Source organism: Molothrus ater, chromosome 3, assembly GCF_012460135.2.
Source record: "Molothrus ater isolate BHLD 08-10-18 breed brown headed cowbird chromosome 3, BPBGC_Mater_1.1, whole genome shotgun sequence".
NCBI lineage: Eukaryota > Metazoa > Chordata > Aves > Passeriformes > Icteridae > Molothrus > Molothrus ater.
Genome location: NC_050480.2, coordinates 25600687 through 25889044, shown reverse-complemented (window position 1 = coordinate 25889044; position 288358 = coordinate 25600687). Strand labels below are relative to the sequence as shown.

Here is a 288358-nt window from a genome sequence, read left to right as displayed (position 1 = left end):
ATACAAAGTCAAAAAGCAAAGTTTTTCCAGGCTGCTGAAATCTACACAGTATTTAGATTAAACTAAAAATACGACTAGAATTCATAACCAAGTGGATGCATGAATGGCAAGTAGTGATAATTTAGGGGGGAAAAAGCTGTCTTGATTTACATTTTGTTGTAGCTGTGCAAGCCATTATCCTTCTCTTTGAAAAACCTGTGTGTATGCTGCACTTCAATACAAGGAAGCATCAACCCTTGTACTTGAGGGAGATTATCCCCTTAATGTAAAAAATCTACACAAAGTAGTGTTCATGGGACTGGAGCCCATGGAATACCACAAGTCTCACCAGTGGAACAAGGCATTAAAATTGTAGCTCATGAAGAAAGCATGCAAGAGTTATGCTGTACAAGCAAATCCAACAAGAAAGTTTAAAGTTACAGATGTGTAGACTCAAAAATCTTCAGGTTGTTTGTAGAGATGTCCATTCTACAGTAACACTAGCTATTCAGGCAGGTTTTTACCCTGCAGTATCAATACCATGGAGGATTCCATTCGCCTTTTCAGCTGAAAAACTATATTAGTAAGTTGGAAAAAAAAAATCTGTAAAAGTTCTAACATGAAAGCATTAACATCAGAGAAATTTCCATTCAAAACTGTGCAACAGTGAAATGTTGTAGGTGTAAGCTCAGATCTTTAAGAAACTTCAAGAAATGAGTTGACCAAAAAGTCTAGCTGAATCTGAATTTTTAGTCTTTAAATGAATACTCTCCCATAGCTGGACTAAGACTCCAGCTAAACTTGGGATGGGGACTTGCCCTAGGAGCACTAAATGTTGTTTGCCCTTTCCTTAATCCCACAGAGAAGCCCACTTTGAGACTTGTGCTCTTCTGGGATGAAGGGGCACATCTGCTACAGAATAACCAGAAATCCATCAACCAAGAGACCTCATAAATCTTACTGGGTTATCTTTTCATATGGAACACTTGCATCCTCTTAGTAAGTCCTTCCCAAGAAAATAGAAAGCATGTCACACTGTTTTAGCAATCCTTTATTGAAGATAACAAGTTGGTTATGTTCACTGTATTGTATGAAACATCACAATATCATACTGGGAAGGTACTATCAGTACAGGGTTGGACCAGAGCGGACAGTCTGAACAATAAACCATTTTGCATTCTTCATTCCCTACCTTGTAACAACCCCAAAAAAACCAGTAAAGGGACAAATACCTGTTAACATCATCATTTAAAACACTTTAACTTACAAGGCTAAAATCTAATGAATAAATAAAATATACTGTGGCAATAATCCTCTCTAGACAAAAAAAAAAAATAATAAATCAGATACACAGTGAATCAAAATGACTGGAAAAGCTGGCCTTCGGCATCAGTATGAAAGAGCATGTGGTTTTTACAGACTCACCATGGGGATAAAGTTACAGAAAAATACCATGAATTTAATTTCACACAAAACCAGTTGATGACTGTCATTAGCTTAAAACTACACACAAGGGCAATTACATCCTCGCTGAAACACAGTTTAAACAAATAGGAAAATGTTTACAAGGCATCCACAGCATGTAAATCATGTACAGATGGATACATTCATTGTTTCCCCTCCCCAATAGCTTTTATTTTAGATAAATACTTTACTCTTCCCCATTTTCAGCATTTACTGGACTCATTACATGCACAACTCAAAGAAGTCAGAAAAAAAGTCAAGGTTATTGCAAAAATAGAATTAAACTAAGAATCTTCAAGTACCTTACATGACAGCCACTCTGTACCATGCCCATTGCTTATAAAATGAAAGGTCATTGAACCCATGAAAATATCTCTAATATTTTCTTAATTTAAAATAGATAATTTTAAGTGTATTTATAGTAATCTCAAAGTGATAATTTGAACTTCGAAAATAATGCAAACAATTAAAAATTATACTCATATTACACAAGACTTCTGTCTGTATCTTAAGCTGAAAAAAAATCAAAAAACTATAGAAAACCACATATAGAACAAAAAAAAAAATCACAATTTACATTATAATAAAGGCAAATTTTCAGCATTTTTAAAAAAACCTGCAGCTGTGAAAGATGTCAAAGCAAGTCACTACTAACTATAAATTCACCAGTTTGTTTTTTTTCAAAAAGATTTTCTCTAGCAAGAGTTGAAGGGTGTGTTGTACACATGCGTAAAATTCTTACTGGTTTTAGATGCCTAGAATCTTCATATATTATTGCCAAATAATACACTTATCTTCAAGCAAGCAGTAGGCAATGTATCACAATTTGGACACCGCAGGGAAACCTAACGGTCTGGTAATACAGGTAAAACTGGAAAATTAAAAAAAAAAACCAAAAAACCAAAAAATACACATCTGATAGCGTATTGCCCAATCGAAATTACTTCCAAGCCACAGAGCTGCAAAGCCTTCCAACTTGGTAAAGTGAAATAAGAAACGTCTCAAACAATTACTTGTACTGTCTCTCAAGCTTGTGTGTTGCATGTTTCATTTAGCCACAGTGTATCTTCAGAGTAGGCCTACAATCCCGTGCACCTCAGGTACACACACCGATCTGCTGAGAGAATATTCCTTCCTTCCTTCTTTATTAGGGCCAAGTTCATTACAGATGTAATCAGTATGCCTGAGGCTGGTAAAAATACTGTAGTACAGGCAATGCTAAGAGTGGCAATATCAGAGAACACAAAAATGAACAAATGATGGAAAATTCTATTATCTTTCTGCCCATTTCACAAAATGTTGGAAATCCACCAGAAATTTTCCCTTGTATTGAAGAGATCAGATTTAAAAGTTTTTTTCCCCCTTTCAGAATCAAAAGCATTTTAGCAGATTTGTAAGGCTACCACGGATCTTCTAGATCTCCAGAACCCTACAGGAAAAGAAGAGGAGAAACATTACTACTCACCAATACAAATGAAAACATTTTGTTGCACTTTGGATTTCAGTGGCACAATTAAGAAGAACACTAGCGTTAAGACAGAAAACATTTTCCTTGTTTTCCATACACAAATATTTCCTGTTTGTCAACATCATGATGGAATTTACTTTTATAAAACATGAATCCAGTAAAGCTCTTATAGCAGAATGACTCAAAACCAAGATTTACCTTACTAAATCACTACTATCAATACATACTATATCTGTGGACTACAAACCCAAAAAAAAGCTCTACAAAATACTATGGAACTCAGCTTCTCAGGTATTCCTGGTCCAAAAGAAATTCCCGCAGGGTCATTTTTGTTAAGGCAGTGAAATTTGTACCTGTTTTGAACAATTATATTTTTGTGCACGTGTTATGTTATGAACTGACAAATAACACAAGCTTAGAGATTTCACTTATTAGCAGATGAGCTACCACTACTGCACAGTCCCAGTATTACCATCGACCTACCCAAATGGACATATGTGTATGTGCTGTACCCCAGGAGACAAGAAAAGATGTGGCAGAAGGCAAGCTTTAGAAGAACAGTTTATTCATTTATATGGCTGATGTTTAGCTTGAACCTGAGAAATGTTGCTCAATACAGTGGGCAATACAAATGCTCCAAACCCAAAATCACTCAAAGCTTTGTAGAAACTAATGAACACCATGAGTTCACATCAGAAGCTATGAAAAGTTTCAAGTCATGTCAGAGTGATAACACTTCAAAGAAAGTTTATTACTCACTTAAAAGAGTCAATATGCATACAGATATTATTCCACAGCATATTCTTTATTTTCACTTATTCACAAATTATTGTAACTTGACACTATGCACTAAATTTAAGTACATTTTCATTTCTGGATATATGCTATGCTACAACCTGAGAAATAATAATACCGTTGTCTAGAAAATCAGTATATATGATGAACACTGGATACAATCTGAACTAAAAAGAAAAAAAAAATCAAACATTTCATAAGTGACAACCTAAAATAAAACAGCTTTTGTAATTTAGCTGTAATAGAAACTATATACAAACCAAACACAAACATGCAGTACATAATGCTGGGGGAAAAAAAAACCTGAATAATTTGTATAATTCAATTAAATTGCACAAAAGATACAACTAAGATGTAAATTACTTTACAATGAACAAACATATACCATCAAAACTATTATTTAATAATGTTCTCAAAAGAAAAAGTTCTAAAACGCCTTTTTTGCGTATCATGTTAGACTCCTGTTGTTGGTGACACAGGATTTGAAAAAAGAAGATCAAAATCTCAAACGGGAAGTTAAATCTCGCTACACAACTTAGGATGCGATAACTGTAACATCCCCCAGTAGCTGAACTCGTAAGAAGTACGAGCTCTGTATGAACAACCTGTCCACGTAACTACAGTAAAGCCAACCAGTCTTCCAGGCTAGCAGCGCGGCGGTGCGACGTGAGCAGGGAAGCCGCGGCGGTGAAGCGCAGCGCTAGCTGGCCGCGGGTGTCACGAGTGCTGCTGCCCGCTGCGGTCGCTGCCCGGGGCCGGGGCCGGGCCGGGGCCGGGGCCGGGCGGGGCCGGTACCTGGCCAGCATCCGGTACCTGCAGCTGCGCCAGGCGGTACCCGGCCAGCATCTCCTCCAGCAGGTGGCGGTAGTTGCCCCTATGATTAATCCGCATCTGCCTCAGCGCCTCCACCAACCTCCCCTGCGTTCCGCCTTCCTCGGCCGCGCCGGGCTCCTTCGGTTGAGATTCAACACCCCAAAAAGATCAGTAGTTAAACTAAAAGTTTTTCTAACCACATTAAAAAAAAAAAAAAAAGCAAACCGAAAAACCAATCTTTTTTTCAAACTGAGAAAGCAACTCTCTATTTGAATGTAAAACACCTCATTAGCAATATCCAACTTAGAACTATGCATTTCATGTTCATCCTTTTAAACAACATAACTTAAGAAATGATAACTATTAAACCAGCATTTTTAATAATTTCAATTCATTTTGAGCCAGTCAAAGTACCCCTCCCAGTTAACTCCATCTTTATTTCAAATGTCTTAGATAAATACAGATGATACACCCCCACAACTTTGGACACTTATCAGTGGAAAATTTTGAAAATTTAAGCTTCTTTAGCCACCAGGTCAATATATTTAATTGTGAATTTCTGCACAGCCAGTAGCAGCACAGTTCTGTGGAAAACTCAGAATAGCTAACTCCACTGATAGATAGTAGGTTAGTTGAAGCATCACATCAAAATAAAGGCTCAGTGTTTTAGTGAACACTCTCTGATTTTTGCATGCATGATGCCGCCAGAAAAAGCAAGCAGCTACCCATGAGCGTGGGGAATGCTGGTATTTGAACAACATAAGACACACCTTTGGGCAGATTGTGTATTGCCTGGAAAAACTAGCAGGTAGAACAGTTGTTTAATGTCAAACCTAAGAACCTTCAGTACAAAATCTGATCGTTGAGTGCTGATTAAGGAATGGAAGTCTCCTCAGCAAATGACCTGCTTGGTTACAAGCCTTCAGTTGAAAAAATATTGTGCTTTTTGGTGATAGACTTACAGTGCTTTGACACTGATACTAGGTATTTTCACTTTCAAGTGCTAAAGCAGTACTGTTGCTTTAAGGGAACAGTACATTTTAAATCATTAATATCTAGCAACTTATCAATCTAGACAAATGAAACTATCTCTGGAAGCTGGCAGATTTTCAAGACATTAGAAGCACAATCCAGACTGCCTTGTTTTCATGCTGACCTCATTTTATTGTCATGTAATCCAAAAGCTTCCTAAGCACAAGTACTGCTGTCATTCATTTACAAGCTTAATAGCAGTATTGAGAAAATACCTTGGGATCAGTAAGATTCTGCATGCTCTATGTAATGTTGCTGGAATAAAGGCCCCAAGACTGATTAGCACAGCCCAAGTCAAAATGGGGACAATTTTACCACAAAAAGGAGTATTACTGCATATAATGGCATCCCTCTAAGTTTAATATGTTCAGGAAATACAAGACAGACTTTCACAGTGGTTTGCTGGTCTTAGTTTGAGATGTTTTGGCTCCCATGTACTAGAATTTTCACATTCAAATATGAAAATATTTAAGAGAATATTCAAGAATTCAGTACTCTCTTGTCTTCAAGAGCACAGAGAGAAGAAGCAAGACAAAGGAGATAGTTTTAGTGCATGAAATGGGACTGCTTTAATACCTTACAAACACAATGTCAGCAAAAACCCGGAGCACCAAGAAGAGGCTACAGATGTATCCTGTTTCTTGGTTTGACAAAAAAAACCCTGAGTTATGTATATACCTAGCTAATACTAAACAGGGCAACATAGCTGAAAGACTTCCAGTTTTTTAAAATTCAGGGAACATTTAAATTCCATATTTCATCTACTCCATCAGTTTTGCTCTGAGGTTGACATTAGCACACGTACACCCTGAAATTTCCACATTTCACAATACCAAGATCTTTAAAAATTCCTTTGGCAGACTGAAGTGAATAATTTTGCTCCATGCAACACTGAAGAGTAAAAGCAATAAGCAATATAATAGCAGCCCTGAGGCTCCTAAGCAATTCAAATGCTGGTAGGAGTTGAATTAGCAATGCTGTTAGCGTTTGATATTCAAACTCACATCCTGCATGGCATTGCACCCTATTTTACAGCAGGCTATTTCGTGCTTCCCTTGTGTCCCTCAGTGCTAACAGACAAGAAACCCCACAGACAGTAGGACAGAAATTGCCTCTTTTATATATTATACGCTATATAGACAGAGATTTCTCTCTAATGATGTGTGGCTGGAACAGGTCCCTGAAAACTATGGTTATTGTGCAAGGTAGCATTTGCCCTCCTTCACATTTCAATTCAACTGAAGCGCTACTGACCATAAAATCAGGAATAAATTTGTGCTAGCTATATTCAACATGAACATTGACAATTTTTACACAAGTTTTGTGCTATTAAATTATGTGTATGAAAAGGGCTGCTATGAAGACTGGATTTATAATGTTGTGAGAATGATGTAAGAGTTGTGTCCATCTACATTTTTTTATGTGTAGCAGCCCTTAATGGCATATGATTTGGTTCAGCCAACTGCCAGAGTGTATTATTAGTAAAAACAAGAGAGAAATATGATTGATTTCAACTAAGACGCTCAAAGGCAGCTTTAAGCAAATGCCACTGAAACTATTAACACTCACTGCAATTTTAACATTCTTTCTTGTGTTTAGTGAAGTAGCCTAATCAGATAGTTGTCTCCTAGTCTCACAAACACATCAAAAAGTAAAATGGTCAGAGTAGAGTCACAGAGAAAGAGTAGTACTTTAGCACAGGAAGTAAGAACAACTCTTCAGTGGTATTGTAACATCACAGCGCTAACAATTATTTAGCTATGAAAACATTCTTTTGAATCCCCTTTAAAGATCTGAAAACATCAGGCCCCAATACATAATAGATTTCTGTGCTTTCACTCATATTTGTAAAGGCACAAGATACCTCATTTGTAGCAGAAGTCTCTGCTCAAACAATGATAAAGTTGCTCATTGTGACCACAGTGCAGGGCTCTCTCCAGCCCTGGATTTATAAAATACTTGTAATCTGCTGAGATTCCTAGCAGAAACAACTTAGGACTGCTATACCCTCAAGCCAGACTAGTGATCTCTGGATACTGCTGTAAGTAAGGATTCTTTTATTTCTCAGACTCTTGTTCTGCATGGCATCTCCTTACTTAGGCTCTATGTTAAGGTTTCTCAGGAAACAAGTGTGAAGAATAAAAATCTACTATCACTAGTTGGGATAACCAAAAAACAAAACCCAAGTGCAACACTACCTGAAATGTTTACGGTGCTGAGTAAAACAAAGCTAACCTAGAAACAGATAAAACCAAGGTTTTCATTTATATACTAAGAACTAACTTGGAAAGCTATTATGATCCAGTTCACAGAAACTCATGGTAACTATTTTAAAATTGTTAGACACTAAAATGCATAGTCTTTAGAAGGAAACCATATTCTCAATTGTAAAAGTGAATCTGACTGTTTGTGTTGTTGTTTGTGTGGTTTGGAGAGGTTTTTTCAGTAATTTGCATTAATATTTTAGCAACTAACAACATTACTATTTTGCCATGACAAAAATTGCTTTAGAGTTACATACAACCATAAGATGGAAGAGTACTGCCACAGGCAGAGTTTCCAGTCAGTAAGAGAAGTGTTCTCCACAACACCCACTCTCAGCAGACACGGGTGCACTGCTAACCACACTCAGGGAAGGATGCTCAAGTGCTAGGGTGCCTTTGTGCTCTGCAGACTCAGCATCCATGTCTCTAGCACCTCACTTTTCATATGAACATCTGCTCTAGCCTCATACTAGTTTAAACAGGAGCATCTTGGCCAGATTTCAATCTCACTTGGCAATGTCATCATTGGGATATAGTGTATGTTTCCTTCCTGCCTTTGCTTCCTGCTTAAATGTGAGATGTGTAGCAACATTATCACTGTGTGTAGACATTCTGAAGAGTCTGATGTTGAATAACTGAACAGCTTCCTTCCCTTTACATCTCTGACACTACAATATCCAGTTCAGAAGGCTACAGAGATCACCACACATACACCTGAAACTGAGTAAGACCAGCAAGAAGGTCATGTTTTCATTGTGTCAGATGAGGCACAGCAGATTCATCCACTTCAAGGACATTAAGATAACTTGCTGGGAAAATGCAACCAGGAATTGCATCCTTCAGCAAAGGGGAGTTTATCCTCTCAAATTGCTCTGGGCTAGTACCACTTGGGGGGAAAAGAACAAAGGTGCTGACTGGCAAATGACATGCTATCACAAGCTCAAACTAGAATTTAAACCACTCTATTTAAAACACATATCTGAGATTTGCACGTCTATATCAACATAAGAAAAATTTAGGAAGCAGACTGCAGTCTACTGTTCAAATCTCTTTTTAAAGAAACCAAATTAAAAGTAAACCAGCTACTCAGGGATTTTAATGGCAACAAAGGTCAAAGCTGTTAATGGTATATTCTCTTATGAGCAAAATGCATATTTAAGTTAGCTAACTCATTTTATTAAATTAAAATGGATGATGCACAAACATTTCCTGAAAGGAGCCAATAGACAAACAGATGCTGTACTACATATTAGAACTTTCAGCAAACTTGCACAGCTATTGAGAAGTAAATCTATACTTAGAACAGGTGCATCATAAATACAACTATGGCATATAACACTTCTAAAATGTAACCATTAGACAAACATTCAGGGTTTTTTCTCAAAATACCAATTAATTTGAAAAACCTATGCTGGTTTTTTTTTTTTTTTTAATTTTTAAAGAAGCCAAATATACCAGAAACTTTTCCCCAAAAAGCAGGGGAAGTTCTGACTAAACACAAAAAGTAGTAGCAGGCTGATAGAAGTGCAGAGTTTCCTGAAGGACTAAAGAAGCTGAAAAGAGGAAAATTTTGTGTATCTTGGTTTGGGGTACTGTTGCACAATTTCTTGAAAGTGAAATGAAAAAAGCATATCCTATGACTTTCAAACTAGACAAAGGAACAAATCCTAAAAAATTAACAAGCTGAAAGATTTCCTCTCCATTTGTACACTAACAGAAAAATGGCCCCTTCCACCCACACAAGCTTTCTGACTGAAGATAATAAATCAAATCTAGGCAGATAAGAAAAGAGGACAATGGAAAAGACACAGTAACAATTGTGGTGAGACTGTGTATTTACTATCTCAAGGTGTGCAATTGATAATTTCAAGGTATTTCAAGTGCAACACCATTCACTGTAATAACTACCCGACGGAGGGCCTTGTAGCCATCTCAGAAGAAAAAAACATTACAAAGGATTGACTAGAATAGGAACGGTATTTCCACAAAACAGTTCACATTAACTGCACAGGAAATGACAATATGTACAAGCACTGATGTTTTTTATCAGTTCTTCAGTTTTCCAGTTTTTAAACAAATTTAACCACAATTGATAGAAACACCAGTTATTGCTTACACTAATATTAAGAGCTACCTAATAATCAGGTTTAGAGGTACAATAAACCAGATTTCAACGTACAATTCAAAATTCAGCTTCGTAGGAAATGGGAAGAAGGATGTAAGCCATTTTAGAAATCATAACTGAAGTAATCTAAAATTACTTTTCCTTAGACCAGTAGAGATGGGACACGAAAAGATAGTGTAAATGCTATGAAAATAGTCAATATTAGTTTTGTAGTCTTTTATAATATTCAGTGTACCAAGGCCTTCTTATAGGCCTTGGAAGACAACAGGAAGTGTGTTTGCCCCTCTTGTACTACATTTCTGGACAGTAGATTTAACAGCCAGTTGGGTAATGGATTTGCTGACTACTAATTTTTTACAATTATAAACCATAGTTTAGAAAAACCCTGCACTGTTACCTCACAGGTTTGACTGAGAAAGTGGTAGTCATTTAGATGTTTAAAAAGTCTTTCAGAATTAGGTGTCAGTTTTCTGTCTTTTAAAGGAAGAACTTCTATATCAAATCCATCCAAAGCAAGGTAAAAATCAGAGGTCTGTTACAATATGTATCTTGTATTTCTAATATTTTATTCCCAGTGACAAACACTTTTGCTAATGTATGACAACTTTCATGCTCACATTAATAAAGAGCAAAATGGGAACTTACCCCCTCATTGTCTCTGTGTGGATTCAGCCTAGTATACACACTTTCAATAATATTACGCCTAAAAAGAGAAATTTTTAAAAAAATTAAGCAAAACAAAGGATTTCAAAACATTGAGAAAAGTTTGATCAGAGTAGGCATTTTGAAGTGTTTAAGGTATTTTTCTTTTAATCTGCCTTTTAAAAAGATGAAACCCACTCTGTGTCTTTACTCACTTTCAATAAAAATTTGGGGATCTAGCAACAGGTTAAGATTTGTAAAGACTCAGCAGAGTAAAACCATTTTCTTACCTTACCCTCTCCATGATCCACCTCTTTTTAGAGCTGCACACTCAGATTTTGTCAAGAGTAGCATTTAAATCTCTATTTTGCTTGTTACGAAAAAATTCTTCCAGTTGGCTGGTTTTCTTGCCTTATTTCTGGATGTGGAACTTCAAGACAGTTCAGTTTTCCCCCATCTTTATTACATATATGCAGGTTACAACCCACCTACAAAATGTTGAAGTGTGGTATGCAGAGTATATGACCCCTGAGATGTGCTTTCTATTGTCTAGTCACACTAGAAATTAAAACACAAAAGCCACTAGCTAGAGTTCTTTTGTAGCAGTGCCATTTAAGGCCACACTTTCACAGGCAGTCAAAATAAGCACAAAGAACTTCACAAAAAATAAAACCCATCATATAAACAGACTTCTGATGCAAAAAAGGTTATGTACTCACATTTCAAATCAAAGTTACAACTGGCAAACATTCAGACAGTTATAATAAATATGATCAAAGTTATTGACAGCTTCAACAAAAATGAACTGCTACATGGACTAAGAATTAAGTCTGGAAGTGACCAAGATCTCTAAAAATTTTATCTTACAGAATGAGGGGCACCAACTGTTGACTCCTCTAAAGAGCACAAAGGCATCAGATGCCAAAACAGCAGCAAATGTCTCAAATACACATGGCTCTCAATGCAACAGAATTTTCTGCCCCAGAATACTGAGGATGCTATAAGTTTGATGAGGCTTCTTTTGAACATATTTCAGAAATCTGTAAAGGCTGCATATTTGAGGCAGTATGGGATCCATTGGAATTGATGGAGGGTCTTCCTAAGGAAAAGAAACGGAATCTTTTTGCCAATGCTAGAGGAAAGGGTTTTCTCTATTTAGTTCCAAATTTAGTGAAAGAGGAATGGCACAATTGTGACTAAATGCACTACATAAAGCAAAGGCACTTTCAATGTAACAGAAAACACCTGGACAGTCCAAGCAAGATTGGGACTGGGGTTTAAAAAGACATGAAAACAAGCTACTTGGGAATTCTCCAATCTTTTTAATTCATTTTTCTTTCTTTCACCAATGTATTTCTCTGTGCTTTTCTTTGATGGGAAAACTCAGGGGGAAGATTTTGAGTGGAACTACTAAGGCCCAGGTGCTAGAGTAGCTCAGGGCTTTTGTTTACTTCAGCAACAAACCTCCATTCTTGAGGCAGCATTTGAAATCACAAGGGGATTGGAGTCAAGCCAGAAAACAGTCTTTGGAGAGTAAGATTTTCTAGGATAAAACAGCACCATCAGCTGACCCATACATCTCCTGTCTCAAAGAGTGGGCCAGCAGGGGCTTCTACATAAGTGAGAAGCTTGAAGGAAGCAATTATACAGTGCCAATAGAAATGGAGCTACTTAAGGGGTTCCTAAGGTTTGCAAACACACTCTAGTCATAGTAACACTGAATTGCAATTCTCCAGCTCAGATATGCTAGAATTTGGGAGCAACTTTCACTGGTGCTAAAACTGTGGATTACAGCCACAGAAAAGATCTGGTTGCATTGCAACCTGTTTGAGCAAGGTCTTGGAGTTCAAACACTCGGACAAAGTGTAACCTCTTTGTGATCTGGTAACACCACAGGACAAGGACCTCAAGAAAAAGAATATCCTCTTGTTAGGACAAAAGTTTTAAGTTACACAGTACGTTGATTTGGCTTGTGCAGAAGTATTTTTTTCCAATACTTCCATTAATTTCCTGCAAGTAAAATGAACTTACATATTGTCTTTGTCCCAAGTTCAGAGGCCAAGAACAAGTTACCTAATACTTAATAACATTAAGTTACTTAACATTTTCTTGAAAGAAACTGCAGGTACACTCCTGAAGTCAGGGGACTTTAAAAGTCAAGATGAAGAGAAAGGCAGCAAAATGCAAATTCTGAACCAAGTATATGAAAAACAAAACCTGGTTCACAACAAATTAAAACAGAATTTATATGTCAGGCGTCCAGAATAGTGCAGCAGTACATGATGTAGTTATTAATGAGCAAAACAACAAAACACAGTAGTTGGGAGGCACCAAGAAGAACAGGCAAACCAAAACTACTCTGAATGCCCGGAATGTACACAAGTGGAGAAAAAGACCCAGAATGATGCTTCCAAGGCCAGAGAGATATAATCATGGCAAACAGTGCTCATTAACAAGTACATGCAATGAAAGTAGATGTACACATACACAAATGCTCAGAGGGCAGGACTTCGTATTTTGTAAAATGCGAATATTCCAGAAACAACATGCTCTATGCCAGGGAACAATGATCAGTCCTACTGTCTGGGGAATTCCAGATTAACCATTGTTTATGCAATCCTGAATTCTTTTCATTAAAATCCTCAAGTTATAGGTTGCCAGAACATCACCACGGGGCTCCCCACAAAGCCAATGTAATTGCTGAAGGTTTATTCCTGTTGAGTTTTAAGATGCATATTCTAGTTCAATATTCTCAGTTACCTACCATTCAGTTTCAGACTAAACAAATAAAAACAATTTTCTCATGAGAATGTTTGCTGAGCAAATAAGTACTGTTCCAAGCTTATAATGGACATTTCCACAACCGTGTGGTTGGGAAAACATGACATCAGGAAAACTTATCTCCTGGCATTTTTGATATTCATTTTGATATGTTTGATAGCTCTTAACAAATGTAGTAAGGCAGTAAAAAGCCAAGAAAATATATATTTTTCTTTTAAATGGCCACATGGAAATAATAAATTGTTAGGTATAAATTAATATGTTGTATATAATATGATTATGTGTTTCCTCTTTACCATTCTGGAATGGGAACAATGACACAAAAGTCTATATACTGCAAAAGGTAAAACTAAGTTCAAACATAAAAATCTTGATTTGAGTATAGCTATTACAATAAGAAAACTTTAAAACATTAAATGAAAGAATGTCAGTAAATTTAACAGTTCAAGAAATTCTAGTTCTGTACTCACTTGCCAGCTAAACCACCTCCTGGTGGTAAATTAGGGATATTCTCTGCAGTTAAAATACGAATAACATGAGCAAGATCAGGCATTCCTTCTTCACCTGCTTTTTCCATAATTTCTAATTTAAAAACACAAGAAATCCTGAATTAATACCACCCATTGGCTAAGACACTGAAATATAAGATATTATCACTTTTTAACAGAGGCATTATGGAAAAAGTTACACGTAAACAGGAAAACATTGTTTGCATTTTAGGTTAACAATCTTTGCATGATAGAACAGAGCTTAAATTCATAGTCTGTCATTCCAGTATGCATCAAGCCTTACTATCTAAGAGAAATTCAGAAGGAGACTGAGAACTGAATGAAATACCCTGGAGATAGCAGCCTGTTCTCTCTGAAAAAGAACAGCAGCTGGGAGTCTGTTCAGTTAGCTTCCCTTTGCAGTGCAACACACTGCATGCCATAAAGCCAGTGCTTCCCACGATTCTGGCACGCTTCCTTGCCAGTAACACCTTGTATCCTCAAAGGCTCAATCTCCCGTGCACAAACACTTGGACCACCAAGCAATCCAGAGGATACATAATGGATAGATAATATTAGCACTCAAGTGGCCCAAACAGAATATGGAACTGATGAGGAATAATTAAAAATACTTATTTTTATTATAATTTTAAATTATAATCCATTTTCAAAGTTGACATACAACTCAAGTCAAGTCCAGTGCTTCTAGCCTCTAAGTTCTCCTAGCTTGGAAAAGAACTACCTGAAGTGAAGTAAATCTTCACATATTGTCTTTCATCAGGGTTGGTATTAGGATGAATGTATAATATCTCTATATACACTCACACAGGTGTAATGCTACCAGCTTCCAGTCATCAGCCTCTACTCATTCAACCATGGCATAAAAAGGTTTGGAGTTGTATGCACAAGTCTTCTATTTTTAAGAGAGAATATTTTTTCTGAAAATCAACTAAATTAAGGAATGGAGTGCTATTTCCTGTAGACATTGTTCTAGATAAAATTCTCTTTAAGAAGAATTAAGAATGAACCCTCTCAAGTATCATCCTAAAAAAACTTCACTCATTCTGTATCTTGGCTCCTATCCAAAGATAAAAAACAAATAATTTCATTTCTTACAATTGACTATATTCTGGATGACTGACATGGAGCTTGCGGTTTATGAGTTTCTTAAGTTAGCAGAAAAGCACACCACCTACCTACCTCAAACCCTTCATCCCGAGTTTCCTTGATTTAAATCTTTATTGATGTCTATCACTTTTTAAAGAAGCAAGTGGCATTCAGGCTTCTCTCAGGACTACCAAGGTGAACCAAGTGCTTGGCAGGTACTCACCCACTTTGTATGGGGCACATCTGTAACCCCTCAAAGCACTTGTAGGATAATTACATTACCTTCTAACAAATAAGGCACTATTAAGCTTCTGTGTCCCAATTTTAAGCCAGCCCCATACAATTTGTGCAAAGAATAAGATAACTGCACTACTACTAGAAGTGATTAAAATTAAAGACTGTTCCATGAAACTTGGATGTGTATTATCATCCATCCATTCACTAAGGATAAATCATGGCTAGCAAAGGAAGTGATAGCTGAGTAAGTATGCCAAAATCTTAGGATTTTGATCACTTCTTCCACACATGCTCACACAAATTAGCCACAACTCCTCTTATAAATTGCATCCTTTTGTTCAGTTCTACTTAGTTAGAAGTAATTGTACTGCTATAATATAATTTTGCTGATATACATTTGACAGGAAACATTTCTAATGAAAATATACTTTTTATACCAAGAACAAATCTGGTTCTATACACAGGAAAAGTAGAAAAATAGCAAAAATTAGTAATAAGAAAAACTAAAAATCCAAGAAATTTCTAAATATTTATCGCAAGCATAAGGGTTTTATATCTTCTTAAAAAGGAATGACACAGCTAAAGATTGCTGTATGTTTCTTGGTACTAGAAACATATACATTTATACTGCATAACAACTTCTCAGGGAGCACTGAACTGAACTATAAGCATTTCTCTCCATTTCTACAAGGTGGCAAACCAAGAATTCTGGATGAACTAATCATTATCTTTTTATTTTCCTGGTATTAGAGTGAGTAATTTTATCCAGAACTTGTTTCCTCTCTTAAAAAAAAAAAAGCTTCCTAACAGAAAATTGAGAATAAAGCAAATGAGCATGCATGACCCACTGTCATTACACATCAGTTGGCAGGTACACACTGTGTGTGTGCTTGACAAAGGACACCAGAGAAAGAAACCAAATTTTTTCAGAAACAGATTTATGGGTATTTACAATTTTCAGCTTAACCTCTGTGATGTTAAGAATAACCTTACAGTTAGCCTTGCATTGCTAATATAATTCAGACACTGAAAGAATAATTCCTGATATTATTAAATATGTATATTCATCAAAGTCCACATCAAAGTCTACTACTTGATCTCTGAAACACTTTTCACTAAAAGCCTAACACTTCATTCATAGATAGGCATTTTGAAAATTCAGGTAACATTTAACTTCCATTTTATATAATGCAGGTCCCCAGCCAGACAGCATTACAAATTCTCCATGTAGAAGAACCTCCTTTCATGCCCAGCTATCAGATTATGACAAATGAGTTTTATATACAGTATAATCCACATATGTAAAATGCATCATCCAACTTAGGGGATAAACTGAGTATATTAGTGAGACTGTTTAAGCCTACACAGATCATGTACTCCTACTTATGATTTGTGGGGTTAGTGGTTTCTTGGGTTTCGTGGAGTTCTGTGGTTTGTCTGTTATTAACTGCAATTCTGATACACTCTTTCAAATAAACTGAAACATATCAGAGAACTGAACTGACTTCTGTACCTGGTTTTCACTTTGTGGGACCAAACTTTGGATCTCTTAAAAAGAGAGCAGAAAGTATTTGCAAGGGGCAGTAAGAAAAAAGTGACCTAGCATAACCTCACAACTGCCCCAAACACCTGTGGAAGGTGCCCCATCCAGGGCAGAGCCACTGGAACTAGATGATCTTTAAAGTCCCTTTCAACCCAAACCAGCCTGTATTCTGTGACTGTGCTTTGGAGACGGATCAATTAAATGACTCAAATGAGAAGCAGGGCTGTGCTCAGAGTCATAAATGACTCAGGCACAAGCTTAACCTCATTAAGCATTTCAGTATACCCTACAAGTGGCAGCTTTGGAATGCAGTCATTCACATTCCGTCAACCTCAAAACCCCAACTAGCAACAGAGCACGGGTACATATTTCTTCCACTGGAAATCTCTGTAAACAATGACTTGCTGAGCTTGTTTTTAATCAATCTGTTAAAATAAAAAAGTATCTCGAGGTATTAAGACAATAATTCTCTTTTAAGAACCCTGGAAAGATTTTGGGGAACTACTAACTCAGCTCATTATAAAAATATACAAAATGTCAGCATTCCACTTACAGAATGTACAGAGCACAAATGTTACATGTGCAAGTATTAAACTAATTTTCAACTTTTTTTTTTACTTTTTTAAATCTAACAAAAGCATGCCTTAAACACTGCTATTCTCCTTGAGCCAGAGCTTAAAATGCCCAAGTATAGTAGTGAAAAAACCCTGTTGCCTAAAATGTTTGACGGGTTTGTACAGTCAGGCTGATATTTAAGGCCCACAAGAGAACAGAAACAGAACAGTGTGTATTCATTAAGAACAAACACCAGTGATCAAACTAAAATTACTTCAGGAAGTCCCAGAGGACTCTATACTAAGTTCTAAGGTTGCCCTGATTTGTATTAGTCACTTAGTCAAAGTGGAGGGTATCCAAGAGAACTCATAGTTTACATTTTTGACAACATCTATCTTTGCAGCTTGGTAGTTCCAAGACAAACTTATATTTTTCAGAATGTTTTTACTACAGGTATAAATATAATTGTTACTGGCTATCAGCCAACTGCATATAACTTTTGAGCTGCTAACTCAGTAATAAACTTTTTTAATTTTGTTCTTGTTAATTTGTGTTCAAACACCATTATTTGCTTTTTGAGAGGAATAGTCAGCCTCTAAAAAGACATTTTAAATAAATCCATATTATCAGTGTCACAACATATCTATCAGGCTTTATGTTTTTAGAGTTGCAGACAGTTTAGACCTTTCAGGCACAAATCCTTTATACACTGTTTTCTACACTAAGTTAAAAGATAAAAACAAAACTGATTAAGGCAATTGTCTTAACCAAAAAGAAACTCCACCTTCCAAAATTTTTACCAACTCCAACACTTGAGAGGATACTCTTGTCCTCATGGGGTTTTTTAAAGTCAAAAGTATTCCTGCTCACTACTTAAACCTTTAAATAAGATACTGTTTTTAAAAATTCCAACATATTTCTAAACAATTTTCCTCATGCTGCTTAGTGGTTTGAAACATTTTGCTAAGGCCTTTATTCTTTCTGAACTAATAATATTCAAGGCATGTGTAAGGTAAACTGCAGCCCCACATTTTTTTTTCCTTTATTAAAGAGACTGTATCAAAATTACAATTTCATAGAATGTATGAATGCAAAAACTTGTTAAAAATCAGATAGATATTTCAAGTTCTTCTGAAGTCTGTTACATTTACTTTCTCCACTCCTTGTCAGAATTTCTCAAACATGCTAACTGTCATTTCTTGCTAAATACTTGCCTTTTAAAGGCCTTGAACTCCCTCCAATTAGCAAAACAAAGAATGACACAGGGAACTCAAGCAGGGAAAAAAAATCTAGACCTGAAGCAACAGAAGTTCAAGCTTTGGAGCAATTAATTTCTCTGTAGCACTTAAGCTAAACAATCATTTTGAGTTATATTTGACATGACCCCACATCACTTTGGACTACAAACTCTCAACTCTTTTTTTTTGTATATCTATTATTTAGTTAAATGTGATAACAGAGCTAAAAATAATCAGTTAATGATTAGTTAATCCAGACACTGATCACAAGTTATTTGACAGCTTTTCTATTAATCTTAACATTCACTTATAAAAGCAATAAAATCCACTGCAGTTCCATATATTTTTCACCTTTTTGCTAACAGAGAGCAGCCACCAAGAAGCTGGGAATATTAACCTGTAACCACTGTGCACACCTGACTGCTGCCAGCGAAGGCAACTGCTCCTGGCTCTCTCCCAGAGCCTATTAACAGCTCATGTACTCTACTCTGACACAGAAGATAACAGGTATTTATCTTAACTAGTGTCATCTAGGAAACCTGGGATGTAAGCCAAATTCCAAGAAACAGGCCTAGAGTTAGCATTTGGAGTGACCACTAGGGCTCTCTAATCTCAGGAGAAATTACAAATATACAACCCAGTTCAATTTAGATCCCATTTAAACAAGAGGAAAAGACACCACACACAACAGCTGTGTGCTCAGAGATAACTCATACCTGAAGACCATCATGAATACATATTAAAATTTAGGGTGGCTACACCAAGTATTTGGATTACTGGGACACTGACACAAAAACCAAATACAGCTTTTTCTTTCTGTCAAAAACTTGCACAGAAAAGGGGAAGAAATAGTACAAACAGTACATTCCTTTTAATATTTCATAAGCAGGACAGTAGCAAGATCACAATTTACTGAGCTGATACAACACTCTGCAAGATCAGTAGTTGCATTTTAACTTGCAAAGACAGCACTAAAAACTTAGAGCTCACATTAAGAAAATGTTTGCAGAATACCAGGATAAACTAAGCACATGGTCTAAAACATTCTTCCTGACATACATAAGTTCAAAGTTATAACCAGGTCTGAATTTAACCTAACATAAAAGTGGCATAATGTCTTTCATGGTTTTTGTTTTCATGCTCAAGATAGTTATGACACTGTGCTCACTATCACAATCAAACTGAGATTTGTTCACTATCTAATGAACTAAGCAGATTTCTTACCTTCAACCCGTGATTCCAAGTACTTATCCAACTCAGCATCTTTTTTCACTGCCTCCTCTGAGACCTTAGGAGCATTTGAAAAACAAACTAATACAATACTCATGTTATCACGACTCCCCTATATGACAAAAAAGAAAGAGAAGTTAGTATCTTTAGTCTTATTCTTCATCCTTCTACTCTAATCACATTTGTACTTTTTCCAAATATAGTGCTACAGACAAACCTGGAAAAAACCACCCTGAAAAAATCCTGTATTTTCATCAATAAGAACCTCTCAGTGTTCCAACCACACCTCTCACTAGAATTAATTTGACTGATTTTGACTGTATATTCTTAGTATTCAAATATAAATAGTTAATGGACTTATCTACATGTCAGCCATTTAAAAATAGTATCAATAAAACAGGTCAGAAATTAGATACTTGTATAATGTTACCTTAAGCCAAATTGTAAAACAACTCCTGCTGCAAAATGAAACGCAGAATGCTCCCCTATACTATTAGTATAGCTTAGCTCAAACAACTAATTTTTAGTTGCAGGGTATTCATGTAAGCCATTACATGCATTACAAGTCTGTTTATTAGAATGCACCTGTGTCACACAGCACATTGAAGCAAGGATAAAGCATAATTGTTCTGTATGGCCAAGCTGACCTTACAGATTATCACGTGCTCAGAAATACCACTCAATGGCTTTTTTAGATACTGATTTAATGCCAGTTCTTTACCAGCACACTGATACCATTCTCCTGCACATATTTAATTTTCAAAATTGTAATTCACAGCCAAATTTAAAAACACAATTCTAAGTCTCTTACAAGGGAATCCAGTAGAATCATAATTTAAATTACACTGGTTGGTTTGAAAATGAAATCTCAACTTCACTTTTTTTGTGTAGAATATTAAGTGCCATTAGTCACTGCATACTGCTGCTCTGTCAACCCAAGCTACTGGATAGTTCTAATCATCTATCACAACAAATCCTTCTCCTGAAACAATTAAGAACTTGACATTAGAATGCATTCCTTTAGAAATACTGCTTAGGAGTTAGCCTATATTCCCTTTTGTACCAAGCATACGAGGACACCTATCACTTAGTATTATGTGGTATAATCCACAGCCTGGTTGTTACAGAGATCCAGGATCTGACTTTGGAAAATAAACATGTGGCCAGCACTCAGTTTTACTGAAAGAATCTGAGAGTGACCACCCTTTAACAAGGCTGGTTGAGTTCTTGGTCAGAAAAGCAATTTAAACCAATTTAAACAGCATTTAAACCAATCATACACTGTATGGTATATGCCAGAATACAACCCTATTTCTGGAAAAAACACACAACTTACCCTTCAGAGTTACAGTTGTGAATTTCAGTATATTCCTCAAAGTTGCATGTTTAGTCTGTGGCTTAACAAAGGAACTCTGTTTGTACTAGCAGGAGTTGCACTTTTCACGGAATGTTGGAAATGGAGTACCTATTTAACATATGTTGACCACTAGTACTTGCTCCAAACAAACTAAATTTGAGGAGTGGAAGCAAGCTCAGATGCAAAGGTGGTGTTACTCCATCTAAGCTACAACAAGCTGAGGGCACAGGTGACAGACAAACAACACCTTGAAGAGGAGATGGTGCCAACACTGGTTTTATGCAAAGGATACAAACACTACCCATCTTCAAAGAACAAAAAACCCCACAAAGTATCTTGCTCAGAATAGATTAATTTTACAAATTTTGTATTTAGAATCAATGTTTAGAACTGGAACTATATGCAAGCATTACCTGGGGGAAAAAAACAGCCTTTATTTTTGCAACTGCTATCACCTTTCTAAGCATATACGGTGAGGATGTATATTCTTCTATACAGTCAAATGAGTACAGAACTTTGAGGAAAAAGTTGGAGAAGGGCAACAGTAGGCCAGGAACAGCTGTTAACACTGTACCCATCTAACCAGAAGATGATTTTAGACAGCTGTTTGGAGAAAACACTTACATACCTTATGTAAACAAGTGTCCACTACCCAATTGCACACTGTTTCCAGGTCATCTGATACTTCAAGTCTAGACTTTACATATTCACAGAGCTCTTCATTGCTCATTACATCCCAGATGCCATCACAAGCCAGGATGATAAACTCATCTTCTTCTGCCCTTAAAATTTCACACACCTCAGGCTCTGGAGAAACAAGTTGTTCTGTGGGGCCTTTACCGTCAACACATTTGTAGTCATAGTCCCCCAGTGCTCGAGAAACTGCCAACGAACCATTAACACGCTGAATCATTACACTGCCTCCTGCATTCTGGATTCTCTCTTTCTCCCTTGGGTTGCAAGGTTTGTGATCCTGTGTTGAAAAACAGACTTGTCCATTCCTATAGAGAACAGCACGTGAATCACCACAGTTGATAAAGTATACATGCTCAGGTGAAATCATAACTCCCACTGCTGTTGAGCCACTTCTGTCCATGCCATTTCTGAGGTCTGCGAAATTGCGCATATACTCATCAATTTTCAAAAAGCCAGTTCTGATTCCACTCTTGACATTTTCCACTGAAGGTTCAAGAGCAGATCCAGGTTTTTCTGTTGCCCTAAAGTCTTCATTGTTAGTGATGTGTTCTAATAAGTGTGTGGAGCAGTAATTTGCAACACGAGATCCCGCGTGACCATCATAGACAGCAAAAAAGGACCAGTCCTCTAAGCCATGGGGAATACCCACAACAGCTGTGTGAGCATCTTCCATTTCCACTCTCCATCCCTGCATACTGCTGAGGCCGTAACGCAAGCCATTCCCTGCACCATGAGCATTGTGTTTTTCAGTTTTTGGTTTATCCAAAAATGCACCCATGTTTATGCAATATTGAACCTGGAAAACAGAGAGAAGAAGTCTTATTTATAAAACCACCATTCCATATAAGGTTTGTTGTCCGCTTCCTGTGTTTCTTCTTCATAAAAGAAGTAATAAAGCATGCATGCATGCAAAAGTCAACAACTATATTGGAGGAAAAAAAAATCAATACATGACATGAATGAAGTGTGAATTTACAAACCTCTGTATGCATTTTTAGTATTTTTTGTTGGGGTGCTGTCTTTTTTGAAGAGCTACTTCATAAAAATTAAACAATCCTCATACGGAGGCAGAATAGTTCACATACCTTTGCAGCCCTGCTGATTTTGTCATCCTCTGCAGAGACAAATTTATGATGGAAAAACAACAACTATATCAACTCCTACTTTCTAGTTTTACTGTGGCATGAAGAAAATCAATTCATGTTCATAAATCAGAATGGACTGGTCTTGCTAGCTTTGCATGTGCTATGCTACTTCTGTATTCTTGTAAGGCATGGTAAAAGTGACCATAGGGGAACAAAGACCATCTGCCAAAGGAATCAAGGCAGTAATTCCCACTTAAATACAAGAAAAACTCTCACAGCAATCTTTCAACAAATTAACAACATAAAACAACATTTCAATATTTACTATAGAATCATAGAATGGTTTGAACTGGAAAAAACTTTAAACATCATCTTCTTCAAACCCCTCTCACCATGGGCAAGGACACCTTCCACTAGACCAGACTGCACAAAGCTCCCTCCAACCTGGCCTTGAACACTTCCAGGGATGGGGCATCTACAGCTTCTCTGGGCAACATCTTCCAATGTCTCACACTCACAGTAAAGAATTAATTTATCTCAAATCCAAACCTACCCTCTTACAGTTTGAAGCCATTTCCCTTGTCCTATCACTACACTTGGCCAACAGGCCCTCTGCAGCCTTCTTGTATGCTGTCTTTAGGTACTTAAAGGCCTCTATAAGATCTGCCCAGGCTTCTCCAGGCTGAACAACCTCAACTCTCAGCCATCCCTGAAAGACTTTTATGTGCTTACATGAGATTTTAAGTTCAGAATTTATTCCAATAAACTTAAATTCATAAACTTTATAAATTACAAATTTTACTCAATTACAAGAGATACGAGCTAAGGGAAGTTAACAACCCACAGGAAGTTAGAAGTTCTTCAGTATTTGGAGACTATCTCCTGAACAGAAGCTCACAGGTAAAATGTGAATAATCTACATTGAAGCTTTAGAAGACTTCTGATTCCCTCTCCTGTACTAGACTCAAGTGTCATACACAGGCCTGAAAAATTAACTTGCCCTTTACAAAGTCAGTAGAGAATAGTCTTTAATCTCAGAAACTCACATATCACAACTTCAGACCACGCTAAAGTCATCACCCTACGAAATCCTTAAATTATTAAGGATTTAAATTGTGAAAATTACAGCAAATTTCATCCAAAAAGAATTGGCAAGAATTCTGCCATGACTGATCCTGAACAATCATTCATCTCTGACACAGTAGTACCCACCTACAGAATCTACAGAGTCATGATAAACTTAAACTAACTCTAGTTTAAGAATTTGTTGCCAGCCAGGAAGAGATTAATTAATCCTTACTCCCACCATTCTCCTCACCTAAACAAGTATACAGCGGACCACACACAGATAAACCAAACTTCAGACTACCTCTCTGCTACAATGATCTCCATGCAATGCTGAAGATCCCAACAGTTTGCTCAGCAGTTTTTTGTAACACTGTGAATCAATGGAAAGGACACACCAAGTGTATCCATCACTGCAATACCTACTCAAAACTCTGCACAACCTCTTCTCTCAGAGCATCTGATTTTGCTTTGAAAACAAACAAAATTAATGTGTGTCAGAGGGTAAGCAAGACAGTGCAACACACCACCACAAAACAGAGTTCTCAGCAACCAATATTCTCAGTTAAGAGCTGAACAAGTTCCAGATAGTTTAATAGTGCAAGTAACATCAGTAAAACAGACTTGTGAAAGGATTCTTGTATCTCACAATCACTTATTCACAATTACACACAATATAAAACTATTTTAAAAGCACACAAAACAGTCTTACCAGTAAAACTGTCATACAGGACTGAAATGCTGCCAAAATGCCAGATACTCTCCAATACTTCACACCTTCTATGAAATTCCTTTAATTGTACTAAGTATGTCATTGCATTCTTACAATCAAAAATGTGGAAGACATAATGTGACTGAGAAAAAAGATCAAAACCTATGTACTTGCAAAGGCCTGTGAGCTCAGTATTGTGTTGTGTTTTATAGCTGCAAAACAAAACACAATTAAAAAAAAACAACCACCAAAGGCAAGTGTCACACCTTAGTTTTACTTGCTTCATAAGTAGGTTCACTTTTTTACAACTTATAGCAAACCGGAAAATAAGAAAACCACACTACTCAAGACTATGGTCTTAATATTCTAAATATCCCATTTAATATTGCAAATAAAGGATGCAGAGATTGACTTGCTATCAGTAAGTCTGGGAATCAGCTTGTGTCCTTTGACTCACAGGCTTTCTTCACCACACATCTCCTGGAGGAACACCGCGTTACCTTCTCTATCCCTCCCATGAGGTTGCAACTTCAGAGAAATTGTTGGAAGACAGCTTGGCCTTTCCTCCTCCACACTGAACAAACTCCTATCTCCCCCTTCTCACCCATCATGGGCTCTGGCCCCCCAGTAACAGAGTGCTTCTCCATGTCTGTGCCTTTCTTGTACTGGGAGGTGAGCAGCCCATGCTGCATTCCCAACGCAGCCTCACGAGCTCCTAACAGAGGAGAACCATCACTTCTCCCAGAATGCTGATACACCTTTTCTGACAGGTACCAAACTTTCCCCCCTTCAGACACACTGCTCTCTAATGTTCAACACATTTGTCCTGCTTCAGCATCAGGACCCATCCCTGGGCTCTTTGGCAAAGCTCATTCCTTGAGAGTCATCAGCCTGGCTGTATAGAGGGACAAGGTGACTTTATTCCAGTGTCCTAGGATACAATATAAAGATGTATTCTATTCCCACCCTCAAGAGCTGCTGAAAACCAGGAGGAGCCCATCTTCCTTATCTGCTGTTAATGGGCCCATCAATGGCTTTCCCCATGACTCAGAGATAAATCCCTTCAGGAGCCATTTCCAGTTTAATGGACTCACCACATGACTCGCAGAATGATAACAGCCAATTGTGAGATGCTCCACCCAGGGGGGGGAGCTAAGAATCCCCACCTGGATATAACCTAGGGTTTGGGACAGAACAGTCAGTCTTTCCACTGGATTCCCAGAAGAATGGGTATCTTTTCCACTGGATCTTCAGAGGAAGACTACACCCTTTCTACAGGATCACTGCTCCAACAGAACCACATTTGCCACTCCAGGAGGACTGCAGCCACCAATCCAACTGGACTGCTACCAACACCCTGACCAACGGGGTGTCAGGTTGTATTCTGACTTTGTCAGTGTTTTTTGCTTTTGTATTATTGCATGTATTTTGGTTTTCTTTTCCCTTTTCCTAATAAATTGTATTTGACTTGGAGTCTCTCACTGGTTTTGCTTTCAAACCAGAACACCCAGATACTGGATTATACCTCCTTTGGTTACATCACAACACTGGTCCAGCCTACCAGGATCCATCTACTGCTAAGGCCTGCCCTTGGGCTAACTGACCACTCACTCCTATCACATATTTTAAGCATGTACACCCTTCCACTGCTCAAGTTTTTAAATAAGACTTCGTCGTCCTTCCTCTTAGTCAAACCATCTCAACATTTCTGAGGGAGTTAAGGCATTAAGCCCCAAACATCTTTGTGGAGAAAGATTTAGTCTCAAGATAAAACACAGTCAGCAGAACAGATGAAGAACCCACCTGCAAGACAGTAATTCAGTCATGGCTTTAATCAGCATAAACTCCAAAATTCAGAACCCTTCAGTCTTGAGATTTATTTTCCAAAGATCTCATTTTTGTATGAAATTTAATTGAATAACAGATTAGTTTGAGAAAACATTAATTTCCTTGTGGTGAAAATATTTACCCCACATAAAATTATTAGTTGAAACTTTCAAAATCAGGAAGACCGTGTGTATTTTAATTCCCAAAATTTTCTTGAAACTGGAGAAAGCCTTAGTTCTTGCCCATGCTCCACAGACCATTCTTTAAAACACCATATATTACTCAGACCAAACCCTAGAATTCTCTTCTCCTTGTAGTCTTTCCAACCCTGGAAAAGGCTGGAACAAAAGAAAGCAATAATAATCAATTATTTTTTTTTAAATCTACTGCCTGGCAGGACCAATAATCACCAAGGCTCAAAGGCTTTTGGAATGCCTTTACAGAGGAGAAATTTCTTTATAGGAAGAAATTACTGGCCTTTGCCCCTCTCTGGCAAAGAAGAAGTTGAATCTGAGCAATACACTACCAAAGCAGAGGCTCCAACTATCTCTCCAGTGCACATTGTTCATCTCTAGTCTTAGATCAATAGCTGAGTCATTTTCAAGAGAGTTCACGGAAACAAGTCTCCAACAAAAGCTGACATTCCAGAGCAAAAATCCAGCCCAAAGCTTACTTCTGTGAAGTTACAACCTGTATTTTTCTCTAATGTTTTCTACAAGAGTGAAATCTTACTTGAGGTCCTTATCTCATATACAGGCAACAATTCAGACTCAGGAAACCAAAAACATCTATCCTTTTGAGGTAAAGAGGAATGAAGGCAAAAGTCATGTCCTCTGACGTGCAAGAAAAACTCATGATCAATATCCTTTCTGCCCCAGCTACACAGTGAAGACTCTTCAGTATTAGATAAGCCATATAGGAAAGAGCCTTAAATTTAGCTGTGCACAAGCTTGTGTTTGCATTTAAAAGACAGGCAACTCCAACTGCTGATTTTCTCCAAAGATCTACCTAAAAATTGACAAATAGTTCTTGCTCAGGTATAGATATTCATTGTTTTGTACTGTATCATAAAGGGGAAATAGGCAGCTACTTAAAGTGAAAAGCATGCTCCTCTTAATTTAGATTTACATTTAGCAGGCAGAAATATTTATTTAATGACTGTCATAAAGGTCAGAGCTGTCCTGACTTGAGCTGGGATAGAGTTAATTGTCTTCCTAGTAGCTGGTTCAGAGTTGTGGTTTGGATACAGTATGAGAGTAATGTTGATAACTCACTGAGGTTTTTATCTGTTGCTAAGTACTGTTAGCTATACTAAGTCAAGGATTTGACAGCTCTCATACTCTGCCAGGAGGTGGGAGGGGCACAAGAAGTCGTGAGGGACACAGCCAGGACAGCTGGCCCAAACTAGCCAAAGGGATATTCCATACTATATGACATCATGCTTAATATATAAACTGGGAGGAAAGCTGGCCAGGGCTACCACTTGGGAACTGGCTGGGCATTGGTCAGCGAATCACAAGCAACTGCATTGTGCCTCAGTTCTTTTTAATTCTTTCATTATTATGATTTTCTTCCTTTTCTGTCCCTTTAAACTGTCTTTATCAGAACCCATAAGTGTTCTCACTTTTATTCTTCTGAATTCTCTCCTCCATCAGACTGGGTCAGGGTAGTGAGTGAGCAGCTGTGTGGCACACAGTTGCTGGATGGGGTTAAATCATGACATATTTCTGGTGCCCAACACAGGGCACAATGGGTTGAGATAATGACAAATCTGACTAGAACATATCAGAAGAAATTTCTTGTAAGTACTCATTACATTAATCACGGGTCACAGTGGTGATGTATTTGCTCCCCAAGTTGGTGTGGTGTCTCTGTTTGTAAAGTTGCATTCTAAAATACTTGATTTGTACATATTGCTCCCTTGAGCTATTTGTCACCCATGGGAACAGGGTAAGGTTATGTTGTTGTACTCTGTAACACGGTCTCATAATATGACAGAATTGCCACTCATGAAACTGATCTGGTATTTGTACTCAGCACTGCCCACATCTCCAGACTTTGGGAGCCATCTATAGGAAACTACTAATAATTACAACTTTTAACTCTTCTCAGAGACCCAATCCATGAGGGAGACAGATATTCTCCTCTAGGCCAATTAAAGCAGCACTTGGGAATTTTTAATATCCTTGGGATGTTCAAACCAGCATTCTTATTGCTGTGTCTTCTGAATGTGTTCAAGGTCTTGTTATAGGATCAACAATTCTTTCAGAATGCCACCCACAGGGATCTGCTCTGAGGCTGGATAGTGATAAGTGGCAAGGTGTGGGGGATAGTATGGGCAAGTGCCTAGGACAATGGGTACCTCCAGTGCTTTGGAACTTCAGCCCTGAATGAGTACAAAATCTGGAAAGACTAGTTAAATATTGGGAGAAACTATGCTGCCACCTTGGAAATTCCAGAGATGCAAAACCCATAGCACCGTGCTGCAGCCTGACCCAGGCCTACTGAGCCATGCTCAGGACTGTACAGTACCCCTGAGGGAAAAAAAGGCCTCTGGATGTGATGGGAAAATGATGGGCGCAGGGGCTACTCCAACCCCAGAGACAGGCACCGTGGTTGAACCAAAGCACCAAATTGTGCCTGCATCAGCCCCTGCTATACATAAGGAGAGAGATATGCAAAGGTGAGCTCATTTAGTGAGGGATGAAGCAGCAGGGCTATAATGAGAAGAGGTAGGGGAAGAGGCCACAAACAAATAAAAGATATAGTTAATCATCTGATCCCTATCTTTGAGTAAGCTGTGACATATGCAAAAAGATTCCAACCATCATCCAGGCAAGGGTATCACCTGCTTGCTCCAATGCTGAAATAACAGGCCCAGTAAACTGGAATTAGAGGATAGAGAAGCCAAACAGCTGGCATCCCATTCTACAGAGGTAGGCATTAACCAAGGAACTGGAAAAGGGGCACAAGCCCTCAGCCTCTGGAAGTGACTCCAGGTAAGAAGGAAAGTTATTCCTTTAAGGAACACATTATGCCACCCAGGCAAGTGGACTGTCATGGATAGAGGTCCATGGTCCAGTATCTGAGGCAATTAGCCATGCTGGAGGAGATTTATGATGATATGGATTTATGATGATTTATGGTGATGTGGATGATAACAACAAGCAGTTATCCAAACACCCAGATGAAGACAAGTGTACACAACCCATGTGGTGGAATGGGATGCACCATTGTCATACACCAACTCATTGGCAGTAATGACCTGGAAAGATTGAGAGGGACAAATGGTGGACAAATTGGCCAACTCCCATAATACAAACAAAATGCCTCTTCCTCACTACAGGCCTGTATCTTGGCTGTGGGCAAGGAAGGCTTTATGCATCCTATTCCCCACCTATATGGACCAGTGTTCCACTATTAGAAGTAAGCATAAACAGCACAGGCCACCCTGTGTGACCACACAGAGGACATGAGGAAGTGGGATGGAAAGATCTACCTTGACCCTAGAGGCATGAGTAGGGAAATAGCAAGGAAACTCACAAGAGAGGATTATTGCAGGACATTGCTGCTCCAGTCTCTAGTGGACAGTTCCCCAGAGCAGAGGGGCTACTCTTACTCCTGATCTTCAAGGGACTCTGATTCACATTTACAAGAAGTGAATAAACAGTGAATACACAGAATCACACCAAATCACAAGGTTGGAAGAGACCTTTAAGATCATCAAGTCTACCCCAGACTGTACCACCTCAACTAGACCATGGCACCAAGTGCCACATCCAGTCTTTTTTTAAACCCATCCAGGGATGGACTCTACCACCTTCCCAGGCAGACCATTTCAGTACTTGATCATCCTTTCTGTAAAAAACTTTTTCCTAATATCCAATCTATATTTCCCCCGGCTCAGCTTAAGGCTGCGTCCTTTCATTCTGAGTTGCTGCCCTGTGAAAGAGACCAATGCCCACCTGACTACAGCCACCTTTCAGGAAGTTGTAGAGAGTGCTAAGGTCACCTCTGAGTCTCCTTTTCTCCAGGCTAAACAACCCCAGCTCCCTCAGTTGTTCCTCACAGGGCTTGTGTTCCAAGCCCCTCACCAGCCTTGTTGCCCCCCTCCAGACCCGCTCAAGCGTCTCAACATCCTTCCCAAACTGAGGGGCCTAGAACTGGATACTACAACCAGGACTGGAGGGGCCCTGCCTCCAGCCAGGTGGAGGAAAGAAACAGCTGGGTTTAGTGGACCATGTGGATTGGATGACCTTGCACAGCAGAGCCACAGGAGTCAAAGGCTCCAGCAAACACTGCTGCACAGGGGCAGGCACCATCTCTGTTTCTGGAGTGGCAGGGCAATCCCAACAGCTAACTCTGTTGGAGGTGAAAGTGAGCCCGACAGGGAATGAGTGGCAAAAGCACTCCATTGTGACTGGCCCTGAGGCTCCAGAGCATCCTTTGCCTAGACTGCCTCACAAGGTTGTGCTTCCAAGGACTCAAAAGGTACTGCTGGGCTTTTGCTATAGCTGCCTTGGAAACAGTAGAAATGAAACAGCTATCTACCTCATCCCATCTCCTGAGGACACTTCTGGTGTGATCAAAGAACAACAGGTGCCATCACAATGGTGCACTGGACACGGAATCACACCAACCAAGACACCCTGACACCATCCATAAGTTGATTTGCCATATGGAGAGGCCAAGGAGCAATCAGCAGGAATCACTCACCCTCTAACAGTCCCATATGGCCAGTGTAGACTAATGGTACGCTGTCATGGCCTGGACAAAGCCGTGCCACCTCTGAGTCCAGCTGTGCCAGACCTGCTGGAACTTCAATACAAACTGGAGTCAGAGGCAGCCAAGCACAATTGATACCGCTAGTGCAGTTTTCTCAAGCCACTGGCAATAGAGTGCAGGCCCATCCAGCACACCTGGAATTCCAGGGGTGGAATCACAGACCTACTATTAGCCATGGACTGATCTAAACAGTATTTGAAACAAAGCAAAGCTCTAGAACATTTAATACATTGATGGCAATATTGAGGCAATACAATAATAGAAGTTTTTGAGAGAAGGAAAAGTAGTTCAAATCCTTCTGTAAACTGGTTTTGCCATAGAATTAAAAAGGTAAAGAACCTGAACAGGAGACCCAGCGATCATCCACAGGATTGCATTTGCTCAAGGACTGGGTGCACTTGGTGGGTAACACAGAAGGATAGGGAAGTCTTATGGGTACCTCCAGGGGATTTGATTCTGGGTAAGAACAGTGACTGATTTGAACTGTATTATGTTGTTTGCTATAAAATACTGTAGGTCATCACTTCCACTGTTGTTGAATGCCATATCAAGGGTATTGTAATAGCATTACCCAGCCTAATGAAGAATGGAATTTTGATGATAGAACCAGACATGCATAGCAGTGATGGAACTAGCGTTGGCTTCAGCATAAAACAATCCAACACTACACACATTCTCTCCTGCCCTGAAGGACTACTACAACAGACAAAGCCAAAACTCATGGACTAAAACTCAACACACATTCTGAAGGGATGGCCCATACAGTATGGGAATGGTATCTCTGTGTATATATCAAAATACAGGAAAGGTGATAGCGACTACTTGGGTGTATTGGAAGGTGTGGGACCTGCTAGGATGCAAATGGATATAGCCCTACTTTCAGGTGCCATAGAGTTAATTAACTGTCTTCCTCATAGCTGGTATAGAGTTGTGGTTTGGATACAGTATGAGAATAAAGTTGATAGCAACAACTAAAAATATCAGTATGTTATGTAGTGTTTATATTAGTCAAGGACTTTCTTGCTTCTCATATCCTGCCAAAGGAGAAGGCCAGAGTGGCACAAGTAGTTGGGAGGGGACACAGCCATGACAGCTGGCCCAAAGTGGCCAGAGATACTCCAAAATCTGTGACATCATGCTCAATGTATAAACTGGGGACAAAGCTGGCCAGGGGCTACTGCTCACATTGGTTGGCAAATGGTAAGCAATTGCATTGTGAATCACTTGTTTTGCATATTTTAATTATTTTTCTTCCTTCCCTGTCCTATTAAGAAGCCTGTGTCTCAACCATGAATTTTCTGATTTTTATGATTCTCTTTCCCGTCCCACTGGGAAGAGAGGGGGTGGAGTGAACAAGCAGCTGTGCAGTGCTTAGTTGCTGGCTAGGGTTAAACCATGACAGCAACCAACACATAATTAGATTACAAAGGTCTAAAAGCCATAATCAAAGTTTCTGTAGATACTATAAAATAATTTTGCCATCGCATGTCAGTTTCATAAAAAACATCAGAACTAAACTAATACCACCTTGATGGCTAACAGTCCCAAAGGCAATACTGTATCTTTTCATAAAATGAGAATGGTCCAACATAAATCTTTTCGGCTTAGGTCATAAAAGTATACTGTAAAATGTTTCTTCCTCAGAAGGATTCACTCAACAGGCTAGTCATTTCTAATAAGTCAGTGCTGTGGAAAAGAAACAGTGCCAGAGTTTCCTGTTACAAAGCACATGTGCTCCACTATAAAAAAAGAATGACATTTCAAAAGAAAAAATTATGCACTAGATATTAAAGATGTAAAGGACAAATAAATAATCAAAGTATCCAGGATGAACAATTTCAAAACTTATGGAAAGTGCAGGAAATAACTTCTCTGGTTTAAGTAAAAAAAAATATTTAAAAATCCAAGTTTAGTCCTGGTAGAAAGCTCCTCTGTATCCACCCTGCACTCTCTCTCTAGTGTGTGTTATGTGGACATATAGACTTTACACAGTACATCTGTCTACACACACTGCAGATAGTTTTGATTTTTGATCCCAGAAAACTTAGTCTTGCTTCTAACTTACTGACTTTAAAAATACTGGCACTACATGAATTTACATTAGGCCAATATTATTGGAGATTGGCTATATTGGCTATATTATTGGCTGTAACAGCTACTCTAACTATGTAGCCACAAATACTGCCAAACAAATTATTCCAAGAGTAAGATCTGAATATTTTATTTTCACTTAAAAATGAACTACACAGAAGAGCAGTTTTTACCATTCCTGGGTTTTATCTGGAGGATTTGGGTTTGGTTTTAGGTGATCTGTGGCCATGGGTGCTGGCTTTAGGAAGGATGTCAGGTGACCAGAGATACTGACAGAAAGAAAATAAGTATCAACACAAAATGCCAATACAGAGCTTCCTACAAAAAACTTTTCCTGCCAGGATGTTGAAAAAGAAGCCAAAGAGACTTCTAAACCAAGAATTCAAAAAAATTTTGCAGGCCATCCCTACTACCAGGTAGCATATATGCCTAGGAGCTACAACTGTAATTTTTATATTAAATTCACCACAACATTGTTACAACAGTTGGGGGAAAGAACAAATAACAAAGATAAACAAAATACTACATTCCCCCACCACACTACTTTTAAACCAGCAAGTTACAAAGGAGATGAAGATTTCAGAATGAACTTCAGCTATTTCAAATTGGTCTGGAGGCACAAAACAATCACAGGCATAATTTAATGCTCTATATTCACACCTATTTTCAATGTCAGTAGCAGGATCTGAAAACATGAACGCTTCTGCTCTGCCTCAGCTACTCATCACTACTACATTGTGCCAGCAATTTCTTTTCTTTCAGAACTGCTGGCTGAGGTGGTTTTGCCCTTACTCTTTGAACTGTTTCACTGAAGAAGTGCAAAGTTAGCTTTAGTATTTTGAAACTTTGCGACTTTGACTGCAGTGGGTTTGGAAGCCAGCAGCTTAGACAGCAGATCCAAGGGGGCTGTAACCTTCAACAGAAAAGACAAATAATAGAAAGGAGCACCAGGAGCAAGGTTAAGGGCTATAACCTTTCTAGCTATGTTAACACAAGAAAAACATGCTTGTGGTCCTTTCAGAGGTTAGTTTTATAGTCTGCTTTCTTGCACTTTATTAAAATATGGATGATGCTACTTAACTACAGATTTTTCAGCTCAGCTTATGTGGCAACCATCTGTCTCCCACGGGCAAACTGCATACTTTATGCTGAGGCTTCTTATTTTCCTGGAATGCAGCTCAACAGCTACAAACTTAGAGATCATACCTCAGATATTCAAGATGAACTTCACAGAAACCTTGAAAGTGGACTCTGCATCTAGCTTTCTAATTACCACACTTAATACAAGATCATCAGTGCCCAGGTTGCTGTATTTTTTAGTCACAGACCCTTTATATTGCAACTTCCTTTTTATTTAAGTTGCAGAAGTCAATTTGACACAGTTCTGTGGCCAAATGAGAACTTTAAAAAACATGCAGTGCTTTTCTTAGCTACACAGAATTCCATGTTTGCCAGTGTGACTTCTGATTACCAGCAGCCCTTAGCTCAGATTAGCACCACTGCCAGGCACTTAACTAAAGAAGTATGCAGTGTCATTCTCAGTAAGAAAAGACTACTCTTGTCAATGGCTTAATGTCACTCATCTTAGGTTTTCAGGTTACATATTCAGCTTTTCTTTACCAAGACTTACTCCAAACACTAAGGAGACTGGGAAATTCAATCCCATTCGTTACCTGCAAATGGTTTATCTGAAGTACAGAGTAACTACACAAAAAGTAGCACATAACAATAGGCAAATATCCAGGCTGGTTCAGTAAACACAACAAGGCTGGGCCCAGACAGTGCAAAGCAGACTCCTGCTGCCAGCACCTGCCCAGGAACAGGATGGAAGCTGAAGTCTAGAAGTAAAGACAGCTCAGCCTAAGTCAGCATTCATGCTCTTGTACCATTTTCTTGGAACAGAAATTTGGTGCACTGGCACTGCAATGAAATAGGCCTCCCTGTTTAATTCAGATATTGCCTGTGCAGGCTTATCATCCTTGAAATCACATTTTGTCCTTAACTCAAACCCTGCAACTCAGTGTGCCTTTATTATAGCACGTAGAAGTCTGCTCTGTACTGCTGCCTATCCCTACTGACCACACTATGACAAGACTCATATCCTATGATAATTGGTGAAATTCCTTGTCCATACCTGCTCATATTTCCCGTAACCAATAAGCAGGTTCTCACTTCTTTACTGGGCTGTTCAAAACAGATGCACAGGTGGCACTTGGATACTACAAAGAATTAGCTTAGCATAAAAGTGATCTTTCACAAATAAAGTTTTTAATTATTTCTATGCAGAACTGCTGTTTTAGTTCTCTAAATTCAATAAAGGACCAAGTACTTAGAGTTAAATTTAGTTTGCTCCTTTTCCATCATCAATCTAACAAACAGCAGCCAGGTTTTTACCACAGAAACGGCACCTCACATTTTGAAGAAAAAGAACCAAAATTTACCCACTACACTAATGGTATTAAAACTGAAGAATTTTACATGAGTAAATGTGTCATTAGCATGACACTTTGTCACTGGGAGTGAGTTCTCCCCTGCTCTAAATTTAGGCATTTAAGACAACTTTTCTCACCTTTTTCAAAGTCTGTTTACAAAAAGTTTCAGACACACTTTTGTGAAAATAGGGCAGCAATGAATTACTTCTTCATATCACCTGTGAATTATTCCTAAACAGGTCTGAAACACCAGAATAAGTGTTCTGCAGCAGGTCTGCAAAACCACAGTAAAACAATACACCTTTATTTACAGAATTGAGGGCTGGTTTCTTGATTCACACAAAAATCCGAGGAAGCCAGACACAAGGGTTGGGCTGGATGAGTGCTAAAGGTCCATTCAAATAAAGTGTGACTTGCACAGTCAGTATAAAAGGTTGTGCCTTTTTTCAACATGTTACATCACTGCAAAATAAGTACAAGCATTCAATCAACACAACCCTAACAAAAACCTTCAAAACAAACCACATTGGAACCTCTCTTTCATTTTAGCAGCAGAAAAACTAACACCACTTCCTCGGCACAAACCTGTCACTGATTTACAACCTATCCATTTCTGAACTTCAGAGTAAGACAGACAGGACTGCTTCAGACCAACAGTCCAGACTCCTGCCTGCCACTACTGAAAAGAGAACTTTTCCTGTCAAAGACACTAAAATGTGTAACCAAGACTCAAAAACCTTCATTTGATCATAATCCTGAAGACAGACACATGCAATAAACCCATTTCAAGGATAGTCTTCAAAACAAATAGTTCCAGTTTAAAAACAGATCTAAACCTTTCAGAAACATACAACCCAAAATATGCAATCTCTATCACAGGTATTTGTAGTGATATGGAATTTTTCCCCATTACTATGGTCTTACAGCATTGTATTTATTCTTTTTTAAAAAAGGATTCAAAGAACATTGACTCTTAGTTCCCTCTACATGAGTTCAGAAGAAGGTGACAGTGTGAAAAGAGGTCTCAGTCATCGTCAGATAAAGTTAATGACAGAAAACCAGCAGCCAAAACATTTTCATTGACCTGGAAAAAGCCATCTACCTTTAACCTTGAATAGGTGGTTCAAAAGCTGAAGCTTCAGGGGACCTTGGAAGGGAAATTTAGAGACTTTCTGTAACTGATTAAAACAGGTAATTTAAGTAGCACTGCTGCTGTTAGTGCATTTAAGGAAATACAGCCCTTGTAGGGAAAAAAGCCACATGCAGAGAGTAAACTGATCTCAACACATAGTGGGCAAAACACTTCATGACTTTTACTGACACTATACAGTCTTCAGTGTGAGAACACCATTTCTCCAAAATCTGGTCAGCAGACATTTTAGGTGGTGAAAAATTACAATTCCCTGTCCCCCATTTATTAACACTGTTTTGTATTGTAACAGAAAGAAGCTGTACTTGAAATTGTATTTCCTCCCTATTAAAAAATAACAGTAAGGAAAATTCAAATACATTTAAAGTAGAAAAAACATCATTTTACCCAATCTCAAATTTCCATTAAATCCGTGGTCAATTACAAACTGCAAATTAAAAACACAGTCAAAGGAATAACATATTCCCATAAATATCCAAGTGGCAGAATTCCTTCTTACCTGTAATTTTAACCTTGTCAAGGTTCTAGTTCAGGTGCTGACAGAATTAGTTTACATTCCTGCTGCCAAGAAGCACGTAACAGAATGACTTGCAAAACCTTGAGATAACAGTACAGGACACAACATCTGCTTTATTTTGGTATTTCCTAGAAAGAAACAAAGGAAGTAGTTAGCTACTCCAGATGGCGTACGACAGATTTGTACATTAATTTTTTCATGAATACAACTTTTTCCTAAATAGAAGTGTTTGAACTAAAGCCATGCCTGGATGTGCAAAGACCTTTCAGCAAACTCTCTAAACACCATATTCAAGATTTATGCTAACAAAGAATCAGATTAATATTTTTCTCTATTTCCCTCACCAACACTGACAAGCACTTAAAAAGTCATCAGCCTATTACCTGCCATTCAAGTCCCTAAATTCAGTAACAGAAGGAATAGCTTTTGCATACCTGCTAGCATCACTGTGCTGTCTTAATTTTATTCACCTACTCAGATGACAGAGTACACTCCTTGAGTGTTTGACATGACTTAAACCCACCATGTGCAGCATGTGTAATCTGTGAGCTCTTTATTCTGCTTCCTTAGATGTAAAAATGCACAAGAGTTTAAAACAAAAGCAATAAGCTCCAACTGCAAAAGTATTTCAGATCCTCTGTAATACAAATCATTGCATTTCTTTAAAAATAGTTTCTATAAAATTAACTAGAAATTCACCTTAAAATGTAAAAATAGTGAATAAGCAACAATTCAGATATGTGGATCAACCACAGCATCTACGCATTGTTTTGAACAGGATGCAAACACCCAAAATCCTCCATGGATCAGGGACTACATATTTAAGCTTATAAACCACTGCATCTTACAGAATTGGCTTAAGAATACACTGGTAGAAGGAACTATCATAGGAAAAATTCTGGATAACAGCCAGCTTTCTCTGGGACAGGAGGGAAATAGAAGTTTTATAGTGATAGTGAAGATTTTAAACTGATAACAGCACTCTGGATGAGCTGAGTGATAAAGGAGACTTACTGCTGACCTTGACTTTAAGCCCACTGATGGAGGAATGGAGCTACGACAACATTTCATTATGGCTCGCCTCTTCCAAACACTAAATAGTGCTTTTCAACTACTAACAAGAGTCATAGGCACAAAATTGCTCAAAAGGACTACTTTACCCCTTTTGAAGAATTGCAGGAGTTCAGTAAGTTCCATGCCTGTAGCTCTACACTATTGCAAGCCCCGAGTTTTCCCCAGAATTCTCTCTTCTTACGCACCACAATAGGATGGAATGTTCAAGGAATCAAACTAATCCAGAAAAAGTCAATTATCTTCTGTCACTTGAGGTCTCCAAACCAGCTTAGGAAATGCTTGATCAGACAAGTGCCCGCCAGAAATGCAGAACTGGGACCTGCTGCCAATTCATATTTGTTCCAAGTATTGTGTAACTACACCTTAAGCAGCATCCACTAAACCATTAATGAACTCTGAAAAAGTATCCTAAATCATTGTATTGAACTACAAGGCAAAAGCCCTCCCCAGAAGGTAAAAAAGATTCAGTAAAAAGTTGGTTACACATCAAGGAACTTCAGGGAGTAAAATGAAACACACCTGGTGCAAAATCACAAAGTTGTGTAGAACAGCTCTACTTCAACACACAAGGTTTTAGGGCACAGACACAAAGCAGGTGGCCAGGACACAGCTCCCTCCACGCACTGTCTCCCACTTTCAGCACATGCCCCCAGCTGGGAGCATCACAAGGTGCTTGCACCAAGTGCTCAGCAGCCTCAGTGCTTCTGTGGCCAGTGGCCTTTAAAAGCAGCCAACTCACAAAAGCAGCCCTGGAAGATGAGCATTCTGTTTTTCAGAAACAAGAGCCTTGAGCCCTCCCAGATTCCACTCTACAGAGGATGTGAAAGCATTCCTTAGACCAGGATGACTTTATGCTGAAGGCTGCTTACAATACAGCAGATTCCAAAATAGATATTTTGGGCTAAGAGCATTTTACCTCGGAGTATGATTGCATTTATACAAATTCTAAGAACACTATCTCACTTCTCAGAAGTGAGGAATACAGTATTCAGTGTCCCAAAACACAAAAGCACCTTAAGACATAGCCTCCACCATTGAATATGGCACAACAAAGAAGGGACACTACTTCTATCTCATTTGCACAGTAGTGACTCTTACCTCTCCAAGTAAGCTGCATGGCTTGTTTGCTCTCAGTATGAAAAGACATTTAGATTCATGATACAGCTTTGGGATAACAAACCATTATGTCCAGCTCCTAACAATTTGAATGCCAAAAATGCTCACAACACACAGATGTAAATGTCTTGTACAGATTGCTCATCATAAATTACATCACAAGAATAAAGCTGAATGCTTCCTATTAAAGGCTTAACAAAATTACAAGATGTATTAAACATTTTATTTGAGCTACTTAAGGCTTCATACTATGTAAATGTGTAATATTTTAGTAGGACTAAGTTAGTTCAGTAAACTCTTCTGCTACTATACACCTGCACCCTACAGTAGGATAGTTTTTAATCGAGAAAAACTTAAATTTTCCTGGGCTAATAAAGCATTTCAATTTGACCATGTTTACAGGATTTTCTTCAGAAGGTAAGACTAAACAGACAAAGCCATCATAAGTAATTCACTGCTAAAGAACTAAACTCACTATTCAAAAATAAGATCATTAAGAAAAAAAATTACACAGTCCAGAGAAATTTGAAGAACCCTATCATGTTATTTTACAGAGTGTAGGCACCAAATGCTGGTTTTCCTGATGATTAAATACATACTTAATAATGCTGGTTGCAAAGCACTAATGTTCCTCAAGCTGAATCCAAATGTTTGAAACAAACAAATCCACAACACCCAGTCCTTTGCAAGTTTCCAAACTCTAGCCAGAGAAGTACCAGAAAAAAACTGTGTTTATTCTGCCTCACAACCAGCTAGACCTGGACTCTGACCTTTCATTGATAATCAAATCACAGCTGCTTTAAAATAAGCAAACAAACAAATCAACTCATTGACTGAGCATCAACAGAAAGAGCTATAATCTGGTGTGCCCTGATCCACCCTATGACAGCACAATACCACCACTGCCAATACTGTCCCCCAGAACTGTAAGCTGGGTCCCACACATAGGAAGATTTTGCAAAAGAGACAGAAGGAGGGGGAAAGAAAAGAGCAGCAGTGTATCCACAGGTTAGCTAGTAAACTCAACCTACCAAGGATATGCTTCCAACATACAGTAAACCTAAGGTAACATCCCTTGCTTCAAAGAGGTTTTCACTGGGATACTTGACTTTTTGGGGAAAGTGAGAGCACAGGGGAATGCACAAGTGCTGCAAATTCATGCAGTAACTCTTCCTTATTGTACCTATATGACAAAGTCAAAACTAAACAAGGAATTATTTTCTGCTTGCTTACTTGATACAATGCACAACTTCCATCCTACAGAGAGAGTTCTTCATCCATCTCTACATTTGCTAAGTGGTTCTTCATTCTATACAGAACCAAGACTGAACAAAGTCTTGATTTGTGGATTTGCAGGTGTGGGGGTTTTTGGTGAACTCTTTTCCCCCCTTTTCAAACATGGAAGCTGCACTAAAACATTCATATTAATCAGTTAAAGTAAGGAGAACTAACCGAAGTTCAAAACTAAGAACTCTATGAAGAAATTTAGGTGCCTTATCCTTTTTGAAGCACTTAATACAATATTATGCTTTTGAAAAATCTGCAAAAGTATCCTTCCACTGTGTTTTAGAAGAAAAACCCAGAACTTCCTGAAAAGCTAAATGCCTTGAAATAAATTTGCTTGGGGTTCCAGTCAAAGTTGAGTTAAGCAAGTTGAAGTTTGCAGTTAAAAGTTCTATAGCCAATTAGTAATTTAGACTGTAAAATGATGAATTTCCAACAGGAGTATGCTGTTAGACCAGTATTTCCCACTTACCTAAAAGCTTGAAAATGCCATGAGCTTAGCATTCTAATTAGGCCCATACTTTTAAACACCTCACAAATGATGGACATAAGTTACAGCATCAGAAAGCTGCTTTTTGATACATCTTACAAAAGGGATTCTGAACCTTCATCCCACAGACCTGTCTTTAATACATATTTGCACTTTTGTAATTCCTAAATTGACTGTGACTCACCTTCAGGTGAGCTTTAGATCAGTAAATTCATATTATGGCTGTGTGGGTATCTTGGCAGCAATGGTAGCTTAAGTGATATTTGCTCTCAGCAGCCCTTTCCTGTTCCATGCTCTGTGGCTGAGCAGACACACAGACAGCTACAATGGTACATGTGAATGCCTGAAGCAGAGACTGCTCATCTGGCTGATGAGGAAATCAAACTTTGTTGTATTATACAAGCAGAAGATGAAGGAAGACCACAAAAGCCAGCCTTACTGGAATTCAGAACGTGTGTATTCCATCTGCATTTGCCTACTGGGAGATCCTTGGCAAGCACTTACTTCTCTATTCTGTAACAGATCAGAGTTATACTCAGCACAAGTCAAGCAGAGAAATGTGGAATCATCTCTCCATCTGTTATGCTGGGCAGCTTTGCAAACAGCCAGCTTTAGGAAGAGAGGAGGCTGAAGAGCACAGCCATCTAACATGCTTCAATAAAAACCCCTAAGTACAAAACTCTTTCATTTTCAGTTATTTGATCTTTAGCTGAACTAAGGAGAAGGAAGTACCTTCAACAGTTAAAATATATTCCATGTATATGTTAGTTTTCTTCCAAAAAAACCCCTCAACTGAAGCAACAGAGCATTGTAAACAGAGGACTTTAACTCTGAACAAACACGTTTATTGGGGCTGCTAGGACTTTCTAGAGAAAAGCTTGCAGAAGTGTCTAACTAGCTTTTATCTTACCTTACACAACAGCTGTAGTGGAAGTCAAGTTCTAGATACATATTACACCTTCCACAGTAATCCAGGAGTCACAAGTTGAGAAAGATGTGTTTGTATTCTGTATGGGTTTGTGGTTTTCCTTGATGCAAAGGGCAGAGTCTACAATCATTCATCTCCTTGACAGGAACTCAAAATTCCAGCTCAGACACATTGAAGTGATATGCATGGGCAACCTAAGATCATATGTATTATTACTGCAGTGCCTATCATTTGAGCACATTCTTACACTGCTTCTCCATGAGGCAAATTTAATATCACATAACTAGCTAGTATACCTGGGTAGCAGTACTAGATGTGTCAGTTGGAAAATATCTGTCCTTTGCTGTCTTTGTTAACATCTCGCCTTCAAACTGATGTTTGGATTGCTTAGATTTTTGAAATGTCCACAAAACCAGCCTGAGCACTGGTCAGATGTTCTGAGGAAAAATCCACCACACCTGTCACCTAATAATATTATAATTAATAATAATAATTTTTCTGAAGTCCTCTGGGACAAAACAGCATGTCCCTAAACCACACCTCAGTCTCATCCATTCTATCTACTATAGCACTATTAATGAGCATCCAGAGTCTGTCACTCCTTTGCCTAGAAAAAGTATTAGTAAACTATAATATTATTCAAGCTCAGAAGAAATCTTGAAAATAAAAATCCTCTGTTGATTATGCAATACAAAAAGCTTAGCCCTTTCTAGTTAAGCCATTCAAAGAAGGCATCTTAAGCATAAAACCATAAAAAACTCCTGCAGCAAAACTGTCAGCAAAATCAGAGAAAGCAACAAAGTTCAGATCAGTTAATTCAGTAGCAAGTACATGCTTTTGGATAATAAAGTCCATTGTTACAAACCTCATTGCACTGTAGGATACAGAGTTAAGAAAATTGACAGAATTGTATAATTTCATTACTAAGACAGCAAAGGTGACTGAGCTACAAAGTTTTAAGATGCTTTAGCTGTAGGTTACAGTCCAAGTCTGATAGTTTTCAAAAGATTAATATTCTTCTGAGTGTCTTGTATGAAATGTTTTGAAGAAGAAAGAAAAGATAATCTACAGATGACTACCTTGACGAATTCCTCTGTGACCTGTATTCAATGATTTTTAAGCCAGAGTCCTCAAAAATTAATATTTATCTGGGTAGAGAACTTTATCCTAACTCCTACTGCCTACCAATGCATTTAGAACAGGTCAGTTTTTGAATCAAGTCTTGCTGCTATCACTGAAGCCAATTAGGAATTTTTTTATCCTCAACACCATATCTTAAATTTCTGCTGTTTCTGACACTAAAAAAAAAAAAAAAACCAAAAACCACAAAAAACCCTTAAACCTGGTTTATATATATGTCTTTCTGCACAGATCCTGTATTTAGGACTAATATCCCACAGAAGATTCTCAAAGGCACAACAGCATCACATTTTGTATATTAGGGGAATAAAGCCATTACAATACACGCATGCCAACTGATCACGTTTTTCTGTCTTACAAATATAACACAACCCTAAGTGTGACCACAAGTATATCCAAAATTTAGAAGGAATTTAAACTCCACCAAGTGGGGTGAAAAACAAAAAGTATCAAAGTAACAGTACTTCAGTTAGGACCAGGTACAAAAAATACAACAAGAATTCACTAATGCTGGTATGTTTGACAATAACAGAAATCAAGATGTATCAAATTTAAAAGGGATAATAAGAATAGGGTTTTATTGCTTTATATATGATACCAACGACCAGAGGAAGGACTTCCCCTCTTGAATAAGGCTCCTCTTCAACTTCTAATGTAAGCCTTCAGGTATAAATGCACTAAAACTGAGCCATCACAGCAGATTTAAAAAAAAAACCAAACAACAACTTGGCCACTACTGATGTGCAGACAGTTACAGAAGGCATAAATTCTCTGCCACACTACTTAGACACTCGGATCTATTTGTAGCTTTTTTTAGCCATGTTATCACTTGCTAAATTTATATACCTCAGGAGTTAAATTAAATGCAAAAAAAGGTCATTCAACACCACAATAAAATCACCAGCAAGTTTAAATTGGTAACATAAGAAAACTAGTAGCATGAGCTGCCAAATATTAAGAGTTAGGATGCTATAGGCAGTTTAATGTTTATTGCAAAGCATGCAGCTTGGAAGGAGAGAATTCAGGCATCTGTTATGTCAACTCACAGCCTACACACACAGTCTTTCAAACGAAGTAATTTAAGTAATACAGGAACTGAAGGCTCCAAATAGGAATTGTTAAAACACATAGCTATTATTATATCTCAATTACAGTTTTAGAACATTCTTTCCCTTCGTCTCTTCCAGATTAAGATGTTTCTTCTAATTACTAGCAAAGTTACTTCAGTAACAACACTGTTAACCATTAACAGAATCAGCATGTAGAAATGTAAAGACTATTAAAATTTTTAAGAGGGTCCATTTGTTTAGAAAGTCATTTCCTTATTGCTAACAGAGATTTATCACCTGCCTAAATCAGCCTGATTTGATTCATTTCAGATAAGGCATATCTCAAAGCATTTTTAAGGCAGTTATAATCAATGTGGAAGAGAAGCAGCTGATCCTGATATGTACTCCCATACTGTAACAGAATCAATACATCTGTAGTCAAATTATATTGAATCCATAAAATGGTACAGAAAGTCATGTTTCAGAACACAATGACTTGTCCAGACTATTTCAGAAAACACACTACTCTCCTTTTACAGGATGCTCAACTTCTCCATCAGGCTAGAGAAACTTTTCAAGAAGAAGTCTAATTAAAAGAATTACTATCTCTAGGAACTGCAGAGTGAAGCAAACTTCCATTACCCTTTTTTTCTGGCAGCAGACTCCAGTATCGTTGCCTGGACACACAGAATCTTTTTCAGGTATCTGCATTGAGGCTATCTGAACTGTTTCACTTGTCATCTACACAAGAGTACTTGGCAAGAAGCAGCCACTTGGCAACTTGGAAGCATAAAAACTCAAAGTTTTTATGTCCAATTCATTCTACAACTTCAATTCCACAATAAGTCACTTAGACTCACTTTTAATCAATAGTTTAAATTCTCGATTTGCAATATATTTCAATACTGAAGTTTCAGATATCTCTATCGAGCAAAATCTGTTTTAATTTTGCCACTGCACCAGTATCACAATACAGGTTGAACTATACCTGCAAAAATTAAAAGGGGAATTCTGTTAGTAAGAATGTTAAAACTAACTTACAAGCTGATCATGTCAATTTTCAAGAAATCAATTATTAGAGAAGGTGCTTAAGGGCATGACAGGCAGTCAGTGACATAATGATAGACATGACAGCCAAAATGATTCCAGGAAAGTTAGCATGTTAATAATTCAACATTCACTTTATGCTACTCATCATTTCAGACGTCAGCTGCAGGCAAACTTGGATAACACAGATTAAGACACCATCTATAGCTCCACCAAAGGTTACTACTTCTCCTGTACACTACTGGCTGCAAGATAGGCCCTTGCTGGACTGAATGGTGATGGAAACACCTTAGCACAAAGACACACTTAAAAAACCACATTAATCGTAGCAAGGCGGCAAACACCACATTCTGGCATCCCATTTATATGACACCTTGTCAAGATATTTTAAAATTATTTCTATATTCCAAAGCTCACATATGAGCCTTACCACTTTACTACCGTAAAGTTTAACCTGCATGTATTCTATGCTAGTGTAACAAACTATCTGGATCAAACTAGGAATCCATAAAATAATCATGGCACACAAAGGAATACTCTTAAATATTCTGGCATTTGCAGAATGCCAACTGAAAGAATCAGATGAATTTAGCAGTTTAAAAGAAAAGCAGACAATTAGCTGGGGGATTACACAAATAATTCAGTAAAACCTACTACATAAAAAGCAGACCCCCAGCCACAAAAAATCAGAAATAGGTATGTGAATAGAAGACTGCTGACCTGAGCTTTCAAAGAGATGCTGAATGCAGCACAACAAGTGCCAATTTCAGTAAGTTTCCATGCCTCTGAAACTGAAGAGCTGGCATTAGGCAGCCAGCTGCCTATATAAAGTGCTACTTACACATTAGTCCCCAAAACATCTCCCACTCCTTCTGAGTGCCTCCAACATCACTTCTATGACTTGAGACCATGGCCTTGTACTCTCTCTTCTATGCAAATACCTGCCCTGTAAAGCAATAGCTATGTGCTTCTCAGATCTTCAGAGTGGTTTGGGTTGGAAATGACATTAAAGATCACCGTGTTCCAATCCACCTGCCACAAGCAGGGACACCTCTTACTGCACCAGGTTGCTCAAAGCTCCATCCAGCCTGGCCATGGACACTGCAAGGGACAGAACATGCACAATTTCTCTGGGCAACTGATTCCAGTGCCTCACTACGCTCACAGTAAGAATTTCTTCCTAACATTCAATCTAAACCTACCCTCTTGCAGTTTGAAGCCATTATCCCTTGTCCCATTAAAGCATACCCTTGTCAAAAGTCCCACTCCAGTTTTCTTGTAGGCACCCAGCCTGGAAAACCTCAACTCTATCAGCTTTTCCACACAGGAGAGGTGCTCCAGCCCTCTAATCAGCTTCACAGCCCCATATATATATATATATATGTATGTATGTTTGTTTTTTTGTTTTTTCTTTTTTCCAATATATATACTCCACTTGTGTGGGGTATATATATTGGAGTGATGTGGGAATGAAACAACAAACATGATTAACATTTTGTTAAACTATGCATGTAAGCTGAAGGCAATGGCATCACTGCTGAACAGCGCTAATGGCTCCTACTACTCGATTGTGCTCTAACTCGCAGCAAGGTGACAACGGTGCAGGTACTTGAAGGTATGGCTTGATTAAAAGAAATGCATCTGCCATTTCCTCCAAAATGCAGCAAACCTGCCCTATTTACTGATATTTTGAAAGTGACTGAAATATTACTCAAAAGGGTGTTCACTCTCTGCATTCACAGAGAATTACAATAATAAGCTCATCACGGGACCACAAAGTAAACAAAAGACTTACTAAGACACTACCAATTTAGTACAACATGCCATATCATGGAACTTAGTCTGCCAGTTTTATAATTAGCAACACCTATACTACTCAAAAGACACGGGTGCAATAAGCATTAGCTACAAACACTACTTGACTTTTAGTAAAGGAACACAGACACAACTAGCTCATATACCTCTGATCATTAGTGCATTTCAACAGAAATATGCAGAAGTATTTAATAGTTAGTAAAGAGTGATAACATTCTGCAGGAATAGTATCATATGCAAGCCAAGATCTAAGAAACAGTACCATTTTTCCAAGTCTCAGTATTAATGCTTTGTGTCATCTGATCATGGACAATTTCCAAAGTGTTATCTTCAACTCAGTACAAAAATAAAAGTTTTTCCAGATCTTCGTCTTTCTGATTAAGATTCACTTCAGAGACTCTTCCTTGTATATTGGGGTGAATAAAGCAAAAGAGTCTGAGTCTGAAAGTAGTAATATGGAAGAATTGACCAACTTCTCTCCTAGTTCACCACAACATTCAATAAAATCTCTAACTCAAACACTTAATAGTAACAGCTGAACTGAAACTAATAAACTCCTTGACCACTGGAAGAGGGCAAGCTAGACAAGAAGTTCCTACTTGTCTATGGCAATGCTGCCAAACATCAAGTGACTGCTTTTCACTTGTTAAAGATGAGCATATGAAGTGATCTAAGGTACCAACCATTTGATGGCCATTACTTCCCCAAAAACTCCCACTTTTAGTATGTACCACCTTTACAGATGACAAGTAAGCAAATTGATTTCCAAGGCAGGAATATTCAAACCCTGTGACAGGAGAACCTGCATACAATCACGTGTGTGTATGCACATTTCAGCGTGGACAGGAGAAGTCTGGCATACGAATGCAGTTGTTTACAGTAACACATCCACATCCTGGATGCAAAGCAAAAGACAGACTAAAAGCTGAGATTCTGACTTATCTTCAAGTACAGAAACCATGACAAAGAAGACTGTTACTGGCCAATACAGATCTCTAAAAACACAAGCATCAACACACCTAAGCTCTCTTGGTTACAAGAAAGAAACAAAGTTGCATTTCCCCCAAACCCATGAGAAGGGCTATCACAATTAAACCCCCCACGCCTGGACAGACCAGAATACTGTTTCTGCAGCAAGACTCTGCCTCAAGCATTGCCTGTTCTGGAGATTGGCTGCATCTAGCGTACAAGATGACAGTTCACTTCCCTCTTTATCCAGGCTTGTGAAAAGAAACTAGCTTCACAAAAGCTGAGATTTAGTTTCACTACGCAGCATCCTGCTTACCCCGTCCCTTCCCAGTAACTTCAAATGCTCTACAAATTGCTTTGTTTTTCCTCAGGGTTCAGAATACCAAAGGCAAGCGAGAGACAAGACATATTGATAGCTATAATGTTCTAAAACTTCATTTTTGACACTAAAAAAAAGAGTATTTTTCCTTTCTTAGATTAAATGTTCATTCAATGAACATACCTTGCTTATTCCAAGCCCACTCCATGGGCAGATTCTAACTAACTACTGCTTAATACCAAAAACAGTCAACAAGAATGATTATGTTAAACTATTTTATTTAGTAGCCAGTAGACCCTTGTGGAGCTGTAGTTGTAACTGCTGTTCAGAAAGAGCATGAACCATTGACCAGCCACCCTTTAAAATTACTCCTCAAACAGTTTTCATTTGTCTAGTCATCCTCCCATTGAGACTGTAAATAGGAGTATGCTAAGGGACACCAAAACATCTTGCTAAGGTCAAAATAAAAAAAAAAAATTCTCTAAAGCTCTATCCTCAGCTGAAGACCTAATAATTTGACAGAAGACAGTCAGGTCAGTCAAGCACAACTGACCCCTGGTAAAGTCAGGCAGACTGAAAATAGTCACCTTTTTAAAAAATGTTTTTCTACAGATATATATATATAAACTACTTATTGATAGTGTTATCCAAATAAGCTAGTATTTAACATTTTTATTAAGTGAAATGGAAAGCTTTCTTTATTGTATAACATAGCAGGATGCCTGAAACAGTGAACAGGAACCACCTCTTATGGTTCAACAATTTGCAGAATTCAAATGTTCCAAAGCCTAGATACAAGAACTCTGTGCATTAAAAAAAAAAACCAAAACAAAACAAAACAACCCAGGTCTCAACATGTGAAACACAGACATCAAACAACTCAGTTTCTGGCTGGTTTTCAAGGTATCTGGCTACAAGACAGTAAACAGCAGAGGTTATAAAAGGGAAAATTTGGTCCTTGTAACAGTATGTAAAATTTATTACAGACATGGATGGCTGAGAAAGAGAAGAGAAAGAAGTGGAAAAGAACAGCAAATGACCAAGAAAACTCAAACATGTTTAATTGTAAAGAACTTCCAGAATTCAGATTGCCTCCATCTTTTCAGACAGCTCGAATTTCTTCCAATCTTACTGCAAGAGACCTCCAACACTGAACGAATACAGAAACTCCTGGACACAGAATCAGCAGTGCCTGACAAACAACTGCAAACTCTATTCTTTACTAGTGATGACATTACTCATGTTTCACCCAAAATAGTTCAGTCCCTCTGCAGTTCATCAAAACCTAGGCTTGAAACAGGCAGTGGGTAAGATACTCTAACCACACATTAAGTGATGACAAACACCACAGTGGATGAGCTGAGGCAGTCCTCCTACCCCTAAGGAAATCTGCAAATGTGACAAAAAGCACAGAAAAACAGCCTGACTTGCTCAGAAACTTTCTGACAAACTCCTTACCGTGACCTTTGCTATGCAAAGTTTTGGTTTCTGCTGCTTTCTCATGTACCTACAGATATTCTTGTCAGCAAGTGCTGGTATTTAATTAAACTGGAATGACTACTATGAAGGGAGTCATAAAAACATCTGTTGCAGGCTATGCATTTGGGGAAAATCCAAAAGAGGGGATGGACCTTTCTCATTTAGTTATAATAGATGTTTTAATGTCAACATTTAATTCCATGCTCTTTTACTTTAGGACTGCAACATGACTGGTGACACTGCTAACACTGTCACAGTTATGTGACTTCTCTGTAGTCTTCATCAGCAGTAACATTCCAAGTAAATACAGAACTTCCATTCACAAGATAGGTCATCAGGCATCAAAACCACCATTGTCAAGAACCAATGTTAGTAACTACACAAGAACTTCATTTGAAACACCCCAACATGCAGTCCTACAGTAAGTGAGGCTATGCTGAACTGATAACTGCTGTAACACCACCTCCTGTCATGAGTAGTTTCAAACCCAGCCTTGGCACCAGTAGCTGCTTTCACATCCTCATGCAGCAAGCTGATTCAAGAAGATAAACTAGAAGAAAATTCATCTCAGCAATATGTACCCAACATATGCACATTACCCACCTCTTACCCCAAGATGAGACACAGCCAAGTATCAACACGAGAAGGAAGAGGATCCTGCCCATGGTCAGAAGCAGAAAACTGCAGAAATACAGCAGCACTAACATACTTAGGTAACTATACTATACAAGAACTTCTTCCTTAAAGAAAGTCAGGATTATGAGTGGGTTCCAGAAGCAAATGCCTGAGTGTGTGCAAAGGCCTAGCAAAAACTCTTTTCTGGAATGTATAAACACTGAAAAGTGGTGTAAAAAAACAAAGTATTCTAAGGACTTTTCACCTTTAAAAAGAGGAATACCAGGTACTCACGAACTGGGCAACACGCAGCAAAAATCTGTTTGGGTAGAGGGTACGAACTCCCCATAATGGGAGACAAAACCAAAGCTGCATTATGTACAGGAAGCAACTCAGCTTCCAAGAAGGTGCTATACCCATTGCTTTTCAACAGCTACAAAAACATAACAGCGGTGCCTGGCTGACAAAGAAGTTGATGTATCTAGTGCCCAGCACTCTCACCAAGGTAGCATAAGATTTAATGACTAGAAACCAACTCAGGAGAAGCTAAGCTTCAAGTGAATTACATGCTAGCTACATGAACTCTCTTGTCTATTAGAATTTTGAAGACACTAGCTTTTGGCAGTTGGACCTAACAAGCTCTATTGCTTTTTTCCCCTCTTAATGTAAAAATTAATCTGGGGTCATATCAGCTCACTCTTACTTTCCTTCTCTGAACAAAGCAGTTCAAAATACATCTTCTCAGTCATCCAAAGACCTTAAAAGAATTTTTTGCTTCTTCAGCAACAGTGACGCAAGTCTACCAATTCCATGACACCTTAAATCCCTAAAGCACTAAGTTTTCCACTGACTGAAGAATTTCTTACACAATTCAGGGTGAATAAACCCAATAACTTGCACAGTTCAGGAACAAGCACTATAGACTAAATCTTCTCTCACTACCCCTAGTCCTTCTCAAGAGTGGATTCAACAGGAGAAAATGAGCCCAAAGAAACCAAACACAAACAAAAATAAGGACAGAGAAAGACTAATAGCAAATCCCCATCTCACTCAGCAGTGTCAGTGGTCAATTTTTACTTGTTGGGATTTACTCATGCCAGTATCAAAAAGAGTCAGGACACTGCTGCAAGGCAAGCAGAGGTAGCAGCAGGCAGCAGAACTTGGTAATAAAAGGCAGTGCAGTGTATGTGCTGATAAAAATCTTTAAAATGAGGTACAGGCAAATGAACAAAAAACAGATCCCCATGATGAGAGCAAGAAGGAATACTCCTCGATGAATTCTGTGTTCTGCCTACTCAAGTATTCTCTGGATTAGCTGAAGTTATCAGTGAATTTATGCAGTAAGTTTTTCAGAAAGCACTGCAGTTTTCTTCCATACTAAGAACACTACTTTTCATGTCCTCTCCTCACTTATTTCAGTTTCTCCCTTGCAGTAACAGCATCAGACTTCAACTCAGGGAAAGGAAAGGATCAACACTGACTGGAAAAAAACCAACTTAAACAAATGAACTGTGCAGGAGAAAGGCTGCTCATAGGTAGGCCTGGTTCACTAGTTATTGTACTAATAGTAGCTTAAGATGGCAGCTACTAAAAGAAAATAAATAGCAGAAAAGGATGATGGAGTTTCCAATACAGTGTTCTAGGACCATTAATTGACGTTAGGACAGTGCCACAAGCACCATCTGAAAACTCATGACAGATCTAAGCTCTCACATGTGCTTTGTATGCAAGAGCTTGTTTTAATCAGTGCTTCAATAAGCAAATAAACAAGACCTTTGGAAGAAGGGACAATAGGGAGAGACCTATTAACAAGTTTTCCACATTAGCTTCCTGCTCTTTGTCAAACTCAACAACATAATCAGGTTTCAAGTCTCAACAAACCTTAAGACACAGACCCCTTTCCAAAAAATTTGTTACTTCACTTAATGACATTGCTACCCCAAGTTTTTGTTTATACAAAAGACATCTGAATTTGCTAAGCCTGAACAAAACAGAACAGTGAAAAAAGATGAATTACAGCAGTAACTGAGCCCTACATTCCCTCTCTACATATGCAGAAATACAGAAAACTTCAGACTGAAAATAGTGTGGTTGTTAAATACATTTGTGAATAAATGCTATTTTTTCAAGGAATTGTTTTTTCCAAATATGAATTAATAAAGTACAATTGCAGAGTACCTTCCATAGTGACCTTTTTCTAACCATGCTAAATCCTGTTTCCTGCCATTGGCAACAGCAGCACACAAGCTAATTTCAGGAATGCTGAACTATACTGGAATTGTATTTATTCCCTTCTGACTCCAGAAGTACCGCACTTCACATTTCACTTCAGGTTAAAAATCATGAGAAACTGTTTCAACTGTTTGTAACCTTATCCCCTTCCCTCCACAAGTCAGATATGCTAAGTTGACAGCATTCCTTTTTTCTTTAAATTAAAATAATACTGTAACAATAGTCAAAATCACAAAATAAGCTGTTTTGTTTAACAACAGCTACAATACTTGAGTTCATTAAATATTTTAGAGAAGTTCTCTGGCCTAGAAATCCTTGTGTTTGGTATGTTCTAGTTAAGAAATTGAGATATCATCCAATTTGATTTAATGTTACAAAGTAGCTATTGATCTTCAACAACCCTTAGCCTCCATTATTTTCACACTCAAATACTGTAAGAAGACATAATAGTACAGACATGGCTCAGCATAAGACACACTAAAGGCCAAACAAAAGCAAAATAAATTTATTGTTTACTATGATATAAAAGCAGGATATGAAAGACCGCTGGCACTACAGCAGAGTCCTAACTATCCCTTCCTTCCACATCACAAGCCTAATTAATTTCTCAATTTTAAAACATAGGAAAATGCTAAACTATCACTTGTACCACTTATGGAAAAACAGATGAGCTCTTAAGGCCTGACTGCAGAGGAGGCTATTTAACTCTAGCAAACACTGTGAAACATCTCTTTCCAATGTAATCACCCACAAAAGTAGTATGCTTGTCTTTTCCCTGATCCCACAAATTGCTTGTAAGAGACAGACACACTGAACTGCTTCCAGTTTCTTTACACTGCAAGAAATGCACAGAATCTAAAAGAGGGCTGGCTGGAAAACCTCACACAAAGCAAACAACTCCTATTATGAATGCATTTTTTTAAGCTACTGAATGCTTATGAACTGGAGGTTATCTTTTGAACAGCAGTTTGAATTGCAGTGCACTTACAGAGGATTTACAGAACAGGTTTCACACTCCCCTCTTCCTCCCAGCTCTAGCTATTGTTTTCACAACATTGCTTTCATCTTGTTTATGTATAAAACATCCATTATTTGAAGTCTTGTGCACAACCTGTTACTTGTTTAGATAACTGCTCCTCAGAGTAACATAATCAGACACAACCTAGACTTTGGATGAGTCCAATAAGTTCATCCATCAGGGTAAGCAATCAGCAAAGAAAAGAGCAGAAAAGACATTATCTCAGAGAAAAGGAAAAGTGAAACAAAAAAACTCTTGCTGTAATATGTCTCCTGGAAAAGTGATAAAGGCACAGAAAACACAACAAGCTAACAAATGGATAAACATCCCATCTGAGGAGTCCATTTGATACATGTACAGGCAGCAGTCCCACAATTACTGAATAACACTCATTGAGTGTAAATCCCACCTGTAATTAGACATTGTTAATGACCTCCTTAGAGGCGTCACTTCAGTTCCTGCTGACAACACCCAAAGTGAGGCATTTGTGAGCCTTAACAGCCTGTACTGTGCTCTGGAGCTCTCTTGAGCTACATGGAGCTGCTTTACTTTCCAAGGTGAGGGACTGAACACTACCTGGGGGAGTCAATGGACTACCTCTGCTAGATCTGAATTCAAGTTCTACAACAGCTGAAATAAAAAAAGAACTTAATGTTTCCTTTGAACATGAACACTCAAAAAAAAAAAGTACCCTTTTACTAAAAAGCCAGCTATAAGCAATTTCTATCAAATGTTCCAGAGAACCAAGCTTCATGTCAGACATGAGAAACCAGTGCCTGCAACTACTATCATATCTGAAGAGAGATCTTATGCACAAGCTGGTATGCAGAGTACCTTTTGACCAGGATAAGATTTTCCTGTTGGGAACCAGAACAAGTAGTACAGACACATTTTACTACTACACTAGGTAAAGAGAGCAGGAGAAGAAAGGACACAGAAAAAACCCTGAGTAATATCTGTGCTACATTCCCCTTTCATATCTTTACAGCTCTCTGAAGGCAGTGCTTTGAGTACAGACCCACTTCAACAGAAGCAAAAGGAACAATTTCTTCAGTTTATACACTGAAGAGAGAACTCTCAAAACAGCCCACAGTGTGCCACATGTTTCAGTACAGTACTTCTCATCTGAAAAGTTTCAAAGCACATGACAGTTTCAGCAGTTTTTCAAGGTCACAAGGGCAATCACAAACACAAGTCCCTGCCCCCTCCAACTGCTAATCCACCACCGCCTAAATCCAGTCTAGCTGTACTCCAGAGACTTATGCAATGTGAAAACCCTCATTCACTTCCCTCCTAGAATCATGGTCCAAAACTACTGTATGTGGCACCATATATACAGCTGCAATATACAAAGGCACCTGTACACCTGTTGACATTTATTTGGATGTGGTTTAACAAGCATGTTGAATATGCTGAAAAATTTTATCTAATTTATGAAGATTTTCAGCTTCCCTTAAGAAGCTGACATGAAGAACACAATTTCCTACTTCTAGATATGTTCTCCAAATGTTGAGGGGAATATACTTTTTAACTCTTTTGGAAGAAACTTCAAACAGTGGTAATTATTTTTTCAAAAAACATACAACCAACCACACACACAAACAGTAAAACAAGAAATAACATCAGTGGAAAATAAAATAAAACCCCAAGCCAAGCTACAGTGCGTGTTGTCTGTGTCCCCACAGTTTCACTGAAACACAACTCAAAAGTTCACACAAGGGTAAATATTTCACAAATAATCAGGTCCTATGAATTTTGTGGAATAAACAGTCACATCAAGGAGAAACATCCAAACTAGTGCCCCTTGAGGACAAGTGCAGCAGAAGCTCAGCTGTGTTACCAAAGCCATCATCCCATACAGGATAAACAAATGTGCCCCAAACAAATGAGAATACTTACAGAACTCACAGTACCCTACCTATACCCAACCACAAGACACAAAGCCACAGGAAGTCAGGCTTCAGAACTTGCTGCTCACACAGATAGTTTCATTCTTGATTAACTGAAGAAAAACCATGAAATAACTACTCTCCAGAATTTGTTGTAGTTTTAACACCAGTCTTTTTCACACAAGATTTTAAAATTAGGGACAATAACTTGTGAACAGATATTTAGTTACCAGTCACGACAAACAAGCAATCCTTAGATAGCAGCAGCACAGTTTCTGCAGGCCTGGCAACACTTAGGAAGCAGCAGAGGGGAGAACCCACTCCCCCTGCATAGCTCAGCACCCTCTGCAGTGCTCTAACGTGCTTTTTAGTGGCCACAGCCGTACTGACATGTCAGTTTGAATTAGGAGCATGCTTTTGAAGTAAATCTGTCACCCACTTCCTGTATTTTAGTTCACATCTCATAGAAGTTTCTGAACAAATGATCTGAACATCTCCAAGACTGACCTACATCAAAACTCTGGGAAAGCTTGGAACAGACTCAGTCCATAGAGCCAGACTACAATTAGTCTGAAATAAACCCCACGAAGTGCACACACTGGGGACACTGAGTCTACCTTACAGCTCCACTCCACAACCTTCTCCAGCTGCAGCACTGCTTGCTAATGTAAATATAATCAATGTGACAGGTACTGTCCATTCATGTATGAGAGCCTCAAGCAGCAGGAAGTAAACCCACAGGTTTAAGCTGCCAACATGCACCTTAAAAGCCCTAGAAAGGAGGCCTGTACAGGCTGCTCCTTTTCCTGGAGTAATGATAGCAGCAGTGTACCGCCACTCATCCACTTTTGTTTCCACCCCTTTACAGGTCAGGAGTTTCAAAAGCTAGTGGGATACTCTAGAAAAGTTTTCTGAATAAAGAAAAAAATAGCCCACCAAAGATCGACATACTTCATGCATCACCTACGATTACTGTTTGAAAAGACAACTCAATCAGTGGTTCCATTGGAGGTGGTGATAGCAAAGGAAGAGCAGCATGTACTCAATAATGCTTTTTATGACTTGCATATCAACTGAACCAACAAAGCCACCCAGAACAGAGGGGTTTTTTTTTTAATAAGCTGACCACTATAACATTCATTATTCCACTTGAATCAAAACATCATTTCTTTACAAATAGTTCCATCACTGAGATGTTCTTTCCTGTTACCAATTTTTTTTCTATAAAATTTTAAATAGAAGATCATGAGTTTCAAACATATACCTGCCTTCAGCAGGACCAACAAGCTGGTGAGACCAGACCAAAGCAGTACTGCATGAAAAACTTCCAATAACATGTTACCTCCTCTGCTCAACAAATCCTTACCATCTTTACTTCATTACCTCCTTGATAAAAACAATTCATTCATATGCTAACAATGCAGAGCCATGTTTGCTCTACATTCAGTAAAGGTTAAGTTCCTATACTGGGGTGCAGACACAAAAGTAGGATTATTGAAGATGACATTTTCTGTTAACACATTAATCCCATGAAAACTGAAAGAACTAATGACACTTTCCTTTGTGATTTAACTGGAAGTTTGTGGTTCTTGACATGTCATTACCATACTCACTTAAAAGCCATTTTAAATTCTCCAGCAGCCCAGTTTGAAACATCCTTAAGCTATGTTTTTCTGATCTGTTTCGTGTTAACTCTTGTGAAAACAGACTTAAGCACCTAGTTGCATTATTTGTTTGAAAGAAAACTGAATGAAAACTCAACTCATCCTATCAAAGATGAAGAGAATCTATGCCAGGAGATAGTAATGTAGTGACATCATAAAATGACACATTGAAGTAATGTTAATGAGAAACTAATGGTGCACAGGGAGGAAAAGAATTGTGGGTAGCATTTTCATAGCAGAACAAAAATACCTGGGCCTGAGTAATTTCCTTCAAAATTATAAGAAAGGCTGCTGTCTGCTGAGACACCTAATTTCCCCTTTTGGCATCATTCTCTACATGAAAATATCTCTGTGCTTTCCCTCCCAACACAGGGTTTTCCAAGAGCCAGAAGACTAATTTAACCTACACTCACTGGCAACCCTTATGTCTCAACATGCCAATAGTGTCTCAAGAAACTGAGATGAGTTGAACTGCTCATCTCTAGAAACTAGAGATGAGCTACCCCAGCTCAGTAATTTCTTACCATCTCATGAAGATTTTCAGACCAGTTTTCTTCTGGAGTGACACTCATAAATTCTTCCAAATATTTATCTGACTTTATCATATGATACAAATATAAATTTGTACAACACTTGAGCAAATGATAAGCAGTTTGAACAAAGTTTCCCACACTAGACATCTGTCTAAGGCTGAAAAACATCCAAACAGCTAAGGAGTTTGCAAAGTTGTCTGTTAAGTAAAAGCAGTACTGAATCTTTCTGGAAACTCTGCATCCTTGTTCTTACATCAGGGATCATCTTTCAGTTTCTCCTTTCTCAGCTTCTCTAGTCAGAGGTCATTCTATTTGGGTACTTTGTTTTTTATTAAGAAGCTGCAATTACTGGTCCAGATTTTGACATTAAATTCCCTGAACATTTTATGTATACATGATATGCTGGAGGTTGGGGCTAAACCTGACTCCTGTAAGATGCATAAAACATTTATGCTGCCTTCACACTGCTAACAGACAGTGAGAAAGAAGAAGTTACAATTCACACTCTGTACAGCTATAAGTCAAATCATGAAGACCATCAAGCATAAACTGAAGCACAGAATTTAAAAAGTAATACACAGGGAAGGAACCAAGACAGCAAAGTTTTTATTTCAACTGTTTTCCAAAGAAATTACCACTGCTCTCCTCCAATTTACTGAGAAGAACAATACTCAGATTGAATCACTTCAGTTACTAAAAGGCCCAAGATCTGAAGAAAGCTCCTTTTTTACAGGGCAGGGAAGTGCGGCACTGAATTCAGAGAGATAGTGGACAGGTGACAAGAACTAAAAAAACAAACCCCTAACAAAATAGAGCATATTTGATTAAGGTAGTGGGCAGAAAGAATCAATACTAGGAAGAAAAACAAACATCTACATCTATCTTGGACACAAGATATGCATGGCCTGTCACAGTAAACACTCTCCACAGTTGAAACAGAGTCTGGAGCTTGGATTCTTTCACCAAGGCTTTCCCATTCACTTGGAAGAGACCACACTTGTAAAAACCAATGGTTAGCTAATAATCTTCCAGTGCTGACTGGAAAAGAACAGCCATTTCCCACTTCCTAAGCTACAGCAGTAAACCTATATGGCAGATTTAAGCATTCTTATTGGACTGATGATGCAAGGCACTACCAAATGATCGATTTTCATTTTCAGTGGTTTTTTTTGAAAAGAAACCAAAAAAAAAAAATCAACAACCCAAGACCAAACCAAGCAACAGAAACCACACTGACAAGCCAAGCTCACCCCTGCCCTGCCGAACACTGCAGCAGCACTCAGTAAGATGTGCTGCAGCCTGCTCCATTTAAGGAGGACATTCAATACTCACTGAACACTGTTCTGTGCACATCCCCATCCCTTGCAGTCTAAATAAGCCCTGCTCCAAAGAGTAATACAAATACTTCATAAACACAGATTTTCACATCTACTACTAAGAGCAGATTTTAGTGCCTTTCCCTTTTGTAATACAGAAGCAACACCTTAATGTAAGAAATACTCTCTACTCTCCATTGGACCCCTGAGAGCAGTAGTTTTTGACAGTGAGCACGTGAAACTATTGTTCAACACACACATTTCACAGGCTTGAATTTCAATTGTAATAGGTTTTTATTTCTTGAGACAAGTTTACTAAATCAGAAGCACACCTAAGTGATTATCACTGGAAAAGTTTAAGAGAGCAGTGCACACCAGAGACAAGAAGAGAACTGGATTGTCCAGGATAACTACAAGACTACTCATTTCTTTCTCTTGTTCCTTACATCACTGACTGATCACCTCATGGCTACCACTATAAAAGAAAAATGGGTTCTCTATGCAGCCCTCTCCATACTACATTAATTACATTTCCCTCATCCTGCTGTTGTGTGCCTTAATTAAATCACTGCCCTATGTAAGAGCCTCCTCTAAAGCTCTGCAGAACAAGAGATGAGGGCCTATGCAAATAAATAGAATCTACTATCCCAAACTTCAGAACATAGGATACACACATAATTAGTCCTCATTTCCAACTGATCCAAGCAGCTTTCCATTCTAAATGGATTGTCTCTTAACAAATCTCTGACCCTCAAGTGTTGATGCACTCTATCAAACACAAGTCCAGTACAGAAGATTTCATACACTCTGGATATGCAAACTCATAGTTAAGTGTTAAGGTACAGAAAATGCATGTAATAAACACATATAATGGATGTACTGGAGCCCGAGCCCACACATACACACGGGAGCTTGTCTACACCACATTAAGTGCTTTTAGTTAGCTGCTGACCTGTCAACATCATGATGAGTGCAGTGCTAGTTTCAGCAGAAGTTTACCTTTAAAGTTAATGGTCAATTTATCCAGTGAAACAAACAGAACAAAATAAACAAACAAAAAAAGCACTTTACCAGAAACCCCTTGACTGTACTGTAACCTCCTTTAATCCAGTGATATTAATAACAGTACTAAATTGCCTCATCATCTTTATTCACTTTTTTCATTTTCACTAGGTGTCATAACTATAAAATACTTCTCTCCATATATAAGCAGCACAGAATCTCCACAGCCTCCAACCTGTACAGGACCCTGGAGCCAGTTCACCATCCCTCCCCCACACCATTTCAACTTTTCACAGCCTCAGCCAAAAACGCCTGCCTCCTCTCTCTATGCACAGACTAACTAACTCAGCAATACGAAAACTCCAGTTTCCCTTTTGCACAAATACCATTCCCCTGATACACACATGTATACATATCCTAACATAATCTTCACCCTGTGTGCAAATTTATCCTTCCCCCCATTTTCAACCATACCCAAACATCCACCCAAGCCCCCTCACTTTCCTGGAGTCCACAGTCATCCTCGAAAATTTACCTACAGGAAGACAGCATTGATGATTTAATAGACAGAAATTCAGAGTGCCTGATGCCTGTCAAAAACATATATTACTGTAGTTCTACAGTTCCCTAGCACATGCACAGACTTTACTCCAAAAAGTACTATCATGATCCCAACACTGGGCATTTGCTACACGTTTCCCCATTTGTATTCCATGAGCCAAACAACAAATAACCAGCCTTTCCTTTCATTTAATTACAGGTGAAACATCAACTCACGTTTCCTCTCAAGTTTCCAGGACACAGACCACGTTGCTTTCTGCTCTAGCCCATCTCCACACAACAGACAGAGAACTTTCCCAGCTGGTGACAGCCAGGCATCTCTCTCAGCTCCCAGTGTGAGCAGCAGACAAACTAAAGCACAGCAGTAGGAACACGCATGACTTGCTGTCCACATACCAGCTCATATTACACACGAAGGTCTCGAACATTAAGTCTAACCACAGTGGCCACGAAACAAAACAAGTCCAGAACCTTGTAGCAACCTGTTACCACTGTGTCTGTAACTTGTACACAGGCTTCCCTAACACCCAAAGCCTCCCTCCTCCATAGTCTTTAGACGCCTTTCAACTTACCACCTTACTTCTCGCAACACACAGAAGCCTGTTTACCTATTACTCCTAAATTCACAGGCCTTCCTGTACCACCACTCCCAAACACGTGTGCTTTCACCCACCACCTGCATCCCCACGGTATAAACACATCCCTCAACCTACCGCAGCACACAAAATGAGATAGGTACAGATTTTATTAGCTGCCTCCAACTAAATTCATCAAAATGACGCCCTCCTTCCGAGAGAGATATTATTGGAAATTATGGTAAAAGTATATCCACTGGGTTGGCAGAGCCAGCAAGCTCCAAACTACGAGTAAGAACTGCTTTCAAATCCTTTCGCCTAAAGGCTCCCAGGCACTGCCCATCTGCCCGTGATTCCATCCCCAGCTCGTCACGAGCACCCAGCCCTCACAGCAGCTTATCCCCCGGCACCGGGGCCGTGCCGGCCGCTGCCCCCTGCCCGCCCCGCCCGCCCCGTCGGTATCACGGGCCCGGCCCGGCCCGGCGCTCCCCAGGGCCCGGCCCGTGCACGTGCGCGAGCCCGGCCCGCCGGCCGCCCCCCGCTCGGCTCCGGCCGCAGCCGCCGGCAAACTCCGGACCCCTCCGGCGCCTTCCCCGGTGCCACCCCCGCGAGGCCGGGCCTGCCGGCTCCCCGGCCCCGGGGCCGTGCGGGGCCTGGGCCGTGTCAGCGCGGCCCCGGCCCTCCCTTCTCCCGCGGCGGGAGGAAAAGGCGGCCGGGCCTCGCGGCGCCCGCTCGCTCCCCGGGGGCGCACCCGCCGCACGCCGTGTTCGCTGCCTCCCCCGGCGCCGCGGCCCCAGCCCCGGCCCCGGCCCGGCCGCTCAGCCCCGGCCGCCCTCTCTACCTGTGTGCCCCGCGTTCCCCGGCGCCCGGCGGCGCTGCGGGGCCCGGCGCGGGTGCGGGCGGTGCTGGCTCGGGCTCAGGTGCGCGCCGCCCCGCGCTGGCCGCCGCCGGCCGCCGCCGCCGCCCGGTCGCGCACTCGGAGCGCCGCCAGCAGCGCGGACATGTTGGAGCCGCCGTCCCCCGGCCCGCGTCACCGCGCTCGGGAGAGCTGGGCGGGGCCAGGCTCACCCCGCCCGCCCCATCCCGCCGCCCATTGGCCGCCGACCCCGTCGGCACAGCCCTCCCTCGCTGTCATTGGTAGATGCGGGCGCCGCTCACACCCAGGCCCCGCCCAAAAGCTTTTCTCTGATTGGGTCTTCCTCGCCTGCTTTGGTAACTATTGGCTGCAGCTCTCGTCAGTCAAGACGACAGCGCACGGACTCCGTCTTTCTCCGCACTTTTTTTTTTCCGGCCTCGCAGCCTCGGGCAGGACTGACGGAAGCGGCTGTCAGCGAGCGCCCTCGCCCCTCCCAGCCTCCCTCCCGCCGCCACATCCCCTCCCTCCCGGCGGCGCGGTTTGCCTGCAGGCTATTGGCTCCCAGCGCCGCCACTCCCGCAGCCTCTCTCGCCCTGGCCGCCGCTTCGCCAAGGGGGCGTGAACCGACCCGCGGGGCCCTTTTCCTCATTGGTCGCTGCTCCTGCCAATCAAGCGCGGCCGGCGGGGCAGCGGAGCGCGGTCCGGCCCGCGCGCCGAGCCGCTCCGCACGGCGATTGGTCGCGGGGCGGACGAGGGGCGCGCGACCTCCCCCGTGCCCCACGGGGGGGCAGTGGGAAGTACCCGTATGTGCGCGCGATTACATCACCACCAGCCAATCAGAGCGCGCGGGGGCAGGTGTCCCGCCCGAGGGGGGCGGGGCCTGGCGCCCCAGGCGGGACCCGCTGCACCTCGCACGGCCCGGGGGGGCGGGCGCCGGGATCTCGGGCTGCTGTCGGTGCCGGCCGGGGCTGCTGCTGTTACCGCACCAAAGAGCGAGGCTGGAGGTGTCTCGGTCCTCTGCGTTCCCATCTGCCCGCGGGGCTCGAGTGCCGTGTCCTGGCTCAGGGATACTGGGGCCGCGGCCCCACTCGTGTGCTCGAGTGAGTCGTCTCGGCGTCGCCCCTGGTACCCCACCGAGCCCTGCTGACACCGGGGCCGCCTGAAGAGTAGAATCACTGAATCACAGAATCGATCAGGTTGGAAAAGACTCCTGAGTTCATCGAGTCCAAGCCGTGACCGATCACCTCCATGTAACTAGACCGTGGCGCCGAGTGCCACATCCAGGCTTTCCTTAAACACCTCCAGAGATGGTGACTCCATCATCACCTCCCTGGGCGGCCCATTCCAATGTCTAATCTCCCTTCCTCCGAAGAAACTCTTCCTGATGCTCAGCCTAAACCTCCCCTGGCAAAGCTTGGGGCTGATTCCTCACTCACTACTTGCCTGGGAGAAGAGGCCGACCCCCACCACCTCCTTTCGGTGCTTGTAGAGGGTGATAAGGTGACCCCTAAATCTCCCCCTAGCCCCGAGTCACGGCAGGTGGGAAGCGCAGGAACGGGCAGCCGCTCCCGCCGCCGCCTCTCCGGCCACAGCCACAGCCTCGCCGCGGGAGGCCGGAATGAACACCCGGCGGGGGCTCGCCTGCCCTTCGGCTGCTGTCTTGCCCCAAAGCAAAACTGTTTATTCAGGAAAGAACATGAAAATCTGTCTGATCCCTCGTAATCCCGTGCTATTCCCACCTTTCTCAGTCAATGGCTGGCTGAAGCCAGCTGCCGTTCACCTCGCTGGAGAGGGACCCCACTCGTGCCCCTACAGCTCTGTATGGCTGTTCAGCTGCTGCAGTCATACCCTATAGGCTTTCCTGGAAAGCTGGAAGGGGTATCCTTGCCTTACACTCCCGAGAACCCAAACTTTAATGTGCTGTCTGTAGAAATGGCATAATAATTCCCACACCGTAGTTTGCTGACGCCTCTGTCCCTTTCCTTACTTTGAGGTGTTTCCTCCCCACACACTGAATCCATCAGCGTGAGTGAACGCCGGTCACATGCAGGACTTGACACCACGGCTCAAAACACTGTTTGTAAAGCATTTTTTTTATTCTTCTATTCATTTTCTGGAGTGTTTACAAAAGGAACTGACCCTGAAAAAGATGAGAGCTTTTCTATCTGGAGTTGAAATTCTCTCCCAGTCTTCCACACGATGGGATTATTTTCCCAGGGCCTCCGGAGTTATGTCCACAGTGCAGAAAACACTGTGCAGCTTTTACCTCCAAGGTCATGGGCACCATCACTCACGGTAGAAAATCCTTGCACAGAGCTCTGAGGGTGTGACTGATGGAGCTGCCTCTCTAAGAGCCGATGCTTTGCTCTCTGTGGGTTCAAATGCATCCATTCCACACTGAGAAGTTGGGATAGTCCACCCCTGTGTGCCAGGGCTGCTTCCCAGAGCTCCCTACCAGTTGATAGAGCTGAATGAGAATGAAACTTCGATTGCCTCAGCACAGGCACTCGTGAGCCAGTTCAGAAAGAGCCAGAATGCTGAGACTGCGGTTCCCCTTCTGTCATAGAAAACTTGCTCACAGACAAGCTAATTTGAGTGCCCAGACCCAGCTGCCAATCAACCTAGTTAACTTTGCAGTGTCCACATGATCTGGGACTCAAGATACTTTTATATAGCTAGGGATCTTTTTTCTTTTTTTTTTTTTCCTTTCCTCAGGCTTATATCTCATAGTCATTTAAATATAATTCATGTATTATTAAAGCAATGACAAATCTGCCTAAAAATTGCTATATCTTAGGGTTGATTAATGCAAAATTTATTTAGCCTAGATATTTCTTGGAGTTTTGAAACTGTTTTTTATTTCAAGAGATTCACCAAGAATTTTTTGAGAGCTTGACACTTTTTAAAGTAATGGTATATCCTGCACAGATTTCAGCAGGTATGGAACTGGGCTGTAACTTTATCAGGTCCCTGTTTGCATCCTCTACTTTTCTTCTTGGGTACCTGCCAGAGAGATACCCTCGGTAGCATTAGATAATTTTGCTGAGTATGTACATTGTACACTCAGCTACTACTGACTCTTCCCTCCAATTTACTGTAGCAGCCACTCTTTCTCCAGTGATGACTAAAACAAAAATCTACAGAAATTCTGCAAGAAATCACAAATTAGACTTTGAGTTGTCATTCAAACCTTCTGACCCTGCCTTTCTCCTCACTTCTAGGTTTTACTAGGGTTCTGATCCCCTTCCTTTCACCTACAGCTCTAATTTCATATATGGTTTTATAACAAGTTTGGAAAAAGTAAAATACTCACTTTCCATATCATCTCACTAGGTGTACAACCTTTACAATTCTTTGGGAAGAATGGACTCCCCAAAATAATAAATATTACCCTACATTTTCTCTAAAGTAATAAGTGATATCCCCTACTGCTTTTCAAACATGACCTGCTTAAATGTTAGTGATTAACTGAAAACCTACACTGTGCCCACGAGTCCATAGCCCAGTGTAAACAGCACATTCCTAATCAGTAGAAAATGTGCATATCTGGCTGGTTTCTGTGGGCTAAAACTCAACGCTGGCATTGCTCAAGAGGTGTGTGTGGCAAGAAGCAAGCAGCAGTGACAGGCAGCAGGGGCGGGCAGTGAAGTAATAAGTAGGTGAAATAATGGTTTGTATGTGGCAATGTGGAGTTAATGGCTAATCCAGGGATTTTGTGCCATTTCATGGCTGGCTCCAGTTAAGCTTTGTTTAAGATTACCAAGGCAGGATATTTGTGGGAATACTTGTGTGTTGGATCAACGGTGATGTGTGCATGCCTGAAAGAGTCGGCATTTTTTAATACATGCAATGCCCATTTTATTCTTAGTGGTGGTGAAAATAACTATGCACTACAGAAATGGTGATAAATAGGAAATAGATAGTATGGGACAAAGGTAATTTGCAAACAGCTTTGATACTGCACTAAAGAGGAATGAAGGTGAGTTCTTCTACAGGGTTTTTAAAATTCCCATTTTTGAATTTTCTATTGTTACTGGTGGGGCGATTTGTCCTTTTAGCAGTAGCTGTTGACAAATCTCAATAATTACATTTGTTTAATGTTCAAATTAATGAGCTGTAAATCAGGTCCTGCCAAAAATCAGTACCTTTGGGAAGCTACTTGATCTGACAGTGTTTTCATGCAATTTTCTCAGCTTTTACCTCTGTTTTTTAAACGTTAGCTGGTTGTCTGAAGCATGTCTACATCTAGTGTTTTAGCTGGCCTTCGGACTAGTTTGACAAATGGTGGCTGCTCTGGTTTCACAAGAAGGCATTCTCAGACACTGACAATATTTATGGTACATGGTTACTTTTTTATCTGCAAAGCAGACAAACTCTTTCATTTTCAGCTGAGTAAACTTCCCATGGAAACGAAATCACTTAACAACAGTAGTTAGTTCTTCACCACTTGCCTGGGTACCCCTTCTAGATTACACCATCTGTGAAGAAAGGAAGGAAATCACCACAGATAATAAAGTCATCTTCACATTAAGAAATGAACAGGGAAAATTTTGAAAGTTTCATGTAATATATTGCCTTGGTTTTGCTCAACAAGAGGAAGACTAAATGTTAATACAGCAATGGGGAATAGAAAGAATGTAGGATGGGTAGCAAAGAAAAAAGGACATATACAGACAAAGGCAAAAAAGTAAGTTACTGTGTCAAAATGAAATAATTGAAAAGTGGATATACTATTTCCAGTACTTTGGGGGAAAATAAAAAACATGGAGGAATTTTAGAAAACAGTTCAGGACGCCCTCCTTGTGATAAAAGAACACTCAGTTCCCAGAACATGTGGATTAGAGGGAATTTGTGGTTGAGCAAACACAGAAGTAAAAAGTGTGTAGTAATATTCTATGTCAAAGAAGTGATGTTTTGCAAATAAAAAGTGAATAATAAAGCAACTCAAAATTCAGTTCTGATATATTTTTGGAAAATATGGTTGCAGATTTTACTGTGAGAAGAGGGCCTTAAGATCATTCCAGACTCCAGGTGGAAAGTTTGGAAGTAATTAGAAAACTCCATGTTGCTGAAGAGATGGTACTGCTTGGTTCAAAGAAATAGCCAGTGAGATTTCCAATTCTCATTTAATAATTTGGGGAATACATGCTACTCATAGATGGGGCCAGACATTCTGGACTGTGGTAGTAAATTAAATTTTTCTCCAAACTGTCAATGAGCCTGTAAATAGTATTGCTTTTGGGTGGTTCAGGAATATGCCCTCAAAGGCCTGATGGTAGGTAATAACCCTGGAGTCAGTGATCACAACTTGTGTGATGAAAGGTAGGGGTGAAAGAAAATAGAACATTCTCAACTTCAGAAAGGGAAACTGTGATAAGTGAAGGGACCTGGCAACAAAATCATCTTGTATAATGAAAACTTGAATATGGAAGAAACCTTAGGTACCTTGAAACCAAATGACTGGGATCCTGTATCTCATAGAAGGCAAAATGGCTTTGAGGTAGAAGCCTCAAACGTAAGTAGAAAAGAAGTGGCATCAAGAGAGGGGTAAGAATTACAAGCAGAGAGCATTAAACAGAAAAAAGGTCTGGTTCAGGAAGGATCTCAAACATCAATAAGTGGGAGAATTTATCTGGAAAATCAGGCTGATTTATGAAAAAAACCAGCATCTTAAAAAACAGCAAGATATTATCCAGCTGTGATATAATAGTGTAAGAAGGAAGTGATGTTGCTTTCCGTTGAGGAAGAAGTGGGGTTTAGAAATAGTCTACATCTGATTCTAAAACTAAATGCATATTTTTCCCTCAATTTTCAGTAAATATGGTGATCTTGAACATGGGGTTGGAGGGCAGGATGGCTAATAGCTAGGAGGAAAAGGAAATTGCTGGTATTATATATAAGATCAAAGTAAAACACAGTCTACAGCTTCTGGGCAGAAAGAACAGATAATGCCCATTCCAGAAGTCAGAAAATCGCATCAAATGAAATCACTTGTCTGGTAGTAAGCTTTTTAAAGTAAGTACATCAGGAAATGAGAAAGTGTAATGTTTGTTTACTAAAGGTGGGCCTTACCAGATTAACCTAAGATCTTCCTTTGATAATATCTTTCAACTTCTAGATAAAGGAGGAGATGGCAGGAATTAGCAGAGAAGTACCAGAGACTACTGGAGGTGATGGAGTGTCCATAGAGGATAAAGCAAAATCTAATGATCAGAAATGAAGTGTCTGAGTAAAGGTGGTTCTCTTTTCTTCCTACCACCACAACCCCCCACACTCCCCCAGTGCCCAGGATAAGTTTTGGGCTTAAACCTACTGGATATTTTCTTTAATGATGCTGATGCAAGAAAGTGGTGGGGGATAAATTTGTAAATGACCCAGTGCTTAGGGGTACCAACAGTAAAGAAAACTAGGAAAACACATACATTAAAACTAATGAAGAAATAGAAATGCAGTTAACTTGAAGAGTATAAAAGCAGGACCTTAGTATAAGAAATTTTCACCAGCTGCTGGGAGCTCATCATTTCAAAAAGATGACAAAGAAGGACAGACTGTGGAAGTTTATCACAGCATGATATGAAATGTCATTCAGCTTCAGCATTAGAATGACAAATGCAGTCTTAAGCGTGGCTGGGCAACAGGTTAAGTGCCTTCACACAGGCATTTAATTGGCAGTGTGGAAGTACTTATTCGGAGATGCACACAAGCAGCCATGAGCTGGCTTTGAGATGTAACAAACTGGAGGGGTTGTTGTGCCATGATTATTTCTGTTGCCTTCATTTCAGCTTTGTTCATGTTGTTAAATTGGGTAGGGACAGACAGCCACAAGCTGTCAAGCCAGTTTGTAATTAAGCCATGACTTAGCATGGCTTAATAAGTTACTACACCACAGACAAGCTGTAATAGCTGCCTCTGTGTGTGTGTGCTCCCAGCTCACCCAGCTGCCGAAGGAAAACATGTTCATTTCAGCTATGACAGGCTGCCATAGCATCCTAGCTGATAAGGAATAATTTGCCTGGCTAACTCAGTAACTTGTGTTCACACTTTTCCTCTCTGCCTCTGGGAAGCTCAGAACTCAGTGCAGTATTGTGGTAGCACAGGACACAGATCAGAAGTGTCAGTTTTGTTAATTTCTTGCTGTCTCCTGTTCCAGTCTAAAATATTGCTAAACATTTTGCTTTGGTGTTAGAGTATCACCTTTTGCTTAGACTACTCTCATCCATCATCCCTAATGTGTCTTCATCTTTATTACTGCCCTAGTTTGTTCTTCACTGACTATCTGGACTTTAGAATAATCTTTTCTACCTTTGACTGAAGTATTTTAAGAGAACTTAGTATGTTTTAAGATAGTCTGTCACTGATATATTTTATGAAAAATACTTTAGTTAGGATCTTTTCTCCTGAGAAGCTTCAGCTTCTCCATGTTTTGCTGCTTTGGAATGTGATTTGGAGAATTGTTTACCCAGCATGTGAAATTGTTTCTACTTGATGACCAATGACGGCCACCTGTGTTGAGGCTGTGAGCAGTCACAAGATTTTCTTATCATTCCTTTCTATTCCTTGCTAGCCTTCTGATGAAATCCTTTCTTCTATTCTTTTAGAATAGTTTTAATACATCATTGTCTTTTAATATAATATATATTATAAAATAATAAGTCAGCCTTCTGAAACATGGAGTCAAGATTCTCATCTCTTCCCTTGTTGGGGTAGCCTGCAAATTCCACAATAGTCCAAATTAAGCATGCCAACTGTAAAATATTTATGTTCTTATCGTCTTTTAAGCTCATGTTATTGAAGAAGTCAGTCAAGTTTCCCTAACAAGCTTGCTTTTAAGCTCCATAAAATAGATGAATTCTGGTAACAATATCCTCTCAATTTTCAAACATCTTTCAAATGCTGCATAGACACAAAGTTTTATAGCTGAGACCATTCAAATGAAAATTTAAAAGTAAGCATGAGAGTAAAAATAAAAATAAGCCTGAAGAGTTTATCCTTGAAATATGTAAATATTAAATGAGATCTCTTACTGTCAATGCAATTCCATTGCTACTTTTTGCTGCCCACTTACATTTCTTTCCTAACCATAATCTCCAATAGCAATCTAATGACAAGTTAACAGCTTCTTATTTAATCTTTGCGATATTTCCTAATTCATTTGGAATTATCATTACTGTTAATTCAATTAATTCATTACTGTTAATTATCAATGCTGTTAATATTTTACCTTTCCTTACAGTAACTATGAAAAGTAATTACCTGGGAGAGCGGCAAAGGTTAATTCATAAAATCAGTGGCACTTTAAAAATACCTTCCCACGTTTCCATTCACTGTCATCTCTCTTTATCCCCACTGCTGAGGAAGAATAAGAGCTTGAGGACCCCAGTGAGAGCAGGGGCTTGTAGCACACACTGTTCTCATGGGTAAGTGAAGCTGCCTGGAATGGGGCAACACATCAGGCAGGAGCAATCTGATCTATGTGAGTGGTCTGTATTATTCAAGGATGTTTCTGCTGAGGGCATTCTGTTAAGATCAGAGGAGCTGTTAAACTGGAATAGATGTGACTCACCATCCTTCTGAGGGGAAAAGCACCAGCAACCGAACTGTGCAGTGTGAAGGGCAGCCCTAATACACATTTGAAACATTAACAATGAACAAAGCAGGTCCTGAGGAGGTTTTTTTTTCTTCAAGACAAAGTGGGTAAAAAGGTCTTCTCACAGAAACTTCATGCATGTCCAGTAGAGCACTGAACCTTTTCCTGAAGCTTCTGCTGAACTGCAGCTGGGGCTGCTGAGTAATTTACACATGCATGCAACTGAAGAATACCAGTTTAAGTAGAAAGGAAAAGTGGCCAGAAATCAATCAAACTAAGGAAATTCAGCTTGTGGCAAGGGAAGAGTCCCTTTTTCTTAAATCTCATAACAACTAAGCACTGCTGTTGGTATCCATGCCAGTGGTGCATAACCCCAGAGGAAGTGGCCCAGCAGGCCAGAGCTGCAGATGGGACTGTTGTGAACTTGCTAATGGAAACACTTGGTGATGACCCAGTTAAAGGGGTTGCCAACAGCCAACTCTTCCAGTGAGATCAACAGGCTGCACACCAGCTTGGGAGGTAAAGGTAATGAGTAGGATTGACAAGAAGGGTAACACTGACTCCAAATGGAGCCCCTCATTCAAGGAAAAAAAGAATTAATTATTCCTTTTCTGCATTTTTCTAGGGTAGTTTGATGGGTGCTGTCCCTGACCATCAAAACTGCCCATGTCAGACACTGTCACATTACAGCTATTTCAATTTTAAGCTCTGAACAAAAAGCTTTGCTTTCCACATGCAAAATCCATGTATGTCCCATGTTGTCTTGCACAGTTCATTAGCACTCCTAATTTTAAAACATATTAGCATATAATGAATCTTCACAAAGAAAAACAAAACAATGTAGGCCAGGTTCCATGTTGTTGCTTATTGCCCTTTTTTTTCAATTAATGGTGTTTGGGGGTTTTTTTTCCAACTATACACCAACAAAACAACTGTTTTAAGATTTTAAAATTATCATCAAATCCTTTGTCCAGGTATTAAATCCCTCCTAAAAAAGAAAATGTGTGTATTTCTTGCTAGCATATCTGCATGAATATAATTCATGACAAGGGTAATAATTTATATAAGCTATTCTGGATTCTAGAAATTATATTAGTGTCTGGACAGGGAAAAAAACCCAACACTCACATACATTCTCACCATGGTGACCTACGAGAGAACTGTCACAACAGAAGCTGCTGTTGCCACTACAATTTCCAGAGCTCCTGCTGTTCGTGTTGCTGCCGAAGAGAAAATCCACTGCCCTTCGCTGCACTTAAAGCTCAGTAAGATCAGATTGCAGCTCAAAGATAATGTTCACACTTTACTGTACATCAGTATCAAAGAGAAAATGAGATGATCAAAATATGCCAGCCATAATAACAGTGTCAACATGAAGTGTGCTGTTTATTTCCTTTGAGGTACCGAGCGCTCTGACTCCCTCCTGTTACAGCAAAGACAAACCAGCATCATGATCACAGCCTTTGGGGTCAGCTCTGCTCAGGCCAGAGGACCACCAGTCTTAGCAGGAATACAAGCCAGGTAAAAAGTAGAGGAATGATTCCCCTCAAAGGAAAAAGAAAATCATAATGTTTTTGAAACACAAAAATAAAATAGTAGTTACAGTTGTATGAGAGAAAATATAAAATAAGAACAGTCTTGTTGACTCTCTGCACAATGATGGTTACAAACTCCATTCCCACACTCCACCAAAGGACTGTCAGTTACTATAAGCACGTTGGGAAAGCCCTTTTTGCCAGCTAGAGAACTGCTAAGTCAGAAAAATGTCTAAAGCACACCTTTTTAACAGGCTACTGATCCCCCAACTAAATAAGCATGTTTCAAATTATTGGTCTATTTTCTAATATTTTCTAATTTTGAAGATTATCAAAAGCTAGTAACAAGGGGACATCAGAATTTAAATGTGAATGTTCCACTTTGCAGAAATGAGCAGTTTCATGAATTTTATACTCTGCAGTACAAAAATGAAACAAAACCAACAAAGCCTTGATGATAGGACTTGACATTTTAAAAGCAGTATTTCTGAAAGTGAAAGGGCCCCCAGAAGACCTCTGATTAGCCTGCTCATGATCAAGAAACTCTGGAATAAATAACTCTGCAACTGCCAGGGTATCTATAATTAACTACGGTTAGGGGAATTAGAGTTGGAAGTTACTGTGATAGTTGCAAAGTTTCTGATATAATAAAGTGAAGAAGTAAGAGGAATGAAATTATTTGAGGCTATGCTCCAGACTCTAAACTAATCATCATTATTAGTGGCATCTCATGTCTGAGCCCTATGAATAAAGCAATCCATTATTCACAAGCTGTGAGGTTAGGATGTGATGTACAGTTGATACGTTTATTATATGTAACTTAGGAGATCTTAAAAAGGCATAAAAAAAAGTTCATGAAAGAAGTTGCGCTGCCTGGGAAATGGAGACCCAAGTCAAGTTGTAATTCAACTGACTTTCCAAGCAGGAAGGTAAACCTACATTTGGAAATCACATGTCAAAGGATCACTGTGTCTCAGAGATTATTCCATTTGAGGCAAGAGAAAACAGGTTTCATTTGCATTCACCTAAACAACTCTGGTTGGTCAAAACTGCCATACTTTATATTGGAATCGCCTCTAAATTGAAGGAAGCAAGGGAAAGGCAATGGTCCAAAGAAATGTTCTGAGGTTTAGCCTCTCTTGCAGTTGGGAATTCCCTCATGCTTTGGGCGGAGGCAGGAAAAACCCAGCAGAGAAGCAGATCCTGATCCTGATCCTGATCCTGTACTGGTTCCTTGATTCCCAGAGGCAAGCTGTGAGTGACTGCCAGAACTATGTAGGTATTGAAATTGGATTTTCTTGTTTCTTTGCTTTCTGTTTGTGTGTTTGTTTCCATGTTTTAATCAGAACCTTAACCCTTGCTTTACTAGTATAGCTTTTTCCCCCTTATTGAGCTTTACTTTGTTATAACAGTGATTTCAAAAAAGAGTGGCAAGCACAAGGAATGTTATTTCTAAAGAAGCATCATGTCCAAATAAATGACTTGGCTCACAAACCTTTAGGATACCCATAACCTGGGAGACATTTGAAAAATCAAAGTATTTCTTAAGAAATAGCAAGTCAGTGTTACACTGTGGGAGAAGCCTTTCCAGTGAGGCATTTATTGAACACATGAGATTGCACAATTGCAGGTGCTCAACTGAGATTAAATCTTCTGGAAGTTACACGGTGCTGTAGCTCTGCCATGGATGCAACAAATCACAGGGAAGGAGGGCCAAGGCAGAAGAACAGGTGGAACTCCAAGACAGTCAAATGAGAGTGCCACAGGGAGCCACAGAGTGTGCAGCTGCCAGGAGAAGCCAAGTGAGAATCTTACATGTCTAAAAAGATTCGAGAAATGTAAACATTACAGTCTGTTCCAAAAGGGTCTAATAACAGCAAAATTCTAAAAGCTGGAAAAGAAAGAATAACAACATAATAACCAGAGAGCACTACTTCACAAAGCTCTGACATGTTAATAAGGTCAGCTTTTTCATAAAGTGTTTGAAATAAAAATAATTAAGAGAGGCTCCACAGCTGAAGCATAATAAGCACAGAGGTAAGTACATAGTGGACACTGCCAAACACACTGCTGGCACTTCCATATCACAGTATGGTACTAAGAACTGGATGCTAGCACTGAATAAGCCACAGAGGTACAGAAAATCTCAGTGCTCCTTTATTGGGCTAGAGAGGGACCTCTGGATACAGGCTTTGCAATCATGTATGTTTACCTAAGATAGGCCAGTATTAGCTTAAACACCATAAACTGCTTATTTGCATTTCTAGAGGGGGCTTGGGAATTTTCACTCCTTGAAAAAAAATGTTGTTTTTCAATTACCAGCACATCACTTTCACATTGTCATTATATTTTTTGCAAATCAGGAGTAAAAGAAAGGCAGATACAATATGTGCAGAGACATCAAATAGAGCTGGAGCATCCAGTGGCTATGACCTCTAGGTTTATTTATTCAGTCTGTGGCTCTCTGGAACAGGCTGTAGGCAAGATGACTTGCTCTGGTACTGGCAGTAGCTTATTTCTTACACCATTCTTCCTAGAAGCCCTTTCCCTTCAATAATAAAACACAGGAAGGACCAGAGCCCCTTGAGAAAGAGGGCTTTTAGAAATGAGCTACTGTCAGAACAATTAATCCAGTAATCACTCTTTTCTCCTCACAGGTCTGTGTAGCACTTCTTGGAAAGCAGGAGACCAGCAGTGAGATAGATGTCTGAATTACTTGGAGACACTAATCTACTTTCAGCTGCAATATTTCTTAGGCACTCATCTCTTTAATGTGGAGAAGTTGCTGCAAGCAACCTGTTGGATATATTCAGTAATTATGGCACTTTCAGGAAATTGCTGTGTCCTGCAGCAAAGGATGGAGTGCAGTATATGGGCCTCTCCTTTCTTTTGAGAACATTGTAGCATGTCAAAAATGGGCAGCTCTACTGCAGAGCATCCCTCTCACAGGAGTACAGCAGAACTGAGTCCTTTGTGCTTGTTTGGTAGAAATTGTGGATGGTCTCAGACCAAATGAGACTGTGAGTGGCAGTGCAACAGCAAGAGAAGGAATGTTAGTGACCAGAACACGTGGGGACTCAGGGAGAAGCACATACTTCAACTTCCATTCAAACCTTGTCATACAGCTGTGTGGTTCTTCTTGTATCATGCTCCATTACATACAAAATCTTAATGATCACTGAAGTTTGAAGTAACAAAAAGAAGTTATATTCTATTTTCAAACACATTTATCTCAAAGGGCAAACCCAACAGCTTCTGAATTCTAGTGACAGAATTACAGGAAAGCCCTGTGTGAACAATGATGCAGGCAGGAAGGTATGACTAAAGACAAATTGTGGGGGTTTTGTTCTCCAAAAGCAGAACAAAGGACTGCACACTCAAAGTACAAGGAAGTCAGTGAAGCTGAAACCACTGGGGATGAAGTGTCCACTCATCCAGCATTTTCAGATTTAGAGGACAGGGCAATTTAGTAAACTCCAGAGATGAGAAGACAGACTCATAGATGAATTCTTGCAGATTAGGAATCATGCCTGACTGACTGCAGGAGCAAGAGAAGTAAAACACACAGCCCCAAAACACTGTCAAAGCTGACATACTTTTGAGAAGTGACATAAAATCCCAGAGAAAGAGGGAAGGGTATGTGGCTTGGGGGAATCAACTGTTCTTTCAGAATATTGGAAAGGTGGAGAAAAGTCTTGAGACCTCGATCAACTTACTGAAGCATTTGATAACTTTTAGTTGGGGAGGATACATGCATCTAATTTTCTGTTGCTTGAACATTTGTCATTTGTCAGAAGAGTTTAAAAAGCAAATTATGCAGAAGTAGTCCAAGCAAAATATTTTTTCATCTCCATTAGCTTCTGTGGTGGGTAAAGAATCCTGGAGTAGGAATGAGACTATCATAAATCCTGACTTAACAAAACATAGGAGTCTTCATCAAAGAGTATGAGATTGAAGAGAAGCTTTTATTTGGTTCCAAGAGAGAATCTCACTGGGGTAGTTGTCTCCTCAGTCACTACAGCCTATACTGTAACAGCAGGAAAATTACTTTTAAGGCTGCTACACCATAGCAGATTTTGACCAGAATTTGGAGAGACAAATAATGGGACAGATCACATTCCCATTAAAATCTTCCATATAATTTCTACTATTTCAAAAAAAGTAAAATCACTCTGAAGACATCTGTAGTAGCATTTAAAGGATTGCTTTCACACCCAGTTCTGTATCATTTAATTCTGTTGATTGCAGTGGGGCAATATATGTTTGTCAGTCTTAAAAATAAAACCAGAATCAAGTCAACTTGTCTTTTTTAAATTAATTATTCACTGCCTTTGCCTAGGGACTTACCATAGTTGAGGCCCACAAGCAGTGCTGCTAAAGCCACAGCAGAGAGGCAGTAACTATGTATTAGGCCTTTAGGTCCATGGCATCAGTAGATCATCAATGCTTCTACCTCCAGTGCTTTCAGACAGACCTTCATCTCTGGAAAGCACAGTTGCACTTATCCACATTATTTTCAAAATTGATTTCAAAGGATTCTGCAAAACATAATCTGAACACACATTTAATAAGACATAAAAACAAATTAAGGCAGCTATTGAAGAAGCATATCTGTCTCTGTAGTTAAAGCCTACTAAATTAAATTTTAAAGAATTCACTCAGACTGGAAATCATATCACTGTGTGTGGGCACAGAAGAAGGCTCAGTAAATTCTGGCTCAGTGGGTGAGTCAGCATGAGTCATCAGCAGACATACCATCCTATGGTTATATGAATCCACAAGGTACATTTAGAAACATGTCACAGTAACAAAATAACACCATCCTCCTGCTTTTTGTCTAGATGACAATAATGACAGCCCCAACTTTCCTAAAATATTGTAGGAGTTCTCAGCTCAACATGTGGGGTTAGAAAAAAAAATCCCTCTGTTTTGCTATTTTCATTAAGCAAAGCTAACACAGATATGATAAGCTGGTAGGAAAGCCTCAAGTTGTAAATAAAATCATTTAGGTAGTTGCATTACACTGACAAACAACTGAGCAACATCTGCTTATCAGGTGGATTTCTCATCACTTGATTGAAACATGAGGAGGTTTTTTTGCTCTTCCAACCTTAATTGTTTCCATCACTCAGAATTTCAAGTGGGTAATAAGATGCTATGACAAATGAAGTTATGTAGCTGACATCACCATCTGTGTAATAAGCAAAATCATGTCAATTTTGTTCTGAAAGAGTTTTTAATTGTGGCATTCTCTGAAAGACTCTGAATGCAAACTAGATGAGCATTTATAAGGCTGAAACTATTGCTGTTTTCTTGTCTTCTACTTTTCCTAATTTCCAGGGAAAAGTTAAATAGTATACTCTATATTTCATTTTCCTATGAAACAGATTTCATTTTCTTCTAGCCTGTAATTTCATATAGGATTTATAATTACCCAAAATACCCCAACTTGTACAGCAATTCAGGAAAAGCACATTTAACTCCTTCTCATATGAATTTTTGGAGCTTTAATAGATAGTCTTTAATTTTGCTAAAGATCAGGGAAATCTCACCAGTCCTATGTCTGCACTTAGGATGTAGTGAATGGACTAGAATTGCTCATGGGCATATCTATACACAGCTCTTTGACTGCCTGACCACCTCACAGCCCAGTCTGGAAACCCAATTCCCTGCCACGATTAGTCATCCACTTGGATCCCACTTACTGCAGTGATGCCACCCAGATGCAGCCAGATTCACATCAGCTAATCTAGTTACAAAACAGAGGCCCTGGTTCTATCAGATATGTTAAAATCTGTGTAAATAGAAATGGCCTAACCTTTTAGTTTAGGCTGCAGACCCTTGTTTCTCACTCTCCCAACAGCATGGCAAATGCATTCTGAATTTGTTCATTCATTGTTCTGAAGTGAGGGATGTCTCCTGGATTTATTCCTGTTATGTTTTGGTCTACCAGCTAACTCCTTTCCAGGGTTATAGTTGTCTCTACATTATGTACTTACTATTTCAGGCAATTAGTGCTGCTCTTCTTTTGCTATTGCTATGTTCTAGTAAGCTTAGTTAAAACTTGAGTTTGTTTGGAAGTTTTTTAATTCTGTGAATTACATATTAACTCCATACACTGCATAAAGGAGGGTACCCTTGGCAGTGCTTTTGACTCTGCCTGTTTTTATAAGGCTTCAGCCACAGCTGGAACTTCTCAGCCTGCTGAATGGAGGAGCGAACATCGGTGTCATTAGAACAGGTAACCTTCAGGCACACCTTGCAAAAGAACACAGGCCCCTTGAAGGTTTTGCAAGAAGCTCTGAAGGCAGAGTGGTTTTTGAGTGTCAAAGGCACCATAATGTTGGACTTGGCCTTCCAGGCTGTAAGTGCAACCACAAGGACAAAGTCAGAGTCCCATTTACCAAACATCAGTGCTGTTTACTCACTGGGCAGGCAGGGTTGCCAATCCCCATGCACAGCCCAAAGATTTCAGCACTTAACCCAGGCTGTAAATGAGATCAGTTAGCAACATATCTGTTAATGTCTAGCATGTCTCAAAAAAAGCTCACAAAGGATATCAAAAATACTTTTCTTCAAGCATGGTCAGTCAATAATGCCTATTTAGTAATAGCTTTACCACAAACATTTTACTAAAAATCAAAATTTTCAGGACATTGCTGATTTTTGACTGTAAATAAGGGAGAGTGGAAAACATTTTCTCTCATAAAACTCATTATCATACACTCTCTCTATCTATCTATATATATATATATATATGTAACATGCCTTTATGCACATGCATACATGTATCTTTTTTGGAATATATACGCAGCATGTAGTCTTTCCACAGGGAGTAAATAGTCAATATATTTCAAACTGTATTTTATACAAAAATGTAAAGTAGTGTCTATTTTAGTAAATTCATTATCAAATGTTGCTGGAAGCAACACTCTGTCTTCTGATAGATTGCTCTTTCTTCAGTTTTCCTTACAGTTAAAGTGGGTTGATGAACACTAAATTAAATTATCAAAAACAAGGCAAAATCCTCATTTCCTTATGCTTTCTATCAGCTATTAAAATTAACATATTCTGTAATTTTGGGGGAGTTTATTTCCAAACTTGCTATGAGTAGGAGAAATCCACTTTGGTAACCATACAACAGATTCAGAACAAAGGATTTTTCAAAGATTATTTGATATTTAACTGCAGGAAATGGCATAACAAGCAATAATTCTTGAGTTACCTTTTATAAAGGGTCTCTCTGCCAGCACAGGCCACCAGAACCTAGAGAAGGCACATGGAATTTCCTTGTCTTTCACTACAAGCTATCCAGGAGAAACATCAAAACTGGAGTTCACAGGCTCACACCTAAGATCTTCCAGTCACAGCTCCAGAGATAGAGCCTTTGTGAGTGAGTAATCCAGTGAGTAGGCCTACAAGAGGGAAAACCACAAGTTTATTTATCTCCTTGGTGCATTTAAGAGCAAATGCCTGGGCCACATGGAACAGCCACTGTCCCAGCTCAGCACCTCACTTGCCCAGGCAGTGGAGACCCCCAAGTACTCTGACAATCTCTGCTCACTCCCATTGAGGCAGCCTGGAAGGGTGGGATGGCTTCATGTCCAGGTTTTTGGTATGTCTTGGGGTAAGAGCTGCTCCTCACTTCAGCTCCAGTGCCATGGAATGTATCTGACCTGAAAAAGCATCTCAGTCTCCCCCCTTGAGACCACACACAGGGGTCTGAACAGGGAAACTCCAGCTGCCATGACTGACTAGCAGCATGACAGTGGAAGTGTTCAAGAAGGCCTACTCCAAGGGGTTGGAATGCTTTTTCTTAAAATTCTTTATAGCCTGTGTAGTGTTTTTCTGATTAAGTAACTCCTAAATGCACTACTGATGTCACTCTCTGTCTAAACAGACAGTAGATGAATTCAGCTAAGGAAAGGCGTGCTTGTCCTGTATCCTTGTATTCTGTGTTCTTGCTGGAAAGGGACTAGTAAAGGCTTTTTCTATTCTAGCAACAGGCAGGTTTCCTAAAAGGAAACTGCTGAGTAATCTTGGTAATTTTCCAGTACATGCTGTTTCATTTAATATAGTTTAGGACCTCTTTTTCATGGCTGTAGCATTTAGGTAATCATTAGCTAAGAGTTCCTGATAGCATCAAACACTGTGAGCTGTGCCATGCAAACCTACATTTGATAAATTGGTTGTCAAGATCAGGCACAAATGCTGGTATTTCAAATAAAAAAGAAGGAAAGAAGGAACAAATGGAAGAAGGAAAGAAAGAAGCAAATAAGCACCAGAGGAAATGATTGGACTAAAGTATTTCAATAATCAATTTGTTACATATAATGGCTTTTAACAAACACAGAAATATGTTAAATTATTTTTCAGCATTCTTTAATTTTCCTACTTTGTTGATCAAAAATAAAATAAAATTTCTAAAAATAAAGCCGGAGCATGACAGAATCAAATTATGTTTGTTCATTGACAGCGACCCACATACTCTGGCAATGCTCAATGCTACTTCAAGTTCTTTGCACAAATATATTAAGAATCTATCTTATAGCTCTCTATAATTTGTTGACTATATGTATGTTTATGTAATATTTATTTCTATTCATCTATTACATATTTATGTAATTGTGATGAAAATTTATGCAATTGTGCTAAAAAATTATGTAATTGTGATAAATATCACAGATTTGAATTAAAACCAGTCAATGCTACTTGAGTTCATTTCTATGTATACTTTTTTTGAGTTCATTTCTATGTATACTTTTCCCCCTTAAACCTATGGAAGTAGCCACTGCTTAGCTCAGGCTGCTGCAGCCACAGGCAGAGTGTGGAGGGCTGGAGTTGTCAGGGCACCAGAGATTCGGACGTGAGACAGAAGTGCGTGGGAGATGATGAGTCCCACAGCTCTGCAAGCCAAAAATAGCTAAATAAATGCCAGTTGTTTCATTTTCTCTTTCTGCACACAATACATAGACTGACTGTGGGCAGTGCTACTATCTGAAAAAAAACCTTTGCAAGTGGCTGAGCTAGCTTTTATTGGGTAGGAAAGTGGGAGGCAGTGAGGAGGCAGCAGTAGAAATTGTGGATTTTCCACACTTTGGAAAAAAAACCACATCAAATGTGTGTGTGAAAGCTGTTGGGTGACACAGTGCATAGCGCTGAGGCAACATTGTTCTGCTTTCTGAACTGATTGATGAGCAGATTTGATATCTAGCAGTGCTGGCCATATAACATGGTGAGCAACTTTAGCACAAAAAAAATCCAGTGGGGCAGGGGAAGAGGAAATACTGGCTGCTCAGCATGGTCAAGATAAGGCTCTGGCTCAGTCAAAGACACAACTCTGTTCTTCTCCCATTGAGAGTCGGACAGGGAATTGCTCTGTGGTGTAAGCACCATCCTTCTTTAGATGTTACTAATGGTGCAAGCCAGCTAATGAAAGACCGGTGTGTGCTGCAAATTTTGCTTGGAAAGTGCAAGGGCATGGGAAAGAAGAGGAAGAGGGTACCTGAGGGGCTTGTGACAATGGTCACATTGGGACAATGAGGTGCATGGGGTGGCAAAATTGCTTGCAGGACTGTCCTGCACTGCGCTGCTGGAGTTGAGCAGCCCTGAGACTTCCCCTGAGTGTACCAATGCAAAGGATCTCCCACTGAGGGCTTGGAAGCCAGGAGAGGGTGGGCAGCCATGTAGCAGAGCTGGGGACAAGGACTCTTAGGGAATTGCTGCCAAAAGACAGTGCAGTGGAAACCAATGCATGTAAAACTGCTTAATTATACAGTGCTTAATTATATATATTATACCTAAAAGTAGAGAACAATGAGTAGGAGTAGCCCATATGAGTTGGTTGCCTGCAAAGTAAAAAATTCCCTAGGTACTGTAGTTGGGTAAGAGAATTTCATCTTAGTTGTTTGTTTCTTCTTTTTCTTTTTTTTGGAAACCTGAAAAGCTTCTCTGGTGAATTTGCATAGCCGTCAGCTTGCTGAGGGTAACGCTACTAACTATGCTGCCGAGAGAAGTCCTCCCAAAAGACTAAAACCTGTGGGCTTTCTTTCTTTTCACATTACTGATTCATCGCTTGCTCTCCTCCCTCAAGACTTACCGTACGTCACGACCTGACTGGAGGAGCTGCCTGTCATACTCCAGCTAATCAATGACCTACTTTATCCTTGCATGGGCTCAAAGAGAGACTTTCTGCATCGAGTGGAGACCTGATCAGTGACGGACATGAGGGACACGGCAGGGAACAGGATTGTGGGAGAGTGAATAACTTTTACCAAATGTCATTTCATGGTACCTCCTCTTACTAGTCTTGTCTATTTTAGGTACAACAGGATGTCATCATTCTGGTTATTCTTGCAAATACAGATGTACAGATTGTGGAAATATGCTAAGCACTGAACTAGGAGCCTTTCAAACAAATATTAGCACATCAGAAGGAAACACAACGAATTTTATCTTCATTCCATGACATTTAATTGTGTGTATCTTCTTTTAGATAATGGCAAGGACAATGCAACTCAGCTGGCCTCAGAAACCTAAGAGGAAGAGTGAGTTGAAAAACAACTTTTCAGACTGGACTAATAAAGGGGAATCCTTTTATGAAATTGTTTTGTAAGATTATGATCACTTTTGGAAACAAACCTATTTGTGTGTTCTGTATCACAAATATGTAACTTCATTACAGAAAATACCACTTTTTACTTTTTAAGCCCCTCTGCAAAACTGCCAAGAATAGAAGAAAAATTAATTGGGTTCTGCTTTATCTCATATATCACCAAGGGGATTACTATTATGTATCTATTACTTATATTATGCATAGCATACATATATATATAATAGATAGATGATAGATAGATAGATAGATAGATAGATAGATAGATAGATAGATAGATAGATAGATGGATAGATAGAGTGAGTTATGCTTCTAAAACCTTATTTAGCCAGTAGACTCTGTGGAATATCACCAAGACCATAACCACCCCTGCACAGGCACAGCTGAATAACAATTTGACAGAGTTTCTGTTGTCACTGTCAGGACAAGGGTTGAAAAGATCTTGAGTTTGAAATCTGGACTGAATTTGGATGTTTCATAACTGAGTAATGTCTTAGGTCTCAATTAATCTCACCTGGATGTAGGCAAATGTCTGAAATGATCAGGAAGGTAAGCAGCAACTCTGAATTCTGCATAGGGATAGTCACAAGAGATGGACTGAGTCAGTGCAGCTAAGATCCACTTCCTGAAGTATTCTTCCTAATATCATCCATCTTTCTCCTAATATCCATATTTAGGCAGGGTAACAGCCTGCCACAAGTGACAGAAAAATACAGGTAATGCCTGTAAAACAATGCATCAAAAGTTTTGTATATTAAGACAAGTGCTAATACCTTAGGCTAAGATCCTAAATGAGCATCTCAGTTTCAAGTTCTTGCCAACAATGGGACATTGCAGAGTAATATTTCACAATGAATGTATTGGTATATAAGTAGGGGTTTAAAATGCCACATTTTAAGTGATAAGAGGAAAGCATAAGAGTACAGTAGAGGAGTGGTTAGAAGGGGTTGCTACTATGTTACAAGGATGACTGAGATTGTTCCAAAAGAAGGGCTCCTCTCAAAACTGTAATCATGAAGTTGGGTTGAACAGTTAAAAGCAGATAAATTAGATGTTAGCTACATGGCTCTCTAGTGTGACAGAAGTTGATGTATTTTAACTGTTGTAGCTCAAAGGGCTCCAAAGATCAGACAGGCCAAGGATGCTGATTATAATTCAATTTATAAGATAAGACTATGCTGAAAGAAAGCCTATTTATTTAGTTGCAAACTGAATAATTAGATATGGAAATTAGTAGCCATGGGTCACATAACACCATCATTTTGAGAATAACCTCATTGAAAGAGCTGATCTGAACTAAAAAATGCAAGGAACTGCTGAACAGAACATAACAGATTTAAGAAATAAAATTATATTGAAATGGCCACATTCCAGGGAAATTAAAATCTGCTCCCACACTCTCTTTGTTCAGACTCTCATAAACTAAATCTCCCTGATTTTTCCTGGACCTTTAAGATAGTTGAACTTCCACATTGCTAGCCCTTCTTCTGTCACTGCTGCACAGAGCAGAGCTACTGATGGCCGGCTTCATTCACCCTGAGTGTGGAAATACTTGCAGGAATGGAATACACAGTTCATTCCAAAGAAAGCAAACTTATTAGTTGGTTCCTTAGTTAAGTGCAACCTAGTGGGCCTTTTTGCCCCCCGTTTTTACCCATCTTCAAACAACTGTCCTGTTCTGTGAATGAGGTGTTTTGCACTGAAGTCATGCAACCCCCAAAAAGCAAGGTCTTGTTTCCTGTTCCTATTCCCTGTCTCAGTGACACAGAGACCCTGCAAACCCCAAGCACCTCTGAAGCCTTTCAGTCTGGTGTTCATGTCCCTGAGTCTCAACCTCCTTCCTCTTGCACTTCTTGCTCTTCAAATGATTCTCACCCTTACAAGCAGAAGAAGGACATGTGCCTGAAAAGTCCTGTGTTAGCAACCAGACCTTCAAGTTTCTAACAGCTCCTAAAGTGCTGAATATGCTGAGCACTCACTGGAAATGGAAGCCCCTCTGCATTTCTACAGCCAGCACCCATGACCACCACAGGGAACTGAGATCCATGCCTCAGTGTGCCCATGGGGAAGAGGGAGGAATGGAACTGCCTTCTGCATTGCTGGTGGCTGGAGATGGCATTGCTGAGCTGCATCAGACCCAAGTTGCTCTCCCTCTACCAAAAGCCTCCATGACCAGCTCAGAACAGGGATTGTGCAGCAGTGGGGAAAACATTCAGTCAGTGAGGAGTATGAAGTTCTTCTGGGACTGCAGTTCATATGCTCGGGGTATCTCACAGTACTTGCCAGTGCTTTTCTGGACCACGGCACCCAGAATCCCTCACCAGACATGTGGCCACAACTGACCTAGTTCAAGCTGAAAACCTGTCAAAAATTTAGTAAAGACATCACCTTTTCTTGGTGCTTGTGTCAGATTCTGCATGAGCCAAGGGCTGAATCTCCACTATGAGGATTTGCCTCCATTTTCCATGGCAGTGATGTTAATCCAATACATGGTTACTTGGATTCACACAAAGCTGATAAGTTACTCTGTTGTAATATTAAGCAAAAAGATCCACTGGAAATGCACCAATAAAAATTACAACAAAGGACAATTAGGTTATTTCTTCTCTTATTCACACAAAGAACATCTTAAAAGGCGAATTGCTGACTGAGGTACCACTCCAGCTGGGATGAGGATAATTTGGGGCTGGTAGCTGTAACAGCTTCTAAGAGAAATTAATTTGCTGCCAGTAGTGCAGCTCTAACTGATTTTCATCTGCACTTCTATTAAAGCAATTGCAAACAAGGTAGTCTCTGGTATATGAAAGCATCCAAAGCTGTGACAGGAGCTCAGAACATAACAAGGCAAGGTACCTAGGGCTTGGATAAAATCCAAACATCCTGGGATTAGAAATGTAAAGGGCTTGTCTTACCTATAACTGGCTGGGTATTCCAGTGGGTACAGTGGCCTGCTACAAAGCCCACCCTGCACTTGAGTCACTCCAGAGCCTGGGAGCCAGCTCTAGCTCATGTCCAAGTCTTCCCAGCACTGCCAACACTTTTACAGAAGTGCCAGAAGGAGGACTGTGGCAGCCATTTCCCAGCGATGTAGCTCACCAAAAAGAGTCGGCTTGTGATGAGGGAAATCTTTTGCTGTTGACAGGATTTAGTGATTCAAGACTAGATCTAATATTTGAGCTGAGACTCCCAGTGTTTCAGAAAGGCTGAAAAATCTGATTACAGCTGAGATGGAATGGGAAAAGATTTTGAATCACCTTGCAGATGTCAGGAATGTTTTGTTGATCAGAAAGAGCTACTTCAGCCATCCACAATTCCATAAAGGATAAAAACTTATAAGGAGGAAAAATAGGTTATAAGGAAGGCATAAACAAATTGTCAGTCAGGAAGTTTCTTTTGTCAGTAAACATTTCTGGAGAGGTCTTTGCTTGTAATAAACTGAAGATCTTGGAATACCCTTGCGCTATTTCATAAAATGTGCATTCACTTATTTACAGTGTAAATAAGAAGCACAGAATGGTTTGAATTGGAAGGGACCTTAAAGATCACCTTTTTCCAATCCCTCTGCCATGGGCAGGGACACCTATTACACCAGGCTGCTCACAGTCCACTCCAGCCTTAAACACTTCCAGGGATAGAGCATCCACAGCTTCTCTGTGCAGGGTGTTCCAGCGCCTCGCCATCCTCACAGTAAAGAATTTCTTCCTAAACATAGAATATCTAATCTAAACCTTCCCTCTGTCAGTTTCCAACCATTTCCTCTCGTCCTATCACTACCTGCCCATGTAAAAAGCCCCTCTCCACATCTCTTGTAGCCTCCTTTTGGTACTGGAAGCCCCTATAAGGTCTTCCTGGAGCCATCTCTTCTCCAGACTGAGCAAACCCAGCTCTCTCAGCCTCATAGGAGATGTGCTCCAATATTGAGAAATTTTGCTGTGCTATAGAGTACTTATTTGTACAAGCATCTTACTTGCTTTATGCAAAATTTTTAGCTAAACTCATTGGGTTTTGCAGAGCATTTAAAATACTTGAATGTCAGTGAGTCAGAAGTGAAGACCATTTGATGTTAGTTTTATCCATTGTTCTTTCTCTACATATTTTAGTCATGTAATATACATGTAAAAGAATAAAATTAACTGGCATTGCTTTCCTTAAGACAAGTAAGTCCTCTTTCCAGCAGCTCTCAATGTGGCCCTCCAGCTTTGGCTGTCTGCCAGACAAGTTAGTGCTGGTATCATGTAGGCTAATGTAACTCTTGAATCACTGACTATATTTAGATGCTTGTCTCAGAATTGTCTCCAAACATTTAAATAGACCTCACAAATATGCTTTTCAGGTTTTGTGGGGTTTTGTTTTTTAAGTCAGGCACATGCTTTAATTTGGCTTTTAAAATTTCTTCAGTAAAATTGAATTAATATTCATAGTTACTCATGCAAAAAAATTAATTCTAAATAATGCTTTCCTAGCATGTGTGCATTCAGCAATGTAGATGTTTGAGTGCCTGGGTGCAGGAGCAACATGCAGAGCCACTGTTTCTGGCAGCCCCCAGCAGAAACATGCCCAGCAAAAGCTGTGCAACTCAGCATTACCTGGCCCCAAACACAATGGCTGTGGGGGTATTGTCTCTTCAGGGTACACGTCCAGAGCTGCTCATTAGGAAAGAGACTTCAGACCAGAGGGAAATCAAAGGCACCCATCTGTGTTATCTTCTCTCTATCCTTCCCTCCCTCAAGGTGAAGGATGTGTGGGAAGCAGGAAGAGTCCAGCAAAGCAGGTTTGCAGTCAGGTCTCACCACCCTTTTCAGTGACCCCACACTTGGTGTTTGAGCTGCCTTTCTGAGTAGTTGATGGTATGGTTGTGTTATGGTTGTGTTATGTGTTATGTGATGAGCCATAACTGTGGACAAGTCAGCCCTGAGGAGTGGATCCCTGGCAGAAATGTGCCAATTCCCTTTTAGGTGGCAGTCAGGTCCAGTGACACACCTGACAAGCAGAGATTGAAGCTTGATTGGCACAACCCACTCACTGTTGGGAAACTGTAGGCTCACAGAAAGTCCAAAAGACTCACAAGAAACACCAGGAATATGACTCCAAGGCATTTCTGAGCCTCTAGGTAGGAAATCCCATTTTCTTAGCTGAATCCCACACCAATGATTTTTCTTTAAAGGATATTGAAAGAAAGCTGTCCAACAGAGGGTAAGCTTATGGATGTTTTGGAGTTCATTATACACTGTAAATATTGGTACCTGATTGTCAGTGCATAGAAACTCCCCTGCTGCAGAGCTTCAGAAACTGAAAGCAAAGGCTATAACTGTTGTGTTTGAGAAACACCACAGAGAAGAATTGGGTAAGCAACCAGTCAAACAAGATTTATGAGTATATATATGAACACTTCAGTTGTAAACAGCTGAGACAAACAACCCCACAGTTTAATTAGTGTCAGGGATGTGCAGTCCCTGCTGCCATACTGAAGAAAACTATGTGTTTGTGTGAGAAGCAGAAAGTTTGAAGTGAGCTGGAGACTGTGTTGACCTCCTCACACTCCATACATCACTCGGGGTGGTAACAGCTGACTCCACTCATGTTTTGTCTTCTTACAATGGATGGTTAATATTCACTCAGTAACTGTGGCAGCTAAGTTTGGTTTATTCCATATAATTAACGAGTTTGTTCCAGAAATACATACCGTAGCATCCTTTAAATTTTTCTCTGAAGCATCTGATATTGGCCAGGGTCAGATCCTAGATTATTTTGGACCAGCTTGGAAATTCTTCCTTGTTTTATTAAACAAAGTCATAACATTTTCCTTGCATATGGCATATTTGAAGCTTAGAAAACAGTATGCTAGCAGCATCTACTCCAAAAGAATCTGAACAAGCTGGATCATATAATTCTACATATACATACAGATGTGTATGTATATACATATATAACTATGTATGTAAAGATATACATATCAATATGTACATAAGTATATATCTACAGGCAACACTGTCTGAAATACTGCCTGAGATCCCTAAGGAAAAGCATAGCAGTTGTCTGGTGCTGAACTCACTCCATAGCAGCAGAAGGAAGGGGAATTTTGACAAACTGCTACAAAACCAGGGTTCCCATTGGTAGCTCCCATGCACAGCATCTCCCCTGCATCAGGCCCAGCTGAGGGTGTGCAGCACTCCACAGGGCAGCACTTCTAAGTGAGTGCCTTGGAGTTGAGAAGGACTGAATTTGCACCAGAAGACTGAAGTGTTCATTCAGTGTCAGAAGACACAGAAAGTTTGCAATGAAAGGTGTCCAGTGGAAGATGCAGCTAGAGAAGCAAGAGATTGCTGAGTCCAAAAGGACAAAAATAAGCCCAGAGTTGCCTGTGAAACTGATGTCTCAAATCTGCTGAGTTCATCAGTGCAATGTCTGGGCTTTCTGGGTACTGACAAGGTCTCAGTGACGTAGCATGTTTGAGGAAAGGGAGGTGAAATGGGCTGCTCAGGATAAAGCACTGGGTTTGACAGTGACCAGAGCATTCAGGCACCTTGTGTGAAAACAGCCAGAACTTCAAAGAGAGTTACAGTCAGTGGCTGACTCTGTTTAACTCTATTAATTCTTTAATTACATAATTCACTATCTTCCTCCTTTCAGGAAGGGAGGGCATTTATCTACAGTTGAATGTGAACTTGCACCTAATTTTGAAAATATATTTTACCATAAAGTGTTAATTTCAGTTTGGATCTCAATTTTACTTCTGATCACTTTAGCATTTAAAAATATTTATCTGGAAGAAAGTTCTTCACAACTGAGACTGTTTACCTGTGCATTTGAATTTAAAACCAAAGCTGATGTGACCCCATAGTATGGGGTACACTCCACACGTATACTCCACACAATTACACTTTCAGAGAGATATACACTTTCATTTCCTCATGTGGCCTGTGCCCAAGATTACAGCAAAATATTTTCCACATGCCAGAACTAAATTGTCAGCTTTAATAGTAATTTCACCAGCAAAATCATCACATTGGCCAATGTCATTCATGGTTACTTTTTACCATGACATTCTCTCTCAGATTGAAGTTGATTACATCTAGCTTTGTCGACAAAGGGAAAAAAAAAAACACTCTTAGGAAATACTGCAATCTGAATGCTTGCTGAAACACAGTAATTTTTTGTTCTTCCTGTGAAGTCCACCTCTTTCAGTACCATAAATATCCTTATAGCATGGTTTGAGATTATCTGTATCAGCCAAAGTCACTCTTGAAATTAGCCTTTATTCAGTCAGTGTCAGGGGGCATTCAATTCTAATTTTAATACCCTTCATCTTTATGCCACAGAGACAGCCAAAGGAGTCCAAAGAATGTCCTAAAAATCCTTGTTTCAGAGGTGAGAAGGATTCCTGCTGAGCAGGAACTGGAGGGACTACAGTAGGTGTTTTTTGGTGACCTTTACAAAGCCGGCAGTCGAAGGCATGGAATTGCACTGCTGATGATTGGAGACAGGCTTATTACTCTAATTAAGCTGCTTTGCTGGCAGTAGCCCAAAGTTAAGAGGGCATAAAGTTGGAATTCCGGCAAAGCAAGGTAGAAATGAGACAAAAAATCCTTTATGATACGCTTACCCTTTAAGAACAATTGCAATTAACTAAAGAGGAGAACAAGAGACTAGACACATTCTTTAAATTTGAGTGCATTTCCTCACAATATTTTTTCTATTGAACTTCATTCTCCTCTACTCATAAGCCAGGAAACAGCGTTCTCCTCATAGACCTTTCTTAGTATCAGTTTCCAGGGAGTGGCTCAACCCATGAGCTATTATTCCACTCTGCACTGCCATTTGCTGTCCTTTCCTTGAAGATTAGTCAAAACACCTGCCCTAGCAGTTTGAATTACCTGACTTTAGAAGATACTGCTGTGTACACAGCATCAAGTTCCCCCTCTGGAGAGCACATTGAGAATGAAAAACTCACTATCTCACTTGCAGACTGTGATGCATAGGCCAGTTATTGTTGGTGAAGAGATCTCACAATTTTTCTTTTCAATGGCAGAGTGTTTCAAGGGAAGATTGAAAGAGATGAATGGTCCTTACAATCTGCAAAGTAGCAGCCTGCTCTCAGCAGAAGTGTGATATGAAAAGAAGTGCAAGTCACAAGTGGGAGAAGATGACAAAAGAAGTAGGCAGCAGAAAATGCAGGAAGAGATCAGGACTGACTCACACAGCTTTCAAGTCTGTGTATTTCTTTGGAGGACTACTAGAAATCTACTTGCCTCACAGACAACTGCTCTACACAGCCTTGCTTTCTGGTTTTCTGCCATTCTGTAGGCATAAACCCCCTTCTCCATAGGCAAGCCCTATAGAACAAGCTGAGAATGTGAGGGGAAGGAAAAAGGTATTTTGTTACTTCCCTGACCTGCAGGAAATTGGAATCAACCACTCCACCCTTGTACTTCTCTATCCTTTAACCGTATTGATGTCAGTGTTCTCCTGACCTTTCCAGTATTTCTTTGCTACTGAGAATGAAGTCCCTAGAGCATGCAGAGCTGCCTGGATCCATGTAAAAGAAGCAGGGAAATGACAATCCTCTGCATTTTAGAGCCTTTCAGGGACAACTTCTCATCAAACACATGCTGGAAAAACAGATATCTTAGATGCCTCTAAGATATCACGCCGAGAAAGTGTGGGTAGAGTTCTGGACTTAGGTAGCCAAAAGCAAAAAGAGCTTTCAGGAGAGCACTTAGACTAAACTTTTTACAGCCTGGAAACTTTGACATCTGCAGAATGCAATGCTTAGTTATTCAGCCTCTGTTTACATCTCCTTCAGATCAAGCCATCTGCTACACTTCAGCTGTTGTGTTTTGATGCCAACCTCTCTGTAAGCAGGCTTGCATTGATTGGATTCCATCTAGCAGTGGAGCTGCTTCTCTGAGAAAGCCTAGCTTAGTAGTGCCTTTTTTACTTCAGCTTGGACATGAGAATATTGCTTTCTCCTCAGAATCAAACTGATATATCATACATCTACTATTTGCCCACATCCATTCTTGCAAGTCCACTCATTCACCAGAAATTCCTACAATGTTACTTCACATTGCACTGCTGTAGAGGATGAAAGTAGAGGCATTCCATACATGAATGGATATGACAGATTTAGCAGTTAGATGTTCACTTTCTTGCACCTTTCACTGACAGCAATCACATCCTAAGCAAAAGGAACTGTTCAATATATTAAGAGAAGGTAATTTTTAGAGGCTGAGTTGGCTGAGATGCAAAGATTTACTCACACCTTATTTTTTTCTCTGCTTTTATACTATTTCTTCCTATGCTTTTTTACTTATTCTCCTTAAATCTGGGAATAATTTTAAGTAATATTTACCAAATGCATGGATAGTGGAGGAACCATTCAGTAAGCTACTAAATCATAGCCATGCAATGGAGTCTGAGGAGTGGGAAGAGAAGGGATAGAAAACCCCAAAAAACCTGAGACAAATATAATAGGTATAGATCAGTGGGAGTGAAAATTTTGTCAATTTAAGACAGTAATGACGCCTTCAGAAAGTAATTTTTTAAAGTGAGGTTCTGAGTTTCTTACTGCATACCTAGAAACTGTTATTCTTTCATACAGTCAGAAACATTCTGCAATTGTTTCCCTGTCTGCCAGAGCAAAAGGAAAAGCAGGTATTGGAAAATTAGAAGTGTGTCTAGCTTTATTTTCACATTTTATCTGCCTTCCTCCCTTACCCTTCATCTCCCCTTTCATACTTTTTCCAACCATCACACTTTGTAGAAGGGGCTGTGCCTTCTATGGGCAGCATTTAGGACACTGTGAGCACACAAGAAACATCAGCAATCAATAATAATTCTACCACTGAGCAGTCAATCAGCAAAGTATGTCCTGCAGCTCAGCCACAGTAGACATAGAATCTTAATTCTGAAAATATTTCCACAAAGTTGTTTACATAAATCAGACAGAGAGTCCATGTTGTGAAGTGCAGCACATGAATATGGGCTTTTGGGATTAAGACCCAGGAGGCAACAGAAATTTTTCATAGAAGGAGAAAGACAAAAGGATTTATTCAGGTGATTTCCTTTACAAAAAGTTATAATGTATTTTTTTAACATTGTGATTGGAGTCTGGGCTTTTGTTATAAAGGAAATGTCGTTCAATATGCACTCCTTCCTCCATCTTCCAAAAAAGCTTGTTGGATGAACCAATCAATCAAACTTTCTGTTAAACGTACAGTGGATAATTCCCAAGTAACTTCACTAGATTCTGAAAATACCATTTTATATTATGTGGAGAGTGAAACCCATGGTATTAATTTGGGGATTTGTACTATTGCACAGTGATTCTCAGTGAGTACAGAATTTAACCCTCCAGCATCCTGGGTGGCAATCCCTTCTCATGGATTCTCTCAGGTATCATTGTTCAAGGCAGAGGTCCTACATCCTGTCTTTGTATTACTTCCCTCAACTGTTCTGTCATAGTTCTTGCTAAATTATTATTTTTCAGCATTACACCATTTGTAGAAATATCCAGTGTTGTCTAAGGAACCTTTATTTAAATTGGACTTTTTCAGCTCAGGGTATGCTAGGCAAAATTTTCTCCTGTTTACCTGCAGTGAAGAGTTTTGGCCACCTCTTATTGCAACATCACCTGCAGATAGGAAGCTCCTCTCACTGTAATTTGAGATCTCTGCAATTGCACCTTTGAGAAGGCAACATTTTTGAGGGAGAGGTGATATACCTTATCAAACCAAGCAGACCAGGTTTTGGTTCCACAGGGCCTGATCCCACAAGTCTCATATGGATAGAATAAATTTTGTGCTAAACACAGATTAAGCTATATCAGTGCCATGTAACAGGGAGGGCACACACAAATTTGTACATTTCTTGCAGATTACTACAGCTTAAAAAAAAAAAGAAAAAAACTAATAATTTTTTATGCATAAAACCCCAGATTTCTATGTGGAGGAGAAATTAAAGAGTTACAAAACACAAGATATTTTGAACTGAATATGGGCTTATGATGCTACTCATCTTTCAGTGTGAAACATTTTTCCTAGTTCTGTGTTACTCAGATTGTTTCACATCATTCATAGGTACACAGATGAAGTTCTGCTATGATGAATCAGCTACTCAAGGCAGAGCATAGTTTTGGCATAGCATAGCCAGGTTCTTTGGTCCTGCAATGAGGATAATTTCATTCAATCTCCTACAACACTTGAATGAAGTATAACCAGATTCTTTCCTGTGGTTTATAAAGTGATTGCCAATGCAAATGATATTATCTCAGTTTCTTCCTACAGTTCATTGATATTCTCAATTTCTTTCTATAGTTCATTGATACAGATCAGTGAGGTGTTCCTTGATGTCTTCTCCCAAACTATATAGAAATATTTAGTTGGAGAGACTATATATTTCTATATAGTTTCTCTGGAGAACTCCCTTCAGAAAAATATTTCTTTACAACATTGTCAAGAAAAGCTGACCTCTCAGAGGGAAGGATTTTGAGGACAACCATGGAAAGTCAGAAAAGGAAACACCAAGGAAGGCAACTATTTTCTACACACTGCCTCTGCTGATCATAGTACAGAATTTCTTTGCAATGAAGCTTCCAGTCTGGAAGACTGTGTGGATATGCAAAGGTCAGGACAGCAAGGGGAAGGTTTGAGGTATATTTCTTGCCAAGTTTATGATCAGAGAAGAATAATGACATTGGTCTATGCCTTTCACCTCTAGATGCTGTATGACCTCTGACTTCTTTGATGACACTTTCAAGATACTCTAATAGGGTGATGGAAAGGGAAGTTTTCCTCCTTATGAGTGGTGATAGATAGAAATGTGCAGGGACTTAGGACTCCCTCTATTTGCAACTTCTGGAAAAATAAATCCCTTGCATTCTCACCCTTACTTTGTATTGACCTTCTCAATTCACATGTTAAGGCAAGATCCAAAGCCTCCACCAACAAGAGAATAGGCCTGTAAATCTCATGTACACAAGTCTGTGTAGCAGATTTCAGAGTGATCTATGGTTTCTCAGGCAGACCAAAAAGCATAATTCTGCCTATTTTTTAAAAAGTATTCCCTGACTACAAGTCTATTGAGAGAGCCTTCAAAAAATACTGCCTTTAAATGTCTGTGCTTAGACAAAAAAGAGGCATTTTGCCAAAATGAAAATGAAAATCATTGGCCAAATTAGCATCGTGTGATCTTAGTTTAAAATGACCCTGATGTTGTATAAACAAGATTACATAAGGGTTGAGAGGTATGTGAAGCAGTTCAGTAGTGCCATCTTGAGGGGAGCTCCTTGATGTTATGTATAATTCCAGGTCTCAGATCATCAGCATTTGCCTGTGTTTTATTAGTTGGAAATAAGTTAATGAACTATCTCAGAAGGATGAAGTATAATAGATTCAGAAATGCATTAAAACATGCCCTTATTAGCAAAAGAGAAGTCAAAGCCAGGACTAATGCATTTCTATTGCTGCAGAAAATTATAGTCTGGGAAATAAAATTGTAATGTTTTCCACTTTTAGCTGTTTATTGCAAAGACACTTAGTAATACGAATAAAGCCTGGCAAAACATTAACACTAATTTAGACCATAAATACCTTTGTGTCAGAAGGGAACCAGTGGAAGCAAAGAGTTGATGCCAGAGTCTCACAGAATTCTGTTTATTTTTTTAATCATTATTTTCATCTGGGATGCAGACCAGCATCTGTTTATTCTAGTCTGACTTTATCAGTAGAGTTAGAACCATACATCGGAAATCAGATTGATTAATTTATGAAGTGGCAAATGGTCAGAATTATAAAAGAGGATGCTTACAATTATGATCTGCTTTGTTTTCCATCCATTCCTATCTTCCCCGTCACATTGGTCTGGAAGTGCCATGCACCATCTGGTAGCATAAAATCAGTAAATGTCAAAAGTGGTTTTCATTTTTAGATCTGTCAGCTGGTGACAAGTAGGGCAGTTTAGAGATCATGCAGATTTTTATTTTCCTTTTACTTGTGAGGGATCTGTTCTTATCCATAAACATTTTGCATTTCCTGGCCAAAGTCAGAAATAGCAGCAAATTATGGAATTTCTTCCCTCCCCCATTTCCTTCTTTTAGCAAGAGCAGATTTCCACCACAAAAGCAATGCACCATCTTTAAGAGCTTAGATGCTGATGACTTGTTTGTTACTTGACATGCACAATCACCAGAGCTGACGTATGATTTATTGATTACCTATGAAAGGACAGACAGCTGTGAACTTTGATGCTTCTGTAAATATCACCATCACTCCAGTGTGAATGCATGCAGTGTGTGATCTTACAGCCACACACAATTCCTCTGGGACCTGTGTGTGGAACTAAACACAGAAATTCAAGTCACTTCTTCACAAGACCCAAGCACATTGATTTTTTTGTGAGTTTACCAGGATCAAGGGTATTTAGTGCCTTTAGGAAGCTCTGCCAAGTCCAAGATTGTTGTTGGTAGAAGCAGAAAGGCACAGAGAAAGAAGACAGCTTCCCTTCAAGTTAAAAATTAAAAGGAGAAGTGAACATCCTCTTGAATGAAGAGTAGATGACTTCAGAAAAATCTGACTCCCTGGTACTAGTATGATGCTCATTTCACAAAAGAGGCTCTTTGAATAAAAAATAAAACTTGTAAATGTCATCATATTTTATTGGTAAGACATCATGCCGTGACTTTTTAGTATCTTGTAATTCTTTTAGAGTTGGCAGAGTACTAAGTCCCTGTATGATACCAAATGTTATGCTGTTCCACCCACATTCTGGTGTCAAGTATGTAAAATACTGAATAGTGTGACCAGCAGGACCAGGGCAATGTTGTCCCTCTGTACTCAGCACTGGTGAGGCCACACCTCAAATGCTGTGCTCAGTTTTGGGCTTCCCCACTACAAGAAACATACAGAGGTGATGGAGTGAGACCAGAGAAGGGCAATGGAGCTGCTGAATTGTTTGGAGCACAAGTCCTGTGAGGAGTGGCTGAAGAAGCTGCAGTTGTTTACCCTGGAGAAAAGGAGGCTCAGGGGTGACCTTGTCACTCTCTCCTGAAAGAAGTTTGTGGGAGTCACCCTTTTCTACCAGGCAACCAGACACAGGACAAGAGGACAGCCTTAGGCTGTGCCAGGGGAGATTCAGGTCGGACATCAGGAGGAATTTCTTCACAGAAAGAGTATCAAGCATTGGAATGGACTGCCCAAGGCAGGCAGTGGTGGAATCACCATCCCTGGAGGTGTTCAAGAAATGACAAAACATAAGCAGGTACTCAGACTGCTATGGTCTAGTTGGCATGGTGGTGATAGGTCAAAGGTTGGACTCAATAATCTTAGAGGTCTTTTCCAATTGAAATTATTCTGTGATTCTGCAAGCAAACTGTTAATCAGCTGAAAAATAACAAATACAGAGAAAACAATTGTTCATAAATCTCTTTGAATAAATTCCAAATAAAATGTGCTGAAGAAGAATACTTTTGCATGTATCCTTTTGAAGTGCAATTTTCTTGGAAGATATGCAGAAAATACATATTTTTGCTTAAATGGGAACTATATATTGACTGTGTAGGGCCAGAGTTCATGCCTTCTCTCTTTTTTTTTTTTGTTTCTTTCACATATCTTACATCCTTTTTTGCTCTTCACTCTGTGTCATATTCTTAGGAATAAAATCAAGTTCTACAGCCATTTATGAAGGTGAGGGTCTGTATTCTGGCTTCATTGTGTTTTATGTCTTTTCCATCAATGCAGGATGCAGATAAATAATTACTCAAATTATGATGTAATGTTACTTTTTCACCTGGTCCTCACTATAACTTAAAAACTCTACCCAATTCTGCCCTGGAAAGAAGGTTTAATTTTATACGTACACACATACACATGAAAGAGGGAAACTTAAAGGGAAGGCTGTCTTGAAAATACATGAAGATTTACATTTTTTACTTATCCTTTCCATAGAAATTACCACAAAAAACCAAAGTTTGGACAGTGGAGGATGCACTGAATGCAACAAAAACACTTTTAAGAAAAATGCACTGAAGAAAGAAGGAATTTTTCTTCCCTTAAGTGTTTTCATTGCACTTCCCAGCATATGCTATCCAAACAGGCTGCTACAACATTGATATTGACCAAGTATTTATACTATCTTGGTTTCCTTTAGAATTTTCTTTCTGTTCTGTTTCCAAATAACTGATTTGCAATTTGGCAGTTTCATTTAACTGTATTTCTTAACCTCACCATCCAAGTTAGTAAGTGAAATGATTTTTCTAAATTACAAACCACAAAATCCCAGTTGCAAGGAGTTCCCTTGATGCTTCTCTTGCCATTTATTTTTAATTTTAAATGTCCACCCTCAAAGGAATGGGGTGAAGGATGAACGTGCCAATGTGTCGCCCTGACCTCTAGTCCAACATCAGTGCCTGAAAATTGAGAACCATCTGCTTCATAGTGTTAGCTGCTCCTACCAGAGCACTGTTTCCCAAAAGAAATTCTGTTCACAGGTTTGCTGTTTCAAGCACAGAAGATTTGTTATTGCATCTGTCAAATACAAATCTGAACAAAAATTAGGCTTGCACTGTATTCCTGAGAAAACCATTCTGCAGTAGTTAATAAATGTAGGAAAATCTTTTCTAGATGGATTTGTGCTACTGAATATGAAGGTTTGCACTCTTCTTCTACAGGTTTCCTATAGAACTTGCAGCACAGCCCATGAGAAAAACAAATCCCAGCCTTTTTTCAATTTTTACTTTAACTATCAGGACTTTCAAACCCCCCAAAAACCCAACCCACAGTAGATTGTAATTTCATCTTACTCATATATTTATGCTCCAAACAGAAATTCATGTATATGCTGGTGATAGCTATTTTGTTGGTATTTAAGTATGACTTTCTCTTGCAGTGAAGAAGCTGTCTCCTCTATTCCAGCAAATTTACTGTGCCAGTATGGTGCTTTGCAGCCATCCAGAAAAGTTGCTGAACAATGGGAGAAGGCAGGGAGAAAACTCATGAAAAAGAAAATACTGAGAGCCTATTTTAAAAGTATAGTATGATAAACACTATAGTATGATAAACACAGTTTTTCATGGTGAAATATAAAGATTTTGAATAAATCAGAAAAGTCCCTAGGATTTTATTTATATCTGACTATATCTGCAACACATAAAGTTCAAGATTTCTTTTACCAAATGGCAAGATACAAACAGGCATCGTGGTTCACTGCAGGGAACAGTCTGCAAGGCTGTACATAATTCTGAACAACAAAATGACACACATTTAAATGAAGACTTAATTAGACATAATGTTTTAACTGTCTCCATGAAATACTGTATTTGATTTGAGATTGCATTTTAACATCAGTTATTTCTGACTCTACGTACATTAAAGCCTTATTCATTCATGACTGGTTGCACACAATAATCTGATAAATATCAGCTTTAACCCCTTGCATGACAGCCTAAGAAAATAAGACCCTGATCTTGACTAAGGTCTTAGTAAGCTATAATAAGACAAAATGATACAAGTTTCTCCTATAATTTCTGTCAGAGGTCATCAATCTGTATTCAACAAAACCATTATTGATATTTGATGCCAATGAGTTCCTAGTTCAGTGGCTGAAAAAAACCATATGACACATTAAGCCCATTCTTTTTCTTACGTGAGACCCATAATTAATAGGACCAAATCATTCTCCACAGATAATTAATTCTCATATAATTCCCCAGGGTGACTGACATTTCATGTAAATACTTCTTTGGATAGGAGAATGCAAAGAAAAAGGGTTTAACTGCTGAACACAGAGAGCTGCAACAACACACGTTCCTCTATTGTGTCCTCCCCCAGTGCCTCTGCAAGTGGCTGGAGAAACAGTGTGTAATTTGAAGAGGAAAGGGATTGACAATGCTGAAAGAACTCCAAGGACCAAAAGCCAAGATTATGGCAGTTTTGAAAGCATATCACCAAATGTAATGTCTGTGTAACCCTCCTGTGGTGACAACATCTCAACACAGTCTTCTGGTGTTTTTAAGCAAGATGGCTGAGCCAACCCTATACAGTACAGCAGTGCTATCAAAGTGTTCAATCCTGTTCCTTCTTCCTCATCTTTGGAGGAGGCTCTTTACAGAGCTGATGCGAGACTCTATCCACCAAACCTACAAAAATTTCAAAACCCACCTAAAATCCATATTAATCTGTTAAAAAAGCCCAGTGCAGGAGCAAAGAAGCACCAGAGTTTGCCACAGAAATGATCAGTGTGAAGAGAAGGGGACAAGGGCTTCCCCTGCTGCCAGCCATGACCTCAATGCAGAGCTCACCTCCTGCAGACCTGTCCACCAGAGTCTAACAGCCACAGAATACCCTGACAACCTCATTTCCCAGCTAAAGAGAAAGAAAAGGAGGGCAAGGAGGACAAAAAGCATTCACATGCTTTCTCGTCCCATCTATCTTCAGAAGCAGATGGCAGCACTTTGCACACACTCACACAGCAGGCAGCTGTGCAATTAGGCAGCTGCTTTTTCCACACAACAGCTTGAAACTGGAATCCTAAAAACTTAGGAACATACCCTGTGAGGAAGTTTGTATTGGCTGTTCTTGCAGGGGGAGAGAAAGATACTTCACCTTGTCTCCTAGGGACAGACACCTCACAAATTCAGATTCCTTTAGGACCTGCAGGAAGGACTTTGTGCTGCAACAAGGCCAGCACATAAAAGCTGAGGATCCAAACCCATTTTAGCCTGTTCTGATAGAACAATGCTGACTGTTGACATCACTCATTTTGTGTGCCTGCCTGTCTGTCTCAATTTCTTATTACTATTTTAATCACTTCCAATGACTCTTGGACATGGTACAGAGGTCTCAGGGAGGTCAAATTCCTCTGGCTATCAAGAAGAAACTCTGTGGGTATTGACTAAAGGAAGTGCTGGAGCAAACTGACTGTTTGGGTGAGGCCGTGTGAAAGCTCAACCTCAACATACAAGTGTAAAATCAAGGGTTTGCTGGTTCTACTGACCCCACAGAAACATCATAAGACTTGATAGACGCTGACTATATAAGGCTAACTGCAATGTCAGTCATCTTTTCAGCTCTGGAGATCAAGTAGTTTAGTTCCCTGCTCTTGGGAAAACAGGAAAACAAAGTTATAAATTATGATATTTTGTATCTCTGCAGACATATTCTTTCTTGTCCCATAAGATACATGAAGAAAAGGCCTCACAGATAAAATTCAAAGGCTTGATCACAATTGTATTTTTAGAGACCCCAGGATTAATGCAAAATTATAGCAAAATCCATCTGTAAATTAAATCACAGCTTTTTTGATACTGTTACCTGCTACTTGATGTAAGGATTTTTTGGGAAAAAAAGAATGCTGGATTTAGCACCATGCTACTCAATACAGGGCTTTGCAGTTTTAACAAGTTTTAAAACAGCAAGTGTTACTTTTTGCCTTTTGGAAACTATTTAAAAATTGACGTGAAAGCATGGGAATAAAAATATAAAAATACAAGAGATCTGTTAGGTCACCAAATCCATCTCTGCGCCAGACCAGAACAGTTCTCTGTGACAATTTCACCCAGCTGAGTTTAGTAGTCTTAGGCAATTGGACAACCAGCACTTTCCCTTAGATTATAATTTTTTCAGACCGTATGTTGTGTGCTCCATTTCATTAATTCAACCATATTTTTTCCTCTTCCTTTTAAATAAAGATTGCAGCACTCACATGTCAAGCTGAAGAAGACATTATTCTAACAGTAACATCTAACATCTGTTTTTGGCAGGCACTATGGGCAGTTGGCAGCAGCTCTGCTGGTTCCCTCCTTATGTAAATGATCATGTGCTGGTGGCTGTCTAAGATAACATTGCTGGAAGACAAAGGAAGCAAAAGTCATTTTCCTTTTACTTGATGCTTACTGTTAGCTAGAACATAAGGACTTTTGCATGTTGAGCAGACAGCCTCATTTTCACTGTATGTGGGCCAGATCTGGCTTCAGGGGAACCGAAGAGAGCCCTGTGCAAGCAGGAATATTCACTAAAATATTTATCAAAGGGAAATGATTTTTAGGGTCTTATTTATGCACAGAGCTATTTACTGAAAAAAAAAAGAATGCCAGGGAATGCTGCCTGACACAGAAGCAGCAAAGAAATTAAGATGTGCACCCTCCAGTCCACACAGTAGATGTAAAAATCTTTCCAAGACTGGATTATGTTTGTAAAAGGTAGGTTCATTGGATGCAATTGATTGTTCAGACCTTTTGAATATGCTTGTAAAGGACAGCAAATGCATAGTCCTACTAACTGGGAAAATCTGGCCTTTGCTGGGCATCACATAGGAAGCATATTATGTATGTCTCCCTCTCATTCTATGCACTGACTGATGTATGCAATAAACCCAGGAAAACTGGGGAAATTCTGCTCTGTGTTGTACAAGAACACAGAGCAGAGGGTCCTGTCTCCTTATCTGTATAGAGCACTGACATGCAGCTTGGGAAATCTCAGACTTTTTAGCTCTTGCAGAGATATGGTTTCCAAAGATATCACTTCTCTGAGGTGTTTTGGAGATTCTCAAATTGCCTCTCCTCCCAGACTTTGTGACAATACTGCCCAGCCTTGATTCAACTGGAATACTAATGTTAGATACTGTGAGAACATGAGCAGACCTATGGGACTATCATGCCTGCACAGTGAAGTTGTTGACAAGGCCTTCAGCTCCAAAAAGCAGGTGTTGGCCTGAGACCAGTTCATATTAATTAGCCCAAGGTGTTCTGAGATGATACTTCCATGCTCCTGCCTTGCCCTCTGTCTTGCTGCATCCTACCACCTTGTATTTCTGTACATGTACTGGTGGGTTTTTTTACACTGTGGCAGGTAGCTTACATACTTATTTCTTGATTCTGCAAGAAATGTAGGCTCTTCAGTCTGTGCTAACATACTGCCATTTTAGCAGCTCTCACTTGTCTCAGAGCTGCATTGTGCCATGCTGATGCTGCTCACAAGTACTGAGGAATACACTTTGCAGTTTCAGACTCTAGATAAATACCTCTAATTAGGTCTGCACTGTCAGCTACAGGTGTTTTTCCCCAGCTCTCAGAATACAGTTTTACCATCACAAAAAGACCTCAAAGCTGTTAGAACCATGGCTATGGGTAGCTATGTTTAAGTGCTGTCATGCAGTTCAGCCAATGGTTTCAAACAAAATTAAATAACCTTAGTGTTTGGCATCTGAGTGACATAAACATCAGTATGAGAAGCCAGTTGTGATGCTGTGTGGCAGTAAGAGCCCCAAAAGAAGGAACTAGCCATGGAATTTGAAGTAGTGGATGAAGATCAGTTTAGATTAGATCCTTCCTAGGATCCTGCTCTTAGTAAAAAGCAAATCAAGACATTTCACGATTTGGCAAAGATCATGCTTCACCATGTTCATACACAGAAATTTTTAGAAAGATAAATTTGATGTAGCTGTAGAGTTGAGGTCTGGGTAATGTTTTGGCCCAATTCTAATCTTTAGGTTAATTTTCAACCTCAAGTATTCTACACAGAGGAAACAGAGTTTCTTTGGTTAAGTGGTCAAATTTAAGAGATAGAGCTGCTGAGTATGCGCTGTTCCCTCAACCTGCACTGGTATAATGAGAATGGCCAGTGACTTGCAGCACTGGGCTTCAACCTTCTGCAACAGTTAGTTTGCTGCACAAGTAAAATGCTGTTAATTTCTCCATTTTCTTCAGGGACTTCAGGAAGCTGCTGCTGTGCGTGCATTGGAGAGGCCTAGACATTTCACTGGCAGCTTCTTCTGCATGTTTACACCACTCTTTCTATCTAAATGCCATCCTAAACTATGCAGAACAATGGTGGGGACATGCTGTGCATACTGCTGAGAGAAAAGAATGAGCAGAAGGACAGTCGAAAGCTGAATGGTGTGTGAAAATGAGAATATGACTAAGTGACTTACCATTCCAATTGCCTCTCACCAAATGTGTGTCATCAATTCCAGTGAGGTAGGGATGGTTAACATTACAAAATGTAATGAAAAAAAAAGCTCTAATTGTGGATTTGTCCAATATTGCCTTTCCCAAGAAGTAACCTCAGATGTCTAAAAAGCATATGCATGGCTTTAGTAACAAAAATTTGATGTTGGACTACTTCATCTTTATAAAATTATTTCTATTCCATATTTTAGGTGTCTCTGCCACAGTGATTTTATTCTCAGGGAGCAAGTAATTTCTCAGTACTTGTAAAAGCGTGACTACAAATTTGACTGAAGACTGCACTTTGCAGCAACTGAAATGACAGATTTTTATATCTTTTATTGCATATGAGTTTTATACAGAAGGTAAAACAATAACAATCACAATTATGCCTCCCAGGAAAATAAAACTGTACTTGGAAAAGTCACCATGAAAATGACCTCTTGCTCTCCAAGCTAATTCATGTCCTCTGAAAGGACAATACCCAAAAACTTTAGATTTTTTAGTAAATAGGTAAATTCTATGTTGCACTGGAATGATAACCCAAACAATTGTGGCCTTTACATTTAATTTAACAGGTCTAGAAGATCTATGAGATTGTCACCAGGACTAATCTAAAATCCATTAAATCTGTAACTTTAATTCATTCATAATTTTAAAACTATGAAATCTCCCTTCTGTGTAACTTTGTGCTTCTTCAGAAATACAATTCTCCATTCATTATTTCAGCAGAGAAATTCCCACCAGTCCTAGTTCAGATCCAGAAATCACAAGCCTGTCCTGAGTCTCTAAAATAGGACTCCTTCTGAGTAATTTCTCATGAAATGTATTTGCATTTCTATCTTGAACTGGATTACCAGAGAAAAAAGCCTCAGGGGCATTTGATCAGTCCTGGCTTTTTCCGAGTGAAGAGCTATATGAGCCTTCAGCTTGCATATAAAATAGTCTGTAGAAATTAAAGCTGCTTAGAAAATGTGCTAAATTTCTGAAAAACTGAAATACAGAGGCTCTGAGCATTGACCAGATATTGGTATTTCGTAACAATCTAAAACAATTCCTTTGATATTAATTGAATTTCTATTTATTACGCTACAAGTAACATCAGAACTTGGCCTAATTTCTGAAGTTGCTTGCAGTACTCATTGCAGAGGGAAAAATCTGTCATTAGAGTTCTGTTAAATGAGTTCAATATCATTACATCACAACCTTAATAGCATGTGTCTCAATAATTTTCAAGGTTAGTGAAAAACATGGGAACAAAAAAGAAACCTGAGCTTTCTTATGTAATGCTTCTATTGCCATTTTTTTCTATTGTCATAAGGATCTTCTTTTCCTCAGTGCAGTACAAAAGAAACCTCTTTAGACAGCTTTCTGCTGACTTCTTCTTTTATCTGTAAATGCTTTCAGTGACTAGTTCACATATCTATTTTTTTTTTCTCCAAGCAAAATAGCCTTCTATAGCCTCAATGAACCTGACAGTGAAAAGCACTAAAGTTGGACTACACAGGGTCATATCACAGCTTACAGAGAAACGTGGGGCCACCAAAAGGAGATAACTGTAGACAGCACAGGGGGCCAGGATAGCTCCTGCTTCAGTCCTGCCTCAAGGTAGCACCTCATGAGTACCCACTTTCCATTTCAGTAATCCATCTTTGTATAATATACTCATTGTTCATGGCCATCAAGTAAGGCAGGCAGCCCTCATCCCATTACTATTTTAGCTCCAGGGTGAGGCTTATTTTTCTTATCTACAAAGAGGATATTAAGGAGTGGAATACATACACATAGTTCTCCTTAGGTTTATTGTGTTCAGCCTACTACCCTGCCAATCATGCCATTTTTGTTTTGTTATCACTTTTCTTAGTTTAGTGTCATAACCTCAGGCTCTGATCTCATCAGATCTCACAAACTAAATAGGGTCAGGCCAGGTCAGTACTCAGACAGGAAACTTCCAAGAAAACTCAAACATTTGCAGGAAGGAGTACTTTTCCACCCATGCTGTATTTTTCAGCCTCAGCCAGTACCTGGAATTACTGAACCAACACCAGTGAATGATTTTCAGAGTTGACAGACTTCATGTCTGAAGCGAAACTCATCTTGAACACACTGTAAAACAACAACAACAACATTTATTTCAGTGGGATCTTTCATTTTTCAGCTGTCCTACAAGTCCATGGTTGCCTTCACTGTCTGTCTGCAGATCTTTCTGCCAATACTGTACTTTCCCCTTCATTGATAGTGGTCACTGAGAGCTCCTAGCTCAGAATTCCTTCTTCTCTAGCCCTACCACAGCTCATAATGCCACAGGATCAGGTTCCAATTATCGATGACTGCCTCCCTCACAGGACATTGGCATTTCACTGTATTGAGAAAACTTGTGCAACTCAGTGTGTTCCCCACAAGGTAGTGGACAAGTCAGTTGGTATTTTGGTGATTTATTTGAAACTTAAAGCCATTGTTGATAATTTGGAAAACATATACCAACTTTATTCACTAAAGGTATTACTGTCTTCTACATGGGAATCATGGCAATATTGAGTAAAATATATTTAAATATATTTAAATAAGATCATAGAACCTGTGCTTCTAATAGCATGACCTTGTACTAGTTATAGACATTATTCTCAGCTTGTCTTTTAAGAGGATAAATAGATAGAGGAGAAGTTTATCTTTATTGTTGAAATGCTGTTTTCATTAAAGTTATAGGGCAGGAGGCAACATGATCTCATAACCATGATGGTAAAATGAGAATTGGGATATTTGGGTAATATCATCATGATTTTGCCACAGTCATCACTGCAAATAGATAGTCATAAAGTTGGGGAAAGAAACAGATTCAGGGGCACATGTAGAATGTGTTATGGAGATTGTTTACCAAAGAGTGATTTCTTAATTGGACACTGGTGTTTTGGATTCATTGACCAATTGGATCCACATGTGTCATGACTGCCTGGCAAGGGCGATGGGTTTTTCTTAATAGTAGTAGAGTATAGTGTAGTAACAATAAAGTGATTAATCAGCCTTCTGCAATCAGGGAGTCAATGCTAATTATTCCCTGTTCAGGGGCTTGCTGCTACTATATGGCATCATCTGCCCACAGTTTTTACGTCACCTACTGCCCCATCTATAAAATGAAGCTAATGATACTAGACACATATGCCTTGGAAAATTCTTTGCATACTTTAAATAAATACTTCTGTGCAAAGACATACTACATCCCTCACAGATGAGATGTGTCCTTGTGCTTACTAGCATGATCCTCTTTGGAAAGCAGTACTGACTAAAAGTAAGAGAGTGGGGCCACATACAGAGCAAAATGCTTCTTAAGTAGGTCTGAATTTGGATCTCAGGGGTTAAACAACTTGCCAAGGATTGTAAATAATTTTTGGAAAAGAAGCAGGACTACATTAATTTCTTCTAAAGTTTATTCTTTGTTTGATATAGATTCTTTCTATTGGGTAAACAGTACAACCATGACATTAAAATGTTACATAAATGTAGAAATTTATGGAGTTAAAAACAATGAATTGTGAACCTATTATTTGAAAACAAAGGAGAAAAATGGACAAAGTACAAAAAAAGCTTTTTTGCATTGACACTATGCACCATGTGCCTTAAAGAAGCTGCCTGTGATTTTTTTTCCTATTTCACATTTTCCCAGTGTATAAATCCTGCTAGAGAGCTTATTGCTTGTTTACATCAAACTTTTGACCCGGTAATGAAACTTCACACAATGCCACAAGGAGAAATAATATTGAAAGGCATGAAAAGAACGGATCCATCGGGTTTGCTATTTATTTTAAACAGTTCTCTATGCCAACATCTATCTAAAGTTATCTGTCTTTATCCATTAATAACCACTAACTGTTAAAATGTGTCCCAGATTCTGCTGGCTTCTGCACTACAAACACGCTGCCTTCTTTGTCAAGAACCACTTTCAGATAAGGGCATGTGGCAGATTACTGTTTCTACTGTTCCTTCCTTGCCATTATGAATCTCAGCATGTTGTCCTCATGCTTTACAGAATTTCACAAGATCCTCTATGTGATGCAAAATTTTCACTTTACATGGACTAAAATACCCCACGACAATTCCCAAGGGACAAACCCTCATCAACTGACAACACTTAAATGTGAGATACAGAATGGAGAAAACTAATACAGCTCCCATCTTATTTTCACAGCTGGACTCTTATGAATTTTTGACCCCAGCATGTTAGACATTAACAGGACTGATTTTTGATTCAGCATTTAAGCTTCACTTTGATTTTTTATTCCCACTGCCAGATGATTACTATCTCTGATCCCACTATGAAAGTTTACCAGTCACAAATCCCTATAATGTGTAACCTTTATACTGCCTTGATTTACGTTAATCTGATCTACCAACAAATGGACACATCTGTTTCATTCTGACAAAGTTGATTTATGTTGGCATGTTGACTTTTGTACTTTCCAATGCTGCATTCCCTTTATTAGGTTTCTGGCATTGAATCAGCTAGACAGGGCTGGATTTCCTGCATTTTTTTTAATCCAGCTGGGAGATATTTCAGTGCTTGTAAAAATTAGGATGCTGAACTCTTAAAATCAATGCATTTGTTACTCCTGTGGACAGTTAAATACGGTTCTTTTTCACTTCCTAAGATTTCTATGCTTTGATTTCCTTCCCACTTTGGCTGATGTAAATCATTAACAATGCAGCTAAAATTATGTAAATTACAGTGGTGGAAAGGCAGAAATTTAGATGTAATTGATGCCTAATTATTTTAAAACATTTAGAGCAAATTTTGGTACCAAGAGGTACCAGAGTGCAAAAAATATCTCTGCACTGCATTTGGCAGGTCAGGACTCCCATTTTCTGACAGAAAGCCATGCTTTGTGTCCTGTTTCCAGCACTTCAGCAAAAAGAAACATCTGAACCCAGGCTCTTACTGAGGAGATCATACTCTGATAATAATCCCAGTTGAGAAGAGAAGAACAGAACAGCAGAAGTCTGTACGTGGATATCAGCAATGCAGCATCAGGACTGTGTGTCCAGGTCACCTACAATGGAAAAGGATGGGGTGGAAATATCACAGAGATATATGCATTTTCACATAAAACTGAGGTAAAGAACGGCTAAGAATACTTTAGTGAGACAAGGGCTTTAGGAAAGCTTCTATTCCTAGCAGCTAAGTGAAATGTCTTTTTCCACAGTTCAGTGATAGAGAGAAGTACAGAGAAACTCAGGTGTCTGCACACTGAGCTGATGGCATCAAAAGTATTTTCATTCTTAAGAACTTCTAAGAACTCTATATGAAAATGGCAGTAAATTTTTTTTCAGGTATATCCAAACCAGGTTTTAAAGGAGATTTTGTAATACCACAGAAAGCTCTGTCTCAAGACATCACAGAATTATAGAATAGTTTGGGTTGGAACAGACCTTAAACGTCATTGAGTCCAACCATTAACCCAGCACTGCCCAGCGTCGCTAAACCATATCCCTCACCACTACACATATTTTAAATATGTCTGGGAATGGTGACTCCACTGCTTCCCAGGGCAGTCTGTTCCAGTGCTTGACAACCCTTTCCATGAAGAAATTTTTCCCAATATCCAATCTAAACCTCCCCTGGCACAGCTTGAGACCATTTCCCCTCAGACCCCCACCTGGGTACACCCTCCTTTCAAGTAGTTGAAGAGAGCAATAAGGTCTCCCCTGAGCTTCCTTTTCTCCAGACTAAACATTCCCAGCTCCCTCAGTTGATCCTCATAAGACTTGTGTTCCGGACCCTCCACCCAGCTCTGTTACCCTTTTCTGAAGCCTCTCCACCTCAATGTTTTTCTTGTAATGAGAGGCCCAAAACTGAACACTTGAGGTATGGCCTCACCAATGCTGAGTACAGATGGGTGGTCAAGCTCTTTCCTGGTCCTACTAGATCACATTATTGCTGATCCAAGCCAGGATGCCATTGGCTTCTTGGTCACCTGGACACACTGGCTCATGTTCAGCAGGCTGTGGACCAGCACCCCCAGGTCCTTTTCCATCAGGCAGCTTTCCAAACACTGCCCCCAGCCTGCGGTGTTGCATTGGGTTGTGACACAAGGGCAGGACCCAGCACCGAGCCTTGTTGAACCTCTTTTACCTTTGTCCTCAGCCCATCTATCCAGCCTGTCCAAGGTGCTCCAGATCAACATTCCCACCCGACCTGGTGTTTTCTCCAAGTTGACTGAGGGGGCACTCGATTACCTCACCCAGGTTGTTGATGAAAATATTAAACAGGACCTACCCCTATTCTGAGCCTCGGGGAAAACCCCACTTGTGATCAACTGGATGTAACTCCATTCACCACCCCTCTCTGGGTTTGGCCATCCAGCCAGTTTTTCACCAAGCAAAGAGTGAGCTTGTCCAAGCCATGAGCAGTCAGCTTCTCCAGGAGAATGCTGTGAGGAACGGTGTCCAAGCTGTACTGGTGTCTAGACAGACAACATCTACAGCCTTTTCCTCATCCACTAAGCAGGTTACCTTGCATAGAAGGAGACCAAGTTAGTCAGGCAGGACTTTCCCTTCATAAACCCATTTTGGCTGAGTCTGATCCTCTAGCTGTCCTGCACATGCATGTGATGGCAATCAGGATGATCTGATCCATGCACCTTTTCCAACACTGAGGTCAGACTGATAAACTTGCATTTCCTTGGTTCTTCCTTCTCACCCTTCTTGTAGGTGTCATACTGGCTAATTTCCAGTCAATTGTGATCTCCTTGGTTAGCTGGGACTACTGGGAAATGATGGAGAGTGGCTTGATCAGCACTTCCATCAGCTCCCTCAGTACCCTTGGGTGAATGCTGCCGGGCTGCACAGATTTCTGTGCAGCAGATTTCTAAGAAATCTGGGCTGCACAGATTTCTAAGTGGTGCAGCAGATCCCTGACCATTTTGCCTTGGAATATGGGGGCTTCTTCTTCTCCCACCACTGCTTTCCAGCTCAGGGGGCTGGGTGCATGAAGAACAACTGGCCTTACTATTAAAGACTAAGGAAAAGAAGGCAATAAATACCTCAATCTTTTCCTCATCCTTTGTGGCAATGCTTCACCCCACATCCAATAAAAGATAGAGATTCTCCTTAGTCTTTCTTTTGTAAGAATGTATTTACAGAGATGTTTTTGATTGTCTTTCATAGCAGTAGTCAAATTAAATTCTAGCTGGTCTTTGGCCATCACCAAGGCCAATGCAATTACACCAGAGATTGAGCTCCAAACCTCGCCTGATATATGGGAAACCAGCCCACAAGACCAGATTAGAGCCAGTCAAAGTAACTTCCCCAAATCTCATTTTGTGTGAACATTGAATCCTTAGATCCATCCACTTTGCTCTTTAATCCCAATCCCATTATGTCCCGCTAGTTCCTGACACAGGCAGAGGCAGCTCCTGATACAGGCAGAAGCTAAGTGTATCACTTTGCTTTGGAGGCATTGAAAATGTGGATTTTTGGTTCAGTGATCAAATCAAGAATTGTAAGCAAAATAAATTTTTGGCTTGGATCAAATAGACATGAAGCAATTTATTTTTAGGTTATGCAACCATTTTTGATCTGCCAGCATAAGAATAATAGATGATGGGGATGGAATAGAGGAGGGGGAAAATGGTGAAAATAGTTTTGCATCCCCTTTACTTTTTTTCTTAGGACTTAGTAAAAAACTCTAGTATTTGCACTCCAGTTTCTCCTATTTTCTCTCCATGTTCAGGGATTTTTAAATTTCTCTTTCAAAATCTGGAGAATGAAGCAGCTTGGAGAAGCAGAGGATACATACACAACAGAGGATTCAAAATTCCTCTACTAGAGTTGCCCAGCTGTACCCTGTTTTTTTTTTTTACTAGAAACTGTGGAAAAGAGACCAAAGCGGGAAAGCACTTGGGTGATGCAAGGACAGGCACAAGTGGCTGTGATCTTGAGGCCAAGCGTGCCATCTAGTGTTGGATAGCGCTTGTCAAAGGGAAAGTGTTCATCTCCACAAGGTTCTCAATAGCTGTAACAGATCTCTCATCACTTACTGGACAGGCTACTGCTATTAAATGTAAGGCTCGACAATAATAACTTTTCACCCTCGTGACATTTGGGCAGTACATGTGAATAATTTGTGAACACCTTTTATATGAAAGCTGCTGATCAATATCTGGTGAGCACATCCAAAAAGTAATGAGACTTGTCCTGAAACAGAGGTGCACAACATTACAAAAAAACACTTTGAATATACTGTGGCCTTTTTGATGATCACTTATTTCAGGAAACTGCAGGAACTGATAGTCCAGTGTGATGTAGAACAGATTGTAACAACATTCTCTCCCTGAAACTCCAGTAAGGAGGACAATGACCCAATCACCACCCTCATATGATGGAAAAATGGGTACAGAAGGTTGAAGATATGCAGGCTGTCATTTTTTGTTCTTTTGGCTTTTGTCAGCCACTCCATATTCAGTTATGAGGTATGAGCAGCAAGACAGGTATCAGTAAAATCCACAGCACCACTGTCATTCCAGGAGTTCTCTTAGCACAAATACTCTGCTACCACTGAGGAGCACAGACTTCTAACATATGTTACCATCGAGTTCTCCTAAACAATTGCTAAAATCTCTCATGACACAATAAAGACATGTGTGAACCCCTGAAATCTGGTGCATTCCCATAAATACAAAAGTGTAAATTCTTTGGGATAAGGTGTCTTTGTTTCTTCAGTTATTCCATTTCAGGCCCCCCAAGCAGAAATGCCAGGAAACATTGGGGATGAGCTGGATTGGAGGCAAGAGGTTGTATTTCAGTCATAGAGATGAAGAAAAGACTGTCTGTGAAGGTCTATGGAAACACTCATTTCACACATCTCAAGCATCATCATCTTCTTGATGTACTGCTAGAATTAAGGCTGATGTGAATGCAGGCACTACAGTGATGGGCAGAGTAAAGGGAGAAAAAGGAGGGTAATTCAGAGTTATTGAGTCACATTTCCCCTGTTTGTTAAGCATAATAAAACAGCACCACTATCAACTGCCAAGTGGCTTGATGAAACACCTTATCTTGTGCAAGTTAAACTGATGGCAAAAAAGTGACTCCCTTGCCCTCCTGTGCTGCTATGCTCCCACCACTTTCCTCATGTCGGGTCAAGTGATCCTGTAGCATCAGGTTTTGCCAGGTCAGTGACCTGACCCAATTGAAAACTAACTGGGGGTAGAAAAAGTTTTCCATCAGGTAGCCACCAAGAATTATGTCCTTCAGCAGATGCTGGGGCAGAAAAAGCAGCCTAATCCTTCAAGGAAAATCAGCCCTTTTAGCAGCAGCCCTTTAAGCAGCGACTGGCTTAAGAATAAGTGAAACCATGCTCAAGACAGTAGTACAGACTGAATCAATACTAAAATTAGAATTATTTATATACAGACAGAGTGATATTTTTAAAAGTTTGAACTGTATCCTTTGAAGACAAAAAATTTGCTTCTTTACATTAAGATCACATCAAAATTCAAAATGTTTTCTTCTCAGCAGTTTTTTAATTATGTGTCTAAAGGTTTCCTTGATTGCAAAAATGCATAGAATATTGTGAAGATGAGCAATTAGAAGTTTTCTTCAGTGAAAGCCATTAGATGTTTTCTTCAGTTCAATATTGTTCGTAATCATTCAAGACTCTGAAGCTGAAAGCAAGCAGAAACAGTGGGAGACACCATGTTTGTAGCAATCTACTCGTGTTTTAAAGAAAACATGCCTCTATACAGCTAGGAGAGCACCCACACTAGCAACAGCCCTAATTCTTGTTCAGGAGTTGGCTGGAAGCCCAAACCACTCATTAAATAGACTAGAAGTTCCCATGTGTCCTTTTCCCAGCGGTGATCCAGTTTGGAGTTACTACTTGTGGGGAGTCTGGATGCCAAGGTCAAGTAGGTAATGCACAGCAATTTGCAGTGTTCCTCCCAACAACTATTTTTGAAGCACGTTACAGCAGGACAACTCTTGAGAGCAGCACATCTCCTGTAGGAAGCACTATTTCAGACTTTGATGTGCAGCAAAGATATAGGAGAAATATTATTTCCTTTCTCAATTTCAGTACCAATGATCACAGTAGTAATTCAAAGACCAAACCGAGGACTCATTTGCACTGAATATTAATGCAGGTGTAATACATAAAAAAACTGGCAGGAGTAGTTTTCAGAACAATGCATCTGTCAGCCAAGATCTTTGAAACAAATCCAAGTTTAACAGAGCAGCTTCTTTCCCTTTCTTTAAAAAGGGATTCAATATGATCAGCTACATCTTCTCAAAAGAAAACATTTAGACTCTTTGCTTTTACAGACTTTGATCCAACGTCAGAATGGCACTGATTTCAGTGGAGGCAAGATCTTAAATAAGCTTGGGGCATTTAGCTGTCTTTGAAGCTAGGTGCTCGTTTTTGTCACAGGACTTACTTGACAGCCTAAAGACGAAAGCCTCTTTTCATGCCAAAAATAGAATAAATGCACTATTTCAGAAAACTGCTCACACGGTCCTGCCAGCTTGCCTTGACATTTTGGTGCAGGAATCACCTTGAGCTTCAGAGAGGAGCAATTTCCCAGGTAGTTTGTCTCATCACCTCTGCCAAAAAGTCTACTGCAGGTGCTTAAATTATGGTAGTGGTGGGGTGGTGGGGAGCTGCTTCAGATCCAAGTGTCTGCTGGACGGAAAACAGGCAAGTGAGCCATTTGTTAAATATCACCAGTCACTACTGGTTTATACCCAGATCCTGCACTGGGGAAACTACACTGAAGTAAATGGAGTTCTGCAAGCAGAACACTTGACCGGAAGACTGATTTAATCAGTGAGTATAAAGTAGTCTGGTATTGGTGGTCATTCAATCTACCTGCAAAAAGCAGCTTTTAACCCAAAGAAACTAAAGAACTAAACCTGCTCACAACTTCAATTTTTATGTGAAGGTACATTTCAAATGCTACAATGAAAAAAGGTTCAATTTTCATTATAAAATAGTGAGAATTAAATGGCCATTTTTATGCATGGATCCTTCAAGAGAACGCTTCTGGCAAAACAAGACACCTTTTCCTGTCAATATCCTGAAGTACACTTTCTCCCTCCTGTTATACTTTGATGAAAGAATACTTCATGTCATCTCCATTACTTCCATGCTTAATGGCATTGCAATGAAAGAAATGACACCTTAAAGAATTAGGACCCAGACTAGCATCCCTTGGAGGCTGAGTTTCAGATCATTATTTCTGCTGACACTGTGCAGCTGTTGCAGAGGGTTTTTTTTTTTTCTAGGAGCAACTTCGGGTGTTTTGTTTTGGTTTTTTTTTCTTTTTTTTCTCCACAGAAATCTTTAGCGGGAAGAGGAAGGCACGGCTTGTTGGATCAGTGATGTAACACCAGCTGACAGGTGGGTTTCAGGGAACTCTCTGGGGCCATGGCCTCTTTAGTGGTTTTACCACTCTAAACTCAATTACAGTGGAGTTTCACGCTCCACAGCAAACTCCAGTCCTTTTTTGATAAAAACTCTACAAAGTAAATAAGTCATGATGATGATATGGGTCTGCCATTTAATATTCATTGAAGTACATATGTTTGAAAATTGGAAGCAGAGTTTAATCCATTTTCATATTTATATCAACATGCAGCTTTAAAAAGGATATATTTCCTTTTCTCAGAGAATCTTGACAATTTCTGGTCTGACAAGATAAATAAAGATGTAAAAAACTGACTTTGAATACAAGTAGAAGACGCAAGGAGATTTAAAATGCAAATCTTAAAATACATATCCTAGGTCTACTCACTTTCAAGGGGGAGCACACCTCCCTTCCACATGACTTTTGGTTTGATTGAAATTATATAAAATACTTTCAAGGATCTATAATTCTTGATGATATATGCATAATTTAATCACTATTTACTCCTTATTGTACAGTGCACTGACAGTATAACAGGTAATATATTTTATAAAGGGACTTTTACATTTATGATCAATTTCTTCCCTCATTTAAATATTAGCTTGATGTCACTTTCCCGTCTTTGACATAATTAAGTCACAGTAATATTCAGAATTCCATTGTGCATAGCTATGACAGTTAAATCAAAACACACAAGGAGTAGTCTCTGTGAGAACCACACATAAAACTGGCAAAATAAACAATATATTGCTCTTAAATAACTAAAGAATTCTAATTTGCAAAATCTCACCTCATATAGCACTAAGTTTAATCATTCTTCTGTAACATCAGAGAGCTTTTCCTGCCCACATTTACAAATCTTCAGGAGAAATGAAAACAAAGACATAGTGAATTTTCCTTTGTCTTGGTGTTTTATTTCAGATGACTGAAGGATAAATGAAGCTGGTGAAAAAAGAGTTAACCTAATGATGTCGTCTTTTATTTGAGTGAATGCTTAAGCATGGTGCTACGGCTGATGGCACCTTGTTTAATAATGCAGTACAGAGCTTCCTAAGGGGACAGGGCTTGATCTGAAAACTGAATATGGTGCACTCTAAATTCTCTTCCCTGAGGAAGGCTGACTAACTGATAAGTGCCATGAGCTAGCGCAGGGACTGATTCTGTCAAATCAAGCTCAAATGGAAGGCACAATGTAGACTCTTCTCAAGTCTTAGTGAAGTAATTTGAGCAGACATTTGTGACATTAGACAGTGCATCAACTATGGAATGCTGTAAAAGTTCACTGTCTTGCTACAAGGTGGTCTTTAGATGACAGGATAAAGAAATCAGTGCAAATTTGTTAATGTAACAACTTGGAAAAGCATGCTAAAAATGTCACTCTATTGGGATATGTGATAAAATGTATAGGGAAGTGACTGCCAGTTGGGTTTCCTTGTGAATCCTTTATTAGAACTCATGTAAAAGGCATAAAAATAGGTAAAGGCAGTAAGTACAAAATTTGTATTAGGTCCTATCAGCTAAACTTCCGTTCTTCCTGAGCTAAAAATTCCCAATTGACAACTGAAGCAAAAAAATCCACCGTTCAACTGTTTGTTTCTCACTTTGGGATCATATTGTCATTCAGTTCAAACTTCCCCTATTGAAGTCCTTGAATATCTTTTCTAAATGAGAACTGAAAAATACTGGTCTTTAAAGTCAAGAAGAAAATTGTACAGGTTGAGAAGGAGATAAAACCTGTTAATCAGACATAAATAATAAGCTAGCATACAAGGAATAACTTTGAGCATATCAGCAAGAAAGACTGGAAACTAACGGAAATTCCTCAATAAATAGAATGGAAAATAGTAAGAAAAAAGAAATTTTCACTACTAATTCATATTTGTCTAAGCTTGTTCTTTTCTTCAAGTAAATAATTGTTCCCAGTTATAAGAAATGAGTAAAATGTCTCCCATTTTCCAGTGAAAAATTTGACAAATTGCTACTTGTGAAAAATGAAGATGAAATTAATAAAGGAAAATCTGGTACATATGGAACTGATCTAAGAGGATATAAGAGCAATAAATGTTGAAAATAAGCACTTCAAGTTTGAGAGATTTATTGGTGGGTATATTCCAGGATAATTTAAAAAAAAAATTTTCAAAAGCTCTGTGACCTTTACAGAAAAATGCCAGTGTGCTGATGGGATGAGCTGACACTGCTCAGCTAAGAGGTAGAGCAGTACACACTGAGGCAGCATTTCTCAGAGAAAGATCTGATGGCTGGAATAATAAACCTGTGAAGAAATGGTTTATGATACAACACAAGATGGTGCATTTGGAGACTAATAACAAACTCCATGTTGCAAAGTGGGAATCCATCAGCTGGGTAAGGAGCAAGATTCTAGTGTAATGAGTGATGACAGAAGGAGTTGCAGATGGCAATCTGCTGACAGCATGAGAAAGGCAAATGACACCAAACCAGTACCAGATGAGACTTTTCTGTTGAAGATCTACTAATGTCAATGTACAACACAGCTGGAAAGACCCTTTAGGTGACACATTACTGAGAAGCCTTCACATCACTTAGTTCAGGAAAGAACTCCTCAAACCAGAATGGTTCTGCAAGAAGATGCTCTCTGATGAGATAATATGAGAAGAGAGTGACATGTTGTGGCTGATTACAGATACAATTTTCTTTTATGAAATGTAAGGGATAAGAATTTCTATTTACTCACCATGACTTCCTATCTGTATGGAGGCCAAGGAGCTGCTGCAGGAAGCTCCTGTGGAGCTTCTGGATAGCAGTTTCTCATCTGAACAGTGAAAGCAAAAAGGCTGCTCCTTAGACAATAATTTTTGACAATGTCGGGAAAAAGGTTATCTGATGTAGTATGTGTGGTCATGTTTAGTGTGAAGATCTAGAAGGTCCTCTGCTGATGTTATTGTGGGCTGCATGGAGCTCTCTAACTCCATTTTCATCACTGGTATGCTCAAAGGTACAATTTAGGCCAGTGTATGAGAATTGTCCTCAGCTCAAAGTGCTATACAAGTAAATATATTAATAACCTTGTATTAATGGACCATGGGGAGAATTTTCAAAGGCCTGTAGAACTTTACAACCAGTGATGTTAATGGCATTAAATAAAAAAAAAAAATTGAAAGAGGGATCCTCAGTCACCTTGCTCTTCAGCAATTAAGTAAAGATCTAAGCAGACTCCCAGCGCAGGTAACACTGACAACTATGAGCAACAAACTCATATTCAAGCTATAAATAGTACATCTCTGGTACACAAAAATGTCTGGTTTTCACAGGATCTTAATGATTTGCATAGATCACCAGGTGATTACACCTTACTACAGGGCTCAAACTCTGTTGCTCAGTTTTTACTTTAATGCCTTCCCCTTTTTAGACCAAAAACCCAGTGGAAATGAGTCCTGTCGAGCCAGAATGGAGGATACTCACCAGTAGCTTACTTAGGAAGATAAAGGAAAAAAAAGACATGGAATTTTCTGGTTAAGTAGGAAAAAAAAAAGAAAATTCTTATATTCTCCAATCACAGGAACAAGAGTGAAAAAAGACATTCTGATTTTTTAGAAACTGAGGTGGTCCTTCTATGAAGCAATATGAGTCAGCTGTTATTCCACATCTTGAAGTTCTGAAGCAGGATTCACTAGAACTGATATCATTGCTTCATGGGTAAAACCTGTTCTGCAAGCCCCAATAGCATTACAGCATGCTTCCAATAAGAAAACTATAAAATAGTCCTTAGAGATCTAATGTTTAATCTAGCAAGATTTCCTAGTCCAAAAAGCTGACAGAGCAACTAATTACGTTCACACAGAGCTACATTTAGGAGCACCGATAGAGAAAAGTTTCAAATAAATAAGAATTGTTGTACACAGACTTCTGCTTTATATTTTCTTTAACTCATTCACTTATTTAATTCTGTTAATCCCTTGAGACACAGTATATCAGTGGTAGTGCACAACTCAAAAGTAAATGCTCAGTTTCAAGTCAACCATTCTGACTTACATCTGCAGTAAGTCCTGCAAAATGAACTGTAAGTTGACCCTGTTTCCAGTGTCAGGATTTCCAAGATGGTTATATTTGGAAGTACCTACATGGCATTTGATATTAGCTATGGTCCCATTTTGTAGTTTGATATTATCACTCTACAGCCAAGTAATTTATTTAACTTAGAAAAAAAAAAGTCAAGTATCTGAAATAAGGATTAACCATATAGCAATACTGCAAATTATGAAACAACACTAATTACAAGATGATGAAATAAGCACATTATGAAGAAGAACTATGTATTTGTAAAAAACAGTTTCTCAAGTTTGAAGTAATTAATGAAAAACTTATACATGTAATTTTCCTTTGTAATTTTCTGCAAAGGAGGGTGTCCTATGGAGCACAAGCAGAATTCTAAAGATGTAAGTCTATAAACACTAAGTGATGAAACCTGAATTTTCCTAAAACAAGGACATAAGGCAGGGTTCCTTTTACAAACCAAGTGTAAATTTTCCATTGGTATGTATCTATGCCACTGATACTTTCACTAAGAGTTGCCTTCAGTCCTGACTGGTTTTGATACCCATTCTTACACCTTCATGTCAGATCTTCTGGTACATAGAATTGCAGCAGTTTTGTGCTACTGTCAATAAACTCCATCAAGAATTTCTTCCATAGCTAGTTGAAGTAGAAGCCACAAAAATCAAGACAGTCAGTATCACTAGATAGTATATCATATAGATATACCAATCTTTTTAAAGCCAAAGGAACTTTACATTATTGTAAAGACCCAGCAGTTTTCATTAGCTCATATTTGTGGAGCAGAGTGTAGATCTAATATTGGCTGCACCTATGGGCTACTGTCATAAAGGAGTCCAGTGTGTGGTGCTAATTGCTTATTATTCATCAAGACTGCAAGATCTTTTAACATTTCATGCAATGTCTCTTCCTTGTCTTTTTAAGACTTTTTCCGTTGCACAAGCAAAACTGAATATCTGCAGCAGTGGAGAGAATTCTTCTACACCTTTCTTTTTGTAATACCACATTGGAGGTATAAGGACATTGACATTTTGAAATATTTCTCTGTCCATTTAAGATAAATATTTTTAAATGCATGTCCAGAAAATCTGGAATCGATTTATCATCAAAACATAAAATGTTCATAATATATTTGAGAAAGTCATCTAGAAGTCACGTTCACATACAATTGTACATTATTACAAGTTGTAAGGGTCACAGTATTTAATGCACTACATTATGCAAAAAATCTGGTGATGTTCACAACAGCCCTTTCTTTCCAGATAATCTGCTTTTCTTTACAATCATGAACATTCTTCTAGACTACTGCTCATTCGCCAAGGACAAATAGTGCAGAAGCGATGACAGCACCACAAAACTTTTTCCTCACACTTTCACCAATTTGATAATGTATTGTTTGACAATGTAGTGTCATTTTTTCACTGAGAGAGAATGGAAGCATCTCAAAGTAATGTCAGGGGCTACCCTTGAGACATTTGCTTAAATATCTCTATGCCTCAGTTTTCCTATTTTAAAAAAGGTTCATAATATTCATTCACACCAGCAGGGTGTTGTAAAGCTAAATTTATTATTGTTTGTTAGATGCTTTTAGAGCATCCAACTGGAAGAATGATAGATATGCAAAACAGAACCTGATGTAGCTATTATTCTCAGACAATTTCTGTTGAATTTATATAAAAGGAATACTGATTATTCCCAGACAATTATTCTCAAAAAATATATATTGAATTTGTATAAAATGGAATGCTATTTTTGAACAATATAAATGTACTTGACCATTATTCATAAAATTCCTCTTTTTTTGGCAAATATCCAATAATAAATTACATTGAAAATACATCCAATCACTCAGCTTCTGCTAAGATGCACTGAACATCTATGTCATACAGACATATTATATGAACACAGGCCCCCAGTCATCCTTGCCTCTTCTTGTCAGTAAAACATGCACAAAGCTTCCTAAGTGTGTGTTTGCTTCTGATAGGCAACTTTTAAGTAAGGAGAAACACAAGACACTGCTTACTAGTTTTTAATTCTGGTACTTGTCTGTGAATCCTGTCAAATTCACACTTTTAAAGGAGCGTCTCAACACAGTTTTCAGAGCATGATCATAACTCATTCCTGTCATATCCAAACCAAATGAAAACAGGCAAGTGGTGCTATGATATACAAAAGTAGAAGTCAAACCAGGTCTGTGCTTAGCACTGCAATCCATTAACTTTTCAACTTTGGTCACAAACCTCTGAATTTTCATTCCTGTGACTATAAATTTACTGCTGCAGCTCCCATAAGGCAGCTCAACTTCCTTCCATTCAAAAAAGAGTCCATTCCTCTCCTCAGATTTTGGCGTTGAAATTAGCCAACAGCTAATTGAATTGGCGTCGAATTAGCCAGCAGCTGAGCTCTTCTTTTTAATGCTTTCACCATGCATTCTTACCACTTCCAATTCTTCACAGAATGGCTACAATTTGATCAAAATTGAAATTTAATTTGAAGTTTTTAGTTCCTTGTAGGCCAATGTGTAAGCAGGTCAGACAAATATACGACATAAAATATTACTAACATTCAGAGTAACACATGAGTTTCAGTAAGGTGTTGTCTGGACCAGAGCTACTTGCTACTATAACACAGTAACCCAAGGAAATGGCCAGAATGAATATACACACTCCCAATATTATGAATAAAAGTTATTAATCAAAGGAAAGCATGTTACTCAGGACCAGAATAAGGAGTTGTGACATTATCAAGAAATCTGAGTTTAGAAAAATCTGAATAGCCTTATATTTATCAATAAACATGATCATTCATATAAAAAGAAACTGGTTACCTGAGGATGTATTTATTACTGATACACCACCATCTCACTACCTACATCTTTGAAGACCTGGCTCAGCTTTGTCCAAACCACAACTCTTTTGGGACACTTAATATATTTAATGAGCCAGAAATTGTGTCCTATAAAGCACCAAATCCACTGGGAAGCAGCAATTATAACGTGATCCAGGATAATCCCTCCCATCCAAGCTCTCACACTAAGCTCTCCCCTGGCTGGGTACAAGATGGCAAACACATGTGGGTGGGCATATGTGCACAGATGTCCCTTCCACCCTTTTCTAACAGACCTGTGTTCTGTGCAGGTGGCAGGAATGGGCAGGAGCCTGCCTGTGCCAGAGACACCCTCTCAGTTTACAGATGAGAGACTAATCCCTGGCAGACTTCTTCATTTTAACAAGGGAGGAATGAATAAAGAATCAGGAGAAAGCTAAAAGAGAAACTCTATCTCTTTGTCCTCAGTCCTGTTTTATGTTTACATGGTGGGGACAGGCCATGTGGGCTGAGAAACCTTGAGATCTGACCCCAGGCTGTATTGGCTTGGCAACACACTACCTCATTTTCCCCAAGACCAAATGAAATGCCTAAAAATGTCAAGGCTTGCCAAAACATTTACGCTTTTAGCTTCGCTCGGTTGTCTTCACATTCAGACCACTTTTCTTCTTCTGCCCTACCCCTCTGATTAGATTACATTTCTCTTAGTTGTGGGAGCTGGGATTGAGCCTGAGCTGGGAACTGGAGGGAATACAGTAAAGCAGTCTAACGGGGAAGGGGGAGTATTTCTGACATTGCTCCCAGTGAAAGCGAGCAGCAATTGACCAAACATGCTGTACATCCACACTCGGCACTTACACATTGGGTGAAAGGGTCAGCCCTTGATCTCTGTGTTGCCTTATTGCATTTCCCACAAGGCATTACCTTTGTTGACAGATTCCACCCTTCTCATCCATGAGGACTGTCATCTGGTCCCCCAGGCTATGCTCTTGACTACTTCAATTGATCCTTTAGTTTGCCTTTATTTCTGGATGCCATTGTTTTCTCTCTTGCCGGGATTTTATATGTGCAACTGAGTATTATTGTTATTCTAAATCCTAGCTCCTCAATTTTAAAAGTACAAATAATTTAAAAAAGAGGATGTCCAAATTCCTCTAGCTCTTCTTTCAATTGTGTTTAATGTTTCTAAACATTAACACTCCTCTTTCTCTTCATTCCCCCCAAGTTAAACAGCTCTAAAAGACTTCCAACCTCACTGCCAACTATTGCAAAAAGAATAAATCAAGTAGCAACTGGTTTCAGCCAAAGCCTACAGTGATTCTTACTGGCATTGCAAAGCTTACTTGAATTCACAAGGGGCTTAAAAAGCACTGAGATGGCAGAGATTGTTGTGGCAGAAGCAACTGGAAAATGTCCTGAGATTGAAACGCAGACATATTAACATCACCCTTGTGGACGCTAATGACTTGCACTTTAAAATGCCAGAGGCTCATACTGCCAGCTAAAACAAAGAAAAAACCACATTTTTAGTCTCCAAAGACTTTAGATCTTTCCAAACTCTGAGGGCAAATTCAGCCATAATGTATTTTTGCAGTAGAGCAGGGCAGCTCATGCATGCCACTGGGGGAATCATTGCCTGGAGTCGCTGTAGGCAGTGTAGTCGGTATAGCTAAATAAAACAGCAGCTGAAAACCTCAGAGAGGTTAAACCAGTAATGAAGCATTCTATAATGCAATGCAATCAAACCTAAACAGTCTGAAGGCATTTCTTGCTGACACTCACAGCCCTTGCCTTCCTCACTGGAATGCATTTAAGGAAACAACCACCAAACACAAGGATTTCTACAAGAGCTTTACAATTTAAATTGACACATAATTATGAAAAAAATACTTAAATCTTTTGATGAAATAGCGATGTCCTACTTAGACACTTCTAGATGAGTTCCTTGAAGAGTTTACTAGTAATGGCAGATTGGAAACTTTCTGGAACTGTTAATGTTTAAAGAGCTCTCCTCCAAGAAATTGAAAGGTAACAGGAAAGGAAGAAAGATGCTGACAATAAGGAGAAGGCTGGGAAAAGGCTTACAAGCAAATATTTGGAATAAAAAGTTAAAAACCAAACTGGCTTGGGAAAATATCTGTAGGATAGGAAGAAAACAGAAGACAAAGTCATTTCCAGTAGAAATCTAATGATGATCCAAGCCCAAGAAACTTTAAATGGACTGGGAAAAGGTTTCTTTCATTCTTTTTGATACTCTTTAATATGTAAAAGAAAAAAATTCCAAGTGTTCTTTGCTTACATTAGAAATGTGAGCCACATGCACTTTCTCTTCACAGATTCCATGGATGGCTAAACAAAGAGCAGGGTAAGATTTTTGTGCTATATGGGTTGCATTTAACCTGAATAACTGAGAAAGTAATTTATACCTTGCATAACTGAACATACATGTTCTGCTTAAGGATAAAAAATTCAAAGTAATGTTACATTGCTTTCTTGGTGACCTACTGCTACCTGCAAAAATTAAACAAAACATCTCTTTTTAAATTTTTTATAAAAATCAGAAGAATTAAAGTCATTCTTTAATTTTCAAATTACATTTTAATTTATAAATTACATTTTAAATAATTCTTATAATATAATGAATCTGAAAAGTAAATTCTTTGTTAAAGTTGAGGAAAAAAGAGTTGTAAAAGAGGTGAAAAGTCAAAAATATTTGAAGAAAAACTTTTGCACCCCACAATTGCTTAGGCACATCTCTTTCCTCACATACCCCTCAATAAACATATGCCACAAGCACATTTAGGCCAATGGCTAGCATTGTCAAGTGAGTTGTTAAAAAGATAGAAGTAAATGTGAAATTTTGAAGTTTGCAGGCAGAAATTAAAAATGATACAAAACTCAGACAAAAGCAAAAAAAATTCCTCCCAAAGAAAGAGGAAATAAAATCAACACATGCACACAACTAAAAAACAGAAGAAAACATTTAAATTCTGAAGGCTAATATTGAGAAAAAATGTAAGAAATTAACTCGCCAAGAACCTCTGTGTAAGAGACACCCATCATTCTTCCTTTGACTTATATTAAGAAGAGACTAAACTCTTCCTATTGCAGTCCCTATGCATTCCAGCTAATTACTATGCATCTTCTAAATTCAAATTTTGATGCAAAAATGTTGGAAGTGGGTTTATAGTGGTTGAGGTTCTATTTGCTCTTGTAAAAACGTTTTCTAAAAGTTTTAGCCTGATTTTTGCCATGTACAAATAACTTTTATTTAAAAATCTGGGAAGATGGAGAGATTAGATAATGAGAATTAAATGTAAATGAACCTACATGAAAGTGGGTGCACCTAAGCCAAGAATGAGCAAATTATAAAAGATTCAAACACAACTTGGCCAGAAAAAAATGTGCAGCAGTAATGAATTGGAGCAAGTAAAGCAATTTAAACTCATATAATTTTATTAAACTTATCCATAAATCCTTGCACACCCTAAAATGCTATTGATGAAGTCCTTACACTGAAGTTCCACAAGAACTAGAAACACAGCTTTGGGCTGTGACTGTACAGATTTCTCTGTACATTTACCTTTCGTGGGGGGGGGGAATACAGAATGTAAATTTAGAGTGTCTGTATCAGACATGTTTTTATGCCAGTTTAACGTTCATATACATCAAAAAGTTCTTCCACTACAATAAAAAATTATTGAGAAATCACATCAAGCTTGCCTCCAGAATTGTATTCAATGCTGAAAGAAGCCAAGTAGGACTATTACTGAAGATCACTCTGGGAAGCCAGGGAATATCTAATACAGGAACCTAGGGTATAAATAGTTAACAGTTGTCACCTAGGTGTCAGCTAGGGATCCTTCTCCTAGCTTCCACTTCCACTCCATAGCTAAATCAGGAAAATATGCTGCTTGGCTTGACTTCACTTAGAGCACTGTACAGCATTGGAACCTGACAGCGGCATTAGAACAAATTCAGTTGTACTCTACTAAATTTTTCACTTAAATAAGGCCTAATAACTCACTAGATTGCATTTTAAAAATTGAAAGGATACTTACAGGTAAAATAGCATAAACACTAAAAAGAGACAGGCACTATCAGTCTCTCAGCTTCCCATTTCTGCACTGGCCCAGTCCTTGTGATCACCTTGTGCTGGCACAGACAGAGGACAGACACAAGGATGACCAGAGGGCTGGAGCACCTCTCCTATGCAGACAGGCTGAGACAGCTGGGGTTGTTCAGCTTGCGGAAGAGAAGGTTCCAGGGAGACCCTATAAAAGCTTACCAGTTCCTAAAGGGGTAGAGGGGGGGCTACAAGAGAGCTGGAGGGGGACTTTTGAGAAGGGCATGGAGTGATAGGACAAGGGGGAATGGCTTTAAACTGAAAGAGAGTAGGTTTGGATTAGACATTAGAAAGAAATTCTTCACTGTGAGGCAGTGAAGGCACTGGAACAGGTTGCCCAGAGAAGTTGTGGATGCCTCATCCTTGGCAGTGCTCAAGTCTGGGTTTGACAGGGCTTTGAACAACTTGGTCTAGAGGATGGGGAGTTGGATCTTGATGGTCTTTGAGGTCCCTTCCATCACAAACTGTTCTCTGATTTGTGTGGTTGTGCATTGTAAAAGGCCAGGGAGATGATCTGGGTTAAAACTAATCCAGACTGATATATCCATGTAGTTCATCAAGAAACTCTATGAACACTTGTTGCCAGAACAAAAGGATGGTGCAGGTGAGGACTCAGATAAAATAGAGGTTGAAGGAAATATTTTTAGTATATCCTCCCTGCTACTTATCTCAGAGTGTTTCTCAGCTCCTGGTGACAGATTCCTCCACAGACACCAGACTGTGCTCACACAACAGCCTCACACTTTGACACTTAATCCACTGCTTCAAAGAGAGCAACTACTTTTCAGGGTATAAAGATCAGGTTAAGCTTATTTACTTGAAAAATAAAAATTGTTTCAACCTTTTATATATTTTCCTAGTGCTGCCCTGACCCACACAAAGGACATTCACAGGCAGGCCCCAAGTAGGTACTGACGCATCTTCAGGGAGCTTCCCTTTCCAATAAAGTCCTCTTGAGCACTGACCACACATTCTAACACATCTGAACTTACATGTGCTGAAATAACCTGGTTCTTGTTCACCTGTACCACCTGACTTAATTCAAATAATTTTGTGTAAGTGAACCATTTCCATCACTTACTGCTCCATGACTTTTCTCACTAATTCAAATAGTGACTTTTCTTTTAGGTTTCAAGTAAAATACTAAGGTAAGAACTATCTCCATATAACCTCACTAGATTGTAATTTATTTTGCTAACCTTTCCTAGCAAATACAATATGTGCATTAGTAGTTAACCCATGCTGAATTTACCATTGTTGAAGAGCAGTAATTTTTTAATTGGTATCACTAAGTCAAACGCTTTCTAGAAGTATGTCAGCACAGTTGCCACCTGTATCAAGCAGACTTGTAGTCCTTCAAAACAATTACAATCTCATTTGACAAGACCTAATTTCTATGAAATCATGTTGTTTAACATTAAGTGCATTCTCAGCATTAAAATCTCTGTTGAAGTCCATTATCAGCTGACCTGTTACTTTCTTGAGGCTCTGTGCCTAAATAGCTGTCCTATATTACATTTCCCAAATTCCATGTCTGACCTGCTACAGCAGGAGCAGATCATACTGCCAATTCTCTGGAATTTCTCAGATTTTCATTCAAAACCAACATCTTGGTACAGACAGATTTGTTAAGAAACTCTTGGGATAACCTGTTTCAACCTGCTAACATAAAAATCACAGACAATGTTTTGGGTTGGAAGGGACCTTAAAGACCACCTGCTTCCAATCCCCCTGCTGTAGATAGGGACACCTTCCACTTAAACCAGGTTTCTCAGGGCCCCATCTAACCCAGCCTTCCAAGGATGGGGCATCCACCTCATCTCTGGGTAACCTGTTTTAGTGCCTTACTACCCTCACAATAAAGAATTTCTCCCTAACATCTGTTTCTTCCTTGCTTTTTTTTGCAAATGTTGACTACAGAGACCTGTATAACAACAGGACATTATATCAGATATGAGGGCACCAAGAAATTCTGCATATCTGAAGATTATAAAGTGCCTAAGCTTCAAACAAGACTCAAGAAACACAGCATGGCTTTCACTGATGCTGCAAGCCCAGCACACTGCATGTTGGAGACATCTGGTCTCTTGGATGGAAAAGTTTTCCAAGCATTCAGATGCAGCCAGAAGATCCTTTGCATAAAGCAGAAGAGAAGGAAGAATCTTTCAATCTCAGTTTGTCCTGCAAGTTTCTAAACCTACCTGTGCCATTTAAGAACTGGGGTTTTTTGGTGTGTTGAGTTTTTTTTTTTTTCCCTTGCTAACATTTATTCAGCTCAAATATGACAAATATATTGGAAGAAATTCTCACTGTGAAAGATGCAATATGCTATTCCCTCTGAAAATAAGCAGCTCTTGCTGGTACTTTCCAAAGAACAGCAACAATCAAGAAATAAAATGAACAGGGACAAAGCTGTTCTTTAAATTTCATTTTAAGCCAATATTCAGTGTACAAAATCAGACTTAGTGGAGCACGAAATTCTTGTCCGAGTCACTGATTTAGGAAAATAATCAAAAAGTGTTCCATGGCTTCATCAAAACATATATTTTCCAATAATAAGCAGAGGATTTTGCAGGGTGAATCCACATTTGAAAAATTTCTTTCTGCACTAAGAATACCATCTATTTTGCATGCTTGTGATGAATGCCTTTAAAACATGAGTTTACAGAAGTACACAAATACCTTTATGCCACAACTCATATATTTAAAATAATTAATTAGACACAACAGGGAAAACTAAAAAGGATTTTTTCACAGGAGATATGTTTAAAATGTAAATAATTTCCTCTTCGTTCACAGAGATAATTTGTGCTGCACCTTGGATAGCCCAATATATTCAACTGTTATTTTATCTTAATTTATCCAGACAGTGTCTGCCCCAAGGGAAATATTTGAACTTTCCAGCCTTCACACATTGCAGCAATGGGAAAATATTAGCAACACAACCCATGCTGCTGAAACAGGTTCCTCTCTCCAGTTAAATGATACCCATTCCAGTCATCTTAACTGAGTTTTATGGAAAAAAAAAACTTGATAGAGTTTGCAGTATTTAATGATAAATGCTTGAGTAGTATAAAAATTAATTAGTTAGAAAAATATAGAGTACTCACAAACCACAAAGGAATTGAAGCTGTTTGTTAAGTGAATTTGGAATTCACCCTTGAATTTGACTTTCTTTAACCGAAATTTTATTTCGGTTGAGCTGACATTTTGTCCCCAGCTCACTGGGTGCATACACAGGCTTAGCTAGAAAGATGTTTCACTACAAATGTGCACTTGTGGGTAAAAACCCCAACCCCACCATATTTTGTTTTTATGATACAACATGAAAAAAGTATAAAACCCATTCAATGGCTTAAAGCAGCAAGACCACCATTGAATACTGTTTATGGTAAGTGTATCTGTCTGGATTTTAAGTTTTTTAAATTCTGGAGTTCAGAAAGAAACACCTTCCAAAAAAACCCCAAAAAAACGAAAAAACCCAAACCAGGGAAACTAAATAAATTTTCTACACAACTAACTGACACTTGAGTTCAAAGTTTTGTTTTGTAAGACAATCAGTATTTGTACTGAAAAAAAAATATATATAATTTTTTCTGCCCTATCTTCACCATTGGAAATATTACTCCTCAGTTAGAACACAGCCATATAAACATTTGTTTTGGCATTTGACTTAACTGTGGGGCAGAAATATCCAACAAGGGATGATGGAAAAATTAGCAAGAAAAGAAAAAAATTTTTCAAAGTAGATCAGCTGCCAAAAAACCCCACAACTTTTTCCAGCAGTGACTGATCTGTTTTAAGAGATTCTTGATCTCTGCCCTTCAAAATGCTTTTTTACACCTCTCTGGATATTTCTGTCTTCTTGGTTACTCAGGGTTGTCAATCTAGCAACCCGAGGGAAAAGAAATAAACATAAATGAAAGTCTTCAACACAATGCAAACTGATCTGATTATTGTTCATAAAGAGAACAGTCCAAGTGCCATTTCAGACAGCCACCTCATATTTGAAGGACCTGAATGGAACTAAAGTGCTACTCAGGTAAATGAGCCATACAAATAAGCAGCATATTGTATCTGCCCCTGGTGTGTGTGCCAGTGAGGCAGACATGTGAGGCACATGCAATCTGCATGTGATTTAACATTTCTTTTAATGTCAGTGGATCAGAGTACAAGTGGCCTTTGGATTAAACCATCTACATCCCGTAGTCCTAAACTATATCCAGTAACTATTAAGATCAATCAGCGCATTTGTGAGAAAATCTCAAATACTTCAAACTAAAGCAGATGTCTAGAGTTTAGATGCTCTTTACTTCATCTGTCTCATATCCAGAATTATGAATTTCTTTTTTTGGGGGGTGAGATAGGAGGAGATTTGACAGAGACTTGGCGAGTGTGCCCAGCAATATAAAAAGAGCATCTGAATTCTTGCATAAAGTAAAACCTGAAAGCTTAATAATGTTTTATTATAATTTTGCTGGTAATCTGTATGATCTCCAAATCATTCCACTTCTGTTTCCAACCAAAAGTTAAACTATGCATCAAAATCTGAAAATGTTTTATTACATACTGGAGATACAGACAGCTGAAATTCAATTTTACTATTCCTGAAACTTGTTTTATTGTTTTCTCCAACTACTTCCTCTCATAGCAGCCAAATCCTGGGACATGATATTCTTTGTAGTACAGCATGCTCCCAGTTTAAGGTGTAAAACAAAGGTAATGACAGAAGAAATACAGTGTGTGACTCTTGTGTGTGTGTATGCATACATATATATATATATATAAATTCTTACTTTTTTATTACTTGCAGAAGGTTTAAGATACTGAAGGGCTAGTAATTGGTTACAGATTAATGACTGGTTTGCAGTTTTCAGTAACAGTACAATATGCAAATCTCTGAGCTGTATGAGTCACTACAGCTCGAAGAATATACCTTCTGACAAAAGCAGCCACCTCAACTTCTCATTTTATGCAGCTTATAGAAAAATTTCAGATGTGACCCAGTTATGTCATAACCATTTTCATATTGTGATCCTCTGAAAAGTAACTCTACAAAAAAAGCACCTTCTTACTCATCAGATCTACTCCCTGTAGATAGTCAGGACAAGATCTGCTGACTTGGTTACAAAAATAAAGGCACTACTACTTATTAAAATTTCTACTAACCTTGCAAAACTAACATAGCTGAGGAGCCAAGGGAGATAAATTCTTTTGCAATTTCAGTGGAAATAATTATTTTACAGTGCAGTACAGATTTAAAAGAGCTCATCAAAGATTTTGAGTGGGATCAAAAAAGAGCAAACACATAGTTTTGCCTGCAGAAACATTTTAACTAACAGATACATAAAATAAGACATAAATTTAGCATTTTGTTAGGGATTAGGTCACCATTGCTCATTGGAAAGGAATTGTTTTACATGAAAACCAAGCATTCTTTATATAGAAATCAACAGAACCCTGAAGAAGTAATTTTCCATTCAAATTGTCTATTATTCACCTTTTTCTACTTCTCAGGTTTGCTTTCTTGATTGAAATTTCAACAAGACACTTGGATACTATTCTACAAATCCTGAAACATGACTCTGATTTTTACTTGCTACTGCTATTTCCTCTTCCAGTTCCTTGGTTTGATTCTACCAAGACTCCGAGCACAGCAAACCAATATGCCAACACCGGCAAAGCTGTGCTGTCAGATCTCCATAAAATCTGAGATTAGCTTAAATTTAAGAAAATTTACAGCAGGGATAGGGGAATTTACTTTGAGGGAAGAGTGGAAACAATTGACACTTGAAAGATAAACAGGTCCCAAAAGCATCTGAGCAGCAAAATGTAAACTTAAAAGTCCAGGGGGAAAAAAAAATCTTCTCACCATCTTCCTGAAAGTGAGCTGTACTTACTTTCACCTTGTTTCTGCATGTGAACAGAAATCCGTTTTTGTCATGGTCTAACCCCAGCTGCCAACTAAGCACCATACATTCAGCAGCTTGCTTTACCCCCAGCACAATGAGGGAAGAGAACTGGGAGAGTAAATGTGAGCAAACTCATGGGCTGAGAACACTCATGGGGCTTCATTGTGATGAAAAGAAAAATAACACAGAGAAATAAAATCCAAGAGAGGCAAGTGATGCAAATTAAAGCAATTGCTCACCACCATCCAACCAGGCAGTGGTACTGCAGCCAGCCTTGCCCCTGATTTTAGTGCTGGGCATGATGCCATATTATTGTATTTACAGGGACCCTTTGCGGCAGGGAGGGATGATGAATCTGACTCCATGTTCTCAGAAGGCTAATTTGTTACTTTATGATACTATATGATACTATATTATATTAAAGAATACTATACTCTACTAAAGAATACAGAAAGGATACTTACACAATGCTAAAAAGATAATAATGAAAACTTGTGACTCTTTCCAGAGTCTCGAAACAGCTTGGCCCTGATTGGCCAGAGAGTCAAAACTACTCACACCAGAATCCAATGAAAGAATCAACTGTGGGTAAACAATCTCCAAACACATTCCAGATGAGCAAAACACATTAGAAGCAAATGAGATAAGAATTGTTTTCCTTTTTCTCTGAGGCTTCTCACCTTCCCAGGAGAAGAATCCTGGGTGAAGGGATTTTTCAGAGAATGTGGATGCCACTCTGTATGGTGTGGGATGTCCCTTTGGTCAGTGGGGTTCAACCCACTGCGCAACCCCAACCTCCTTGCTGTTGGGGCAGTGTGAGGAGCAGAGAAAGCCTTGACTGTAAGTGCTGCTCATCAATGCAGAATGCATCCCTGTTTCCTGCACAAATCCAAAACTAGTAAAAATTAACTCTATCCCAGCCAAAACCAACACTTTTCTATCCAGCAACCTTACCAAGTACTCAGTTAATCCCATCTCAGATTTCTCCTTCCTTTCTGTCAAGCTATTCTGTGTCACATTTCCCCACTTTTCTTCTGAACATGTATGCTTCTACCATCTCTACCTCACTTCTGTAGCTCTTGAATATCTCACTTCATTTTTATCCTCTCAAAATAAAACCCAGCTAGTGCAAAAATCTTGATGACTTCAATCTTATCTGCAACTAGAGATTTTTCATGGAGCACCTGCTTTGCTATATGTAACACTAGCTACATTACAAGACCAGAAAGACACTGAAGTGATAAAAGAAGGGAATCTGGGAGCCTGGGAAATGTCCCAAAGAAGGAAATCACATTATTGCTAGCATTTAGCAATTCTGAAAAACATACATTTGTTTTAAAAAAAAACACTTTTTTCACATATTTTTTTCTCTAAATTCATCAGACATCCTCAGTTTACGCTTTTTATTTATTTTTTCTTTTTTCATAAATGAAGCTGGAATATGCATTCTCACAAGATCTGAGAAATATTAGGAATTCAACTGGAAAATGTGAGTTTGAAGTAACATGTGTACTTTAAGCTGCTCCCACTTTTTCCTAGAACAAAATGGAAATGAGATGTCAAAAGTGTACAAAAACCTCAGCAAGCATGAATTTCACTGAGATTTTCTTTGCTGTCAGAAGAGTATCTGTATATTATCTAAATATAGAGCTATCTAAATCTATATAGAAATATATCAAACATTTTTCATTATCCTTTGATCTTGAGCTGGCTTGAGAGTCACCTTTCCCAGAGGTGCATGCCTGAGATTAGGCAAGAGGCTTAAGCCAACACTTTCAGTCAGGTTTAGTGAACAAGCCATGGGGAAAGGTCATGTTCCCTCCAGAAATATTAAGGATGCATATTCTTCATACCAGGAGCTCTTAAATAACACATTGTCTGAAATCTAACGTTACTCAGCCATCAAAAATAAAACCAATATTGATATTAGCATTACATATATGTAAGCATCTCACCACCCTCTCAATTCCATGGCCTCCCCAGAGTCTCAGGTAAAGGCTGCAAATTATCCTCTCCATGGCAAACCTTCCTGACAGTGCACTTCTCAAGAGGAATGCAGCCACAAAATGAGTGCTGGCAACTGTGTTCCACTATGCCCCCTCCCCTCATTGTGTAACGTGGATCATGCCCCACCTTGGATTAGGACCTTGGTGGAGAATGGATGTCACAGTGCACTGGTGATGTCTGCACACATCTGCCTCTCGATGAGGCCATTTGAATCTAGGGAATGGGATACAACAAGTGAAAGTATGGGGAGGTTAGGAGCACGACATCTTCCCTACACACCACAGGATGCCTTGAACTCACCTGAAAACTTCCTGCCTTGAAACATCTAGACAGGAGCCCCACCTTTCTGATAGGGACTTTCTGATAGGGACTCTGTTAAAGATAGACTCTGAAAATATTAGGCTTTGTGTTTTGCCAGGTCATGTGAAATTGCACCTGCGTAAGCAGTATGATAAATGATATAATTGTTAGATGTGATGATTGTTTAGTAATTAAATATAATTATTGTATAATCATAAGAAGAATCATGAGAAACTATGTTAGAAGTTTAAGGGGGGGGCACGAGGAGCCATGCTTGGCTGAAATCTATATATAAAATAGAACAATATAAGTTTAATAATTAACATGAAAGTTATATAACGATAGAATATAAAAACATGTTTGTCCGGAACGCATGTCGGAGTCAGATTTGGGTTTCACCCCTGACACCCAGAGCTCTTCAATAAAAGCACCTGCATATAATCATTCTCATGATTACGTGTTTCTGAACGCTAACAACTCCACCACACAGCTCAAGTACCAGTAGAGGACACATCTGAGACTGCTGAAGGACCCCAGAAATTCACCCACACCCCACTGCACAGCCCATGTCTGACTTTTTCAATGGTCAACCTCTTAGAAACCTCCTATAGGAGAGAAGTCAACAGCCACAACCCCTGCTACCATCTATGCTCTGACACACAGCAGCCACATCCAAACTGCCTGCAGGCAGCACTGATTCTCTTCTGCATGTCCTCTTATGTGTCCTTCACTTTGACTTGACTTGGATCATTCACTCCAAAAGTTTTACACTGAGATTCTGGGGATGCATTTATAGCATCATTTTAACTTTGGATTTTCCAAGTTTCCAAAGTCAACTGTGGTATAAGCCAGTTTTTAAAAATGTTTTGTATGTACAGGGTTTTATTTGAAAGACAGGACAGTGAATGAGGAAAACTCTCATTACCTATGTCATTATAACTCCTGTTTTGGAAATTTCTATGACACACTTCAACTCAATTTTAAAAGCTAATAGTAAGTGCTTATGATAAATTCTCAATGGAATTAGCAGAAACCTTGAGAGAATTCGAGTTGCAGTAGAGGTAGTATGCAGACAACTTAAAGAATTTGGCCAGGAATCCTTGCTTTTAAATCCCACCACTCTCCAGCACAGCATGGCCATCTCCAAACCACCTACTGGCAACAGTCCCAAGCTGATTGATGCTAATTCCTCAAACTTTGCCAGGCAGCTGTCTAGCATAGGCTGAAATTATTGTAGAGAATGGGAATTCAATACCAGAGACATAGTTCCAGAGCCCAGGAACATAACTGGCACTGTTTAATTATTATCCCCAGGAGTAATTAACTTAATGATGGGAATAAATTCCTTGAGCAGAGTGAATCAAGCCAAGATTTTTAAACTATGTGGTCTACAGTATGTGTCTGCAGGGAGAAAAACTTCTCAACAATTACTAGTGACACAGTGCTTTCTCTGGATTTTTGCATAAAAAGGCTAATATTTTTTCTCCAAAAATAACGTACCTAATTACACAACTCATCTTCTTTATCCAAAGAGCTAAAACTCTCACCTAGACTCCATAAACATTATGTCTCAATTTACTGATTAAAGTTTTTCTCAATTTCAGATCTTGATAAATGTGATCTATACCCTCTCATCCAGAGAACTTCAGGAAATATAATTTCCTAAGTCTACTGTTTCAGCTAAATCACATTTTGAATTGATTTCCCAGGACCTCTCTTCCTTTTCACATCAACCAAGCAGTTGTCTTTACCTGTGAAGCAGAATCATGTCTATGGCTTCTCAGTCAGCAGCGAAAAGACAGAACATCTCTGAGCAGCCTTTCGTTTCAGATCCAGTTATCCACCAACTGGATTATCAAACAGAGTTCTGCTTTTTCTTCATTCTTTGGAGGAATTCTTGGTCAGTATCTGTCCCAATGCTTTCCTCTAAAACACTTCTTAAAATGTTCTTTACTGAGTCCAAAGCAGTCAAGTCTCAGTGACCAGAACTTACTGTTATGCTAACCAATGTCACGTCATTTTTTTTTTCTATCTTCCAGTCTGTTGGGGTTTAGGGTTTTCCCTTTTGTTTCTTTCTCCCAGGGGATTTTCTCCCAAATGTTGCAAAGAGACAATAACTACCAATGCTTAAGAGAGACAAAAGTTGTCACAGGAGGAGTGCAGCCAGTTACGCTCTTAGCTGGGGGGGGTTCTCTTGGAGGGGCAGATACGCAGATTTGGGCTGGAAGGAAAGGGGCTGGGGCAGCTCCTGGTGCTCTTGCTCCCTTGGCATTTGGAGGGGGAACAGGCTGAGTTGCTGTGGGGAGATTACGGCACCACTGCTGGGCTCCATCTCCTGCTGCCTTCTTCTACCGGGACTGAAGCTCTGCTTGTGGGAGCGGTCATTACATTGGGACCTTATTTAAAAAGGACCTTTCCACCATCTGCTCGGGTGCCTTAGGGGAAACCCACAAAACATTTCAACCCCCAAGGAAGCCTCTCCTGGCAGTGTCCTGGAGCTGGGCGGCTGCTGCCCAGCCCTGCTGTTTCACTGCCACTGCTCCGGGGTTATTGCTACACTGTAGCCACACGCGCCGTGCCTGCTGGGACACCCCAGGGCTCCTGCCGCAGCTGCAGAGTTTCTGCCACAGGGGTGAGCCCGCCCGGCCGTTCCAGCCACAGGCCATCTTTGCCGTCCATGCCATCCATCCGCTGTCACCGCGTGAGGGGGACGCGGCCGGCCTGGCGCTGCAGCGCCCCCTGCAGGCGGGGCAAGCACCGCACCGGCCCGGCGCCACCAGCGCCCCTGCCGGCCGTGGCCGGAACTGCACCGCAGGGCAGAGCGCTTGATGGGCAGGAGGAGATTCTTTGGGCTGGCTGCTTTGTTTGTTATCTGCCTTGTTGTACATCCACAGACTAGTAAAGAACTGTGATTCCTCTTCCCATATCTCTGCCTGCAAGCCCCTTAATTTCAAAGGTATAATAATTTGAAGGGAAGGGGGTGAATTCTCCATTCCAAGGGCGGTTCCTGCCTTTCTTAGCAGACAGGTCTTTGAAATCCAGATACAGTCCTTCGCTGTATCATTTCTGGTCCTTATTGTAAACAATGTAGGCACTTTTTTATTGTTTCACTACAGTGAGCTCTCAGGGGCTCTACCACAGGGTTTCCTCTCTCAAGGTTTCGAAGGGCACAGCCTCCTTTTATCCTAACTCCCAGCTGCATGTTGCCCTCTTCCTTTCCCAACTGGCTGAGGTACTAGGAAGGTACAGCCTTCCCAAACCACCCGCTACATATTCCCCCTTTGAACCTACTGTTTTAGCCCAAAATTCAGAAGTTCAGGCTTGTGCAGACCCTTGTTTGTTTCAGGAGCCAAGCTGTCTGGGCTCTACAACAAACCTACTGTCCAAAGTTAGTAGAGACATTAAAAACTCATTTCAAAGATGTTAACACACATAGCTTCACCTAAATTATTTGTAAGGACATTAGCTTTCCTCTCAAGACTGAACTCTGTATTCCATGAAATGCTGTAACACTGATACACCAGAAGCCAGGATAAGCAGGAACATTGCAAATAGTGTCTTACAAGCTGCAAGTCATTCCTCAGTGAGCAATGTTGAACATCCATGACTTGGATAGATAATAAAAATGAGTGTACATAACATTTAAAAACTGAGCATTTTGCATCTTGATGATGAGACAAGTCTTTCCAAGTAAAGTGTACTGGAAAAGGCTAGTCATAGCTGATCTGCCTTTAGAGTAACTATTTGCAAGTTACAGCAAAAATGACATGAGTTTTGCATGAAAATATGCATTTAATTTCTAGATATCTCTGTTAATGTTTTATGTCACAGCAACCAGGTTAACTTGGATGCTAAAATGAAGCATCAATTCAGGTGGCATCTCAGTAAATACATGCGATCTCAGGCAGAGATTTACTACTGATATTCGGTTTAATGACATTCTTCCCTCTGCCTGCAACTCCCAGGTGTGAAAAACGCCAATCACTTGTTTTTAAAATTTTAAAAACTTAATAGTAATAAAATGGTTATAAAAATAGTAATACAATTAGAGTGATAATAATTTGGACAATTTGAATTAGGACAATATGAGACAATAGAAACAAAGAGTTACAGATGTCCGGGTACCTTTTTCTGTGTAGCACAAGCCTGAAAAAAAAGGATGCCCGTTAAGAAAGGATTAACCCTTATAAACAATAGCCTCTTGCATATTCATACATCTCATACATGATGCATAAATTCCATTCAAACACAGAATTCTGTCTGGTCATCGTCAACTTCTTCCTCGGAATCTTAACAGCGCCTTCGAGGCAGAAAGAAGTTCGTTTCCTCTGACAAGAGGGCAATAAATTCTTTCTCTGAAAGGTTTAGGTGGCCTGTGGCTGTTATCTCGCTGCAAGTCCTTTCTTTAAAAAAAGTAGCCTACATAGCATAGTTTCTATTTTAACAATTGTTATAACCTAAAACTATATTTAACACGCTACTTAAGAGAATTAATACAGCATTACTTTCTAACACACATAATAATCATTTTAATATCTGCGAAAATCCAATCATAAAATACGCATTTTTAACACAGGCAATGATAACATTTCGGTGGAAAGGCTGATAGCGACCAGCAGCTTTCCCAGCCCAGCTCCCCATGGCACCCCTGGCGTACACGCCGGCCCGCTACGCTTTCGGTAGGGTCTGGAACCATCGGGGCAGCGAAGAATCGGCGGCCACCGCCGGGCTGCAGGGAAGCAGTACTTGGGTGGGCAGGCGGGAGAGCCGGGCGGGCAGGGCCAGCAGGCCAGGGAGGAGACCGGCACGGAAGAGATCCCGGGACTGCCCACCGAGAGAGCCGGGCGGGCAGGGCCAGTAGGCCAGGGAAGAGCTCCCGGGAGTGCCCGGCAGGGCCAGCAGGCCCCGCGGACCGGCACAGAAGAGCACGCAGGAGCGCCCGCCGGGAAACTCGGCGCTTCCCGCCGCTTCCTCCCGCGCGCCCGCCTTCCGCCGGGGTCGCTCCCGGTTGGCTGCCGGGCGGCCCAACCCGGGCCTGCGTGGAACGGCCCATCGGCGGCACGGGGTGGAAATTAGCAGCGCCGGGGCCCCTGAGCGGGCCTTTTCTAAGGCCGCGCTCAGCGCCTCCCCTCTGAGCGGATGGTTCGCCCCCGTCACGTGGGGCTGACGGCGGTGCAGCGCCGGCGCGTGGCTCACGTGCTGCGGGCGGTCATGGCCGCGCTGCTGAGCTCCGCCGGGCGCCTCCGGGCGCTGCGCCCTCGCCTCCCGCCGCTGCTCCCACCGCTCCTCCGCTCGCCCGCCGTCCCCGCCCCACCGCCCGGCCCCGCTAGGTGAGTCCCCGCGCTGCCGCGCCGCCTGGTAGGGTTGGCGGGGCCGGCTGAGGCTGCTCTCCGCACGCCCAAGGGCACTGCCGGCCATGCTGCCGGGCCCTGCGGCGCCGCCCGCCGTGGCTGCCCCGGGGGCTCTGAGGCAGCGCTCGGCCCAGGCCGGCCCGGCGGCCTCACCGCGTGTGCGCGGCCACCCGGTAAGCGCAGGGCAAAGGCCGCGCGGGAGCCCCTCTGCCCTCAGGCTGAGCGGCCTGGGCTGGCCGCGCTTCCCGCCGCGCTGCGCTCCCAGCAAAGCCCTGACCGCCGAGGGACATGGCCGTGGGGGGGACACGCCGAGGGGAGGGGGCTTCGAGGAAGAGGGGAAGACTAGAGGAGATAAGTAGTGGTGGAGCGGAGTTACTGTCCCTTGAGGCGTTCAAGATACGACTAGACGTGGCACTTGGTGTTCTGGTTATAGCTGACAAGGTGGCGATCGGTCACAGGTCAGACTTGATGATCTTGGAGGTCTTTTGCAACCTAAGTGAGCCAGTGATTCTGTGACTGACTGGGTACCTGCACAGTTGGAATCTGGGCCTCTTGTTCGTGCCCTCAGACTCTGCTGTGTCTCCTGTGAGGAGGCACGGCGAAATTTCTTTGCCATGGTGTTCTCTCCCTTCTGTCACGCAGGTAGGGTGGAAAACAGCCTGTCCTACCTGTGTGCATCCCTGCTGCACGTTTGACAACACTTACACGTGGTTGGTGCCCTGCAGGAAGCGTGGTTGGTGCTCTTCAGGAAGCTTAGAGACACAAACCTTCATTAACACAACTTCAGACACCTACAGATTTATGAGCTGATATAAGGACTTACTGCTACCCTAGTTGTTCTGTCTCTTGTGTCATGTTATATTTCTCTCTAAGTAAATATAGCTTAATTCCTGGTAAAAAACTATAACAGTGTTCTATTGTTATCTGTTCTAAGTAGATAAATATGTTCAGCAAAGGACTTGGTGAGTTCCAGAGCCTCTTCAGAAGAAGGGATGGGAAAAGACAAGAATCAGAAATGGAGAACTCCTAGAGGGAAGTCTCACTGTCAAAATAAGGACATCGTTGCTCATTTCCCTACTTTTAGTGCTTATTAGTCTTACTTTGGGGCTCTTTTATTAGTAGCCTGGCCAAAATCTTACTTAAAAAAAGATGATTTTCTGTGGTCTTTAATCACTGATGTGTATCAGGTGCCAACAAATGCTAAAGTTGGTGTGAAAGATGGAGTAGACCAGTTCAGGAAGGACCAGGAATATCTGATTTATGGTTGGCAACAGAACCGCACATTTAATTATCTGCAAATTATCAATAAACCTTTCTTCTTCCTAGTAACTAATTTTTGTTTTACTGAACGGGAAGCTTAATTCCCTAAATTTGTTGCAAGAAATAATATTCACTGAAATTCATGTGTGACTTGGTGAAGGACTAACTTTTTATTACTAACTTTTTTTAGGACTAACTTTTTCTATTTCTAGAAAGAACTTTAGAAGTGCTTTATGTGATGATATTTTGGTTCTTACAGCTGAGGTTTGGTTTATTGGTTGTTTTCCTCCTAACACATATTATATATATACTTAATTTCAGATATCAATTTGGTCATATGTGGGATAGTTCAGTGATCATGCTGAAAACTCTTTTGAAACTTTTTGTACATTACTCTTGTCCAGTAATTTCATTCCTAAGATAAGTTTTCACTTAAAATCTCCCTGTCACAGTACTGTGTGTTGAGGCATCCTAGTGCACAAGTGATGATCTAGAGTCAAAGTGTAAAGTAAAGGTAATTTTTTTTTTTTACTTAAGCCTTAATTTCTGGAACTGGACCTCCTTTGAAGAACTAGACTGGCATATAGAAACATTTGTTCTTACTGTACTTGCTGTTCAGGTCTCAAGATTATTTTGAGAATGAAATGCAGTCTATTTGGAATGGTAGAGAAAGACACACTCAGTTTTAAGATTAAATAAATAAACAGGAATAATCTAGCATTTTGCAAGAATTGTGTAAATAACTGTTTTTCATGTGCTTGGTATAGTCACTTTAGCATTGAAGATAATAAAGTCAGTTCAGAGGCAAGTCTGTGACTACCATTACAATAATGGTTACAGAAAAGTTGCAAATCTGTGAACTTCTTTAGAAGTTGTGAAAGAGCAAGCATCACATTCAAGCTGAGGTTTTATCAAAGCATCATGATTGCTTTGATTTTTAATCTAAGATTCTTTGAAAAATGAGTTAGGATAGCAGATGCATGTTCTAATGGTTGAGAAGCATTTCATAGCAAGTCAGATTTAAGACAAATTTACTCTTTCACTTGACCACTTCTGCTATGAAATGTCAAATAACTTGAGCTACATCATCACTCTCCTGCCATGCAATTTCATTGCAGATAAACTTCAGCAGACCAATACAAGAAACTTCAGATCTGCAGGAGCAGAGTCAGCAGTGTGCTGATGTACGTGGTACAAATGGCTTACTGGAACTTAAAAAAGCTTCCCTAGGGTCAAAAATGCCCACATTTACTGTTAGTATCTGAATGTCAAGAATGGTGTAACAAACTTCTCCACTGACAAGTGTTTAGAGTAGATTTTTGAGTTAGTATCAGGATATTTTGGGGGGACTCTGTTCTGCATACTGTAGGTGATGTTATGGTTTGATGTTGCAGCTTTCTGCTGTGGGAAAGTTAGTGCTCAGAAATAGGGTCTTGGCTCCATTCTTCTGACACCCTCCTGTTGCTGGCCACCTTGGCTGGCTCTAAATCAGGCAAGGAGAACAGTTAGGCTCCTAAAGCTTAGAGGTCATGGAAGTGTAGCTGGAGAGGAAAATCAAGGAGAATCAATATAGTAACAAAATGAAATCAAGCTAGCAAACCTGCTCCAGTGTGGGCTTTTCTCTCTACAGGCCCAAAGGTCCTGCCAGGACTCTGCTCACGAGCTTGTCTCTGTTTTCAAAACTGAATTCAGCATAAATCCAAAAGACAGCCCCATACTTGCTACTTTGAAGAAAATTACCCCGGGCAAAACCAGCACAGAAGGTGCTTGTAAGAACTTTTGCCATTTGATTCATTGTGCTGTGTTTCAATCCTGTTGGTAAGATGGGAGAGTGAATATCTTTCTAAAAAAGGTTTCAGACTGGGGAGATGGATTCGATTAAGTCATAAATTAAAGACCCAAATGATTCATGGCTTAGTGAATAGTGCATTTTCATTTTTTAATTTGTTTTAGATTATCTGCAAACAAGTTCTTTTTGGCTATTCCCTATCATATTCAGCAACCCATTACCCAATGGACAGAAACGTAGAACTGAATGCTTAATTACATTAGCAAAATGATAGAAGGAAGGGTCTTCAAATGCAGAGGAGGCATAGGGTAGACTTGCTTTTCATAGTACTTTGTTGTAATAAAGTTGCACAGGCTGTGCTGTTGCAGTTAAGTGTTTTAGTGATGGATATAAAATGCCTAGATACTTCCCAAGAAATCACAGAATCTTAGAGGTGTTAAGGTTGGGAAAGATCTGTAAGATTATCGAGTCCAACAGTTGGCTGACACTGGCAACTTCACCACTAAGCCATATCCCCAAGTACCTCACCTACCTGTCTTTTGAACACTCCAGGGAAGGTGACTGACAGTTCCCTGGGCACCCTGTTCCAGTGCTTGACACCCTTTTCAGTGATGAGCTTTTTCCTAAGATCCTAAGTGCAGTACAAAGCAAAGGTTTTCTCTTTTACTTTTTGTGAATCACTTTGGGAATTTTTTAGATATTCTCCAAGAAACACAAAGTTTGTCAATCTACATGGAAAGACATTAATTTTTCTCTCTGGTAAGATCCTGCTATATCTCATTGAAAGAACTATATGGTGGCCTGAACATTGTGGCCTTTTTGTGTAGCTGATCATGGCTAACAGCACAAATACTGCTTTAACAGTCACGTGAATCATGCTGGGATCTCAGGTGGTAAATTTAGTGTTATGTTTACTGAATTTAGTCTTAGATCTCGAGTGCTGTTATGTACACTAATGAATTCTAACTCATTAAAGTTTGCCATTATTCTGCTTCAATGATGACTTTATTTTGAGAACTATTTCATGCAGGTTTTGCCTATTTAGTTTAGAAGGAACAAAATATTCAATACTTTCCATAGAAAAAGCACAGCATCTATTTGGCTATATCACAGCCACCTTATTGTGGCTCTGATAAAGGGAGGCAAACATCTAATATTTATAATTAAACATATAGTTATCTTCATATATTTATACAAATATATAAATAATGTACGAATAAATATATAGCTAACATATAAATATAATTTTTTAAAAATGTTTGGAATTGGTCAACGGACTGCAACCCTTCTGCTGCTGTAAGGGGAAACACGAACATCACTGACTTTTTGGGTTTTGGGAAAGATGGGACTTTTTTTACTCAGACTGGTGTGTAAGATATGTTTCCTATAGGAAATTAAAGGCACTGCCTTAAGTCTGCTCTGGCAGTGTGGAAGACATAAGTATGTGGGTACAGCACTGGGATTCCTACTTAAACCCTTGTAAATAGAAGAATTTTACTGGTTGACTTGATAAAAATTCTCCATGCACTCTTCATCTCTGCATCAGTTTTTGTGAGTTGATCTTCAGCTGCTTTGCCAGTGTTGTAAGCTAAACTGGAGGTGGAGTTTCCACTTGTTTTGGGATCACAATTGCACAGGTAACCTTTCCTGTGTAGGTGAGGGCTGCAGTTGTAGAGACAAAGCTGAAAATGACGTAAAGGCTCCAAAATCTGAAGGCTACTTCTAATCCTGTGGTTGTGGGAGTTGGAGAGAGATTGCTTCATAGGGCTCAATATATCCTTTCGAGCTTCTCCCAGTTCTGAAGTGGAGAGAAATTACATGTTTTGGGGAAGAACCACATTGCTCATTCAAACAGATCTGAAATTTACTGTGCAGCTTTATGTGCTTGTAAATAAAGTGTTTCACATAGAGGAAGTCTTAAAATGCCATTTGAAGGTAACAGATGAAAGTAAATACTTAGTGCTCATTGCAGCTCTTAGGGAAGTATATGTTTTGTTGTGTAGAATAGCATTTAAGTCTGAAAAAAGTCTGAATTAAAATAATAAAATATAATTACATCATAAAACTCTGTAATCAAACATCTAGTACTGAGACAGGATCAGAAATATCAAGGTCATGGATGATAGATTTTTTTCCCCACTCCTAATCTTGCTTTAGAAGCTTCCAAATGAGAAAGCTTGACTGAAGTATCCTATTCAAGTATTTCGCTCTGATTAATATTACAACCATTAGTATTGGTTGTGTGATTCCTGATGGATTAGGTTCAGTTGCTTATGTGTTTGGAGAGTGAGATGGGATAGACAAGTCCTTTAGGTCTTTTATGCTTGGGTTTTTTTCCTGAATAAACACACCATGATGAAGAGATCATCTGTATTTTAGCTATGTTCCTGTGTTTAGGAGCTGAGAATTTGAAGTCTTTTTGTGATGTGATGTTTCATGCTTAGCAAAGCCTCATTTTCAGTACCCTCTGGGCTGCCATGCTTAGCAAGTTGTACCCCATGTTGAATTTTGTGTTTTGTCCAAAACATACAACTTCTTGTGTTCTGTATTGAAGCCATTATTGCACATGGATTGTGCCAGTCCTTTCCTAGTTGGGCCAGGAGATAGCTTCAGTTTGACTCCCCCACAATATTCCCAGTTCTGCAAGGAACCACGTTTTAATTTTGTGTATGGATTTAAAATTTTCTTTGCACAACTACTGCACCCATACTAGAAGTACATTGTATCTCCTTGCTTTGCTTATGAGCAGGTTGTCAGGTAAAGCGGTGCCAAAAGCCTGTACATCAATTCATTTTTTTTTTTGGGTTAGGCTTCTGTTTTTCCCACAACTTCCATGGATTTTTCAGAGTAAATTCAAAGGACCGGAGTTTGAGTAAGATCCAGTAATTTTCCTTCAATATATCTGAATGTTTTCAGGAATTATTTGAGTCATTCTTCCATATTCTCACCTACGCCCCCATCTCCTTGTTAAAATTAGTAGTGATAGTTAAAATTTACAGATGGTTGCAATTAACATTTCTTGAAAGCCAAACAGTGTATGAGCTGTCATTCTTTTCCCTGTGAAGAGGTAATTTCTAAAATCATCTTTATTAAATTTAGCAACCTTTCTTGCTGCCTTTTTAGGTCACTTCCTGAGAAAAATAGTTAACATGGACTTCTTGATTTTTATCCTTGCTTTTTTTCTATTTGTCTTAATTGGGTGTTGTTTTTCAACTTCTGAAAATTAAAGATTCCTGATGTATGGATAACTGCATTGTTTTGTTAGTTTCTTTTTGTGTTTCATAGGGAGGTTGCCTACTGTGTTCTCCTGCCATTTGCCTGAAATCAAACCTTAATGTTGTGTCCCTTAATTTGTTATGTTTGTATCTTTTTTTGAAAGCTGACTTCTGGTCTGCTCAATCTTTCATCTTATAAAATAGTGAACTCTTTTTTGGTGTTTTGGGGGGTTTTTTGTTTGTTTGTTTGGTTTTTGTTTTCTTGTTGTTGTAGTTTTAAATTTTGAGTTCTTAGTGGATTTGTAGTGCTTCATACCAGATTCAAAACAGTAGATGCTGCAGCATCATTCAGCTTTTGAAGCCATAGTTATTTTTAACAAATTCTTAGTATGGGATTGGCTTAACATTACACAGCACCTTAGTGCTAAAGGTGTAATTCATTCAAATGCTGAAGGCCTGCTGAAGAAATGCTCAATTCTGCTCACCTTTCAGAAGGTGAAGTTACTGTATAAAAATAACACTTTCATATAAGTGTGTAGTGTTTTACAGTGGGCAACTGTAGCAATTGATACTGATGTTATAAATAGCATGGTGCTAAATGCTAAGCAGGAGAGTTTACTAGCAAATGAAACTTTAGAGTCTTGTGCTGTTAACCAGCTTATGTTGAGCATGCACATACTGTTTTTATCTTTACACTTCATCTGATGGTGCAAGTGTTTAAATATTTGTGACTTCTGACAAGAAACTCTTACAAAGATAGCTTTCTTAAAACAGTGCAGGACTTAAGAACTTAGATACCTATTTGTTTATGGTTAGAAGTATGCTGTATGTCATAAGACACTGTTCAATAATTTGAAAAGTACTATAAAACATTAGCAGGTTTTTACGGGAAAAGCATTTAAATTCTAATCTGAAGCGCAAGAGTTGTGTCCACTTGTGCTTTGATTGTTAATGGAAGTTAAAGTTTAAATTTCTGTGTTCCAAATACAGCCCTGTGTTGCTATAGCTTCCAGAGCATTTTTCTCACCTTTCTGGAAGTATTCTGGAAAGCTCTCAAGTAGCTCTTTTAATGGGTATATAAGAGTGAATGATACAATTTTCTTTTTTAATTTATATCTTTAAGAAATTGATAAAGAACTTGCATTCATTACGATTTCATTCTTCTAGCTATCCACTGGCTAGCTCAAAGTTGAGTATTGCTATTCATGTGTTATAAGGAGTTATTTAAGTTCTAGGCATCTCACTTGCTTGTTAAATCCTGGAGGAGTTAAAATTTAGTATCTTACTGTTATTCTTACCTTGTGCTACTGGATTTTATACTAATTAGTCTGATGACTTCTGTTTTCCAAAAGTACCCTGTGTCAGGTTATAGGAGGTAATAGAAGGAGAAGAGGAAAAAGAGGGAAAGAACTGGGGAAAATGACACCCTTGGGAATACTTTTAGTGAGACATGACATTACTAGTAGCAACAAAAAAGTTTGTTGTTAATCTGACAAGGTGCTTAGCATGAAAAGTAGTGTTTCAGAGCTTTTTTCCTTTTTTGATTGTTTTTATTTCTAGGTTCTCTGATTTTAGGTACTTTTTCTTTCTCAGTTTCTTTTTATTCCTTGTTAATTCTGGTGGGTTGTGGACATCATGAGCTCTTTCCTCTCTAAGCTGACACAACAGTAATTCTACTTTTTTGTAGAAGTGAATAAATTGATATTGTGCTTGGTTAGTGAGTGAAATAAGCTCACAGAGGGATCTAAACAAAATGAGAGCTAGCCCAAAGGGATTGATGGGAACTTGCATCTGTCAGGAAATGGAACTGAGACTGGAGGAGGGAATCTGTCCTTTTTCGTCAGTCTTCTTCCTCTTCAATTCTTTCTTCCTTATCCTTTCCCTAGTGCAATACCATGTAGATAGTTAGCTGGGCTCTGGAATATTTTCAGGAGGAAACTTTAGAATATAGGGGAATGTAAAAATCATGTCCTTGAAAAAGATAATGCCAAAGAATAGTGATGTTCTTCATTATTGAAGGATTTTTTTTAAATCAAATATCATCTATTAAACTGTTGTCATGGCTCCATTAGGAAAGAGATTCTGCTTCAGGCTACTTCTAGAATTTATGGCCTGCTGAGTTACCAAATCAAGATTTCAAAGAGCAAGGAAAAAGTTGGTCTTTTGGGCTACTTTCTGCTCACAAGAGGCAACCAGATGTAAACCACCAGTCTGTATTTTGTACCCCAGTGATGATTTCTGTGCCATTTAGCAGCTTGCTGCCAGTGCTTCTGAAACATGCAATTGCTACCAGCAAGCTTTCAAGCTTTTCTCCTCCACTGGACCTGTCTCCTTGGGCCTTAAACGATGACTGTTGGGTGAGAAAGCAGCCAGCAGATAGACCTGGGAAAAAGCTGCAGGGGCAGGAAATGGTTTTGTAGAGAATGTCAGCACTCCTGGCTTTTAGGCTGCCATTTCACAAAATGTGGAGCCATTACTCTGTAGTGTAGACTCCTGGAGCACCTGTAACAGCAGGGAGTACAAACTTTGGGGGTTTGGGGTTCTTTTAAACTGGTCTAGAAAGCTTACAAAAATTTAGCTGAAGAGTTATCTGAAGAGCCAGAGATGAGGGAGAGCAATTTCAGAACTTGCTGAATCTTGTTTTTGCCACCCTTCTTTTTGTATAGGATTCTGGAGGAGAATAATCTGTTTTATTTTATGCAGTTGCAAGCCCAGTTGAGAACAGACTTCCTGAAATGCTTGTGTGTAATGATAATTTCACCTGCACAGGCTGTACATAACCTTGATGTGGCACATATTCAATTTTTTTTATTATGTATATTAGTTTGTTCTTTTAAAAAAATAAAAGGCAAGCTTTTAAAAATTGCTTTGCTGGAAATAAGATCGCTTTCTTGTTACGTGTCTTTTTGTCATATTTTATTTTGAGAAAATAAATGTTTAAACAAGTCTGCTGTTGATGTCTCGTTTACATGGCAGAATGGGTGGATGCTTCATGCTGGTTATTGTCAATTCTGTAAAATGTGGAATGACCCTGTTGGTGTCCACGCCATTGTTGTCTAACACACCGGCCTCTGCATTAGTTCTTGTGCACTTTAATTGACAAGGAAGGTATGATTTGCTACCTTGATTTACTGTGTTCTGGAAGATCTGTCTGTGACTGTTCTTGAGATTTTTCAAAACCTTGTGAGAGCTTTAGTGAGTAGCTGTAATGGGACAATAGACTTTTATAGTACTTGGATGACTTAAGTTTTATTTTTGTGGGAATATTATTTGAACCATTTAATTCATGAGGTGAAACTAACTGAAAATTTCAGAGAAACATGTCACTGTGAGAAAATGTATGATTGACTTTTAAAGTAGAAAGAGACTGAAACGAATCACTTATATTTGTTTATTTTAAAATGGAATGTTTTTGAGACTGTTCATCAGCAAGCAGTGCATTATCTTTTTGACATTATGTGACTAGTTTAGATCCAAAATGACTCACAGAATTGTAATCTTTATTTTTTTGTTTGTTTCTGTTCAAGCAGAAATGCTATGAGCCAAATCAGGTTCCTTACACTTGCACCTCAAGAGGATGGAAGTGTTAAAGAAGAAGCAGTCTCAGAAGTTCGAACCAGACGGACCTGGCAGTTTGACTGGGCGTTAAATAAAGTGGATAACTCTGTCAGAAAAACTGGCCGCATCCCTAAAACTCTTCTACTAAAAATCTTCCAGGAAATAAGCAATGCAGGTAAGTTGCTTCCAATTAAAACAAAATTAAGCTGAATTTCAGGCTGCTGTCTAACCATGGAAATGAACTGAGTGTTCTGATCTGTATTTTGTCTTTGAGTGTTGTTTGATCTGCTGTATATGTTGATGGACAGCCCTTAACTGCTTTGGAGATATTATTTTGCTTTGAATGCTCATGTTAGCTTATTCAAGTTTGGGTTTTTTTGTGTCTTTAAGAATTTACAAGTCTTATAAAGGTGTGCTTTTAAGGTATGTTATATGGCCTTGCTTATTGTCAACTTTTAATCTGGTAATGCACTTTGCTCATATAACTGTGTTTTGCTATCTGAGCAGGGATCATACGTGTCTCCTTTGCAGTGTGTATTTTTAAAGTGTTTGTAATGAACCATGCTGCCCTTAAGATGTTATTTGTCTTAAATGGAATTACAACAGGGAAATGTGGAGGTGATCCACAAGTTTCCATGTTCCCAGGTAGCTCTGTTCATGACAAGAAAGCTTTGGTTTTTTTCAATAAAAGAAAACCAAATAGCTGAGGCATTGTCCATTCTGATAGATTCAGTACCTCTTTGGCTAAAATGTGCAGACTGCATTAGTATTTTGCAGACCAGCTGCCACAATTGCTGAGGTTTGGTGCCAGATAGGATGAGTCAGTGGAGGTATTTAAAGAATATACATGCTAAGTACTACTGCCAATATTCATCAATGGCAGCATGTATTGTTTTGTTAAAGTTTTAAACTTTGCTGTGTGTTACTCTATACTGTAATGCCTTGTCTAGCTGGCATTGTGCTTTTAAAAGTTTTCCATTTTACTGTTTAAAGGCTGAACCTTCAAGTCATGCTCTTTCTGTTGAATGTAGTTTTTTCTTTTTTGCTTGGGATGTCATTTCTGGTTCTGACTGCTTTGTTGTTTTTTCCATGTAAACCTCTAATTTGGGAACTTGAGTTGGGAAGAATTTTGTGTCTCTAAACCTCTCTGCAAGTAGTTCTTCATGAACCTTGACTAGTTCCACAGTTTCTAAGTCATACTAACAAAAAAAAATCTTAATCTCTTACAGGGTATTCCTTTGGCTTTGGAATTGTATTTAAAAATAAAAGCATAGAACCTCACAAATGATTTAGCTAAGGTGCTATTAAAATAAATGGCAAATGTTGCCATATGAAAAATTTAGTCCTTGTTTATTAATTAATAATGAAACTAGTTTAGCAAAAGTGTGCAAAGTTAGTGTTGATTTCTGCCTGCTTGTATTATTTTTCCATTTCTAATTACAACACAAAAAAATACCTGAGAAAGGTGTTCACAGTAGATCTCATTGTGCATCTCTCCATGCTCACGCTGCCAAAAGTTTTTGATTTTCTTTTCCCTTTCGAGGTACTATGAAACTGAAGATGTGTTGGGATTTTCATTGCATGAAGTAATTATGTGCAGGGATTTAAAAGCTGGTCAGTTATGAATTGGTGATCATACTTGACAGCATGTTGCTTTTAAAGAAACTCTCATTTTTACTTTAAATTGCTGGGTTTGTATCTAAAGGTGGGATAGAGAAAATAATCAGCTGATTGGGTCATCTGTGATAGATTCTGCAGTTCTGCCTTTGCCTCAGGAATAGTAGTGAAGTACAAGAAAGATGAGTTTATAGTTAACTTTTTTGACATTCTGTGACTCGTACAGAAGTCAGAGAAGGCAGATAATCTTACCGTTCACTATTCTCTAGGTGTAAATTTTCTCATTTGTTATGTATTAAGCCTAGGCAGAACTGGAAATGGAAGTTTATGTGTAGAAGTGTCTCTGACTACCAGTTGTGGAATTATATGGAATTGGTATGAAGCATTTTGATGTTTTAGAAATTTATGAGAGAGTCATGTCCCTGTTACTATGAAATTATCTCAGGAACCTGAGCTGGGAAGTTGAAAGTATTAGATAATCTAAGTTTAGGAGTTTTGTATTGTCTTCTGACAATTTCTGCTCAGCTAAGCTCATTACTGTACTAAATGGCATGTTTTGTCATGAATCTTTTTAGGGTAGTGCACAGTAGTGCTGTTGTTTAATCATTTCGGTATCCTGTTCATTTAAAATCTTCAGTCTTGGAGAGAATTCTGTTTTATAGGAAATGCTTAAATATTTCAGTAGATCAGTCTCAAATCTTATTTCTGATATTGAATGCATAATTATTTATTAATTAATTTGTGGTTTTGTTCCATTTGCAGGGTGTCCAGGGAGTAACCACATCTTGCTTTTGTTACAAAGTTGTGGTGCTGTCTTACCAGAGGTATTGTCATCTGAAAGAACAGAACTGGCCCATATGATATGGGACAAGATGAAAGAACTTGGTATGTTGTCTGTTAGTCCTTCTTGCAAGAACAGCTCTGTGCTTTAGTTGCTCTCTTTGTAATGAGACACAATTTATTTTAATGGTATTTAAATGTTAGGTTATAACAGGTTGTACTTACTACCGAATGAACAGTGGATTTTATTATTCAGGTGAGAGACCTGTTTCTAATTCTGGGGGTTATAGTGACATCTAGGGGTGTTAATCTAAAATTCTGAAATCTAAAGATTTTTTTAAAGATGCTTAAATTGGACTTCTGCTTGATTTTTATTATTGAGTTTACTTTCTGTTAGATGCTACCTATATATTTGATAGGCTAAGTATTCCTAGTGCTACCAGCAATTTTATCAGATATTTTTATTGTGAGTGAGTCATTTATGTATAGATAATGCATAGGTAAATGCTTTTTTTGATAGTAACATTGCCGAATCTGTAAAATAAATACAGCTGTTACTGTGCTCATTATGTTTTAGCCTTTTATAAACACCAGAGCTGTTAAATAAATGTCTGATGCTTCAAAGGTGAATAAAATGACTGTCTCCTAAGTTCATACAGAATAAAATTGACATGAAATTAATTACCTGAGAAAGCTATGAAACTGTGTTGAATTTAGAGAATCTACATTGACTGTGGTTGAAATATTTCCTTAGGTGCTGTGTATGATACGAGTCATTACAATGCTTTGCTTAAAGTGTATCTTCAGAATGAGCACAAGTTTTCTCCGACAGAATTCTTGGCCAGGATGGAGGAAGCTAATGTGCAGCCCAATCGAGTAGGTGCCCTTTTAAAGATCTTCATTCTTAATAGCAGGCTCCATTTATTGAATGGAAATAATTCCCCATTTTGTTTTCTATAGGTTACATACCAAAGATTGATTGCTGCTTATTGCAATGAGGGTGACATTGAAGGAGCAAGGTATTCTTTTGCATTTATGTTTAAAGGGATTTCCACAAAATCTGTTTCTCATATTCCCTACCACTGATGTTAAAACCGATTTCTGTGTAATTCATAGAAATTGAGCAAAGCAAAGAAGGGTTTTATATATTTGAACCAAGCGATGAAGAGCAATTTCCTGGAGACTGCCAAAACCTACACAAACGAAATAAAAATAAGTGATAGACCAGTGTGTTCAAATCAAGTGTATTCACATTGCTCAGAAAATAGCTTGTTTTTGTCATTTCTAGAGCCATCATGCAAAAGTGTGAGGTTATGAAGGCTTACTGCCTTTGTAAGAAAATGGCTACTGGAAAAGTCATTAAAGAATAAAGTGGGCTAAGGAGCAAATAGTAATAATTCTGGTTGTTGTTGTTCTTACACAGGGCTTGCCGGATATCTCTTAACAATTTTAGCAAGGTTAAGCTGTAACAGTGTGATTGAGGGGCATGAGAAATAAGTAAAAGGAAGATAAAAATAAAAAGAACCCAGCCCCACCTTAGTGTCTGCATCTTCCAAAGTGGCAAATACTTTTTTTTTTTTCAGTAAGATTCTTGGATTTATGAAGAGCAAAGATCTCCCCATCACTGAGGCAGTATTCAGTAGTCTTTTGAAAGGACATGCAAGATCGGGGTAATGTTTAATACGTTTTATTCCTTTTGTTTACTGTTAGCTTTACTAAAATATAAAGTGTTACTGTACAGAAAAAATTACATGCTGCAGAATAGTGTGGTGGTTTTGAATAATAACGTGTAGAAGACTGTCTCTATATTTATGAAGCAAAAAAGCTATTTAACAAAGGAAGTAGATTTTTTCTTGTGTCTGAAAATCTTGTATTTCAAGATAAATTACTGTCCTTTTGTAGTGTTTGAGAAGAAATTTGCTGCACTTAGTTCTGAACTTTATCATCTATTAAAGTTGAAAGAGTATTTTAAGTAATACAATTATTAAAAAGATTTGCACTTTCACCTTTCAGGATTTGCTTAGTTAAAATAAGTTTCTCTAAGCTTGTTGCAGTCTTTGCTTCCAATTCTAATTAATTTAGTGAGGAAATGTACAAGTCGCAATAAACATCGTTATGATTAAATCTACTGAGGGTCTTGCTTTGAATTCTTTCAGAGATATGAAAAGTGCAGAAAACATCCTTTCAGTGATGAGGATGGCTGGTGTTGAACCAGGTCCAGACACCTATTTATCACTGCTGAATGTGTATGCTGAAAAGGGTGATGCTGATAGCATCAAAAAGGTATTGCCAATTTGAATTTAAATACAGCTTGTTTGATCTTTTGTTCAATATAACTTTGGAATGCTTTCTGTCCCGGGTGGAGAAATAAGAAAAACATTTATAATTGGTTTCTTCCTACTTGGAAGTAATTATCAAAATTTTTTTATTGCAATTAAATAGCTGATTTAACTGAAAGCAATGTCACAGTTTCTGAAAAATATTTGTCTTTTGATAGTGGCATTTCACTCTGGGAAGATAGATTTGTCAGTGAGCAATTTAATAATTTAGGGTTTTTTTTAAAGACAGTGCATGTGGGATATCTGTGTATTTATTTATGAAAACAAAAAGTAAAACCTTGCTTATTCTGTTCCCATTGAGCCATTCCTTGGCCATTGAAATCACAGGATCTTTCCAGTGAAAATGAATTCTTTTTTTGAGAATTCATACAAACAGCTTAGGTATTTGTAAGGTGAGGCTTTCTTACAGCCCTTTGTGTAGCTGATTTTTTTCAAGTATTCTCTCACTTTTTTTAAAATCAAAGAAATACTCATGAAGAAATGAGAAAAGATCAAACCAGTTTTCTCAAGTTGTTTCAGGAGTTTAATCAGATGTAGAGGACCAAATCAAGGAAGAAGATATTGGAAACAATTTTCTTATACTCATCAACTAATATTCTTCCAAACAGTGACAAAATGTTGGATTAGTCCTTCTTCCCTTTACAAAGTAATTTCTCTTGAAAGTCATCTCACAATGAGAATACCTCTACTGTTTTCATATATTATTAGATATTAGAAAGAAACTATATGCTGTATCCCTTTTAGGTGTACCTTTTTCTTTTCACAGTCTAAAGGTATTTGAGTCTCTCTTAATGCTTCTTGCATATTTTTTTCTCTACCATGTTCCATTATCTAAATCTGTGGATTTTAAAAAAGAAAAAAATCCAGGTTTTTATGCTTGTTTTGTTTTGATTTAAAAAGTATTCTGTTTTGAGTCACTTTGGGGTTGATTCAAGTTAAATTTATTTTGGTTTTACAGACTCTAGAGCAGGTTGAGAAGACTGAAGGGTACCTTATGGACAGGATGTTGATGCAGGTGATTTTTAGCCTTGCCAAGGCTGGATATCCACAGCATATCGAAGATATTAAAGGACGTATAAGATTTGAAAGGGAATTAATTCCAGGTATGTTCTTGGTTCCCACAGCAGAGTGGAGAGAGAACACTTTTTTCTTTTTTTGCTTATTTTTTGTTTTGGTTTGGTTTTTGTTTGTTTGTTTATGTTGTTGCTGGTTTTTTCCTTCTTTTTCCAAAAATACGTAATTTTGTAGTTTTCTCTTGAGGGAATACTTGAGGGAAAGGAATATTTTTGCCATTAATAATGGCAAAATAATAATAATCCACAATCCAGTTTGTGGATTAATTTGTGTGCTTTTGTGGTTTAGATTGTATTTCATAAAATCTAAATATGAAACAGCTTTAATAATTTGCAAAATTAATCTATCATTTAAAAAAAATTCTAAGATGAATTAAGCTTTTATAAGAAGGCAGCAAGTGTGGAGTTACACTGCTGTTAAGATTCCTGTTGTGAGAGCTCTTCAAGACTGCCATAAAAAAAGGGATAGTAAATACTGAATACAGTTTTTTATTACCTGCCTTTAAAGTTGCTTATGGATCCCAGTATGTTTAATCTGATTGATAACTAATAATACTTGATGCTTTTTTTTTTTTTTTGACATGTCTAGGAATTAGTTTCTTTTCTTCCTTATCCTTCTGTCATGCTGCAGGGGTGATACTTCTGTAATTTTTGGCCTAGTCTTCTTATGAGAAAAGTGAATTTCATTGATAAATATGAATAATTCTGGAAAGGGTAGTCTCAGATTTGGATTGTGAATCTTATTTAAAAGTATGTTAATGGTACTTGTAAAACATTTACTTTTCTAGCTTTCGCTGATTTTAGTAGCTTAAGGTGAAAAAGTTTTGTGCACTTTTTTAATGTATTAATATTGTTGCTCTCTGTTTTTCATTTGCCAGATGTAATGAACCTGTGTTTGACTCTGATAACTCATGGCTTTGAAGATATCAGCTTCAGCATCTTGAAGTCTTTAAGTCATTTATCACGTGAAGATATGGACCAAGGTAGCTTCTTCTTGCAACATTGTGTAAATAGAAATCTGGTAAGCAGAATAGTAATACTCTTTTTCTTAATCTAATAATAATAGTATATTTATTTAGTTTAATGCAGCTGTGAAGATTGCAAATGGTGAGTTGTTGCACAGTTCTTCAAGAGCAAAACAAGCATTTTATTATTTTGTTTCAACTTGTATAGTAAATTGAAATTCACAAAGGAATCCTGTTTTGCTTATGTAATATCCATTTTCTAAACATTAGAAGAATCTGACATTCTTAGCAGTTTGCGAAATTGATAAATACCTTAAATTAATTTTTGAAATTGTTTGCAGCCTGTGAACAAGCTGAAGCAGTTCTGTAAGGAGTTAAAAGAAGCAAAGATGCACTCGGCGCCATTACCATTTATCTTGCGTTGCGCTTTGGAGGCCAACAGATCAGGTACTCTGCTTTTTAATTATTTCACCTGTGCTCATTTAGAGTACCTGATCACTGTTTAATTATTTGATTAATGTTTTCAGCCTTGGCCATTGATGTGATGAAGATGATGAAGGAGGAGGGCTTGCCACTCAGACCTCACTATTGCTGGCCACTGCTAGTTGCATACCAGAAAGAGAATAATCTTCAAGGTGAGTTGTCTGAAAAATGCTCCTGTGGCATTATTGCATATCTAGTGCACAAATCCTACTGCTATGAGATTCATCAGAAATGTAACAAAGCCCTTGCTGTATGTCCTCATTTCAAACAATTTTTCCTTCAGAAAGACTTTTTTAAAACCTCCTTTCTTGCTTGATTGTGATACAGTTCTACAACTTTCAAGTCACACTTGACATAGAAAGATGTGAGAGAGTGTTTAGTTATCTTTTTAACTCTTCACATTCTTTGTGCATTCCAGCATACTCTATGTTGCTCATTACTATTTACAGTTTACTCTTGAAGAAACTGCAATCCAAGTGAAGAATTTAAAAGTAAGGTTATGTTATTATAGCTCTCTTGGACTGCAAACCCAGTCCTTTATTCAAGCCAGCTTCTTACTATTTGCCAGATGAACCAAACGTAAGTTTTGTTAGAATCATAAAAACTGCAGGAGAAGTTACATTGCTGAATGTGTGAGCCTGACCTGACAGCATACTGATTGAAGTACAAAAATGCTCAATCTTCAGGATTCTTAAGTAGGTTGAAGCATTTAGCATACTTTCCCCTGTTACACATGGGGATGTCTACAGGATATGAATAAGAATTGAAAAAATATTAAATTTTATAGTACAGTATCTAATTCTTTGGTTTGCGTTATTGGTAATTCAGAAAGAATGGTATTGTAAAAAGATGCTTTTAACAGAAGTACTTTCCCCTTGGGGAAACAAAAAACTGTCTTTTTCATCTTATCTCACAGTATAATGTGCTTTAGAATGAGATGCAGAGTTGTTAGTGTGACACTGGGTGACAAACAAAATGCACAAACAAAAAAAAAGTGCTTTTAGCAGACTCTTCCATATCGCAATTTTATCTTAAATATACAGTCACATTCCAGTTTGGAAGAAATGCTGAAACAAGTATTCCCTAATTGTTTCTGGCTATAAAAATGTCTCAAGTCTTTTTCAAAAAGCCTTTGTGAAAACAATATTCAGTTTTTATTAACTCCTTAGGCTCTGTTCCTGCTAGACTACTGCCCAGGTTTATCTTCTCCCAGGTTTTCGAATCCTTGAAAGTTCTATGATATTTTAAAAGTCTGGCAATGTTGTTTTAGTTGGGTCCTTTGTGACTTACTTGAAACACAGTGTTGCCAAAAATAAGTAAATGGAAATAAATCAGTACCATACTTCCCTGCGTGGATGCTGCCTGCTGAAGAAAGCTGCTTTCTTTTACTCCATGAAAAATTTCACCTCACTGACACAATTCTGAGAGATGTTGGAAGTATTTTTAGATTTAGACTTGGCTCCCAAAATTAAAGCAATATTTGAGCATCAAGAGAAACTTAGGTTTTCATACTTCTTTTGGTCTTTGTCAAGATCAGAGGTTGCCTTAATTTGGACTCCCTGCTGTAGAAATCAACTGTGCTTTGGCAACTGTAGTTGCTGCTGGAGGTCATGTAAGCAATTTGAGAAGAGAACTGATGAAGGATCCCTCAATTCCAGCATTTTTAGCCATTTTCTGTAGAGCCTTTGTTTTTCTGGCTGCAATGGCATTGCATACATGTACTTCTGTATGGCTGTAAGATAATGCTGTGAATTTGCAAACTCAGTTTTGTAGCCTGGTACTCACTATCCAAGTTGATATTGTCAAGTGGAAGCACAGTACATGCCTACACAAGTCAGTGATTTTTCAATTCTTTAAATATATTAGGTTAGAAGATCCCTGCTCAGTTGCTTCTGTAGTGAAGAACCAGTGTAACTGTTCTTCATGAATAGTGAAACAAGTTGTCTTCTTCCCTTATGTAAGCTTACTTTTATTTTTTTCTGAGTTAATAATAAAAAAAAAGAATAAATAAGTTCCACTATCTAAAAATACAACCACTACACTTGAAGAAAGGTAAATAGGGGGAAAAAACCTCATCCACCTTGGAATTGTTTCACAGAAATAATAGAGCAAACAGTCATTGCTGCAGTGAGAGTCTAAGGTTGACAGCAGGTAGTAAATTAATGGAATGGTGCTTTCTAGGAGTCAAAACCAATATGAACGGGATTATAGACACAGTATCACATCTCATACCAAAAATAAGGTAATTAATTTCTCAACAAAGTAGTAATGCCCAGCCTAGTGTGTGTAGTTTTGTGTCTTGCTCTAGGCAAGGCTGGTAATGGAAGAGAACTTGGAGGAAAAACTATTAAAAATATGATAGGATGTAGACTGGACTAAGTAATTGAAATAAACGGAATAAAAGCAACAAGTTATCTAGAACTTCAGTGTACAAACATCTGGATCAGTACATATAGTGTGACCCAATCAATTAAATAACAAATAGCAGTGTTTAATTACATGTTTCTCTAATGTTTATTACAGCAAAATCTGACACTGGATAACAATGAAAATTCTGTAATTTCTGTATTATGGAATTGTGTTTGAAAGAAAAGTAGCAGTGAAGTGGTGGCTAGGAGCTATGAAACTAAATAAGGCCATTTTTAAATACACCTTAACCACTCTGAAATAGCTAGCAGTTCTTTTCAGTCATTTTACACAGGTAAATAGTTTCAGGTGGGGCATTGCCTTTATGTGCATCTGTTACATGAGTTGAGAAATACTTATTTCCTTAGTATTAGGCTTTTAGGAATGAAAAGTGCTTGCCCAGTTGAAAAGATCAATATGCAGTGGATCTGAAACTGTTACTGGCACTGAGAGTCATTTTGTATCAGATTATGCACTAAAATCTGGAGGGCCTAGTGTAAGTAAGCAGAAATGTTCAATTTAGGCATATTCCTGAATATTTTATAGCTTCCCCTTGCTGTTGAATGATCATGCTATTTTTAAAAACTCTTCTTACAAGTGTGTATTTTGCTTTTGGGTTCTACTGTTGTTGAACTATTATATAAACTATTGTTACATACAAAAACCCATGGTTAGTGAATTGCAATTCAGTTTTTACTTTGGAAAATAAAGAGTCTGGGTCCAGAAGGGAATAAGGTTGGTGATTTCACAAAGTTACTGCTTGAAATCCTGTTTTATAGACAGACTCTTCTGGCAAAGAACGTTCTGAGTGGATCTGAAACTACCTGCACAGCAAAAATACATTAAATGCTATACTTTCCTGAATGTTACCTTCCTTTTTGACCTGAGGTTTTGGTTTTTTGTTTCCTTAGAAAACTGCTTAAAGCCAAATTTATCTTCCCTTGCTCACGTAGAGCCATACATAGCCGCCTGAGAAATTCCTTCTGTTCTCATGGAACTGCTTTAGGGAGTAGACATGACTTAACTGTGAGAACTTTAGGAGATGAATGGTAGACTGAAATGCAAGCCTCACTTTGCAGTCTTTGAGAAGCTGTTCTTCCACATAAGTATTATGAGCACCTCATATTAGTCTATTTGTTCTTCAATACACTGATTTGGGTTTGGAATCTGTTCATTGCGGTGCTTGAGTGCTGTTTCCAGTATTGACAAAAAGGAATTGTTTGACTTCATTTTGTTTTCTATTTCTGCCTTCTTTCTACTCAATTATTTGATTTTGTATACTCAGCTCCTGTGTACTTACATATGTCAGCCTAAAACCTCAAAAAGCCTGTTCTCGATCAAGCAGGGAGAACACCAAAAGACTTTACTGGGGGTTTTAGTCATGCCCAGTCTTCTGGATCAGTGGTCTCCCGAGTGGGGTGTGCAAGGCAATCCTTTGGGTTGTGAGTGGACTGTTAGCAAATAAATATTGTATCATTTTATGATTTTTGGCTCTCTATTTTCATGTATGTTTGATAATGCCCACAATACATGTGAACATATTCTCTACATGTGAATAATTTCTAAATCAATATACATGTATATTTGGGGGGGTGTTCTCAAAAAACTTTGTGAGACCAGTGTTCTGCATGAAAGGCACTTTTGTGCCTTTCATTTTTAGTCTGTTTTTTTTTTTTGGGTTGGGAGGGAGAGAAGAAGTCAGTGTGCTTTCCAATATGAGCAGCAGAGAGTTTATAAAAGTCCATGTACATCATGCTCAAGTCTTTTTAACTGAAATGGAAATGTTTGATTGCTTAGTATTGTGGAAGATGTTTATTTGACTATAAAGTAGTGCTGCTTTTGGTGAGGTAGAAAATGTATGCAAAACTGTAGAACTCTGTGTTGGTTTCATTAATCTTCTGTCCTCCCAAAAATTGTACATCAGCCACCTTAAAAAAAATGCTGCTGCACATATTTTCATTTAAAGTTTGTGATTACTTTGGCTGTGCAATTACTTTGGTGCAGTATGTGCAGTATGGTTGTGGTATCTGCATCTTGCTGTTGTGCTGGTGTTCTGTTTCTCACACCTGCCTTTTGCTGCTCAGGAAATGTGCCCTAGTCTGTCTGCTAGGGAGTGGGGATGCTTAACAAGCCTGTTTTCTGCACTCTTCTGCATACAAGTTGGAGCTCAAGCCTCTTGAGTGCACCACACCTTATTCACTGTGGGATCTAGTTCTTGGTCTTCAAACTACTTTTTAGTGTTACAGCTATTTTTGAAAAGGTTTCAGCATGAGAGGACTTAATGCATTTTCTGCATGTTGAAAACATGAAATAGAAACTAGCTGTCAAAATTTGAAAGGTATGAAGAAAGACTTAGTGTAATTAATTCTTTATTCATATTTTTGCAGATTCTGGTCCAAAATCAGAGTTTTGTTTAAGGCAAACTCGAACAGATGATGCGACTTTAATCTAGTGTGACTTGCCTGCATGTATTTTCAAGTGCTCAAAGGGAATTCACATTTGATTATTTGCACCATAGTGCACTGCATAAAATATTCATGGAAGTGTCACTTTTCCATAGGTGGCACTCCAGGGCAAAGACAGGGACTTTGGACATTTTTAAAGTAATAAGTATGAAATGCAAGTTGAAAAAAAACATATGCTGTTTGGTACTGGTGTCCTGCAGCAACTGACAAATCCTTTTTAGACCAGCAAAAAATTATTGTACCTGTATTGGTTTTGACAGGAGTTCAGAATTTGGTAGCTAAGGTTACTGTAAGAAGTTTCTGCAAATCAGAAGAGTGTAAGCAATTAAAAAGAATGACATATACTCTACACTCTACTTGCTGGACTATTAATATTGGTGTCTGGTGAATTCAAATGTGACTCTATAGAAGTGATACACAGTGTAGTTGTGTGACATGATGTGAACCCTGTAAAAGTTACAAATGTAGCTTCACTGGGCTTCGGAGACTCCTTTTTCTGACTTTCCAGTTTGAAGCTGATGTGGTGTTGTAATCAACCAGTTTGATTACAAGCATGTTACTACTTTTAAACAAGTCCAGAGAAAACTCCTGAAGACTAACACTAATCTGAGTTGGATACTGGAAACAAAACTAAGAATGTATGATGTGTTGAAGAATGCGTTTATATCTTGATTTTATGTACTTTATATCAAATTTCAGATTTGTTTTTTATGCACAATAATATGGACATTTTGATACATAGCTCTATAAGAGGTTGTGCAAACATGAGTAACTCATATTTGATGTGTTAGAAAATAACTTTGTATAATAACAATTTCCAAACTGAACTTTCATGGTTTTTATAGTACGGCACAGAATACGAAGTTTTGTGAATCTGTTTTAAGTTTCACAGTTAAGACTTCTATTAACACCTAAAATAGAAATGCAGGATTTTTCATGGCAATTTCAGGGAGGGAAGTTGAGCCTTTTTTTGTAAAGCAACATTTATTTTTACATGTTGATTCTCAAGTTTTCATTTTTCTGAATGCTTAGCCTTATTAATTTTGCCTTGATAGGTATCTTTGAGGTCCTCAAAGTGATGCACAAATTGGGAGTGGACCTTGATGCAGAAACCTATACAGACTATGTTTTTAAAAACTTTGCTGATACTGAAACTGCCCATGCCCAGCTGAAGGTGAGTTTACGTGTAAAATTTGTAAAAATGGCTGTTACATGGCTTCTTATATTATGTTCTGTGTGGGTGCTTTAGATTCCAGTAGTGCTCCAAACATGAACCTGGTATGATGAAGCCTGTTCAGAATATTTAGAATATTTTTCAAACAGTTGTTGCACTGATGGTTTGTTTATCATGTCTCCCTCCTGCTGCTTTACTTTTTCTTCTTCAGAACTAACCAAAGTATTTTTCCTCCAGACCTAGTAGCTTTTTGTTTCCTGAAGTAGAAAAGCAAATGAATGCCCTTTTTTTTTACTGGGGACTGGAAGTACTACAGTTGTTTTTGGTGAATAGGTTTTTTTTTTTTTGTACTCAATTCTTAAGCAAAGAATTAAGAATTGGAGACCAAATCTAAGTGTCAGTCTTTCTGCCTTTCATAAGTTTTTCTCTTGCAGTTGATTTCAATACAAAAAAAAAATTGATCAGTAGCAACTCATTTGGCCACCATATAGGCTTCTGTAGATCTGTAGATCACCTTCTGTCTTCTCAACAGCTACTTTTGGGAAGGAAATGTTTAAAAATATGAAGTATCAGAAGGTCTTGTCTGTGTAAAGTTCCATGGTTGATTGCTTTTTCTCTAGGAAAATGGCTGCCTGTTTGAAAGTGCTGGGCTCTATGTAGCAGAACTAAGAAGTGAAGCACTTCAGGGGAGACTGGACAAAGTTCTTTCTATACGTGAGTATTTTTCACGTTGCTTGTTGCTGTGTACTTGATGATAGTTTGGATTGGTTGTAGGCTGAGAGATTTACTTGTATTAATATGTGAGGTTTCAACATATGTGGGGAACTTGAGCAAAGTGCTTATCATGTGAAGTCTTCTATGATGACTTGTCAGATTAAAACTACCAGTTCTGAACCATAAATCATAGTTTAATTCTTCTTTGGTATTGAACCTGACCATAAGATTTGTATACAAGTTATTTGCAAATAGCAGCTTTACTGTGATTGTGACAGGAATGTGACACTCTTGTACTTAGAAAGCTTAAGCAAAGAGTTTGTTTTTCACAAGGCCTGTGAGGTGGTTGGTGCTGAGATTGCTTTTGTTTGCAGCATCAATGACTATAGAAAACGAGGAACGATACAGCTCTGAAGTGCTGCAGAGTTACTCATAAAAGAACCAGCTTTAAAGATCTGATGGTCACTGACATTAACCTGAGGGTGTTCTGCTGATCTTTTGGTCATGGAAGTTGTGTATAAACGTGATTGGTTAATTAGGCATTGAATTGTAGCATGTTTAAGAGGTTTTTTCAAAGACTGTTCTGAGGCTCAGTGCTTGCAAATGTTAATTTGTGTCATTGACTGAATGTAGGGATGGGATAATTGGCTTGGTTAAGTAAGAATGAGATTCTCTTCAAAATTTAAAGAAATAGTTTTTATATTCCTAGTATACTGATACATTAATAAAATACCTAAACTTCGGCTAAATGATACAGGATGATACAGGAAAATCTCTTTCTAAACAACAGTTTTATTTGTCCCAGTCTCAGGGAAAAGCTTAAGTAGTTGCTTGCTGTGGTTGTCTTTAACTGTTTTATTTAACAAATACAGAAATAAATAGTCTATATACCATGACTCTGGGAAGCTGTTGTGTTACAGATGAGAAAATTCAGTAGTTACTAATCAGTGGTTTGATTTTGGTATTGGAGAGTTATCAATTAGTGAATCCTCAAGATTCACCTTACATTTTGTTTGGTTTTATTACAAAAAAAACCCAAAAAGCATGAACCCAGCCATTGACCCATAAAATTTAAGTACCTAAAAAGAAACTTTGATTTTTTTTTTCAAAGGAGGACTGTTTATTAACAACAATGAAATCTCTTCTGGAATGTGAAATAGTTTGGGGGATTTTTTTCTCCATGAAAATTTAGACCGCTCCTTTCATTCTGGTTAACTGAAACAGGCTGGCTTTAATATGTTGTAAGACACAAATGCATGTATGCCTGGTATATGGTAAATGTATATATCAAAAGTATGATACAGGCACATAGAGTAAGTTGAATTCTGTCTTACTGTCACAAAATTAGTATCACTTAGTATATTATTTAGCCATTGTCTGTGAGTTGAATTTAAATCTTTTAGTGGTATTTCTGTTTACAAAGACCGGGGTTAATAATTCATGGAGACATATCAAATTTCTTTGAACTTGAGCTTTAAAGGAAGCTACTCCCTAAATAGTTTACCAAGCTGAAATGAATGCTAGTAAATCTAATTAGCACCTATGTGATGATAAGGCACAGATATTAAACAGCTGATTTTTTTTTTTTTCTTTTTGACTTGTCTCCTTTTGCAGTATTACAAAGAGGGAAAAATAGATGCAGTATGGAAAATAGTTTGAGATTGTCTCATCAGTATAGTCAGAGGAGGCAAAGGTTGGTTATTAATGCTGGCTGCTATCTAGGTGTATTGATTCAGCTTCTCATGCCTTATAATGTATAGATTTGTGCTACTGACAAGATGAAAACTCTGAAGCATCAGCTGAGGAATCTGGGCACATAAGGCAGTGTACATGAGAGCCGCTTTTTCCCTTTATCATGCCGTTCCATTCCACTTCATTGTCAGCCCCTTGATTTTCTCAGACTTGTTTGTTGCTAAGGAAACCAGGTTGCCGATTGTCAGCAGCAGCTGAGCATACTAAGATGCTTTTCTGCTGGTTTTTTATGAGCAAAAAGTTTAATATACTGCTGGAGGAGAATTTGTATTGAGGGTGTCTCAAAACCAACTTTACCTGAGGTTTTCAAACAAAAAGTAATGTTCCAGCATTTAAAGCTAGAGGTAGACTAAGGAAGTGCTCTTAGCGTGTTCTTGTCTTTGACTTCCCAGGTTCCTTTAGAGCTGGTGTTTTTATTTTGGTTATCTTCTACTATATTGCAGCCCTTGCTGAAAGGGCCCTGTGCAATCAGGTTTTTACAGCAGTTAATTCCATTGTGGTGCTGAAGTGAGATGATGATAACTTCATACAGGACATAAATGCACCCACTACTGCATTTTTTTCTTTGCTGGTCTGCAGTGCTGGAGTGAGAGACAGCAATTCTACAGGAAGAAGGTAGAAAGCTATGGAATATTGAGTCAAGAAATGATGTAAAGATGAGGGCATGAATCATAACTGTAAATTACCTCTCAGAGACATCTAATTTTAAGTGGTTTTGCAGTTTCCTTTGTGTTCAAATACTATTGTCTATAACAACAGGTAGAACTGTATATTTTCTCTTTTTTCCCCCTTAGATTTAATTTAATTCAGTGGATAGCACTTTACATGGAACTACTTTTTCTTTCTTATCAGGGAATTTATACTTGTGGAAGCAAACACTTAAAAAAGTGTAGTGCCATTGATTTTTGCTTGGATTTTTATAATTTTATTTTTATTATTATTTAAAAAATATAAGGCAAAAATTTAAAACCTATTATAAGGCAGGTGTTCAGTCTAAAACAATTAGCAAAACATTTGCCTTCAGTGGATTTTTTTTGTTCCAGCACTAGTATCTCAGGTTTTCTTGATTAGTATTGTTTGAGGTTTGTCTGGCTTTTTGGAATTGGTCTTGTACTTTCTTTAGAAAGATGCTTTATGCAATTACTAATAATTATAAAAAGTTAATTTATTAACTATTGACATTGAAGTCAATGTAGAGGGGAAACTTCTGACTCTAAATATTTGATTGCTTTTGAAATGGATAAGATGTAGAGCTGATAAAAACAAGACTGTTTCAAACACTTGGACATTTTACATCTTGGTTTATAAATGTTTGTCAGCATTTAGTAAACTATGAAAATAGCTTTTCAAGTGATGGTTTATTTACATGATCTGCTCAGTTGTTGCAGTTCTGGGATTTTCTGACAATGACTATTGAGAAACATTTCTTTCATTTCCAGTGTCTTCAGCAAACACACCTGCTATAGATAATCGTCTGTTTAGAAACAGCCTCTTTATGGGTTTTAGAAGGTAAGGTTGTTATATGAATACTGTCTTTTTCTTGTGCAACAAAGTCCCCTCTCTTTTTTGTCTTGTTGAACATGTCTGTCTAGTCTTTTGTCCCCTGCTCCATGTTTTAAAAGTAGCATTCCAGGTATAGTAGGAGATGCTGTTGTTCCTCCCTGCTTTCCTCATTTTCCTTGCCTCTGCTATGTATGAGCATACACTTGAAACATTATGTGTATTAGATGAAAAAGAATTTCATTATTCTTTGTTCTGCTGTATGTGCCCATATATAAACTTAGGGTAGTAGACATTTGGGGGTTTATCTTTATTCACTTTTTTTTTTTTTAATAAACAGCTGTCCTACTGTAAAATTTCCCTAAAGATTGTCACTATTAACCAGTAAAGTAAAAGGGTGCTTGATGAAGATGAAATACCAGTAGGAACCTGGCTTATTCTGCTACATGTGCTAACTTTCTGTGCCCTCTGGGTTAATATGGCTCCTGAACACTGACATGTAACACCTGCTTCTGAGCTACATTGCCAGGACTTTGTGTTCCCAGTCATATGGTCCTGTTCTGCAAGGAAGGTTCCTTGTGTATTTGCAAGATTGTCTTAAGCTTCTGCAAGCAGCTGTGAATTAGCCAGCACTTCTATCATGCACTGCTTGCCCCAGTCACATGTTTAGGACTGGGAATGATAGGGGTTTTTTCAGCATGCCTACACTACAGGGAACAAGAGAAGTCACCTAATATTACTCAGGACCAGGGTTTGAAGGTTGATTTTTGTTATTTCTTGGAATTTTGTAATGAGTGTGAAGTAGAACTGGTTTTGGTTGGATATTAGTAAAACGTAACAGGTGAATATGGCCAAAATTTCCTAGTAAATTGCATATTCTATCTAGCTGGTCCTGTTGTATCGTAGGAAAAGGAGGAGAAAAAGCAAACCAGTGTTGAAATTTGGCTTCTTAACTAGGCCCTAGCTGGCCTTGGCATCCAAGCGATAAGTGAAATAATATTTTAGATCCAGTAGGAGTATATTGCTATTCTTTTAACAGTGAGCCCCAGAATCATCTGTTTCAGATGTATTAATTAAAGTAACAGATTTTCTAAACATATTTTCTCTATATAAATATAGATAAGTATCCAGCTGAAGTAGGATTTTCGCTAGAAAGCAATCCATGCCAATGTTTACCACCCACAACCAACACTAGGCTGAAATATCCCTGCCACGGGGAAACTGTGCAGGTGTGCAGAATGTGATTTAAAGTGTCTTTAAAATGTCATCATGCTAGCAAACTATTTGCTGAATATTACAGTCTTCTCAAGTGAAACAGTTACTTTCCTCATAGTGGGAACAATTCCTGCTCTTGTGATTACATCAGTTATTGGACATCTGGACTAAAAGCTCAGAATTCTGATAGAAATTAAGGTTAGGGGTCTTCTGATGTGATATTTTTTGGGGGGAGGGGAGGGTGAGGTGGTGGTGGTTTTTTTCACTTTTTACTTCAGCTTTCATTGCCACTCCTAAGGGTGTCATAATTTTGTTTATTTATTTTATGTTTTTCTTTTGTTTGCCTTTCTTGCTCCCTGGTTTCAGACACTGTGTTCAAGGTCACCTGTGCTCAGATCTTACCCTTACATTATTTCTGAGAGTATACCCACTCATGTTGCCTTTTCTGTTTTAAACTTTAATGGCTATAACAGCCTAAGCATGAAACTTGAGGGTATGATAGGAGAGAAGAAAGAGTATTTGTAAGTTTTGTAAAGACCACAGCAAAATTTTATGGCTAAATGCAGGTGTTGTGTGTTCAAATGAACAAAGTTCAGGATTGGAGTGCAAAAGTACAGGGTAGGGATGCCAGGGACATGTAAACAATGTCTGTGGCAGACTAGTTTATGGATTTCTGTTGAAACTGCTCTTTTCTAGTAACTGCTTCAAAGTATTCCCATTCTATTTGCCTGATGTACCATTACTATTTCAGAGTCAAGTACTTTAGGAAATTGATGCATTTGATATCTGCAGTTCATTGTCATGCTGTCAGTGGTGGAGTGAGTTCACCCAACAAAGCTTAACTAACCTCACAGATGGCATTTTCTTTTCCCTCTGTGTGGACCTGCATTTGTCTCATTTTCAAATACAAGTGGCAGTTGCACAGAAGGAACAAATGTTTCATAGGCTTGAACTTCCTAAATAAAATCCTAAATTTCTGTGAATGCATTCAAGTTTTTGTGCATCTGTTCAGACTGACATCTTCCTGTAATTCTCATTAGAGGAAAGTAAGATAAAATCATGTAATAAGATTTTGTTTTCTTACCCGTGCCTATATTAATGCTGTTTTATAGTTTTCCAAAAGTTACAATTCTTGAAAACTTGTAGCTTCTAATGAGAATTTTGAAGTTCTATGAATTATAGGAAAATGTCAGGTTTTTAATAGTTGAGACAGCTGGTTTACATTAAGATGTCAGGGGTTTAATACTTTGCTGAACTGGTTGACATGATTTTTGGTTGTAACCTCATGATGTACAGAGAATGTTCTTCTTCAAGTTCTGTTTCAATCTACAAGGGGAGAAACTCTATGTTTTGTTTTCTACTTTTTAAAATATTATGTGTTTCTCTCACTATAATGACCATTATACCTTAAGAGATTTGATTACTTTCTTTTTTTGCATAGAATAAATGCATTAATAGCTGCCTGTAGTTATCGTGGTGTATAAAAGGTCTAATGCACAGGAGAGTTAGATTTTTTTTCCTAGCAAATTCCATGTATCAAGTGCTTTCTATGTAATGTGCAGCTTAAGTGAAGCTTATTTTCTTGAAATGCTAAATAGAGAAGTATAAAACAAAAAAAATACAATTAGGATATGTTAAAAAATTGAACTAAGACCAAAACTAAAACACTTTCTAGTCTAGATAAGTGATCTATTTGGAATGTTGGATTGTTTTAAATTTTTTAGCAGAAATTATGAGCATATTGAGTATAGTAAAAAGCCCTAAAGTTATTCTGTACGAAATTGGTTTAAACAGTATGTGGCAATTATTGTATTTTAATTTCATCTAAATAAGATCTTCAGTGTTAATGTTCTGTGTTGTTTTAAAGAAAGCTGCAAGAGTAAAATCATTTTGTTGCTTTTGTTATCCTTTGCTGCCCTCTTCAGCTCAGATGATGTACATCTATGGAGCAAGGTAAGTGGAGATAAAACTAAATAAAATCAAGATTCTTTAGGCATTGCATGTTTACGGTGCACTATTGTAAATCTGAATTCTGAGACTGAAAATGGTAGACCAGCTAATTTGAGCAAGACTTCTGTCAGTGGCAGATTGGACAAGTGTGTCAAACTGAGTTTTCAAATCAGACAGTTACGTGGAATTGGTTGTGCCATCAGGCGTCAATTCACTTGCCCTCCTTAAACTTTCTGCCTGTCCTCACACTGGTGCTACCAAAATAGTAAGGCAGACTTAGTTTTTCAGAGTTTCTGTTATATCACTTAAAGCATCGAAGTCAAAGCCAGATAAAAAAATTCCCTGGATGAAGTCCAAGGGAAATTGCTGATCATCTTGCCCGACTCTGCGTTAGGGCTACATTAGAAAGACACTGCAATATAACTTGGTTGTTTATTTTACACAGTGCTAGAGTAGGGGAGATGTTGGCACAGATACTGCTTTGGATGTGGTTTCAGAATTTGGGAAGGGATGCACTGTGGTTTTTATTGTTATACCTCAGGACTGTAACTGCTGATTAATAAAAGTACATTTTAGATTTCACAAAGAAATCTTGGAATGAAATGGACCTTGAGATTTGGAAAGTCTCTGATCGATGATTTGCATAAAATCAGTTCAGGATATTTTTTACATTTTATTACCTTTTACTGCTATGTGATGATTCTGGTGAGAGGATATTTTTGTCTGCTGCCTCTTGCCTTCCTTTTTTGCATTAAAAAAAAGGGAGAGCAGGAGAAGAAAAAAGGAGATCTCTTATTGGTCCCATTATGAAAATAATTTTGAAGGACTGAGAGCTGAAGTAATAGTGGTCTGCATGTGAAGTAATATCTAGAGTTAATTTCATTCTTCATCACAATGGAAGAGAAATAAATTTTGTTGTCTTCACTAAGTTTAAGAGTAAATACATTCATTGAACTTCTAAAATAAGAAATGCTAACTTGGGAAGTAAATAGACACTTAGAAACAAATAATATTACACATTTTTTTTCTGTAATTCATTGCTTTTAGTATTCTGATATTTGATTCAGAAGAGGTGTTATGACTTCTTTGGATTTTATTGCAGTGTGTATTGATTTGTCATAGGAAGATGAGGGGAAAGGGGCAGAAAAATGCTGTATTTTCACTGTGAACAGTGTCCGTGGTGTTGGTAGAAAAGTAATAGATAAGATATTCAGGTGCACATTTGGTATTTTCTGTCCTTATTTATCCATTCTCATCAACAATTGAAGGTGAGGGTTCCTTTTGTCATTAATTAAAACACAGCACTTTGGCAGTGAGAATGCATCTCTTTCTGACTTCTTTGAGATTGCATTCTAGAATCATGGGAGATAAACAAAATTCTTGAAGCACAATTTCAGTTTTTAAATGAAGATTGAATTAATAAAAATTATTTTATTTCCTTAAGAAAAGTCAAATGATTTTTAAAGTGATGTTGTTTGGGTTAAAGTATTTGTAGGTAAGATGTGGGGGGCTTTTGGGTAAATGCTTCTTTTCTTTCAGAGGAGGTAAAATCTATATATTTCTTTGGTTTGCGTGATGGATCAAACAAGTGCTAAATATAGTGGTAATAAGTTTTTATGAACACATGTTCTGTCATTCAAAATTGCACTTATTTACAACTAGCTATACTAGTTACCTTAACTCTACCAGAGCGTGATAAATGTTGTTCCTTTATAATTTTTTTTATTTGCTTCTTTCAGATATAAAAAATAAGAAGCTTTTTAGGACAATTTCAGCCTTTCGATAAATTGGAAGATAATTGTAGCATCTTCAGGAGTGACACACATTAAGCAGTGTCTTAGGATAGCTAAGTTCCTAAGATATATAAACAGAATACTAGTGTTCCCTGTCTTAATGCTATACCTCAGAAAGCATTTCAGTTGCAATATTTTTTCAAGAAAACCCTATTATTTACCAAAAAAAACCCTTTGTGTTTCTTAGGGAATGACTATGATGTGGTAAAGAATAATACTTTAACAGAGAGATGCTTTATTATTTTGAGAATTCAATTTCAGATACTATTTGTCCTTGCTTGCTGCTTTTGGCTGCAATGTACGATTATTCTGTCTCACCAGATAACAGAAGTGTTGTACAAGGATGAACGTTATTGCCTGACGCCTCCAGGACCAACTGGTAGAGTTTCAATTTCTATGATTGTAACTTATCCACAAATCCCTTCTTCTATGTAATGATGGGTTTGAGGGATTACAACAGTAAACACTGATTGCTTCTTTTTGAAAGTGAAATTTGAAAACATGTTGGGTAAAATCCTGATTCGATTAATCAGAGCGTATTCTGTGAGATCCACAAGATATTTTTTCTTTTTAGCATGATAAACAAATCTACTGATAATGATTTCTTTTTCTAACTTTATAGATCAAAATGGAGAAGGGATACAGTATCACTGCTTAAATACTTTTAAAAAAGCAGTTTTTTAACCTACTTTTACATGTAGTAGTAAAGGTACTGATTTTGTGAGGTAAAATGGTACTTAATAGCCCAAATATTCTAGCTTGAAAGTATACTATATAAGTATACTTTTTAGTTTAATGTGTTTTTTTAAAAAAGGTTTGTTTTTTCCCCTTCCTTTCAGAGCTAGAGAGGCAAGGAGGTATGGGGATGGCTAACCTTTGAGAAGGCAGTGCTTGATACTCTTCCTGTTCTGGGAAGAGCTACAGAGCCCCACATGTTTTTGCACTGCATAGATAAGAAACTTAGCATAATTTGATGAAATCTGTTCATCTTAATTTTCATTGGCTAATAGGCAGTTTCTTCAGTGTTACTTGCTTGAATGGTTAAAATATTTTTGTATGATTTTATATTAATATTACAATACTTAATGTGGCTTGGTAATGGAATATAATGGGTAAAATGTACAGAATAAATATGCAAAGTGTTAGAAATCTGTTTTTTCTTTTGAGCAATGACAAAATATTTGTGGCAACTATTTGGGGTAGCAGGCAGGAAAGGGGGGGAAGGCCTTGGGCAGTACTACTTCTGTCACACGGTAGTGGAAAAAAATAGATTGAAGTAAGATTCTGTACTGAAAAGCTGTCACTAGGTCTGAAAATAATTAATATTCCTTTCACTCACCAGTTAGATATGTGCTCCCAAACCACATAATCTCTATGCCTCAGTGATCATTGTTGCCATTTCAGAGCCTCTCATCAGGGTGACATCTCACACCAAAATGATTTCTTATAAATTAATCTTGATAACATGACAGTCTCGGTAATTTTAGTGGAATGCTTTCTCTTGTTTTTTTCCACAGAAGCTGTTGGCTATTTTCTTTATCACTTGATTGACAGCATGAGTGACTCAGAGGTACAGGCCAAGGAGGAGCGTTTGAGACAATACTTCCATCAGCTGAAGAAGATGGTACCATTTCATTTTTTGCTACATAATGCCTGTCCTGCCTGACATGTATCTATTAGGTTTGAAATTGCTGCTTTTAAGTACAACCAGACCACTTCTCAATGACATGCAAGAGCTGGAGACTTGAATTACGTCTGAGATAATTTCTGTTAGACAAATTTCAGTTTGGTTCTGTTTCAAAACTCATATAATTTTTTTCCCCACCTCTTGATACAGAATATAGTTATCCCTACCAGCCACTACAGCGGCATTTGCAGACTGCTGGACTCCTCTCAAGTTCCTGAATTAATTAAGGTCTGTGGTTCTATAGCAATTACTTTGAATCTAAAAAAAGTCTCTGAATATATTCTCCTTTGCAAAATAAATATCTTCATGCAGTGATTATATGTGGGCCTTTTAACCTTTCTGTGATTTTTCACTGTTGTAGCTGATTTCATTTCTAATGTGAAAGGGATACATTTAATAAGTGCTGTTTCAAGTCAGTGTAATAAAGCTGCAGAACACAGCTTTTTTTAGCATTGCTATTATATAATTACCTTGAACCTTTTGAGTATGATATGCTTACTTAGAGATTGAACTTAGGGGGAGATCAGTGATATTCTTTGTCTTACTGAATTTCAGGATGTAAGGTTACTGTGTCATAAACCATCCCCATCTACAGACAACATTCCAGAAGTAAGTAAATTCACAGATAGATGTGCTTGTTCTTACTGTAATAATACTGTTTGGATATAGGGTTTAGATGAAGTGTAATCACTGGCTTTCAGGTCATGGAAGTATATTAACGTTATTTCAATCTACCATTTGAAGTTCAGAGGTTACTTTCCAGAGTAGGAGTAAAGGCTGTCCAGATTTTCATACAGACCTGATACTTGACCTTGGAGTTGGCTGAGGTCTCATGCCTCAGTTTCCCTGCCTGGTAGATATTTTTTTGAAAGTTCTAGTTAGTTAACAGTAGTGGTGTGAGGCTTAATTCATGCTTGTAAATTACAGTGATCCACTTGAGTGGCAGGAACCATATAAATCCATACTGCTTCTAATGGTCGAGTGTCAAGTCTTTACATTTCTGATCTGAGCAAAGTGGAGATGGAAAAAGAAACAGGCTTGTATTCCCTACTTCCCTGAACACAAAGAACTGAGTGCGAGAGAAATAGTAATGTTGACCTTTGTAGATATGTGACTTAATATTGGGGTTTTGTTTTTTTTACTGTATTCTGACTCAAGTCTTCAATTAGTAGGTACTATTTAAACAGATAAAAGCACCTTAAATGATTAAAAAAATTTCTTTGAGTATGAAAGAAAAGAATTATTTTGTCTGTCTTTTATTAAAGTGATCCGACAAGTTGCTCAGGGAAGGGTGTTTTCACAATTGACATTCTTTCTGTTACCTCCATTTAGAGTGCTAAATCTGACGTGTCTGCTTTGGAGAAGAAACTAGAAAAGCGAAAAGCTGAAAACCAGCCTATTACAGATGTCTTGAAACAACTCATACATGCTCTTTGTGAAGAAGAGGTATCTTAAGCAATGCAGAGATAATTGGAAACACATAGCTATATTTTTAAAGGGACATAAATGACTGTGTTATGGAAAAACACAGTTAAGCAAAGACAAGTGCAGTGCTTCAGGTTTCATGGTTTGATGCTTATAAATCAAACATAAGTGCAAAAAGCAATTAAATCAAAAGGTTAACTAATTTCAGCAACACCTTGAATGGCATGTTTTGGGGTTGCTGAAGTTTGTTTACAATAATCTGCAAAGTGAATGATAGTAACAGCTGTGATAGGTTTATCATACATGCCAAATGTCCTTTCAAGCCATGGCTCCGGTCTCTTATATCTAGATTGTCAAGCAACTGATACATGCACTAGTCATTTGCAATTCAAATATTACTAGGTTGTTAATGCAGGGATTGAAATTCCATTTTCCTGCAGGAGGAAAGCTCTTCTGAGATAAAGGGTCTCTTGCCTTCATTCGGCAGGCGTCCAGCTGTAGTTTACATTCATTTAGTGTGTGTCTGTAATTTGTGGGGTATCACCACACTTTTGTTCGGTTTCTTGTTCAGTGTGATCCTGCCTATAAAGCTGGATCTATAGGAACAGTAACAGTTGTGCAGGTGATAGCACAATATTCTCTGCTGCTACAAACACAATTTAGAAAGAGTTGAGTATCTCGGCTGTGTATCTCTACAATTTTGCATATGAAATAAGCCTAGATGCAAACACCATTGCAAGTTCAGAGTGGTCAAATGTATGAATAAGAATTTACAGAAAAATAAGCGTTCTATGGAATTAATAAGTAGTTTCTTATTCTTTAGAAAGTAGTTTTGTTATGTGTTTGGCAGTGTACCAGGTGAAAATGGTTATGAATTCCAAATAAATAAGAACTGTTTTAGAATATGGGTTAATCATGTTCATGATTATTGGGATGAAAAAAAAACATGTCTCTTACATTAAAAAATGCAAGAAATATAAATGCAAAGCAAGAAATTTTATTTAGGAGTCTACTCTCAAATTAATGTAAAAGGTGTTCTACAAAAATAATGTTTGCAAAACAGCTTTCACTCTTAAAATTTCCTAAAGCATTACAGCACTGTGTTTTTGTATGTGATCCTACACTACTAAAAGCACTAAAGCAGTCATATAACTGCACACTGAATGTATAAGATTCATAATGTCAGATTGACTTTTCCTCTCGTTCACATCTTTGCTTTGTTCCTTTTTTAGAATATGCAAAAAGCCCTTGAAGTGAAAGCCAAATACGAACCGGACATGGTTGTCGGTGGCTATGCAGCCTTAATAAATTTGTGCTGTCGACATGATAATGTAGAAGAGGCAATGAACCTGAAAGAAAAAGTGTAAGTACACCGGCACTGAAACATGTCACAGAGATTTATGCTGATACACAGACCTTGTTGAATTAAGTAGGTTGAGTATTAACCCCCTCATCCATTTTTAATTAGTTTTCCCCAACAATGTATGTGCATTTAAAACAGTCATGGGTGTGGTTTTTGGAAACAAAAAAATTTGCTCTGTGTAATTGAACATTAGAAGCAGCTACTTTTTGTGGTCAGTAATTTAATTTTATTTTTATTTGGAAAAAGGCAGATTGCTACATAAGATGCTTTATTTTTATTTTAAATGGGCATAGTGTCTAAATTGAATTTTGACTTAATTTACAGTTAAAGATGGGCACCTGTATTGTGTGTTAAAAAGCACCTAGAATGTGCTTAGAGTGTGGAACACCTATATTGTTTTTAGAATAGCAGTGTTTGAGTAGTGTTAAGTGTTTAAGACTGTCAACAAGCATTCTATTTTAAATTTTTATATTCAGTTCTTTGAAACTTGGCAGTAAAAGTTAGCTCCCAGCTAAAACATGCCATGCATGACTTAGCCCAGAGCAAATTCTTACAGATGATCCTTTTATTTGTCCCTTTCTTTTTTCCCCTCAAAGGGCTCCTTTTGGTCTGGTGCTGTAGTGAATTGAAAACAAGTTATGTGTGACTTTGAGGGTCTCTCTCTCACATACACCCACAAAGTACTTGCTTAGGTTTTACAGCAGGTTGGCAGCCAGGTGCTCATTACACCTTGCTAGTGTTAGAAATTATGTGAAATGATTGAGCTGTGAATATAAAGAATTTTGCCACTACAAATAAGGGTTATGTTTTGGCTTTGACTGCAGTTCTGCTCTCTCATAGTCCCCAGTGTGAGTGTGCAGGAAGTGAAATTCAGTCTTCTGCTGGAGTTTCACTGCAGTAACACATTTTTACTGATCTGCCTCAAGCATAGCCTCATATTGCAAAAAGTGTCTCTTTGGATTGTTATACAAAGAAACAGTGGTGAAGGAATTAACTTTTAGTACTTCCAGAGAAAAACAATGCATGGAAGAAACTTTAAAATAGTGGCTACTAACTTAGGCAAATAGTTTCAATCTCTCTGTTGAAAAGAATATAGCCCTGTTCCAGTCATCTGCACTGTTTTCTTCCCTGGCTTCTGAAAAAGACCCTATTTTAGAGTCAGATGATTTAATTATCTGCCTTTCCCAGAAACATAACCTTTGGCTTTTGAGGGTGGGAAAGTGTGTGGATCATATTTTTAAATCATGTTCTAATGATGCATCTTTTCAATTCTATCAGATTTTTCCCTTAAGACTCACCATCCTTTTTAGCTCTTAGTGCTGTGGCTGTGTTATGCACTTTTAAAAATAAATCTTTAAGCAGAAGCTGTGAAATGTCAGCCTCTGTTGATCAAATTCTTAATGCTTTAATTTCCAGCTTCCCGAAGAATTCACCTGTTGCTCTTGACAGTGGAAAGTACGTAGCACTGATAGAAGTCTTAGAAAAGCATGGTAGACTGGAAGGTAATCCATTTGCTTTCATTGTGTGTTTCTGCTATATAATAAAGGTATCTTGCCTCGAGAATAAAAATGTGACTTGATATTAATGGTATATCATGTCCTGAAAAGTGCTTGAACATTTTGCATACAAATTTGCATGTGAATTCAACCAGAGATGCTTGGACAGTGCAGGCCATTAGTTTTAATGGATTGGCAAGCTTGTCATTTACATTTGCACAGCTCAGTGCTTTTTGCATTTCTGCAGCTAGTTTTTATTAGCATTGCTGTTTGGATTGAGTTTGAAGATCATGACTTATGGCACAAATTGCGTATGTGCCTAGACTAATGGCTTTGTTTTTGCTTAAGAAGGTCTGAAGGCTGAACATAAAACCTATAAACATAACCCTCTCATAAGAGCCAAGTACTGCAAAAAAAATTTAACTTTTCATAAAGTATATATTTTTCTGTTACTATTCTTTTTTGTGTTTGCTATTGAATTTTATATTCAATCTGTAAACTGCGTGGAAATTTTGGCTTTTTAATGAGTGTTCTACAAACTGTGTATTTCATATTTCTAGATGTTTGCATTAAGCTGTTAGCTCTTTGATTTTTGAAATTTACTCTAATATAATTCTGTGGCTTACATGGTTTGGTTGATCTTTAAAAATAACTCTAGACCGTCATTAGCTTTAAAAGACAATTCTGAGTATTGAATTCTGTGATTTTGTAGAGTAACAATTAAACTAACACTATAAAACATGGTCTGAGCCTAGACACAAAATGTAATGGTTTTATTTAAAACACTGTAAAATGAAACAAAAAAGCTAATACAGTTTTTTTCATGTAAGATCTTCCTTTGAAATTTGTCTTGGCCTTTTATTAAGCTTACTGTTAGAAAAATAATAAACAAAGCTGATGTTGTCCAAATCATAATAAATCAGATCATGTCCACCTCTACATTAAGCAGTTTGAAAATATGAGCTTGCTTTTAAGACTATAAATGTTCCTCAGGAAATAAAATAATTCAGAAATGTAGCCAAATGTAAAGTGGTCAAAACATTCTGTCTATGCAGTAATTAAGAACATTATAAAAATGCACTTATTCCATATACAAAAATGTTTGTTTCCGCCTTACTAATGAAGCTTAATGAACCTAATGTTTTAACATGCAGCCTGTTAGAAAGCTTTCATTGGCTCTCCTTGGCTAATTAGTATCGACACAGCAAACAGGCCCTATCGGTATCAGACCATTAGTCTGGCTGTATATACAGTGTAAACATATCTTTATTATCTGGCCTCGTGACAAGCCATCTGCTGAAGAAACAATGGAGTGATTTAGCAGATGTTAGCATTGAACGATAAAAGCATCCATTTAGTAGAATCTTGCAGCTATAGGGCAGGCTGTACAGGGTTATGTGGTGCAGAGTGGGCACACAGTTCCTATCTATAATTTGTAGTCAAAGTTGCAGGAAAATGATAAAACCATGCTATTGTGGATTTATAATTGTAGTCTCGTTTAGAAATGCAAGTAGTAATTAACTTGAAATCGGCATTATACACCAGAATTTACATTCCTGCTGGGTTTGAAATGCTGTTTTAATAGCAGTTTGTTTTCCCTACATGAAATTACCTAAGGGTCTTTTGTGTTGTTTCATTGTAGATGCTATTAACATTCTAACGGAGATGAAAGAGAAGGATGTTCCTATCTCAGGCAGAACAGTTGCATCTTTTCTCCGCATTCTTAATGCCGCTGCCATGCGAGGTGAAGTTGAAACAGTGAATCGATTACATGACACCATTGCAAACCTGGGCTTGGTGCAAACTGCTGCCCTTCATGCCCCTCTGATTACAGTTCACCTTGAAAAGTAAGCTATGCTTGGGCTTCAGATGAACCAAGTTATGATATTTATATGTGTTCTGTGACCTGTGTACGCAATTCACAGCTGCGCATACGTGTCTGGAAGTGCTCACGCACGTGCAATTACTGAAGTGATCTTAGAGCAGTAATGAACAAATATGTTTTCTTCATTTAGCTAAGTCTCTTTTCATCAGCTAGACATCGTGTCATGATCTCTGGGAACAGCAGCTGTGTTTTACGGGCACATCAGAGATGAAGTGGCTATATGTTGGAATATGCTTATGAATTAGTTTGTTCTAAAGTCTGTTTGACAAGATAGCTATTGAGAGCATGATAGGTGCAGTCTCAGCTCTTGTGGTTAAGTGGAACATGTTTTCACATCAAAACAGCATTATTTTGCTGTGCCTTCCAGTATATCTCAGGTGAGTTGCAGGGCGGTTGTTGAATACTGAAGTATTTTTAATTCATGTAATTCAAATAATTTGATATCATTGCCAGTAGGCTGCTGTGTTTCTGAATTTAAAATTCAAAGCAAATACTGTCTGGTCTGTTATGTTTGAAGGATTTTGTCCATATATACTTATGGTACCATTTATTAGAGAAAAGGAATTTTGTCCAGGCATTCTGTTGGGAAGTTTCTTTAATTCCATGTGAATTATTCCTTTGCATAAGTTTTCATTATGACGTGTAGGATATTTGAATTAACATGCATATGAATTTTATAATAATTTCCTTTTAAAATTAAGGCAAGAGTTGCTTTTCCTTTTCCATATGCACAATCCTTTTATTCTTTTGTGTGTCACTTCTGTAGTTCTTGGATTTTCGACACTTGTAGCTAGAGTTTATGAATCAATTTCTTGAGATTTGGTTCATGTAAACAAAATGTTATTGGCATAAATATAATATCTATGAAATAAATGATTTTTCATATTATCATATAAGTCAGCCATGGAGGGGCTTTTAGTTCTTGTAGCTATTCTGGGTATGCAAGGTCTGTATAACATTTCTGTATTGGAAATTCTTGAGTAAGAGCTAACTCTTGGTAGATGTGTGCACATTCTCTTTTAAAAATAGTGTTTTAATAAGTGGTCAACAGTTAAGAATATAGTGTACATCTTCTCAGTCAGTGACTCTGCCTTGGTTGCATCACAAGCCAGGCAGATGTTTATGAAAGTAATTTAACTGCAATCATATGTAACTAATGTGTCGGAAAAATATCTGATATGCTTTGCAGTGTGCATAAGAGCAGCTGCATTTTGCATAATTGCTTTATGCACATTGACATGCAAGTTGTACCTGGTGCTACTTCAGCTCTTTTCACTTGAGATGTAGTGTATGATGGTGTAGATAAAGGTGTGATCATGTGCAGATGAAGAGGGGGACAGTAATGTGTATTATTTTATTTTGATTCCACTGGGTTTTTTGGAATTAAAAGTTTTTGGGAAAACTTTATAAAAAGTTGGAGGTATTTTTTTATTAATAAAGGAACTTTTGATGAGACTAGATTAATGAGGGAGAAAGTAGTTCCAGACTTTGGAATTGTATGGCTTGAAGTCATTGGTCCTCAACTGTAGAGGCGCCAATATAATTCAAATATATAAATAAAAAGGAAAGTATGCTAATGAAAGATTGCATCTTCTCTGATGGTAGACAGAATTAGAAAGGTTTTTTTCCTGCATATTTGCTTAGGAGGAATAACTGCATTTTTACTGGGGTGTTTGTTTTTTTGGCAAGAGGGAGGTGCTGTGGTTTGAGGTTTGTTTGTTTTTCTTAGATATGCTAAGAGTATTTTGAAAGTTATGAGTGACTGAAATAAGTGTTAGTCATTTCTTTCAGTAATAGTGCTTATTGTTTGCCATCCTACAGCTCAGGTGTCATGCTGAAATGTTGTCATTTAGCTGCAGGTCATCAGCATGACTCTGAAATAAACTCTGGGGTATTTTAAAATGTTCCACAGTAGTGATTATACTAGTGTTTTGTTTTCTTAGTTTATTTCAAACTTTTTAATTGCTTGTAAAGGAATCTGTGATTCACTTTTGAAGAATTCAACAATTACAGGTATAAAATGTTTTCATCCACCCTTTTTTTTCAATCCTGAATATTAAGTTCTCATTAAGTCCTAGTGCAAGTTAAAAGTTTTTAACAGAGCATGGAAAAGAAAAAAAATGTTGGTGGTGGACAGCATAACTTTACAAAAGCCAGCATTCTAGTAGAATGGACATTTTGCCTTTAATATTCTGTGAAGTATTTAACTGAAGTAACTAGAGAAAGAACCTATGCTTACTTTACAGTGTTTTTCTGACACTGAGTAATGGAACTATCCCCCTGCCTTAAATTTTCTGATTTTCTGATTTTTATTTATGACCTTGAACAGTTTCTCAAGATGGGAAAATCACTTTAAAAATTGAGACAGTCCATATGCTCTTGGTCTGTCATATAATGTCATAAACCTTCCTTGGATTGTGTGAGAAAAATCTTCAGGTATATAAAGAACTTGTACTTTGTCTTAAAATATGTCTTAGTTTCGAACTGATTTTTCCACTTGCTGATAATTAGAAAAACTTCTGAAACCTACATCATGTAAAAATTATTAAGATTTTTAAGGATTGTGGGTTTGGCTTAAGTTCTCTACAAACTCACCTTTGAGAAAAGAAACAAAAAATAAAAAATCTTCAGGTTTGAAATTTACTAATTCTTGTTATAAGAAGTGCTCATAAGCAGAGGGAAGAAAATTTGCAGGTAAACTATGAAAGCATTATGTTACAGACCATATGAGTAGATTATTTTGTAGTTTTAAGTCAGGGAACACAGGCTGTTGATACCTGTATCTTTAATGATAAAAAGGCTATAGTTGGATTGTTTTTCTTTAAAAATAGTGAGTGTATTTTAATACAGCATTGTCCAGTAGAGCATTGTGTGCTCATTTGTCATAAATCTCGTATAAACCCATTTTGATTAGTTTCTTATGTAGTAGACAGAGCATGAATGCAGTGCCTTGACAAATTTCCTTCTGTTGTTTTCACGGAGTTAAAATCACCTGTGATTCTTTTTGAGATCACTCTGCAGCACTTACAAGTTATTTGATTTTTATATGCACTTGTAAAAACAGGCATCTTTGTAAATTAAGTGGTATTTTTAGTGGGGGACACATGTCTCTACTGGGGAGAGGTTTTTTCCCAATTTTTTTAGCAGCCTTATTTCAAATATTGTATTAAAACTCCTTATGTGTTGCAATGAAATTAGGGATGTTTGGCTCTCTTACTCCATTATTGCAATTAGGAATTTAGCATCATCAGTGCCAAAGGACAAAAGTGTCTCATTTGCCCTATGGGGACAGGACAGTGATAAGATGATTTTTCGTCAAGGATCATTGGGTCGTAATTAAGTTACATTCATGGCTATTGCTTTTTGAAGGATGATTGGTAAATGACAGGCTTCATGTGCTTGCTATGGACAGTGTTCACTAGGGTTTTTTCTCCCTCTGTCAGAAAATCCTGTTGAGTCTGATAATGTAAATGTGGCATTTTATTCTGAACAAAAGAGCAGGGAAATGAGCTATCTTGTCTAATCATTCAGTTGTTTAACACCGACTTCCAGTTTAGACTCAATTGGCTGGAAAGCACTTGACATGTGAAGTTAGTGCTGTTCCGAACGCATGTTTGAGTAAATTTTAAAGTAAGTGACAGCTAAATTGTACCTAGGGAAATTACAAAGCCTTCAACACAGTTAATTTTTTGGGGAGGATTAGTTGTAATTGCAACACCAGTCTCCTTGAAGATTCCTTAGTACAGCAAATGAACAGAAACACATTTAGCTCTTTCAAGAGCCTGTTCTCTTTTTACAGAATAATTTTTGTAAAGCCGATTGTACCTTGCTGAATTGACTTCACTCTACACTAACATCTGCTTCAGATTTGTAGAGAGGGATTTGTTTTACCAGGCTACCCTCCACCCCCACTCCAGAGAGTCCCTTTTTTCTTTTTACCTCTCTAGTGATTTCAGGTTTGAGAGCTTTTCAATCAGTAAACCCCTTAGGTAAATTGCCACTTCACTAAAGCTTTATGCATAATGTTGCAGCACTTCATTCCAATTAAAATCAATATTTGGAGTCTTATTTTTATCAGGCAGACTCTCTGGTTGGGAAAGTTGTTTATTACAAGTAAAAGGGTTAGATTTAGTGCTACATTCTTTAAGCAAGAGAGGAGTGGCTTGTTGAAAGAGAAGGGGGGCTGAAATATCGGAGAATGCTATAGCCAGTCCTGCCACAGTGTATCCTGCAAACCTTCCACTTCCTGAGTAATTTTGGCTCTTCAGATAGCTTTGTGTGATGAAAATTGCCCACACAAATATTTTGGAAGATTGGACCCATAATACCTTGGGTAGCCATTCTAAACAGAAAAGAATCAAAAACCTTGGTGTCTTAACCTGAACTTCAGCTGGATAATAATGCCAAAATAGGACTCTCCTGGGGCTGCATAAAGGCCAAGCAGAATGTACTTGTGGCTGAGGCTTCTTCTGTCATTAAAAAATTAAAGTGTATCTTCTTTTTTAGAAGAGCAAGTTTCAAAGTGCCAGAAAAATACACCTAATCTTTAAGTGGAACAGGTCTTAGTCTTGAACAGATAATATTTGTGAGTGACTTAAAGCTGTAGTATCTGGCCAATTCAAAATGAAGCATGGATCATCTGTGTTCACGCTTTAAATGCTGTTTATTCCAAACTGATGCTGGAAATATGTTTTTTCCAACATGACTGTGAATATATGGGCTTTTTTTTCCCTTTTTGACTAGAACCATATTAATGAAATTGTAATTTTAGACAAGGCTTTTAATGTCTTAAAGTAGTAAGTATCCTTTGGGAAGATAAAAGGGTGTTTGACATGCATAACTTCTTACAGAAAGACTCCCAAATACTTTCAAATGTACAGCTGTTTGTTAGTTTAAAATCATCATGTCTAAATAGCATTTTCTTAAATGTAGAAATTCTCTTTTGTGCAGCTCTTTTTATTATAATTGTTTCAAGAAACACATTAAAACGTTATGTCTGCTTGAAATTTGAAGCCTACTGTGAGTTCCTTCTTTTTCATTTTCTAAAAGGACTGTAAAAACTGCTTACAAAAGTTGCTGCTGGTACTTACTTGGAATTAACTGCGGTTTGTGACGGTTAAAAAATACTGCAGATTGCTAAATCATAGGAGCTCAAGTACAGGCATAAGCTTGATAATTTTTTCTTTGTAGTGGTGGTACCAACCAAAATATAGAGAAGTTGGAACTTCTCTATATTTTATTGGTTTATATTTGTCTTTGCCAGTTTAAGTATTTATATGTTCTATAAACCCCATTCTCTGGTAAACTGTGGATGATGGGTTGGTTGATTAAATGCAACTGAACAAATATATCTGATTTAAGTACATTAAAAACAGTTATAACAATACATCAGTGTGTAAGATATGGTAGTCCTTAAACACAAACTTACTCAGCCCCTTTGAGCAGTATGTCCCAGTAACAAGTACAATATTTTAATTTATTTTTGTCTCAGGTCTTTGCTCACTTTTTTTCTCTGCATGTGCAGTATTAATGCCTTCAGAAGTATACATGTAGAGACTAAAAAACTGTTAATGCTACTGCTTGAATGACATTGCAATTATTCATTCATTTATTGATAGCTTTGACCTAAAAACAGTCACTTTAATCCTTTAGGAATACAGCTGAAACAGTACTATAGCTGTTTGAGCATCAGTCTGAGAAGCTAGATTTATCACTGAAAACTTTAATTTGAATGTATAAATGTTGTTGTGCCTCCTTAGAAATTGAGTAGTTTTCTGTAAAACTGGTTTTTTTCTAGATGTTAACTGAACTTGCATCTAAAGCAGGAGAAAAATACTGATTATATAAATCTTTATATCTGACTATGGTAACTACCATAGTATTTCGCTTTTATGACAGTAATCTAGCCTGCAACATCTACTTGCAGTTTTGAAATTAACCTGTAATTTAGTCTTCACCCCAAATGACAAAAATTCAAATGACTCCATGGGGTGCCAGAAGATGCACTGTAAACAGGGCTCAGTAAGGGGGATAAGGTAGAAATCCATCATCTTAGGTTCTTTTAAAGAATGCCAGTATTACTGAATAAAATTAATTCTTCCTCTGTGTTTTACTGTTAAATTTTTAAAAAAATATTAGCCTAGATAATGATAGTAGTACATAGTAGTTTAGTTAGTTATTCTTTGAAAAAGCAAAATCTGTGCTGCACAAGAAATGCAATGTGAGGAGAGGACATCTGAATTGGGCTTGTTTTAACACTAATGTCTTGATTTGTTAAGGTTTTGTTGGTGAAAAAGAACATTTTCATCATCCTTGGGAATGTAGCTTCGGGAATTTTAAATCATTATTTCAAGTCAGCATTTCAGCTGCTGTTAAGTGATTTTTAAATTTTTTTTTCATTTGGTAACTTACATCACCCGTATCAAATCAGGCTCTTGGAATCTAAAATGCAGTCTCACTGACTGCCTGGCTACTTACATTTTGTGTGTGTGGTCTTGGTTTGTTTCTGCTTAAACCTTACCCTTCAAAGAATAATTTGACCTATTGTTTTACCAGTGTTTCTGTGGTTGTCCTTGGTTGTTTCTGGTGTTTTTGCTTTGTTTTGTTTGGTTTTGTTTCAAGACTGGGTTGTAATCCTTTGAAAAAAAGGTCTGCAGCAGATGATTAAGTACAGTTAGTTCCACAGTATTGAAGGTTATTTTGTATTTGTTGTTACTGTGATTGTTTTTATGACTTTCCAGTTTTGCATTTTATTTATTATATTTCTGAAGGTGTTAATAGTTTGTACATAGGGGAAAATTCAGTGAAGGATTGAGGTACCAAAAATGGAAATATTCTCTATGTTACTTCTACTTGCTGCTCAAAGGCTCCTGACAAAATGCATTTAATGCCATCTTGTACACTTCCCATTACATGGATTCACACTAGTGCCATGTCTGACGTGGATAGGCCAGCATAAAACACATTTACGTACCACACTATGTTGTTGGATTAACTGCAAAAATTGTATTTTTTAAAGTAGAAAATATCTGTTGTGTTCTGATTTTCATATAGAACGTAATAATGCTATAGCCCTTCCATTGTGATGGAGTGGACATCAACAGATGATTTACAGGCACTCTGTTAAGGTGTAAAACCAGTGTAAAGCAATCTAATGAGCTGTGGTTATCTTAACTCTGGTGATCTCTATTGAAACAAAATATTGTGGAATAATTGTGAAGAACTTAAAAACTGAAATTGCCTAAGCATAGACAGAAAGGTAATAGAGTGTACATGGTATTACTTACAAATGAGAAAATAAAGCTGTTAAACACTTAAGTGAATTTTCCATGAAGTTTGGGTTTTATCAAGATAGGTCATAGCATAACTTAAGAATATTGCTCAAAATTTAAGTGCATCTGATGCTGAGGAACATGCACACACACCTTTGGCTAATTGTAGTAAACAAGTGGTCATGGAATCAAAAACAGTAAGACTTGATGGGGGCATAAACACTTGGATTACAGACTGCTAAATGAATTTTCTGTGAAATTTTCAAGATGAAAGTGCTTTCAGCATGGATTGCTCCTGCTCAGAATGTTTTTATTCTTGTTTTGTTTCTTTCCACAAGGGATGACATGCCTGCAGCTCTGGAAGCTTTAGTCAGCTGTTACAAGAAGTATGGTAAAATTCTTCAACTCCATAACATCTGCTGTAAACTGGTAGAAAAAGGAGATGCTGATCTTCTGCAAAAGGGTTAGTTGCATGTAGTCAAATGCTGTCTACTAATATGAAGTGTTTTCTGGGGGGTTTTTCTTTCAGGATTTGTATATAATTTCTTTTTCTGAAAGAAAAAACAATTTGTCTTAATATATTAACTTCAAAGCACTAGTATGATGCCTGCATTCTTCAGATTAAAAAATTGATTGTAATTTTAAACATAGAACAGCTCTGTTTGTATAATACATCATTGAGCTCTACCAGATTAGTGCTAATACTTGCTCTAGCTATGTATGCTACTATTAAGAAGCGAATTTATAGTAACACATCACAATAACAAAACAATGCATCTGTTTTTCAAATAGCTGTGCAGTTCACAAACCATATATCCTCACTTTCTATGAGGAGAGCACGCCAATATAGTCTATTTTGTTGAATATAGTCCAAAATATAGTGCAGAAAAACATTTTAAATATACTCAGCCACAAACCTACAACAAATTGTGTCACATGTTATAATCATTCTGTTTGTTTCAAAATTATCCCCCTATAGCTTATCTTTTATGAGGCTTGGAAAATATTGGTGTTAGGAATGTCTGACATAAATATTGAAATGCTTCAATATATTGAGTAAATTAATGAGTTTTATTCTGTCTTTAGTTTCAGATTTTATAAGCAGAGAATATGGTGACATGATGGCTCTTTATGATCTCTTCTTCGCCTTCTTGCAAACAGGAAAATACAAAGAGGCCAAGAAGGTCATCGAGGTGGGATTTTAACTATAGTACTCTAATCGTGCAGCTATTTAGACTCTTAATTAGAAACATTTAAAGTTTTTAACCTTTAATTAGTCTTGTTCTGATTCACATTAATAGAATGCAATCCCAGTAATAAAAAGCCCTCAGCCGGCTTTATTTTGTATAATTACAGTTCAGAAGAGAGACAGTCGTCTTGTACATTGAAATTGTTTCCTCACTTTTTCAAATTTGCTCTTATATATCAAAATGATATTTGCATATTAAATATCGGATTGTGGAACAATTAAATTAAACTGGCATTCCTGGGTGTAAAGTTGCTAATCCTCTTTCCGAAGGAATTCTTTGTTCTTAAAAGCACTGGAATTTAATTTGCTGCAGACCATGCTCAGATTTATTTGTAATGCTTGTCTACAAGTTAATCAGCCAAACAAGCGCTGTCTGCTACTGTTTGGCATTTAATTTAGCATTTCTTCTCTCTCTCCCTTTTTCAGGATAGTAAGCAGCTTATAGGAAGTGGTAGGTGACAAACTTGGTCTATTTAGGATTAGTATATTTTATCTAGACTTGATTGAAATTGTGCTTACTGAAATTGATAAGTCAAAGGGGCAGCTGCAGAGTCTGCCCAGATTGTGATTATTTTTTCTTCTTAACACTGTTGTATGTTTTTAAAATGCTGCATAAGTTTTTCACTTAATGTATGGGAGGAGGCATCTTGCAGAAAAAGTAATAGTTTGTCCTCAGCATTTTTGTGTTACGCACATACACAACTCTAACCTAATTTTTGTTTGGTTTTTTTTTTTTTTAATTTCCTGAGACAAATAATGTTTTTTTCTCCTAGTTCCCCTTAGAGTATCTGAAATAGTAGCTATCTCTGCTTGAATTGTCTAATGGAATTTTTGCATTTAAAAAAATCTTAACTGAAGATCTGTTTGTTTGTCTGTGATGGAACAGTAATGTCCTGCTGTAGGGTGTGTGGATATTGCTAAGCACAGTGTTGAAACATTATATTTTTGTTCTGAGAGGGTGTTTTGGAGCTCAAATCTTACAATACAGAAGAACAGAAATATCAGTGTCTGACAGCAGATGACACTGAGGAGTTGAGTTCTTTTTACAGTGATTAAAGCATATAGGAGGTGAAAGTATGAAATCTGAGATTGGAAGTAAAATTAAAGCTAAATGAGCTAATGTTACGTCATGTGATTTAGCAGCTCTTTCTTTGATAGTGGCATTTAATTTCCTGGAATTTCTATTGGTGTCTGGAGCTCTGCAATTGTAAATAGGATAATAACCAAGTTATCACATTGTTGGGGCACTGAAACTCTTGTCATTTTCTTAAAGCATGCCAGATTCTCTCTGCAGGTATTCAGTATTTGGTGATTGATTGTGAGTTACTAATATCCACAAATGTTTAAGCATAAATCTAAACACCAAATATCTGGAGATTAAATGGAAGTTGTCCTGCCTTTTATGCTAAAGTATTTTTATCTAACTTTTATGAAGTATGAATTAGAGCTTTGTTTATTCTGCAGAGGAAGAGCTGGTTTAAATTACAGAATTTTTAATAGGGAATTTTCTAGGAATAGTATGCATGTATTTTACTAGTGGAAAAAGTGTTACAAAATCAATTCTATATGGCGCATAATATTTTAAATATGCTTTTGTTATGTCACAATATGTTAATTATTTTCAAAGAAATTGTTTCCAAAAGGGGAAGACGGAAACCTTATTGTTGATATTTTACTGAAGAAGAAAATAGTTTGTATTGTTTTAAAACATAAGCAAGTTCTATTTGCTCTTTGATTTGTTGGGAAGTGAAAGTCTTATTCCATATAATGTGAAATGGTGTGTGTGTGTGTATGTAAATACATATATGTGTATGTATATATCAAAAAAATGAGTTGTAGGTGTATTCTTTCCTCTAGTCCAGTGGGTTTTGTGACTAAATTACTGCTTTGATGCTCATCTCAGATTATTTTTCTATCTTCTTTGCTTGTGAAATAATACTTAGTGAAGGAGATCAGTTGGTGCTGCTTTCTCTTTTAGATGCTGTTGCATGTACCTTTAGGCATATACTTTAATCAAGTATTGCTGGTTATGATGGTCAATTTTAGTGATTTGAAAACATCTTTGAAATTAATAAAGAGTATCTAAAGGGATAGTAATAAAACTGGAAAGGAAAATCTTTAGGAGCTAAGGAAGTTACCACTGTGGAGGATAATGTTTGCTTAAATGGGATTTTTACTCATTGGAGACCACTGCCTCTGCTTGCTCCTGCTATTTTTAGAAATTAGAGATATACTATATGCTTATGTGAAACTTAATGACAAGTGCTGCTTTGAAAAACTTGGAACTCAAAGGAATGAAAAAATAACTGTTAAATCTCAAATCTTTGGTAAAATTAAAGTGGGTGACAATACTGGGAAAGGACAAAGGATAAGATTTGAGTGAGATTATAAAAATCAAGTTAGACTTGTGTATGTTACATTATCTGGCCACAAATGTGTTGGGAATGCATATATATGCAAGGTCATGTCATGGGAAATAATGAGAAAGCTGAAAGCCCTGGGCTTCATCTGCTTGGTGGAGTAAAAGCAAGACTAACCAGAAAATGAGAGTGTGAGAAGCAGTGAAAGGTAAATACAAAGGAGATGAGGCAAAGAATTTGTCTGGCCAATGCTAGAACAGCTGGACTGAAGCATGTGGAAGTTTGGTAGTAGGAGCCTCTTCTGAGGCAATGCTGACTGGAAGAGGAGCTGTGTTTGAGAAGGCTGTGGGGGAAATGCTGTTCCTGAGGCATCATGAGCTTTGTGTGGCAGGGTAACAGTTTGCAGTATTGCTGAACTGCCTTCTTAAGCACTTGAAAGTCTTGTTCTCAGAGACAATAGCTACAGATAAGGTAGCCTTGGCTGCTCTGTAAAGTGTAAGTCTATTTTATTCTAGCTGTGCCTGGGGATTCCTGAGCCCCCAAAGTTGTGCTGATAGATGCTGTTTTGCTTTACACTGAAGAAAAGTTCTACCAATGGGTACATCCAGACATGATTGAGTCTTCTTAACTGCACCTCAACTGAGAAGTGAGCTTTTGTCTTTAGTCCTTCAAAGATGATCATGTCAAAACAAAGTTGGCACATCTCTCTTCTTGCCCCTTACCACAAGGTCACATACTAGCTTGCTTTCCCTTGGATTGGCACAGCATGACTTCTATGTCATCAATTCTAGCTCTGGATACTTAGGATTTTTTCCCTTACTTAGAAAGGCAGCTTAATTGCCTTTTGTCCTTGAATTTTGTTTTTCATAAAGAAAAAAGGAAGAAAATTAGGTCAGTATGTTTTGCTTTTAATTAAACTAAACTACATTAGAACTAATGTAGGCTAAAAGAAAGGATGTGAATTTTCAATAAATAGGATTAGGGAAAAAGCACCTTTTAAAAAATATTTTACCTGTCCTCTGAAATGTTTTTTTATTTCAAAAATGTTTAATCAGATCTCCTTCTGGAGAGAGGTCTTACATAATTATGTGGCAAGAATATAGAATAATTGTTTGGCCTTATGTTCTTCTAAGTCTTGTATATAAATGGTAAAAGAATATTTTAGAGCCTAGTCCACTAGATCTCTCAACTTCTTACCTCTTGCCTGTACTGGACAGTTAAAAGTCCCTTTTGTTTACTCAGCTGTTGATTGCCACTTTATTAAACAGGTGCTTAAGAATTGTACTAATGGGAAGGTCATCCAGAAGAATAGGTGAAAAAGGGAATGTTATACCACCTTGGAGGAATTTATTTATTCCCCTTTTCACCTGTTACCCTGTTTGTTTTCATGCTGCTTGGAGATTTACAGATTTCACTACTTAGAGTAGTTAAAATATAATGGATGTCTGCCATTTTGGTGGGATTTAATATTTTGGTCATCTCTGAATCTTTCACCAGGATCTCATAATTTGCAGCTGTTTTGCATTCGTGTTGATTGAATATTCCTAGACCCACCCTTTTCCCTTCATTTACTCATGCTAAATGCAGCTATTTAAATACCCACTGAATCAGTGTGTAATGCAGCCCATGTCTGCTCTTGGCTTTTTCTGAAAAGGTTTGTGTCTCTTTCAGTACTGTAACAGTTCTGTAGCAGAGGGTCAAGCAAAGCCCAGCTATAAATCTGCTTACTGAAAGTCTGAACCATGTTTTCATAAGCAGAAATGAACATTCCTGTGACTGAGCAGGCAAGATATTAAACTGATGTTAAACCATTTCTGTGCTGTATCAATAAAATCATTGCACCTTAAATGAAGTTTCATTGTACAGCAAAATACTTACCTGAATAAACCAAAACAAGCACCCTGTTCAGAATCATGTATCAGGTCACTTGCATTTTTAATTGGGAGCTTACGGATCCCTCTGATAGGAAGTAGGAGTTGGTAGCAGTGCTCCACTGTCTTTGTGTTATTCCACAGATCTTCTTGAAATCTTTCTAGATCAAATTAATTGAGCTGTTAAAATAACAGCTGTTAATTTGCTCCTTCAATGAAAGAGTCAAAGTTCTCATTCCTGCTGTGGTTTTGGTTTTGCTGGAACTGAAGGCAAAGAAGATTGGAATACAGGAAAGATCTCAGAACTGTGTGGCAGAGTTTTTGGGTAGAAGTTCAACCTATTTTGTTTCCATTAGAGAAACCTTCCTTGAAAATGGCCATGGATAGTGCATGGCTTCAGAATTCTTTAAACCAAATTTTAACCAAGTGTGATACTATCTTCATCTACTCTCATACTAAATATGTTGTTTATATTTAATAATTAGATTTATCATACTGTATCCCACATATGTCGAGACATTAGTATGAAGAATTCAGGATCAAATCGTTGTGAAATAGCTTAATGAAATGTGTTCCATTGTGGAGAAATGTAAGAAAAGGCATTTGCTGCTGCAGTCTGGGACCTGAGGAAAGAACTGGTTTGGGGTGAGTTCAGTGTACAGGAATATATCTATCAACAGATGTCAAGTTAATTTAAGAGGTAAATAGATTTAAGCAAAGAATCGTGACATTCATCGTCAGCAGACCTCAAGATACCAGTTGGCTTTGGATTTAATGTGCCATAAAAACAATGAGAATATTTCTACATGATATTGAGAGATTACAACCTTCTTTCATCCAGATTGTTTTTTTTAAGAGTCTGCATCATAAAATTGCATCCTGATTTTATGCTGGAGATGAACTACCAGGAGAAGATGCTTTCTTGATTTGTGACAGCAGGGTTGGGGGAGTGAGGGGGGTGCATCAGTTATGTGTAATTTAGTGATGGTTATATCTAGTCTCTGAATTTATTTACCAAGACTTAATTTTTGTCCTGTTGAGAAAAGAGTGGAGGTGATTAAAACAAAATTTAAATGTTTGTGAACAAGGTTGTATTAGATAATGGCGGTCTGAGATTTAGGAATAGTTTGTAGGGGGTGTCATAGCTTTTATTAGACTAACTGTATACAACTGAGACAGAGGGGAAAGAGCTTTTAAGCATGCAAGCCCTATACAAGAAAAGATTAATTTTTTTAATTATTGCCATTGAGTCCTATTAGTCCAGTAAAATCATTACTTCTCCTTCTGTAACTGGACTCTGATGAAGTTAGTTATTAGTGAACTTGGATTTTCTTTCCATGCATCAATGTATGTAGGTTAATTTAAAAAGGGGTGCTTACTAGTTCAGTGCACGTTATTTTTTAGAAGTTCTTAAATATTCCTTTTTTACAGGGAAGGGATATGTTTCAAGTAAGTAAATTGGTAAAGGAGATGACTACTGAAAAAATTCCTTCCCAAAAGGAAGGCAGTAATGCGTTCAGAATGTGGGATTATGGCAAGATTTGTGCTTCTTTTCTTAGCTCCTGGGACTTTGTGTTAGAAGGAAGAGGTTTATAGTGCTTTTTTTTTTTTTTTTCATTCATCATACACTGTAAAACCACATTACAAGGCCAAGAGCACATTTTTGCTCTGTTTTGAGTCTAGGATAACCTTGAGGAGTTTGTTTTAAGCAGAGTCTTTGTGTATATTTTGTCACCTTTTCTTCCAGTGTAGTTATTGTTGGGAATGTCTACTGATTTTTTATAGTAATAATATTTCACCACATAATTTATCTTGGAAAACTTAGTGTAAATGTAGAATATTCCAATAGTGATTAAATGTAAATCAGTTTGACTTGTCTTGAGGAACGATAAAGTTGTAGAACTCTATCCTACTTTTATTTTAGTATTTTTGGAAAATAATCTACTTGCCTGACATTTTTCTCCATGTTTGTCTAACATATAGCAGCTTGTATTCCTCTTTCAAGTGAAATAAATAAAATCATGAGTATTTACTCAACAGATACTTGCGTTGGTAAAGTCAGTGAACTGTGAAACTGACAGAAGCTTTGAAGCAAATACATAGGTAGGAAGAAGAAAGCCACAAACCAACAGTACAAACTTCCCAGTGGAGACTGTGAACTTTGTATTTTCTTACTGTGAACTGCTGCTGCTTTTTACATCAAAATTGACCTAGTAGAAGTTGACTGGTTGCCATCTTGTGTGATTTTAGAATAGGCAGAAAGGAGAGCATTAGTTTGAATTCTCATCAGTCTGAGGAGAATAGTTAGTGAGGACAGATGTGTAGGCATGTGTCCCTTTGTCTTTCATTAACTATCTGGTACTGCAAATAAAATATCAAATACACTTTAGCTGAGTAGGCTTTGAAGGCATGACTTGCAGTGGAGCAGCTCATAAGTTTTGATATTCCAGTACTGCATTAGAGTACTTGCCCTCATTATCAAACATGAAAAGTAGACATATTGAAGGTACAGATATCATTGTTTTCAAGCTTACATACAGTCATCTCTTGCCCAAAAGGTTGAACAAGAGTCCACATATTTTAGATCAGTTTCTCTTTAAAGAATTCTGTGTTATGGGGGTTGTATTTTGTTTAGTCATATTTATTTCTGGGCAAAGTTGCTTATAAAGAAGAAAAGAAATTACTCATTTTTTAGAGAGTTTGCAAGGTTCTCTTTTGTTTAGAAAGAATAAAGTGAGTGAGAGTGTCATTCTGTGCTATCACCAAAGAAGCCATTTTTGAAATCATTGAAAACTACTTTCAAAGTGGAAAATGAACTTGTAGAGAAAGTATTGCTTCCATTGCCAGCCATAAACAGCCGTAGCTGTAATGCCATCCTGGTAGTTCAAGAACTTGAATAATAGTTGAGCTAGGAGAGCACTAATAGTTTTGTTGGGCAGTTGATACGATTGCAACAGGAAAGATGCTTTTTGATGCACAGGTTATTTTTAGATCACTCAGTCTCTAAAGCTGGATGGTTTGTGAGCTTCTGGACTACTGCATAAAAGTTCAGAGCCAATAATCAAAATAGGGTTTTTTTCCTGTATATTTAACAATGATACTTCACTTGGACTTTGCTATGACGACTGTAGTGGGAGAAATACAGCAAAGTGGTGTACCTGCATACATATGAACTCAAGATGTAAGATTATTTTTAAAAATAATGTACATATGTTAATTGGTACTTTTAAAAAACTCATGCATTGTTATTTGAAAGTAAAGGAGTGTTTAGCAGGAGGAAAAAATAATAGAAGTGTAAAATAGTTTTAACCATCTCAGTCAACACCTATAGACTAGGATGGCTACATAAGGTACAGAAATTTTATATATGTTCTTTTGATCAAGAGGTGCACCTACTGCTTAGTAGAAGTGAGGACTTCTGCTACAAGTTTTAACCTAGGGGAAGATTCAAGGAAACCATCCAGTGTTTATGTTGTAAACAGCTTTGTTCAAATAACCTACTATGCAAAAATAACCCGGGGTTCATTAAAGCTGTACGGAATTAGTGAGATTTTCCTAGACATTTTTGTGGAATCAGGGAAAAATCTGTCTTTAAATTAAGAACTTCCCATCAAGTGTTCTGTTTTCCATGGTGCTTATGTTGGAGAGAGCTGTTAGGAATGACACACATCAGTTCCTATAGCTGTCTGCCCAAGGCTGTCTGCTTGGAGGAGTAAAGCATTTTCCTGCAAGACATTGCTTTGGCATCTCAATCTCAGTAACTGGTTCTGGTACTGGTAGCATAAGTCTATTATTGCTGCTGATGTAACTCTTCATGAAATGTTCTTCTTCCTTTAGCAGCATTAGCTGTCTCTTACGATTACTGGATTTTTCAGCTGCAAAGAGAGGAATGAATGGATCTGTCCTTCCAAAGAATACCATCAGGAAGTGCAGCATGGATGGCTTCTATAAAATTTCCCTGTTTCTTTCCAATATGTTTGTATTAGTGATTATAGTAGAACTGTTTCCCTAAGAAAAGACTGAACTTTTTGCAAACAAAATGCAGAAGTTTTGAAGTAAATGTAAACTAGGTAAGGTGGTTGGGGTTAAACTTGAATAGTTAGAATTGATGTGTTATTCACAGTGCAGTTATGAAAGGCTAGAATAAGTTGACTGCTATATGTAAGAATTATTTTGCCAAACAGGCACAGTAATCATTCGTGAACGTGCAGCATTGCAAGGTTAAAACAGAAGCTCTCCATCTCATGTCACATGTATGCCAAATGAAAAATGCTGCTGCTGGTTTTTAAACAGTTATGCAACCTAAGCCAGCAAAAGTGCCACTGTTTTGGGGCAGTTCTCAACTCTTAGTTTGCTGAGTCATCTTTTTGAAAAGGACTCAAGGCTTCTGGTCTGTATGATGTCTTTTGTGGTTTTTCTCTGTAAGTTTTGTGTTTAAAAAGAAAAAGTTTGGTTTAGGCAAGTGGAGAGGAGTAAATAAATATTTTCATATGTCTTCTGTAATTTTTAAAACTTTTTTGTTAGAAAAGCTTTTTTGAAAGTAAAAAAACAGTATGGCTCTATTGGCTGTAGCAGTTACAGAATACTAAGGCAAACAGAATTTGAATATTTCTATTGTTATTTTAAAATCTGGAAAAACATCTCATAGATTCCTCTCTGACAGGTCACTATTTTTCCAGACAATCTGTTTTCTTTCAGCTGTAATAGGTAGAAATTAGCTCAAATAAAACTTAGTATAGAAAATGTACTGATTGGACCCCTTCAGTCACCTGAAGTGACTGGTTCTCAGAAGGAGGAGAACAAATCAAATGCTTTCGGTGTGTTAGGACTGTTGAATGATTTTTATTGCTGCTTGACAAGAGTTCTTGCAAAGATGCAGCATATTTATCCCTTTCTGGTTAGTGTTCCTTACTGTGTGTGAAGGTGCAGAATCAGTGAGTAAATTGGTGTGGGTGTAAGTGTAGAATAAGTGTAATTGTCATAGAATTACAGAATATGCTGAGTTGGAAGGGGCCCATCAGCATCATCAAGTCCCCTCCTGGCCCTGTGTAGGACACCCCAAGAATCACATCACGTGTAAGTTCTGATCAAAACTCTGGGCTGATTTCTGTAGAAGATACGATGAAGTAGCTGAATTCTGCTTAGCCTAGAGAAGAGTCAGGGAATTATTTTATATACATCATTAAATTAGTATGAATTTGAGATATTAAAGAAAAATCAATTGTATATTGTCTTCTAATACAAAATCCAAGCTAGTAGAAGTTAGGCTGAAAACAATCAAAAGTGGCAGTACTTTGGTTGTTCTCTGCAGAAGGTGGTGGAGGTAACCCATTGCCTAAAGATCTTCTGAATGTGATAAATCTTAAGGGGTTTCAGGGGCAACCAGAAGAGCTCATGGAAGAGAAATAACTTACTAGAACCAGTGTGATCCACTGAACCTCAGGTAGTTGGAGAGTGGAAGAGCACTAAAGGGAAAGTATTGCTGTGTTTCCTGACATTTCATATTCTCCTGTTACAGAGAGGATAACAAGGTTTGATTTGGTACAGTACAACTGTTTTATATTTCAAAAGAATGTAAAAGCCAGAAATCTGTGTTTGGTTTATATGCTGGATGAATTGCATGAGACTCTCAAAAAACCCTCAAAAAACAAAGAAACCACTAAGACTTGATATAGATTTATTTTTTTAATTTAGTCCATTGAAACAAGCAAGATCAAAATTGTAAATGGTAATTCGGAAGAGTAATTATAGTTTTTTTACTTAGTTTTTCTTTATTCCTTGCATTCTGTTATTCTTTATTTTAGTCTGCTGTATCGTAGAAACACTGCTTGCTGTTAAATGCAATGTTTAAAATTCCCTAAGATTGTAAAGGATAAGCTACAAATATGGACTATCAGGCAAGCCCTGGAGATTTAGTTAATCTGACCTAGATGTTCTTTTGATGATTGAGACCTGCAGTATGTGAAAACACTTCTCAATTTCAAAATGAAACACAAGGATGTCTGTTGTATAACTCAGCTGTCCTTGTAGTGACAGACACATCAATCATTTCTGAACAGGAAAGGATTTACTATAAAAAGTTTGTAGCTTTCGAGCTGTTGAGTTCATTGGCATTCGGATCAGCAGTGATATTGGAAGTTGTAAGTGAATTCAGCATTTGAATTTTACCGTGTCCTAAAGAGGATTAGCTACAAATGCAGGCAACATACTTCTTTCTTTTTCATTTTCAAGAGCCTGTTTTGTATCAAGAGCCTGTTGTGTAAGATGTTAATTCTTGACTTAATTTTCAGCATATTTTATGTGAACCTGCTTGGTAGCTTTTAAAAAAGCACTGAACAGGTACCTATAAATAACTGTGGGGAGTGGAAAAAACTCAAGCAAACAAGTAATTTAAAAAAAAGCATGTACCTGGAAAGCTGTGTTTATATATACCACTTTGAATATGTGGGAAGACACAATTTTTCTGTAACCTTCTGGGCTGAGACTATTCTAACAGTACAGCTAAACACCCAGAGATGCTCCATGTTGAGGAGCTATGGGATTAGCATTCTGTTTTTAGCAAACCCTTACATTGACTTCATAGAATGGTTGGGTAATTGGTAGGATTATGTGGCCCAACATTTACTCTGCAGAACACTGTTTACTATATATTTAGCAGAATTCTAGAGTTTTCACTGAAATTTTGCATGCTGGTTCTCTGGTGTATGCTGAATTATTTCAGAAAGAGGCAAGGGTAGTAATTCTGCACTTGGAGACTATGGGAAAAGGAAATTATCTGTGTTTAAAAGAGAGAAGGTAAATTCACATTTCCAATAGTGATTGTTTCCACTGTTTTGCAACTGAAACTTAATATTTCTCACAGCATTTTGTTCAAAATGCCTCTTTTGTGCAAACTGGCATTCAGATTTTTAACTCGCACTTCACATTTAAACTGTATAGATTTCTTACAATATTAAAACCTAAAAGCCTTCAAGAGTCAAAACACATGTTTCTCTGTAGGGGTGAACAGACATTTCCTTGGAATTACTTTAAGCTTAATGTGAATATGGACATTTGAAATAAAAAACAGAGTTCACTCTGTAAATTATATTTATGCTAAGACAAGGTAGTATAAAGCCAGGAAATCCAAGTATCTATGGGAGGGAAATCCAAGAGGTAAAAACTGGATGCTTTGCACACATTTTGCTGTAACCTTTTTTTTAGATATGTTGGACACGAGTAGGTAGAATGTATGATGTATCTCTTAAAAAAGATTGACTTTTCCTATCTTTATTTAAGAATTTATTTAAGTTGAGGAACTGCTGTTTTGATTATGGCATATGGTGCTGGGAGGGCACAATGTGGCCTTTTCTACACCAGATGGAGTTTCAAGGATTGAAACCTTTCCTTTGAGCATGTGTAGCTACTATGTAGCTGCAGTCTGCTTGAAACAACAAAGGAATGAATAAGCAGAGGCTCACAACCTGGAAAAGTCAGTAACACAAAGGACTGTGGCATGCTGACAATTACACATCAGTTCCTCTGTGTATACACACATAAGGGTAAGCTTTAAGAGTAAATCTTGAGCCTTCTGTTCTGGAGTAGGAATTGCCCTACAGTTCCTATAGCTGGTATCTGAACAGTATATTGGCATCACCAAATGGTGATGGTGCAGCTCAGAAACATGGTTCTCTAGCTGCTAAGTTGCAGTGGTGCTGAAAACAAATATTTCATGGTGAAGACAGTTTGGAAATATTTGGTGTAATTCTTTACCAGGAGTAATACAAAGGATTACTTCAGGTAGCAGCAATAATACCCTATTAATGTGATGATAGAAGTTATTTAATGTTTCCGTTCATCTGAAGTGTATTTTAAATGAACTCTCTCAGCAGTTTTCAACCAAAAAGGAGACTGTCTTGAATAAGATGACTGCAATTTTTATGTCTCATAAATGCAACTTAACTACAAGCTCACAAATAATCATGTTTTCATTTAGATTTCAAAAAACAAACAATAGCTATGAAGTTTCTTTATGAATACCTGTATTATGTTTATTTTCCCTTAGAATGTTCTATGTGCAGTAATGCATTTCTTGTGGAAATATTTTACAGACTCCTGGCTTGAGAGCACACTCTGGAAGATTGAAGTGGTTTGCACAAAAGTGTATATTAAATAAACAGGTATGACTTGCATGATGTGCTCTATGAAACTGTCATTTTATTCCAAGAAAAATTGTTTTGAAGTATTTTCTCACTTGAATTTTTGTTTGTGAAAGACTATATGACAGGCTGGTGAGGTGAACTTAATGCTGGTGTATACATAAATACTACTTTAGCTGAATGCACACAGCATGTATGGACACATATATAGAAAAATAATTGTTTGCCTGAGGTATAACTGAGCTCTTCCTTCTTTTTGAAGATGGAAACTTTGGAACAGTTGGTAGAATCAACTCAAAATCTGTTTGAATGCGATAGAGATGAGATGTACTACCACCTGCTCCAACTGTGTGGTAAGTGAGCTTGAGATCTTATCCATGTTTGTAATCTGTTTTCCTTTGTGGTTGGAGATGGGACATAACCCTGAAGAGAAGCTATATCTTATACACAATTAGTCTGGCTAGCATTTCTGAGGCATCTTGTGGGCGAGGAGACGTCAGGGGTTTGGTTTTTTTCATCTGCAGACCTGAACGCTTAGTTAGTTGTGTGTGTGTGTTTGGCTTTCAATGTGCTTAGGGAAGAAATCCTGTTCATCTATTATCTTCATAACTGCTAAAAATTGAGAGTCTCCTGTAATTGGATCTGGTTCTTCAAGGTGCATATACTTTTTAAATGTATATACTTTTCCCAACCCACAACCTAACTTTAGCATCATTTATAGTCCTGAAACAGTTTTGAAAACTGAAACTTCATTTCTATGCTGCAGACTTAGTGGAGGATGTGTCTATGAGGTTTTCATTCCTCTTTTTGTGTTTTTCAGTCTATGTTGGTTTTGTTATTCAGTGTGTCACACTGTATTATAAAGGATTAAAATTTTGGATATTTATTATAAAGTACTGAAAAAATACATTGTGTTAAAACTTGGTATGGAGCGCTACACAGTAAATTGGGACATAAAGCATTGTAGGGATTTCTGTGTACTTCAGTAATGTATGTACATATATATCTATATATTATTGAGCCATTACAGGTGTTTGATATGTCTGGAAAACTTGCTTTTGAATTTTGAATAATTTTAGGCTGTTCTCTATGTATGTTTTTGGTTGGATAGGACTATTGACGCAGGCCTCTTCCCTACTGCATTTAGCTACAACAGGAGAAGACATGAGTACTTGCACAGAAAAAATGTGACCAGAGACCCTGTGAGAATTTTCTGCTTTTCATTTCCTGAAGCCTTGGAAAGCTTCAAAGAAAACTGTAGCATTACCTAAGTCTGGCTTTACACATACTGGTTCACCATCAAAAATCAAATAGGCCTGAAAATCAATCTTGTCTCAACAGGGAGAGAACCTTCCTGTTTCTCCACTCATCCTGTTCAACTCTGGCAGTGACTAAGTCTGACAGTGTGCCTGCTAGGAAGAGAATCTAGGAAGATACAATTCATCACATTCTGTCATGCAAAATCTTCAGTCTTCTTTCAGAAGACAGAACCAATTCCATCTATTCAAAGAAGTGGAAAAACATTTGTGGGTTTCTGTCACCATGAAAGACAAAAGCCATGCATAATCCTGCTTTCAACCATTTTAGATTACCTATCAAAGTTGCCCCATGCACAACTACAGCAGGACTGTCATTGTGTACCAAAACCGTAACTTCAGATCTATTTTAAACATAAAAAGAACCCTACCATCTAGTCCAAGCAATAATCAAAAATGCTGAAAACAAGGATTTGATTATCACAGAATAATTTATACTGGAGAAAACCTCAGGAGTTTAGGCCTAGGCCATTTCCTGGAGCTAGGATAGCTCCAAAGTCAGATCACATCAAAGCCTTGTTTAGTAAAGGTTTGGGTGTCTCCAGCAGTGGAGATCAAGGAGCCTTTCTGAACAGCCTGATCCAGGATTTGATCATTCTACAATACTCCATTGCTGTAGCTTTCAAATGTCACTTTCTGCCCTTTGCTGTGCATGTGTGAGAAGAGACTGACTCTTGAAGAGTTGGCGAAGAATTTACAATATTTGCATGTACAGCAGGAGAGCAAAACCTGATTTGAATGAAATGCCAAGGCAGTTTATTGAGAAGGTTGTTCCTGCTTTAAAGAGCTCATTTTTACCAGGGTGTAAATCAATAGTGACTGAGAGTCATCAATGCTTCACAATTGGTGACTGCAAAGCTAGAAAATGTAAAGGCAACAGGAAAGCACATGCTGTAGGTAGTTAGATGGTAGTTAAGCATTTCCTTTCATGAAGTCCAGATTTCTGTTTGTTTGCAATTATGTACAGTGATGCTTATATAAATTTAAATTAACAGTCTAGAAAAATAGAACTGATGAGCTGGGATGATCACTTCTGCACTACTTTTGAGATGATTTCTCATTTGTCTGAAAACCCATACAATCCTTGGGGTTTTTTTCTGGCATCCTCTAGGTATTAAAATAGTTTAAAACTTCAAACTGATGATTGTATGAAGCAGAAGTACATGATTAATTGATTTACATTATTAATTGATGGATTATTTTCCAAAGATATAATTTTGAATTACCTTAGATATGCATGCACATTCTAAATGTGCTTTTATATAGAGATTTTTATCTTGTTTCAGATAGCAACAAGGACTGGGGAAAGGCTGAAGCTATTTGGACTAAAATTCAAGAAGAAAATATTGTTCCTCGTGAGAAGACACTAATTTTACTTGCTGGTATATTTGAGAAAAATGGTCAGGTTGTTCCATTTGAGGTACCTAAGGTAAGTGGAGTCTAACTTTCCTAGTTAACAACACTTATGAATATATTTCTTCTTATTAAAAAAACTAACAGATATAATTTCAATAATTGAAATGTTTGCTTCTTTTAAAGGATAGGCCTGAAGATAGCAGCAGTGCTTCTACTGGGGAAGAACTGAAAATACAGATGCTTTGCAAGAAAAATAAAGCAAAAGGTGAACTGAAATCCACTGTGGGTTTTTCCCCTGCTGTGTTAATTTTAAGGTTTCAATTAACTGCAGAGCTCTTCTCTGCAAACTTCCCAGTCTCTGCTAAAAACAGAATTAATTTCTGCATGATCTTTGCCTTTGTATATAGAAGAGCAGAGTGTATTTCAGTGCCATTCCTTTGATTTGGTCTGTGATTAATCTTTGGAAGTCCATTCCTATCCATCTCATCCCAAAGCAGAGTGACAGTAGAAGAAATAGCTTTACTGGGCCTTACAAAATGGGGAGGAAATCACAGAATCCCTGAATGCCTCAGCTTGGAAAGGTGGATCATCTGGTCCAGCCTTTTTGCTCAGGCAGTCTCATCCTTGAGCACATGGAACAGGATCCTTGAATATCTCCAGTGATGAGACTCCAACACCTCTCTGGGCAGTCTGTTTCAGTGTTCAGTCACCAGCACAACTCATACTTAGGGGGAACCTCCTGTGCATCAGTTTCTGCCCATTGCCTCTTGTCCTATTGCTCTGCCCCACCGAGAAGAGCCTTGGTCCCAATTAGTTCATTTCTAGTATTTTCTAAGGTGCAGAGCATTTGAATGTTCTGGAAATACATATTTTCTTTGTTTATACTGTAGTAAATAAATAGGCACCTTACTTGAAAGCGGTATAGAAAATAGAATTCAGTAGGTTTAAAAATTAATTTTGCTGAATGAGGAAGATTTATAAATGCAAGACACCTAGTAATTTTCTTCTCTGAGTGTAATCAGTATATATTATGGGTTGGACACAGATTTTTAAGCTCTGAGTTTTTAAAAGAAGAATGTATCAGTCATTCAGACATTTAACTTACATTGTTAGTGAAATTACCATCTTAGAGTTACTCAGTCTAAATATTCAGTTTATTTAGATTAGTAGTCAGAAGTTGAGTCTGGACATTCTGCATACTGGGAGTGCAGTACCATGTTATGTGTATGAAATTAAGAATCATGTATTATGGCAGACATCATATTTTCAGGAAATTCTTCATGCTGGTAACTGTTGGGTATCATAAAAAGATGAGAAATGAAGAAATGTTGTCATTAAAAATCAGATGAAATCAAGGGAATGTACTTCATGACATTTTCACTAGGAAAGTGTCCTGTGCCTTTGGTATCATGAATGATAAGTGAAGAGCAGGAGGAAACTAAATAGCTGCCTTAGACTTGACAGGGAGACTAGTTTAAAACAAAAATATAAAATAATACTTCTGTGATGACCTCAGATATTGAACTTAGCAATAAATCACTTCTGCATATTCTTTTATTTAAAGGTGCAATATTTGGGAGAAGGTGGTCAAGAGCTGTTGGGAATGAAGGGGAAAAAAATGTTCCAACTGTGTTGGAAAACAATTTGTCTTGGAAAATTCTTCTCTTGGCCTTAGAAAAAACCTAAAAAACCTAAGTTGTTGCTTTTTTTATATAACGTTATCATGTAATTTTGGTGTGAATGTAATGGGGCAGCTTTCTGATGGGAAAAAGATTAACTCAATCTAGTTATGTAACTATTCAGTGAACTTTCCAAGTCTGACACATTTTGATAATCTGTTCTCCAAAGTGCTTGATTTATGCAAAGTCATATTTTCATCATTGTCTTGATTCCTCAGTGTGAGAACTTGACTCTAGGGGATCATGTAATACATATCCCAAACAGTCACAATTATGAAACAGATTTGACTGTCTTGAGAACTGAGACTTTCTTGGCAAGTTGTCACTTTTCTAACAAATCTTTCTGCTTGAAATAGCTGATATAGCACAATATGATTTTGAAACCAAGAAATTTCTCTTTTGAATGCTAATGTATTTTAATAACTTTAGATGCCATCTGAAGAAGTAATAAGCTGATAATTCCTGATCAAGGGTATGTCTTAATTGAAGATTTATTTAGGTATACTTCAAACATGCTTCTTGCAGAGATGCAAAATGAAGTTAGGAAAAAAATCTAAACAGGATGATCATAGGACTGACATACACAACAAAATTGATAGAAATATTTTTAATTCTTCATTGAAGCAGTCATTACAGAAAAACCTAAAAATTAAATACATTTCCTTGTAGAAGGAGATCTTACATGTTATGGACTGTGATAATTGTTAGTAACATATGCCTGACATCTTGACCACTAGGGGCCAGGTCCATTTCTGTACCCAACTGATTAAAGTAATATTTAAACACAGGGTGAAATCCTAGTTCAGTCCGAAGACAGCAGAGCTTTTGTAGGAAAACATAAGGAAATTTTGTCATTAAATAAAGTAGAACTCAAACAGACATTTATGAGCAGAAAGGCCAAACCTATCACCAGTCAGCTACATTTTTGTAAGTCATTAGTTGTATTTGTAGCAGGTATAACAGTCACAGGGGTATTGTTTTTGTTGAATTGTGGTTGCTGGTCTGCTGATACCTCAGATTTCAGAGCAGGGGAAAGAAAAATGTCTTCCCACTGAATTTAAACTTGAACACTGTGAGTCCAGTGATCAGCATCTGCGCAAGCAAGAGAGTTCATCAATCACATTGCTGCAGGCCAAACTAACTTCAGACCTCTAAGTAAAAGTGGTGGAGGATTTCAGGACCTTTCTCATGTGGTCCTGTTGTTGTTCCATTGCTCTTTTGGTTGACAGTGCAATCACTCTTGTAATGTCAGAGTCTCTTGTGAAGCTGGAATACACAGAAGTTAATTTAATTTTTACTGAGATGCTGTTACCCTTTATCTCTCTTCATGTATATATTTAACAACATTTCAAGCATACAGAGTAGATTATGAATGGTTGTGGTAATTCTAATTATTAACTTGGTGTAGGAGTCTGTGTGATGTAAATAATAAATTTTATGCATAACCATTTCTTTGCCTGCACTTCAGGAGATTTTTGTGTATGCTTGTTGGCTAAAGAAGTTAAGATGCAAACTGAAAGGCATACCAACAGTTTTGATTAAAATTCTATAACACGTTGTACTAAGTGCAATTAGTATAATGCTTCTTACGACATTAAGATTCAAACGAGTTGTCTTCATCTCTACTTTCAAAGTAGAAGAAAAAAGCTTAACGCTTATCTGTGAAATTTGTGGTGATAGTCCAACTATTTCTGATAAGTTTTAAAGGTTACTGTGGCTGTGATTTGAACTAGCAAAGGAATTACTTCATGAGTCATTAAAAGAAATGTGCAATACTGTTTAGATGTAAAAGATCAAAATTGTGGTTCTTAACACAGCTTTCTAGCATATGTTACAGTGTGGATGGCAGTTCTAGCTGCATGTTTATAGCTGCATAATCTTGTTTCAGAAAAATAAATGACTGAAAACTGTGCTTATCATTTTTTCCCCCTTTTTGGTAACATCTTTTCATACACTGACAGTTATTGTGAATGCATGAAATAAAACTGTTAATCAGTCAAACAAATGCAGTGTAGTTTACTTGCTAAATATCTGTATATTTGTAAATTGTATGTTTTGTATAAATCTTGTCGTAGCCAAATAATCTGATCTCCCCATATTGGAATCGCCTCCTATATTATTTGTTAAATGCTGTTGTGATCATGCACCAGACACTGTAACTGTATACCCCAGAATTAGGTGTTGCTTTAAAAATCCTGAGTCTTCCCCTTCTAACCAGCTGTGTTGATATTGAAGCAACAGCCACATATAAAGGAAGAGCAGTAGCAAACTTTTTCTCCTGTAGAAGTGTGTGTTGATTGTGTGTATACAAGCAGTTCTGAGCAAGCTGTGATCCAAAGCTATGGGCTTAAACATGTAAGCAAAGGATACATAGATTTAAGATGGACCTTTTTCAGTGAACAGGTGATTTCTTTCTGTGATCCATGTTCTTGCAGTATGACATTTCCTTTTGGCTTTCTTACTCTTTTTTAGAGGCCTACAATATTTTCAGGAGAATGCAGAAGGATGAGTCTCATTATCGTTGCTGTGACATCCTTGTAAAAGCGTTGTTAACACAGGATTGTCTTGATGAAGCCCTTGACGTGAAACGCATGTAAGGCTTTTCTTTGTTTGGGAGACTTTTCTTGCCTTAGAGAGAGGGGTTAAATAATTTCTGGATCATTTTCAGGTGAGTCCTTATCTTTTAATGGGAAAACAGGTCATGACTAGTGATTAGGAGCTGTGGTAAGAAATACACCAGTGTTTCAAAGGGTGATATGCCGCATTTTATAAAAGGTACTAGAGTGACAGTGTCTATTGCTAATAACTCATTTCAAATAACAATCTGAACAAATGTACTTGGCATCAGAGTTGAAAGTCTACCCTTCTGGCAGTCTGCCTTTTCCTCTTTAGAGCAATATCCAAACAGACAAGATTCCTTCACTTAGCTGCCTGTGAGCCTTCCCCTGAATGCCTGTCCCTGCTGCTGTCTTACCTTGCCCACACTCCCTGGCAGCTGGCTGCCTGCCAAATGCAAAATGGTACGTTTGACTGTGATGCCAGTGGCTAAGAGATGACCATAAACCTTAGATCCAACTCTTACACTTCTGAAATAAATCCGACCTGCTGTCACAAATTATTAGAAGGAAAGGAATTGAATTAACCTTTAGTGAGTTGTATGATACAGCCCTTGCTTTAATGATTGCCTGTAACGTGTGTTCTGGTCAGTTTATAGGCTTTAAAGTGTTCTGACTTGTCAATGTAGAGTTCAGAAGTACAAGAATTTCAGTTTAAGGGTTTTAAGTCTTTCAATTTATTCAACTAAAACAAGACTGGTGGTTGTCATCAAGTGTGCTCACTGAATGAATACATTGGATTTGAAAGTGCCTGTAGGTGAGTTACCTAATGTATAGAGTACTGTAAAAAAGCCTAAAAGTTCTTAGAGCCAACTTAGTTTCTGATGTCCAGGAACAGTCTAGTGTAAGATGATATTGATTATTTTAATATTTTCTTTAGAAGTGTTTAGATTGGAGAAATGGCTTTTGTTGAAAAAGTGTTGGAGTTCTGCTTTCAGAAGGACAAATAGTCCTTTTGCAAATAGCTCTCAGCAACAGGGCATTATGATAAGTAATGTTTGTGCCTGCAGGATATATGGCTTATATTAAGGGAAAACTAAATCAGTTTATCAAATTGATCTCCCTGTAATGCAAGTAACTGATAAATCTTTGCAAATAGAACGTGGAGGGGAGATGCGTTAGGGAGTACAAAGAACGTTGATAAAATTTAGGTAGTTTGTTTCAGAGAAAATACTCAAGTATCTAAAGATGTATTGGAACGTTCTTCAGGGAAGAAGCTTGAAACATTGTACTGAAGATTTGTACATGGATCCACTGCTTTCCTGCTCTACAGCTCAAACAGTTGTAAGGAAGAGGCACAAAGTAGTGCATAATTCCAGCAGTAATTTGCAAATTGGAAAAGAAGAAAGAAGGTGGTGGTTTGTTCCTTGTATTTCAAGGATTCAGAATCATCACTTTAGATAAGTGTTTAGATAAGTGTAGTACATAAATTCAAAATTCAGGGGAAAAAAAATTTTGAAAGACTTAAAAGGTCAGAGATGTGTTAAGCCTCTGAAGTTTGAGATGTTTAGGAGTAAAGTAACAGGATTTTATAAGAGATTTTCTTCTTGGTTGCTGGTCAAAGCCAACTATGATCTAACCCTGGTGCTTTTCACAACTCTCCTACTCCATCTTGTAGCTTAGAAATGCCAAATAATGACAATCTGAGAAGCTTCTGACAACTTACTCTTGCATCAAAACAGAAAATGCTTCATGTTGGTCGTGTTCACGGCATATCTGTGTGGCTTTTTTTCTAGTAACAAAATTATGCTTATATTAAGCATTTTTAAAAGCTTTTAAGTTCTAAGTAATCCACTGAAATAGAGAAAGTGATGGGGTGTGTGCGCCTGTGATTGAGGAATAACAAATCTGTGTGTTAATGTACATTTCTGGATGCTTCAGAATTTTTCCAGCCTCATACTAAAAAGAGATTACTCCTACAAAGCCTAAATGTGTATGGTGGTCTGACACTTGTGCAGCTCCTAATATTTTTGTAAAATACAGGAAAGCTACCTTAATTTAGATACAAATTACTCATTTTACTGTTTGAAGCCAATTTGAAAGATAAATAATATGTAGATAGTCTTACTGTGCACATTAGCATAGGCAACAAAATAACTACTTTATAAATAATTTTAAAACATCCAATAACTTCAAAATATCCCTCTGTTACCTGAACTGAAAAACTTCCATTAGAAGGTGATTTGGGAGAAGTAAATAGCACTCCTACACTGCCTTTGAAAGAAACAAACAGCAGACATCCCAGAACATTACTGATCTGTTGGTCAACCCAAGTGTTGCTTTCACATTCTAGAACTGTTTTGAGGAATATTTACTGCATTTAGTCCAAGAAGTTTTAAATAGAAATTTAGGAGTATTGGAATGATGGATTAGTTCTGTAATAGTAGCTAACATCTATTTAATCACACTGAAGATTGGAAGATTGGAGAAAGTAAATCCTTTGTTATATGTAATTTACAGTCTCATGCATGAATTGTTGACTTAAGGGCTTTGACAGATGGGACAAAGGGAAAAAAAAAAAGGCGGAACTGAGCAGTGGGTGCTTAGGCAGGGATTAAGGGGATTGGTTGGGAGAGGAAGAAAATCCTGAGTCCAGTGACTGCATTTGTGAGCCTGGGAGGCTGAAAGTGACTGAGAGGATAGTCATATTGTGTGCAATGTGAAGGATTTTCTTGGGATTGAGGAGAACAATTTAGCAATGACCCTGCTTACCTCCCAATCCGCTCAGCCCCTAAGTTCAAGTAGGTAGGCTGCTCAGTTGTTTGCCACAAGATGATCAGTGAGGTTTATCTTGATTGCTGATATGGTAAATGGCAATGCCCCCCTTTGCTCTGTGGAGATTTTGTAATCTAGAAATGAACATTTGTAAAGTTATCCTTATATATTAAAAATGGGGCTTGGCTATATGTCATTTAGGAGCAGGAACATTTTGTAGTACAAGACCGATGTGATTGCTGGTTAGTCTCTCTTGACTAATTTCCAGAGTGTTAGCAAAGCTTTAGCAGGGTTACTGAAGTAAAGGCTGTCTTTGCTCTACTTACATGAAGTTTTGTATTACAGGAGACAAGGAATTGATAAGTGAAATACAATTTTAATGTGGCTAAGGCAGCAAATGTAGGATGTTCGCTTTAAAACCTGTATACCTCTAGATGACAGAAATTTGAAAATTAATCAACCAAATGATATGGTGTTAGTTCATAATATGCTTTAGTTTATGTTTAAAATATACAGTGCTGAAAATAAATGTTTCATTTTTATTGCTGAAAGAATAGTTTTATATTTTATAATTATGGTGACTATTGAAAAAAGAAGAAAAAGTATCCAGCTTAGGATACAACAGAACAATGCAGGGCATGCAGTTATTTTAGTCATCTAATATGTCAGCATTCAAGAATCTGAACCGATTGTTTAAAAAAAATCTTGTACTTTGTTTCTTTTGTTGCTCACTTCCAACTTTGTCATCTGTCAGAATGCAAAAAAAAATTATCCTTCTATAACCATTGACAGGATAACACAAAAGCTGTCTCCAGGTCGATATTTTGCAGCAATATTTTTAACATACGAACAGTAGTTTTTATAATTTCACCTTGGTGCTCAACCATTTATTATCGTATCAGAAGCATGTCAGTAATTCCTTTCTAAATGTCTGCTTCTTTTAGTGCTGAGACCCACATCAAGGGCTTCACACTGAACAGTGCTGCCAGCAGCCTCCTCATCATATCGCAAGTTAGGCGGGATTATTTGAAAGGTATGTCACAATGCTTGACCTTTACGTCACATTAATGCCTCTGCAGATTTTTCTTGTAACGCCCTTCGAATACTTGGATAAAGGAGTCCATTTAGCAAATTACCTGCTTATCAAGAGCCTTTTGTGGTAGCTGAGAGACGTAAATTACTGTACATGCATTTATAATACAGCTTGAATATGAATGTACTTGTCATTTGACCACTTAGTCCAGTTTCCATTCCATTTAACACAAGATGGGTTTTCTTAAGATGAATCACAGCTCTTCAGACATGCAAAATTTGTGCTCCAGAACGAGAGAAAGTACAGGCTTTCAAGTGCGTTAAAATTCACAGCACAAGTCATTTTGCTTTGGAAATTAACATACTTTAGAGCATCTGAAACAATTCCCAGCAGTTGTTTCTTGCATATTGTGTTGGTTGTGTGAGATACCAGATGAGTTAAATTGACTGTTAAATGTGCATGATTGTGAACTAAATGATTATAATATTGATTTAAAAACTTAATCAAATACTTTTAAATAGTTCTCAATACCAACAGTAACAAAATACTCTGTTTGGTTTTCTTTTTAATGTAACGATGATGATAGTGAAGGAAATGGTGGCTGAAGAATACGTAAGGGTACCCAACAAGATGGTGCATAAAGTTTACACTTATTTTAGTCCTCAGCATTGGCTGCTTTGCAGCCTAGAGATCAGCTCCACAGAGTTATGTCCTACTTCTGTAGTTGGGCTGTAGAAGTCTTGTGATAGAGGAAAACTCTGCATGCAGGTAGTTGTACATGCAGGGCAATGTCTTTTATCTCCATGCAAGCCTAAGTACAGTGTTGGTACCTATTTTTGTCAGTACCTTTTTGCATTAAAGCAACTATGCACAAATTCAGAAAATCCACTTTTGATTCGACCATCATTACATTTTAGTTAATTCCATCGTACATAGCTGTGCTAGTAACTCATACCCATGTAACATCAGCTACATTAAAATACTAAAGATGAGCATTTAGACACATCTTCTCACTTGTACTCTTTGTTTCCTGTGGCTGATAAACCTGTCTTCTTCCTCATTCAGTCTCCAGTTTCATGTCATTGGCAGGTGTCATCCACTGAAGTATTTGTGATGAATGCCATTGCTCCTTTTTGCAGATCTTTTTTTGCTGCTTTCAAGGGCTTCACCTGACTTTCCTGTCTGATTTTATTCTCATAAATCTTCTCTGCTTTCTTCTCTAATATGCCATAAATTTTACCAGTTCTTCCTGAATATTGCACACAAAAAGTCTTCCCTTCTTCAGAACATCAGTGATGTTTCTATATCCTGCTAGTCTCTTGCACTGGGATTCTTTTAGCTAGCATACAAAATCCTGTTACATCAACTCTCTTCCTTGTTGTACTCTAAAAATCTCACTTTTTGCACAATGCAAAGTTTCTCAATCTTGTGGAATTACATTACTTTGCAAAATTATATTTTCTTATATCGTGCATCAACCAAGCTTTATCTAACAATTTTATTGAATAGTCACACTTAATCCTTGTTTCTGTTTTAATTTGAGATATACTACTTGTCTTTGTCTAAGTGAAGCCTTGAAAATGCAAGTTACTGAGTATTTCAGCCATACAGGTAATTTTCTAAGGCTCACAGATTACCCAAAACAGTTTTGGCATGGTGTTTTTGTAGTCTTTTGTTGGTGAGCTCCATTTGACCTACATCCTGTGATGGCTTTCACTTGTGTAAAACCTGCTTACTTTTTACCACTTACATACCTCATTTAGTTCATCAGCATTCTTTGCTGTGTAATGTGGTGCAGTTAAAAGGTTTTATGGAGGTACTAAAGTGTACTCCTAAGAGCTCTGATATCTTCTAGCAAGAACTTGGTAAAAACCAGGTTACTTTAAAGAGTCAGAATTAGAGTTTTGGGGTAGGAAATTTGCAGAGTTTATAGAAGTTTATTTTGAAGGATGCATGGTTGGTTTTCACAAGCATATAGTTACCTGCAGAATTATCCACTATGCTACTAGTACCTTACTTCTTGCAGTTGTTCTGCACATACTCAGCTTTCAAATCTTTCTCTGTCCTTGTTCTTGAGAAGGCTGGTTGCACTCTGTGCTAGAGGGAGGTCTGCACCCGAGTTAGGAGAGAATTTGAACTTGGCATGTTTTCTGAGATTGCTTCTTAAATGTTGTGAATCTTCCTTTCCCCCCCCCCCCCCACCATGTATTCCTCCTTATTTTCCCTAAAAAGAAGAATGTCGGGCAGAAAAAAAACTTCCTCTGAAGGAAGCCTAAGCATAAAGAATGTTTTTTGCTTCCTCTCATGTAAAGGGTAACACTTGATTTCTGCAGTACCTGCATATTGAATTGGAATGGCAATGCTGTGGAGTTCATGTGGGTGTATATTATGCTAGGAGTGTTATCCCTTGGTATTATAATTATCATCTGTGATTAATCCTGCCTGTGCTGGTAAGGAATAAGAGATTTTTACCAGAGGGGCATGTCTTTCTGTGTGTGTTTCCTCATGGATAACATAAATTGACAAGAATTCTGCTTGGAGAAACGAGGGTGACTTCATCAGCTGTGGGTTTGGGGAATTTGTGGCAGATGGACAGGAGATTGACCTTGTGTGTTTTTAACATGTAATTGCTATAATCTTAGGAGTTTCTGAGGTAAGGGTTGAGTTCTTGGTTTTTGTTCTTGCAAGGGAACTTGTATCCCATAATTCTATTTGAAAATTAAATTTGGGAAAACAAAGCTTTCATGCACACTCAAAAAGAGAAATCTCAGTATTATAATTCATTAGTTTCTATAATGAACTACATTTTTAGGCTATATTTATTCTTAAATATACAACATTTTTTGTTTTTAGTAAAGGAAATTGATTGCAGTTTGGGGAAGAAAAGAGTCAGGACTTCAAAATCATAAGAGAGAATACTTATGAAATACCTGCTTTCCTTGAGCTGGTTAAAACAAATTATTTCAATGTTGAAAGTAGCTTAATACTTCTTATTATGAGATATTACAGCCTTTCAATCTAAATTATTGTTGAGAGTTTTTATTTGTGTATATGTATTCAAGTTAGAATTCACTCTAGTGATTGCAGGGCTTAAAGAAATTTTTTTTCTGTACTTATTTTAAATGGGTAGGATTAATGATACCAGCAGCATGGTGCTTTCTGAACTAAAGTCTGATTTCTGTTTCCCTTATTGCTTTACCATTGTTAGATGCCTTGGCTGTTTTAAAAGGAATGCTTGACAGTGGTGTGTTGCCTACTAGAGCAGCAGCTACTGCTCTCATTCAGGCCCTGGCAGAAAAAGGAGACCTAAAGAACCTGCAAGTACTTGAAAACATCCTGGGAGACGTCACAAAATCCATTCGTTTACCTGACTCACTAATCTCTAATGCAATTGCATTGGCTCATACAAAAAGGTAAGTATTTCTAGGACTGTGTATTTAATTCTTTTCTGCAATGTGCTGGGAAATCTCTTGCATTATCCATTTCATTCTGTTTCCATTTTTACAGTGTCCCAGATGTTGAAATTCTAGTTGAGTATAGTGTGCAGTTCTGTTCTGGTATTGCCTCCCATACAAATTTGGGGTTGAAAATTTAATGAAATAGAGATATAATAACTGTGAAGCATTAAGGTCTTTTTTGGTGCTGTAATTTGATACCTTTGTTCCAAGGTGCATGTAAAGTGTTTCCTCAGTGTTAGATTAAAAGCTCTGTGAAATCTGAAGGTAAAATAGAATTACTTCATCAAACGTAGCACCCAGAGATTATATAAATATATATTAAATATATATATTTTGTTGGAAAGAAAAATCTACTACCTGTTCCAGCAGTTGAAATGGCTATATATTCTTGAACTATTACTGTCTTTACCTTCAAAATGTGAAAGCCAGATGTGTATCTGCAGAGTGAGGTCTTTCCAGTAAGAACTAAAAAAGCTTGGCTGATGCTTTAGGCCACAGTTTAGTTATCATAGTTATCCCCACACTTCTTAGTATCCTGTGATTCAGCTCTTTTTCAGTATTGTGCTCTATGTGCATTTCTGGTTTAGTTGATACATTGGTACTGTGCTGGTTTATCCTTTGTGTAAAACTGCATGAGGAAGCACCTGGAGGAGAGAGGGCAAGGTCAGCTTCTCAAATACACTTTGCAGGGACCAGTCTTCAGGAATCCTACATATTCTGTTGTTTCATTTCAAACTAGTTTTGTTGGGTGGACCTCCTGTGCCTGGCTTGGCAGGAAGGCTGTAGAGCTCTGTAGTGCATAACAGATTCCTGGTTGCCTCAGGCATGCCAGATCTCAGGGAGCAGATCCCAGTGGTCCTTGGCACACAGGTGTAGTGCATGGACTTGAACGTAAATGAAATACTTCAGATGGGAGAGACACTTCATTATTTGTGTTATAAGATGCCAATTTTCCTGTATTTCCATGTCATAAAAGTGTTGCAAAGTCAGGCTGTGCTCTTAAAGATGGAGTTTGGTGACAAGTATAAATAAATAAATGGTTGCATGCAGGTAGAGCACCAACTTTTCCCATACCAAAACTAACTTGATGTATGAAAAGACTGAGCAGTGTTAATTAATGTCGTGGTTTGAGAGAAAGTTAAGTTTTCTGGGATATGCTGTGTTCACCAGTAGGTTTCGGATTTTAGTATTGGCACCTGGTGTGGCCACTGGGGCATGGATACGCCTCTGAGAACACAGGGGTTAGAAGCAGAGCATTCCCAGGAACCTCTCTCTCGGGTTCCGGTGGGGAAAGAGTTCGGATCTTTCCCCCGTCCAGCTGCTGCCCGATGCGGGGGGGAAGCCATGCGGCCGGGTGAAGTAGGCCGGGCCTTGGACAGAGATGGCAGGTGAAGAGGCCCCGAGGATGGAGGGGTGGGAGAAGCACCAGGAGGCACTGGGCAGCCTTCCCCGAGAGAGTGAGAGAGAGAGTGAGAGAGAGAGTGAGAGAGAGAGTGAGAGAGAGAGTGAGAGAGAGAGTGAGAGTGAGAGTACAGCCCAGCCTGTGCTTGGGACTGTGCTACCTTGAAACGTGTAACATGTGCCAGCGGCAGCACAGCTGAGAAGGAGAAGAAGGGGGGGGTGCAGTGAGAAGGTGTCCGGCCGCAGAGCCCGAGCTTTTAACCCTTTTTTGGACAATGAAAACTTTGCAGAACATTAACCTTTCCTAGAAGAGAGATAGAGATGAGATGAAGAGGGAAATGTGCAAGTGTGAAGGTCTGGGCAAGTGGAAGATGTCGGAAGAGTAGAGAAGAACCTTAGGTGGGAAGAGATGATGGAGTGGCCTTAGCTGGACTCTTCTTGTTATGGCCATGGACAGAACCATGTTCCTTGTGATACAGAGACTGCATCCAGGGGGAGGCAATGGCTCAGAGCCAAGAGGGTTCAGTGTTGAGACCCCTCGGCCCCTGGGGATTAAATCTGGGGGGGACAGGTGTCCCAAAGGTGAGACTGTGCTCTTTTTGGAACGGGACAGAGCATCCTTAAAAGAACAACCCTAGAAGCAGCTCTGGTCCGTGTTCAGTGGTGAGAGCACTGGGCATGGCAGGAAGAGGTCACGACGGCAGATGTACTCTGGGCGGTGCCACGAGTGACACGGAAACACACGAGGCTTCAACGATGATTCCAGGAGAAGCCTATGGTACAAGAGGGACTCCTCTCCTCTTGATGAACTGAGAATTGATTATCTAAAGGGTGGTGCCGGACAGAGAGTCGATAATTTGGGGGATGGATGTATTGGAAATATGATGGGGGAAGGAGGAAATGTTTTTGGAAGGTTTCATTTTCCCTGTGTTTCTTTTTGCTTAGAGTTGTAGTTTAGTTAATAAAGTTTTTCTTTTCTTTATTTCTAAGTGGGGGCCTGCTTTGCTTATTCCTGGTCACATCTCACAGCAGACACCAGGGAGAGTGTATTCTCATGGGGGCATTGGCATTGTGCCAGCTTCAAACCATGACAATAATATGCACCCTGTATATTCTTAAATACCTTGTAATCTCTATAACTTTGAAAAACAGATTCTTACTGATATTTCCAATACAATGTTCATTTATTGGTAGTTCTGTGTTTCTGATTCAGTTTCAAAGCATTTTTCATGGCTTTCACATGTGCTGCATTGCTGCTTCACCTAAAAGCATTCGTTGTGCTCAGTTTTCTTTTTCAATTTAATTAGGTTTTACAGTGGACTGGTAAGAGATGTTGTCATTTGAACTTTTTAGAATGCTGGAATGAGAGTTTAGACTTTGGTGAATACTTCTTGCATTATTTCATTCGCATTTGCTATATTTAAGCCTTAAGATTAAAAGCATATAGATGTAATGACCAAATGACATTTAGTATTGTCTTTTGCATCCAAAAGGGCAGGCGTGGGAAAAATCAGGTAAATAATTAATTACATTGCATAAAAATACTTAAGTTGCATGCATTAATTATTCAGATACTCTCTGTTAATGTTTAGATTTTGCCTTCTAGATTTGCAGGATGCATTTTCCTAAAGCAGCAAGCTGAACTCTTCTTTCTTAATGAGGAATAAAGTGTGTCCAAAATACCTAAACTTTGCACAGGTCAAAGGCCCGTTTAAACTTATTAATTGATTTATTCATTCAGTCATAAATTGTTTCATGTTTACCATATCTGAATGAATAAATTTTTTGGTCAATGTTTTTTCGTCAACTATTCCTGGTAAATACAAGCTTGATGTAGAAAACAAAAACTTCATTTTAATTGCTTCTTTAGGTTTAGAAATCTTGATTTCAGAAACTGAGCCAGTTCAATCTCTTTTCCTAGCAATGACCTTGATGCTGCTGTGAAATACCTTGAGCCTCTGCTTATCTCTGGTGCACAGAATCCTGATCAAGCTGTCAAAAGTATTTCCTATTTGTTAAGAAAGGTGTCTGAGGAAGGATTAGAACCAGCTTTGGAAAAATGTAAGTTAATTGCAATGATATTTAAATATTCTGACTCGACAGAGGTGTTATGAAAGAGCTATTACACATAAAACCTGCTCAGTCAGCATAAATCATGCCTGTGAAGTTTACAAAAGCAGCTTTTCAATCCAAGCTTTTCCTCATGTACCCATCATTTTGCAGTTGGTGCGATGGCAGAACGAGTGGCCAGTCAGTGTGGAATGTACAGACCTGTCACAGATCTTTTCCTTCAGTATATCACTGCAGGCAGAGTGGATGATGCCAGATCGTTGATACAGGTAATGACATAACAAGAGGAACAGAAATGCTTAGAGCTCTCCAAAGGTTAACTGAGAAATTGTCACAAAGAGATGTTGTGCAGCTGCTGGGATGCATTTGAATTACAGTGTGAGTAGCAGTGCACACTTTACACTAAACCATGGGCTCATGCTCTAGTGCTGAGAGTAGCGGTGCTAGAGTCAGAGGTGGTTTTTGTCTTCCAGTAACACGAAGGAAATAAAGCAAGTATTTGTATATTGCAAATATTTTTTCTCCAAGTTCTCTGTTAGATGTCAGTTGTTTCTTGCAAACCATTTCCTTGCAACTTCTCACCTAATTTCTTAAGTGCTGTAAACATGATATCTTACAGCTGTACAGTTTGCAAAACAAGCAGGCAATAATTGCTTGTCATGGACTTTACTTCACTTGGCTGTAATATTGTATATATTGTATTCAGGGCTTATTAAGAGCTGAATTTGCTTTCTATTTGTCACAGATGCATTAAACCCCAAATGTTGGTCTCTGGGTCACAGTCTCAGCTGAGTTAGGAATTGAGACAGCTGCATTTGTGCTGAGCTAAAGACAAGCCAAGCAAGAGGTGGGATGAGCTGTGGGTGCTGGGAACAGGCTCTGTCACGAGGCTCATCCAAGCAGGTGACAGTCCAGCAGTCAGACTGATGTGTGCATAAGCTCCTGCCTCAAATCAGGGCCTCTTATCATCTCCTGATAGTGCATGCTACTCATTTACCAGTTCCCAAGTATTTTAAACTCTTAAAGAAAAAGCTCTGCTTCATCCATGACATATTTTATGATATTCCAAGACACTACCAACAAAGCTGTTCTATTACTTCTGCTGCAGTGTGAGGTGTATTCCTTGTAATTCCCTTACTTTATGTAGGGCTTTGCCTAACTGGTCATTTGAATATTAAATGAAAAGGAGACTACAATTTTGCAATAAAACCCTCTTGCTATATAGCTTGAAACATCAAAGTGCAAAAAATTCTCGAGTTATTCCTCTCTTTCTGATTTATTGATTGCTCTTTGATTGCTCTTTGCTTGACGTGGAATGAGTAAATGAAAATTGGATACTTTTTTTTTCTTTTGTGAAGATAAAGTTTTTTTCATTTTTAAGTAAAATGGTAGTATTCCTAAAATTTTCCAGAACATGGAATAATATACATGTATATATTCCTGAAACTTGTTACAAGAGCATCTAACTGTTAGAATTAAATTCATGGCTCTATAGGGTACTTGAACTAACCTTGTATACATTGTATCTTAATGGACAATTTAAAAATACCTTGTTATAAGTGGATATTTACAGGTAAGCTTGAGTTGGAACTTCTGTGTCTAGGAGAAAAATAGGGGATTTTATGGCTCAGGAAAAACTTTGAGCTGTGTTAAACGTTTGTGACTGCTTTGTGTGGATCCAGTGTTCCACTAATAGGAATCCACCAACTGGAGGATAGGAATAGTCACTCTGCATTGTTATATTTTGGAAATTAAACAACAATCTAAATGAAATATTTTGCTTGTAATCTAAAATATTAGTATATACATGAAGACTCCTTGGTTTCAGAAACGCATCTAAGAGTCTATTTAAAAGTTTATGGAACAGCTGCAGTGTCTGTTATTGTCTGGAGGGAGAATGCTTTTTCTGATGAGAGTCGGAAGGGACTTGATATTTCAGCATGAAAGGAAGCTGTGGATAACGTTTCTCAAACTAGACTCTTTCCTCTGAGAGCAGTTACTGGCAGTAGGTGAGAATGGCTAGAACTGGTAATAAAATATTGCAAGTTCCTCTCATCAGTGCTTTGCCCCTATTTAGCACCATAGAGCCACTTGTCTGTTTGCCTAAAGAAAGGAACCTTCACACCTTTTCACCTGGACTTTAAAGAGCTTGTAAGCATATTACTTATTCAGAATATTCATAATGGCATTACCCAAATTTTCTTGTTTGCAAATGTCTACAATACTAGTTGAATATAGGAAAATCATGGTATGTGTTTTCATATGCACAATATTCTCTTTTTCCTGTGCATTTTGGTACTGATATCACACAGCTGGTAAAAAAAACCACACTCTGCATTTTTAAGAGTTCTAACACTGACGTCTTTGAGGAACACACACTTAATATAGTCTTGTATATTTTATTTTGTCCTTGTTTCTAAAGTAAGATCAATTTTTGATTTTTATCTGGTCTGTCTCAAACTTTTTTAAGTTCAACTTCTCTTTCTCAAACCCTGTCTATTGCAGTTAAAGCCTTTTATAAAATAGAGAGATTGAAATCAGTCCTTTGTATGCATAAGTGTAGGTAATTATACTTTAAAGAGAACTTGCTTTGTACATTTTAATTTTTATAAAGAAACGAGCAGTTATCTCCCTGACACCTTATTAAATGTATAATTAACCTTATGATCCCTAGCTCACTTGTGAATGCTTGGCAGTATAATTGGAGAGGAATAGTGTTTCTCTTTTTCATTCTTTTGCAGTCCTAAACCTCGTTTTTGTGGTATATTTGAAGTATTAGTTTAATTCTTTCCCCTATTGTTTTAAACAAACTTTATCCCTACCAATTAAAAATGTTTACCAGTGAAGTGCATTAAATGAACTTGGTTTGTGGTTGGTTTTTTGGTTTTCTTGTCAACCTAATATTCAATTATTTACCTTATAAATTGGTAATATGTTAGTATATTGTTTTAAGCATCTGTAATTGGAAATTTTCCTTGGTAATTTTGTTTAACAGTAACCTACATGAATCATTTCTTTGTCTTCAGAGGTGGGGTGCAATAGTTCAGGAGAAGAGAACTTTTGGGCGTTTTTTGGCTAGAGCAGCATCTCAACCTGGACAGGTACAATATTTTTTTCACATATACAATTTCCTATGTTGCAAAATACTATTTCATCAACCTTTGTTAAAGTGTTTTGAACTTCACAGTTGACAGCTTTACTGGGTTTCTTGGGGAGGGGGGAGGTTAATTTGCAGAGGTGGTTATATTTAAAGAACAGTTTATATTATGGAGCATGATGGAAAGGAGGGTGTACTTAATATTTTTCTATTGTTTCGGTTATTTCCTGCATTTTCCATGTTACACTGTACATCCTACAAACATTGTACTTAGAATGTTTTACTGCATTATCCAGTTCAGTATCACAACCTGAAAGTCCTTATTTTATTGGCTACATTGTACAAATACAAATCCAAGTTAAAACCTCAGCCTCTCTGATGATAAAATGCCTCTGTGTTTACATTAAAAGACACATTTCATATCACTTGTTATGGTGGTTTGGACATGTATCTAGTTGGAGCATCTGTTTAGATTCCTGGCTTTCTCCTCATTCCCTGTAATTTGAAATGCTGTTTATATGCTTGCTCTATTCCTATCCCTCCCTCCTCCTATTGCCCCCTTAAAGTAAACAAAATAACCCCAAAACAAATAAAATACAAATCCAAAGGCCAACAAAGAAACTCCAGCCCACACAAAAAAGCCTTAGAACACACTAAAAAAATCAAACAGCCCCCACCCCTCAAACCCAACACTGAACAGCAACCAAAAAACCCTGAAATACACACCTAAGCAAAACCATCTGGATTTCTCTTTCATAGAGGAGCAGCATCAGGAACATCTAGCACACAAACTAGAATAAATGTTTTTTTCACATGAGTCAAATGCACATTTATGTTTTGTGGGAATTGCCATTAAATACTAGTAGATTTAAAGTTCTTCTCTTGAAGTGATGATGATAAATATAATGTGGTAAATACTATTGTTTGGTGTATATAAGAAGGAACTAAAAATGTGCAAGTTTCCCAGCTCATCAAGCTGAAATTTTACTAACACATCAGAGTTGGTGGTGTGTGATAAAGATGTTCTTCATTTCAGTAAACTTCTTTTAATTTAAAACCTAAGCATTTTTGGAACTGCAATCAGAGGCTGAGGGAAGGAGGTTCCAAATCTAAGCACATCAGTTAGTGAACTGACTCCTTTTAAGCATTGATCATAGCTGCCAATGACCTCTGGGTCATTGAAGGATGCTGAGTGTTTTGCAGTTTTCCTAAATTGGTTGTAATCTTGCCATATTTTTATTGAAACATTGTCTACTTGAAGAAAAAAAAAGACCTAATGTTAGCGTTCTGAGTATGGATTTTAGACCCTTATTGCATTAATTGCATTTTGTGCTTAATTTCTTTTACTATTTCATATCTGCAGAATTTTGGGAAGGAAATTATTGTATATACTTCGAGTCACACAGTCTATTCTTTGTTACCAGTACAGTTTATTTCACTTTAAAACTGTGCAATCACTGTTCTGAATTTGGTGACTTCATTTTGTTCTTTAAGATTTCAAGTTCATGGGTTTTTTTGTATGTGCATTCAATCTCACAGGCAAAGAGGATTGAGGCGCTTGTAGAACTGATTCCTGAGCATCTCGATCCAGCAGCGGTGTACCGGTACCTCTTGAGATGTTATGGTAAGCAATGCTCCTTGGAACAGTGTTTTAGTGAGAGCTCTGAGACATTCAGAAAGGTCATGCAAGCCCTTACTTTACAGTTCAAGTCATAAAGAGGTGCAGGGGTTATCTGAGGTTTTTCTTGTTTCAGTCTGTTGGGTCTGTGTGTTGTCCTGGCTGTTAGGATGAAAGAGCAACCAGCTGACACAAGCCGTGAATCCTTTACTTAGAACCTTAAGTAGAGGCTTCATGGAATAAGAAAGAATCCATCCTAACCCTATGGGGGAAAATGCTGTAGAAATGAATGGCTTTTAAAATGAATTTAGTTTTTTTCCCCCAAAACATGTTGTAATATTGGTTCCTTTTATATGTGTGTGTGTATGTTTCAAAATCATAAGTGATTTGTTCAATCAGTAATGTGAAACGATCTTATTGTTATTAGTGTAAATTATTTATACATCTTATAATGTAGCCAAAGTTAGTATTCCAGATGTCTGCATTTGAATTTACATAAATAGTTGAAATACTTATCAGTTCTCTTTATAGCTGAAGTCAGAAGAGAGCACCTCTAAAAAAGTCAAGCTTTTTGTTTATGTATGTTTATTTGCAAGGCTCACTCTTGAAAAATCGGGACATACAGCTCCTATGGCAACACTGGCATCTCTGTGCTGTAGAGTCCTTTGCCTTGTGTACTCTGATACTGTCCTCCAGTTTTATAACAGGGAGTAAATCCTTTTCACACATCTTACAAGCAAAAAAGAACGAGGACAGAAGCCTTTGTGCACCAGCCTATCACAGAGGAGATAAATAGGAATAATTAGGTAAAATACTTCAAACACAAATCCAAGATATGGTGTTAAAGGAATACAAACGTACTTATTTGAATCAAGTTGTAGAAGTGTTATGATGTGTTATCTAACTTAGAAAATTTGCTTGTTTAGTAATACTGCAAAGAGCAATCACTATCAAAATTGTTTAGCCCTGTAACAGATAGCTTCAGGTTCACAGCAGGGTAAGTTTTTAACATGTTTTCATAAAACAAAAAATTGCCCTTTTGTCACCAGCACTGTACTTGCTGCTTTATGCTGCCATTAGTCCTCTGCTACTTTTACTTTAGTAAAAATTCTGTAAGTAAGCTAAGCTTTTCACTATCCTTCCTAACTGCATGATGGTATAGCAGTTTCATAAAGAGATTGCAGAGAATCTATCACTTGCCCTGCTATACCTACAACAGTGGTGAGAGTGTATTGAACAGTGAAGCTACACTCTGTATGAACAGATGCTGGCTGTACTCTCTTCAGGCAGAGATGTACCTGGTTCCTAGCAGGTTCTAGAGGAGACACTCAGTACCAGCATGAAGAGTTTTAAAAGCTGTTCCCAGGTCATTCTGTGCAAGCATCTTACCAGTGTGAGACTTTGATCATTTGACCATTAAAAGAATCATCAGCAAAGTATTTAGCACAACTGAAAATGAGAAGGCTTAGATTGTGCTCAAGCCATGAGAGGTAGAAATAAGATCTTTAAAATCAAAGTTGGTGGGTTTTTTTTAATTTTAAAGTTAGTAGTAAGCTTTCAAACGTGCTTTCTTGTTTTGCACCAAATCCAACCCTGTATTAACATTAATTTCTTCACTCAAAAATTTTCTCCTTTCAGGCCATTGTTATTTTTAATTAGAAAAGGCTATGAAACATGGCAGAGGATTGTTATTACCACAATTGGTAACTGTTTCTAATTAACAAAAAAATGGGCAAATAAAATTATAATTGTTTGTGTTTAGCAAAGATATAGTAGAACATAGATCACAGCTGAAAGAAGCTTGATCATCTGTCAGGCATCCATGATGGAACACATAAAAGGACCTTTACTCCTGTCCTTGTCCTGAGATGAGATCCCCTGCCAGGGCTAGCTTTCCTTCAGTCTGGTGAGATGCACTATCCTTTGCTGTATATCTTTTAGAAAAAAGAAATATGTAAAATCACGATTGTGTGGTCCATTAAATGCAATCTAAGTATTAGCTCTTTTTGTTGGTGTTTCCCATACAATAAATCTATTTTAAAGTTGTAGAAAGTTAACAATTTCTATGCTTTCATTAAGCTGTCATTTCATGCAGTTTTTGCTGTAGCCTCCCACATTAAAAAAGGAGCTCAGCCACTTGCCAGATGTGAGTGGGAAGCTCTTTCTCATGAGAGAGGGACACAGGCTATCCATTTCTGCACAAAGCTTTTTTTTTCCTTTATGAACCATTGCTTTTATAGCTCCCATGGTTGCGAAGATGATGTTTCCAAATGTGAACAAGTAAAACCTGAGACAGCTCCCATACTGCAGGTGTTTGTGTTCTCCCTCCAGGGCAACAGAATGAATTTAACTGGACATGATGGCTTCCTTGGTATTTACAAGGTGCTAGGAACTGTTGTACTGCTTCTAGGACCCTGGGGACAGCAGTGAAACTGTCAGGGGTCGCTTCAGTTTCATCCCAATGCTTCTCAAGCAAATGTCTGAGCAGCAGTTGATGGTTAAGCATGAGTGAAAACAGGTGGAAAGAGAAAAAAGTAACCATTGAGATTTTTTGGGTTGTATTTTTTTCCTCAGAATTGGATGGGGATGTTGCTTCTGTAAAGGCTACGTATGAGAAAGCAAAAGCGAAGAATGTAGAGCTGCATGAGATCACTTTGAAATCTTTAGCAACTTTTCTGAAGAAAGTGGGAGAGCCTGTCCCTTTCACTGAACCCCCTGTGAGTATTTCCTAATTAAGAAATAGAGCTGCAGCCTGGTATATGTTCAATATTAATAAAACAAATTGCATGAATAATTACATAGGGACTAGGTCTCTGCAGAGATTCCTCAAAGGAGGTAATGTGTGAAGTCCTGGGTGTTGTGGGAGCTGTGGTAATCTTGCATTGGATTTGACTTGAGGAAATAAAACCCCTTGGGGCTTATGATATTTAAACTGCCTCCTTATCAGGGATTCATCTACAGGTGTACCTTTAGCAAATCTCCTTGGGGCATTTTTCTAAGCAATTGGACTTGAAAAGGCATGCAGAAATTGTGCTTCAGTAACAATTAATGGCTTCTAGTTTTCATTAATTAGTGTTTTGTGTCTAGTATAAGTTGCTGAGCTAGTAAGATGGAATTTTAGAACTGTAGGAATTATTTTTCTGTTGCAGCTTTGCTTCTAGCTGCCCTGCCAAGATACCTATGCAACTGTGCAAACACATATTACTTGAGGATGACAAACAGCGTGATATTAAATCTGTGAAAATTGCAAATAGTTCTGCATCATTCCTTTGACTAATAGTTTACCAGTACCATTTTTTCTAAGCAGATTTTGAAGACATTCTCTTTTCCATGCTCTAAACAAACTTTTTATTGCAATTTTCTCACCACTTTTTATATTCTAAAAAAAATGTTCTGTAATTTGGTAAAGACTGGCTATATACTGTTTCTATATTGCTTCATGATAAATGTGATTTTCAATTTGGAAAGAGTTGGAGAAAATTTTGGCGCAAAATATTTAGTTTAGTCTTTCAATGATTATGGTGCATTTTTTCTGCAGCTTTACATAGTTTATAATCTGAATTTTTGTTTGGACTGTAAATTTAAAACATAGAATGTCTGTTTCTTATATGTAGCTAGTGAAAATAAGAGTGTTTTTTCAAAGTCACTGGGATGATTCATTTCCCTGTTCAATTTTTCTCTAATGCAGCTTGGTCTTTAAAAACGTTTCAATTTTTTTGACACAATTGCAGATTGAAGTTAAAAAGTATTTTCATTTTAAAATGAAATTGATTATATTATTGCATTTAGTAATAGAAGCTTCATTATGCATTTTTGGCAAGGTTTTCCTTTTCCTTTTATTCACTCTCTCTGGTATTTCTCCTAATTATACAGACTTCAGTACAGATCTAGTTCTGCATGACAGAGAATAATAGATTTTGTCAGGATGTAAGACTTTGTTCAGAATTAGTAACTTCTCAGCTGAAACAAGGTTGAACTTGTTTATTCCACTCTGTTTATAGGAGCCTCTCAAGGTCTATGTGGAAAAATGGAGGAATAGAAGATCGGCAGCATCATGAGCAGACAGTTTTATGATTTAGTTGTTTATGAAATTGTTTAAATACTACATTCAATAAAAACTTTAAAAAGCATGTTATGTGTAATTTTTAATTTAAATCTGTGATTAATATCACTTTCCATAACTGCAGTTGATAGAAACATTTATTAATGGAAATGCTGTTAAAATTGCTAATGAAATATCAAGGTGCAGCCATGTGAGATATTTCCATTTTGATGTGTGATCTTCTGTAAACTCAACTGGCTTTTTACCCCTGTTGATTTGCCAGATATATGTATATCAAGAAAGTTGCTACAGGGGTACAGAACTGTAACTGAAGGAGACTGTCTTGTCCTTGTTCTTTGCCTGGTCACTGTACTTTGGGGTGAAAATATGAGGGTGAAGAACATCATCTTCAGGATTCAGCTGTATCTGCACAGAAAATAAAATTTTTTAAGTTTTCTCTTAATTGTACTTTCTTGTGTTAAGTGTCTTGGTGTAGGGTGTTGGATATTATATGTAAAGACAAAATACTTTCACCTTTTATACTAGCCTTGTGTGTTGTAGTCATTTCTTTTTCATAACTCTTAGTCCAGTTAATTTTATGGATACAAGAACTCCATATCCATGCAAACATGTCCTTTAAACAAAGCAATACCTATTCTTTGCAGGGGTAGCAATTTTTACTTGCTGGGAACCTGTTGGACATGCTTTATTTGAAGCAATGTGGGAGAACAGCTACTCTGAGATGATATTTTAGAGCCCGGAGTTGTGTGATCATTTTCTACCTAATATTTAATCTTTGTAACTTAGACATGTCTAAGTTACAAAGATTAAATGTTAGGTAGAAAATACATCCGTTATCTCTGTGCATTATGATGGAAACTCACAAATGTGCATGTTGGTATTGCAAATGGAGCACGTTGCCTGCTGAGTACCTGAGACAGGTTTTAATGAAATGAAAGATCGTTTCTGTGCATTTCAGCTTTGTTTATTAATCTTTCATTTTCAGCCATATCTTAACTAAGATATCTTTCTTAGTTTTTCAACATAGGCAATATTGTGGTAATTAAAAATTCATGTGTACATTCGATGTTTCAGCAAAATTTTGCAAGACTTATATGGTCAAAGAAAGAAATTCAGACTTAATTTTTTTAAGTTAAACTTCCAATTTAATTAATTATTATACTAACAAATACACAGAAAAATCCTGCTGTAGTTTAAAAATGAGGCTTCACTGATCAGGAAGAAGGAGAGTGGTAAATTCTTTTCTCCAGGCAAGCTGGATGAATGCAAGCAGTGTCTGCCTCCTCGGTGGTGTGGTTTTGCCGTGACCTTCATCGCTCCACAAGCGTCGACTCGACAACACACGGCAGCTACGTGGCTCGAACCGCCTCGCACCCTTTGTTCCTGCCTTGTCAAGATAAGGCATTAACGTTTGCAATTTCATTCACAGCCTAATGGTTGCGTGCCCTATCTGAAAGCAAGCCTAGGCAGGACTCAGTTTATTTCATTTCACAAATGGAGATGGTTCTTTTTTCTAAAGCTGCAGCTACATTACATGTGTTTCAATGTAATAGCAGCATAATTGAAGACTGTGTCAACTAGTTGGCAACCCTTTCTCTGGTGCCACAGCTCGTTTTTAGAGGTCATCTCATGAATCTCTCCATTTCACAGCAGTAGCCGTGTTCCTGTAAGTGGAGTCACAGCTGAGCGTAACTCGAGGAAATGGGCACAGATGCAGCTGGAGCTGAGCTAACACATGGATTAAGAGAATATTACTTGAAGCAAACTCCAGGTCACCACAGAGGAAGTTAACAGCAGATCTGTGGATCTGAACTCCCTTTTTGACAAGGAGGTGAAGTCTCATGAGGCTGTGGATCAGGTACTGCACCTATCAGTGGTCGGTGTTGTGATGCCAGGGGGTCATGTTTGCAGATTGCTGTCCTCTGAGGCAGGAGGGCAGCACACAGGGCCACAGCCGGATGCAGGGCTGTGTTGCTAGTGCCCACGGTGGGGTCTGACCATGCAGGATTGGTGCTAGTTAACATCTGTCCATTTTTCTTCTAGCTGGTTTGCCTCTCAGCCAGAACCATGCCCTGTAATTGCTGCAGTTACAGAGATAATAAGTACATTTGATAGCCTGTAACTGAGGAGTGTAAGTGAAATTGTTTTCAGCTCCAGAATTGCCTTTTGAGTGACCTCATGGAAAGTCGTGGGCTGAGCAAGCCAGCTCCAGAGCCCATTAACCATCAGTGAGGCGCTGCAGGAACATGAGACCAAACAGAACCAGGGTTTCATGGCAGCAGGGACAGGGAAATGAGCTAAAGGACATGCTGACCATTTGGGATCCCATTGGAATAGCCTGGACTCAGGAGCCCAGCTTATCTCTGTGACAGAGATAGGAAGAAGGAGGTTATTCAAAGGATGGGCTGCTGTTGTGTGATAATACTTTTGGATTTCCTGTTCCAGTAAATGTTTCATGTGCAGTTAAGGGATGATTACACACAGAAGTGCAGTCTCTCCTGTCTTTAAAATGTGGGCCAATGAGGGATTTGTGCCACTCTGGGACACAATCATCTCGGTCTGAAACAAGGTTATACCGGGAGGGTTTTGCAGAATCGGCATTTGTGCCGACTCTTCAAGAGCACGCTTGAAATGATAATATTTCTTGTGCATCGTTGTGCTGAGACTCAGCCATTTCAAGCATGAAGAAAAGTGCAGTTTAGAAGGTTGGCATTTCTTTACCAAATAAGTAGGCGGTTTCATTATTTCCTCCTCTTCAAAGAGAGAAACCTGTAGGATGAGAAAATGCAGAATGGCAGCCTTGTGAACTTGTCACGGTGATTTACTGGTCCTGAGAGCAAATGCACTCTGGCACACTGACCACAGCATGCACCCCTTTAAAGCAGGATGGAGTTATTTGCCACCAGCTAGTGGATAACTGGGATTGTGCAAGATCCAGACCAGGTGCAGTGTCTGTGAGATGGGAGCATGCCTTTCCAGAGGCCTCCGTGGGAAGCAGAGAGCCTGCTGACATGCCATGACCTGACATGTTACTGTAGAAAGCAAATTGTGGGAGTGTGTATGTGTTTGCATAATTGTGTGTCTTGATTGGGGTTGAGAGGACTGGGAAAAGCTTGCTGCCTGAATTGACATGACTTAATCTCACTTCTGTGCCCTGCACCACATTATGGGCCTGCCTCTTAACACATTATGGGCAGGAGCAAGGGGCTTTGGGGCTTTTGAGATCAAGACAGGAAAAGTTTCCTCGTTAACTACCGATGTAGTCATTTGCAGCATGATAATTACATGCTATGATTTTATCCTTATCTACTAAAACACTTTGTTCAACTCATTGTCTCCTGAGACCCTTTTTGATGGCAAGAATTGCAGCTTGGTAGGTTAGTAGCTGTCTTCACGCTTCCTTAATATGTTCCCCCTGTTGAAAATGGGGTAGCTGAAGGGGTTGTGACTCTGGCAGTGAGTCAGAGGGCTTTTATAGATGGAATTGCCTGAGTCAGCAGGATTCCAGCTGCAGTTTACATGACAAGGGGGAATCATAACTGTGAAGGGAGGATCATAAGTGCACATACTGACAGAGGAATAGACTGGTAGTGTGTTCACCAGGGTACTACTGGATTTAGTGCTTTGCTTTGAACATGTAATGCTTCTGGACTCCCCAGGAACACAGCAGAGGAGAAAGTGACAGAAGTGATAGATGTGACCAGGAGGTCTCACTGTTCAGTGTGAGAAATCTGTCAGCATCTAGAAAGAATGTCCACTTTCCTGCACCGGTTTATTTTTACTGTAAAGGTGAAAAAAGTAAGCACGTAAGAAAAAGCTGAGACTGTAATTGAATATAGCCTTTTTTTTAGCAGATATTTCTCTGCATTTCTTAAAATTAGTCTCATAATTTCTATGTAAACTAACTGCCAAAAAGTATTTCCTTTCCAGAATGGCTGCAGCCTCTTGTGGTTTGCCAGTGCTTCTGTGAATCAATAATCAGAGGAAACCCAGTATCCTTCTAAGTTAGTGGCTCCAGCTGAGACTGTAATTCAATCTGAGGGCATCTTCCTGAGTGTGCAGATCCTCAGCTCCAAGAACAAAGTGCTGGGTTTCCCATTAGATATGGAAATAAGATATGGAAGTTTGAGGTTTAAGTTTTCTCTACTGTTTCCTGTAATTAAGAAAATGAGATAATAGAAACTGTCTCATGCAGTGCCTGCTATAGATGGGAGTTCCACGTTGATCTACTTTTAGATAAAACTATTAATGCAAGGTTTCACTCTGATACTCTTAAACCTTTATATTGCAATTGGCTAATGCTTCACAATTTCTCATGTGATTACTCTTGAACACTGATAAAGCACTGTATCTGTGGAATTGCTGTTGTCTGGAGTGATTGCTACCAACCTCTTTGTAGCTCTGTGTTTCTTACAGTTATTTCCCTCAGCTCCAAGTGCCATTGAAGTCAGGGCTTAGGAAGCAGCAAACCCCGGTGTCTGGCCTTGAGCCTTGACAACCAGCAGCAAATTTAATTCTTGGCTTTGCAAGAAGTTGGTATCTGCTGTTCCTCATATAGTCCATGAGACCAGGGCAGATGTGAAAAGGGAGTTTTGGGAGGGTTGTAGATAGTTGGAGATGAGTGTTGAGGGCAGGAGTGGAGAGTGTACTTACCATGTGGAAAGCAGTTTGGGCTGGAGGGAAAGCAGGGGAGTGTGGACAGGACAGAGTTGTTGTGGCTAACCTCCTTCAAGGCTGTCAAAGGCAGCTCTGAAAGGCTGTTTTTTTGGGTGCTGGATTTTTATTTATGGGAGATGGGCTGGGAATATATTAGGGATATATTTGTCAAAATACTGGATCAGTGCAAAAGAACTCTGAAGGGATAGGAAGTACAGGGAAACTGGGGAGGATGGCATTTGTAGGTCTCAACAGACAAAACCAGCAGTTTCAACATGATGCCTTAGGCCTGGGATTTGGGAGTGATTGGGATAGGGAGTGACTGACCATGAGGGGAAGGAGCAGCCTGAAGCTTGTTAGCTGCCATGGTTGATGACTCACCACCATGGACCTTTGCCCTTTGCATGGCTCCTGCTGACTCCTCTTCAGCTCCTTCTCCTGGAGGTGTGCTGCTGTGGCAGCAGCAAGGGCTGTGAGGGGTGTGTTGGCTGCTGAGCCCAGCTCAGTGAAGGAGGAGGCCACAAAGAAGAGATCAGAGCTGCTGAGTCAAGCTGGCCCTCATGCCTTTCCCCCATGGGGAGCTGGGACGGCACTGGCCCCGTAGCCACAGCTGAAGGGAGAGGAGCATCATCACAGGCCAGAAGTTCCCAAATGAAGTTTGTTCCAGCAGCAGCCTCTTCAAGCTCTCGCTTCTCAAATCCAAAAGCAGCTGTAGGAGTGTGTGTGGTGTTAGTGTAGTTCAGGGTGGTGCTGAGCAGGAGTCTGGATACAGGATTGTGGCTCGCATTAGGCCCATCACCATTTCTTTGTGTATCCTGATACTGGAATTGCAGCCTCAGGTGAGGTTGTAACTGAAGCAGCTGTGTCCAGTTTCTGAGCCTGCTACTGAGCCATAATCTGGAAAACTTTCTGCCTACACCAAAAATCAATCATGCAATTGCCCTTGTTACTTGTAGAGTTCCCTGGGATTTCCCTCCCATCAGTTTAGTTAGTAGAACAGTTTGTGTGTGGGGTTAGTTAGCTGCAAAGCTTGATCATCTCTAGCAATTGTCCAGTTCTAGGGCCCTCGGAATCCTTTGTAAGTAAAATTACACTGTATAAATTGGAAATAGGATAGAAAGCTTATGCTCACTGGAAAATCCATTAGGAGCAATATATCTGTAGACTTTGCTTAAACAGGGTTTTTGCATTTCTTTGTGATACTATTGACACAGCCTACATTTCAAACATTAATGTTCAGCAAGAGAGAGCACTGGTAATATCATGTACTGCACCTGGTTAACAGTTCAGCATTCCAGGGAGAAGGAAAAACCCCTTGATCGAGTGTGTGATAGCTGAAAATAAATATCTAGATAATGTGAAATTAATGATTTTGAATTCTCTAGTTTTCCATCTTTTTATATATGCGTATTTAATGACAACCATATTTTTCATCCCCTATAGTACATAAAAAATATTGTGCTCCAGTTGTGTTTGTGCCAAGGAATACAATTTCTGCATTTGAGTGTCTTTCTCACTGTCATCAATAACATTATGAATTTGTCTAAATTCAGCAAGTAAAAACAAGGTTGAAAACTATGTTTTGTACCACTAGCGGCAGGGGGCATAAAATTACGGTAATTTGTGGCTTTACTATTGTCAGTCATGTTCAGGAGTTTTTTTCCAGTGGAAATTTGTCACGCGCCTGTCACTGAACATACTACCGAGCTGCAAGGGGTTTTTCTAGTACAGAGGCACTGAGCAATTCCCTGTGAAGTACATAAAGCTGAAAATACTCATTCACCTTTCTTTTGTCTTGCTTTTAGAAGGAAGGAGCCTGGAGCAAGTGTGTGGAAGGCGTTTGTCAGTGCTGAGCTCCGCTGTAACCAGAACAATGCACCTTTCTTGGTAACAACAATACTTGACCAAAATGCTTTTTTACATGATTATTTGGAGGAGTTGTGGGTAGGGAATTGGGGAAGCAGGTACGGTGTGTGGTGTGAGAGGCCAGAAGTGCTGTGTGCAGGATCACTGTTGGGCTGGTGGGACCATGCTGGCTTTTGAACTGTGCCCACTGCCTGAAATATCCCTGTAGCTCTGGGGAGGGAGTGGCAGCTCATGCTCCTGTTGCTAAGAACTACAAGTCAAAAAGTTGATTAAATGATTCTATCAAGGGATGCTAAAAGAGCAAAGAAGTTGTTGATGTTCTGCCTTGATCAGCAGAGATCAGAGTCTCTTGGGCTGATGGCCACCACAGGTTTGACCTCCAACTTTCCCACCTGGAAACCCAGCAACTGCCTTGTGTAGCATAACATCCAGTATCTGGTGGCAGCTAGTAGGGGCACTACACATCCTGTTCTTGAAAGTTTTCATTTTGTGTAGCACATTTTTCTGCTGCCTGGTTTGGAGCCCTCATTTTTCAGATTTATGCCTTTCCATGGTCAGATGAAGCACTGCCACAAGACGATTGGCTATTTTTAACTGAGTCATAGAAGATTCGAATGTTTTTGAAAAGTGGTTGTTAAGATAATACTAGCTCTTTTAGGGCAATCTTCACAGCATTGAATCTTGAGAAGCATGTTTACTTGTGTCAGGGAGGAGCTGCTGCAGTGCTGCTACATTGTTTGGTTTTCTTCCTTCTGATTTTCTCAGTGAAACGTGAAGGTTTTCTATTTTAAGAAAGTTTCTGTTGTTTTCTAAAAACTTCCCCCATCCTCCAGTACTGAAAGTGAGCAAATGTACTGTCTTGAAGACTGATGATGTTACCTGTGACCTGATAGTGTTGAATGTTATATTGCAAGGCACTGGGAGTTTATTGACAATTACATGTTGTGTGCATTTTGGTTTGGATTACTTGAGAATGTTCCTAGATTTCCAGTTCCTCTGCATTTGTTTGAAAATTGAGGCTAATTTACTTGTGTAAAACATAGAAATTATTTTTGAGGCAAGTGGCATTGTTTGTTTAATCACCATGTAGTTCTGGCCAGTACTTTTAACACTTAGGCCTCTAAACCCACTTGTTCCACATGAAAAACTACTGTGGGGCAGAAACAGTGCTGAGATGCAGTAGGAAATGTAGCAAAATCTGATCAGATGCTTAAAGAGGAGCAAAACATACAAATGCTGGTTCTGAGGCCATGGTGTGAATGTTGAGGGTTTGAAGTTGCAGGGTTTTTAGCACTGGAAGCATTACAAGTATCTAATTGTGACCATGAAAGCAAAATAATGCCAGCAAAATTTGCAATTCAAAATAACCTTTAAGTTTGATTTAATGACAAAATAAATGTCAACAAACAGTCTTATATTTATTATATAAATTGGCAACAGCACTTCTACGAATTATGGATTTGAACTGCTTTTTAAATATTCTCTACAAAAAAAAAAAAAAGAAAAGAACAATCATAGGCATTGGTAATGTGTGTATATACATATGTATGTAATCCATTCATGCAGATGCTTCTACATATTAACATGAACACACACATATATATGCGTGCTTTCTAAAGCTCAGCAGTTCTGAAAAGGGTTAAGCAGTTTTAAAATTACCTCAACCCACTGCTTAAACACTGTTGCCTTAATTAATAGCTGCTAACACATGAAGGGCTTGTCTTGGCTCTCAGAGTATATATAAAAAAAAAGCAGCATGTCACAGAGCTCTGTGTACACTGTTTCTTGTCTACTGCCATTAAAATTAATCACAGTGGCTATAACCTGAAAGGTTTGTTATTTCTGGTACAAGTGGACACACCAACACCTGCAATTTTTTTAACCCAAAGAATCTCCATGTCTTGTCTGTGATTTTTTTAAAGGAATTTAATGGGGTTTTTTTATTAAAAGGAATGGCTATTGATACTTGTTACTTAGCTAGCATTTCTGAAGAGATTTTTGGAATGAACAAAAATGAAATGCAATTTTTGGCAACTACTTATTAATTTAGGCTAGCCATAGTGAAAGCAAGTCCTTCCCCAAGGAGAAGTTAAAAATATTTTGGAGGACTAACACTATGAGCCAGTATGCAGGGCAGTGTTTCTAGAATCCATTTTCCAGTTTTTAATATGGCATAGTGGAGACTGCATAAACTTGGAATGGAAATTGGGGAAGAACTTCCCACCTCTTGCCATATCAAATACTAAACTAATAAAGGGAATTTTTAAATCTGTTTCTCAACAGATCAGTATCCATGTAACCAACAACGACTTTTGTGGCTCTAAATTTGGTGAATTTTCCTTACAAATGTCATTGTTGCTTGTGTTTGATAATCCCATTCCCAAACTGGACACATCTGCACACTGCAGCCCCAGAGACTGGTGCAGCTGGGTTGTGCACAGTTCAAACAGCCTGGAAACCCTGTAACCAATTAAATGTGGTGCCGGTTCAAAACCGGTTTTGCACTGACTTGGTTCCCTGCAGGAGCAGGGACCGGGTCTTACAGCTGAGGAGATCCCTTCTAAAGCTGGCCAGGGAGGATATAGGGAGACCAAAGACAGCCACTGGTGAATCCTTGGGATGGTGGCACTGTCAGACTGGTGGGCAGGTGCTTTGCTGAGTTACATCTGCCTTACCATGCTGCTAAAGTCCCTAAGATTGTACTGGCCCTGTGGAATGGGCAGCACGGTGAGTTTTGGGCAGAGTGGGCAGCACGGTGAGTTTTGGGCAGAGTGGGCAGCATGGTGAGTTTTGGGCAGTGCCTTCCTTGTGCCTTCCTTCTCAGTGTTGAGATTGTTGTGCACTGCAGCAGCTCTGGTTATATGATAGAGGGAGTGCAGGCAGGAGGGCACAGTGAGCTGCTGCTGATGCAGGGAGAGTCTAAGGAAAAGGAATGGCTACTCTCACACTTGGAAGCAAAGCTGTGCTGAAATTCAGTTATGACTTTGAGCCTTGGTTGGAGCTCGTGGGAAGACTTCTAGTGCCTCACCAGCCATTTGCTTTTGCAGCAGCAGCTCTGCAGTGGGAGCATGGCATGACCTTCCCTGGCTGAGAGGGACATCATTCCCCCAAACCTGCATTATTTGCAAGTGGGGCAGGTTGTATGTCATCCACCCACTGGTGCCTGAGCTCTTCTCCGCACACAGCCCCACGGATGCTATTGTTAGGCACGAACGCTAATTGCTGGTATTTCAAGGCTCCTACCTTCTTATTGCTAAAGCCTGGAACAATAATCACAGCCTAGATTCCCCATCTCTCGGCATCAAGGAAACAAGATATGATCATAGGCAGCGTGCTAATGTAATTGTAGTATATAGAATATGAGCTTTTTCTGTGTAAACAGAGGCCTGGCCACATCCTATGATAGCTCTTCCCGCACTCCGCACGCGGGCTGTTCCTCGGCTCACCGCTCAAGTCCCCATTATGGATACATCCAGCCTTGTCATAACACCACCTCTGAAACACTCACACCGTTTGGTCCTGCTGCATAATGGTGAGAGGGTGGAATATTAAATGGAAAAAGGCTGTTTAAGTAATGTCAGCAGCCTGACTAATTTCACAAAAGGAAGGAAATTCAAAGTTAAGGCTATGGTATATTCTTATCTAGATGCCTGAAGATTTCTGTGCATGACAATATGCCCCTAAAATTCAGAGCTGTCCCTTATGTCTTTAATTTCTCCCATTGTGTCGCTCCTTTTTTTTTATTAAACATCAAAGTGAATTCACAACAGAGAGTCAGCCTAGAATTTAATCCTCTAAATACCTTGAAAATAGAGGTTTAGACTAGAAGTACCAATATATACCCTTAAAACTTCAGTGTAATATAAAAGAGATTCTAATCACAACAGATCATTACAAAGAAGAGTAAACCACTTTAAAAAAAATTAAGTGTCTTAAATATAATAAAAAGGAATAATTAAGAATCAAACAGGAAGCTGCTATTCTGACAATTTAATGATGCTGAATTGGACTGAAAGAATTGGCTTTGCCACTAAAAGGCAGTGAAAATCTGATAATTTCAAAATGGCACTAAGATCAGATCAAGTGGGGTTTTTTTAAATCAAATGCAGCAGAACAAGAAAGAAATGGTAGGATTCACCTTAGAATGTGTCTTGGATTCCTACTGCTGCCTGGGGCTGAAGATCTTATTTTATCAGACCTGCTTAACATCTACTGACCAGAGTCCTCCTGGGAATTTAATACCATGTGGAACCTGTGGAAAGTAACTTGGCAGTCCTGACTGCCAAAGAGAATAATAAAACACAGTTGTTCTTTCGTTCCTATTTCTTACAAAAGAAAAGAAAAAAAAAAAAAAACAACAGAAAAACCCCAAAACAGAACAACCAAAACCAACCAAACCTCACAATTTACATGACAGTATCTGGGACATTACAACTGATTACATTAGGAGTTTTCCACTGTATGCAGTGTGCAAGTGAAAGTCAAGTAGACAATCTGCTTTGGGTTTCTATATGTAGGAACAGAGAAATGCATCTAAATGTTTAAAAGCAAGCAAGCTAATCTTACAAAATGCTTACAGCAACTGTACACATAATTTGTGCTTGCACTTACCATGACTCTTTTAATTACAGCCATGTATTTACTGATACTCATTTTCTGAGCATAACTAGGTGCACTACGGCAAGCATTAATAGGTTGCATAGTTAGATTTTTAATTACTCAAGGGCAGGTTGGTGTTTTCTACCTGAGAACCTTAGGAAGCAAACTTGGCAAAGTGCTAGGATGTGTTTTGCAATGGAGGCAGATGTCATTAATAACACACAATTGATATGCATTTATATTGTAAAAATAAATCCAAGAAGGTGAGATAATTTTATTTGTTACAAGGTCTCATCCCTACAGTGAGCAAATACCTGGTTTGGGCATCATCAGCATATTACTGGAACACAAAGGCAAAGCTTTAAAACACAGAAATAAAGCTTTAAAACACATAAGCAATTAGAACACAGAGTAGTTAACAATTGTGTTTTCCATCCTTGCATGTTCTCCTGCAGCACTTGTGAAATCTTTTATGTTAAATGTCATACATGCCACAGAAAGTGTTTTGATCCTGTTCTCTTGTAGCCCTCTGAATTAAGTAAGTGATCACCGTATGTTCAAACATTATGGACTAGAACATCAGCTATTATTACAGGATGCCATGGGTCCTTTTACATCGGTGGCCCACAGCTCGGACAATTTCCAGATGTGCAGGACTCGCAAGCGCCTTGTCACTCGCTCAAACCGTAAGTGCAGCAAAACGCAAAGTGAAGCCAGAGCCCAAAGCCCACCCCGCCCCCGATCCCAGGCTGCAGCCGCGGTCCGTGGCAGGCTCCCGCCCGCGTCCCGACTCCTGGGCTTCTGCTGCCATCCTGTGGCAGCCGCGCTGCCGCTCCCGCCGCTCCCGCCTCCCGGGCGGCTGCTCCTGCTGCGGGAGCCTGCTGCCCCTGCCTTCCTGCCAGGGAGGCCGACACCTGCTGCCTCCGCTGCCCTTACCAGTCTTGGGTCGATTTCTGCTTGATGAAGCGCAGAGATAAATAGTATAAAAGCAGGAAGCTGCAGATGATGCCAGTGAGGACAAGGTAGCTCACATAGAGAGGGTGGGAGTCCAGGTCCAGAGCCTGAGTGACCTGTGGTGACCAGTAACACAAAATTAGGAAAAGGCACAACGTTTTCGTGCTGGATCTGTGAAGTGTGTTTTATGTGTAAGCTTCCCTGGCCCCTGCTACCTTCTCTTGTTTTCCATCCTGGGTGTAGCTTCCAGGGTGGTTTGATAGAGGGTTGCAGCTAGGCTATTCCTATTTCACAAGAACACAGCTCAGCTTCTAAAGAATTCCAGCAAAGTGCATAGCTGGGGCTGGTGTAGGAAAGAGTTGCCCTTTAGTATTTTGTTTTTTCTCTTCAACTAAAAGAAAGGCGTAGAAGGAGTGACTGCTGTGGGACTATGTTCAGGAACAATTTTACAACCAAGTGTAACCCAGCTTTGTGTGTTGATTTGGCAATTGCCAAATTTGAGGCCTACACCATCTATTTAAATGATAAAATGATAATATATGACAGGCATATAAATAGTAATTTCTTTAGAAATTTCCAATTTCTTATCAATGTGTGCAACCAATTTTATTACTGACTTACAAGTTTTCCTGGTATTTGATAAGTAATGTTTCGATCAGTCATTTCATATGTGGTGTCAGTGAACTGAACTTGCATCATTCCTTCAAAATTCCATCTGAGAAAAGAGATTTTTGAAACCCAAAAAGGAACTGAAAAAGAAAATGACAGAAATTGATTCATACATACGAAACTTGAGACCTAGAATACTGCTGTGCTGCTGCCAAATACAGCAGGTTTGTCTCACTTCTTGACAGCCAGAGGCTGTAAACATGTGACAGTTTATTATTGGACAAAATGGCAGATATACTTTACATAGTTACATGGAGATGGGAAATCAGGAGTTAGCTAATATCCATATCCATCAAACTCCCCCTGTCAACTAAGTCTTCCTGGAGCTCCATCTTCCTCTTTTGAATACAATTCTTTTTACTGAAGAATTCAGCAACCACATAAGAAGCTACCCTTTCACAATTGCTTTTTTGACCAAACTTCTTGTTGCCTCGTTTTCAGATGGAGAAACTGATGTAAAATGGGTGACCTGACTGCACTGTCACCATCCAAGAAGATAACTGCAAAGGTAAGAATAAAGCTGAGCTTTCCTGCACAGGACACACTGTCACTGATGAAAACCGTTGATGTTTCAATTTGGAGGGAGGGTGGGAGCTTTGTCCTACCTGTCCAGAGGCTGTTCAGGCTTATCACAAAACCACCACTGAGGTAGAATGATGTGAAGAGGACATTGCCAATGAAGGCAGAGAGCTGTAAGGTTGGCAGCAGAGCTGCCACCCAAAGTGCCATGGCACGGGCACTGTAAACAGCCAACCACAGCAACAGGAAGTTCAGCAGGAAATGTTCTGGATCAGGAACAAGGTTTGCCAGCCAGTAGATGGGAATCCCATAAATTACAACAAAAATGCAGTGTTCTGGGAGCTCCCCCAGAATCTGTTTGGGAAGATGAAAAAGAAAATTTTAAAAAAAGAGAAAAAGGTGAATGATAATTACAAAAATACATGAGATGTGCCTTAATGTACTTGTGGACTGTTTATAAAAGCTATAGGAAATACTCCCTTAGAATGCAATCATCTCCCTGTTTGGGCTTGCCAGTGACATGCAAAACCAATCCACAACAGAAACAAACCCTTGCTAAGGGTTTGTTTTTCTCCTGCTGTGACAATGCCTAAAACTAATTGTTACAGCTTGTTTTGTTAAGAGTTTTGGGAGAGTCTAAGAACCCAATACACTTTTGCTGTGAACTGGTGTGCTTGATAACAGTAATACTGTTACTGACTCGTGGCAACTGAATTTTTTGTCCCAATTTAGTTGAAACTTATGTGAGGTCAAATTTGAGACAAATTTGGCTGTTGGTCTCCTCACCACCTTGTCCCAAAGGCAGTCCAGGTAGCAACTTGAGTCATTGTAAAACAAAAGCATAACTGGGATTTTCTCAAATATCTGAAGAGGTATACAAGAGAGTATTAATTCTTCCAAAGAGAGTTGCTAGTATCCTCTAATACTAAGGTTGTAACAAATTACATCGATTTCTCTGTGAATAATGTGCAATCTTTGTGACACAATGCAAAGAATTTTTTTCTCTGGCAACCACTAATAAGCATTTAAAATCCTGTGCAGAAATGGAAACCTAAATTACAGATGCCATGGCAGGCAGAACTCATCTAACATCACAAAAGAGGGATTATTCAAAATCCTTGTGAAAAAGAGAATGTTGTTTTTTAAAAGTTCTAAATTTAATTCTAGAAACTCTGGCTCTTTATGCACATTTTTTAGCTCAGACCAATGCAGGCCCAAACTGGAAATATCAGAGCATTTTGTCATTTCTGTTTTACCTCTGTTTTGGCATTTGATACAAATGTTTTGTTTTACAGCTCAAGATATGTAAGCAGACTTTCAGAGATGCTGCAGTGAATTAAATAGCAGGTATGTAAAATTGTCTAAACCTGGAAATCTGAGTCTGAGACTTCTCACGTTTTGGCCAAAGACTTTGGCTTTTCTGGGTGTGGGATCTCAGCCATGATTTATGGCAAAATTCTAAACTAGTGTGAGGCCTAATCTATTAATACTAAGGAAATGAGACTGATAGCTTTAGCTGGCAGACACAAAAGAACAAAGTCTGATATGAATGTGATTATTTATATAACAAGGCTTTGTTTTGCTTGTGTTTTTTAACGTTCAAGACGGCTGTTTGTATTTCCTGGCGACAAAACCAATTACCTTAGCAAAGAAGTATGGGCTAACAGAGTACATTCCACCTTCCAAGTCATGATAAAGCATTGCTCTTTCTGAATGACCTGCAGGGTAGGAACAAATACACTGGGTTGTGTTAATATGCTTATTTTTTTCATAGATTTAAGAATTTTTTCATTTTGATTCCTAATAGCATTTACAAGAAGACTGACACTTACATTTGGCAATAACATCCAAAATTATTGTGAATGGGATAAGGGCACCTATCATGTACAGCAGTGCTGTTGTGTCACGAATTGAGAGTCCGTTTTTTTCATGGCCATAGTACAAAAATCCAATTAGTAATGACATAAGAAGGGCTTCAAATCCATGGATTAGTAATCTTGAAAGATCTCTGAAGTCATTGGAGACCTGACGACTAGGAAAACAGCAATATTGACCATAAGATATAACACTTACTAATGCCAGTTATATTCAGACACATAGCCCCAGCCACTGTTCAAATCAGTTCTTGGAACTTGCTGGCTTTGGCGAGGACAGGAGTTGGGCTCCCTGTTTCTGTAAAGGGTTTTACCTAATCAAACCTATGAAGCACCTGTAGCCACCAAGTATTTCAGGTCTACCATGGTGAAAACCTGAAGGAAGACAATTGGGGTGGGATGTTCTGTGCCTCTTTCTGATGATTTGAAATACAAATGGGCACAATACAGAACAAGATTACCTTAATAATATTGTGAACTGCTTCAAGGCTCCTGGTAATTGATCATTTAAATGGTGAGGCATATTGATAACCTCTTCTGAATTCCTACCCAAAAGAAAATGAGAAAAAAAAATAGATTAGCAGAAGGTGTAGCTATTATTCCAGTTCTTCTCTATGACACTCTTTTCTTTACCTCTGCTGGATGACTGTGGTGTCAGTGTTGTCTCCTTCAGTAGCTTTCCATAAGAAATCATCAAAATGTTTGACCTTTTCTAAGAACAAGTTGGCAAGAGTATTTGCTCTTTTTTGGCTTTCCATCTCCTTTTCTGCAGTCTGTTTATCAATACTGGTCAAGTCAACTGCAAGACATTACTTGATTTGAGTCCATGTGCTATAGAATAAATAACTTTACGATGTGTTTAGAATCAGAGATTTAACTGGGAGCAAACAGTCCAACCTGTGTACATTCATTAACTTACAACAGTTAAAACTATCAGTTATTTTAGGTAATTAGAGATGAACAGATTGTTAATGTGTATGTTTCTTACCTAGTCACTCAATGAATCACTGAGATATTACATAATTGCTTATTATAGTATTATAAACTACTATTTCAGATTTTTATAAATTTCACAGCACCTTGAGAACAGTGCTGAGAAAAAATAGAAAAATAGTTTAAATTTCCTTCCTGTCATGTAGGCATTTACAGTCTTTTATGTGATTTTGACTTAAATCACGTTTTTTCTTCATGTGCACAATCATAGTTACTGTCTTAGTTGTATCTTACAGACGTGCCATAAACTTTACCTGATACTGAGAAAGTCCAAAAGGAATATTATCTAAGGACAACATAGTCATACCAATAATAGTTGACTTAGCTTTTTTTTTTTTTTTTTAATCTAAACTTACAGTAGTATTTTCCCATGCTGACCTTTGGTGTAGATTGACAATATCTGAAGTTTTACAGATGCTTTCTGAGAGAACTATCACTGCACATTTCCTGACTCCTTGCACTGTGCTGATCATGTCTGCTCAGCCACTCTTAGGAAGAGTCCATCAGAAATTCTTTGCCTTCCCTTCTGTCCTGGTTGCTTGTTTCTCTGTCTGACATACAGCCAGCATCTGAGTGTTTCCATCAGCTGCTCCCTCTTGCTGTGGATTCCATCTTATCCTATTTCCACAAAGATAAGTGGAAATAGGACAAGAAGCCCTATTTCATCTTGTCCTATTGTTCTGCCATCCCGTCCTATTTCTACCTTCCTGCTGCCCATATTTCCTTTCTTTTCCTGTGGGTACTCACTCAGTGCACACCATTCAGTGATCTTCCCCTGCCTCTCTGCCCTCCCAACCCCCACGACACAGGTTGTTGTCTCTGTAACCACAGGCTGGAGCTATGGGTTTCCCCAGGACTCCTCTGGTTCTCCATTCCTATCCAGGGGTGCTGCAAGCCTTCCCCAAGGCTGTGCTTGGCTCAGGACTGCTCTGAACCCTGATGGTGACAAAGGTCTTTTTGTGGGGCTTGACACCAAGGTTAACTTCAATTTATCTCTGTGCGGCTGGCACTGCCTGCCACACAGGCACAGCTGAAGAGATTACTCAACAACATTGTGGTTGTCTGAGGTCTCTACCAGGTTTTCTGGCCAACTTGAGTGCAAAGACCTAAGGGCTGGAATTGAACCAGCCTCTGTTAAAAGATTCCTGCCATTAGATTAACAGGGCAGATTCCTTTTCCACGTTGCAAAACCCAGAAAATGAATGGATTTGAAACCACATAAACTTTCTTTGAGGAGTAAAAAGATTGCTGATTTGGGTTGGGATTTTCTCCCTTCCATTGTGCTCCTGTAGGGCAGCACTACTTTTTCCCAGTACCTGTTCCAGGTTTGTCTCAGACTAGGAGTTAGCTTATTTTCTTAATTGAGAAATTGAGAAATCAGAGAACTGCCTACAGAAAGCAGTTGATCAGTTTATCTGTGTCTTTCCCAGAGAAGATGTTTCAACCAGCTAAAACATGGGGATAAGTATGTTAAACATGTTGACAAGTTACTGCATCTGGCACTGTTAGAAGGAGTGTTTTTAAAATTAGGTTTGTCCTCTCGTACCTCTTGTTTTTGCTACATTTCCTGTACTGACAAATAAGGATCCTATTAAAAAGTGAACTTGCTGCAGTATTGATTTGGGTTATTTACAAGGAATTTCTGAGACAGTCATGGTCAATAAAAATCACCATTACCTAGCCACTTAGGAAAGCAAATGATTTCCCTTTTTTATGACAGTGCTTGATACTGACCGTAAAAATCTGCAGGATTGCTGTACCTTGGGCAGGGATAGCCTAGTTCTGTGAAATACTGGACCATGTCTTTAGCTGTTCCACAGTAGGCAGTGAGTCCAGAAGTCATCAGAAGAACCAAATCAAACAGCTGGAAGATATCTGACCGGGGCTGATGAAGTGAAAGAAGAACCAATCTGTTTCCTCTGGCCAGTCTGGATAATGTTATCACAAGGTTATGTGCAGTAAAACTGTCCAGTCCAGATGTGGGTTCGTCAAGTATGAGTATTCCTGCCAAAGACAGTAAGTTTAGCTGTGGAAAGCAGCATGTTTGGTTTGGAAAATATGTTCTAAGTGAAATGGTGCTAGTGCACGAAATTTCACTCATTATTTTTAAATTTGAAGAAAATAATATTTTTTTTTTACTTCAGTACAGCTATTTCTGAGCATCACTTCTTAAAAAAGCAAAAACCTGCTTTCCCCATAACTACAGAAGTATAACTTTTTACAAGCAAAAAGTTTTCAAATCCACTTCCTAGGGAAAAAGCTGATGGGGAATCCTGTTAGACAAGAGGCTCAGTCAAGGTTAGTGGTGCTTTTGATACATATATGTAAGATCAAAGAGGGGATTCAATCCAGCAAAATCAGCTGTGGATTTAGCCTCATGTTTTGCTTCTACTGAGGACAATGGAAGTTTCTATTTCACCTGCAACATGAAGCCATGTCAGTGAGTTGCACAAGACTGCAATGACTGACTACAATGAAGAAAATGACCTTTCCAATTGATACTGCACATGTAAATGGGGGCTGTGTCAGAGGGAAGGAAGACAATCTCCATGTTAAAACAAGCCAAAGTAACTTGTGGCACGTGGTTGGATAAAACCCAAACCTTATACTGATATGCACAAACCAGAGCACTGCTGTGAGAGTAACTTCAGGCAACTTGGAGCAATCATTGTGCTGGGTGAAGGCTCCTAGGGGCTCTGCCCCTGTCTCCACTTTTCCACTGGCAAAGGTGACTGAAGCAAAAGTGTGTCAGCTGCTTAAACACTCTGTTTACAGAATTATTCCTGTAATAATTACAGTGTTGTCTGTGATCAGCACTGATTGCAACTGAAGCAAATGGACCAGCAGCAGTCACTAACTGTGCTGTGGAAAGGCAGGCAGTGGGTGTGGCAAGGACTGTTAAGTGCCCCGAGTACGAACTCCTCCCGCTGCCCTAGAGGCAACTGCGTGTGTGTCTCTTCCCCGAAAGTTTCCATCTTCCCGCAGTGCTCCGTTATGCCCAGGTGGTGTGGGGTGTGCCCAGGAAGGTGCGAGTTGTGCTCACCCGGGTTCCAGAGCAGCTGCACGCCGATGCTCACCCTGCGCCTCTCTCCCCCGGAGACGCCCCGCAGGTACTCGTTCCCCACCCGGGTGTTGGCGCATTGCCGCAGGCGGAGCTCTGCGATCACGTCTTCCACCTGCGGGGATCCGAGGGTGACAAGCGTCAAGCAAGAGTTCATTTGCACATTCGTGCATAGGTACAACTGAAAATATGATTAATGTGGTTAAAATTCATCTGGATATTTCTGTGCTAGAGACACTTGAAAACAAATCTTGATTTTAGAGGTAACATTAAAAAAGACTCAGCGATCAAAAATTTAGTTCGTCGTTCAGCCTCTCTAATGCTTTCTCTAGAGTGTCATTTTTTGTGAGCTTTGGAACAATTGCTGGTTTCTATCTTGAAAGATGAAAAAGGTTTATAATTCATAATCTACATTTAAAAATGCCAGATTAGCTGTTCTGACTCCAAACACACAGGATCTCTTGGATAATTCCTGTCAGACACATTTTTGACAACTTTATTTTTTTCCAACAGCTTAATTACCCTTTTTTTCCTTTGTGAGTCTGAAAAAAACTTTGGAAGGCGCAGTTTGGCAACGAACAATAGTGTTTCTCTGACAGTCAGGTGGGGGAGCAGTCGGTCATCCTGCCTCACGTGTGCTATGCATTTCCTAACAAGCTGGGGAGTGCTGGGTTCCTTGTTGATCAGGACTTGACCAGACTTGATTTTGCCTCCATGATCCCGGCAGGTTATCACGTCAAGCAAGGATGTCTTTCCACCAGCTAGAAAAATAAAAACTGAAAATTAATTTCCAAGGGATGGTTTTGAAAAGCAATCTTGTCACAGACAGAGCTGTTAAGGGAAAAAAAAAATATTTGCCAACCCCTCCTTAAGTTTTCCCAAAGTCACAGAGACAGGATGATATTCAAAGAAAATACTGACTATAAGCTCCTGTTAAGGAAATCTCTCCCCTCTGGAATGGAGTATGTGGTTTGAACCCTTATCATTTCTCAGCAAAACTGGGTAGTTGGGCTTTGAGGATGGCTTCACAAGCACAAGAAGTGTCTCTTATCTCTTCCGTAAGTCCCTTTCACTTTTGAAGCACGGGTCAGAGATGGTCCTGTCCTGGCTGCAGGGCTGGCACCCAAATGCTCAGCAAAAGCTTTCTTTGTGGAGGGATTTGTGAATTCAGAAACAGCAGCTGGATCAGCTGAATGACTAAGGCATTGAATGATTATACAGACAATAAGAACATTAATCACGATTGAAATAAAAATTATTATGACTTGAATTAGACAAAAAGTCATTTAAATAATTAAGAAAAGCTGGTTCATACCCAGAGGTAAGAAAAGTAAAACAATGAAAACAAAACCCGGAGTTAAACAGCAAATGAATTTCTCCTTTTTGTTGTATGATTCTGTATGTAAACACACAGAACTCTCTTATGATTAGGTGTCATTTATTTCCAGTCTCCTTGTTGAAAGATTAACTCCACACTTGCTTCTTAATACATACATCTTAAGAAAGAAACCCATCCATCTGTAAACCATGTATTGCTCTGTTTAAGAGTGACATATTGATTGCCATTGACAATGTGAAACCCATCAGCAGTTTAATCCATTTTACCAAGGCATTTGATGAAATAGATGATAAACAGCTTTTGAAAATAGTTTGACTAGTTTGCTGAAAGGGGTTTGTGCTCAGTGTATGTTGCCTTACAAAGGTGCTATATCTATAACTTAGTATGTTATTTCATCACAAAGCTTTCCTTTTATTATCAGGAGAATGAATATCTAAGGTAAGCTTCACTTACTTTAACAATATCTGCTAAGGAAAGATTCCCATGGCAATAGAAAAGAAAACTCATTTTTTAGGAATAAAGTTAGAACTTTTTTGGCAAATATGCCTTGCCTTTGAGAGAGGGAATTTTCACCGAATCACTAACCTGATGCAAGACTCTGGTAGAGAGACAGCATGGGGGTTTTCACCTCCCAAGTATGGCACTTTCTACTTCTTCTCCCCCTTGACCAGTCCCACCAGAAAATGGAAGGAAAAACCAAACCCCAATGTAATAAAGCAGTAACACCAGACAGAAGAGGAACTGTCTTTTCTTCTCTGTAAGTTTCTATTAATTAACACAAATGCAATATTTTATCCTGTTAGAATTGTTTCAGTCCAAATGGAATTCCTGCTTACAGTTATGCAAGTTGGCACTGATCTTTCTTATGGGGTTTGGCTTAATTTGTTTGCTATCTGAGTATGGTCTGCAATTGGCCTGTTTTGAATCTCAGCCATGAAACTGATTCACGTCCAGCAGATCTGGAGCTGCCAGGCCACACTTGTAACAATACCTCGCTATAACTCAGGAAACAGAACGCAGATGTGGGCAGGGCATAACAGAATTTGGTTTGAAAATGAATTCTAATATTTTTCCCCTTCAGTATTTTCTTTGTTTCCTTGTTCATCATGTCACTCAAAGAATGTATTTTACTGACACTCCAATAGTTTTCTCTCAACTAGATTTTAACATCATAAAGACTGCAGAGTGTTGCTCAAGATTGTGTTCATTTTATCTGAGAGCTGCCCATATAATAAAATGTGGTTGCTCTTACCAGTGGTTCCTATAATTGCAAGCATCTGACCACTTCTCACTTTTAGATTCAGATTTTGGATTACTGTCACATGGGAACGAGGATCTGATTTCCAGGTCCAGGGCATTTTCATCTGAGCAAGGTTCTCATACCAGGGAATCTGGGATGCTGTGTTAACCTAACAAAGAAGGAAACAAGTCCCTTCAATTCAAGCAATAAACTATTTAACAACAAATACCTTCAAAGTTACAATGTTACAAGCAAAGCATATATTAAAATATTATTGTTCATCTTCAGAAATACCTAGAAGGAAGTTCTTTTGCAGCCACCTATGCTTTCATGCCTTTCTTCTTCTGTTAATCACTAAAACTGTGTCCTTTGTTACTTCAGTAACAATTTTAAGTGTTTCAAACTTTAGATATAATTAGAAATTCAAGGAAACTGAAAATTGTGAAATCTTATTCAGATGCCATGGTGAGGAGGAGATGAAATATTTCACTGGCTCATTGAAATCCTCTTTGTTAGTCATCTCTATATCCCCTTCCACATACTCGTTCTTGCCAGCAAGGGCTCCTTTCATCCTTAGCTGAATAGAAAGTTCCTCTGCTCCAGCCCTCAGAGGATTCATTTTGCTCACGACTGAAACAAAGCAGGGCCTAGAAACAGGTCTCTATTCCTGTCTTATCCTTTAACTTTACTAGATATATTTACAATACAGGGGGTAGTCTGCTGTCAGTATTGCAGCCAAGAGTGTGATTCTGCTCACAAACTGACTGTGCAACGGTTGTGTGATCTTTATCAACTTTATTTGGCATTTTAAATGGTCTGGGTATAGAAAAAGGCATTGCTGGATACGCCTCCTGCTGAAGGGAGGTGTATAAATGACAGTTTTTACCTGGTAGTTGAGTTCTTTGACCTCCAGAACATTTGATTTTCCACTGTATGTGAAATAAAGACTGTTATCTTCTTCAGGGTGAAAAATACTATCCCGCGTCTTGGTCTGGAAAAGTTGTTAGGTGGATTACAACAGTTAATTACAATAACTAAAGTGATGCTAAAGTCTGAGTTCAGAAAAGATGAAGCACAAAGGGAAATGTATTTATGGGATGTAGCAGTATTATTGATGAGTTACTGTAGTGCAGAAGTCTGAAGAGTTGAAATGAGTTATCAGTTCACACTCACTGTCAGTGTAAAAAGTACTTTGTTCTAGTGACATGTATGAGGGCCAAACATGCTGTACTGTGCTCTTCTAGTTGCTTTCAGATTAAAAGGGAAAACTTTGAAAATGGAGATATATGTCATGTCACTACACAGAGATTAGACTTTTTTTGAGGAAAAAAGATGTACTACTTCAGCAGTATTAGTGTACTGAATCAAAATGGTGCATATTACTGAATAATTCAGTGTTAGTCTACTGAATCAAAATCAATATTGGTTTGCATCAATCAATTGATGCATTTTGGCAGCTAAAAATGAAGGTTCACTGGAAGCATGTCCATTATTGAATTCCACATGGACTTGTTTCCTTGGAGGCTTTATGAACAAATAAAACACAGCCACTAGTGCAATCTCTTTCTTCTCTTTTGTTTTTTAAATTCACCATTTATCAGCTGGAACTTAATGTTCTGAGATATCAGTTAAAATAACAAGAGCCTACTTGGCCCTTTTGCATAGAGCTGCAATGACGAAATCCTAGCTTTGGGTTGAGCTCTGTGTGCATGCCTGCAGTTTTCCTTCCAGCCAGCCATATCTCTCCCACAGCCCTGTGCTTTCCCTGTGCTTGTCAGACTCCAACCCTAGCCAAGGCAAATGTACCCGTTCCCTGTGTGTCTTTGGCAGAGGATGACCATGATCTTTGCGTGCACCTCCTGCCCTCACAGCAAACAAGGCTGATTATTTTTTTCAGTAGAAAGCAGCATCACACCAAGCAGCCTGAGAAGCCCCAGGAAAGCCTTCCAAAGTAGCCCTGCTGCCAAAGCACTCCGAGCCCTTCCTTATGCTGAACCTAATTTTTGAAAAGAGGTGCTCCACAGCAAATGTGGGGATCCAGACTGAAGGCTTTCCTGGGAAAGCCAGTCCAGGTTATGCTCAGGGGCTTTCTTCCCCATGCACACATTTGGAGACCCTCTCTCAGCTCCACCACGGAGCACCTGAGCAGGGCTTGCATGGCACCAGCCCCATGCCCAGTGTGCTGCGGTGGGCGATGTGCCTGCTCTCCGCTCCCTGCTTCGGAGCGGGAGCACCTCGGGGCTCACTGGCTGTGCCAGCCCGCTGGCAGGATGGGTGCCTGCCTCTCTCTGCTCCTGGCAGGATGGGTGCCTGCCTCTCCCTGATCCCGGCAGGATGGGTGCCTGCCTCTCCCGGCAGGATGGGTGCCTGCCTCTCCCTGATCCCGGCAGGATGGGTGCCTGCCTCTCCCTGATCCCGGCAGGATGGGTGCCTGCCTCTCCCCGCTCCCGGCAGGATGGGTGCCTGCCTCTCCCCGCTCCCGGCAGGATGGGTGCCTGCCTCTCCCCGCTCCCGGCAGGATGGGTGCCTCCTCTCCCCGCTCCCGGCCAGCGCTGCAGCCGCGGGACAGCCGAGCCTCTCGGGTCTCTCCCCACTCCACGCGGCTCTCACTCACAGCCGAACCCTCGCACATCACCTGCCTCCAGCTGGCATCGTCCAGAGAGACATTTTCAGTAGTTTCCTTCATGGTGGTGGTGGTGGGTCTGGTTCCCTGCAGTGGTTTGACTGTCGTCTCTAGGAAAGCTGTGGAAATCCTTCTCCTGTTGGTTTGGAAAGCAGTCCTTTCCAGGCACCCTTACCGCAGCCCCATTTCTCCTGGCGCGCTGCGTCTCTGCAGCTGGCATGACCCTGTGGACAGGGAAATATTCCCCTCCTCTGGGACACTAATAGCTCAGGCTAAAGGTACATCAGATAGCGGCTTCAACTAATCACTGATCAGTTCTTCTCCGGAAAAAGAAAGAACAGGCAGCCCCTCTGTTTTCTTTGAGGTGGCAGGCGCCGGGGGCACCGACCTGCTGACCCCGGACGGCGGGAGCTGCCCCTGCGCGGTGCCGGGGGAGGCATGGTGGTGGTGGCGGCAGTGACAGTGGCGGTGGCAGTGGCAGGCACCGGGCCAGCAGCGTGAGGGACGCAGGGAGACTGCGGAGCCCCGGCACCCGAGGATGTCGGGCAGAGCGTCTCCCACCCTGCAGAAGAGCGGCAGCATCGGGCACGCAGGCAAGGTCATGGCTGCGGGGCAACTCCCCAACAGCATCAGCGTCCAGGGTGTCTCCTACACCATCAGGTAGGGCTGGGAGGGCGGTGGGGAGGGTCCCTGCTCCGGCCAGGGGCTGAGGGAACGGGGCTGGCCCTGTGGGCCGTGGGTTTGGCCGCCGCCCAGCCCGGCAGGAGCCATGGTGCCGGGCCCTCTCATACTGCCGGGTTCCCCTCATGGTGCCAGGCCCCCTCATGGTGCCGGGCCCTCTCATACTGCCGGGTTCCCCTCATGGTGCCGGGCCCTCTCATACTGCCGGGCCCTTTCATGGTGCCGGGCCCCCCTCATGGTGCCGGGCCCCCCTCATGGTGCCGGGCCCTCTCATAGTGCCGGGTTCCCCTCATGGTGCCGGGCCCCCCTCATGGTGCCGGGCCCTCTCATAGTGCCGGGTTCCCCTCATGGTGCCGGGTCCCCCTCATGGTGCCGGCCCCCCTCATAGTGCCGGGCCCTCTCATACTGCCGGGTTCCCCTCATGGTGCCGGGCCCCCCTCATGGTGCCGGCCCCCCTCATAGTGCCGGGCCCTCTCATACTGCCGGGTCCCCCTCATGGTGTCGGTCCCCCCTCATGGCGCCTCAGGGCCCGCCGCCTCAGGGCTGAGCCCTCCCGAGCCCCACCGCATCCCTTTCACGCCTCCCTGAAGGACGTGCTTTAGAGATTTCCAAAAGTGCCCTTTCCCACTGCCTTTCTTGCCAGAGGGATAACACGAGGCCCTAAGGAAAGGGACGGGTGGATTAACGGCTGGCAAACATCATCAGCAAATAAAGCCACAGTTCATGGTTGCCCTTTTGGTTGTAGTCCAAAAGCTTCTTAGCAATCATTCTAAAAAACGTGCTCAGATCTCGTTTTATCTTCCAGGTAATGCCAAAGTTGAAGCCTTAGGAGGGGAAAGGGCAAGGGGGAAAATACTTTAATTTTTATTTTCCCATATTTTAAAGTCCTTGCAGTTCCCATCCCACATGCAAGTAGCTATGAACCATTCACTTGCTTTATGCAAAATTTTTACGTATTCTCTCTCTCTGTTTTATTGTTCTTTGTTTTCCAAGAGAGCGTGTTGGCCCGTGGTGGAATTTTTCTTTATATTGTAAAAAATGGACCCGGCAAATACTTAAGGATGTCTCATTTCACATAGAAAGTGGCCAGATTATGGGGATTTTAGGAAATTCTGGTAAGCTGTTCCAGTTCTTTAAACAAAAGATCACAGTTAATACTGGTGACTTCCATAGTGACATGAATGTGACTGAGGTCTGTGTTTTAAATAAAGAAATTGTGGCTGATTTTAACTTCTGCTTTGTAAAAATGGTGCTTGGTTTTCAGAGTTCAGTCTTCTGTCATCTAACTAACAATTATAACTTCAATAACAGACAAGGTTACTTCAAAACTCAAATGTTTCACTGCAAAGTGTGAATTTTTTATGATTTAAATGCTAATTTGCAATCTAATTTTCCCATTTAGCTTCCCTTAATTAGCTGCATTTTCAGGCCCTATTATTTTAAAGTTATTGAGGAAAAAATCCAACTTTGTACTTTTTGGATGTGTCCAAGTCAGGCTATGACTCTTGGAGTCATAAAATTCATCTCAGCACATGATTAATTTCTTTTGTCTGAAAGGATCTGGGAAAACAACACTTCTGGATGCAATATCAGGCAGACTGGGACATAAAGACAACTTCTTTGGTGAAGTGTATGTGAATGGACGTCAGCTGAAGAGGGAACAGTTCAGAGATTGCTTCTCTTACGTGCCACAGGTTGATTTCTACATTTGTTTATTGTCTACTGTGCTTCCTTTTGTGTAAAAAAAGTTGCTAGTGTAATGGAGTAGTGTAATGTGAATGTGATTTTACTAGGAAATTTGGGACAAATCAGTTAATAAGCTGTGTGAATGATTAGGCTTGCATGAAGAGGGACAAAATTTTAATTACTACGAGACTAACTCCTTCTTCCTCTTCACTTTTTTTTCAGAATGACACTTTGTTAACCTTTCTCACTGTACAGGAGTCTTTGACCTACACAGCTTTACTAACTCTAAAGAAATGTTCCAACAGCTCCATCAAGAAGAAGGTTTGTATTTTACAGTCTTCCACCAAAAAGTCATGCAGGATGTCATGGAATGTTTTTACCAGCAGCACTTTCAATCCATGGCTGTGTTTTACCTTTATGAGGTTTTGTAATCCTCATTCTGCAAATGGGGAGAAATCTCCCTGCTGAGGGGTAGAACACAAGCTCTCTGGTGGTCCCACCTCTCCAAGGGACTTGTACTGGTGCCCCAGGAAATCCCCGTTATACTGGGACAAAACTCCCACCCCAAGCTGAAGCGGTTACCCCTGCAGGCGATGCTGGTCCTGCTATTGAGGTCAGTTCCCTGTCCCCAGGGGGAGCCTTAGCTCTCTGGGGTATTTGGGCCCATGTGTGCTGGCAAGTCTCATGGACAGCACAACTGATTTTGGCACCACTCTGTCTCCTGTAGGATATCTCTCACTAACCACAACAGCTCAAAAAAGCACTGGTCTGCTAAGCCTCCTACAAGCTACTTTCTTGATGAAATCAGTGTGTTTTGGATTTACTTAAAGGACTCTTTTTGAATTCTATTTAAAGTAAAACTGGATATTCCTGATCAGAGGGTCTTGCTTTCTGTCTTCTCTCTTCCCCAGTCTCCCACTCAGTACTTTATACTTTCCCAGAATTGATGTGCTTCCTGCTCCCTGATTTTGGAAGCCAGAGCACATTATGTTCCACACCTTAACTTGTAGTCACCTCTGAACTCTTAATCTCTTAATGTCAAGTGAGGCTAAAATTGACTCATTTCAGAATACATTGAAATAAAATTTTAAAAAATAGTAATTTAAATAATGTATTAAAAATAATCAAATAGAAATTAGGCCCAATACTGTCCAACTAGAACGGATGCATGCAGGATATTGGTAAAGCTGTAACTTAAATTTAGGTCCTTTTTTTCTGTTTTTTTTGCCATTGCACACAGGTATCCTTTGTGGATTATCTCTTAGTGTTTTGAAATTGCAATTATTTTTTAGGTAGATGCAGTTATGACTGAGCTGAGTCTCAGTCACATTGCTGACAAAATAATTGGAAGCCGGAATGTCGTAGGAATTTCTGGGGGAGAGAGGCGTCGGGTATCAGTTGCAGCCCAGCTTTTACAAGATCCCAGTAAGTACCACTGCATGGATTTTCAAAATAAAGCAAGGCTGTGTCACTGTGCTCCTACCACAGGCCTCTGTAAACCACTTTAAAATACAGAAGCATTTGCATTCTTTAATTTAGCAGAAGCCAGTCTGGTGATGACAGGAAAGAATAAGCAGTAACTGAGGTCAGCTATTGATTTGTTAGTTGATCTTGGAAAGCAGACAAATTAAAAATCTTAGGGATTTATCTATTTTATCCATAAATCTTGGATTTATCCATTTTAAGTCTTTCTGGGCTCACTATTCCCAAATGTTGGCTGTGGCCCATTAATTTATCATTTTTAAGTACATTAGAGCCATACATATGCAAGTACTGAGCCATGTAGTGGAGTAGCTGCCCTTGATCTGTATATGTGTGAGTGCCATGTATATTCCAGTGCCAAAAAAATTCCAGTGAAAGGAAATCAAAGCCGACTAACTATGGAAGGATTATCCATGGGAAAAATGTTGTCAGCTTTGAGAGAGTTTCTTGAAGGTGCTAGAATCTCATGGAGTGAATGTACAGCACATATTTATTGGATGCTGGAGTCCTTGTAGCCATGTGGATGTGCTACAACTGCATATTAGGCAGGAAGGAGCTTAAATAGCACGAGGTACATGCCTGCTACTGGTGACTCCTGGGGTGTGGTTGCTGCTCAGGAGCTCACTAAACTCTACAGTAAACACTATAATAATTCTGTGTAGATGAACCTGGAGTGAAAACTCTCCTCTCCTCTTACCCTGATCAAGGCTGGACTGCCCTCTTCTGTGCTATGTGTCATCTCTATAAAAATAATAGATTTGGTGATAAGTTTTCCCCTTTCATGAGCAGTAAAATAATGAAGAAAAGGCAGTAACATCTGCTTCAATCTATAGAATTGCATCTGCTGTATTTTAACAATTATTGTTTGTTCATAACAAATTCTATGTGTATATATAAATTTAATTCAGAATATATAACTCCTAGCTAATTTTGTCGCTTATGTTTACAATTTTGTAAATGCTGAAATTTATCATTATTGTTCTTGAAAGCAGATGTATCCATCAAAACTATTTTGGTAATTTTCAGATTTCACATGAATTTAGAAGAAATATTATGCTCTGAAGTATTTTTTAATGTCCTTATTCCTAGTCATTGAAACAGAACCACTGAAACTAAATAAAACTGAAAAATCCTGTCATGGCAATATCTGTGTATACCCTGCTTTCTGTGTGGAACTTCACCTGCAAAGTGATTTCTATGTTGTTTGCCAAATTAGCTTTAAGGGCAGAAGCTATGCCATTTGCTCCTCATTTACCTGAATTTTAAAGCTATTCCTTATTGTTTGGCAGAGGTCATGCTACTTGATGAACCAACGACAGGGCTGGACTGCCTGACTGCAAACCAGCTTGTCTTGCTTCTCTCAGAGCTTGCACACAGAGACAGGATTGTGATCCTTACAATCCATCAGCCTCGCTCAGAACTTTTCAAGGTAGATGATACCTCCTCACTATTGGCTTTTCCACCTGACCTTTTAGTACGTAGGTTCTTTTCTGGATGGAAGTACAAGATCCAGTATAGCTGCCTCTTTTCCTTTCCTTTGCTTAATTAGAGGCTTCTCTTGAACTGTGCAACTCTGGCCTTGTCCCAGTCACATGGCACTTAGCACACGTTGCCTTGTGAAAATAGTCTGGAGTCTGACTGTGTGCCTAACACTTGTGTTATGTAACTGCCCAAACCAAAACCACTGGGAGAAGTCGTGACAAGGCATGTGGATACACCTTGGTTGTATGGTTGGGCAGTCCTGCCTTGCAGGGTTTGTGCTGAGCAGAGGATTTCTCTCTCCCACTACTGTTTCTCACTTTGCTCTTATCCACCACCTCCCACATGAATGCAAAACTCCTCTTCCCTGGCTGACTGAATGGAGTGTAAATGGTTGTGGAGCCAGAGGGGAGCAACAGTGTTTTTCTGGACTGAAAGCAGCCCTGGTGTCTTGAGAACATGGATTGATCATAGCTGGTGGGAACCTTGTCCTGGCAGACATTCACTTGAGAGCAGTGCTGTTAGAGTCCTTAAGCACTTCAGGATAATCTTGGCGACAATTTGGGGGGTTTTACAGACTGGGGTATGAAGCACCAAAGGGGGTCAGGCAGTAAGTGAAGGTGCATTAGGAGTGAAGTCAGAAAGCCACATCTTTTTTTGTGGATTACCTCTGTATGCTGTTGTCATTGACAGTTTGGAGAACCACTAGAGGTTAAAGATGTGTCATTTTGCATAACCACCAATGAGAAGAGTGAAAGAAAGGACAAATGTCTTTTGGGAGAAATACAGTAAGGAAGTTTGAATATGTCAAAACTATTTTTCCCATCAAAGCCTTTCTATTACCAAGACAGTAGCTGTGCTCAAGAATGAATGCACTCCTGATCTGATCACTGTGGTGACTGGTGACAGGACCTGAGGGAATGGCCTGAAGAGTGACAGGGGAGGTTTAGGTTGGATCTTAGAAAAAGATTTTACTCAGAGGGTGGTTGGGAACTGGCTCCCCAGGGAAGTGGCCACAACACCAAGTCTGACAGAGTTCAAGAAGCTTTTGGACAATGCTCTCAGGCTCATGGTGTAATTCTTGGGTGTCTTATGCAGGGCCAGGAGTTGGACTCGAGATGATCCTGATGGATTCCTTCTAAGTCAGCATATTCTGTGATTCTTAGTAGATACTGCTAATATATTAATTTTCCCCCAACAGTTATTTGATAAAATAGCCATCATGAGCTTTGGAGAAATGGTTTTCTGTGGGAACCCTATGGAAATGATCTCATTTTTTAGTGACTGTGGCTATTCTTGTCCTGAACAATCAAATCCTTTTGATTTCTATGGTAAGTTTGTCTAAGTTGTTTTGGTAAAACAGTTTGTTTTTTTTCCCCAAGTTGAAGTTTTTCCAGAGATAGAAATGTATTTGTTTTCTGCTCCAACTTTTTAATTGTTTTCAGCTCCGAGAGGGGGCTGGCCCCATGTCATTCCTAATGACTCCATCAAATATTTGCAGTAAAGGAGTAAACTGCCACTAAAAAAACAATCTCAACCTCATGAAATCTGTAGATTCCTGATGGCATTTCGCTATGGCTGTGCACTGGATGTTGGAAAATTAATTTGACTCCAAAGCTGTGGAAAATCCCATGGTCCTCCAGACTCTGTAATGACAAGCAACTTAAAGAGTTGTGTGGAGGGAAGGATGTAGAATAAATATGGGATGACTTGAGGCGTCAATTTCCAGGAATTCTAAGTTTGAGGTTTCTGAAAATTTGGGGAGTTGCTAATACCAGGGTAGACAACTGGAACAGAATGGGTGCTTCAGGAGATGATGATAGCAAGGTGATGATAGCTGTTGGCATAAGCTGGAGAGTACTGTTTTACCAATTCAGGATGACAAAAAATGGGTCAGCAGGAGACTTTGGAAATGAGAGTTGGTTTTGCTGCAGGACATCCATGTCCCTTGTCCATACAGGCACAGGTTTGAAGAGAATATGGATGTATTTGTACAAGTACAGATATGCAAACATGTACCTGACTCTATTTACATCCAATGTAATGTAGGGTAATTTCTGGCAGTACTGGCTGAGCACTAACCAGAAAATTTGGCCAATTCAAAAAGCTGCATTCAGAGCAGGCAGTGTTTTCCTATTGTCTACATGGCATTCTAAACTCAGTGAGAAGAGAGGATGGTTGTTGACATGAAGCTGAAATGGGATAAAGCTGAAAATACTGGTATGACAGTGAGGATAATTTTGCCTTCATGAATTTGAATAGTCTTGAAAAGCATAGATGATTTGAGATTTAGACCCACTTTTTAAAAAGCTTGGTAAAGAAGTACTGCATTCTTCAAATGTCAACCTTTGAATGTGACAAGAAAGGAAAAAAATATAGATTAGAGCAAAGAATCATCAGAATATTTAGTCTTTTGAAAATTGGTAGTTTATATTTTTTTGTGTGATTTGATGTGAATGAAGGGACAGATTCTGATATCATTTACACCAGCAACAGAGGAAAATATATCCTATGTATTGAGTGTGGATTATATTGCTGAACTGTCACACGTTTGTAAAAAGTACTAATGCATGGTAGGCATTAAGCTAGTTGGTCTAGTTAGTAGTCAGTGTTAAAATTCTTTTAAAGCACACCCAGTTGCCATTTATTTCCTGTGTGACTTCCAGCAAGTCACATTGGCCAAATTTCAAAAAGTGATTCTGCATTTCAGATGGTCACATTTGACAAAGTGAAGGCTTCATTTTGGATGTGTTTACCATTAAAGACAATTCTGCTGAATTCCAGCTTTTAGAACACCAGGAAACTATTCATAAGTCTAATTCAGATTTTGAGGAAACTTAAGAATCTTGGACAAGGCCTCCTTTTGTTGAATTTGCATTTTGAAGTTGAACAGAACATTGCAAAACTGAAATCTAAGGATGAGAGAAACCTTAGGAATAAATAACTGATGAAGACATCTTACCAGATGTAGAAGAGTAATATAAAATTGGGTGAGAACAAATATTGCTGAGAACAACAATCCAGTTTTCAAAACCTTGGCTAATTCATTGCTGTTAGGGAAAAGGGAAATTTCTAAGGTGTTTTAGCACTATTACTGAATCTGTGTGACTTGTAAAAATGGAACACACAAATTTCCCATCTGCCAGCAAAAGAATTGCTGGTGCCAGGAGTATGTTTAGGTGGGCTTATTAGAAAGGAACATTAACTCTGTGAAATAGTTACCTTTCCTGAGTTCCACAGTAGTCAGTATTACTTCCTTCAGCTTGGGCTGAGCCTGCTAGGGGAATTTGGCCAGCTGAACATCCTCTGACTTCACATTAAAATTATGTCTGCAAAGGGTAGGTGAAACCCAGTGCAATAATGCATTAGCAGCTCAAGGAGAGAGAAGTGTCTCTACAGTGTGAGCTCATACTAAGCAAAAAATAAAGCTCCATAATTATGGAGAAGTGGGCAGAGGACAAGGGGGAGCCGTGGAGCCACGTCTGAGCATTTGTCTGAAAACCTGAGAAATATATGACCACATAAGTAATTTCTTCATCTTCATAAATGTTCATCCTCTGGTGCTTTGTCTTGCTCTTGACAGTTCTGTACTGTGCAAGGAGAGTGCTGAAGGTCTGACCAGCACAGTGCTTGGGCCTTGCATTTCCAGATCAAGGACCTGAACTGCAGGGTCCTACAGAGGTCACAAAACACGGATTTCTTGTGGCTGCACAGTTAATTAATTCCTGCTGCATCTAACAGAAGGGAGAAAGAAGCCTTGAATACTTTAAATTGACCTTTTCATCTTTGCATATTTTAGAATGGAGACAAGAAGTTAGTTGCACAGGGAAAAAGGTATGAAGGGAAAGTGATGTGTATATAGAGTAAAAGCTTTGTCGTTTTACAGTGGATCTGACATCTGTGGACACCCGAAGCAAGGAACATGAACTTGAAACCTACAGTAGGGTTCAGGAATTTGTATCAGCCTATAGAAACTCAGAGATCTTTAGCAAAGTACTGGCAGCCATAGAAAAAACAAAGTATATGAAGGAGCTGCTACCAATACCATTCAAAAACAAAGACTCACCCAGTGGCTTTGACCAAATACTGATTCTTTTACGGTAAGACTTCCTCTGCCCCCCTTTTTAAAGCAATTATTTTTTTCCTTCTCCACTAATCTTTCAGGTTTCCCCTCCATGTATAAATGCACTTCCTTGGTTATTTGATCTCCCACTGTACTTGTCCCTTGTCTTTTTCGATATATTAGCTCTTGGTGGGCACCGTGTGTCTAAGATTTATTCCAAGCTTAACACCCTACCAACATGTGTTCAGCTGTAGCTAACAAGGCTTTTATTGTTGTTTTGTTTCATTATCAGGAGAACAACAAGAAATCTCTCCAGAGATAAGATAGGCATCATCATGCGTCTCCTGCAGAACCTGCTGTTTGGCTTGTTTGTAGCCTTTTTCCTTCTTAGGCTAAGGAATGACCTGGCCCAGGGAGCCGTGCAGGACCGTGTGGGGCTTGTCTACCAGTGCGTGAGTGCCCCCCCCTACACAGGGATGCTCAATGCTGTGGCCCTGTGTGAGTGTCTGTCTGTCCTGTCCTACGTGCAGCAGCAGGTGCAGCTGCCACTCTGCCTTAAATAAGAAAAAGTCTTTATTGAAGATAGTAATTTAAAGGATCTTCACTGGTCTAGGTAATGTCAGAGTTGATACAGAAGCACAAAATTCAATGGAATTTAAGGGAATATGCCCTGATCCCTGCCTTTCTTTTTTATAGCTGGCCTGTCTATGAAAGCTTTATTCTAAACTGTGCAAAAGATTTCCCTGTGTGTAGCATTTTATAGGCAAGACAAAGTCTAGGTCTAGCTAATAGCTAAGTGAGCTCAAAACCAGACACATGGGAAAGATGGATATACAAACCAGCTTTGACAGCAATTAAGCATAATTGAATTTATGAGTATTATGTGATTACATTTTTTAAAAGGATTTTTCCTCTTACAGGTGCCATACTGAAAGCAATAATAGTTTCTATTTGCAACCCTAAAAACTGTTCATGCAGAGAACATACACTGCTGTCATCAGCTTGAAATCAGAGCACCTCAATAAATTGCCCAGTGACAGAGGTTTTCTCTTGTCCTTAATTTGTATATGCAAAAAGAGAAGGCTGTCCTGCATATTGATAAGTTAGGCCTCTTTCATTAAGCCTACCAATATTTGCAATCTGCAAACATGCAAAAATGCTTTGCATTTACAGTGAGGGGAAAAGGGATCAGAGTGGTTTAGGCAGAATGTTTGTGATATATTCTCAAAGTTGTCCCTGTGCTTCAGATCATTTCTGCTAACAAGAAGTCTTGCTCTTTCTGTTTAATGGTAATTTACTTCATTCCTTATATATTTAATTCAGTCCCACCTCTACGTGCTATCAGTGACCAAGAAAGTAAAGATGGCCTGTATAAGAAATGGCAAATGCTTGTGGCCTATATAGTCCATATCCTGCCCTTCAGTGTCATCAGTGTGGCCATTTTCAGCACCTTCATTTACTGGTAAGCATTTGGACCATCTGTTGGGTTGTCTTTTTGTTTTTGTTACCAGTGTCAGTTACCATGTCAGCAAAAGGCCTCCTGGCATGGCTTCCTGCTGTTGTCTCTCAAAATGATTACACGGAAAGCATAAGGAAAGATAACACAAACTTAGCCCTTCTCTTTCAGGCAGAGCTGAAAACACACACCCAGTAAGTAAATTACCAATTCTTTAGGTAATTTGGAAAGTTTTAATGGACCTGGGAGAGTTATCATACTTTTGTCATATTGAAAGCAGGAAGTGTCATTTTACATTGCATTTAGAAAGACAGGAAATAAAAACAAACAAACAAACAAAACAAGAACCAAACAACAAAAAAAACCAAAACAAAACAAAAAAGAAAACCACCAAACAATCAAAAAAAACCCCAAAAAAACCCGAACTAAACAAAAAAACCCCAAACTCAGGATGTCAGCTCTAGGCACATGACAGTAACAAAACTTTTATTTCCTGGGACATTGGGGTTTAGCTACAGCATATGGAAGTGATAAAATCTGGATCCCTTTCTTATACCCTCCAGAGAAAAGGACAAATTTCTGTCCTTCAATCCTTTTCTTTTCTAATGTTGAGAGATGTCTAGTGCACCAGAGTTAATTTTAGTTTTCCTGGGACGGTTGCAATCATTTGGCAATCTGTAGTAAAATGTGTACAAGCGATGAGCAGGCTTGGTTTGTATTGTGGATGCATGTTTTCTGATGAGGTGTTCAAAAGTGATAAGTGGATACACCCTCATAAGAGCTAAAGTGCAGAAGAAGCCATTCTGCTGTAGTTGTGCATGTTAGTGCTCTTGATTTCCAGTCAGATGGATGGAAAATGGATGAAGTAGAACTACACAAAATTGCTTGGACTTCTGAAGCAGAATTTCTGCACAGGGGAATTTTGTAGCGATTTTCCCCCATCTGGAAAAACAGAAAAAAAGGATGACTATTCCCTTCTTCCTTCTGGTCTATAGTAGACAATGAGGGGCCATGCTCAGCATTTACTTAATTCTTTCCATTTGAAATTTCAATGAAAATAGAGCATCCCTGAGAGGAAGATTTCTGCTCTTCCAGGTGTGAGGACTTGGATGCATGGGCAAGTTGTTTTGTAGTTTGGTGTGGATATGAAAAGTAGCCACGTTTATCCCCTTATCTACCTGTGCTTTTATTTCTGCAAGCTGTCAGTGCTACCTGGGCTCCCTGAGAAGCCTTTTTTTCACAGACAGACAGACAGGCAGAAATGACTGTTCCTTCCACTAAATGCTGTGCTGTTTGTCACTGATGCCAAGAAAAGAGCCATTTGGCAAGCAGCTCTCCAGGCTCCATGACTCTCTCAACTCCATAATAAACAGGGAATCGACATGGGCAGAGACTTTGCCCCTGTGTTTTGGTTGGCTCAAACACAACCAACAATAAATAGTGAGGCTCCAGTTAATGGATAATATTTACAGGTATTATCTTTCCAATATTGCAGTTGTTTGGAAGCCATCAGGGATGTGTCAAAGTGATTTCACAATGCTCTTAGACCTCTGAGGGCAAGCAGTTTCTGGATGAAATTTTGGCAGTTGTTACGCAGGATTGAACTTTTTGGAATGAACTAACTTTTTGAGAGGCTTTGACAGCCTCTGGCATGTGCTCTTACAAGCCATTTCTTGTAGAGTTTGTGTTTGTGGAGGCAGCCAGTTGGGTCAGGCAGACCCAAACTCTGACCTGATCAGACACAAGGAAGGTTTGGCCAACTTCAAAGAGAGCCTCTTTTGCAACCAAGTGAAGGCCCTGTCTGTGCAGATTTTCCTAGCGGAAGATACCTCTGGGAAATCTTCTAACAGTTCACATCATGTTGTTATTCTCTTGCTGTAATATTCTCTCTTTGGGCTGTTTCTTTCTTTCTTCTGTTCTATTCAAACCCCAGATTAACTAGCCTATGTCTCCATATCTCTGTGTAAAGTAGAGCAGCTCAGAGGTGATAGTTTTCTGGTAGGACTTTGGAAAACTGTTTCTTCTGCACCAATCTGTACTTAAAAGTTGTTAAATACCTGCTACCTCACTGAGTGTTTAATACTGGAAGGATCAATGTTCATCCATCTATTTATAAAATATTCTGGTGTTACAAGAAACACTACAGGAAAGCCTATAAGAAAATTGATACTTCTGTTTTAAGACCATATTTGAACATAGTGGATTTAAAAAAAACCCATAGGGTCTTGCACTGAGCAACAAAAAAAGAAAATTAAATATCAAATTGCTGCTTGTGAGCTAAGCAAAGCATGCAGCGTGCACCTAGTGTGAGGCAATTTTAGTATGAGGTATTTTGGAAAAAGAGTAATGTGTCACAGTGTAATAAAGGGTTTTGTCATCTGTCACATACACTATAAGGCTGAATTAACTTTGTCAAGCAATTTCAGGCTTTTCTTAACTTTTTAATCTTGAGTGTAGATTGAGAGGACTCTTTCCCTTGGGTTAACTAGGAGAAAACTGAGAACAGCATGTTGCATTAAAGAATTCAGGAGTATGGGGGAAATTGCATTGGTATGAATTACATGGGTGGTGAATTCAATTAGTTTTTCATTTAATTGAATATATCCATGCTTATGTTTGCTTGCACATTATCAGAAGTGCAAAATCCCATCTGTTAATTACCTGCATAAGGATGTTCTTTAAATATGTGACTTACATGAATGATTCCCACTGCAAAGACTTTACTTAAAGCAGCAGGTTAGTTTAAGGAATAGAAAAGCCATGGTGATTGTCTTGGAAAAACCTGGGTTTCTACAAGAATTATATCTTTGCATAACCCTCTTCAATCTAGATGGAGAAAACCTCATGTATCTGCACTTACATAATGATAGTAAGTGGATGTCCTTTGTGTTAAGATTTCAAACAATATACTAAGGATTAAGGCATAAATTCTTCACCTAATAAGCTATAACTGCAAAAAATCCAAATAGAAACAAAAGTAAAAGCTACTTTTCAAGTTTATTACTCAAACATTGTTTTTTAACTGTTCTTTTGCTCATCTTTGTACAGGACTATAGGATTGTATCCTGATGCTTCCAGATTTGGAATTTTCTTTGCTGTTGTGCTAGCGTCTCACATGATTGGTGAACTAATAACACTTGTTATTCTTGGCATGGTTCAAGACCCAAATATAGTCCAAAGTGGCATTGTGCTTCTTAATTCAGCTGGTGTGATAGTGGGAACGGGACTAGTAAGGTAGGAAAAAATCTTACTTTGTTACAGTGTTGCTGTTAACATTGATGTGGAAGAGTTTCTAGAACAGTTGCTTTTGCAGAAATCCAGTCATGCACAGGTAGCAATGGAAAAGCAAGAGCAGCTGTGCTCCTTCAGAGGCAGAACTACCTAATCTTGTTCGGCCTTGTACTAAACACAAAACCAGACACTTAGTATCTTTAGATATCCACAAAGATATTGAACATTTCCCCCAGTTTTTGCAAATACATTAAGGATAAAACTGAAAAATTAATATCTATCAGCTCATCTGAATTCTTTTATTGACGCTGACATGATGATGTGAAATGCTGTCCTCATTGAAGGAGCCTACCAAAAATCCCTGTTCCTACATATTTTAGTAACTGCTGGAACTTATGACATTCAAGCTGGTAATGCTGGTTTTTAAAAGCAGTTGCTCTCAAGTATCTTACCAGTATTATTATCCAGTTTAGCCAGTAAACTTTTCATTCGTTTTTCTACCTGTTCAGACTGAAATCTATAAAAATTATTGAGTAGTGTAGTAAATACGCAAGAAAATCATGATCTGCTTGCTCTATAACTGTGCAAATAGATAGGTTTGTGTTTTAATTGTGTGAATTTTGAACAGTTTCCCCCTTGTATTTGTCAATACTGAAATTACTGGGGTTTTTGAGGGACATACCAGAATAAATGTGTAATTGTTAAAAGCAGTTTTCCTAAGATGCTGAGCAAGTAAGATATGTTTACCTGAGACCCTCCCAATGAAAATGAAGTAAGCCTAACAATACATGGTGTTGTCCTCAAGAAAACCATCTGAATCTTCACAAACTTGATGATGCTTTGTCTCTTTAAAGTAGATCTCAGCTCATATTTACAATATAAAGCTAGGTTAATGTCTAATTATTTAGTCCCTGCCTAATTTCAGGAAGATGTGTATTTATAGTGAAAGACATTTATTCCTGCTACCGTAGTCTAATGCCTTAATGATAACTTAAAAGCATTACAGTGGTTTCTAACCTCATTTTACAGCACAGACTTTGCTCATTAATATTATGAATCTTTTTGATTGATCTTCATAAGCAATGAAGGACATTAAAAATAGCATGGAGACTTAGGCTGCTGCGTTTTTTTCTGGTTTTTTTTTCTGTTGTTGTTGAATTATAAGTCTTGAAGTACCTTAGATGCTGAAATTGCCCTGTCTTGTTGAATGTTTCTTCTCCTTATTTTTGCTTCATTTTTGCTTTGTTATTACTGTGGCAGTGAATTCCTATTCAGTATTACTTGATTTTGATGATGGAGGGAGGGATGGTGGTTTCTTACTTTGAAAGCAAGTCATTTTTGCAAGTAAGGTTTATATTGGGCCTTGTCATTTTCAGTTTATCACTGCCATGTGAACAGCAAACAACCATAGAATTCTTTGTGACTGTTCATAAACAAATCAAGGCTGAATGTTGTGACACTGTACCAAAGTCAGGGACAGCCTTCATGGTTGTCTCATCATTTAGCCCTAAAATTGGACTTTATGTTTGAAAACCCTACAGGTAAAGACAAAAATTGTTTTTGTCACAGGTTACAAACAATGAGAGCTTGTTTTAATATGGGGTCACTTAGTATGTAGCAAAAGCCAGCTTAACTTCTCTGTTTCTTTAAGGACCATTGAAGAAATGCCAACACCTTTGAAACTACTTAGTTTTATTACATTTCAAAGATACAGCAGTGAAATCCTTGTAGTCAATGAATTTTATGGCTTAAACTTCACATGTGGTAAGTGTTCAAATAAAAGTCCATTATAAATAGTTTTAATGAGATGTTGATGCTTATTTTCCTTCTTTGTACATGTATCCTGATAAAATAAAGGTAACTTTTGAGTTGCTAAAAAGAACTTACTAATTAGTGGAGACTATAATGCCACATCAGCAAGCTAGAGCAGAATTTTATTCTTTTGTTCCAACCATTTCTCATTCTTCTAGTTCTTACATCTTCCTCTTTTTCACCTATTCTCTTATCCCCTCTTTGGAGGAATTTTGGAAGCTAAGTTTATTACAGGCTGGAATTATTTTTTTTTGTGCAATATTACACAAATAGAGCATCAAGAAAATTGCACAATCTAAGATCAAACATCAGTGAGGGAGTATTGAGAGGTAACAAACAGCTGACCAGGTATCTCCTCTTAATACTAGAGAGGCTTCAGTTCAAATGTGTTTCCATGGTATTTACTGAGACCCATTTCCTTGGGTCTGTCAGGTTGTGCTTTGCTGGTTGTGAGCCAGACAACCTGCAAAACAAGAGAATCAGTCAGGGTGGCAGGGTTAGTAGCTAATAGACATTAGTGGGGTAAAACTTACAGCTTGGAACCTACCCTAAGATATTTGGGGTATTGTAGCCAGGTGTCTGTGCTCCTCTCCAAGGCTACATATTTTTATCTATTAATCTCTCCTGGACCTCTTTATTACAAGATCAACAACAGTTAGAAAACAAGTCCATGACTCTATCAGTACCAGTAAAAACCTCATTTTTAATGTGCCCTTCAGACAGACACCATTTCTTGCATTTTGGAACCCTCAACATATATGAACACAGTAAGTCTACCACATGGGGCAACTTGCTTCTTGATGCCACTCTAGATAATGTGTCTGAAAAACCAAAAATCTTTGTTTGGCATGGACACAAGAGAGAGCTCCTAGTGACCATTTGTTCTTGCCTTCAAAAAGTATGTCATGGATTAACTGCAGAAACACAGGGCTTGTCTGGTTTTATTCCATGGTGATGAGAAATACTGCTGTGGGTATGGTTCTTCATGGAAGTGATGTCAGAAAGAGGTGTATTTAAGGCATGAGTTAGAGACTGGAGTCTGAGTTTTAATTTTACTGATTTACCTACTATTGTTTCGTTTGACAGGTGGAGCCAACAGTTCCACTGCAAATAATGCCGCGTGTGTTCTCTCTCAAGGCATCCGGTTCATTGAAGAAAACTATCCTGGGGCATTGTCCAGGTTCACAGCTGATTTCCTCATACTCTATGCTTTCATACCAGTACTTGTCATTATTGCAATTCTGTGCTTCAAATTAAGAGAGAATTACTGACTGACAATGAAAAAGTAGCAATTCCAACAGTCTCTAATAGTATACTTTTTAATATATTATGGTCCAAGGCTTATATTGTTGGATTTTAGATAGAATGTAAATGATTACACATATAGACATATTCATCTTCTTATGTTTGTTTTCACCTTGAAAACCAGTGTTCTCTTAAGAGTGTGAATGACTCCTGATATTGGTATTCCCCACCCCTCTCTTCTGGTTGATTTCCAGATCAGCCATAATCAACAGTATTTCATGTTTTAAAGGGCTTTCTGATTTAATTTAGTCAGCTATTGCTGACAGTTTTTAACAATGTAGCAATGGCTGCTCTAATTTTTCCCCCACTATTTTATTTTTTAACCACTACTAGTAAATAGAGGGGTCCAACTGCTAGTAAATCTCATTTCTAGGATTGTATTTTCAGTCTTATGTCTTGTTTTGATACCATTTGAGGAATCTGTAGAGAGGAAAGAAACCAGATATGTGTAAAGACAGAATCAAGAACTCACTCCATTTTAATCTTATACACACTATGCAACTGATAAGTACAGGATCTTGAAGCAGTATCAAAGTTACCCAAGTTGGTTTTGCCTTGTAATTGATAGTAAATCAGTGAAGACAGGTTATTTATATCAATTCTTTCTTTTCACTGTCAAGTTCTAATCTTGTTTTGGAAGCAGTTTATGAATTACAAGGAAAAAAAAATGTTTGTTTAATAATGTTTTGCTTTTATTTAATAAAATGTCAATTTAACTAGGGAAAAAGTATGAAAGTTGTTTGTCAGAAGCAATGCTATTTTCATCTTTGGAAATTTTTCTCATGGGCCTTTCAAAACTGAAAACATAACAGACACAGAATTCCTAAATTTTGTATCTTATTTTCATGTTCTGTGAAGAAATTAGTTTTTGCAGAGAGATAGATTTCTCCAAGGACATAAGTATATTTGTATCTTAAAATTCTGTAATTATATAGCTAGTTTTATATGATAATTTCGAGAAGAGGCAGTTCATAACAAGGAATTTTAAATCCAATCCTCAAGGTAATACAGTGTTTCCACTTAAGTGTATTTTTCTAGTATCTTTATGTAAAATATTCTGAGATATAAATGTTGTTATCAGAAAAACATCTGGTGAACGAATATGTTAAAAATAACAAATAGTTTTAAATAGCTGGAAGGATACCAGATTAGTCTGTCTCTCCCATTTTTATGAGCATGTAGGGTTGATCTGGTTTGCCAGTGACTGTTCAGACATTCACTCTCTGACAAGTCTGAGCTCTCAGGAGACACCTCTGGCTTTAATCTGGATTGTCCTGTGGATTCTCAGAACACTCAGTGCATCTCACACTAGAGAGGTGTACATGGACAAAAACCCATTCCTGCTGTAGGCTGAATGTGAATCAATAATACTCTCAGCACTAACCAAGTATCTGTCAAATTAATTAGACTGACTTCCTAGCATTTGAATATATGACAGAAACATCCATCTTGTAAACTCTGTGTGACATTATACATTGCAGGAAGTAAATCCTGTATTAAACTGTATTATTCTGTGACAGAGAGAATGCACACTTCTGAATTCAGGTCAAAGAACGTTTTAACTCCACTTCTGCCAGTTTTAGGGTTTTTTTATTTATTCAAATATATCAAACAATTATGCAAGTATTTCTTAAGCTTTGGTTTTGAACTACAAAAAGATGCCTAGACACTACATAATCTCATATTTTGGGTGTGAAAACTTGTTTATATTTAAATATACGCATAGCGTAGAAGTATTCACAAGTAAATCAAATAATGTGATATAAATGAGGTTGAACTGACTAATGCCAGTCTTCATATACAAACCCATGTGAGAGCAATCTAGAATTCCTTTCTCCCCACTTTTTAAAACTCTTTGCCAGTGCCAAGATAAATTAATTTAGACTGTGAATAAACAGCTCCTTTTATAAAAATAACAATAGGGATGCTTGATAAATACCAACTTCATAGTTTGATATTATATATTTTCAACTGCATTAGATGAAATTGCTAAAGGAATGTAAAAATTATAAAAATAATTGTGTAAATGGTGTTAAACTGAAGACAGAGCGATTCATCCATCGGAGTCAAAATCCATTTCTTTCCAGGATTTAGAGGCATTTCTTTTGTATTGTTCAAGTTCCTAAAAAGAAACATAAATACATATTAAGCTAATTTTCTCATTACTAAAAGTCTCCAGAAACTTCATGTATTTATTTGGGAAATGTATGTATGTACAAACACTTTTCACTGAAGAGGAGGTGTAGTGTATTTCTTTATTTAACAAAATTATCCTAGAAGTGCTATGAATTTTGCCACAATTGCTGTAATGTAGGGAGCTACATTTTGTGTACTTTAGATCAGCAGAGTACTAGTAAGGTAGACAAATGACCTCATCTCAGTCAACTGGGAGCACTGAAGCCTGTAATAGGAGTTTCTAGCACAACTACAAACAACAGTTTCCTCTGCTGAATTTTATGTAGGGGTGTGTACTGTCAGGAGTCATTTCTAAAGATTTTTTTCAGCAAAAATCTTCATGCTAGCATTATGCTATGATTGTTTTGTGGGTGCAAGTGTAGGGGGCAGGGATCAGATTTACAAAGAAAACATAATTGTAATTTAAATGTGCTTTCAATGTGATATGAATGCTTTAAACATAATTAGTGCTAGCAACTTATCACAGATATCTCAACATTGGCATAAAGTGGGCTTAAATTTTTTTTAAAACATTAATGCTTCTGTACTTCTGTGTTTCTGTAAATTCTTCATTTGTCAAATGGGGAAGATCACACCTAATCTCATAAAGGGATTGGGAAGAAAGACTTAACTGATGTTTGTGAGGCACTCAGATAAGATAACATTACCACACACTCTCAGAAAAAAAAAATTAATACTTTTGTGTTCATTGAAGTGTCTGAATGGCAGGTTGAAAAATAAGGTACATAAAGAATAAGGATGATGAAAAGAAATACTGAACAATTGAATTGAGACATCAGCAAAATAGTATATGATCATGTAATTAAAGACAATACTACAATGTCTACAAACAAGAAGGAAAAATTAAGATTGGAGGAAAAGCCTTAATTGTTGCATTTCCTCTGTTCTGAGTGACTGATATGGCTTCAGCTTTCCTTTTGATGCAGTTTCTTACTGGAAGTGCCCTCAATCTGGAACATGGTGAAAGCAACCAAGTACTGAAACACTAATTAAAAGTCTTAAGGACAAAAACTTTGGTAGAAAATTTAATAACAGTGCTCTAATAGTGCTCTTTAATTTGGTTTAAAAATGAAATCTTTTTTTACCCATTTGGACATGCGTTCATGTGAAAACAAGAAAGCTTGTTCTTGGCAGCTAAGTAAATATGCTAAATAACTTTTTCTCTTATGAAGACTAGCATATGTCCTGGAGAAAATTAAAGGTGGTACTGCTCTGTTATGCAGGTTAAGGTAGAGGCCTATTATATTTGTGTGACCAAGGGCTCATGGCACAGTATGAAATCTTCGGTTTTGTGGAATGAGACTGAAATGGTCTCCTGAAGTTCAGCAATATGATAATGCCAGCAAAGTATGCTGAAAGAATATGGCTCTCAGTCTGTCGGCCAGCACAGTCCCCATGTCCCTGCAGATCTGACATGGAGGTGACATTTGGTTGTGAGTTGATTAGGCTGCTGCAATTTTAGGGGAAATGCAACTATTCTTCCTTGTGAGATGCAGAATCTTCTTGTGTTTATGACTTTTTAAGTCCTAACAGTTCATTAAGATTTGCTTCCATGACTTTTCAGCTGACACCAAATGGCACCAGGCATCTACTTTTTTTGACCTCACTTCATGGCTTGAGGCTTCAGCTAGAACTGGCACCAATCCCTGAAGTAATAGCTCTGTGTAACAAGGACCAGTCACTGTGAACTTTGGCACCGCATCATTTCTGAAGCACATGAGTAGGAGGCTCTCCAGGTCATTGAGCTCAAGGTTGAGCTTTATCTGTTGCATCAATGAATGAAGCTGCAGTCAAATGTCCAGATCAAAAGGTCCAAGCACCTATTTTGAGCATTAGTAGTGAAGGCATATCAGGAAACAATGAAAAACCTTCAAAAAGACACCATAGAGTACTTACATCTGTGGCAGAAAGCATTTCTAAAGGAAAGAGAACAGACATTCCCATGTGCCAGGCTCTCACTAAATGCCACAAACATTTAGAAGGAACTAAGAAACAAGACTTTCATGCTCCCCATAGGTGCTCACTGATGCAGGTGTATATATGTAGCTCTAATCAGAAATATTATTTTAAAAGGTCCCACTCTTATTCAGGTTATGTGTGTACCAAAAACCAAATTAAGGTGACCTGAAAGCATCAAAAGCTAAAAAGCTAACAGGGAAACAGGGAATGGACAGAGGATGACAAGTTTGCCATGTGGTTTATCTATGAAGAATTGACCAAAACCTAGACACTTAAGGCCTAATAACTATGCAGATGATTTTTTTTTTTTTTTGAATCTTGAAAGCCCTGCAAAACCCACAAAATTCCAGTAATTCCTGGAGAAAATCTGCTAGTTAAGAATTACATTAGAGATACAAATTTCAAAAGGTTCCCTGGTGTTGTATTCTCTCTCAGAGCTTAACTACAGGGAATGAAAAGCAGCAAACAATTCCAACAGCACTATTTAATATAAGCCTCTGCTATGTATGTCTGTGGGGCAAGAACTAGGAAAAGAATTCTGAAAAGACATAGTTGAGAAAGAGAGATGTGCTCCATCTTGAAGGAAGGCACAGTGAGGAAAAGACGGCCTCAGAGAGCTTTCCAGAGCAAAAATGTTAAGAAAGAAAGTGGTACATCTCATAGTTAACTCTGAAAATATTAAGGAGGCAAAATAATCTGGTCTAAAAGAAAACAGTTATGTCAGACTGCTGATGAGCTGAACTCTAAACTTCTACAGCCAAACAGCATCTCAGATAAATGCTGGCTAACAGTACCTTGGAGTCAGCCAGAGACTTCCTTGATTTTTTTTTTAAACTGTTTTCTTATTTTATACTCAGGAATTAGAATTCAGTCTTTTACTCTGCTAGAATGCAGGCAAATACTTCAATCAGAATTCCAAAGTTGGAAATGATTTATTTAAACTTTGTATTATTGCCACAGTTATCTGTAAATCTATTATGGTATTATCGAGCAGTCCTGATGAGGACTCAGTCAGTCAGCTATTGCTGGCTCTTCTATCAGATGCAGTGACAGGGGCTGTGTTTTGCTTCCCTTGCTGGTTTTGTGCTTCTTTTTCTATTGAAGCTTATCTTTGAGATAAGTAAGCAAATAGGCTATCATCTGTAGTCCAAAGTAACATTAATTAACCGAAAGTAACCCAGAAAAGTGGTAACATGAAAACATTCACTGTCATCACATGATACTTCTAATTTTGCATTAGGTCCCATGATTTCATTAGCAACACCTTGCATATTGACCATCTTAAAATACTGGCCCTCCTATGCAATAGGTACCATGAGACTCTATAAAGAATGTCAGACACATGAGGAATTTAAAAAGTTACTTAAAAATACGAATTTTGTGCTGCTTTCCATTGAACTGGAAAACTGAAGGACACTTCAAGAAACACTGCAACTAGAAAGTTCTTTTCTTTTAGATACATATTTCTGGCTTGGTGCAATTCAAATTCTTAGTACAAAACATTTTAATAATGTGCAAATAATCTTGTAAAAATTAAACTTCATGATAAAAACTTAGGAAATAACTGCAGATAACAGAAGTAATTTTCTCTTTAATGCTCAAATTACTTGTAGTAGTCCAACAAAAAGAAGCTATAATGGTTTGCAATGCCCTTGAACAGATTAAGATTCTAAAAGCCTGTCTCTTTTGTTTAAAAACAGAAAACTATTAATTTCCTGTATGATTTAATCAATACATACCAGTATCTTCTTTTGCAACACATTATTATGTAAAAATAACAAACCTAGTACACTATATAGTTCTTTTGAGATATGTAGCTATACTATGTTTATATTATAAATTCCAAGAGCAGTGTGCTTTACAAATTTTAATGATTTCTAGGACTACTCTTGATGTGACAAATTCAGAACTGATACCTACATCAACAGGATATTGCAGGTAATGTGCAGGTTCAAAGGCTGCAGGGGATTTTTGAAATTGCTTTATTCTTTGGATAAATCTTGATTTTAGGAGACCCATACCTATGAACATACCCATACTGATGAAAACTGTTCTATACAGTACTGCTACTCAGCTGATGTTATATACTGTTAGCTGTAAGGCAGTTATTTAACCTTCACCTGGTTTGCCACAGAATTTTTCTATAAAATTAATTCCCCACTAATCTAGAGAAAGGCAGAAACTCTTCAAAATTTTTAAGAAAAAATAGAAGACCCTTTCCCCATTAAAGGTCTTTCCTGGAATTCAGGGGTTAAGCCACATGTCATCACTCTGTGGAATAATTCCATTCACTCTAGTTAAGATAAAATGTCCATAGCCTGCAAAGTCAAGTTAGAAATGTTATCATCTTTCCAGTTTAAATAAGTTTTGAAGGAGAAAGACAGAAGAGTCCTCACCACATACCTTGATATTGCTTCCCACACTTTGTTAGTCAACACTCAAATGAGAGTACAGAGTGAAGAAATGAGGAAATGGCTGTCAAGAAAGCTTCAAAGTTTATTTTAGTGAGTTAACTTTAGAGTACAGTTTGAGGGAAAATTTGAATTCTTAATTTCTAAAGAAACTCAGAGCCAAAACATTGAGATCTAACAATGGTCTACAGGCTTAGTATCTTAACAATGGGAAAAAAACCTCACAACCAACTCCTAAACTGAAATCTAAAGCTGAAGTTATTTAAGGGCAAAAAGGGGAGGTATGAGTAATACTATTAGTTCAGCAGTGCTGGTGGTTCTGGAATACCTGACTATGAACAGCATTTAGAGAATTACCACACACCTGGTTTTTCTGAGCTCTCATGACATCAACTTCATACTCAGCATATTGACTATCCTGTGCAGGGTCCTTGGTATCTTGTAAATCAGAGAAACTCTAAAAAGAGAAAAGACAAAACCCCAAATGATACAATTTATCTTCTTTTAATAAGAAAAAGCCACACATAAAAATTAAAGTATTTGCTTTTAATACAAATTAAAAGCTTGAATTTATGGAACAATTTTGTGCTACACGACACAGATTAGTTTAAAAAAAACCTGTCAGTAAAATGAAGAAAAAATAAGAGTGCAGCTAGATTCTAACGGGCAGAAAATATTCTTATGTGGTGGCTGGTTATTATTCTTGAGCATCAAAATGAAAATATCCTTTCTGGTCCATGATGTTAGGGCACAGTTGAGGTTGCCCTTGATAAACTATTTAATACTCATGACTAGAATTCAGTCCTGGTTATCAGAAGCATTACTTCAATAGCTGAGGAAACTGATTGCTATCTTTACCAAATATCTGCATTTTCATTTCCTAGCCTTGAGTGAACTGTAACTTGAATTCCAAAGAAGCAAATGCACTAATAGTAAGAAAAACTATCAAATGAGGAGGGGGTTTTTAAATGTTGTCCTGCATATATCTCCTTAATCATATCAAATGGAAAGTAGCAAGAAGGCAATAATACCAGTGATAGAATAAAATAAAGCAGAATTCTACTTCCTAGGTGAGGCAATGGAAAAAGAGGGTTACAATGTATAAAAACAGCTTCAAAGGTAAAGGCTGCTGTGGAACCAAAACAGGAGACTGTGAATTTATTTGGCCAATGTTTAAATCTTTAATTAGACTGATACACTGATGAACAGCCATGGAGCTTGCCAGATGAGAAGTGTATTCATTTCTCCAGCTGCTTCAGGGGGAGTTCAGGGGGTACTTGGAGGGGTTGGGTGCAGGAGGAAACATTTGTTTATTGTGTTTTTAAAGGCTATGAGGAAAAATAACATGAAAACTAACACTTCTCTATAGTTTCTAATTTCTAGTTTCATTAGTCTTTATCATGTTGGGGCATTTTATACTAAGAAGAGCATCTTTCATAATTTCTACATGTAGGAAGGTGACTGAAGATGTAGAAGCACTACTACATATAAGCCTTTATCTTTTAAAAATGTATTAAAGAGAACTGCTAAGTGAGACTGAAATTCCAGTCAGTGGACTTGAAAGACAAAAAGGAGCAGGGATATTGCTGCTGTTCTGTGAGGAAATCAGCTGTTTGCATGGCATATCCATCCCTACCTTGGGAGGAAATGTTTTCTCAAATACTTTTTTCCATAGTTCCAAAGGCGTGTTGGCACGCATCTTTCCAAGATCACTGTCAGAGGCAGGTGGTGGTCCTGAGGATCACAGCACACATAAGACAAGTGTGTTGTCATAACAACATAAATCACAGAATAATTTTGCATAATGAACCATCTAATTTGGTATTTTACCTTCTACACTGACAAGCTGCAACAAGTTTGAAAAAACCATTGATCTCCTACCATGAAATGGGCTGAGAGGTTTTGTATATTTTTCAAACATTGTTTGAAAAAAACATTGATCTTCTACCATGAAATGGGCTGAGAGGTTTTGTATATTTTATTTTCTTTCAGATCTAAGCTTATTGGTACTTTACTATTTTACATAGTCCAGAGACTTTATTAAACTACCTAACAAACCTGCACAAGTAATTCTCAGTAATATACTGAATCATGATTTTAAAATCTGTAAGTTATTTCCTTCAGTAATCTGTTAAAACTGATACTGATGTGCTGTAATTTATCAATTTGCTTAAAATGTTTTTCTTGTTTTCAAAAGAATTAAGCAACAAACAATGAAAAGGAAATGTTCTAACCTATTTGGCTCATGGAATCCAGGCCTGCTGGTATAAAGAGAGGTTTGCTGGGATCCACTGATACAGACTTGCTAAACAGAAAAAAAGAAAATATATCAAGTGAGCATTTAGCAATCAACAAAAAAACCCACTATTCTAGCCAAGACTAGAGTCTTACTGGGGTTTGCATATAAATCATGTAAATAAAATAGTACTCAATTCCAGTGGTAACCACGTTTTTCATTCATCGGTTTCAGGATCAAAACTAGGAGTTATCACTGTTCTTAGCAGAGATAGGCAGCTGAGTCACAGAAGTCCAAGTCCATGAACAAAAATCTTTCAGAGATAATATTTAATTTTAGAAGTTTTTATTATTAAAATACTTTTATGAAGTAATTTTATGCTCTGAGCAAGACATTTAATAGTTGAACAATAATGTTACCTTTTATCGTAGCCAAATGCCAAGTGATTAATAAGAGCACGGGCTTTCAGCAGGAGAGCCTCAGATTTACTGGTAAACTAAATGAATCAGAAAACAAATTATACATTAGGAACTTCCATCATAGGTATATTGCATTTTGCCATCTACAAAGAGAATGGAGCCTTTCTAATTAATACCTGACCCAAATAAATTTGGTATATGTTCACTGAATTGACTAGAATAAAAATAAAATTCCCTTTCAAAAACATGAATGTATTTGCTACTGAATATCAAGAAAGATTAAAAAGTAGAATAAATAAAGATTAAAGACTCATTTTTAAAATACTGATTCAAAACTTTTGAAATATGCACATTACGAAACACAAGTCTCTTCGCCAAGACGAATGATTTAAGATTTTAAATTGCATTAAATATTATCCAGAATATCATAAACATTTAGAAATGTAATGAATAACTATATAATTGTCTTAAAACAGCTTAGAAGGGGCAGAATGGTACAGATTTACCAGAAAGCAATTTTCAAAATATATTCTCAAACAACATGCTTCTTCTTGTCTAAGGGCTTTTGTATCCTAACAGATTTGTGTCTTTGGGAAAGAAGTCAGATCTGTGCTGTGAGAAATTAGATTTCTCCTTCTCATTTCAATGACAATCAGGATTAAGCAGACAAAGAGATTTATATTCTAATATTTAATTACAATAATGCTTAAATACTAAAAAACCTCCAACCAAGACAGTTGTACTCTCAGTTAACAAAAGACAAATTTATGTGTCAGAGTGAAAAAGCTTTACGTGCATGCAAAAGGACATACTGGGATTATAAGTATTCAAAGTAAACATAAGTTGTTTTGATAATCACTAAGCTACCATTAAATACTATTTATTACATAAATGATGGTTGCTACAATTAGACCCATCTTCTGATGCACAGTGAGCCCAAGATGCAGTGTTTTTGGACTGTGAATTTCAGCATGCATGTTTCTGTCTTTACTCAGACAATGATCTGAAAACTAAAATAAATCATTTTCATCATGTTGGCATCTTTCTACCCACTTTTGTAAGGAAGCTCCCGTCCTTCTTCAACACCCTAAGTGTAGTAATCTGGTATACATAAACTACTGTGAAAATGAGCCAATGATTTTAAACCTACGAAAGCTCGGTCACTTGATCTAAGTTCATGCTTCTACCAAAAGGCTCAGCTCCCTAATTCAATCTAAGGCAATCACTTTTGCCTGTTCTCCTTTCTTGTACCAAAAAAAGAATTGCCCAAGATGCAGTAAATTCAATGCAAGAACTAAGCTGGCTAACAGGTAACTATTTTCATTCTGTGTTTGTTGATACTGGGAATTGTGTAGTTTGTTTGCTCACAAGGTATGTCACTGGGTCAACAGATAGCCTCACGAAGAAAGCTACTGTAAAACCAATTAAATCCCATTTTCTCTAGGAGTTTTATAGTATCATTTTAAAAAATATTGTTTTGTAACAGAAATATTGTTCATCTTCTCTCTTCTTAAATAGAAAGTGAAAATACATACCACTAATGAGGCTCCATAATAATGTGAAACAAATCGAAGTGTCTTGCTTATTATTTTCCTCATTTCAGAGTCAAACTCCTGAAAAAGTTGATAGTGGAACATAGATGTAAGAAAAAACCCCAAAATACTACAGTTAAAACTTTTCCTTTTTTTATATAAACTGCAGTGCACTTAAGCTACAATATATAAGGCTTTCAGCTGTCAGCATAATTATATCTTAAGACAGAATCAGTAACAGCCTACTCTAAAAAGAAATGTCACAATTTCTCTTTGTTTCTTTTTTACAGATGAAGCCTAATTCAGGCAATATGTTAGCCCAGGAAAAGTTTTTAAATTGAGAATGTACATTTAATTTTCAATTTATTTGTTTGATATTATTTTAAATTTTTACCAGTAGAAATGTTGCCTACTAGAAGAATAAGATTTTTTTTTCTTTTTGTGAAAATATTTAAGTAAATCTTTGGGTATATGCTGTCGAAATTCTAATACCTGCAAGATTGGAAAGGTGCATCAAAATACCTTTTCACCCACGTCTGTTTCATCTAAGATCATACAGATGGCGTTCCCTGGATGAAATGGGTGAAAATTTGGTCCCAGTGATGCCTGCAGAGTCAATCCATAGAATCCATAGAATTCCCCAACAGAACCAGGCTGGCTTTTTGTCTTTATTACAAGAGAGTCATGGCTCAGCAAAAAGCTTTGGTATGAGAGAAGGCAAGTCCCTTATTAATAAAGAATTCAGTAACTCAGAGAGTCAGCCAGGTATCAAGTGCACTGTGTAGCCATCCAGAGAAGCACAGGCTGCCAGCACAACTGCTAAAAATCAAACATATTGTCCTGGTTTCTCATGATCAAGTGCAGTGAATATGCATTTGTTAGGGATTTTTATGGCCTGGGAGACAATCCAGCAGTACTATGACATTTCTTTCCTCCCCTCCATAAAAAATGCAATTTCTCACTTGTCTCTAGAAACTTAGGAAGTACTTTAAAATAAATTCTAGACTGAAGCTGCCACCAAAAAAAATTTGATCAGCTGTCTTGAGATACACCCCTCTTTCACTGCCATAAACTTACAGCTGCTGTCACAAAGGACACCTGGAGCTGGATTTCTCTCATTCTAAACGGAAATCATCCATGTGGTGTTTTCTTGTAGAGACACAAGTTGCTGCAGAACCCAAAAGGGAAGCATTTTCTATGTACATCTCAAAAGTCATCAGTTTGGGGATGTTTTGTGAAGGAATGACAGTATCCCTTCCTTAATGCTGTTGGATGGAAATTTTTTTTTTTTGTGCTAGAAGACTGGCTGTCCACACTTTAGTTCAAAAGATTACTATTATATTAGTAAAATTGTAGTATATAGAATATTTATTGAGAATAATTTAATTATTAAAAAGGTACTTAAGTATTACTTACATGAAAAATATCGTATTTGCTTCCAATTATCACCAAGGGTATTGGAAAAGGGTCAACTAATGCACTGTCCTGTTAAAAAGATATAGGACAGTTAAGCTCTGTAAACAAACTGTAAAAGATTGCAATTGTTAAAGCAGCTGAAAGAGGTTAAAATAAATTCACAGAAGACAACGTTTTCCAAACCTTAAGGTAGAGGAATCAACTTTATTGCAGTATCCATATTATATTCTACCATTTTCCCATTTTCTTCCTAAATGGTCAGGAAAAAAAAGAGGGCCTTTACACTATCTATAACATTATTAGATGGGAAAGGAAGAGAGGAAAAACCTCATGTATTCATAGAACACCTGCCTGGCTGGATTAGTAGAACTGGGTTTTTGACACGTTCACATTCTTTGGATAAAATCTAAAGGAATGCGGATAAAATCTAAAAGAATGCAGACAAAATCTCAAGAAAAATATATGGAATTATTTGCTTGTGTCACACATTTGTCCTGCCCACATAATGTTTTCCAAACACTCAAGCAATATTTAATGTGTATTTCAAATGTTTGATATCATCACAAAGAGGAAACATCATCCAACAATCTTGAAAATGTGAATCAGTATCAATGGAGGAAAACAGGTCTAAAAGTCAGACTTATATGCTAAATAGCTAATGTGGCATAAAAATTTTAATAAGTGAATTACAAGAATTCTCAAGTGATCTGGAAGAGTTTGCTGTAGTCCATATGAAATGAGATAATCCCCTTGTGTGTTCAAGCAAATACTTATTCAAGCTGCTTTGGCTGCAGCAGTGCAAGAAAGATGAGTTGTAGCAGAGGTTGGTCCAGCTGCTCCCTCCTAACCCCAGGTATTTCACAGACAGGTTAAATGACAGGATGTTTACAGAAGCTGCACATACTGAGAATTCTCTGCTTGGAGAGGAGAAACAATGGCTTCACTCATACACTGTCAAAGAAATAGCTTTAAGCAAAACTATCACAACTTAAAAAGAGTATATAGAATATAAAATGGAAAAAAAAGTTTTCATTTCAAAACTAAGAGGAAAAATTTGGGAAAACATCAGAAACCTTAAAACTAGCATATTGAACCCTATTCAGGTTTTGACTGTGGAATTTATTTTTGACTGTGGAATAGTTTAGATGCATTCAGCCTTTTTAAGCAGGGTCTGCAATTGATATGTTTTATCATCATAGCAAAAAATTCTTTAGCCAGGCCGATGAAATATATCTTAGTCCTTAAAAATATAAGTATTTAATTGATTCCTTTTTATAATAAAAATAGGTTTAGCCATTAAAAGGCACATAAAGATCTCCATAAACTATCATTTAATTTGACTATAAAAGATAGTATTTTTTTCTAATAAACTGACACAATTTTTCTTTGAACAATGATGAAAGGAAGAAGAGAACCAAACAGTAATATAATACTTTATTTGCGTTATTGATGTCTTTGATAATGGAAGATAAACAGAAATTTTAGTTCAGAAGATATAATTGTGCTTAATACAGTGCAAGAATAACAAGTTTTCTTAACAAATAATAGCATTATTATTTTTTTTTATTGCAATAAGCTTGCAATTTTCTGATATGTAAAACCCTATATGAAACTAGACACTGTGGTCATAAATTATTGCCATTTATTTGTGCATGTAGGTGTTATCTTTTTGTAAATTACCTTCTCTAAAAGTAAAAACCAAAATAATCCCAATATCAAACTCCATATGCTAACACTATGGAGTGCTGCATATGTTGCTTTCTCATATATTTTGAGTTACTTTTAAATTTCTGAGCTCTACAAGCACTTGCTGTATTGAAGCATTTTATAGAAGTTACAGTAACTAGATTTACATGCCAGGTCTTTGAATTGTTGAATACTTATTTATGCATTATATACACACAACATTTGCAGAGGTTTTACGCACAATGACTTTTCCTTTCTATTGCGCATAATCTAGTTTAGCTTTTCCAGAGATTTAGTTAGCAATTATGTTTAAAGGACTGATGTTAACATTTCTGAAACTTTATAATTTAATTAGTTGTCAGATTATCAAAAGGCATTGAGTTTGTGATAGACATTTAAATAAATGCAAAGTATATAGTCATGTTGATGGCTGTTATAACTATATTCTTTGCTTAAATTTGTACCTTCAGCTAGTCTCTTGCTAGATGACTTTTGTACATTCTAGTTTTCATCTTCATTTTTAAAAGATGAGGGGGGAAAAAAGCAAACTGCTACTCTAAAACTATTTCTTTTGATTGGTGTAACATGCCATAACAATCACATTAGATATCTAACAAAAAGATATAAGAAACCTTCTTTCCTTGTTTCTGCTCTTATTGAATTTTTATTAAATTGCTATAATTTTCCAGTGAACAGGTTCATCTACATCAAATGGATTTTCAGTCATGCATAAAAATCTAAAAGAGTTGTTTATGATTTTCTAAAGCATTATCTTTAACTGTATAAAGGCCTGTGACATCTGGAGAAAATATTAGAAGTAACTTACAGGGTGATCCCTCTGCAGATTGTTCCACATTCTCTGTTTAATTTCAGCAGCTACTTCAGAGTTTGTCTTTTCTAGTTTGGTTAAAATTTTGTTCACGTGGTTCCTGGTGACCTGCAGAAGGCTCTCCATAGTACTCCAGAGTTCATTAGGTTTGGAGAGATCCAACACCAGAACTACAGCAAATGACCTATTAAATAGGTATTATTTGGTCACATATTTAGCACATGAGGCAGTCAGCATTTTCATACAAAACCACACCTGTACTGCAAATGTGAACATCTACCTGCTAAGACAGAATTAAATGTGACAGCAAAGCAAGATGGCTTTTAGGGATATTCTGCACTCTGAAGAAACCTTTCCCTTGTCTCTTGTACAGAACTATTATTTTGGCAACTTTCAATTGTTTTTGGGGACCGTCTTCAAACAGTAAAATGTGCAAATATCCTCAGCCCTGTAGTTCCCTCCTGTACAGCTGAGAATTTCTGCTGTTATGTACCCCTGCCGTCTCATAAGTTCATAAGTCTCCAACTCCAGACCAAGCAAGGTTAGCCAATGGCTAGGATCTTTCCTATTACCTGTATTCCCTGTATGCCTGGGAAAGTTCCATACTTTCATTATTCTTTTCTAGTATGAAATGAAGAAAACCTGGTTAAGGACAATATGCCATGTCATGGACTGTGACAGTTTGTTGGAACCTTGAATAGATGCCTGAGAAAAGTCTTCTGAAAGATAAAAGAGTACTCATGACATCCTTAGCTACTACCAGACTTTTAAAGGTGGATTGCTGATGGGAAATCTTTTATACCTGAAGTCCTCTCTTTCTAAAACCCTGCCTCCCAAAACACCAGCTGCATTTAAGTGCAACTGTAAAGGTCATGGAAAATGCAGTAATCTGAATGGATGCCATCATCTATCTCATTCTAACCTGACTTGAAAAAGGGGATTCTAGACCAGAGTGGTATTACAAAAGCGACAAAGCAAACTGAGTGTTCAATTTCACTTTAAAATGCTGTGGGAAAGAAAAATCTGGTGAAAAATCTCTTTATATAGATATACTTTGTCTCTTGAAACTAGATATACTTTATGGAACTTTTAAATAAGCAAATTGCTTGTGTACAATGATGAGAAAATCAGCAAAATGCACTTATATTTGTTGAAATAGTAGAATTTTTTCTGGCATGTTAAAATATTGCCTTGTGAACAGAAGTGAATTGTTCTTACAGAACATTGCTATCCCAGCAAAGAATCTTAAGATTCTCCACATCAGAAAATCCCTTATCAGTAAAAAAGGAAGAAAAAACTGATGGAGGTAGAGTTCAATTAATTTAATTAAGTCAGGGGCTGGAAAGTTATACTTAATTTTTTCTCTCCCAAGCTCTTCTAGAGACAAAGAGCTTAAGATGGCATAAGTGTTTTATTTTTATTCTTTCTGTCTTAGTCTCTCAGCAAATAATGGCATTATCTCAGTAGTCAAAACAGAAGCAAATATAGCTGATAAAAATGATATCCCTCCTTTTTCTTCGCCACAGAAGTTAAAGCTCAATACCAATGAAATAAAGCAATACATCGTAATACAAAACTTATCTTTTGATCCTTTTCTCCCCTTTCAACTCCCATTTTCTCTAATAAAAAACCATTAAAAGCACCCCCTATCACCTTGTCATTTCCTCATGCAAATTTTCATGCATTTCTTCTTATGCTATCCATTATTTTAATGGAATTTTTTTAAGTACATTCTCTTAATTTGATCAAAAGTTCTGTTTCCTTTTGTTTTCAAATAATTTCAGTAGCTCTGGTTCCTCCTGGAAACATCATCTCTCTGCTGCGAAATGACTTTTTCATTAAGAGGTCATATCCCAAAAATCCAAAGACTGTTTTTGTCACAGTTTTTGGCCTTGTTTTTCACCCTAAAATATCAGTCACAGAAAGAGCATCTATGTGTGCACATGGAAGAAGGAAGCAAGATTTTATTTTTCATATGTCGCCAAACTGTTGTTTTGCTCTTCACTGAGCATAAAGATATTATGTCTTATCTTTTTTCTGTATTTCTTGTTCTAAGGCCACCTACTTCCTCCATGTTTTGCTCAGATTACTTAGAACTTATTTAGGAGATGAAAAGGAAGACCAAAGCAAAGCATCGTGGTATTACAGTGATTCTTAGCAAAACCCTGTACGTGTTCTATCTTACACTTTGAAAGAGGTTTTCACAAAACAAAAAAGGTCTAGAGATTACTAATGTTTGAAGGAAAGCTCAAATAACTCTGGAATTGTAATATTTACACTTACCTTATGTTGTGGACAGTGATTGGTATTCGAATGAGTTCCATTAATGAGGTTCCACCACCTAGTTCCCAAAAATGAGCTACATCTTTAGGCTGCAAAAGAGTTTCTTTATGTTATTTTTAGGTGTGTGTATATACATATAAAGATATGGTAAATTATACTTTATACTCACTGAATTGTGTCTCCTTGCTCTTCTTCCAAAAGTATATTCCAAGGCTAATGTTGGCTTTGGAGACTCTTCCCTAAAGGAAAAGTAACTGAGTTTTGTCAAGATCTTCTAAAGAAAGGACGTTAATTCTGTGGTTACTAAATTGTATTTATCAGTCCATTCAGAATTTGGCTTAGAGACAGCAGTACAGAGAAGACACTTTTAGACAGGAGGTGTCAGGTACTGGAGACAGGAGAAGCAGCAGCACCAGCCCAAAGAAATTAATCATTTCAGCTGACACTGGAGAAGGACTGAAAGAATCACCTGAGAGGTTATAATGAAGGGAAATAAGTTCATTCCTAAATGATCAACCAGTCACAGAACACATCTGCATACATGCATTATGAATTATCACACAATATGACTGGTTTTTAATCTACAGCTGAAAACTGCTTTAAAATATTTAACACATACCTCTCAAGGCATCTCAGTATGATAGTGGTCTTTCCCTGGAAATTAAAAACAAAGAGGAACTCTACTGTACTGTCTTTAAAGCATAAAGTTGTATCACTAGGTCAAATTCATTTAACGTTCCAACAATAAAGTACCAGAAAACTGCAAATACATGTAACTGTTTGCAGCCTTATAGCAGAAACTCAAGTCCAAATTTCAGTCAGAATCAAGTTACTCTACTATTATTATAAGTATAAACTAATAGACATGACAAATATAGTAATAGGAACACCGTACTTAAAACAGACATTTGTGATCAATTAGACCTCTGCAGAATGAGACCATGAGATATTATGCCTTTAAAATTAAGTGAACCTTAACATCTGAAAATATGAGATGTTTTCCCTGACACAAATTACGTTTAAAAAGTGTAGAATTGTACAGTATTTAGATTACCCCAGTTTTGTTTCCCATAAATAATATTGATCTTTCCCAAACTTCCCCTGGCTTGACATCATCATCAGGATTTTCTCTCTTCTCCACTTCAGCTATAGCAAGATCCCATAAAGTATCACTAATTGGAAGAAAACAAAGCAAGAAGAAAATAATTAAACACCCACCTTAGGCCACTAATTCCTGAAAACATCTAAATTAAGGTTATTGTGGTGTAAATGATTATTATTATTCCACATCACCTGCTCTCTGCTTGTCGAAATACTTCTAACCAAACCAGCCGAAATGACATTCCTCAATAACCCCAGCAGCCACTTGTGGCACGTACTTAGCACGTACCAGCTGTACAGCGGGAGGCTTTGCTTGGAGTACATTTAATCACAGAATCACACAATCAGTTAGGTTGGGAAAGACCCTGAGATCATCCAGTCCAACCTGTGACCGAACACCACCAGACCGAGTGCCACGTCCAGGCTTTCCTTAAAGCACCTCCAGGGACGGTCACTGCAGCCTCCCCGGGCAGCCCACTGAGGCGCCGAGACACCTTTAGGAGGCTGTGTGGCGTGCCAGGCTTTCCAGCCTCTGGGGCCGGGCACGGCTCGGAGGGCTCGGGAGAGCTCCGGACGTGCGCTCGGTGTGCCGGGGAGCTGCTGCCCCCCGTGCTCAGGGTCACCTGCGGTCCCCTGCAGACCCCGGTTTTTGTGGGGTCCCTCACAGAAGCAACCGGGCAAGGGCCAAGCGTGCCCCGCCTGCCCTCGGCCGCGCTCGCTTTAGGGGTAGTGCCTGTTTTAGCACTCCTTCCCTCCCTCCCGCTTCCAGGCTGTCCTCCCCGGCCGCCGGCCCCTTCCCCCAGGGCAGCGGGAGCGATCCATGGTCTCCAGCTCGGGCACAGCTCCCGGTACCTGGCCTTGGGCATCGCTGCATGGGCCGCGGGCCCGGCTGCCCGTGGCCATGGGAACGGCGCGGGGCACGCCGGGAGCTGTAGTTCCGCGGGCTCGGCCCCGCCCGCCCCGCGGCCGCCCTCACAGGGAGGGGCCGTGTGGCGGCTCCGCCCGGGTCTCGCCTGGTGTCCTTGTCGTGGGACCCGCAGCTGCCGCTGTGTTAGGGGTTCCCGTGCCTCGGTCTCCTTGTCGTGGGACCCGCTGCTGCCGCTGTGTTCAGGGTTCCCGTGCCTCGGTCTCCTTGTCGTGGGACCCGCTGCTGCCGCTGTGTTCAGGGTTCCCACGGCTCCGTACCGGTGGCAGTGTGAGGGCGCTCGGGGGATCTCTGCTGTAGCCGCTCTTGTGAGGGGACAAAATACTGCAGCTGTGCAGGAAGCCAGGGATAAGTAAACAACACCGCCGGGAGTCTCATTTGACCTCGGCTCCTGATAAACTCAGGGTCCATAGTGAGCTTGGTTGCCAGCGCGGGGAGTGAAACGAGGCTTCAGTAGTTCCCGCTCCCTGTGAACTGCTGTGTAACACACTGTAA

At 38.5% G+C, this 288358-nt stretch overlaps 6 protein-coding genes across 8 annotated transcripts; 3 read left to right on the top strand and 3 right to left on the bottom strand.

Annotated features, from left to right (window-relative positions):
• Positions 1–1012: 1012 nt before the first annotated feature.
• Positions 1013–62544, bottom strand: PPM1B (protein phosphatase, Mg2+/Mn2+ dependent 1B). 2 transcript variants are annotated; one of them, XM_036380047.2, is made up of 7 exons: positions 62435–62541; positions 37461–37606; positions 21747–22610; positions 19756–19873; positions 13834–13945; positions 10586–10643; positions 1013–2872 (listed from the first exon to the last, which is right to left on the bottom strand). In XM_036380047.2, the coding sequence occupies exons 3-7, from the start codon at positions 22590–22592 to the stop codon at positions 2843–2845; spliced, it is 1164 nt and encodes a 387-aa protein (XP_036235940.1). In that variant the 5' UTR covers positions 22593–22610; positions 37461–37606; positions 62435–62541; the 3' UTR covers positions 1013–2842. The 2 variants fall into 2 exon arrangements, with proteins under 2 accessions (XP_036235940.1, XP_036235939.1); XM_036380046.2 differs by lacking the exon at positions 1013–2872 and adding an exon at positions 3460–4657 and having other exon boundaries at positions 62435–62544.
• LOC118684691 (translation initiation factor IF-2-like) lies at positions 47157–63612 on the top strand. Its single transcript, XM_036379757.1, has 2 exons — positions 47157–47211; positions 61862–63612. The coding sequence occupies exons 1-2, from the start codon at positions 47157–47159 to the stop codon at positions 63610–63612; spliced, it is 1806 nt and encodes a 601-aa protein (XP_036235650.1).
• A 76244-nt stretch (positions 63613–139856) lies between these two features.
• On the top strand, positions 139857–227729 carry LRPPRC (leucine rich pentatricopeptide repeat containing). Its single transcript, XM_036380591.2, has 38 exons — positions 139857–140047; positions 149863–150065; positions 152270–152392; positions 153042–153163; positions 153248–153306; positions 153871–153957; positions 154444–154570; positions 155585–155729; positions 156578–156720; positions 157006–157111; positions 157192–157299; positions 163074–163192; positions 163813–163906; positions 167098–167167; positions 170299–170326; positions 172438–172495; positions 173634–173740; positions 173954–174031; positions 174359–174412; positions 175136–175249; positions 176461–176591; positions 178008–178093; positions 179730–179934; positions 187582–187706; positions 188330–188436; positions 200814–200882; positions 201124–201214; positions 203464–203606; positions 203717–203798; positions 207685–207805; positions 211487–211575; positions 214784–214988; positions 218356–218495; positions 218658–218773; positions 221531–221605; positions 223141–223225; positions 225794–225936; positions 227221–227729. The coding sequence occupies exons 1-38, from the start codon at positions 139857–139859 to the stop codon at positions 227275–227277; spliced, it is 4206 nt and encodes a 1401-aa protein (XP_036236484.2). The 3' UTR covers positions 227278–227729.
• Positions 227730–239335: 11606 nt separating this feature from the next.
• ABCG8 (ATP binding cassette subfamily G member 8) lies at positions 239336–251738 on the bottom strand. 2 transcript variants are annotated; one of them, XM_036380486.1, is made up of 13 exons: positions 251667–251738; positions 249939–250037; positions 249065–249221; positions 246996–247234; positions 246456–246588; positions 245147–245416; positions 243053–243218; positions 242881–242964; positions 242378–242577; positions 242187–242263; positions 240632–240899; positions 239979–240106; positions 239336–239473 (listed from the first exon to the last, which is right to left on the bottom strand). In XM_036380486.1, the coding sequence occupies exons 1-13, from the start codon at positions 251736–251738 to the stop codon at positions 239336–239338; spliced, it is 2031 nt and encodes a 676-aa protein (XP_036236379.1). The 2 variants fall into 2 exon arrangements, with proteins under 2 accessions (XP_036236379.1, XP_036236380.1); XM_036380487.1 differs by having other exon boundaries at positions 249939–250043; positions 251688–251738.
• Positions 251739–253293: 1555 nt separating this feature from the next.
• On the top strand, positions 253294–269299 carry ABCG5 (ATP binding cassette subfamily G member 5; the record flags this gene model as incomplete). Its single annotated transcript, XM_036379465.2, has 12 exons — positions 253294–253471; positions 253914–254050; positions 254265–254363; positions 255335–255467; positions 256814–256953; positions 258205–258334; positions 260890–261103; positions 261359–261564; positions 262390–262528; positions 265571–265756; positions 267405–267517; positions 268652–269299. Coding segments are annotated over 12 exons (1860 nt in total), but the record flags the coding sequence as incomplete, so codon positions are not given.
• A 391-nt stretch (positions 269300–269690) lies between these two features.
• On the bottom strand, positions 269691–287873 carry DYNC2LI1 (dynein cytoplasmic 2 light intermediate chain 1). The gene is made up of 13 exons (XM_036380790.1): positions 287791–287873; positions 286892–287009; positions 286457–286491; positions 286007–286076; positions 285838–285926; positions 283552–283738; positions 281040–281108; positions 279627–279704; positions 278092–278168; positions 277671–277741; positions 277073–277170; positions 275801–275893; positions 269691–270992 (listed from the first exon to the last, which is right to left on the bottom strand). The coding sequence occupies exons 1-13, from the start codon at positions 287802–287804 to the stop codon at positions 270924–270926; spliced, it is 1068 nt and encodes a 355-aa protein (XP_036236683.1). The 5' UTR covers positions 287805–287873; the 3' UTR covers positions 269691–270923.
• Between the last annotated feature and the right edge of the window lie 485 nt (positions 287874–288358).

Excerpts from the sequence above, each read along its gene's own strand:
- PPM1B (XM_036380046.2), bottom strand. The coding sequence starts at position 22,592 with ATGGGTGCATTTTTGGATAAACCAAAAACTGAAAAACACAATGCTCAT. Across the intron at positions 10,644-13,833 it reads GGAGGTGGTTTAGCTGGCAA|GCGTAATATTATTGAAAGTG; the intron begins GTGAGTACAGAA and ends TTCTCTTTTTAG. Across the intron at positions 4,658-10,585 it reads CACACAGAGACAATGAGGGG|GAGCCCGGCGCGGCCGAGGA; the intron begins GTAAGTTCCCAT and ends TCTCAACCGAAG.
- LOC118684691 (XM_036379757.1), top strand. The coding sequence starts at position 47,157 with ATGGCTCCTACTACTCGATTGTGCTCTAACTCGCAGCAAGGTGACAAC. Across the intron at positions 47,212-61,861 it reads GCAAGGTGACAACGGTGCAG|AGCCAGCAAGCTCCAAACTA; the intron begins GTACTTGAAGGT and ends CTGGGTTGGCAG.
- LRPPRC (XM_036380591.2), top strand. The coding sequence starts at position 139,857 with ATGGTTCGCCCCCGTCACGTGGGGCTGACGGCGGTGCAGCGCCGGCGC. Across the intron at positions 163,907-167,097 it reads GGACAAAGTTCTTTCTATAC|TGTCTTCAGCAAACACACCT; the intron begins GTGAGTATTTTT and ends TTTCATTTCCAG. Across the intron at positions 203,607-203,716 it reads TTCCATTTGAGGTACCTAAG|GATAGGCCTGAAGATAGCAG; the intron begins GTAAGTGGAGTC and ends CTTCTTTTAAAG.
- ABCG8 (XM_036380486.1), bottom strand. The coding sequence starts at position 251,738 with ATGAAGGAAACTACTGAAAATGTCTCTCTGGACGATGCCAGCTGGAGG. Across the intron at positions 247,235-249,064 it reads TGCAATTATAGGAACCACTG|CTGGTGGAAAGACATCCTTG; the intron begins GTAAGAGCAACC and ends TTATTTTTCTAG. Across the intron at positions 243,219-245,146 it reads CAATCCTGCAGATTTTTACG|TTGACTTGACCAGTATTGAT; the intron begins GTCAGTATCAAG and ends AATGTCTTGCAG.
- DYNC2LI1 (XM_036380790.1), bottom strand. Across the intron at positions 279,705-281,039 it reads GCAAATACGATATTTTTCAT|GAGTTTGACTCTGAAATGAG; the intron begins GTAAGTAATACT and ends CAACTTTTTCAG. Across the intron at positions 278,169-279,626 it reads ATTATGGAGCCTCATTAGTG|TTTACCAGTAAATCTGAGGC; the intron begins GTATGTATTTTC and ends TGATTCATTTAG.